The sequence below is a fragment of the Pleurodeles waltl genome, chromosome 2_2 (assembly GCF_031143425.1).
Source record: "Pleurodeles waltl isolate 20211129_DDA chromosome 2_2, aPleWal1.hap1.20221129, whole genome shotgun sequence".
NCBI lineage: Eukaryota > Metazoa > Chordata > Amphibia > Caudata > Salamandridae > Pleurodeles > Pleurodeles waltl.
The window spans coordinates 517,004,195-517,292,552 of NC_090439.1; the positions used below are offsets into that span (position 1 = coordinate 517,004,195).

Consider the following 288,358-nt stretch of genomic DNA (forward strand, 5'->3'; position numbering starts at 1 on the left):
TCTATCTCTCCCCCCCTCCCGCCACCCCCTCTACTACCTATCTCCCTATCCTCTCACTCTACCTCTCTCCCTCACCCACCTCTACAACCCCCCCTCCCCTATCTTCACAACCCTACTCCTATCTCTCTCCCTAATCTCCAAACCTCCTAACACTCACCCTCCTCCACCCTAAACCCCCTCCCCCAGCTCCTCTCACTCTACCTGTCCCCCCCCCTCCCTCGCGCTTTCCCGCCGCGACCTCCTGCACGCCCCCGCCCCCCAGCTCCCATTCGCCCCCAGCTGACCCCTCCCCCCCCTCCTACCTCTTATGGCGGCCGCTGCGCGACAGTGGTAGCGACCCTTGACCCAAGGGTAGGTCGCTCCCCCTGCCGCTGCAGCTCCTCCAAGTTCCCGAGTTCCTGTGTTCCTGAGACCCACCTAACTGTAAGTACCCCCCTCCTCCCAGCCCCTCGCCCTGCCCCGCGCCACTCACCTTCTCTCCTGCTCCTGCTTCTTTTCCTCCTCTCTGTCTCTTCCTCCTCGCTCCCCCTCTGCAATCTTCTTCGGTGTTCTTCTGTTCTTCTCTTCTGTTCTTCTGTTCTTCCCTTCTGTTCTTCTGTGTTCTTCCGGTCTTCTGTGTTCTTCTTCTCTGTTCTTCTCGGTGCTTCTGTGTTCTTCTTCTCGGTTCTTCTCTGTTCTTCTCTGTTCTTCTGCTCTTCCGATCTTCTGTGCTTCTGTCTTCTGTTCTTCTGTCTTCTGTTCTTCTGTTCTTCTGTTCTTCTGTTCTTCTGTCTTCTGTTCTTCTGTCTTCTGTTCTTCTGTCTTCTGTTCTCCTGTCTTCGGCTCTTCTACCTCCTCCGTCTTCATCCCCCGAGCCTGCCCTCCTGCTCCTTCCTCATCCCCCTCCCTCACTCGCCTCCCCCTCTCTCACCCCTAGCTAACCCGTTCGCTATCTACCTCCCTCACTCCTCCTATCTTCCTATCTCTCTAGCTCCCTATCTCACTATCTAACTCCCCCACTCTCCACCTCCTCCTACCTACCTATCTGTCTATCTATCTATTTCCCTATCTATCGACTTCTCTATCTATTTTCTCTATCTATTTCTCTATCTCTCCCCCCCTCCCGCCACCCCCTCTACTACCTATCTCCCTATCCTCTCACTCTACCTCTCTCCCTCACCCACCTCTACAACCCCCCCTCCCCTATCTTCACAACCCTACTCCTATCTCTCTCCCTAATCTCCAAACCTCCTAACACTCACCCTCCTCCACCCTAAACCCCCTCCCCCAGCTCCTCTCACTCTACCTGTCCACCCCCCTCCCTCGCGCTTTCCCGCCGCGACCTCCTGCACGCCCCCGCCCCCCAGCTCCCATTCGCCCCCAGCTGACCCCTCCCCCCCCCTCCTACCTCTTATGGCGGCCGCTGCGCGACAGTGGTAGCGACCCTTGACCCAAGGGTAGGTCGCTCCCCCTGCCGCTGCAGCTCCTCCAAGTTCCCGAGTTCCTGTGTTCCTGAGACCCACCTAACTGTAAGTACCCCCCTCCTCCCAGCCCCTCGCCCTGCCACGCGCCACTCACCTTCTCTCCTGCTCCTTCTTCTTTTCCTCCTCTCTGTCTCTTCCTCCTCGCTCCCCCTCTGCAATCTTCTTCGGTGTTCTTCTGTTCTTCTCTTCTGTTCTTCTGTTCTTCCCTTCTGTTCTTCTGTGTTCTTCCGGTCTTCTGTGTTCTTCTTCTCTGTTCTTCTCGGTGCTTCTGTGTTCTTCTTCTCTGTTCTTCTCTGTTCTTCTCTGTTCTTCTGCTCTTCCGATCTTCTGTGCTTCTGTCTTCTGTTCTTCTGTCTTCTGTTCTTCTGTTCTTCTGTTCTTCTGTCTTCTGTTCTTCTGTCTTCTGTTCTCCTGTCTTCGGCTCTTCTACCTCCTCCGTCTTCTTCCCCCGAGCCTGCCCTCCTGCTCCTTCCTCATCCCCCTCCCTCACTCGCCTCCCCCTCTCTCACCCCTAGCTAACCCGTTCGCTATCTACCTCCCTCACTCCTCCTATCTTCCTATCTCTCTAGCTCCCTATCTCACTATCTAACTCCCCCACTCTCCACCTCCTCCTACCTACCTATCTGTCTATCTATCTATTTCCCTATCTATCGACTTCTCTATCTATTTTCTCTATCTATTTCTCTATCTCTCCCCCCCTCCCGCCACCCCCTCTACTACCTATCTCCCTATCCTCTCACTCTACCTCTCTCCCTCACCCACCAATACAACCCCCCCTCCCCTATCTTCACAACCCTACTCCTATCTCTCTCCCTAATCTCCAAACCTCCTAACACTCACCCTCCTCCACCCTAAACCCCCTCCCCCAGCTCCTCTCACTCTACCTGTCCCCCCCCTCCCTCGCGCTTTCCCGCCGCGACCTCCTGCACGCCCCCGCCCCCCAGCTCCCATTCGCCCCCAGCTGACCCCTCCCCCCCCTCCTACCTCTTATGGCGGCCGCTGCGCGACAGTGGTAGCGACCCTTGACCCAAGGGTAGGTAGCTCCCCCTGCCGCTGCAGCTCCTCCAAGTTCCCGAGTTCCTGTGTTCCTGAGACCCACCTAACTGTAAGTACCCCCCTCCTCCCAGCCCCTCGCCCTGCCCCGCGCCACTCACCTTCTCTCCTGCTCCTGCTTCTTTTCCTCCTCTCTGTCTCTTCCTCCTCGCTCCCCCTCTGCAATCTTCTTCGGTGTTCTTCTGTTCTTCTCTTCTGTTCTTCTGTTCTTCCCTTCTGTTCTTCTGTGTTCTTCCGGTCTTCTGTGTTCTTCTTCTCTGTTCTTCTCGGTGCTTCTGTGTTCTTCTTCTCGGTTCTTCTCTGTTCTTCTCTGTTCTTCTCTGTTCTTCTGCTCTTCCGATCTTCTGTGCTTCTGTCTTCTGTTCTTCTGTTCTTCTGTTCTTCTGTTCTTCTGTCTTCTGTTCTTCTGTCTTCTGTTCTCCTGTCTTCGGCTCTTCTACCTCCTCCGTCTTCTTCCCCCGAGCCTGCCCTCCTGCTCCTTCCTCATCCCCCTCCCTCACTCGCCTCCCCCTCTCTCACCCCTAGCTAACCCGTTCGCTATCTACCTCCCTCACTCCTCCTATCTTCCTATCTCTCTAGCTCCCTATCTCACTATCTAACTCCCCCACTCTCCACCTCCTCCTACCTACCTATCTGTCTATCTATCTATTTCCCTATCTATCGACTTCTCTATCTATTTTCTCTATCTATTTCTCTATCTCTCCCCCCCTCCCGCCACCCCCTCTACTACCTATCTCCCTATCCTCTCACTCTACCTCTCTCCCTCACCCACCTCTACAACCCCCCCTCCCCTATCTTCACAACCCTACTCCTATCTCTCTCCCTAATCTCCAAACCTCCTAACACTCACCCTCCTCCACCCTAAACCCCCTCCCCCAGCTCCTCTCACTCTACCTGTCCACCCCCCTCCCTCGCGCTTTCCCGCCGCGACCTCCTGCACGCCCCCGCCCCCCAGCTCCCATTCGCCCCCAGCTGACCCCTCCCCCCCCTCCTACCTCTTATGGCGGCCGCTGCGCGATTGCGCAGCGGGCGCGCGCAGCGGGGACGCCGCTGGCGCGCCGGAGGCGCACCAGAGGCAAGCCCGTCTGCGCCCGTCCGCGCCTGGCCCGCGCCCAGCGCCACGACCCCTGGTCCCCAGCTCCCCCAAGCCCCGCTGATCCGCTACGACCCCACCACCCTCCACGCCCTCAACCCAGGGCGCTCCAAAACCTGCTTCCTAGCTCACCCCAAACGCACCCATGGACCCTTCGCCTGCAACTCCTGCAAACGCATCTTCCACCACGCAACTACCACGACCACAAGCCCACGCGCCATCAACCACCTCAAGTGCATCCTGATCAACGCTCGTTCCGTCCACAAGCACGCCGTTGAACTTTGGGACCTCCTGGACTCCACAGCCCCGGACGTCGCCTTCATCACGGAGACATGGATGAACGCCTCCTCTGCTCCAGACATCGCTACCCGCCATCCCCGAAGGCTACAAGATCTCCAGAAAAGACCGCACCAACCAAGTAGGAGGAGGTGTCGCCATCATCTTCAAAGACTCCATCAGCGTCACCACCTCCACCGAAGACCCCCCCCTCGCCGCTGAACACCTGCATTTTCAGATTCGCACCGACCCAAGGACCACCCTCAGAGGATCCCTCGTCTACCGTCCTCCCGGACCTCGCGCCTCTTTCAGCGACGCCATCGCCGACTTCATCTCCCCGCACGCCCTCGCCTCACCGGACTACATCCTCCTAGGCGACCTCAACTTCCATCTGGAACAAAACAACGACCCCAACACCACCACCCTGCTCGACAACCTCGCCAACCTCGGCCTCAAACAACTGGTGAACACCGCCACCCACATCGCCGGACACACGCTCGACCCTATCTTCTCCGCCAGCAAACACGTCTTCTTCAGCCACACCTCTGCCCTACACTGGACCGACCACAGCTGCGTCCACTTCACATTCCGACGCGAGACCTCCCACCTCCGCACTCAACCCACCCCTCGTCGACAGTGGAACAAGATCCCTGAAGAGCAACTCTTCTCCGCTCTCGCCGCCAACCAACCCACCCTCACCACCGACCCCAACGACGCAGCTCTCAACCTCACAAACTGGATCTCCAACTGCGCTGACAACCTTGCTCCCCTCAAACGCACGCATCGACAGACCAACACCAAAAAACCTCTCTGGTTCTCTGACACCCTCAAAGAATCAAAGAAAACTTGTCGTGCCCTTGAGAAGGCCTGGCGCAAGGACCACACCGCAGACAACATGACCGCCCTCAAGAACGCTACACGCGAACACCACCACCTGATCCGCACTGCCAAAAGGAACTTTTTCACCGACAGACTAGACAAAAACAGCCACAACAGCAGAGAACTCTTCAGCATCGTCAAAGAGTTCTCCAACCCCAGCGCCAGCGCCAACGCCGCCACGCCCTCACAGGATTTGTGCGAATCCCTCGCCACTTTCTTCCATCGCAAGATCAGCGACCTCCACGACAGCTTCGGACACCAGACCCAACCATACACCACTGAACCCGCTTCCCCGGACATCACCCTCAACAACTGGACCCACATCAACACGGAAGAAACCAAATCCATCATGAACTCTATCCACTCCGGCGCCCCTTCGGACCCCTGCCCGCACTTCATCTTTAACAAAGCCGACGACATCATCGCCCCGCACCTCCAGACCGTCATCAACTCTTCTTTTTCTTCTGCTACCTTCCCCGAATGCTGGAAGCACGCTGAAGTCAACGCCCTACTAAAGAAACCTACGGCTGACCCAAGCAACCTGAAAAACTTCCGCACCATCTCTCTTCTACCTTTCCCAGCCAAGGTAATAGAAAAGACCGTCAACAAACAGCTGACCACCTTCCTGGAAGACAACAACCTGCTCGACCCTTCACAAACCGGATTCCGAACCAACCACAGCACGGAAACCGCCCTCATCTCAGTCACAGACGACATCAGAACCCTGATGGACAACGGTGAAACAGTCGCCCTCATTCTCCTCGACCTCTCGGCTGCCTTTGACACCGTCTGTCACCGCACCCTAATCACCCGCCTACGCTCCACCGGGATCCAAGGCCAGGCCCTGGACTGGATCGCCTCCTTCCTCGCTAACCGCTCCCAAAGAGTTTACCTCCCTCCGTTTCGCTCAGAACCCACCAAGATCATCTGCGGCGTACCTCAAGGCTCATCGCTCAGCCCGACACTCTTCAATGTCTACATGAGCCCCCTCGCCGACATCGTACGCAAGCACGACATCATCATCACCTCCTACGCCGACGACACCCAACTTGTACTCTCCCTCACCAAGGACCCCGCCAGCGCCAAGACCAACCTACAAGAGGGTATGAAGGACGTCGCAGATTGGATGAGGCTCAGCCGCCTAAAGCTGAACTCTGAAAAAACGGAAGTCCTCATCCTCGGCAACACCCCGTCCGCCTGGGACGACTCCTGGTGGCCCACGGCCCTCGGCACCGCACCGACCCCCGCAGACCACGCCCGCAACCTCGGCTTCATCTTGGACCCTCTTCTCACCATGACCAAGCAAGTCAACGCCGTGTCCTCCGCCTGCTTCCTCACTCTCCGCATGCTCCGCAAGATCTTCCGCTGGATCCCCGCCGACACCAGAAAAACCGTGACCCATGCCCTTGTCACGAGTCGCCTGGACTACGGCAACACCCTCTACGCCGGGACCACCGCCAAACTCCAAAACCGCCTGCAACGCATCCAAAACGCCTCGGCCCGCCTCATCCTCGACGTACCCCGCAACAGCCACATCTCCGCACACCTGAGACACCTGCATTGGCTCCCAGTCAGCAAAAGGATCACCTTCCGTCTTCTCACCCACGCACACAAAGCCCTCCACAACAAGGGACCGGAATACCTCAACAGACGCCTCAGCTTCTACGTCCCCACCCGCCCCCTCCGCTCCGCTGGCCTCGCACTTGCTGCCGTCCCTCGCACCCGCCGCTCCACGGCGGGTGGGAGATCTTTCTCCTTCCTGGCGGCCAAGACCTGGAACTCCCTCCCCACCAGCCTCAGGACCACCCAGGACCACTCCGCTTTCCGGAGACTCCTAAAGACTTGGCTGTTCGAGCAGCGATAACCCCCCCTTTCCCCCCTAGCGCCTTGAGACCCGCACGGGTGAGTAGCGCGCTTTATAAATGTTAATGATTTGATTTGATTTGATTTGAAAGTGCATCTTCTGGCAACGGGTAGCCAGTGTAGTGCTCTCAAGGCAGGGGAGATGTGGGCTTGCGGCTTTATATGTAGTAGTAGCCTGGCTGCGGAATTCTGGATACGTTGTAGTTTTTTCATAACAGATAGAGATGATCCATGGTAGAGGCTATTGGCATAATCCAGTTTGGATAATACAAGTGAGATAGTAGCTTGCACCTTGTGTGGAAATCCGAGGTGAGGGAAAATGCGTCGTAAAGTCTTTAAGGTGATGAAGCTTGTGCGTGCTAATTTGTCTACTTGGGCATTCATAGTTAGTTTGGAATCCATGGTGATTCCTAGGTTTTTCACTTCCTTGGATAATTGAGGAGGTGGTCCGAGATCGTCAGGCCAGCCGCACAGAGGGTCATAATGTTTCCAGTCACCACATGTGAGTATTTCAGTTTTGGAGGTATTTAGTTTGAGATGGCTCCAGGTCATCCACTGATCAATGGCTCTGAGGCAACTGAAGATTTGAGAGTTTTCAATGTTTTTGGGGTCTTCTAATTGAAGTAGTATTTGTGTGTCATCTGCATAGTTGTAGCATGTGAGATGGAAATCATTGATCAGTTCTGGTAAAGATATCATGTAGATGTTAAAAAGCAAAGGTGAGATGATTGACCCTTGGGGGACCCCTGTTTTTGTGAGGTAGGGTTCGGATGAGAAGGGGGGTGAGTGGATGATATTTGCTCTTTTTTGGAGATAGGAAGTAATCCAGTCGAGCGCAATCCCTTGTATGCCGGCTTCGTGGAGTCTTTGAGTTAGGGTGTCATGGTCAACTGTATCAAAGGCACCTGAGAGGTCCAAGAGAAGTAGTGCAGCAACTCCATTTCGGTCAACTGTGTTTTTAAGATCGTCCCAGATTGCCATGAGTGCCGATTCAGTGCTTCTTCCTGGGCGGAATCCAGTTTGGAAGTCTGAAAGTATAGAGTTGTCTTCAATGAATTGTGACATCTGGGCGAATGCTGCTCTTTCTATCAATTTGCCCAGGAAAGGTCCATTTGTGATAGGTCTGTAGTTGTTTGGGTCTTGCGGGTCTAGATTTGTTTTCTTTAATAATGGTCGTATGTATGCCTTTTTCAGGTCTGTAGGAAAGGTTCCTGAAGTTAAAGAGTTGTTGATGATTCTTCTTACAGGTGTGGCAGCGGAAGAAGATAGCAGGATGTTCTTGAAGATCTGTGGTGGGCAAGGGTCAGAAGGGCAACCAGAAGGTCTGCTTGCTTTGACCAAATCCATAAATTCATCCTGGGATATTTGTTTGAAGGACTGTAGAGGTTGGGATGGTTTATTCTTAAAGGGTATTTTAGTAAAGGGGTTGGTGCTGATGGTTTTCTTCTGTTTTAAATAGGAGTCCAGTGTGTCTGCCTTGGTTGTGTAGTGAGTTGCCAATTTGTTTGTGAAATCTTGAGTGGTGGGATGACTTCCTTCCATGCATGTGGGTTTTCGAAATTCATTGAGAATTTTGTAAAATTCCTTGGTTGTAGATTGAGCATTTAGAATTCTGTCTGAGTAGTATCTTTTTTTAGCTTTTTTGATTGATGATTTGTATATCCTGTTAAGTTTGTGTAGCTGCAGTTTGTCTTGACTGTTGTTTGTTTTGAGCCAGGTCCGCTGCAACTTTCTGATTTGTTTTTTAATCTTTTTAAGTTCTGTGTTTCTCCAAGGTGTTGGTTTTCTTTTGTCATGTTTAGTTTTTCTGAGTGGTATTAGGACATCAAAAGCTTCCTGTAGCCACTCATAAAGTTTAGGTACAGAATTGATTGTATCTAGATCTGTCTTTGCTGTTAGTTGTGTTTCTAAGTGATCCAAATTGAGTTTTCTCCATGGTCGATAGGTGTATGTATGTAGGTGGTTGTGGGGTGTGTTGATTTGTGGAGTTGTCTGTCGGAAAGTTATCAGATGGTGGTCTGACCAGGTGGTTGGTGTGTTGCTATGAATAGTAACAAGTTCAGGCTTAGCAAAAATGACATCTAGGATGTGACCAGCGATGTGTGTGGGATTGTGTACAATCTGATGTAGATTCAATGCGAGTAGGCCAGTGGTGATAGCTTTTGGATGGGGCATATTGGGTTTGTCAAACCAAATGTTTAGATCCCCAAGAATGCATAGATTGGAGTATAGTGTAATAAGGTTTGAGACTATGTCAAGAAAGGCATCTGGGAAAGTGGAGTTGTTAGGTGGAGGTCTGTAAAGGAGGAGAAAGTTACAGGTGGAAGTTGGAGTAGGGTGGCATCTGGTAAGGAGGGCTTCACAACCTTGTATGGAGATGTTGTCTGTTTTACTGAGGTTTATTGCCTGTTTGAATATAATAGCTAGTCCACCTCCTCTCTTGCCTATACGGTTTTGTGTGATGGTTTGATAGCCTGGAGGAAGGGCTTCGTGCAATACTGGTGCCATGTCATCTCCCAACCAGGTTTCCGTAATGAATAGTAAGTCAGGTTGTGTGTCTGTGAGCAGGTCGTAGATGTGGTGCTTGTTTTTTGAGAGTGATCGAGCATTTATGAGCTGGCAGTTTAGATAGGGTGTGTTAGTGGTAGTGTTGTTTTGTTTAGTAGAAGGGTAAGTAGTATAATGTGAGCTTGAAGCAGGAGTGTTGCTAGTTGTGTTGACTGTTTGAGGCTCACAATAGTCTTTCTTTGCAACATAGTGTTCCTCTTCCAGCAGGTTAAGGAGGCATTTTGTTGGGTCTGTGTGTGTGGGTGGTGAACTTGGTGGCTGAGAGAGCCATGAGGAGTGTAGTGTTTTTTGTAGGGTAGTTTTATTATGAAACAAACAAGGGGATGCGAGGTTGCTATGAGTGGCATGTTTTTTATTATGTTTGCGTTTGTTTAGTGTGGAAGGAGTATGGGTTAGGGGTGGGGGAGGAGCATGTGGATCATGATGTAAGGCTCTAAATTGTGCAATGGAGGAGAGGCGACTGAATGAAGGTTGCTGGGATGGGGTGCTTGTGGTAGGTGTTTGTGAAGAGTGGGGGGGTAGGGGTGGAGATAGGGTGGAATTTGTATCCTGTGTGTAGTCTTGGGGGTGAGAGTGGGTATGATGAAGAGTGTAATGTAAGTTTGTGTTGCTTTGATGTGCTGATGTTTGTGGTTGGTATTGTTTTTGTGGAATAATGAGAGGGGTTATTGGTGTAGTTGTTTTTGGTGAGGGACTTGTATGCGAGTTAGTGCTGTTAAGTGGAATTTGAGTGTTAGATGGGGTGTTGATGTGTTTTGGAGATGAATGTATGAGGTGTATATGAGGTGATGGATGTGTGTCAGGGAGATAAGTATTAGTTGAGATTACTGGAAGAGGTAATATGTGTGGTGGACTGAAATGTGGGAATTGTATGGTTGTGTGTAATTGGTGAGCAGAGCGGAAGAGTGTGTGTAGATGATGTGTTTGAAGGCAGGGTTTTGGCATTGTTATGAGTTCAGGCGGTCTGTGTGAAGCGAACAGCGGATAGTGTTTTTGGTTAGTATGTGTAGAGAGTGTGTATCTGGGAGACTGAAACTGAGAGAGTTGTATGTTGTAGTTTTGTATTGTGTGGGCGGTGGCAGGTAGTGTTAGTGGGAGGGGACAGAGGAGTGTTTGCTGTGAGTATGAAGGTGTTTGACTGTAGTAGTTATGGGGTGTATGTGTATATGTGTTGTATGTAGGGTATTGTGTTGGGTGGTGGGGCAATGCATTATGTCTGTAATCAGTTTGTGATGCATGAGTTGGATATCTTTGCAGATATTGTGTTTGCATGTTGAGGGATGTGTTGGGGCAGAAACCATTTTTGGTGGAATGAGAATGGGAATTGGGCAGCATTTCTGGCCCTAGTCCCTACCTGTCCCGAACAGACCCAAACAGACAGCTGCCCTTGTCCTCTCCGCCCTTTGCCTCGACGCCCGGGCTCAGACGCCCTGAATCCTAGCCTTTTATAGCCCTACTGGCCAATAAGAAGCTGGTCCTAACCCTAGCCAATCCGATTTTTAAACCCTAATTTAGCCAATTAGTGGGAGACCCAGCCCTAATCACCAGTCACAGCCCTATTTCCTGACCCCCAATCACAGCCCCAGCCCTAGAAACCAACAGCCAATCAGAATCCTAGCCCTATCCACCAATCACAGCCCTAGAACCAACAGCCAATCAGAATCCCAGCCCTATCCACCAATCACAGCCCTAGAACCAACAGCCAATCAGAATCCCAGCCCTATCCACCAATCACAGCCCTAGAACCAACAGCCAATCAGAATCCCAGCCCTATCCACCAATCACAGCCCTAGAACCAACAGCCAATCAGAATCCCAGCCCTATCCACCAATCACAGCCCTAGAACCAACAGCCAATCAGAATCCCAGCCCTATCCACCAATCATAAATGCATCCCTGGAGCTAGCAACCAATGAAACACCATCTCCCAAAAGAACCTATCATAACAGCATATGCAACAACCACGAGGAACCTATATAAGGAGCAAGTTAACTAAAGTCCAGTCCCTGGGTCCTGGGGGAGGCTACTGGTGCTCTATTCAGTATCTCCTTGGATACAGACAGGCTGAATCTACACTTTCAAGCTAGCAGAGTCTGCTTTTCAGGTAAGGGGGAGATTGTTTAAGAGACAAACACTGCAATAGTTCTGGGCGCACACTCTAAAAATCGGGCTTTTTAAGGCAAAAAAGACAGGGGGGCAGACAGCTTTTAAGCACAATTTAAATCACACAAACAGATTAAAAAACAGTCTCCTAAAACCACACTTTGAAAGATCTATGTAGTCTTTTTACTAAGAATAGGGGTGAAAAAAAGGGGGGCATGGGGGGGGGAGCCACTAAACTAGCAAGGGAATTCACACAGTCACAGCAAAAAACGATTTTGAAACAAACACCACTTTAAAAGAGGCCAAGCTGCCTGAAAAACACAGAGACTCCACAGTAAAACAAACACTGTTTGAACAATTAATACTATTTGACTAGAAAATATCTTTGGGCTCCTTACCTAGGTCTCTTTGCAATCCTTGAACACTGGGCTGTATCAGGACACAGGAGAGAATGCACAGAGGAACACAAAATGGAGGTGCCTGTCTTTGGCCTTCCTTCCACAAACTTAATGAGCCAGAGCAGGTGGGGGGGGGGGGGCGAATCTCAGGTGCAGCAGAGACTCAGGGAGCCAATCAGCTAAGTCCAGTCCCTGGGGCCTGGGGGAGGCTACTGGTGCTCTATTCAGTATCTCCTTGGATACAGACAGGCTGAATCCACACTTTCAAGCTAGCAGAGTCTACTTTTCAGGTAAGGGGGAGATTGTTTAAGAGACAAACACTGCAATAGTTCTGGGCGCACACTCTAAAAATCGGGCTTTTTAAGGCAAAAAAGACAGGGGGGCAGACAGCTTTTAAGCACAATTTAAATCACACAAACAGATTAAAAAACAGTCTCCTAAAACCACACTCTGAAAGATCTATGTAGTCTTTTTACTAAGAATAGGGGTGAAAAAAAGGGGGGCAGGGGGGGGGGAGCCACTAAACTAGCAAGGGAATTCACACAGTCACAGCAAAAAACGATTTTGAAACAAAACACAACTTTAAAAGAGGCCAAGCTGCCTGAAAAACACAGAGAGTCCACAGTAAAACAAACACTGTTTGAACAATTAATACTATTTGACTAGAAAATATCTTTGGGCTCCTTACCTAGGTCTCTTTGCAATCCTTGAACACTGGGCTGTATCAGGACACAGGAGAGAATGCACAGAGGAACACAAAATGGAGGTGCCTGTCTTTGGCCTTCCCTCCACAAACTTAAGGAGCCAGAGCAGGTGGGGGGGGGGGGCGGGTCTCAGGTGCAGCAGAGACTCAGGGAGCCAATCAGCTAAGTCCAGTCCCTGGGGCCTGGGGGAGGCTACTGGTGCTCTATTCAGTATCTCCTTGGATACAGACAGGCTGAATCCACACTTTCAAGCTAGCAGAGTCTACTTTTCAGGTAAGGGGGAGATTGTTTAAGAGACAAACACTGCAATAGTTCTGGGCGCACACTCTAAAAATCGGGCTTTTTAAGGCAAAAAAGACAGGGGGGCAGACAGCTTTTAAGCACAATTTAAATCACACAAACAGATTAAAAAACAGTCTCCTAAAACCACACTCTGAAAGATCTATGTAGTCTTTTTACTAAGAATAGGGGTGAAAAAAAGGGGGGCAGGGGGGGGGGGAGCCACTAAACTAGCAAGGGAATTCACACAGTCACAGCAAAAAACGATTTTGAAACAAACACCACTTTAAAAGAGGCCAAGCTGCCTGAAAAACACAGAGAGTCCACAGTAAAACAAACACTGTTTGAACAATTAATACTATTTGACTAGAAAATATCTTTGGGCTCCTTACCTAGGTCTCTTTGCAATCCTTGAACACTGGGCTGTATCAGGACACAGGAGAGAATGCACAGAGGAACACAAAATGGAGGTGCCTGTCTTTGGCCTTCCCTCCACAAACTTAAGGAGCCAGAGCCCCTTCCCCTGTTCGGGTAGCAGTTACGTGAACGTGAAAACAGTTAGTGAATCACGAAAGACAGATGAAGGCTCTTACCAGAGAGCTATTTAGCTGCACTGCTTCCTTTCTACAAACCCGCGCGCGCCAGCCACCATTGACAACAACGTGAAATTGAATGCCACAACAAGCAAACCACAGTATGCAATAAAACCTCTCTTAGGCAAGTGGAAACATAGCCACATGAGTACACATCTTAGGAAATATACAACAATATTTAAAATCAGTCTCTGGCTCACTATAGTTCAAAAAAATATTGTTTAATATATAGTGAACAAATACACTGCATAAACATTCTAAAAACACATCCATCACTTATAAAATAACATCTGTTTACTTAAAAACATCATTTCTTATTAACATTAAATGCACTCATTAAAATTAATTTGTCAATGAGGCATTTTGATGGAAATCAGTGTTGTTCACACCACCATTAGATCAAATCAAAGTCTATAGGGGACAAAGAAACATATTTATTCAAATGCATAATTACCTAACAACATACAGTTTACATTTTCCTGGTATATAACAAATAATATTACATACTTTACACCACATTCAAATACTTTTCAGACCTCATTCTTAATGATGGATAAAATAGTTTTTACTCAAAATTGACACATGATGGTTCCGTATGTCCCATCTTACTTTGACCTCACTCTTGATAAAAGATCAACGTTGTTTTACTCAAAATTAACCCATTGCCAATTTTGTTGAAACCTCTCTATCATAATGCATTCTTCTGTTAGAAAACCATTCTCATTACTGCAGTTCTGCTTCATTCGAATCAGCTCAGCATGGAGTTTGCTCCATTTCAATTGATTTGAATGGCTACAAAGGGTGTGAACTAAGTTGTTTCTAGATGTGGGTTTTCAGGGAAGGTGTTGGAGTTCAGAGGGGTCAAATGTACTTTTCCCACTCCAATCCACAGAATAGTAGGGAAAATATATGACTTTTGAAGGTTTTAAATTTACCACTCTCACTCCAAACATCACAACAGAAGGGAATGTGTTGGACTTCCGAGGGATACAATTTACAATTCCCACTCCAATCTTAGCAACAGTATGGAAAGCAATGGACTTTAACGTGGTTAAATGTAGTATTGCCACAATAGTTTGTGTAACAAGAAGTAAAGCATTGCATTTCAGAGGAGTGAAATGTACTATTCTCACTCCAAACTGTGCAAAAGAAGGGAAAGCATTGGATTTTAGAGGGGAACATTTTATATTCAAACTCCAAACAGTGCAACAGTAGGAAATGTGTTGGACTGTGGATGGGTAATATGTAATATGCCCACTTCAGTCTGTGCAACAGAAGGCTAAGTGATGGATTTCGAAGGAGGGGACATATACTATCTCACTCCAGTTAACACAACGGTATAGGAAGTATTGAACTATGCAGGGGTAAAATGTACTGTTCCCATTCCAATCTCTGCAACAGAGGGGAAAGTGCTGGATTTCAGAGGGGTGAAAATTGCTTTTCCTACTACATACAGTACAACAGTAGGGAAAGCGTTGGTCTTTAAAGAGATAAAACGTAATATTCCCACTCCAGTCTGTGGAACAGAAGTGAAAGCATTGGATTTCGGAGGGGTGAAATGTACTATCCCACTCCATTTAGCACCAGAATACAAAGGTGTTGGAGATTGGAGGGGTAACATTAGCTCCACTCCTGGTACAGCAACAGCTCGACAGTAGGGAAAGTCATGAACTGTGAAGAGGTTAATTTTTTCTATTAGTACTGCAGTTTAGGCAAAAGTAGGTAGGACACTTCACTTCAAACACATCCCATATTTGAGCTACCCCATGAATGTAGAAAAATATTAAATCATCAATTAATATATATATGCACACACACACATATGTACATATATACAAATATACTAAAAAACCTAAGGTTACAGGGACATTATAGTTAGATTCAGATTTTGCATGCACAAAACCATAGAAATATAGCTGCTACATATAGTTAGAGTTATTGCTTGTGCCATAAGGTAACTATAACTCGTGCCCTCACCATGAACCGTTTTCTCATCAAATATTGTACTGCTAATGTTACAGTGATATTATCAATGATGTCATAGAAGATGAGTGCTGTATTTTTTCAGCTAATTAGCATGAGTTATACTAGAAATAACTCTAACAGCTGAATTTCTATGGTTTTGTGATTGTAAAATCTGAACCTAATTATGATGTCCCTGAAAGCTTTTTTTGTGAATGTTAAGTCAATTTTAGTGAGGTTCTTTTGTATTCTATTTCCTAACGGTAACATTTGATTTTTTTTCAGCAAATTTCTAGTTTTTAAAAAAAATAGTAAAATTGCCACCACAAAGCATGGGAGGTTTGGATGTAGGTCCTGGCATTTACTGCCCCCGCTCAAGCTTGCCGCTCTTGCCACCCCCACCCCTTAAAATCCATTGTCTGAGTTCATGCTCCCTCATTACAGGCCTGTGTGGTTGTCGTTCTGCCACTACTCTTCTGATCTGCCCTGAACAGTTAGCTTGCTGCCACATCCACCTCCTCTCTACCCTCTGTTGTCTGTGTCTAGGTACCAGACCATCCTTCCTGCCCTTCATGGTCTGATGTGCTGCTACTGCCCACCATTTAGCTTGATGTCCCTGTCCACTTCTCCTGCCCTCCGTTGCTCAATTCTGTGCCCCATCATTGCCTTCCTGCTTAGTCTCTGTGCTTAGCTTGCTGCCCCATCCTCCTTCCCCCATCTTCTGATATCTGTCTGTATGCCCCTGCTCCCTCCTTTTTGCCTACTATGTTCCATGGGCCTACCACTGCCCTTTCTTTCTGCTCTGAGTATTCTGTTGAGCTGCCACTGCGCCTCCCATCTGCACAGTATGGTCAGGTGGGGGCTGCCTGTCCCTGCCACTTTCTCTGTGCCTGTTTGAGTGTAATGCCCCTATCCCCCCCTCCTGTCCTCCATGGTACATTTCGCTGCTACTCTCCTCTGCCCTCCATTCTTTGTTATGCTGTGGGAGAAAACAGGGTTGATTGCAGAGGCCCTCTAACCTTTTGCACCTATCTTTCACTTTTTGCTGGTGTTTTCCTGACTCTGAGGGTGCCCTGTGTACTGCTTACCAGCACCAGGGCCTGTGCTCTGTGTCAAATGAGTATGTAAATTAGGCTAATTATAATTGGCTATGTCAACCTACCCTATAATCCCTAGTATATGGTAGGGCATGTAGGTTTAGGGACCCCAGCATAGGTATTGCCCCCATAGGTACACTGCTGTGGTCAATTTAAAGACAGGCCTGCCTTGCTGGCTGCTTTCAAAACAAAAGTCATATGCAAATTTGACTTTGTAATTAAAAGTACTTCCAAAGTCTTAAACTACCTTATTTTTACTTATGTCACCCCCAGGGTGATCCCTATGTGCCCCTAGGGTTGGGTGCCATGTAACTATAAGCAGGGACCTTATATAAAATTGCTCTGTAAGCCCTGGTAAGGTAAAATAGACACATTTGTTTTTCCCTCACTGTAGTGTATGGCCTTCATAGGCTAAAATGGGGAGACTATATTTTAATTGTCCCCATAAGAGACAGACACCTTGAGGTTGGTATCTAATTAATTGGTATAATAAATCCCACAACTTGCAGTTGTGGGATTTAATATAACTAATTCAGGTAAAGAGTTTTAAAACTCTATCTGAAAGTTGCCAACTTTAGCTCTGTGGTACCCTTCTCTGATTAGCCAGCCTCTGACATCCTGGCCAGGCTCCCTTGGTGAGGTGTGAAGTGGCTTGGGCTGAACACAAAGGATGTGCCTGGGGAGGAGCTCTGCCTCAGCAGATGGTGAAACAGGATTGGGAGTGAGCAGTTAAACTAGTCTTCAAAGGCAGGGAAGCACATTTGGAGCGGCTCGGGACCTCCGGCATTACCTGCAACCCCAGACAATTAGGTACCCTCTTGATCATATTAGGAGAGGGCAGGAGAGGGGTGTATTTAGGATTTTTAGTCACACCAGTGTGCGGGCTTAGCCAGATCTAACCTCCAAAAATCACTGTTGGATTTTTGAAGAATGTTGCTCCCTGGGATGGACTTTTACACACTCCCAAGGAAGTAGTCATTAAGGGGGAAGGGGCCTGCCTGTGATTGGACAACTACCCCCCCGACCCCCCCAGTTTTCACCCGAGGAGCAAGGATAAATATGGCATAGCTGCACCCACACCACAGATCCCTACAAGGAAGAACATAAGAAGAAGAAGGTTGGCCCTGCTGGACCCAAGACCTGCACTTGGACACTGCACTCTGAAGGACTGCACCAGCTGCACACTTGGGCTTTATCACAAAAACAGCTTTGCCTGGTTTCAATTGGTTCAGAAGGGACTCCCTGCTTGCTACCGTGAAAAATAGCTAATCAGAGTCCTCTCCATCAACTCCTGAAGAAACTGATCAGCTGGTTATTGTCCTGAGGTCATTTTGAAGTTTGAGCCAGGTGCATTTTGGGAGTTGGAGTCCTAACCCTCAGAGAGCAACTCAGAGCTTCTGGACCCCTTGGGTGAGCTGTGGAATCCTAAAAGACCTTCAGACACCTTCTGGCAGAAAATTCAGAAGTTTGGAGAAGACTGGAGAATTTTTTGTAAAATGCTCCATAAAGGGACCGACGCACTGTCGAGAGTCATGCCTGCTTAAGTCGACCGTGACCCAGCATGAATTGCAGGTTCATCCCGCTGAAAAGCTCCGGAGCCCCGGACTTCCAGGATTTTACCGGTGGCTCCTGGAAAGGCAATCAAAGGATGTTGACTCGAAATCGGCATGTTGTGGAAGGTCAACTGACGACGGAGAGCAAAAGCTCAAAAAAAGTGACTAAGTCCGAGGGTAAAAAGTTCACCGGGACTTCCCGGGCAGTGTATCCGAGAAGGGCTCCAGAGACGTCAGATCAAGATTCAACTTTGGCCCAGAAAAAGAATTTTGTCCCGAAAAATCGACTACGTATGAACATAGAAATCTTCACCGAGGTGTCCTGCGACTCGTATCCGAGAAGGGCTCCAGGGAGGTCAGAACATATTTGTGACTTCATCCTACTGAAGAAAATCTTCAAGAAAACAACTAAGTATGAAGGTAAACTTTTAATAGAGGCCTCCCGCTTGCTGTAGCCAAGCATGGATCCATTGCGGTCTGAAATTTTGACTTTGCCCCGTTCAAGGTGCGCCCAGATGACCAGATTTGCACTTTTTGTTTCTGTGTGCTTCAAAACATTAATTATTAAAAAAATCATATCTCTGGTTCCCCTTATCCGATTACATTAGTTTGGGTGTCAAATTAAAGATACAAATATTCCCTATTGTTTATAAATTGATTTTGGATTTTTAAGCTGTTTCCTGTGTTTTACTTAATTACTGTTTTGTGAAATGGTTTACACACTTTGGCCCTCATTACAACCCTGGCGGTGCAAAGCCACAGTCTCTCTAGTGGGTGGTTTACCCACTGCTTGGTCCTGGGGAGTGCAAAGTAACAGTATCTCAAGTGGGTGGTTTGCCCACTGCTTGGTTCTGGGGAGTGCGAGGCCACAGTCTCTCTAGTGGGTGGTTTGCCCACTAGTTCTGGAGGGGGCTTTGTGCCCAGTGTGCTTCATCCTGCCAAGGATATGGTGAGTGGATGCCTTTCTCTGCTGGTTCTGGAGGATGCCCAGTGATGCAACACTTGGGGCATGGCTGTTCACAGTACCTCACCTGGGTGTCTGGGCACGAGATCTGCAGGGACCAGGTTGCATGATAGTTCATGGAGGCAGGGCTAGACTCCATCCGGCGGCAGCTACGGCTGCAAACTGGTGGTAGTGCCGGTGCTGGTGGGGGTGATGCCAGTGGTGTAGGGAGGCTCCAGCCCTTCTCCTGCAGCCTCGGACGGCTGCCCACTGGGGCTGCTGCTGCTGGTAGTAGTGCTACTGTCAGTGGTGCAGGTGGCGGTGCTTGCGGCAGTGCCTGCGGCGGTGCTAGTGGCGGTGCAGGTGGTGGTGCTGGCCGTAGTGCAGGTGCCGGTGCTGCCAGTGGTGGAGGGAGGCTCCATCCCTTTTCCTGCAGCCTCAGACAGCAGCCCACTGGGGCTGTTGTTGCTGACAGTAATGGTGCTTGCGGCGGTGCAGGTGGCGGTGCAGTAGGGGGTGCTTGCGGCGGTGTTAGCGGTAGGGCTGCTGACGGTGCTGCCCGCGGTGCAGGTGGTGGTGCTGGCAGTTGTGTTGGTAACCATCAGGCCTTCACCTGCAGCCTCGGACAGCTGAAGTGCCTTGCCTGGTGTCTTCTGCCCCTTCCTCACCTTGGCAGATGGTGGTGTTACCTTGGATCTGGCAGCTGGATTCTTTGAGGTCGCCTTGCTGGGAGGTTGTGGCTCCTTCCCGTTGCTGGCTGCTGTCCCCCTCTTTATCTTGCCAGGTGGCGGAATGGCTTTGGCCTTGGCAGGGGATGGTGGCACACTTGCTGGGCTGACAGGTTCCCCCTTTGAGCCTCCGATAGCTGCAGGAACCACAGCGGATGTTGACTTGGTGGCTGAGGTGCTGGGCTGGGTTATGGCCACCCTGACCCAAGGGGAAGGATGGTGGGTAGGGAACAGGTCAATGTTTGCCAGGAAAAGCTTCTTACGGACACTGGGGTGGGAAGAGGGAGAGGGTTTGGGAGCAGATGAAGAGGGAGTGGTTGTAGGATGTGTCTGTCGAGCTTGGGTGCAGGCTCATGGGCTGGATGCTGTAGGGAGGTGGATGGCTGTTGGGTGGGTGGGTGCATGCGTTTGTGTACTTTGGGAGGAGGGATCACAGACACACTGGGAGAGGACACAGGGGACATGTGTATGGATGTGGAGGTGGTGACTGCCAGTGAGGGGTGTGTTGTGATGGGAGTGCTGGTGATGGAGGTAGTGGATGAGGATGTAGTCCATGCAGGTGCGAGTGGAGATGTTACTGAGAGGGAGGTGGATGACGAGGAGGAGGGGGACACAGTCGAGTCAGTGGATTCTGGTGTGTCTGCATGGGGATGGTGCTTGTGTGAGTGCCTGTGAGATGAAGTGTGGTGCTTGTGTTTGCCTGAGCGACTTTTGTGTGTTGATTTGTGTGAATGCTGGTCTGAAGGTGTACTTGGGATAGCCTGGGGTTGAGGGGATTGGGACTGGTTAGAGGAAGTTGGAGGGGGAGGCTGGACACAGGAACAATGGCTGCCATCAGTGCGGAGGCCAGAGCCTGAAATGCTCTCTGTTGGGCTGCCACGCCAGAATGAATGCCTTCCAGATATGCATTTGTTTGTTGCAAATGTCTCCCGACACCCTGTATGACAGTCAGAATGGTTGACTGCCCAACAGTGAGGGATCTCAGGAGGTCAATAGCCTCCTCACTGAGGGAAGCAGGGCTGACTGGGGCAGGGCCTGAGGTGCCTGGGGCGAAGGAGATGCCTACCCTCCTGGGTGAGCGGGCATGGGAAAAATGCTGAGGGGCTGCTGGGATGGCAGTTCTGGTAGGGAGGGGGCAGCTGTACCTGTTGTTGGGGTGGGCACAGAGGTGTCTGCCACCGCAGGGATCTTCAGTCGGAGGAATCGTTGTCTGCGGTGTCCCCTCCTGTCCCCGTCGTGGTGCTCCCCTTGCCCTCCGTCCCAATGGTGCCCTCACCGTCGGTGGATTCGGCCTCCTGGCCCATGTGGGATGCAGCTCCCTCCGTCGCCGGTACCTCTGCTCCTCCGCCAGATGATGCTAATGCACACAAGGACAGGGTGCCAAAGCAAAAAGGGGGAGAGACAGAGGATACACTTGTCAGTGCCAGCACCACCACTGCCGTTGGCGTCCACAACACACAGGGAGCAGCCCTAGGCACTAGACCATGCACTTACTAAGATAGTCACCAGCCCATGGGGTACAATGCCTAACGCCATTAGCTGTACACCTGAAACTCACAGGACCCTGCCCAGTAGTGGATGCCCCCTAACATATTGGGGTTGGAGTGCTTCAGAGCCTGCCCACCAAGGGACCTACCCCGCCATGTTCGCCCTGGCCTAGGGGCACCCGCAGCCCACATCCCCACCTAGATAAACCATAACGCGCGCAAAGTCATGTTTCTGAATCTGTACTCATCCCCTTGTGGCTGCTGTGATGCCTGCAAGCACCCATCAAACTCCATATAGGCCACTGCCAGGATGCGGAACATCAGGGGGGGTCATGGTATGACAGGCACCCCTTCCTCATTGGGAGGCCAGCAACAGCTGGGCCTCCGCCGTCTTCCTTGCCTTGGGGCAGTGAGCGCTCTGCCTGTCAAAGACCCCCTGGGTCCGCACCTCCTTGGCGATGGCAAACTAAATACCCTTTTTCTAATGGGTGCCGACCTGCATGGAAAAGACAGCAGAAAAAGGAATTAGTTAACTGTCCGGACTGTCAAACTCATGGCCCACCAGATCCCTCCCATCCCCTGACGCACATACATTGACCACCATACATGCAGCACTTTGGCCAGGATGCCTCAGCCCCCCTTCATGTGGCTTACACACACAGCAATCCATACATTCATGACCCACGCGTCATGCTCACAGTGCACTCACCTATTTGTCTGGAGGAACACAGAGTAACGTGTACTGGGGTAGGACCCCATCCACCAGTTCCTCCAACTTCTCCATAGTGAAGGCAGAGGCCCTTTCCCCAGACACATGAGCCATTGTCACTTCCAGACACTGGTCATAGCTGCACTTGCAGTGTAGGTCCTCTCCTGTTGAAGGTCAGGTAGCAAGTGAGTGAATAGCTAGAAAATGGTGGTGACGTCCGCGACAGTGCACACCGTCACCACCGGCGTACATCGCCATTGGCTCATGGAACCCATGGGCCAAATGATAACCAGTGTGAAGTTGTGTGACGGTAGTCGACCTCCTACCGCAACGGCGCACAATGCCAGCGGAATTACCTCATTTTCACTTGTCCCTCCTCACAGGTCAGGCAGCCGCCATTTCAGGGGGGCACAGGCATTGCCCCCTAAATGCGTCACAGCAGACATTGGCACAGCACCTGACTGTCGGATTCACATACAGATTCTGTAAAGGAAAAGATGCATCATTATTTCAATTGATGTGTGAATATGATCCTCTGCTCACCATTTTCCTCTGTAGGCTTCAACCGCTGAGGATGAATATAAGATGGCGACATGCTCTGGTGTACAGACCCCTGGTGGACCTTGCGACAATGGAGGGCAGACACATTATACTAACATACAGACTTGATCGGGCCACAATCCAAGAACTGTGTGCCCAATTGGAGCCAGACCTGATTTCAGCTATCCGCCAGCCCACAGGTATCCCCCCTCTAGTGCAGGTCCAGTCAGTGCTCCATTTCCTGGCAAGTGGTTCTTTCCAAACAACAGTGGACATGGCATCAGGGATGTCTCAGCCAACGTTCTCTAACGTGTTGACCAGAGTGTTGTCTGCCCTGCTGAAACATATGCACAGCTACATCGTATTCCCCCAGGTGGAGGATTTAGCCACAGTGAAAGCTGACTTTTATGCCCTGTGACATATTCCCAACATCATTGGTGCCATTGATGGTACACATGTGACATTTGTTCCCCCCCCCCCCCCGGAGAAATGAACGAGTGTTCAGGAATAGAAAAAGTTATCATTCTATGAATGTGCAGATGGTGTGTTTGGCGGACCAGTACATCTCCTATTTGAATGCCAAGTATCCTGGCTCTGTGCATGACACCTTCATCTTGAGGAATAGCAGCCTCTCATATGTGATGGGCCAACTCCAGAGGCACCGGGTGTGGCTAATAGGTGAGCCCAAGGTCCCCACCCTGTATATGTTGGTGTGTGGGTTTGGGGTTGTCCCTAAGGGTTAGTGTGTGTCTAACAGGTATCCCTCTATATTTGCAGGTGACTCTGGTTACCCCAACCTCTCATGGCTACTGACCCAAGTGAGGAATGCCAGGACAAGGGCAGAGGAACGTTACAATGAGGCACATGGGTGAACAAGGAGGATAATTGAAAGAACCTTCGGACTCCTGAAGGCCAGGTTCCGGTGCCTCCATCTGACAGGTGGATCCCTGTACTACTCACCCAAGAAGGTGTGCCAGATCATCGTACATGTTGCATGTTGCACAACCTGACCTTGAGACGCCAGGTGCCTTTTCTGCAGGAGGATGAGCCTGGAGATGGTCTTGTGGCAGCGGTGGAGCCTGTGGACAGTGAGGAAGAGGAGGCAGAGGAAGAAGATGTGGACAACAGAAGTAATATAATACAGCAGTACTTCCAGTGACACACAGGTAAGACACTGTAACTTCTCTTTACATTTCAGTGTTCTGTTGGACACTGTACATGGCAGCCTGATTTCCCTATGTCTATGGCCATTTACTGTACCCTTTGGCATCTCTATTTTCAGATATCTGTGCCCACTCTGGCTCCTGGTATGTTTACTGCTGCCCACTAAAGGCCATACAAATGTATATATTACTGTGTATATGACTTACAATGTTTTCAGACTGTTGTACTAATACATATTTCAATCATTTGACAGACTCAAGATTTGTATTTGTTCCAAGGGTGTTTATTTAAGTGCTCATAAATAGAGGGGGATGTGCAAAGGGTTGGGGTGATGGTGGAGGAATGTCCAGTTAGAGTCCAGTCTCTTGGTATCACAGGTTCATTATCCAGTGGGCCATAGGAAGGGGAGTAATGGCAGTTCAAGGTGGACAGGGTGACAGAGTGGGACAGAAGGGTGACAATCAGGAGAGTCCTATTTCCTGGCGTGGGTCTGGCTTCTGCCTGTATCGCAGGGATCGAGTGGTTCTCCTTCTGCAGGGGGTGGGGTGCTAATGGCCTGTTGGCCCGGTGGCAGGGCCTCCTGTCCACTAGCGCCGGCGGAGGTGGAGGGCTGCTCTTCGGTGTGGCTAGTGTCAGGGGCCCATTGTTGTGCCACTGCCTCCCTCATGGTCTTGCCCATGTCCGCCAGCACCCCTGCAATGGTGACCAGGATGGTGTAGATGTTTTTGAGGTCCTCCCTGATCCCCAGGTACTGTCCCTCCTGCAGCGGCTGGGTCTCCTGCAACTTGTACAGTATCTGGCCCATGGTCTCCTGGGAATGGTGGTATGCTCACAGGATGTAGGTGAGTGCCACCTGGAGAGTGGGTTCCCTGGGCCTGTCCTCCCCCTGTTGCATAGCAGTCCTCCCAGTTTCCCTGTTGCCCTGTGCCTCTGTCCCCTGAACCGTGTGCCCACTGCCACTGGCCCCAGGTCCCTGATGGTCCTGTGTTTGTGGGGTTGCCTGGGGTCCCTGTAGTGGTGGACACACTGCTGATTGACGTGTCCTGGGGACAGTGGCATGGGCCCGCTGGGTAGGTGCTGTGCTGGTGTTTCCTGAGTGGGGAGGGTCTGTGGTGGGTTGGGACTATGCTTGGGTACCCGACTGTCCAGAGGTACCTGATGGGCCAGGTTGGTCATCGTGATCCAGGCATGCAGAGCTGCTGTCATCACTGTGGGCCTCCTCTGGGGGGGACTGGATGTTGCTGGCAACACCTCTCCGGTGACGTTGAGTAGGGGTCCTGTGGGGATGAAAATGCAGTGTTATTGTATCTGCATGGGCCATCTTGTGCATGGGTGTGTTTCTCTGTATAGTTTGGATTGCCCTGTCAGCTTTGCCTTGTGTGCGTGGTATTTTTGTGGGCTAGGTGATTCACTCTAATGGGCATGCTGTGGTGATGGGTGTCCATGCAGGTCTGTGATGGGGTTTCATGGATTGGTGTTACATGCAGGGCTTGGTTTTGGGATGGGTGGGTTGTGATAGTGGGGTATATGTGAGGTGGTGGAGTGATGGGGGTGAGGGTAGTGGTAGGAGTTTGTGATGGCATGCAGGTAGGGTGGGGATATAGTATTACAGATTTGACTTACCAGAGTCCAGTCCTCCTGCTACTCCTGCGAGGTCCTCAGGATGCATTATCGCCAAGACTTGCTCCTCCCATGTTGTAAGTTGTAGGGGAGGAGGTGGGGGTCCACCGCCTGTCCTCTGTACGGCTACCTAGTGTCTTGCAACCACGGAACACACATTCCCCTGTAGGTCATTCCAACTCTTCCTGATGTCATCCCTTGTTCTTGGGTGCTTTCCAATGGCATTGACCCTGTCCACGATTCTCCGCCATAGCTCCATCTTCCTAGCAATGGACATCTGCTGCACCTGTGATCTGAATAGCTGTGGCTCTACCGGATGATTTCCTCCACCATGACCCTTAGGTCCTCCTCTGAAAACCTGGGGTGTCTTTGGGGTGCCATGGATGTGGTGTGAGTGATATGTGTGAGGATGTGTGGGGTGATGTGTTGTGGTGTGTGCTGTGAGGTGCGTGGATGGTGTATGGGTGATGGTGTTCTGTGGATCAGATTGAGTGTGTGCTCCTGGCTTGTGTCTCTCTGTGTTGACAATCTTTTTTTTCATAGAAAGTGTTGTGGGTAATGTGGGTGTGCATTTTATATTGGATTTGGTGCGTGGGTGTGGTGTGTGTATGTATGTCGGGTGTGTGTAATTTGAATTGTCCAATGTGTTGTAGTTTTGTTAGTGTGTGGGTATTTTGAGCGCGGCGGTGTATACCGCCAGTGGTTTACCACAGATGAAAGACCGCCGTGGTGATTCGTGGGTCCTGATACTGTGGGCGTATTCCTGTTGGCGTAATGGTGTAGGTTTTGGTACCGCCAATTTATCACTGACCTTTGGGCTGGCGGACTTGTGTGGGTGTCTGTATAGTGCCAGATTTCTCAGTGTGGGTCATAATACCCGTAGCAGAATACCGCCGCTGTCACGGTATGATGGCAGCCGTCAGCACAGCAGTAGGCAGCATTTACCACCAGGGTTGTAATGAGAGCCTTTGTCTCCTAAATTAAGCCTGTTGCTCATTTCCAAGCTACCAAGGGTTGAGCTTGGTTTAATTTATTGAGACCTAACTGAACCTAGTGGGGGTTAGTGGACTATTTCTAAGTGCAGGTACTTACCTGCCCTTACCAGTAATTCACTTTCCAATATGTTGCAACTGCTCCTCCTGCCAGCCCTGCATGGTCTATTGCGAAGCCCCTTCCCCTGCCCTATCTTGTCTGTGTCCAGCCCCTATACCTCCCTTCTGTCCTCCATGGTCCTTTGTGCATACCCCTCCTCCTCTTGCCCACAATGGCCGCTGTGCGGCCACTAACCCTCCCATTTGCCATGCAAGACCTTCTGTGCTGCTGCATCCCCTACCACCTGCCCTGGTTGGTCAGCCTGCATGGTAATCTTGTTGCTCCTGCACTGCCCTCTTGCCCGCTGCTCTCCATTTTCTTTATGCAGGATCCCATTCCCTATCTCCTGCCTTGTCTAGTCTTTTGTTGTCCCCTGCCCCCTCCCTCCTGCCCTTCATGGTCTATTATACTGCAACTGTTCCTCCGGTCTGTCTGATATGATCAGCTTGCTGGCCTTGCTTCTTTCCCCTCTGTTCTCTGTTGTCCTTGTGCATGACCCTGTCCCCACCCTATTACTTTCTATTATTGGTTGTGCTGCACTGCCATCCCACTTGCCCTGTGTTTTGTATTGTTCTGGGGCAACCCTTGACACCTGCCCTGTAAGATCGGTTTAGTGCCCCTGCCATCTGTTATCTAAATCCATGTTCCTACCCCATTCCTCCGGCCCTTTGTGATCCAATGTACCATACTTGTAAACATTTGGAACTTGGTAACAGGGAGATTTTGAAAAGAAAACCTTGCTGTATTGATTTTCCCCATTAACTTACATAAACAAATAGGTGATTTTAGGCAGGAGACAGAAAAAATAAAGCTGTTTTCGGCTTTGAACATTGGGAGTCTCCTTTCTGATTTGGGTCTGTTTGATGTTTGGTTCTACTGCCATTGCCCCTTCCTTCTAAAATCAATGGTCTGTTATATTGCCACAGCCTCTCTTGCCTGTTCTGTATGGTTTCCCCTGCCCTCCATGGTCTGTTGTGCTCCCAATGCCCCTCCCTCCTGGCCAACGTGGTCAACTTATTCCTCCGCACCCTACTCTCTGCCCTCAATTATTCGAGTCTGTGCTCCTGATATCTGCCTTCCCAGAGTATTCTAATGAACAACAAAATTTCAATAATTCTATATTTATTACAAGTGTGGCAGACCTAACGTTATCTTCATGTACTGTATACCCTAAAGCATTTCCTTTAGAAATTATAAAAATGAGAGGGTCTTATTCCCATAGAAATTATGGCCAATGCGCTAAAAATCTGAAATGAGGACACATTTTCAGAGTTCTCAAATAGCAACAAATCACTTGAAAAATATTAGCTATCTTTATGTTTTTTATACAGTTGATCACTTGAATATATGTTAAACTTAAGGGAGAGAATGTGGCGTTATGTCCAGAGCTGCAGACTTTGCAACTGGGGATCCGGGTTTGAGTTTCATTGTTAGCTTGACATCATGTGATTCTGGGCAAATCACGTAATCTCCCCATGCCTACAACAAAAATGAACATGTCTTCATGTGTAATATAACTGATGCTCATGTACTCTAATACCTTAGGTCAAGTCTGCTCTATATAAACTGCAAAAGAAAAATGTTTTTTGCACACATTTCGGTCACTGGGCTACACTTGGGCCAAATGTGGGTGATATATGTCCTACATTTGGGTTCTTTTTTTCTCTGGTGGCCATCTTGGGAGACATATATGTTATGAAGCTCCCTAATTTCAGCATTTACTGCAGTATCCTCAGATGAAAATGTTTTCAGTTTTCCACTTCAACTTCATTACACTTTTGACATAAATTCAGAATATTAACACTGTACGTGCTCATTAGAACACTGTAGTAAAGTTGCTGATCATCAGGAAGTTAAATGGCAGTGGTGAAAGGGAATGTTTCAGTCTGCCTGTCAGAATGTTTTAATGAAATAGAAGAGGGCGATATTTTAGAACTCACTTAAAACATCTCTTAATTTTCCTTTCTACACCACTGACCATAATATATATGACAAAATGAGCCTCTTATTTTGTTCCTTTCTAAATTAAACATTTAACATTTTCCCAGTTTGACTCAATCAATATGGCTTCAAGAGTGCCACACTTCTGTCATAAGTAAGACTTCTAGCACTCTAGTTGTTCTTTAGAACACTCTGGAGGCTTCAGTAGAACACAAGGGAGTCAACTGGCAGGTTGCTCCTGTTAAAAGTACATGTTTTACTGATAATGTCAGACTTCATTCTCTTATGGCTCAGAAAGAAAGTTTGAATTTACACAAAAGATGCTCTCATTTTAGTTTCTGGAGCACCTTCCACAACCTCTGTGGGAAAATCATGAGAAAACAGTTTCCTCTCAAACATGGTTCATGAAATCCCAGCAGAAGGCTTTTTGCTGGGCTAAAATGACCTCAGATCACACCACAGTTCCTACAGTTAGTTTGGTACCATCAACAAATGATTTATATTGCAACTAAAATCTGTTATCACCCTTGATATGTTCTCCTTTTTGTGACCTACAATGCAGTTCAATTAGGTGCTGCATTGTGTATTGATCCCAAGATGGCTGCCAGCACTTTCTGGTTGAAGTGCTGACAGCCAATCAAATCTCATCATGAGTTATGTTCTTACACTATGTCCATATATACAAATGTCCTTTTTCTTTAATGCCTAATAACTACTGAATGTATTTACAACAAGTTGCAAAAAGGACACTTTCTGATCCAAAAGCAACCTTTTTGCCAAATTTGATTAAATTCTGTCTAGTGGTCGGGCTGTAGCCGTTTCTAAAAATCCCTATGGAAATTGCATGGGGAAAAACGTCTTTGAAGTGCCCCCTTTTTCTTAGCTCACACTTGATGAATCCCACCAAAATTTTTACACAGCAGCAGGACAGACTGTTGTATTAGTTTAGTACATTCTGTGAAGATTCGTCAAACGTCACCAAAGTTATGGGCAATTCAAAAAACTGTTTTCCTATGGAAAGTAGGCCCTAACTATAACTACCTACTGGCTACTTACTTCACTTAAAGAAAGGCTCATATTTTAAATGTACAACACCATAGAAATTCACCTAGTTAAGTTATTTCAAGGAATGTAACTTTTTAAAGTGAATTTCTATGATTTTTTTATTCTATTCCTTACTATAACTTCCCAGTAACCTTTGTCCTTTTCAAGGAATTTCTATGTTTTTTGTTTCACTAAAAGTAATTTAATGACTATAGATTAATTCAACCACCCCCACACATGGCCCACAGGCCAGGCCCTGCAGCCAACCCCCTATAACCACCCAATCCTGTGCCACACATGAACTTTGCCCTTGTGCAGAGGGCTTTGCCAGCAGGGCCTTGCCTGCAACCAGGCCCCAAAGGGCCCATCCATATATTTAAGGGTACCCAGGGCATTCATTAAAGCCCATGGGGTCTCCTGTGGGATCCAGCATTGCTTACACACACAGGGAGCTGCTTTAAATAGCAGCTCCCTGTGTGCAGCAACAATCTTTATTTCTCTTTCCTTGTCTCCATGTTAATGTGCAGGGAAAGAGATGAAAACTCCGCTTTCAGTAAGTGGGAGCATTTATAAAGCTCCCACTTGCTGAAAGTGGAGTGTTTGCTTTTGCTTGGTGGGAACTCTGAGCTCCCGCCAATCAAAAGTAAACAATTACCTCCAAAGTGTGGGCACTTCAGGAGGTAGCAGAAGCTGGCCCTGGGGGGTGGCACTACCCAGCGCCATAAATGGCTCCAGGACAGGGATTGCACGACTCCCACCTTCTTTTGAATTGCCCTCAGGAAGGTGGAGATACCCAGGGCTGGGGTCCATGTGAGCCCTCTCCTAAAATCATTCTGTAGCCTTGAGAAGGTGGAGGTCCCCAGGGACTGGAGGGGTCTGCAGGACCCAAATTATTTCCTAAATTTCTTGCCCTGGGGAGGTGGTGGTCCCCAGGGTGCAGGGGGGCAAGCACCCCCCCTGGTATACTTTTTATACCTAGCCCTGGAAGGTGGCAGTACCCAGGGCCCTATTGGTTTCACAGGACACCCCCTAGTAAATTTATAATGTCTTGGTCCAGAGAGGTGCTGGTCACCAGTGTGCAGGGGTTGATCGGGCCCCTGCATAGTTTATAAACATAGCCCCAGGAGATGTTGGTCCCTGGGGACTGGTGGGTTCTGCAGGACCCCTCCATTACATTATTATAGATTCAGCCACAGAGAAGTGGTAGTCCCTGGGGCGTGGGCGCCTCCGCTTACTTAATAAACATAGCCCTGGGGAGGTATTGGTTCCTTGGGCCTCTAAAAGCCTTGTATTTTTGCTCAAAAGGACCGGGGATCAGGCCCACCACAGAGCAACATCAGTTGCAAACACAGGAGACTGTCTTTTTTTTTAAATAACAGAGAGCACATGATCCAACTACATATTTCCCTGTGATTTAAAAAAAAAACCTTGTAAGCATTGGGGAGGACCCCTCCATTACATTATTATAGATTAAGCCCCAGAGAAGTGGGGGTCCCTGGGGCGTGGGTGCAAGCGCCCCCTGCTTACTTAAAAAACATAGACCTGGAGAGGTGTTGGTTCCTTGGGCTTCTAAAAGCCTTCTATTTTTGCCCAAAAGGCACCTGGGTTCAGGCCCACCAGGGGGCAACATCAGTTGCAAACACAAGAGACTGTCTTTAAATCACAGAGAGCACATGATCCAGCTACTTATTTACCCGTGATTTAAAAAAAAAAATCATTTTAAGCCTTGGGGAGGCCTTGACCAAGGCTAGGGAGTTAGGGTATATATATACCGTACCCCCTTTTTTTGCCAACAGTTCTTGTTTGAAGTGTTGGCAGCCAATCAGGTCTCAGAAGGAGATCTCTCTGGATCTGCAGCCCTAGATATACAAATGTACTGTCTGTTTAATATCTCAAAAACTACTGAATGAATTTACACCAAATTTAAAAAAAAAAAAGCTTGGTCTGTGGACCAAAACGTACCTTTTTACCAAATTTGGTGTAATTCCCCCCGTGATTCAGACTGTAGGCGTGTCTAAAAAGTCTATGTTAATGAACGTGGGAAACACACTTTTTTTTAACCGTGCCCCCTTTTTTTTTGTTCCGCTTGACAGATCATCACAAAATTTTTCATGCACAACAAAACCCAGTGAAACACCTTTTTTGGAAAATGTTGTGAAGATTCATCAAACAGTGCCAAAGATATAAGCAAGGCAAAAAAATGCTTTTTCGCACCGTGGTGGTCATGTCCACATTAGCGTAATAAGTTATGGCACTAATGTGGTGCTTTGCTGGATTAGCCCCATAGATTATTATGCTAATGCAGCAAAGCACAGGGAGACCCATTGATTTCAATGGGAGCATCATCTTAAAGCCTGCTTTAGGAAGGTGTTAAAAATTACACTAAAAATGGCAGAGTGAAATCTAGTAAATTGTACTGCACTATTTTTCTGAGCCTCCAACGTGAGAACACCACCCTTGCATATATTATGCCTGTCGCAAGCATAATCTGGCACAAGGGATTACAAAGTGGCACAATGCTTGCATTGCTCCACTTTGTAAATATGGCATGTAGTAAATGCCACCTTAATGCCATATTTGCATAAAAACAAAATAATGCAAATGTGGTGCAAGGTGGCACCAGGGGTATCATAAATATGCCCCGATATAATTCTATTAGAAATTAATAACATTTCTAAAACACTTAAAATTGGAAGCTATATATTATAAAAACAATTCAGAACATTTATATAAACCATAGTAGCAGCTAAAATTAATATATCACCTAAAACACATTAACATAATCCAAAAGAATATTTTTGCCCACTATATTAGTGAAAATGATATTGAGAACATCGATATTATTTGCAAAAGTATTACTAACTTCAAAAACAATATTCTCGTCAGCGATATTTCTGAATCACGATATTTCTGTGTCACGTTATTTAATTTATGATATTTCAATCTCCCAAGATTTTTAAATCTATATTTTGTCCAAATACCCTTATAGCATATACGCTTAACATAAGATAACCAGTCAACGTGCTCAAATGCATGCAGATTTAAGCAGTCCTTCACAATGTTCCTATTCAATGCAGCAGCAGACTTCAGATTGAATGACAGAAAACAAGAGGCAATGTTTAATGCACTCTTCAAATATTAGGCCTCAGTGGAGCATGAGGATTTTCAATATGCTGAATTTCACTGAGTTACTTAAAAACTCTGCAACATTCTGTGGAATTACACGAGCGGGGACAATTTTGGGCACAGCCTGCGGCTCAGGCTGATTTTTAGCGCTGGGAGCTTGTGCAGCACTGCAAAATCAGCATGAATGACTCCATGGGACAACCCACAGGGCGCTGCTTCATTCTGTTGCTCGAGCACATTTTCAAAATGAGCAGCAGCTTTCTTAATGTGAATGGTCACCACCTGCGGCAACCGCCCACATTGAGAAATCTCACAGGGAGGTATCTTAGAGTCTGAAAAACCGTGCTAGGGGATGCAAATTCTTGCCCGTCAACTTAAATTTGGTGAGCCATGTTAGAGAAAAAACTCCTCCACACAGTGTTTGGTTAATTCTATGATACCAATACCCTTTCATAACCCATAGTGTACATTGGATATAATACTGTGCTCCTTAACCCGGTCTTCCAAGCATGACAGCAGGATTCTATTTTCAAAGTGGAGTCAAGTAATGATATGAGCCTATAACAACTAGTGTCTTATCTCTCACCCTTTTTAAATATAAGGACTATTACTGATTGTTTCCGAGTTTGAAGCGGGCTACCAGGACATGTGCAACTTAAAAGAACATTTAAATACACTGCAGCCTGCCATTTGGTAAGTCCAGGGCTTATATTATATGTGACCTATGTGAATGTTTAGGCCTGGCAGAAGGTTTGTTTTGCAAGGTCGAAATGGCAGTTTAAAACTGCCACACACAGGCTGCAATGGCAGGCCTACGATGTTTAAAATACTACTTTAGTGCTATAGGCCCACTGCTGGCATTTAATTTACAGAACCTGGACACAGGTAGTGCCATTTTACTAGGGAATGACAAGTAAAGTAAATATGCCTATACGGTGTAAGCAGTTTTACAAGCATTTTTATGCCTTTATGCCTTTTCTCTTTTTTGAGATGTCTGTTTGATTTAACCGTTGGAATTTCTTCGCCTGAAACATAATTAGACAGCTACACAGAAAAGCTATTGAACAGATGATTTTCTTGTATTTGCATTTTTTATGAAACGCAGATGGCAATTTTCATAATGAGTAATTACAACACAAACCTAATAACAGAAGTTAGTATGTGCCGCAGATGTTAGTAAGTGCCCCTTATTATATGTGTAAATGCCTTTAATTCACTTCTTCATTATACATTTCCACAGAGAAAATGTTACCTGAACAATATAAGTACAAGGTGATCTTGGAAAGACAAATTAATTGGACAGCATGTTACTGGCTGGTGTATCATCGTATGGAAGAGTAAAGCTACATCATTCATTAGATGGTGGATCTGAAGTGCAATGGTAAGGTAAGCTGCACAAGAAAAAGTTATTAGTATCTGTCTTCATGAATCCTATTTTTTTAAATAGGCTAACTTCTGAAAACTGAATTGTTTCATGTAATAATCCTTGCATAAGATGAGATTCAGTAGATAAACCATGCAAAAGTAATTGCGAGCAAAGCTATTAAAATAAACAGTGAGCACCAAACGAGTTTCTTCCAAATCACTTGACTATACAATACACAAAAATGGTAAGTAAAATGTGGTTTTTAATAAGCTCTCCCTAATGGATTCCATTAAAAAATGACTTAAACCACTAATTACATAGCAAATCACAACGTGTTAGTGCTTATAATTTAGTTGTTCGTTTAATATGTTGACATATTCAAACAATTGTTGAGAAATTCAAAAAAATAAATGAATATTACATTTTTGATTAAATAATATTTCTTACAGGAGCACCAGAAGTAACTATGGAGGTTTCCATTTGAAATCCTATATTTTTTCTCAACACTATGTTTGCCTTTGCAACAACTCAATTTAATGGATTCAGGAACGACCATCTGCTGTTTAATTCCGTCTATCTTTCACCAAACCCAGACCAACAGGAGCACGTAAAGAACAGCTTCATACTGCCAGCTGTGCTTATGTCACTTTGCATCATAGTAACAATGGTTTCAAACGCTCTGGTCATTCTATGTTTTCTGGTAGATCAGAGCCTTAGGATTCAGAGTAATTATTTCCTTCTTAACTTGTCTATCTGTGATTTCTTCATAGGTAAAGATACTTCCTGAAATAATTACTGCTCAGTAGTGTAATACATCCTTAACCCATACCCTTTGCTATCGACATAGTGTCGAATTTGTATTACACTTAATTTGCATCTCAATTAATTTTTTCTCTTTGTGTTGTATTTTGCTGGTGTGGTTTGTCTTGTTTTGTTGTGTAGGTGTTCTGGTTGCCTTGTTGAACCACTGTCTTAGGCTGATGTGTTCCTATTTTCTTGTTCTTCAACTACTGTTTTGGTATTGGTTCATTTGTTGGGTTTGTTACACTTCAACTGCAACCAGTCTGCTGAAACATTCATACAAGATCTTTTCATGTTTCCTGACTTCAAGCAAACTTTTATGATATTGTGGTAAAGGATTTTGCTCTAAGCACTACACTGTTCATCACCAATGACACATAATAACACCAGTCACAAATTATTTGTGATGCGGTCCCTGCAGTCTCATCTAAAGGCCATAGTGGTACAGTATTCTCAAAAAGGGCTATCCTGTCTCAATTAAATTTGATCATGAACAGCAAATTTTTTATGCCACTAGGGCCCAGATTTATACTTTTTGATGCTAAACTGCGCTAACGCAGTTTAGCATCAAAAAGTATACTTCCAGCTTACGCCATCCCAAGGCGCCGGAGGGGCGTCATATTTATGGGATGACAATAGCCGACAGTAAGGCCCAACTAGCTTCATAAAAGAGGAGGCTAGCCGGGTGGGGGAGGCGTAGGGGGAACAGGGGGTTTAGTGTCAAAGGATCACGCTAGTATGGACAGGGGCATAAATAATGCCTCTAAGCAGACTAGCATCATTTTCTGACATTAAAACACATGGACATGACTACTGTCTAAGTTAGGACAGGAGTCATGCCCACCACCCCAAAGGCCATGCCCAGAGGATATATGTCCAATGGGCATGGCCATTGGGCCCAGTGCCATGTAGGGGGGCCCAAGTTAGCCCCCCCTTGGCACTACAGAAATGAAAATTGTTTACTTCTGCCTTGTCTGTATTTCCAATGCTAACATTATTTAAATCAATCACTATACGCTCAAAGAAATCCATAGTCTTATATAATGCCTCAAGTGCATCTTTATGTCACTGATGAATACAGCAATCATCAATATTTTATCAGTGCACAGTGCAAGACATCCAGACAGGGCAATAGCTAATCCCCTTCAATTTTCTTTCAGAGATAAATTCTGTATTTTTGCTCTAGGAGGTTCAGAAATGACTTTGCATTTGCAAAATTAGTGCTAATACCGCATGCTCTCCCTGGTACCACGGTCACTGAGTACCACGTGTTGTATCACTGTGACATCTGTTTCTGTAAAGGACAGGGATTACAATATCACCACTTTGCAATTTTAAAGTTAGGGATTGAGATCACCTGCCTTTTGCAAGCTTTCAACCCAGCATTAGCAACAGATACAAGAAGACACAGTTAATTCACATTCCATTAACAACGAGACATGAAGTTTTCAAAACATCCTTTTGCCGTGTACTGGATGTGAGTATCGCTCGCTCATCAAACGAAGGGGCTGGTAGAGAATACAATAACCAAGGATTGGCAAACCCAATAAGTGTGGAGTTGGCTGTCAGCCTTTTGAGAAATCTTAAATTGTTCTCTCGGGGGTTTTTCAAAACCTTAATGTTAGGGAAGTTGGCAGGCCCTCATCAATGTAAACAAAATCATTAGCTAAAGGCAAAAATATATATTTTTTGTTTCTCAAAAGTGCATATTACCATAGAAGTGCATGCCATTGAAGGGAACTGCTTTTGTTTGTGGATGTGCTTCTTTGCAAGGGCAGTGTGCTGTAACTGACAGTGAACTTCGACAATAGCTGAAGTGGACTGACCCGTTTCCACACGATGCCTGCTGGAGTCGGTGAAAAAAAAATGTGTTTGACACAACAACAGACCAAAACCTAAAAAACTGATCAGTCTAACATGGGCTGCCAGCCTCTTGCCTTTTTAAATACATTTTTTGTAGTGCTTTTGTAAATCTTTATTACAGAGAAGCTTGCAAAGAAAGACAGATAGAGAGGCTTGCAAAGAAAGACAGAAAACTTTGCAAAGATACAGAGAGATAGACAGATTTACGAAGAAAGATACAGATACATTTGATAAAAGATGGGATTGAAAATATTGACTAGCGCTAGATAGGGTTGCTAAGATAAATATAGATACACAGGGTTGCTAAGACAGATAAATAAATAGATGGAGAGATAGATAGATAGACAGACAGACAGACAGACAGACTGACTGGTGGATAGATAACTGGAATGGCACAGCTTTACTTAGTAATACAATACTTGAATGTCTATATGAGCACTACATAGATGACCACTGATATCAAATTAGAAACCCATATAAGGAGAACTAAATGGCTAAATGTGTTTACTAGTGTAATTGTGTTCTTCAATGAAAATATATACGAGCGAGCATAACATTCAAGAGTGCAGTTCTAAAAGTACTTCATTGTATGCATATTAAAAAACAGATTACTTTATAGAGAAAGGTGACCCTGAACAATAATGTGAAAAGAAAAACACTAGCACTAATGGAACCTAACTTCTGGGTGAGCTAGTGGTGAAAAAGCAAAATGCAGTCACTCAAATGCAGTTAGCCAGTGGTAAGTAGGCAAATGCACTGCCCTATGCTGTATGCAGCAGTGAGAGAAAGCAACATGTGAATAACACAAACAACAGACCAAGGGATGAAGAGAGCTGCCTGAAATGTAAGTATGTTATACATTGAATTTTAGTAAAATCAAAAGGTCTTGCCAAATGCCATGCCTAAAAACATATGCTACATCCAGCCTCTTTTGAGAATCATTCTCTCGGTCTTAATTTTGGTGAACCAACTAATTAAACTGGGGCACACATGTAGAGTCCTGGCATGATATTGCAACTTTGCCACCTAAGTCCTCCTTAACCTTGCTTTGGCCTGCTTGACAAGTATGCTTTAACCCCTTCACTGCCAGGCCTTTTCCCCCTCAGGTGCCAGGCCTTTTATTTGGCTATTTGGGGCAGTTCATGCTTAGGCCCTCATAACCTTTTGTCCACATAAGCTACCCACGCTAAATCTACGTCATTTTTTCCCCAACATTCTAGGGATTCTAGAGGTACCCAGAGTTAGTGGGTCCCCCTGGAAGAGACCAAGACATTAGCCAAAATACAGCGATTTCTTTTTTTTTTCAATGGAAAAAAGGGCTGAAGAAGAAAGCTTGTGGTTTTTTCCCTGAAAATGGCATCAACAAAGGGTTTGTGGTGCTAAAATCACCATCTTCCTAGCTTTTAGGAACAGGCAGACTTGAATCAGAAAACCAAATTTCTTAACACAGTTTTGGCATTTACTCGGACATACCCCATTTTTACTATTCTTTTTCAGCCTTCATCCAGTTAGTGACAGAAATGAGTGTGAAACCAATGCTGGTCCTGGACTGCTAAACATTTCTGAAAAGTAGGCAAAATTATGAAATCAGCAAGGGGTCATTTGTGTAGATCCTTCAAGGTTTTCTTACAGAAAATAACAGCTGAAATAAAAAAATATTGAAATTGAGGTGAAAGAAACAGCCTTTCTCTCCACCTTTTACTCCGGACCTTTTTCCTGCAATGTCAGATTTTCAAAAGCAATATACTGTTATGTCTGCTAGACTCTTTCTAGTTGTATATAGGGCTTGTAGGTTCATCAAGAGCCCTAGATACCCAGGGCCAATAACTGAGGTGCAACTTGCAATGGTTTCCATTGTATATTGGGCATACAGCAATTTATTTGGTACAATATAAAGACTCAAAAATGGGTATCAAGGAAACCTTTGAATTTCCATAATGGGCACAAGATACGGTGTTGAGAAGCAGTAGTTATTTGCACATCTCTGAATTCTGGGTCCCCCATATTTGCATGTGAATTACAGGGCATTTCTCAAACAGACTTCTTTTTTACACACTGTAACACTTCCCCGATAAAAATGGTACCTCACTTGTGTGGGTAGGCCTAATGCCCGCAGCAGGAAATGCCCCAAAACACAATGTGGACACATCAAAATTATCTTTTTCAAAACTACCTGTTTTAGCTGGGGTGGGCACCTACGCTTTTGGTCCCGGGTGCAGCGGTCATCTAGGGAAACCTACCAAACCCAGACATTTTTGAAAAGTAGGCACCTAGTGGAGTCCAGGAAGGTGTGGCTTGCATGAATTCCCCCAACATCTTCCTACCCAGACTCCTCTGCAAATCTCAAATATAGACAAAACAAATCACATTTTCCACACTTTTGTTTGTAGGATCACTGTGCCGGTACAAATTTTCTACCACCCAATATTTCCCTCAGTCTGACGATAAAAATGATACCTCACTTGTGTGGGTGGTCCAGGCGCCTGCAACAGGAAAAGGCCAAAAACGTGTATAGATTTAGGGGATAGCACAGCGAGTTAATCAGTACTAATCTTTTTAAATACATTTTTAGGCTGACTCGGCTTTGGGGACCAACACAAGTCCCCACTCGGATATCATTTTACTTGGGAGACTGAGGGGAATGCTGGGTGGTAGGAAATTTGTGCCGGCGCGGCGATCCTACAAAGAGAAGTGAGGAAAATATGCTTTTTTAAGCAAATTCTGAGTTTTGCATAGAGTATCCGTAAGAAAATGTTGGGGGTCTACGCAAACCACACCTCCCTGGACTCCACCGGGTGTCTAGTTTCCAGAAATGTCTGGGTTTGGTAGATTTCCCTAGATGGCTGTGCCACTCGGGACCAAAAACGAAGGTGCCCCCCCCCCCCAGAAAAACAGGTAGTTTTGTAATAGATTATTTTGATGTATCCACATCCTTCTGTGATGTTCCAAACACTAAAATTGTGAAAAGAAACACACTTAGGTTCTGCTAAAAAGACCCCATACACACCAACCAAATTTGTGACATGGTTCATCATCAGGGTCCCACCCGAGACAAATAGTCACAGGTGTGCTGCAACGCCTGATTATAGTGGAGCAGGTTTTGTCATTTTTACACACATACTGGTTGGATTTGGCACGAGGGTGAGTGATGGTTCAGTAGATTTAATTTTATTAACAAGAGATTTCACAAAAACGAAATGCACTGTTATTAACTGAAAGGCTAAAAAACGGAACCACTGACTCACAGCTCAGTCCATTCACAAACCTTTCATACATGACATGCACAAGAACATTCATGCTGCCAGCCGGGGGCTCAACAAATTGCATCAACAGACAGCACCATTAAAGGGCCCATCACTTTCATATGTCCACATGCCTGATACAGCAATTACACCAGCTGATGGGAGTGTGTGGACTGGCTTTTGGCTGTCAGTGTGTTGCAGTGGCCAACAGCAAGTCACTATTTACACCGCCAGCCAAGCGCCACTCCACGCACACCGCCAGCCAAGCACCACTCCACGCACACCGCCAGCCAAGCGCCACTGCATGCACACTGCCATCACTTTTTTTTAAACAACAAAGACACCACTAACTAATTATAAATAAGTACAAAACAACAAACACAAAAGCTCTAACTGAATACATGACAATTATGCCAACCGTGAAACTGAGCATATGAAAATATAAAACAGGCAGTTTACGCTCAAGGTAGTTCCCAGTAATTTTTGTGTGTGGTAACTCCGGAAACAGCCAGCCACACACAGCCCAGGTTTTGAAGGACAGTCCGGGCAGTTCATCCGGCTCTCCCTCCAGATACCTCTTTGGGCACAGACTCCACATTTCTTTGTGGGCAAGTCTTTTTTGGGAGAGGGAGGAATGTGATCCGGAAAGTGGTGATCTTTCAATCTAGCCTCATCCCCCCCCACTGATGATCTAGGAACTCTTGTCTGTTCCACCACAATAAGGCTCTCTATCACTGACTCCTGAGATTTAACAAATGTCATCCTCGACTCAGGGGAACAATCCTTGAACACAATAAAAGCATTAAAAGTTGCTAAATGAAACAAATGGATGGCCAATTTTTAATACCACACATAAGACTTACGAAGAGCAGTGTAAGGTTACAACCTCTGATCTACTCTATCAACACCACCAATGTGCTTATTGTAGTCCTAAATGCACGCAGGTTTGTGCACTTCCGTAGCCTGACCCCAAACAGTCACAGGGGAAGTACTATCATCATGGATGGTAATTAGCATGTACACATCCCTCCTTTCTGCAAATTTCAGAGCTAGCAGCTTATTAGTACGCAAGGCACTGCACTGTCCCCTCTCAAGTTTTTTACAGACAAGCTCCCTTGCATAGCTTTTGTAGTTAGAATGGATTATGCCACAAGCAACAGTGTCCACTCTGAACAATTCCTTGAACAACTGCACTCCAGTGTAGAAGTTATCTACGTACAAATGGTGACTTTTGCAGTCATCTACCAAGTTCCCACACAATATCCTCACTAACTCCGAAACTGGGCGGACAACCAGGGGGGTTAGTACTGGAATCACTACCAGTGTAGATCCGGAAATTATACACATATCCTGTACTACTTTCAGATGGCACATACATCTTAATTGCACACCGTGCCCTCTTGCTAGGAATGTACCTCTTAAAAACCAAACGCCCCTTAAACAGGACCAAAGACTCATGTACAGATATTTCTTTCCCTGGAACATAAACCTCTGAAAATCGATCCACAAAATGATCAAGGACAGGCCTAATCTTAATAAGATGGTCACAATCACGGTGATCTTGTGGCAAGGCTAAAGCATTGTCAACAAAATGCAGCATCCGAAGAAGAAGCAAATACTGATTACGAGTCATAGTTGCAGGAAATATAGCCGTTGCCATCAAGGGAGTAGTAGACCAGTAAGAAGTGAGTGACAGCTTCCTTTTCAATCCCATCAAAAAAGTCAAACTCAAGAACTTTTTTAACTCTTCCAGATTTGTGGGAATCTAGTGGGTAGCTCTAGAGTAAGTCTGGCAGCAGTGTCCCTCAAATACTGCTCCACATACAAATTAATCCACTCAACAATCTCTTCCAAAAATACATTGTCCATAAACAACTGAAAGAAATTGACAGGCAAACAGTTTTCTGTATTCACTCTACACCTTGGGAGACCAGTAAAGGCAGGCAACTGTGGTTGCTCTACTCTGGGTTGCCCCATCCAGTTGGCTCTGTGGAGATGTAACAATGGCTGTACTTTTATAAGTGTAATTGGTTGTGGTGCTGAGATTTCTGTGTGAGGAATTATTTTTGTACTGTCTTTTCTTGCTTTCTGATAGAATATTTACTGATGGTGAGTTTTTGAGTGAATCGTGGTGCATTTGGTTTAAAGTTTTTAGACAAGCCGTTCATGGGGTAAGTGATTTTTAGTTGAATTTGTGATGGATTTCAATTAGTGAAGGTGAAGCTGGCAATTATTTTAGGATAAGTAATGGTTGCAAATTAGAGGATTCGTTACTTGTAAGTTTGCAAGTAAAATTTCAATAAGTAGTAGTAATGTATTTTGTTGTTAGATGTGGAATGGGAGAGGATCAACCCATGATGAGACTGCATCCTACTCAAGAATGTGCTGAGAATAATTCCTTTGGGGTGGGGTACCTCGGAGTTGGGTTGTCTGATATCCACGGTGTTGATAAGTTAAAATAGTGCTAGTGTTACATTCACAGAAAACAATTGCCTGAATGTTTGAAAATTCAAGAGAAAGGTGTTTTTATTAGTTAATGAGTGAGATGCAGATGAAGCCAGTGATTTTGTCAATAAAGGTTTTTCTTGGATTAGTTGTACATCATTGGTAGAAGGTAATGGCCTGAGAGGCTGAAAGTGAGAAGCAGCTGCTTATAAGCTCCTTAGTATTAAAGATAGTGGGCTTTTAAAGAGTGCATGGTCTACAGAATGTAAAAGGGGAGCCTGAAATAGGTATGTGCTCATGACACACATCCTTAAAATGGATCCCCTGCTGTGTTTTTCCTATATTTGACAACCTATGTGTATACAGAAGGCAATGTATTTGTGTATGTGTGTCTGACTTTCTGTGTATGTGTCTGTCTGTATATGTGTGGTATGTTCCACAAGTATATCACTGGGCGATCCCATGAAGGGTGAATGATAGTCTTTGCAGGGCAAAAATAATGTTCCATATTAAGGGTGCAATCCCTCATCTTGTGTTTCATCATGTTGTAGATTATAATGTTTTGCTATCTGTGCATTTTGGGGACCTTAAATCGTGACTAAATGGATTGCATTCCACATCTGAACTTGATCAACAAATCAAATCAATTCAATAACATCTAAAGTACATTCAAACTCTAGTTTCCAACCATTAAGGTTTATTGAAAGTAATGGTTTACACAAGGCAAAATGTAACTTAGTAGCAAATTAAAATTGGGATGTATATGCTTCCAATAGTATGCAAACCAAATGATATCAATGTCACATGATTTAGAGGATGATATAGCAAGGAGTCAACTTGAAAGAAAAGACAAAGGTAAGCCTGTCTTATTTCTGTTGACAGTGTATGCCAAAGTATCCTATTCTGCTCTATTCTGAGTATAATTCTTGATCTGAAATGCTCAGTTCAGCCCTGCACTATAGTTAAAAAGGCATAATTTTAACACATGCTAACATTTTGCAATCCTAAGTAAAGTTCACAAACTTCTGCTCAGTCAGGTCAAAACAAGAGAATACAATTACATACTTAGCAGATTTCTCAGGGTTTTCTCCCTAACAAGCATCTCTCTTCATCCTTCAAACGTATACAGTTTAAACATGCATAAATATAACTTCTTTTTACAAATGCAATTAGCATGTCTATTGAGTTATGCCATGTTAGTGCAAAGCATTTATTATAAAAAGCTCCATCAATCTCTCCCTTTTGTGATTCTGGGAATCACTATTAACCACACTTTCATTATTCAAATTCTCCCATTACACAGAAGTTTTAGATTTTTCAAGCTTGCATCTGAACCCCTCCAACTCTTTGAGTTCCCAATATAATTTGTCTTGCATGTTCTCCTTCTGGGTTTTTTGTCTTTTCCTCATTCTTCCTCTACTTGATGACAGCTGCTTTCCTTTCTTATAAAAAGGAAAATGTGTATCACTTCTACTAAATGAATTAGTTTTGGGGTGTTGGAAATGGCCTGTTCTGCAGGGTCATCCCCAGACCTTTGTCTTCCTCCTTCTCATTTTCTGACCTTGTTTTTATTGGCTTTAGGACTCTGTGCACTTAACCCCTCCTAACCAGCCCTAACGTGCTTTTGCTCTCTCCTTAAACATGGTAACATTGGCTTCCCTACAATTGTCACATTTAATTTACTTGTAAGTCCCTAGTAAAGTGCACTATATATGGCCAGGTCCTGTGAATCAAACACAACCAGTGGGCCTGCAGCACTGATTGTGCCACCTGCTACAGTAGCCTTTCAAACATGTCTCAGGCCTGCCACTACAGAGCCTGTGTGTGCAGTTTTAAATGCCAGTTTGATCTGGCAAGTCTATCCACTTGCCAGTTACAAACCTTCCTTTTTCTTCCATATGTCACCCCTAAGGTAGACCCTAATTAGCCACAAGGGCGGGGTGCAGTAAATTTAAACGGCTGGACATGTACTTTTAAGTTTAGCATGTCTTGCTAGTGAAAACCTATTACATTTGTTGTTTGCTGCTGCAAGGCCTGTCTCTCCCCTAGGTTGGCATTGGGATTACCTTGAAGCAGCCTGTAGGTGTAACTTCCAAATGGGAAAAGATGGAACTTTGGCATATGTTTGACTCTGCTTTCTGTGAGTCCTAGCCTCGCCTGAGGTACCCCTTCTGTCCTGGGCCTCAGGGGTGGGTTCTGCAGCTGATTTAAGCAAAAAACGAAGCATTATGCTCTTGACATTGATGCTTTGCTCCATCAGATGTACTGTTTCAGTGGACCCTGCTTGGGTTCTTTAGCCGGCCTACCCTCCATTGCATTTGGCCAGGATTTTGGATTTGGATGACCTCAGGAAACCTTTTGACCACTTGTGACTTCTAAGCACTGTTTTCACTTTTAATCTTTAAACATTCATATCCTGAATTTTACTTTTGGATTTCTGTTGTTTTGGTCTTGCTTTACTCAGATACTTATTCTTTGTTTTTCTAAACTGGTGTGGAGTCCTGTTTGTGATGTTTTCATTGTGTGACTGTGTGTTGCACAAATACTTTACACATTGCCTCATAGGTTAAGCCTGACTGCTCTGAGCCAAGCTGCGAGAGGGTGAGGATGGGATCATTTGGGGAGTGTATATTACTTACCATGGCTAAGATTCTAGTCCCTTATTGGACAGGGTGCATACCTCTGCCAACTAGAGACCCAATTTCCAACATGGGGTACAATCATGTTCAGGAATCCTCTTCAAATTCTAATAAACCACTTGAAATAATACATGCTGCAGGTTCTGTCCTCTTTCCCCAATAAGATGTCCAAAACATGCCTGTTCTACAACACCATACCACAAATGAACATAGGTTTTGCATTTACTTAGGTTAAAGCACCAGCCATCTTAGTAGCCAAATGATCTACCGAAGCAGATAGCTTTCCGATTTTCATATCATTTGAAGCCACACCTACAGAAGTTATCATGGCTCCAAATATATTGCCTACAAATTGTGAAGCACTATGCTTAGTTTTCCCTGGAGCCTTAACTTCCTCTCATCTACGTCATCTATGTGATATATCTTAGGAAACACTATTGCTACATAAGAACTCCTTGCCCAGTTCAGTGAAGGACAGAAAAAAGCATTTTAGTAGAACTTGATTACCCACAATTTGTAACTTGTGAACATAATTACTCTAGCCCACCAATTCTGGACATTAAACCTGATCTTTCTCTCCTACCACACATTAATTTCCCTTCCTTTGTAAATCCAAGCTACGTTTTGGGTGTGTTCCTAAATCACAAACTGCTTCCTTTTCCCAACAAATTTGTTCTTTCATCTTTACTCCTTATTCAGCCTTCACTTTCTGCTCATTCAATTCCCCTTCTAAAATCTTTATCAGCTTTTATCACCTCTGTTCTACTAACGTGCAATGTTAAACTTTAATCAAATTAGCTGTTTTAATTTGTGTGATAGGCCTCATATAATGATACATACATTCCATGAAGTTTACCACTGCATTTGTATTTAAGGACTTAAACATAGGCATGCCATCCAAAGGCATTTCAAATTTCAAGAAATCGTATTCAAAATGATTTTGACACTAAAATAAATTAATGATTATACTGAAAGAAAAAGAGTAGATAAGAGACAAATGGAGATAGGGGACGTTAGCTTCCAATGAAGCAGGAAGATGTATACAAATAAAATAATTCTGGACAACCATGACTTTGGAATACTCATTTAGCAATAAAAAAAACAGTGTTTGATAAAGTTCCTTCAAAGTAATGTTAATGTAATATCAGCATATTTAATCTATATTGCTCATCTAAAGAGATCTGTTTAGAGCTAATCTCAGTTGAAGCACACTCAACAGGATAGTTAAGACTCCTCACTCAGCCCACTATTATTATGACTATAGCTAATAGCAAAGCTACTCCTATAATTAATTTCACAATCCTTCTGTCTGGTAGGCACCACATTTTCTCTCAAGTCTGATCAAAAAGAACGAAGCAAAAATCTATTTGTTGACTTTATTGTTCAAATCAGGAAAAATGTCAGTTCTCCTCACTGTAAAAAGGTTTATTTATGTCAGACTCTAGGATTAACATACCTATGGTTTTGACTGGACACCTAACGGTAAATTCTACTCTGATAATGGATTTCTATGGGAACCTAATATTTTCATCTGGTTAGCTAATATCACTTGAATTTAATGATCAAAAATAGTGTCCAATCTTTAACTGTAGTAGCATTATTCATGGGAGGTTTCCAAACAAATTGGAAAATTGGATTCATTATCTCTCATGTCTGGATTTAATTTAATGGAGTAGGTCCACTTAGGAGCAGAAGAGCTTTGGTTTAGCACGCTTTGGCTATGAGGTCTTCTGACCTCTTCTTATTCACTCTCACTAGCACTCTTTTCAGTTGGCTCTAGTTCCTTCCTAATTGTCTCTGGAATTCATTTATCTGTCACAGCGTTTTTCAGTCACCCAACACATCTTGGTGATTTCTCTTCTATCTGCACTCTGCCACCTGAAATGCTTGCACTTTTTTGGTTTGTGATTCTATTGTTGTCAGCTGTTTGACTGATTTTTGTTATTTGGGATCATTCACCACAGATTGTGCACTAGTCCTGGCTTGACCGCTCACGGCTTCCCAACTCTCATCAAGAGTTCAGGGGGTTTCGTACTTCAATATTGGTTCCTGCTCTTAGTTTTGACTTTGGGACTCTTGTGTACGAACTTCTCAACCTTATTTACATCTGTTCTTGGCTTGAGTTTGACTCTTCAAATTAAATGTTGTTGTCATTACTTCTTCACTGATTTGTCTCACTCTCTTCGTATGGGAAGCTTGTATCCAGTGAGGCAATCAGCCAAACTTAGCAGTGTTCTTCACAAATATCACTTGAAAGGATCCTTTCCAGGTTGGCTCAAGGCATGATTTCCTGATGTGTTTCTTTACCAAAACCCCATTGCCTAGACTGAAGTCATGGCACGGTTCTTGTCTTGCAGATGAGGTCAGCAGGTCCACTAGGTGAGAAACAGAGCACTACTTCAGCCAACCCTTTGCAATAGACAAGAATCATAGCATATGTTATATTTACAAATGCAGCAGCAGGTTCTGAAGGGGTCTTCAGGGCTCTGCCCATCAACACTTCATGTGGAGAAAGTCCAGGCTTTCAAAGGGTGTACTTTGAAGTATCATCTGAACAAGGAGAGGAACATCAGTCTATTTCAGAGACGTAGAAGCACACACCTTGGCCATGTTGGATTTCAGAACACTGTTGATTTGCTCCACTATGCCTCAATCATCTGGGCATTATCTACAGTAGAATCTTGGGTCACTCTTTTAGGCTAAACACAGCACTTTCATGATTTCTTTCGTAAAATGTGCCCGATGGTCTGACTCCAAAGAAACTGCTAGTCCAACATGAGCGATCAATCCATCCAAAATAATTTGGCATCTGTGCGTCTATGACATATCCTAGTTGGGTATGCTTCAACCCAACAGAAAAAAAGACAAATTATCACTAAAATACAGCAAAGTTCATTGCAGATTTGTATATCTATGAATTCCAACTGCATGCAATTAAAGGGATCTTTGGACTTCCCTCTGACACTCATGATCACAGCTGATTTTTTGCTACATGTCACAGGCAACTGATGCACCTTTGGTACAAGTTATCAACAATTACATGAAAAAGGAGATTGTATCAGTAATTCCTAAAGGTACGGACTGTTGCAGCACTTCCTGCATGGGCAGAACGATGGAAGTGTCTGATCATTAGGGAAATCATAGCATCAGGTAAAATGGGTCTTCAGTCCCTTGAAACCAAATCTCACTCCGATTTTACATATGCAGATGTCACCGACTTTTCCTTCTCAGTTTCCAGCACTTAAATCTGCACCTCTCTAAATTCTTCAAACATATTTAAATTGTCTATTAACTTGTTTGAAACAGGATCACTGTGAAGTTCACATTGTTCACCTCGGTCAAATTTGCAAGCCACAACAGTGCAATACCTGGTCATTTTTATCCTCATAGAAGTTTCCTGGGGAAACAAACTCAAATCTGCTCTTGTGTGCAGCACATTTCACGACTGATATCTCTCTAGGTAGTTGCAAAGCCTCCAAAACCAAATGCTTCAACACTCAAACATGAGCAGTAAGTGCTATATAAATGCTACAGTACATAAGAATACAATACAACAAATCCATGAAATATTTTCCATTGTAAATCAGAGTCAGATGAGGTTAGGAAACCCCTGTGTGACAACAGTTGCCCAAAGTTACCACCCCACCAAAACTGTATTAACCATCAGTGTAAATACTGACACTCAAATTATTGGCAACACAGCATGCTCTAGTCAATGATATTGGTTAAGCCACCTGTGTGCATGTTATATTGCACAGATTGGAGGCTTCCACAACACCATCTATGGTGCAAATGGCATATGCTACTTAGGATTCCTCATTCATCTTTTAGACAAGAGCCATCCACTAGTAAAATTGGGCTCTTCCAGGGCCTTCAATGTCAGGTCTTGGCTTTGTGGACAGATCGGTAACATCAGGACCGTCATGGTAAACATTGTTTTTGTCTGAACCACTATCTGGGAGAGGCAAAAGAATTGCGGGGTTTATAAACCCTCTCAAGAAAAACATTTTCTACTGCCAAAATCGCTTGCTCATACATAGGTGGTCATTCCAACCCTGGCGGTCCATGACCGCCGGGTTGGAGGACCGCGGGAGCACCGCCGACAGGCCGGCGGTGCTCCAATGGGCATTCCGACCGCGGCGGTAAAGCCGCGGTCGGACCGGCAACACTGGCGGTCACCCGCCAGTGTACCGCCGCCCATTGGAATCCTCCAAGGCGGCGCAGCTAGCTGCGCCGCCGAGGGGATTCCGACCCCCCCTACCGCCATCCAGTTCCCGGCGGTCCGCCCGCCGGGAACCGGATGGCGGTAGGGGGGGTCGCGGGGCCCCTGGGGGCCCCTGCAGTGCCCATGCCACTGGCATGGGCACTGCAGGGGCCCCCGTAAGAGGGCCCCTAAATGTATTTCACTGTCTGCTGCGCAGACAGTGAAATACGCGACGGGTGCAACTGCACCCGTCGCACAGCTTTCACTCCGCCGGCTCGATTCCGAGCCGGCTTCATCGTGGAAGCCTCTTTCCCGCTGGGCTGGCGGGCGGCCTGAAGGCGGCCGCCCACCAGCCCAGCGGGAATGTCAGAATTACCGCCGCGGTCTTTCGACCGCGGAACGGTAACCTGACGGCGGGACTTTGGCGGGCGGCCTCCGCCGCCCGCCAAGGTCAGAATGAGGGCCATAGTGTTCTGTATGTCATGTGCTGAGTTTGAGTGCAGGTAAACTTGATCTCAACAGAATGTGGGACCATCACGAAGAGAAAATAGCCCATAAATATACTTTTACACTGTTGGATACTAACATCCACAACAGCTACCACGTTTAGGTACCCAGAAGTGCTGTGGCCACTATATTGATTGTGGTAGAAAAGTAGGCCACTGGCTGTTTTGCTTTCCTATGCAGCTGTGCCACAGACAGTACACAGCTGTCTCTCTCGTGGCAATAAAGAATGCACTCCTTGATGCACAGTTTCTTCTCTGAGCTCTAGGAAGTTACTCATGAATTTGTTGTCCCAAGGAGGTGGACCAGTCACATCATTGTTTGCAGGGTCTGTAGAGACTTGGATACTAGGGAAAAGTTTGGAATCCACTGACAACAGTAGCCCACCATTCCAAGGAACATCCTGACTTTCATTCTCAGGATTACAGCTGTAGGTTCTTGGGACACTCTCTTAGCTCCTTTCTCAATTTAGTGTCCGAGATGGAGAACATCCCTCTGGTTGTAGTGATGTCTTTTAGTGGACATTTTGGGGGTTATTCTAACTTTGGAGGAGGTGTTAATCCGTCCCAAAAGTGACGGAAAAGTGACGGATTTACCACCAGCCGTATTACGAGTCCATTATATCCTATGGAACTCGTAATACGGCTGGTGGTATATCCGTCACTTTACCGTCACTTTTGGGACGGATTAACACTCCTCCAAAGTTAGAATAACCCCCTTTGTGTCCATTCTCAGCAAGACGATTCAGCATGGCACCGGTGTCGTATTTACATGTTTCTCAAGATATAGGCAACACCAATAGGTCATGTATGTATTGCACTAGAACCAAGCTGCAAGTCTGCTGTATGGTTGCCAGACTTTTCTTCAGTATCTGATTAAAGTTCAATGGGCTCTCGGCATACCTCATGTAAGGGAATGGAAACACACATGACTAGTCGAGGACCATTCAGCTTCACAGTTAATCTGAAAGACTTTCACAGCATGGGATAACATGGGACTACAAATGTATTCACCTTCCAAAAGTCAAGTTTTTCTTGTGTTTCTGCAATCCACATCTCTAACACATAATGACCCAATCTGGTCTACTTCTAGAACTGCATCTAGAACACAATTCTCCTTTCCTCTCTAGCAGCAGCATTTTGATTGATCAGGGTCGAGTCCAACGGGACGGTCAAAAACTGGGAACTGTTGGAGATTTTCAACAATCACGAACACATTCTTTTGAATCTTGAATTTTGGATTTAAACTGTACCTTTAGTTAATCATTTTTGCTACATCAGTGGGGATTGGTGAACATTGGTATCACATGACCTTTGAATTTGCATATTCTGCATTGTCATTGCCTTCATATTTTGCATTTTAAAATCATTTTGCACTCAATTTGGGCTCCGGCTACATTCACTCTTCCAGTGTACGACCTGGAAACAAATATGGCAAGTAATAGTTTTCTTGAACCATGTTTATGGATTATGTTAAGTTGGCAGCCATCCCTCATCCTCTGCCTTGCAGACCACAAGCCCCCGTCTGGGTCAGATGATTAACACTTTGAAAGCCAACTCCTTTAATCCCTGCACCAAAATGAGGGACATAATTATATCCTCAATCAGTCACAAAGGAACAGTTCTGACCTATTTTCTCTGCCGACTTAGTCTGTGCCAACTAGGATTTCTCCTTAATCTTAGTCTGCTTTGTTTTAAAGTTTTCAGTGCAATATTTTGCATACTAAGGTGGATATTTCCAAGTCCCTAGTGCCACTGGAGTGTCACTTTTGTGATGCTCCGGTGACGCTGTGCACTGTGTCATATTTACAAGGTGGAGGTAAGCCACTTTTTGTGGCTGAAGGACATCTTGTAAATATGGCCCCTTCACACTCAGCACTTTGACTGAAAGAGGAGTGCACTGGGTGCTGCTGTGGACATTTCACAGCAACACCAATTGCATTTTGAGGCTGACCCAGATTTACAAGAAATTGTAAGTCTGTGGCAGCACCAAAATTTTACGCCACTCCAGGGGTGGCATTAGCATGGTGCAACGAGGAGAAATGCTTTCATTTCTCCTTGTGTTTTGCTCCATTTATGTGTGCTACATTCTGTAGCACATATAGAAAGAGCAAATCAGCATTGAAGATTGTTTTTGTACAGAAAGTTGGTCCTTCCTGCACAAAAACAATCTCCCCGGCAATGCAGCCATCCTTGCACCATGGTGCAAGGGTGGCTGCGTTGGCGCTAGGCAGCTAATTTAGCTACGGCACAGGGGAAACACAGGGATGCTCTGTATTTTTGTAAATGCGATGAGTCCTTACATTTCTGAACTGATGCAGCGCTGCCAATTTTGGCGTACCAGTTCTTTGTAAATATTTCTCAAAGGATCTCACCCAAAGACTGCCAACAAATCCTATTCTGCTATATATGGGAACAAATTTCTGGACACAAACCAAGTACGAACTGAGACAATTCACAAAGGTTCTCTCTTTTTAGATTTTTCACACCAATATGATATCTGAAGAATTGTGTCAACTTCTCATAAAAGGCATTTACTGATTTCTTGAACCCTTCAGAAGTTCTGGTTATTTTCAGGCAAATCAATCATTTTCTGCAGGACCTTGGTTTTAAAATGTACAATTATCTGCTAAAACGTGTTTATGACGTACATTTGTCTGGGTGCAGCTCATTGTTGGGCCACCCGGTGGCCACTTTATATTCTGTTCACAAATTCTGGGGACCAAAATTTCAAAAAACATTTTCAAGTTTACCCAAAGCACTTTCCATATTATCACAATCCTTTCCAACATAGTGTACAAATGTTTAGGATACTCTTTCAACCTCAGAAACTGATCTGTGAATGAAAATTGAATGCCTCTCTGAGCATCTCTCTCAGCAAGAATTCTCTAGCCTCTGAGTCACATTAGCTCTCTCTCGTGTCCTTCCTGTTCCTCTTGACTGTTTCTTCTCATTCCCTTCCTGCATTAACCATCGGTTTATATATTATTTTTTTTACTTTCCCCCCACTTTGTAATCCATTCTACCAACTTCTTAACATGCATTTTTCAAACTTGCCCTTCTCATTTTCTTTAATTCATTATCCTTCATCAGAATCCTGAAATGTTTCCACAGGTGTTAATTTTTGGTCAGATCATTCCCAAGCACATAAGCCAGCTCTATCAATCTGACATGCAGCTTTTGCAGCCTTTCTACTTAAAAAGAAAAGTTTAGACTCATTATCTATTCATGAATTCCAGATCAAGAGTGCCCCTTATTAGGTCCTCAAAGTCTGCTTTACCTTAATGTCTTTAGTGGGAGACTCTTCTAAGAGTATAATTCTGTAGCTAAAGCTGTAGTGAAAACTGATGTATTAGGGGCTTCCAGATAATGTGAGTCTGCAACTAAACTTGTAGTAACAACAGATGTACTGGAGACCTCCAACGATGGACCGAAAAGTGAAAGGATAAACCTCCCTCAGGGGGGCCCTGCTCAACTGACCCATTTACCCTTCGATGGGTTCCGTTCCCTCTCTTGTGTTTCCCAACTGCTGTTGATGTTGCACTGTAGGTTGAGGGACAACATTGTATGGAGGTCATTGAGAAATCACCATCCATGTGACTGTCACTCTCAGGCTCCCTCTTGTCACCCCCACCTCCCTCTCAGGACCTTCTCGCTTCCATGTCTTCCTGGAGATGCATCCTAACCTTGATAAACAGGGTTCATCATTGTTTCTTAACATAGCCTTTATTTTTTTTAAATAACTTGATCTTTACAACTCACAAAATGTTAACAAAATTTGTACTTACCAAATGAAATGACTGACACTTTCCAGCAAATCACTTTGCAGTAACCAGTGACACAAGCACCGAATCACAATGCGACTCTACAAAACCAACCAATTGCATTGTTTCTTCAAATGACATAACAACCAATTCCAGCGCAGCACACAAGCTAAACAACAAATCTCATCATGACACCTAAGGACATACCACACGGCATAGCACACAGCGATTCTCACTTCACTCTGATCTACTGTGCATAAATGAAAAAATAGTAACAAAATTCAACAATCCTTGTTTCCTTTACCTTAAGCAAATTATGACAGGCAATAACCTCCCGGTGATACCAAGCACACAAGTGAGTCCTTGGCTGATGGGAAACCCACTCTGACTAGTGTAGTCTACTGCTACTCAGTTAGTACAATCTTACAGTAGAAGTTAATAAGTCCCTATCCTAGGTGTAGTCATGGTGCCTCACAATCCAGCTCCTTAATCTTTACAGACAAGTCAAATACCAGTTATATACACCTATCCCAGGATCTTGGTTTTTGACAAATCCCACAACTTAAACCTTAGCTCTGAACAATAGGAAAATTAATCTCAATAAGTCCAAATGATGACACAAAAGAACACTCACATTTTTTATCTCATCACAATGGCCTTCTTGAAAGCAATTGGACACCATAACTCAAAAATATGACAACTCATCAAAGTCACAATTAACACAAATCATGACAATTCACAATCACCCCTGCATACCCAAAACACACTGTTCTACTCAGATTCACACTCCTAGGATACTGCAGCCGCTTTCAGGAATGCAAATAGCACCATGGGAGGTTGGGAATGCACAGTGAATCTGGAAACATTTTATGTTTAAGGATAAATGTTAAGTCATTCGAGCCCAGTCAGAAACAATCCGCTACTACCAGTTTTGTTAGTGCTTTACTATGTGCTAATTCTAGGGTCCTTAAAGCTCGGTGATATGGATCTGACCTTACACCAGAACTTGGTCAACAAATCAAATAAAGTCAATAATATATGAAGCACAATAGGGTCCACAAAAAGGACAGAAACTATTGAGTTTCAAACCATGAAGGTTTATTAACAGATAATGGTTTATAGAAGGCAAAAATCAGCTCACTAGCAAATTGAAACCAGAATATGTATGCTTCAAATAATATGCAAATCAAATTATATCAACGTCATAAGATTTGGAGGATGAGCCAACATGGGGTCACCTCAAGGAAAAAATCAAATTAAAACACAACTCTAACATTGCACACCAACAGACACTCCTTATAAGACTTCCAGTCAGGCTAAGCCAAGATGACACAATTACATACTCTGCAGGTTTCCTAAGGTTTTCTCATTAACAAACTTCCCTCTTCCTTCATCAAAGTATACTATTTGTACCTAGATAAAACACAAGGACTTGTCTACACACTTCAGGTGTCTCCAGAATGCTCTATTCATTTAAATATTCACTTATGATTTCAAAGAAATGAAAACATTTCTTCACATGGTAAAGTAGGAAAAAGAATATTGTGTTTGACAATTAGAACTACAGCTTGCTTAGAACAAAAATGTTCATGTGTCACTGAACAAGATGGCTAATGGCATTATACACTTTGATGATTCAAGCATATATTTTAATAACAATCTAAATGTTCATAAAAATAATGTAATTCTGCAAATAGCATTAGTGTGTCTATGTGTTAATGTTGTGTTAATGAAAAACAATTTAAGATGAAAAGCTGCCTCAAAGATATATTAGTCTAACGTTGTTGTCAAGTAGGCTCTGCCCCATAGGTCTCCTTTACATGTCTGATTTACTCTATTAATATATGTCCAGGTTCTGCTAGCCCAGAGGAGGTGCAACGCAATGGTGTTTGAGATCTTGTCAGCCCAAAAATGTTGTTCAGAGATTCTAACCTCTGAATCACAATACACAGGTCATCGTTATTTGGTGCCAAGACCCTCCACTGATCTGCAAAATCCCAGGATCTAAGCCCTAGATAATGCACCTTGCCTGGTTAGGTAGTCCTCTCTACCCTTGGAGAGTCAAGTATAAAACTGGAGCAAGCTGTACAACCACACTAAAAACAACACCAACTGCCACGAACCCCTGAAAAAAAGTCTAACACCTTTCAAAAGATGGATCCGCGGGGGTTGAACTGTTAAACTACTACAGATGGAAATACCTAGTTTTCATTACATTTTTATATTTAATCTAACCTGTGATTAAGGTTTTCAATGTGATTGCATGAAGACATTTTGAACCATTTTCATTCTGTTGACAACATGGAGAAAATGTCATATCCAGATTTTTTGAAACTCAGAGCTCATACCTGGGTTCTAGCGGGAAATTAATAATACTTTTGTGCAGTGAACATTCTCTGGAGCTTCAAAAACAATATTTTGTGTCTATTTTGACATGATAGTTGCTAGTTCCTATCATTTCTTATCAAAATGGAGTCAATTCCTTTTCAACAGTTGATCAGCCATGTAACTCAAGCTCGATCTCTAAAGGTAATTACTTTGAAGTTTATACTATTGCTAGAAAGTTTTTACCAAGAGTTTCAGAGATTTCTTAACAAATTATGCATATGTTTCTAAACCCAGTTACACTTAAAAAAAGAAAAGATAAGTACTCAGATGCATTGGCTACACACAAATACAGATATTGACCACAACAAAAAATAGTGTAAAAAAAGCATGCAAGAAATTATATACATTAGGACACAGGTTAATAATTAAATACAACCCTTGTTCTATGGTAAAATCCATAGTAATGTGTTTTTTGACAAAATAAATGCTTTACGATAATTCTAAATATACTAATTCATATTTCAGTTCAGTTACCTCAGATGTGTTGAACCACAGTTAAGCACTTAGGAAAGTCTTTAAAGTAACATAGACTTGAGTCACTATGTGGAGTGTCGGCAAAACAACAGTAGCACAAAGAATGGAGACATAAGGCCTGATCACAACCTTGGCGGAGGGGATTACTCCATCCCAAATGTGACGGATATCCCGTCCACCGGATTACAAGTTCCATTATATCCAATGGAATTTGTAATACGGCAGACAGAATATATGTCACATTTGGGACAGAGTAATCCCCTCCACCAAGGTGGTAATCAGGTCCAAAGTTTTGTCTTTGGGAATTGTTGTTGCCTTGGAACTGAATATGAGGCTACCAGAAGACATACAATGTCAAAAGTGGAGTGGTGGTCAGTTATTCTGCTGACTGATGAAAAATACCTTGACCAAATTTGATGCAGTGACCAAAACTGACTGTCTTCAGTACTCTGTCAGAGATATACGCCACAAGAGATCTGAAGGGAGCCCTCTGATTAGCTTTTGATTCTTTTATTTTTTTTAGTGTAGTATGAAGTTATTGAAGATGCCTCATACTCCTGGACAGCAACAAGGTGATGCATGGAATGCTAGAATCATTCTCAGCAAATGGCAATCACTTGGGCCACAACCAGGGTCATAGCTTTGTTAGTAAGCATGGCGGGGTGAGAGTTTCAAATTTTCCAACAATCAGGACATATAACTTTTAAATGTGTTATACATTGAGCAGAGTGCCCAGAAGGGGCCTAATGGGCAGTGGAACGAGAGAGGAATGTGGATTAGAAGGGGTACTAAGAGAGAAAACAGAGGGCCTTATTTACAAGCGTTCTGTGTTGCATGTACTTCAGTTTTTGAGACTCAGTAGCAGTGAAGGCTGCTGACCCATATCTACAAGACCTTGCAGAGCCACTTTTTGTGGCTTTTCCTGACCTTGTAGATATGGAGTAAGGCAATGCAGCGCAAGTTTACTCCACCCTCCCTGTGTTCCGGCTGTCTGAGAAGCATGCACAAAGCCCCAACTGTCAGTCTGCCCAGACGTTAATTGGAAACAAGCTGCAAAACACCAAAGTCATAAGCACAGATAAATGCGCACTTTCTAGAAGTGGCATTTCTGTGATAGTAATAAAAAATGCACCTACACCAGTAAGCAGCATTTCTTACCACTGTCACAACCATACCAAACATGCCTCCGCTAGCCATCATAAATCAGACAATACCCCTTTACACATAAGGCAGGGTATTTCCAATGCAATCCTATGAGAGGGCAGCACTCACAGCAGTGAGACACCAAGTTAGGCTGTTTGTCACTACCAGGACAGGCCACGCAACATGGCACATGTCCTTCCTTCTACATAGATGGCACCCTGCCCAAAGGGCTAGTTAGGGCGTACCTTAGGGGTGACTTACATGTAGTAAAAGGGGAGTGCTGGGCATTGCAAGTAAATTTAGATGCCAGGTCCCTGTGGCAGAAAACTGCGCACACAGGCTCTGCGCCAGCAGGCCTTAGATAGGTTTGACAGGCTACTTCAGTGGGAGGTGCAAGCAGCGTTGCAGGCCCACTAGTAGCATTTAATTTACAGGCCCTGGGTATAGGGATACCACTTTACAAGGGATTTAAAGGTAAATTAAATGTGCCAATCAGGTATAATCCAATCATACCAAATTTGAAAGAGAGAGCACATGCACTTTAGCACTGGTTAGCAGTGAAAAAGTGCTCAGAGTCAAAACGTCAGCCAACAAAGGTCAGAAAAATAAGGAGGCAAAAAGCAAAAAGTCTGGGGAATGACCCTGTAAAAGGGCCAGGTCCAACAGTGGCAATCAGTTAACAGACAATCAGCACAGAACGGACACTAAAATGGACAATTTAGGAAACTCCTCCTTTTTGACCTGGTAACACCAAAAAGTTTTGGACAGATACTGGTGATTACTGACTCTTGGTTGCGCCCTGGGCACTGCTTACCAGTCCCAGGGCCAGTGCTCTGTGTAAAGTGGATATGCAAATCAGGCTAATTATAATTGGCAACATTAACCTACTTATAAGTCCCTAGTATATGGTAGGGCATGTAGGTTTAGGGACCCAGCATAGGTAGTGCATCCATTGGTCCACTGCTGAGGTGCCCAGTGTCATTTTAAAGGCAGGCCTGCCTTACTGGCTGCCTTTACATTAAAGTTACGTGCAAATTTGACTTTGGAATTAAAAGTAGTTCAATAGTCTTAAACTACCTTATTTTTGCATTTAAATCACCTCAAATTTGTGCCCTATGTTCCGCTAGGGTTGGGTGCTATGTAAACAGGGACAATATAAAATCCTGGCGAGGTAAAACAGTCAAATTTGTTTTTCCCTCATTGTAGTGAATGGCCTCCATTGGATAGAATGGGGAGACTTTATTTTAATTTATAAAGTCCTCTTAAGTGAGAGATGTCTCAAGTTTGGTATCATATCAATTGTAAATCCCACAGCTTTCAATTGTTGGATTTACCGTAACTTGTTCAGGTAAATAGTTTTAAATTTTACCTAAAAAGTTGCCAACTTCAACCCTGCTCTGATTGCTCAGCCTCTGACAACCTGGCCAGGCTGCCTTGATGAGGTGTGAAGAAGCCTGGTGTGAACACAAAGAGATGTGCCTGGGGGAGAACTTCCCTCAGCAGATGGAAAAGCAGGAAGGGGGAAGGCTGACAAACTGGTCTTCAAAGGCAGGGAAGGACATTTGGAGCAACCCAGAACCTGCCTCACATCCTGCAAAACCAGACAATTAGGTTCCCTTTTGATTAGATTAGGAAAGGGCAGTAGAGGGGTGTGTTTAGGATTTTTAGCCACACCAGTGGGTGGGCTCAGCCAGGGGTAACCTCCAAAAATCATTTTCAACCATGATGGATTTTTGAAGAATGTTGCTCTGTGGGATTTATTTTTACCACACTTCCCAGGAAGTAGTCATCACAGGGGGAAGCACCTGATTGGAGAACCAGTACCCCCCTGCTTTTCACCCAGGAGCAAGGATAAAACTGCCAGACCTGCACCTACACTTCAGATCGCTACAAGGAAGAACTACAGGAGAAGAAGGACTGTCCTGCTGGACCCCTGGCATGCACCTGGACACTGCACTAGCTGCACATGTGGGCTTCACCACAAGAAGGACTTTGCCTTGCTTCAACTGGATCTAGGAGGACTCCCTGTTTGCTATGGGTGAAAGATTGCTAACCAGAGTCCCCTGCACCAACTCCTGAAGAAACTGACCAGCTGACCACTGTCCAGTGGCCAATTTGGAGTTTGCACCAGGTGCATTTTGGGAGTTGTAGTACGTACCATCAAGGAGCATCTCAGAGCTTCCGGAACCTTGGGGTGAGCTGTGAACCTCAAAATAACCTTAAAAGAACATCTGGGAGAAGATCCAGAAGTTTGGAGATGTTTGGAGAACTTTTTGAAAAAAGCTCCATGAAGGGACCGACCTACAGCAGAAACTATAGCCGGCTTGCCTCAACCACGACCCGGCTTGACTTGCAGGTTCGTCCCAGTGAAGAAAATCTCCAAAAAGATGACTAAGTCCAAACGTAGAAAGTTGACCGGGGCCTCCCAAGCAGTGTATCCAAAGAGGGCTCGGAGGGCATTGGATCAAGATTCAGGTTTGCCCCGGTCAGTGGATTTTCATCTTGAAAAAACGACTAAGTCCGAAGGTAAAAATCTCCACAGAGGGCCCCTGCGATGCGTATCTGAGGAAGAGTTCCAGGAGGTCGAATTGGACTGGCAACTTGGTCCTGATGAAGAAAATCTTTCAGAAAAACTACTAAGTCCAAAGGTAAACTTTTCACTGAGGCCTACCGCGGGCTATAGCCTAGCAGGGCTCCATTGCGGTTGGTCTTAAACTTTGACTTTCCCCCGTTAGAGGTGCGACCAGATTGGCGCTATTCATTTGTAAGTACTAAAAAGCATTAATTCTTTAAAAATTCATATCTCCGGTTCCCTTTATCCGATTATATTCATTTTGGTGTCATGTTTAAGCTAAAAATATTTCCTAATTTTATGAACTGGTTTTGGATTTCTAAACTGTTTCCTGTGTCTTATTTAATTACTGTTTTGTGATATTTGAGTACTTTACGCTTTGTCTCCTAAGTTAAGCATTGTCGCTCGTTGCCAAGCTACCAAGGGTTGAGCTAGGTTTAATTTTTTGAGACCTAACTGGATCTAAGTGGAGATTAGTGGCCTATTGCTAAGTGTAGGTACTTACCTGCCCTTACCACTAACCCATTTTCCAACAGACAATTCAACAAGTGCCCTAGAGAAAGTGTTCCTATCGATGGCAGAGAACAATGCCAATCAAAGGAGAAGAAAGAGGAGCAGTGCTGCTTGTATGGATGCCTTAACAAGGTCTATAGGAAGGTTAGGACATGCCATCTCTACCTTATCAAGGCACACTGTGATGCTACAGGTGAAATTGGACCACTGTATTGGGGATGTATTGAGGGGCTGCAGACAGATTACAACTACAAAGAAAGCCATGTAAACTGCCCAAATTGCAAGTGGGGTAGGGGCAGAACATTTTGATAGTGAGACTCAGCGCCATCTTTTCCACAGAGGCACATGTTCTGCATTGCAGTAGCAGCTGCACTTTTGCATCTCAACATGGTGGCACATCCCATATTGGACATAGTCACAATAGGCATTGAGGGGCACAGATGAGTGAGGGCCTACATTGCTGTTGATTGTCCTGTCTGTGCTGTAACCAGCTTTCATAGTAACATTATGATGCATCTTCTTTTGAAAGTTACAGATTGTAAAACACCTGACATGGAAGGTATCTTTACTTTGGAACATCAAACGTGTGTTACAATTGCTTTAACTTTTTGTGTAATCATGTATGAGTAACCTAAAAAAGTATTGTCTGGCAATGTGGTTTCTGTGCTTTCTCCACTCCACTGCTTCGCTCCGTAGGCTGCTGAACAGGTAGCCCAGGATCTTCATCCTCTGAATCCGAGTCTGAAACCTTGATGTGTAAGCCTCTCCTGGTGGCAATATTGTGCATGATGGCAAATGCTGCACTATCTTACATGCAATTTCTGGGGAATATTTTAATGCAGCCCCACTCTTGTGAAGGCACTGGAAATGAGCTTTCAGTAGGCCAAATGTCTGCGCAATCACACTCCTGGTGCAACATTTTGCAATGTTATGTTTCTGTTCATTTTGGGAGAGGAACGTAAGAATCCATGTATGTAGGGCATACACACTATCCCAAGAAAAGCATGCTTTAGAGTGAGTCCGCAAAAAGATTTGCAAGGAAGCCCCAAAGACATGTCTGTATTTACATTTCTTTTCAGTACCTAATAAATATCCATCATCATGAAACTTCCTTCTTTCCAGCCATATGCATATTCTGATGTGCCTAAACATGAAGGGGTCATGGGTGCTTCCTTGATATTGTGACAGAATATCAGTTATTATACGGTGGGCATTACATACCATTTGAATATTTAGGGAATGTTAATTTTTTCTCTTCTTGAAAAGATAGTCAAGGTGGGATCGATGGCATATAGGCACATGTGTCCCATTTATGCACCCTGTAACATGGGACAATTTGGCAACCTTGTAAAATTGCAGTTTAGTACTTTGCATTTCCTCTGCATTCCTGGGTAGGTACATGTGGTAGTGGATATAAGGCAGCATAGCATTTAGGAATACACTGAAGAAATGTGAAAGCACACTTTGAGGCACCCGTCCTGCAAAAGCAATCATACCCTGGTAACTGCCGGAGGCTAATAGGTGTAATGAGCACAACACCTGAACATGAAAGGGGATAGAATTGCTTTGCATGGTAATAATTTCTAGATGTGGCTGTAACCGGGCAACAATCTCCAATATGACATTGCTACTTATGTGTTTTTTTTATGTTTGTCCTTAGCTGTTCTGGGGTTACAGTTTCTATACAACTGACTACTGACATTATTTTATATGTATTCATGAAAAGCATGAACTAAAAATGTGATTGTGATTCTGACCTCATAATTCAATTCCTTTTGGAGCCCTCGTAAAAACGTATGCTATTTAGTCGGCATTAGTAGACTTTATAGATTATGCATTTTTAATTAAGCCATTATTTTCACAGGTACTGTTTCATTGCCCCTCTACATGGTAAACTATGTTATAAATGGAAAATGGATTTTTGGCAGGACTGCCTGCAAGCTCTGGTTAGCCATGGATTATGTATTTTCTCAATCATCATTATACAGCATCGTTTTGGTCAGCTATGACCGTTTCCTGTCTGTAACAAGAGCTGTAAGTAGTCATGAAAAAATATTCCTTGAATACACATTTTCCAAATTACTTAGACGTTAAAATAGAGAGTTTCCTTCCAATCCTCTTCAAGTTTTAGACTCGAGTAAAAATGGAGCCATAGCACAGCAGGCCAACTTTGACAGGCTGGATCCCACTGTACCTCTGCTGAGGTGCTCTGTAAGTGTGGCCTCATTTTGTTTTCTACTGTAGATATGATGCATGAGCTTGGGCAACATTCCTTTGTGGTAATGAAAAGATGTTCCTTAAAAGAAGAATCACGCTTTCTTGGGTGAAAATTCATTGATCTGACTGAGGGTTCATTGAATGGAAGATAGCAGCTTTACATTTGAATTAACTTAGATTTTGACATTTGACATTGGCATTTTCCATTGAACTTGTAACTTTTTAGACTGCTGTCCTGCCACATTCAATGTAGTATTTAAACCTTTTTATGCTTTATTTAAATAACTCTTGCGCAAAGAGCAGCTGTAGCAAACATTTAAGTATCTGCCACATTTTGTCTTTAATTGTGTTGAAATCGCTCGTAGAAGTACATCGATAAACTACTAAACGTGTCAGAGTAACCTTCTTTTAACAGGTACTTTTTAAAATAGAAATCAGCAGTTGTACATATGGGTATGTTGCATAAAGCAGAAAATTTCATAAACCAAAACCAGCTCTCGGAATTTCTTGACTCTTAATATATGTCCACGTTTTATAGAATCAAAAACAAGTTTTTCTTTTTTTCTTTTGAACCAAACAAATCTAGAATGCAATTACAGATAGAACTTTGCATGACTTTTTGACAATCCTAATAAAATAGATCTATGCAGTTATAACAAAGTTAACTGAAAAGGTGAACTGCGGCAACCGCGCAGTGTTTAAAATGCATGCACAATCCCCTTAGTAAAGCACGTATATAGATAAGGTGAGGCGACTATATTGAAGGAAACATATTGCCACACAATGCCAATAAAAAACATTAATACATTTGAGTCAGTCACCCAGGTGCAACAATCTATGGGTAATTATCAGGAGAATCTGAAAAATGTACTAATAACATGTTGAACAAAGGATAAGTACAATGAATAATGATCTAAGAATAATTCAAGGTCTGTCAGATAAGTGTGTTTACCTTTTCTGTATGCAAGGCAGGGAAAACCCCCTTGGTGCAGTACAGGATCCAAAGTTCAGCTATATTTTCAGAAAATTACAAGAGAGTTTGCATAGCAAACAGACATGAATCAGGTGAATTAGTTTTGTAACGATACAAAGAGGAAAAGGCCTCTGCATTGTTTGTTTTCTCACAAAGTGGTAAATGATGTGTAAAAAAATCACATGTTCACTGTAAAACGTATACAACCGCAATTTCTTAATAGTTGATGTAATCTGTTTGAAAAAGAAAGGAAGAGGTGATCAATAAAATATATTAATTCATTCATTCCTTCAAATAGGTGTTTTGGCAAACGTTTGAAAGTAAAGTTGGTGCTGTGGTTTACTGCAGAGATATCTGCTGTCTCCAAGCCTGTTTATTCTGAATGTTCACCAGTGTCTCGCCTCTTCTGCAATCAAGGCTATGACATTTACTAAATGCTAATGAAACACTGAATGCCCTTAAACTGTGGGAATATCTAGTGCTATGGTGGAGGTCCCGTCTGAATGGGCAAACAGTGGAGTAAGTTCAATTCAGACACAGTGGACCTGATTCACAGAGGTAAACTTACACCAAAAGTCTAAGTTTAGACCAAAAGTCTAACGTTAGACTAAAAGTCTCACTTTACTATGAGTAAAGATAGACTTTTGGTCTAACTTTAGACTTTTTTGTCTAAGTTTAGACCAAAAGTCTAAACTTAAACCAAAAGTATAACTTTACTGCGAGTAAAGTTAAACTTTTGGACTAACTTTAGGCTTTTGGTCTAAACTTTGGGGCATATTTATAATGCCCTAGTGCCACATTGCGCCACATTAATGTAATTATTTTTTACGTTAATCTGACCCAACAAGGCCGGAATCCCTGCGCTGTATTTACAGGGTGGCGCAATGATGCATTTCCCCACATTGCACCCCGTTAGGGGAGCCGGAAAAATGGTGTAAGGAAGTCTATGAGATTTCCTTGTGCCATTTTTTACAGCACTTTTAACGCCTACTCAAAAGCAGGCGTTAAAAGGGGGCATCCATTCTTTAGAATGGAGCCCTATGTACTCTGCAGGAGTAGCGCCAACATACCACTAGCAATGATGCCCCCAAAACAATGTTAGGTTCAGTCAAGGTATGAAAACATCAGCCACTGGCTCATCCATGGCTTGGACTCTTTCTTTTTTTGACTTTCCTTCCCCTGGGCTCTCCCGTGGGAGGGGACTTGTCCTCCTTTCTTTTGGTCATCTCCCTAGTGTTGATTAAAAACCTGGGTTTTATCCACTAATTAGTTGCCTCCTTCAGTTCCCTGGGACCAGACAACTTTGAGTCCATTAGATAATGGCATAACGTCTCTTCTACACAATAATTCAGATGTGCTGTTTAAGAATTTAACTATACAGCTCCTCGTCGGTACTCACTTGGTTACCCTAAATTCAGCCCCTTAGTGCCTTCACTAAGATGTCTACAAAGTCCACACAGGCCTTTGTGCTCACCTTCTGGGTGTCCCTGAACTTCACCCTGTACTGTTCTGGGGTCAGAGCAAATTTCTTGACTAAGCATTGCTTCATTTAGGAGTAAGATTTTGTTTAATCCCTCTGTAGGGTCAGGAGCCTATCCTTCCCAGATATGTGAATTAGTTCCCACAGGAGTGAACCCTAGTGGACTTCTTTCATCTCAAGGGCCCTCTCAAATAAAGTTAACCATTTGTCAATGTCATCCCCCTCAGTGTACATGGGAAGTTTTCCCTTTGGAAGCCTGCAATTACCCCTGCCCCCTTGGGTACCTCAGCACTCTTTTCATTGTCACTGCCACAACTTCTTCTTTCTTCTTCCTTGCCCACCTCTTCATTTCCAGCTCTAGCTTCTCCTTCTCTTTAGCTAAGGCTTCCAACTGAGTATGAAGCTTCCTCTCTTTAAGAGACAGTATTGGTTCCCCCTGTGGTAGAGCTTTCCCTCTCTCCCCTAGCTGGGAGCACAAATCTATTACTGGGAGTTGTGGACAGGGTGTCATCCTCCTCCTCCTGGAGGAGGTTGTTGGAAGGGTTGCATTCCCCTTCCCCTCCATTCTCTGAAGCTGTCTGTGCTTAGGCCTTCAGGGACCTAAGCAACCCTGCCTTTCTGATGTTGTTGCTATTAGGTAGCCCCTGGAACTGGGAGCCTAAGCTCAGTCAATTTAGGTTTGTTCATTTTATCCCGATCCAGCTCCATGGAATCCCTCGTTTTGGGTAACACAAACTTCAAAATCAGAAATAGAACTAATTTGGAAAAATCAAAGGAATGGATTAAAATCTGTTTTAATCAAAAGTGCAAACATCTGAAATCAAAAGCTTTGTTCTAAGTCAATTTAATGGGTTTTAACTGATCCTAACTCATGTTATTGTATGGTGTAATTCAAACACAAGTCTACACTCACCTCGTTGAACACAATTATGCTGGAGGCTGGTTATTAGTAGAGGTAGGTACACATCTGCTGCTAACTATAATGCCCCCAAAACAATGTTAGGTTCCAGTATGGTCATAAAAACATCAGCACCTGGTTGAACCCCTGGTAGCTTGGCAACGAGCGGTAAGGCTTGACTTAGGAGACAGGTATGTAAAGCATTTAAATACACCAATATAGTATATAACACAACACACATTAAAAGTCCTACACCAATTTATAAAAATAGTAAATATTGCTATCTTATAATGACACCAACACAACAAATATCTAATATGGAGAACTATAGTAATAACGTTTTAAAGATTAAAATAAAAGAATGTGCTTTCTAGTGCTCAGAAATCAATAGCTCCAACCGGGACATCTGGTCACGCTTGACAGGGACAAAGTCAAAGTTTGAGGCCAACTGCGATGGAGCCCTGCTCGGACACATTGAGCGGGAGGCCTCAATCTGAATTTTACCTTTGCACTTAGAAACTTTTCTGGAGATTTTCTCTTTCAATGCCGTGCTTCCATTCTCAGCAAGCCATTTTCGATGCAACATTGTCAGACTGCTTTTCCTTGGGGCTCTGGTCAAACCCTGGGAACCTGGAGCTCCAGAGCTTTCAGTAGGACACAGCTGAAATCATGGCTGGGTTGCTGTTGAAGGTAGTCAACTTGACTCATGATGGCTATTCGATCCACTTATGTAACTTTTTCTAAAAGTTACTCCAAACTTCTGGAACTTCTTCCTGAAGTCCCTCTTGAGGGTCCAGAGTGTCCACAACACACATCCAAGGGTCTAGAATTTCTGAGATGGTCCTTGGAAGTTTATGACCACAATTCCCACAATGCACATGGCCAATTCCTTAAAAGTCTACTGGACACACTCCAGACTGGGGACATTTGTGATAGTTGGAGCAGGCAACTCTGTTAACCGGGTGCATTCAGGGAAGTCATTCCTGAGACCTTTTTGAAGAAAAGGCAAATTTCTTAGGGCTGTTGTTCCAGTGTGCAACAGGGTCAAGTCTTCAGTGTCCAGTCTTCTAGGTTGCAGACTGGGGCTCCAGCAGGGCAGTCCTTCTTCTTGTGGTTTCAAGCAGCAGATCTGAGTTGCAATGCAGATCAGCAACATTTATTCAGTCATCTTGGGGGACAGGCAGGGTGTGCCCTGGTCCAATGAGCTGCAGGGTGCTACCCAGGAGCATGACAGCATCCTCCAAAGTATGGCATTTTCTTGTCCTATAAATCATTGCACTTTCAAATTCCAAGATGGATGATTTCCCTCCATAGGAGCAGGACTTGGCTAATGCAACCTTCTAGTTGTTGGTTCATTTCCATTAACACCCCCCTCAACATCTGCAAATTATTTTCCTAGGCCATCTATCTGTGGGGTACAGGTGAGAGGGCAGCCTGGCTGGTATTCCTTTCTGTTCTGCTTTCTTTGAAGCACAGCTTGATTTCCCCAGCCCCTTTCCTGGCCTAGCCTCAGGATCTGCCAACCTCCCCCATCACATAACCACTCCTCAGTGCAGGCCACTTATCACCTCATCAAAGCAGCCTGGTTAATCTGTTAATGGTGACCAATCAGGTGTGGCCACTAGCAGGCTGGAATTTGGCTCACAGAAACAAAGACTTAGAACCTCTTTTCTGCACTAGTTATGATAAATTTACAATGGCAAGTTGTTGGATACCTTAGGGGTGGCCTATGTAAAAATAAGGTAGATTATCACTTTGGAAATACCTTTAATTCCAAAGTCGAATTTGCACACAATTTACCTTTTTAAAGACAGTGTGCAAGTCATGGCTGTCTTTAAAAACGACAGCAGGCAACACAGCAGGGCCACTGCAGTTCAGGAAATCTACTGGGCCTCTAAACTTGCCTGCTCGATTATATACAAGGGACTTACAGGTATTTTTGATCCCGCTTGCCTTATTATCTTCTAGGGACTTACAGATGGCTGTCATGGCCAATTGTAATTACACCATTTGACTTATACCTTTTATTCAGAGTACTGGCCCTGGGCCTATTTAGCACAGCCCATGGCACCATCAGGGTCAATTACGACCAGTATCAGTCAGAAACATTGGGGTGAACATGCTAAGAGGATGACTTTCCAACACTCTGTCACAGACAAATGTTAGCTGGCACATGAGCAGAGCACTCTGTACTCCATTTAGACAGGCAGGCATCAATCCCAGTTTGAGAGGAGCTGCTCCATGAACTGTTTAAACATGACCACAGAGCAGGGGATGATCATTTCTTTTGCCATATACCTGCAGTGAACACAGGAGCTCTGACAGAGAAAGAAAGGTTCTGCCTCATTAGCTTTTCAGTAGAGAGGGGCACTCTGGGATTGAATGCAATAGAGCACACAGGAAGGGATGCAAACATGTGTTACGTTGACCCTGGGAACGATTCCCCTATTGGTTTGGCGGGGTCAGAAGTCACCCGCACCTACAGGCTAGTGCCAGGAGTAACTGGATCAATCTAGGGAACCCTCTTCAGAACACGGCTAGACCTATCTGGAGATGGACAAAGGACTGCACCTACTGTTGGGACCTGTGAGGAGGTGTACCCTGGAGAAAGACGTTCATTTCAGGGGTTTGATGGCTAATCTCCTGTTAAGCTACAGGTACATCACAAGTTGCTAGAAGTCCTTATCCTGATTAGTCTAGCTGACCAGTGCAAAATGGACCTGCCATTGACCCTGCTATTGGCTTCTGCTGGAGTGAGTCCTGACCCCCAACTGATGTTCCTGTCATCCGGGACTCTTGGTTGTGTCAAAGTTTACTCCTAACAGTCTGGCAATCCTGATACTTTAAAGCATTTTGGCTTCAAAGACCTCCAAAGGACCGGCACAAAACTGCCAAGTCAATCGGACAAAGGTGCGTTGCTGATGGGCCAACGATTCAGGTTGCTCCTGCTTGAAGATTTTCCACAGCACCAAATCTATTTCTGTATGATGTTGCGGAGAAGGTATCTGGTATTGTGGAGACCTGTTTGGTTACAGCCTTGCCCAACTGTTCCAAAATCCAAAAATGGTCAGATTTATAGTCTGGCTGAAGGCCTTTTTCTCTTCCAGAGTGACTGTATAAATTACTCCATTTCCCTCATAGAGGTACTGTCCACCAGATTTAGAAATGAAATCAGGCTATCATTTCGTAAAGCATTCCCGAGAACATCCTTCATAGTGGTTTCTTTGAATGCTTTTTGCAGTTTGACAGAGGGCTCTGTCAACAGGATGCAACACTGCACCAAACTGTTTTTTTTTTTTCTTTTAAAAAAGAAAATAAAAGCGTGAGATTTTCTTTTTGAAAATAAAAATACATTTCTCCCCTCACCATGGGAGCTCTCTCCAATGGAAAGGGAAGCATTTATCAGTTTTCACTGCTACTTACCACTAGGGATTTTACTGGTGGTGACAGGCAGTGAAACCTGACCTCAAATTATGCCCATCTCAATTGGATGGATGGAATTACAGGTCTGCCTCTGGCAGCCCTACTCCACCGGGCTGTTGGAGGGTTATTTTCAAAGTGGAGTTGTTATGCTGTTCCTACTATGGTTATAGGACTGTGTGTTTAGGACAGTAAAATGGCATAGTGTGGGATAACAAGCCTATCCACATCATTAGTACCTGTTGGACTAACTCCTCCCTATCTCACAGTGACCCACCTACACCTCTAAAGCCAAAGGGGTGGAAGATGATTATGGTAACCTGAACATGACACTCTGACTCCCCACAATAGTCATGCAAACAGATCATACCCCTTTCGTGTTATCACTCTTGTAGGCCAATCAGGACAAAAAGATGCAATATAAGTTTTCAACACATTTATTGCAACACTCACAATCTAACATATGAGTGAACTGTGAGAATTAGGTAAATGAAACAAAGCAAAATAATCAGATTTACAACAATAGTAAAGAAAATAAACAATCGAACCATGGTGTATTCGGCTCTAGATGTTCTTGTGGTTCTTACCTAACCCTAAATCTATGCTGAGAGTATAGTGGGTATGCGCTCCTGCCTGACCTGAACTAAGGGATTAGTTTCAATCCCATACCTGGAATCAGTGTCAAAAGTCAGTTTGTGGTGTAGGTGGCAATCCTCTCAGGAGGCTGGAAGATCAATGCCAGCTAAACTATGGCCCTCATTATAACCCTGGCGGTTGGTGATAAGACGGCAGTAACTACCGCCAATTATGTCCATGCCGGAAAGATCTCCGAAAGACAGCCAATGTACCACACCGACCGCCAGGGCAGAAACAACAGGCACCACGGCGGCAGCCATCTACAGCCAGGCGGAAGTCAATGTTCCTCCCACCATATTATGACCCAGGAAACCGCCACCTTTCCTGGGGTGGTACCAACAACATCAAAAGCCTGGCGGGAACTGAGCTCAGAAGGGAAAGGACTCACCATTGGAGACACTGGGAACAACCATGCCACCATGGAACCTGAACTGCATGTCTTCCCCATGATCTTCTACGTTATGCTCCACCATGAACACCAACGCCGGCGAAGACTACGACGGTGAGTACAGCTGCCTAGCACACAAGGGAGGGGGGAAGACAGTGACACACACATGCACAACACCCCCCCCAACACCATACACACAACCAGATGCATTACAAAAACAATTTAACCCTGTAACTCCGATGAATAATGCAAGGACAAAACGATTTTGTAAAAGTGAATATAATGAGTATCAACACACCATGAAAAATAAGTTAGGTAAGATAATAGATGTATACATATGTACAGAAAAAGGGACACAGCCCAGTCCACTATTTGCGTAGTCCACATGGCCACAGGTCAAAGTCCAAGGCCACACATGTCACCTGCTTCCACACGGAGAGAACACTGCAGGGGCATCAGTAAGGAAATAGGCAGGTACCACAGAGGGATGGGGGGTGGAGGGGCACCTCAGGTGGGAGAAGTAAGAAGACCACTGGTTCTGGAGGGGGCAACGTGTCCTGTGCTTGGTCCTGTGGAGTGCAAGGTCACAGTCTCTCATGTGGGTGCCTCATCCACTAGATCTGGAGGGGGCAACTTGCCCTGTGCTCTTGGTCCTGTGGAGTCATGGGCTTCAGTCTCTCAAGGGGTTGTCTTACCCACTGGTTCTGGAGGGGGTAACGTGCCCTGTGCTCTTGGCCTTGTGCAGTCATGGGCCACAGTCTCTTGAGTGGGTGTCTTGTCCACTGGTTCAAGAGGGGGCAATGTGCCCTGTGCTTGATCCTGGGGAGTGATGGGCATGTGGGTGTCTGACCCATTGATTCTGGAGGGGGCAACCTGCCCTGTGCTCTTGGTCCTGGGGAGTCATGGGCCACACTCTCTCAAGTGGCTGTCTTGCCCACTGGTTCTGGAGGGGGCAACGTGTCCTGTGCTTGATCCTGGGGAGTGATAGGCATGTGGGTGTCTTACCCACTGGTTCTGGAGTGAGCAGCCTGCCCTGTGCTCTTGGGCCTGGGGAGTAATGGGCCACAGTCTCTCGAGTGTGTGTCTTTCCCACTAGTTCTGGAGGGGGCAACGTGCCCTGTGCTTGATCCTGGGGAGTGCAAGATCACAGTTTCTCAGGTGGGTGTCATACCCACTGGCTTAGGAGGGGGCAGGTTGCACAGCAGCCCATGGAGGCAGGATTACATACAGTCCACCAGAGGTGACGGATGCACAGTGGCGGTGGTGCTGCTGGTGGGGGGCAGCTCCTGCCCATCCCCTGCAACCTCTCATGGCTGCACAGTGGTGGTGGTGATGCTGCTGGTGGGGGGAGGCTCCTGCCCATCCCCTGCAACCTCGGATGGCTGCACAGTTGTGATGGTGCTGCTGGTGGGGGGCGGCTCCTGCCCATACTCTGCAAACTGGAATGGCTACACAACCACGGTTGGTGGTGGGGGCACTGTCACAGTTCATGCCCCAGGCCCCTTGGTCTTCATGCCTGCTGGTGCAGGCTCCTTGGTCTTCCTGGCAACTAGGGCAGGCTCCTTTTTATTGAGGCTGCCTGGTGCAGGCTCCATCACCTTCAGGACATGTGGTCTGGATCCTTTTCTACCACAAGTGTGTGTGGTGACGACTGGGCCCGTGGACTATGTGGCTGAGGTGCTTGGCTGGGTTCCAATGGTGGATAGGAACAGTTTTATAGGGACTTTGGGGTGGGAAGAAGGAGAAGGAATGGGAGTGGCGGAAGAAGGAGTGGGTGTTGGAGGTGTCTGTCTGTCTGCTGCTTTTGGGTGTAGGTGCATGGCCTGTACGCTGTTGTGAGGTGGACGGCTGTTGGGTGTCTCAGTGCTTGCGTTTGTGTACTTTAGGAGGGGGGACAGACACAGTGGGAGAGGACACAGGGGACGTGTGCATGGCTGTTGTCTAGGTGTCTGCCAGTGAAGTGTGTGTTCTGCTTGGTGTGGTGATGCTGGTAGTGGATGATGATGTAGTGCATTCAGATGTGAATGTGGATGGAACTGGGTGGGAGGTGGTGGAGGAGGAGGAGAGGGAGACAGTGGAAATAGTGGATGTTGGTGTGTCTGCAACCGGGTGGTGTTTGTGTGAGTGCCTGTGGGATGAAGTGTGGAGACTGTGTTTGCCTGTACCACTCTTGTGTGTTGTCTTGTGTGCATGCTCGTCTGCCTGTGTGCTTGGGATGGGTTGGGGTTGAGGAGAATGGGACTGGGCAGTGGAAGTTGGAAGGGGAAGGGGAAGGGTAGAAACAGGGACAATGGCTGCCATCAGAGAGGAGGCCAGAGCCTGGATCGATCTCTTTTGGGACGCCAATCCAGTGTGAATGCCCTCCAGGAATGCATTAGATTGTTCCATCTGGGCTGCCACCCCCTGGATGGCATTCACTATGGTTGACTGCCCTACAGAGATGGATCTCAAGAGGTCAATAGCCTCCTCACTCAACGAAGCAGGGCTAACATGGCCTGAGGTGCCTGGGGCAAAAGAGATGCCCACTCTCCTGGGTGAGCGGGCATGGGAAACTCGCTGAGGGGCTGATGGGAGGGCGGTGTTGGTATGGGGAGTGGTGGATGTACCTTTAGCTGGGGTGGTCACAGAAGTGTCCGTCACCACCAGGGTGCTTCCATCGGAGGAGGTATCTGTGTCAGAACTGTCCCCTCCAGTCTCCGCTGTGGTGCTCCCCTCACCCTCCGTCCCAGTGGTGCCCTCAGCGTCGGTGGACTCTGCCTCTTGGGTCCTGTGGATGCAGCTCCCTTCGTCTCCAGTGCCGCTGCTCCTCGGCCAGATGAATCTAATGCACATAAGAACAGGATGACAAAACAAAAAGGGGGGAGAGACAAAGGATACACTTGGTCAGTGGCTGCACCAACACCACCATTGGCGCACACAGCACCCTTACACACAGGGAACAGGCCTACGCAATATTCTATCGCACAACCAGAGAAATAGTTAGCAGCCAAGGCATGGGAGGGGCACACACCGCCAAATGCAGCACACCTGGGAGCCGCGCAGCCCTGGCCAGTTGTGGATGCCAATGAGCTAGGTAGCAAGATTTTCCCTTCTGAACCCTAGCCACCAGGGGACCTACGCTGCAATGTCAGGCCTGGCCTAGGGGCACCGACTGACACACATACCCCACCTGGATACCACCCTACCATGCGTAAGTTGTAATGATGGGCACTGTACTAACCCCCTTGTGGCTGCTGTGATGCCCTCAAGCGCCCATCCAGCTCAGGATAGTCCTCCACCAGTATGCAGGTCATCAGGGGGGTCAGGGTTCGACAGGCACCCATTCCTCATTGGGAGGCCATCCCCAGCTGGTCCTCCGCCGCCTTCCGTGCCCAGCGTCTCAGGTCTTCACACTGTTTGGGACAGTTGGTGCTCCGCCTGCCATAGACCCCCAGGGTCCGCACCTCCTTGGTGATGGCATGCCATATACCCTTCATTGAATAAGCGCTGCCCTGCAGAGGCAATACACACAGGAAAATTGAATTAGACAAATAGTCCTGCCGATTACACATATGGCCCACCGTACCTGTTTCATGACCATTGGGGCACACACATGGCCCAGCACACAACCTACACACTGCCCAGAGGACATCCACCCCCCCTTACACAAGGCCTTCACACACACAACACCATGCATTTATGCCACATGCATCGTGCCCACAGTGTACTCACCTGTTGGTCTGGAGGTCCATACAACAGTCCGTACTGGGGTAGGACCCCATCCACCAGTCTCTCCAACTCCTTTGAAGTGAAGGATGGGGCCCTTTCCCTGGTCACATGGGCCATGGTAGGTTCCAGAGACAGGTCACAGCAGCACATGCAGTGTAGGTCCTCTCCTGTGGAAGATCAGGTAGCAAGGGAGGAATCATATAGAAAATGGCTGTCACATCCGCGGTGGTGCATACCTTCACCCTCGGCGTAGATCATCATTGTCCACTTGTACTCATAGGGCCCAATTATAACCAATGAGGAGTTGCACGGCGGTTCCCGACCGCCTCCTGCAACGTCACCCAAAGTCAGTGGAATTACCTCACTTCCACCTGTCCCTCCATACAGGATGCCATTTTGAGGGGGGGGGGGCAGGCCCTGGAAAATTGCTGAGACACTGGTGAATTTAGGACATAATGGACAAATCACACTGACCAATTACAATTTAACATAATGCAAAGTTCTGTTGCAGCTCCATTGTTCAGTTTGTGACTGGCTCCTCACTGTTTTGCCCCGTAGATTCCTACCACTGAGGATGAATAGGAGATGGAGACACCTGCCGTGTACAGACCCCTGGTGGGCTTGGCAACACAGGAGGACAGACACATTATCCTCACCTATTAACTTGACGGGCCACAATCACAAAGCTGTGTGCCCAATTGGAGCCTGACCTCATATCTGCTATCTGTCACCCCACTGAGATCCCCCCTCTTGTGCAAGTTCTATCAGAGCTCCATTTTCTGGCAATTGGTTCTTTCCAAGTGACAGCAGGCTTGGCAGCAGGAATGGCACAGCCAATGTTCTCAATAGTGCTAACAAGAATGTTGTCTGCCCTGATTAAACACATGTGCAGCTACATTGTTTTCCCCCAGAATGAAGATTTGGCCACAGTGAAGGTCGAGTTCTATGCAATGGGACATACCCCCAACATAATTGGGGTGATTGATGGAACACATATTGCATTTGTCCCCCCACCAGAATGAACAGGTGTTCAGAAATCAGAAGAGTTCCCACTCTATGAATGTACAGATGATGTGCTTGGCAGACCGGTACATCTCCCACATCAATGCTAAGTATCCTGGGTCGGTGCATGATGTCTTTGTCCTGAGGAGTAGCAGCATCCCAAATGTGATGGCCCAACTACAGAGGCACAGGGTGTGGCTAATAGGTGAGCCCTGGTTCCTACACAGTAGATGCTGGGGTATGGGTAAGGTGTGAGTCATATGGGATAGCGTGTGGCTAAATGTTGTTCCTCAATATTTCAGGTGACTCTGGTTACCCCAACCTCTCATGGCTGCTGACCCCTGTGAGGAATGCCAGGACAAAGGCAGAAGAATGTTATAATGAGGCCCATGGGCGGACCAGAAGGATAATTGAACGGCCCTTTGGCCTCCTGAAGGCCAGGTTCTGGTGCCTCCATCTGACAGGTGGATCCCTGTGCTACTCACCCTGAAGGTCTGCCAGATAGTGGTGGCATGCTGCATGTTGCATAACCTGGCCCTCAGATGCCATATCCCATTCCTGCAGGAGAAGGAGGCTGGAGATGCCAGTGTGCCAGCACTGGACCCTGGGGACAGTGAGGATGAGGAGGCAGAGGATGAGGATGAGGACAACAGAACATCTGTGACCAGACAATACTTCAAATGGCACACAGGTAGGACAGTGTTACTTCACATTTCAATTACATTTCTTTGAATTTCTGTGGCACTGTCATGCTGATATTTCCCACCTCTAGGCCCACTTACTGTTCCCTCTGGCAATTCATTTTGCAGATGTTGGCGACCTCACATATACTCCTAGTGTGATCACTGCAGCCAGCTACAGGCCATTAATCTATGCTCATTTTCTGTATATTTGAATTGCAATGTTTGTACCTGTTTCAACGAATACATAATTGATATACATGACATACTCCATACTTCTTTGTTTTCCAAGGGTGTTTATTGAAGTGTTAAAACATAGAGGGGCAAGTGCAATGGGATGGGGTGATGATGGCAGAAAGTCCAGGGGATTGTTCCAGTCTGTAGCACATGTGCATTGTCCAAGGGGACATAGGAAGGGGAGCAATAGCAGTTCAAGTAGGACAGGCTGACTATGTGGGACACAAGGGTGACAATCAGGAGAGCCTCATTTCCTGGTGAGGGTCTTGGCAAGTGTCTCTGGCTTCTGTCTGGATCGCAGGGAACGTTTCCGTGGTGGTTCTCCTTCTGCAGGCAGAGGGATGCTGGTGGCCTGTGAGTCCTGTGGTGGGGCCCCCTGGTCACTAGCGGTAGTGGAGGTGGAAGGATGTTCAGATGTCTGTTTAGTGTGAGGGGCCCGCTGTTGTGTGACTGCCTCCCTCATAATATTTGCCATGTCTGCCAGCACCCCTCTTATGGAGATCAGGGTTTTGTAGATGGTCTGCAAGTCCTCCCTGATCCCCTGGTACTGTCCCTCCTGCAGCCGCCAGTTCTCCTGCACATTGTCCAGGATCTGGCCCATCGTGTACTCGGAATGTTAATAGGCTCCCAGGATCTCTGCAAGTGCTTCCTGGAGAGCCAGTTCCCTGGGCCTGTCCTCCCACTGGCACACAGCACTCCTCCCAGTTTCCCTGTTGGCCTGTGCCTCTGTTTCCTGAACCGTCTGCCCACTGCCACTGACCCCAGGTCCCTGATTGTCTTGGGTATGAGGTGTTGCCTGGGGTCCCTGTAGAGGTGGATGCACTGCTGATTGACATGTCCTGGGGACAGAGGTGTGGGTACGCAGGTGTTTCCTAATCAGGGAGGCTCTGTAGTGGTGTCTGACTGTGCTTGGGTAACCAACTGTCCAGAGGTCCCATATGGGCCAGGTTGGCCATCCAGATCCAGGCGACCAGAAATGGTAGGCAGGTAGGGGGGTGATAGTAGTAGAGTGTTGACTTACCAGAGTCCAGGCCTTCTCCTACTCCAGCCAGGCACTTAGGACTCAGGATTGCCAAGACTTGCTTCTCCCATGCTGTTAGTTGTGGGGCAGGAAGCGGGGTCCACTGTCAGTCCTCTGTACAGTGAGCTGGTGTCTTGCTGCAATGGAACCTACTTTCCGCTGTAAGTCGTTCCACCTCTTCCTGATGTTATCCCTAGTTCTCGGGTACTGTCTGACGACGTTGACCCTGTCCATGATTCTCCACCATAGCTCCATCTTCCTAGCTATCGATATCTGTTGCACCTGGGCTCCAAATAGCTGTGTCTCTACCCTGATGATTTCCTCCACCATGACCCTGAGTTCATCCTCTGTGAAATGGGGGTGTCTTTGTGGTGCCATGGGTGTTGTGTGAGGTGTGTAGGTGAGGGTGTGTTGGGTAAGGTTTTAGGGTGAGTGATGTGGTGTGCAGGAGTGGTGTATAGGCGTGTGTAGTGTGTGGCTCCAGTTGCGTCTGTGTTCTTGATGTCTCTCTGCTGGCAATAGTTTGGAATGGTAAAGGGTTGTGGGCAATGTGGGTGTGTGTTTTATAGTGGTGTGGGTGTGTGTATGGGTGTCAGGTGTGTGTTGTTTGAATTGTGCAATGTGGTGTTGTTTTGTATGTGTGTGTCCTTTTTGAGCGCGGCGATATATACCACCAATGGTGTACTGCCGTTGAATGCCCACCGTAGTGATTCGTGGGTCATAATGTGGTTGGCGTTGTTCTGTTGGCGTAACAGTGTGGGTTTGGATTCCGCCAGTTTATCACTGATCTTTAGTGTGGCAGATTTGTGTATGTGGCTAAATACTGATGGATTGGTGAGTGTGTGTCATAATATGGTGAACGGATATCCGCTGCCAATTCCATTTTCAGAGATGAAGAGCCTGATATAGACTGTGGCAGATGGGATTCTTCATTGCAAATGTGACAGTGTATTCCATTTGCTAGAGTATAAATCAGACCCTACGTTGGAAGGTACATCATTTAACCAGGTTAAATCTGATTTCTGTATCTGACCTACATTCTATTATGGTCACACCTAGGTACAGATAAACTGCAACCAGATGACGCTATTGGTGCTTAATGCTTTTTAGCTCTATTTCCATTTCAAACTTTAAAGATTCATATCATTGGTTCCTCATATTGGATTTGAGTTATTTTTGGTGTCATTTTGTTTATTCAATTATTATCTTTGTTTATAAATTGGAACCAGGAGGTTTTTATTGTGTTGTGTATTTGACTTTTCAATATATTTTAGTACTTCTAAATGCTTTACACAATTTCTTATGTTTAGCCTGTCTACTCTGTGGTACAGCAACCAAGGATTAAGCTCAGGTTTAAATTTCTGAAACCTTTACTGGCCTTAGCAAGAATAGATACATTATTAATTGTGGTGGACTACCATACACTCCAACAAATAATCCACTCAGAGAAGCCGATGTATGATGCCCTTTTGCTGTCTCAAAAGGCACAAATCGCCATTTGCGACTGCAAGATGGCCAGGGACAATGTACCATCACTATTTTTCAAGTCGGTATGAAATTACTGACTAGCAAAACAGGGGTTGCAACTTGCAGTTAACCCCTTGGATGTTGGGACCTTCTCTCCACAATGCTGAGGCTTTTTTTGGCTATTTATGGGAGTTTGCGTATAGGCCCCCATAATTTTTTGACCACATAAGCTATCCATGACAAATTTGTGGCCCTTTTTCCAAAATTCTGGGGATTGTAAAGGTACCCAGTGTTTGTGGGTTCCCTGGAGACCAAGAAATTAGCCAAAACATAACTAAAATGTGGGATTTTTTTTTAAATGGGAAAAAAGTGCTGCAGAAGAAAGCATCTGGTCTCTTCCCTGCAAATGGCTCAGCAAAAGGTTTGCAGTGCTAAACTCACCATCTTCCTAGCTTTCAGGAACATGGGGAGAAAGACACTCAGCAATAACACTTGTTCTTCGATTCTGTGTTCCCTCAAGTCTCCTAATAAAAATGGTACCTAACTTGGTGGATAGGCCTAGTGCCCGCGATAGGAAACACTTCAAAATGCAACATGGGCACATCACATTTTTCCATTGAAAACTGACGTGTTTTCTGCAAAGTGCCTAGCTGTGTAATATGGGTTGTAGCTCAGCCGGCACCTAGCGAAACCTAGAAAACCTGTACATTTTACTAAAGTAGACACCTAGAGGAATCCAGGATTAGGTGATTTGCGGGGCTCTCAATTGGTTATGTCACCCGGAATCCTTTGCAAACCTCAGAATTTGGCTAAAACACTTTTTCCTCTCATTTTGGTGCTTCGAAGCACTGGGATCTGAGGGGAGCCACAAACTTCCTTCCACCCAGCATTCCCCCGCATCTCCCAATAAAAATGTTACCTCACTTGTCTGGGTAAGCCTAGTGCCCGTGACAGGAAATTCCCCAAAACACAATGTGAACATATCACATTTTTCCAATGAAAACAGATGTGTTTTTTGCAGAGTGCCAAGCTGTGGCTTTTGGCCTGTAGCTTAGCCGGCACCCAGAGTAACCCATCAAACCTGTACATTATTTGAAAGTAGACACCTAGGGGAATCCAAGGTGAGGTGACTTGTGGGACTCTCACTGGGTTCTGTCACCCAGAATCCTTCCCAAACCTCAAAATGTGGCTAATACGCTTTCCTCATTTTTCGGTGCTGCAAGGCTGTGGAATCTGAGAGGAGACACAAACTTCCTTTCACCCAGCATTTTCCCAAGTCTCCTGATGAAAATGGTACTGCACTTGTGTGGGTAGACCTACTGCCTTCGACAGGAAATGCCCCAAAACACAACATAAATACATCCATTTTTCAAATGAAAATGGATGTGTTTTTTGCAAAGTGCCTAGCTGTGTATTTTGACCTCTAGCTCAGCCGGCACCTAAGGAAACCTAGAAAATTGAAAATGTTGTTAAAGTAGACACCGAGGGACATCCAGGATGGGCTGACTTGTGGGGCTCCACTGATCCTGTCACCCAGAATACTTTGCAAACCTCAAGATTGGGCAAAAAAACACTCTTGCTTCTATTTCAGTGCTGCAAAGTTCTGGAATCTGAGGGGAGCTGCAACCTTCCTTCCACCCAGCATTCCCCCAAGTCTCCTGACAAAAATAGTACCTCACATGTGTATGTAGGCATAGTGCTCACAACAGGAAATGCCACAAAACACAACATGTAGAGATTACATTTTTCCAATGAAAACTGAGGTGTTTTTTGCAAAGTGCCTAGCTGTGGATTTTGGCATCTAGCTCTGCTGGCACCTAGGAAAACTTACCAAACCTGTAGAGTTTTGGAAAGTAGACACCTAGGGGCAACTAGCATGGGGTGACTTGGTGGGCTCTAACTGGGTCCTGTCACCTAGAATCCTTTGCAAACTTCATAATTGGGCTAAAACACTCTTTCCTCACATTTCTGTGCTGCAAAGTTCTGGAATCTGAGGGGAGCCAAAAACATCCTTCCACCCAGCATTCCCCCAAGTCTCCCGATATACATGGTACCTCAATTAAGTGGGTAGGCCTAGTTCCCACAACAGGAAATGCCCAAAACCTACTGTCGTTACAATGATAACTGAGCTGAGTGTACTAATTAGTACTGGGATCTGGAACCATTTAGGGAAATCTACCAAACCCTATTATTTCTAAAAAGAATAGGCACCCAGGGAAGCCCCTGAAGGTGTGGCTTGTTTTAATTAACCACAATTTTTTTTAGCCAGAATATCCTGCAAAGGTGAAATATTGAATAGAAACAGTTTCCTTGCATTTCTCTGAAGTATAGAAATATACATGGATCCACAAACATCTTGCCACCAAGCATTCCTCAACTTGTTCCGATAAAAGTGCTACCCCACTGGTGTGTCTGGGCCTAGTGCCCATGACAGGAATGGATTACACAATGGTTTTCCTTACATGATGGCTACTGTTGAGCCTGGAGTGATCCATTCCTGACACGGGCACAGGCACACAAGTGGGGTTGTGTCTTTATCAAGACAAGTAGGAAAACCCTGGGTGGTAGGAAGTTTGTGAATCCCTGCACATTCCTGTAGTTTAGGTGGCGGAAAAGCAAGAAAAATTATTTAATCAATGTTTCACCTTTGCAGTTTATTCGGGGTAAGAAAACCTTGTGGAGTCCACACACGCCACAACTTTGTGGACTGGACCACGTGTCTAGTTTTCAGAAATGTTTGGGTTTGGTAGGTTTACCTAAATGGCCGCTGGGCCAAGGACCACAGACACAGGTCTGTGGTCTTACAAAACCAAGCTGTTTTGTGATAGGTAATTTTGATGTCTCTACAATACATTTTACAGACTTCCCTGTTGCGGTCATTTGCCCACCCACATACCGAGAGAAACATTGCTGGTCCCTAAAGAGAAATCAAAAAAGCTCCCGCTTACATGTGTGATCACATTTAGCCCTAAGGCAAATAAAATACGATCAATCATTGAACGTAATTGGAAAATCATTGGTGACTTGCGCATAGATCAACCACTGTTCTCATTCAAAAAGGCACGCAGCTTAAGAGAGCAATGGGTCAAGGCAGAACAGCCTCAAACTGATAGAAAGAAAGATCTAAGGACGCTTTTACAACTGCCAGCGGTCCAAGGGCATTATAAATGTGGAAAATGTGTGGCTTGCCAATTTACACAAGACACCAAAGAGGTTAAAATAAATGGGAAAACACATGTACAGAAAGATTTCACAAATTGTAATTCGAAAAATTTTATTTATTGCATTATGTGTCCATGTGAGAAAGCATATATTGGACAGACTTCACAAGTAGTCAAAACCAGAATTCTCCAACATCGGTCGAGAATCAAGTGTGGAGTCAAGGGAGCCCCTCTTGTGGAACACTTCCAAGAATGGTTGCATACAGCGGAAGATATCAGGTGGACAGTTCTACTGACAATACAACCCAACGGAGCATTGACAACTAAGAACCTTCTACGAATGGAAGCAAGATTGATAGAAAAATTTCAAACTGCAAAAACAGGACTTAATGATGCTGATGAAATATGGGCTCTAATTAAGTAAAAATGGTAACTATTGCCAGAAATTTATAAATTATGTTGGGGTTACTGCTTTATTAAAGAATGCGCAAATTGAGATATGTGATATCAGAGATATAAGCAGATCAATGGGCATACAGTTTAGGGTTTGCCGAGACAATTGGTTTAAATTTATGCTAGGCAGCTAGTTTGAAGAAGGATGAAATGCTCGTGTTTGACTAGAACTTAAAAAGAGCAGTGTTAATCATATAAGTCCCCAATAATAGACCAGCTCAGACAACTTGGCAAATTCAGTCAATTATGACAAAATGAAACGTTTGAACAGCCATATAGATAGTAAAGCAGTTTCTCCACCTCATATCACTAAAAGATGCATTTTAGTTACCTTCTGGTAGTTATAATCATTAGAAGATTTACGAGTTTAATAGTGTTAAGATGGCCGCCGGGATTTAGTTGTTTGTTAAGAAGGGTTAGAGTTCCCACAATTCTATGGGGTCGCCAAGGCAACCAGACAGTAAACGGAAAGACGCCAGTTAAGGACACGAGCAGCCGGCCGCCGAGTAGCGAGTGCTGCACGGAACACGGCTTCAAAATTGCACGTGTTCCTAAATGCGAGCGTTCCCAATTTAGACGCCGGTCACGGTAAGCCGAAAGTCTTACAAATGAAGTGGCTCTGATTTCGGTGACAGTTTTGAAATATAGCCATAGAAAATATATACTGACTAGACCACTCGTTTTTTCGCTAGAGAAAGGCGACTAGAAGCATCTTCAGTCGGCTCTTAACAGGAATTGATTTTAAACAAGTTCGGTTCCCCAGATGTGGGCAACAAGAACTAAGGTAAATATGTGTTATATTTCATTGTGCAAACTAAGTAGAGATATATTTGAAATATAGAAATTATCCAGCAGAGATAATGTTAATAATTGGGACTCTAGAATGTTTTTCAAAAAAATTTTCTGCAGTTAAGCCATTTAATTGACTCTCTGGGTGTAGTAGGACACACTACAAATACCTGGGCACTATCGATTTTAGATAGATCTTAAATAAGTTTTTAACACAAAATAAAAACATTTTGTAGATGTGATGTATATATGTATGATACACTTTTGGTGATTGGGTTATAAATGACATGTGGTAGGCACATTTGTAAGAATTCTTTTTGGTTTTCTTTTTTTAGAATTCCTTCTGCCCTTTTCCAGTCCTGATGAGGCCTTAAATTGAAAGGCCGAAACGCGTTGACTTTATAGAGTGCAAGAGCACTGGGTTTATTAAATACTTGATGAGAATATAAAGAGTGTAGGTACACTAGAATACACTAGTGTGAAAGCAATATTTAACACTAGATTAGTAAGTGTACGCAGAAGCCCAGTACCTTAGCATGCAGAAGTGGATTACATGTGAAATGTTAATGGTGACCACTATTTAAATGTATAGGGCTCATGTTTGTGTTTCTGTCCTCCTGTAATATCATTAATTGTGATTGTATAAGTCCTGTGTTTGTGTAGGTCGATTGTTATACCTAGTAAAGTACAATTTGTTATGTGTTTTCAGTCACTGTATTGTATACAAGTCTTTTCATTTTTCTAATTTCCCTATCGTTTTTTGACTATTATAATTGGTTTTGAAATAATTCTGAGTAAGAAATAAACTCAATAGTAACAGAATTCAAGACTGTGCTTATAACTTAGGTTAAATCTGTCTCTACCCGCCAATGCTTGTTTTGTTGATGCTTTATTTACCCTAGGCTGGGTTGAGTTAAAGGGTTCCCCCTTTTTGCTAATTCACCCACACACGTGAAGCACCATTTTTCTCTAGAGACTTAGGGAAATGCTAGGTGGTAGAAAATGTGTGGCTGCCTGCAGATTCCAGGACTTTCCCTCACAGAAATACAAGGAAAATGGGTGTTTTAAGCAAAGTTTGTGATTTCAAGGGAATTCTGGCAAAGGAAAACTTATGAGAGCCATGCACGTCCTGCACCATTGGACTCTCCTGGTACCAGTATGTGAAAGTTAATCCACCACTCACATTGGTTGGGTTTAGCACCTCGAGAAATTATGGTTTCAAAGCATGAATACTTATCAAGGTATCTGAATACTGAAACGAAGCCTTCTGGAAGTGAGCCATGAAGCCACTTCAAGGCAACAGTCATTTTATGGTCCATTCACACGCCATTCATGCACAACACACAACACTTTCATACCGCCAGCCACGGGCCCAATCCAACCAAACACTGCACCCACATCAACTTACCGCTGCCAGACAAGGGCCTATCACATTCATGCGCCACAGGACGGAATACGTTTAACTACATTTTACCATCTGTCAAGTAACTTCCTCCTTCTCCCTGAACATTACCGAAGGCACTTGTAAGGAACCTTAACTAATGGCTCCCATGACAGCCATGTGAAGCTAAAGAAGACATGTTTTTCATGCACCTTTAGCACACTCACTGTGCTAAATCTAACTCCTTCCAGTCTGTGGAAGCAAGTTGAGAGTGTCAGAGTATGCCTTGGGAGGCCTATTCCCCAAACTGAGTGAGCATATCTATCTTTGCAACCAAGCCAGACATGCTGGGGAATTTTTGGAATGTTCCCTAAACTAAAGAGAACATCATGAACTATGAAGAAGGGTAGTGTTTGGCACACAGGGTAGTCCATGAGAACGGAGCATATGTCCAAGCCACCATTATGTGCAGTGCTATGACTTTAATGCACTTAACAGACAGCACATTTAACATCTACTACATCCTGATGGAGGATGAAAATGGCAAGCAGGCAAACACTCACCCATACATGTCATTGTTCTTCAGTGTTGGGGTTTGAATCCATAGGTGTAAATTATATGCATCTGTACTACCTTCAATATCTGCCTTCTGCCTGTGCAATATCCCTGTAAAAGCACACCTACCATAAACTTTTCTTACCCGTTCATGTCTCTGTCCTCATCAGAGTCCTGACTAATCCTGTATAATTGCCAAGTGAACATATACAAATGCCTTCCGCCATTAGCTACTTGAAGCTCAAGAAAACATGTCTTTCATGCACCATCAGCACACTTACTGTGTTAAATCCAACTCCTTCCAGTTTGTAGATGCAAGTTAGGTGTGTTGGAGTATGCCTTGGAGGCCTATTCCTCGAACTGAGCAAGAAAATCTACTGTTGAAACTAAGGCCGACATGATGGTGAACACATCCTAAGGTCTCTAAGATATAAAGTCAAACAAATATCCTGTCGGACTCATTCACTAACACTTCTACTTTTGCTTTGAAAGTGAAGCACAAATTGAGTTTGCACACTTTCAAACAAGTAGAAATGTTGGTGAATATGTTAAAACATTTGTTTGACTTATTACACTTACTCTGGTTCTCGTTGGTTCTCGTTGGCAATCATGGTGGTCCTTGTGTAGCATACATAAGTTCCATACCAAACACTTCAAACTTCAGTCATGCCTTCTACATCTTGCCACACCGGATACTCAGTGACAATGTGGCATGTGTTCTGTCTACTGGTATGCACAGTGAGGGGACTATAATGCATGTTAATCGAACAGAACCCCTACCACAGTCTGACAGTGGATAAAGATGTCGAGCAGGTCATAAGGAAGTGCATTATTTCCTGAAGTAGATGAAATAAGATTCTGTGGCTGCTTGCCTAATAAAACAGTGGTGTTCTTTCTCCATGCACAACCACTGAAAGATTTACCCAACGGCAGCTCCACCTCAATCGATTTTCCAGAACTTTTCTTTAGTATGATACAACATAAAGCAAGTAGAAACACAGGGGCCTGGCTGAGATGGGCACTGGGGACAGCAATAACAACTCTCCTGTTTTTTAATGAATTTGTGGTTTTCCTAGGGGCAGCAATCGGCCCACAGGGTAACCACACATATGTAAACCAAGCATTTGCATTGAAATAGGTATTGGATATTTCAAACATGTTATTGTTCTCTTCTGACAACAGTGCCTATGAGCAAAAACAAAAGAAAACTTGAGTGTAAACTGAGAAAAGGCGACCTGGCAAAATAAAAAAAGGTAGCTTGAAAAGGTAAAACTGTGTCATTTTGTTTGTCCTGCTGGGCACATTTTTGCCTGTTTGCAGGGCACTAGAGAGAGAGAGAGACATTGTCAGTCTCTTCTTCTCCTTTTCAAAAAATATTTGTGGTTTCCCTGGAGGGGACACGATCACCCCGAAGCCCCCACCCCACTAGGGAGAGAACCCTCCTTTTTTATTTTTAATATTGTCTTCACAGGTGCAGCCTACTTACAAGGGGGCTGACCACCCCAGAGCAATCCCTGGGGCCTAGTGCTGTTTCCTGGCCATGGATCGTGGCTGTGCCACTAATCCACAGCCAGGAAATGGTGCCAGAAAGGCATTGATGATAAGGGGAGACTCTCCCCCTTCCATTGATGTCTCCCTGGCATCTGGGGAGGCTGTTTTGGCCTTTTTTACCACCAGAGTGGGGAGAGGACACACACCTGCTGCTTGATCTTCCAGTAGGGAAAAAGTGTGATGTCAGTGTACCACAAGGGATGGGAGGGGTGAGACGCGGAAGCTCTTTCGTTTCTCCCAAGGGGTTAAAAAAATCCTCTAGCGCAAAACAAAGGAGGATTTTTAAAACCCCTCCCTCGCATCACCCACTGATTGTGGCCTGCACAAGGGAGGGTGTGTGTGTGTTGGCCATTGGCCGACACATGCACTGATAGAGTTAAGAAGGGACATCCCGAGGATGTCGCTTTCTATTTGCGAGTCACAGTGGAATGTATGATTGTTTTGTGACTGTGAATGCGGTTGAAAAACAATCGCAGCTAACACCAGTTTCAAATTTGTGTCAACCCATTCGCAACCTGGAAGGGATCCTCGCAGGACCCCTTCCCCTTTGTTGATGGAAGCAAAAATACTTTTTCAAAGCAGGCAGTGGACCACTGCCTACTCTGGAAAAATGAAAAGAAAACTTTTTTTTTTTTTTTTTAATGGGCTGCATTTCAAAAAACAAAACTGCTTTATTTAAAAAGCAGTCACAGACATGGTGGTCTGTTGTCCCCATCAGGCCACCATTCCTGTGAGTGTGGCAATTCCCAAAGGGGTCGCAAATTGCAACCTACCTCATGAATACTAACAAGGCAGCTCATTTGCTAACCCATTGGGAATCGCAAAATGTGTCTGAGACACATTTGTGTCTTTCATTTTGCGAGTCTCTAATTGACAGTTCTTGTTGATTACCCACACATTTCAGAAGTTATAATCCTTTTGTAGGTGAATAAACATATTTGCTTTTACTTGGGTGTTACAAAATGGCTCCTTCATAGCTTCAAGTGATTCAACATGCTGTATCTCATTTGTAGCCAGGGCACACAAGAACATTGGCTCAGATTTATGGAGGCCTAGCGCCATTCAAATGCTGCGCTGATGTGGCACTGGAAGGGCAAAAACACTATGCCATATTTACAAACCCCTTGCACCACATTATGCCTGTGCCAGGCATGATGTATACAATGGGCAACATTCCGAGCTGGGGGGGGGCGTAAAATGGCACGAAGGAATCTGTGAGATTCCTTTGCGCCATTTTTATCAGCATTAAAAAGAGGTTCCCATTGTGTTCAATGGACTTCCGGGTACCTTACAGGATTAGCGTCAAAAATGTTGATGTTAGTCCTCCACAGCACTGGCCTAGTATCAAAAATTATGACGCTACACATGGTGGCGTTGAGGGGATTAAGGGATGCTAGAAAAGTGGCGCTGTATTAGGTGCAGCAGCACTTTTCATAAATCTGGCCCATTGTTTTTTTATTCTGAAGGCACTTGAATCATGGTTAGGACCTTAAATCTATTAAAGATGTGCTACATGATCCACAGGGCTATCCAACATCTGGAATTAAACCCAACCCTTAAATGGTGCTGCCGAGTGGGGACACAGCTTTTTCACTGCCGCCTTATTCTTTTGATGGCTTACTCAGCACTATTTAAATGCCAATTTTCTGAAATGTTGACTGTTGTTTAATGTGTTGACTTTCACAACCGTGGTAACATTGTGAGAGTACATTTGATTTAAATATTTGATTCTAATGTAAAATGTGTTTGCACACGTGTACATGATCCTGCTTGATGTGCAAGGCTGCTGTGTTTACTCTGAGCACACATGGAAAATAATGTAAAAATATTTTCCATTCAAAATACCTTCAGTAATTAATGGTGGCCTCTATTTTGACTTTTAGGCCTTCTATCGAGCGGAACAGAACAGGACAAAACCTGCCATAATTAAGATGGTGGCTGTGTGGTCTTTAGCCTTTATTCTGTACGTACCAACGATTACATGCTGGGAGTACGTGGCTGGGTATACCAACGTCCCGGATGGCGAATGTAATCCTGAGTTCTTCTATATTAGATATTATAGACTTGGTTCAGCTGCTGTGGATGTCTTCATACCATTTGCTGCAATCGTGTATTTTGATTTGAGCATCTACTGCAACATAAGAGCTCGCTCCAGGAACAAAGGTCTGCATGCATCAAGCGCCTGTGCAAAATGTTGCTACCAAAACAGGGAAACAATATCAAATGTTATGCAAGCAGAAAATAACTCTAATACAGATAGCAGTCCACCAGTACTTACAAAATCTTACAAGTGCAAAACTCCATTGAAAAATAATCTTATCATTTCATCAATCAGACAAATAGGATTGACGTGTTGTTCTGCATTGGGTTCTAATAAGACTACAGAAAATGTATTCACAATATCATACAGCAAAATTAAAAACTCACGGCTAGCTGCGGATAAAAACATAGCCAAGTCTTTGTCCATCATCGTATGCATTTTTACTATCTGCTGGATTCCGTTCTTTGGCCTCATGGTCATTCGTGAATGTGTAGGGCATACCAGCATTCCTTTGGTCTGGTATGATATAACAAATTGGCTTCTCTGGTTAAATTCTTTAATTAACCCCTTCTTATATCCCCTATGTCACCCATGTTTTAGAAAAGCATTCTCTAAATTACTTTGTCTGAATCGAAATTCATTAAGCAACGACTAAATGAAAGAAAAAGAAGTGTATCTGAGCAGTCGCCGCCTTGGAAGAAATTCGAGACGAAGTGGGAAATGGCAGAAGAAATTCTGCAAGCTGAGCGACACTTCTTCATCATGCGACAACAGACCTGATTCGCAGAATAACATATCCACGTTTCACCCCTGCATAGCGGAAGGAACTTTGCAAGTTGCATGGCAATTCTTCATCTCAAGACAAGGGACATAATTCGCTCATTTCCTGAAACAGAATGTCCTTGCTTTCACTCCTGCATGGTGGCAGAACTCCTGGAGACCTGGAAGTCACAGGCTTGTAGGAGTAGTCCGTAAAATGCAGTTATGGGAAGAGGCTCCTTTAAAGAAAAATCACACCTTATTGAGTGAAAATTCAGTGAAATGATTAAGGATTCACTGAATTGAAGATGTCAGCATTATATTTAAATTACTTTAGGCCATGATTTATCCTTTTTCACGCAAAACTGCGCTAACGGAGTTTTGCGTGAAAAAGTATACTGCTCGCTAGCGCCATCCCAAGTCGCCAGCCAGGCATCTTATTTATGGTATGACGGTAGCCAGCTGTAAGGCCCGACTAGTGTCATGAAAAGGGACACTAGCCGGGTAGGGGAGGCGTAGGGGGAACAGGAGGTTGTGTCTCAAAGGATGATGCTCGTCTGGTCAGCGGCATAAATAGGCCTCTAACCAGACTAGGGTCATCCTTTGATGCACAACTCCCAGGGATATGACTCCTGCCTTAATAAAGACAGGAGTCACGCCCAGCACCCCAATGGCCATGCCTAGGGGACATAAGTCCCCTGGGCATGGCCATTGGGCCCAGTACCATTTAGGGGGGGCCAAGTTAGTCCCCCCCATGGCACTTTAAAATAAAATTGAAAATACTGACCTGAACATACCTGTCTGACCTGGTATGGGGACCCTCCATCCACTGGTGTCCCTCTGGTGTGGGTGGGGGTGTCCCTGGGGCTAGGGAAGGGCACCTGTGGCCCACTCTAATGTCCCTGACCATAGAAATAGGTCCACAGGTCCCCTGACGCCTGCCCTGACCCAGGCGTTAAATAATGGCGCTAAGCAATATTAGCAACATTATTATGACCCCCTTCCCCCGTGCTTGATTTTAGCATGGGGGGATGAATATAATGTTAAGGCCATATAGTCATTTTTTGCCTGGGAACACCTACCTTTAATCTTATTGACACAAGGTAGTTTTTCCGCTAGCAAAAAATGACTTTAATCCTATAACTTTGGCGTTAGACAGTTCTAGTGTCAAAGTATAAATTTGGAGTTAGGTTTGCACCGAATTTGCAAACAAAAAATGACGCAAATTTGGCGCAAAGTAAGTATACATCTGGGCCTTTGAGTGACACATTTGACATTGGCATTTTCCATTGAGCATGTTACTGTTCAGACTGCTGTCCTTCCACATTCACTTTTGTATTTAAATCATTTTATATATGTTTAAAAATAACTCTTGCAAGAAGAGCAGCTGTTGCAAATATTTGGGTAGCTGCCACATTTTAGCATCATAAATATAATACATCGGTAAACTACTTACCGAGACAGAGTAGCCTTCTTTTAACTGGTATTTTAAAAAAAAAATCAGCAGTTGTATGTATGGATGTTTTGCATTAAAAAAAACATTTTATAAACTAAGAAGAGTTCTCGGTATTTTTTTACTCTTAAAATATGACCACAGTTTATAGAAACAAAAAAAAAGTTCATATATTTTCTTGGAAACCAAACAAATCTAGAAGGCAATTATAGATAGAGCTTTGCATGGCATTTTGAAACATTCATAATAAAATAGATCTATGCATTTATAATATAGTTAATTGACAAAGTGAACTGTGGCACTAGCTCAGTGCTCAAAATGCATGCAACACATAAGTAAACACGTGTAACCATACTTGATTGCAGATGTACAAAAGAGGTGAGGGAATTATATTGAAGGAAACATGTTGCCACACAATGCCAATAAATAAGCAAAAAATCATTAATAAACTTGAGGCAGTCACCCTGATGCAGCAATCTTTGGGTAATTATCAGGAATATCTGAAGAATGCATTAATAACATGTTGAACAACAGAAAAATATAATGGATAATGATCTAAGAATAATTCAAGGTCTGTCAAACAAGTGTGTTTACCTTTTCTATATACAAGGTAGGGAAAACTCTCTTGGTGCAGGCCAAGATCCAAAACGTAGCTACTTTTTTCAGAAAATTACAAGAGAGTTTCCGTAGCAAATAGAAATGAAAAATATCTGTAACTATAGAAAGAGGACAAGGCCTATGAATTGCTTGCTTTCTCACTGAGTGGCGGGTAATAAAAACACATGTTTACTGTAAAACGCGCACAACCACAACTACTATGTAGATGATTTAATCTGTTTAATAAAGAAAGTAAGATGTGATCAATGAAATCATTCAAATAGGCGTTTTGGCAAAAGTATGAACGTACATTTGCTACTGCGGTTTAAGGCAGAAGCATATGCTGTCTCTAAACTTGTTTACTCTGTATGTCCACCTGTGTCTCATCTCTTCTGCATTCAAGGCTTTGACATCTATGTGTATGCCTGTACCAGGATGCTTGTTTCTGCTCCAGAGAGGCCCTGGCCTGATAGTGTGGGCTGGACTGTTTCCTTGGGATGCAGGTTCAAGACAGATTTGTGTATGACTGGGTCCAAACTGGGGTGGCGTGGTGAGCGCAAAACAATGGATTTAGGCCTCGAAGTTCAGGCTGGACTATTCCCAATGGGAGCAGGGTCCAGACTGATTTGCATATGGGGAGATCCAAACTAGGGTGGCATGGTGAGCGAACAAATGATGGATTTAGGCCATGATCTCTGTACTTGGGAAGTATTTGACATTGTTTATCATTCCATCCATCAATTTTTCTTTTAGCATTTGGCACACTGAGTGTGATATGTATGGCTAGACGTGGGTCCCATGCTCCCCATGCCACTGGATTCAAACTATCAAGGCTGATGAGAGGTGCTATCCTGAAAACTGGTCCTAGGATGCTTGTTTTTGGTCCATGGAGGACCTGGCCAAGCAATTTGGGCCGGACTGTTCCAACTGGGAGCAGGGTCAAGACTGATGTGCATATGGCCAAACTGGGGTGTCGTGTTGACCAAAAAACTATGGATTTAGGCTCAAATCTATGTACTGGAGGTGAGTGTTTGACATTATTCAACATCCTGTCCATCAATTGTTCTTTTTGCATTTGTCACCCCAAGTGGGACGGGTATTCGCAGATTTGGATCCTGTGCCTCCCATACCACTGGATTCAAGATATCCTGGCTGATTATGAGTGATACCCTGAAACAGATCCTAGGATGCTTGTTTCTGGTCCAGGAGGGTCTAGCAGTTCAGACCGGACTGTTCCCATTGGGAGCAGGGTCAATACTGCTTTGCATATTGCCAGGTCCAAACTGGGGTGCAAGGGAGAACAAAAAAATAATAGATTTAGGCCCATATATCTGTACTGGGGGTGAGTGTTTGACATTGTTCAGCACTATGTCCATCAATTGCTCGTTTTGCATTTGTCACCCTGAGTGGGGTGGGTATGGCTAGACATGGGTTCCCATTCTCGCCATGCCCCTGGATTCAAGTTAACCTGATTGATAATGGTTGATACCTAGAAACTGGTACTAGGATGCTTGTTTTCTGTCCAGGGAGCATCAGAGTAATAACCGATTTGCATATGGCCATGTTCAAACTGGGGTGGTGTGGTGAATCAACAAACAATGGATTGAGGCCCAGTGGGAGCAGAGTAAAAACTGATTTGCATATGGCCATGTCCAAACAGGGGTGTCGTGGGAGCCAACAAACAATGGATTTAGTCCCAGATCTGTGCACTGGGGATATGTTTGACATTGCTCAGCATTCCGTCCATCAATTGTTCTTTTTGCACATTAGAAAGTGGATATTTTTCTGCTGTCATTGTCCTGTGTGCCTACAGTCTGTCTCAAATACACATCTGGCCTGGGCTAGTGACAGCTACACTTTTTCATTCCCTTCAGACACCCACAATGCAGGATAATCAACTGCATCTGCATTCATCTGCATACTGTTGGGTCTTCCTGGGGAGGAGTTTGGGAAGGGCTCCCAATTTTAAAGGATAGTGGCCAGACCATAGATAAATGGGCTTATTACCTCCCACTGATAGTCAGGAGCCAGGGCTGGGCTGAAAAGGGTACCTCAGCACTTCAGAGAAACCTTTACGAAGTCATCCCCCACATCAGGCATTTTTTTGTTTCAGTACTGGATCTCTGACTCTCCGAAAATGAGTACACTTCTGGACTCCAAGAAACTCTGCTAGAATAAAGACAGCTGTGTGTCAGGATCACCACTCTGCCAGGTTTGACTGTTCCCGGAAACTTCTGCTCTGCCTTTTCGTGCTGCCCAGCCTGCAGATTTTTGCACTGTAAACTAAGAACCAACAACCACCCCCGGTGTGACTCCATGGGCTTGTTGGCTTGCCCCCTGTTCTTGCAATGTCCGAGGGACATATAGACATTACCCCATACACCTCTCATGACAGCCGTGTGCACAGACTCAGCCGAAGTCTCTGTGCTGGAGCGCGCTGGACTGCCACTCACCTTTGTGTAACCCGCACATTGTGTACCCCCAGGCCGCACCACTACTGGAGAGGAAAAGCCCCCACTCAACAGCGAACAAGTACTACACAGCCTCTTCCAAGGCATCTTCATCTTCCTGGAGGCACAGAGAGATGATAGGGTCCCTGGATTCCCCTGCCAGACAGAAGCACGCTGGGTGTTAGGAATGATCATGTTCCTGTGACTGGGGCAGTTTTTTCCCCCGCCTTGCTTGTGGACCTCTAGTAATTACCGGACACTCGCCAAGTTCTACGACAACATCAGCTGGGAGCTGTATGGCATTTTCTTTGTGCCTTTCACATGCTAATGCATGGCACCTGACTGCTCTCCGGAAAGGAGTGCAAGTGGGAACCCTTTTCTGTACTTTCTCAAAAAGAAGCACATTCACATTGCAGGGTTCTTCACATCATGTTGAGCCACACATTTTGCTAAAAGCACTGCTTTTATAACTTTAAAAAGTTAATATTTCATAACTTACTTACTGGGCTTTTATAATTTTAGTCTTGGTTTCCTTAGATAAATAATCTTTATTTTTTTATAGACCTCTGTTGAGTCTTCTTGTGGTTTCTTCACTGTGATTGCTGCTTGTGTGTTGCGCCGAATACTTTTCACATTGCCCTCTAAGTTAAGCCTGCCTGCTCCTTTCCAAGCTACCAGAGGGTGAGCACAGGTTAATTTATGTTATGTATTTGACTTACCCTGACTAGTATTGTGGTCCCTACTTGGACAGGGTGCATACCCCTGCCAACTAGAGACCGAATTTCTAACAGAGGTCTAATTAATCAGCATAGTTAAAAGTAGAAGCTGAAATAGCAAGTTTATCTTCTCAAATATTTTTTCTGTCAACCACAGTGTTTCCATTACTGATAGCTGTAGGCATATGCTTTTGTTGGCATGATCACTCCCATTTTGGACTAGTGCTGCAGGTTTTTAAAACTCTGCATTGGGACTCTGCTAACCAGAAACCAATGCATATACTATGACCCCTAAAGCATATCAAATTGGATAAACTGTTGATTGACACATCTAACTGACCTAAAAGCCTCTGGCATATGGTACAAAGTGTACCCAGGGCATGTTAGTTAAATGTCACCTTTGTGTCATCTACTACAGTGACAATCTAAACATGACAGCAGGCCTACCACTGTATCCTCTCTATGAAGTTTTAAAACTGCAAGTTCAATCCATCAAAATAATGTTTGACGGACATAAAGCCTTCTTTCAAATATTATTAAGTCACTTCTAAGTAGGCTTTACTGGCAAGTGCATGGTATTTAAAAGTAGGACATGTAAAGGTTTAATGTTAAACATGTTCCTATATTGATAAAGCCTCAAAACCTACTTTCACTGCAGCAGTGTTAGCTGTTTCGTAGGGAAGCATTTTGATAATATATTAAATTAAATAATGTTATTTCCACCAAGGAAACAGCTATGCAATTAATTCTTATATCTTTTTAAAACTATTATAACAAGCCCAATTCACTTGTATAGCTTGTTTTGAAATAACAATTTAGCAAAGGGACTTTTGGAAAGTTGCCTTTGTCCTGTCTAAGCCGTTAGAATCACATTGGCCTGAGCTTCCAACTGTCAAACAGAAGGTAAATAACCTCTTTATGAGGTGTTTCCTTGCTCCTAGATCTGAGCAAATATTTTGGGTGAGGGTAGGTGTACTGTTCTTCTGGCAGGAGAGCCATCTGGGCTGTGACATGATTAGCTCCACAGAGGTTACCCTGTCACAGGCAAATGTTAGCTGATACCTGAGCAGGGACCACTTTTGTCCAGTGTGCCAGGCAGGCATCAAACCCAGTGGGAGAGAAGCTGCCCTCAGAACTGGTTAGAAGTGACCACAGAGCAGAAGTTGCTCAATTCCATGGCTCTACAACCTCAGTGGGCACAGGAGTTCTGACAGAGATGGAAAGGTTCTGCCTCATTTGCTTTTGAGTAGAGAGGGGAGAAAATAGTGCGAAAATGTGTAGAATTTCCCCTGGGAACTTTTTCCCTATTGGTTGGGGGGGCAGAAGTGACCCGCACCAACAGACTAGTGCCAGGTATATTTGGGTCACCCTAGGCAGCCCTTTGCAGAACACTGCTGGACCTATGGAAGACAGAAGACGAACTGCCCCCTGCAGTTGGGGCCTGTGAAGAGACATGATGGAAGGACTTCCCCTAACTTGTATCCTGGCTGAGAAAGTTCACTCTAAGGGTCAGTTGGCTAACCTCCTGTTAAATTACACATATATCATACATGCTACAGGAAGCCATTTTCCTGAAGAGTCTAGCTGACCAGTTCCAACTGGGCCTGGCCTGGATTCTGCTGTTGGCTTCTGCTGGAGTGAGTCCTGACCTCAAGGGCTGTTCTGAGGCCCTGGGACTTGTGGCAGTGTCAAAGTGTACTCCTATTAGTCTGACAAACCTAGGACTTAAAGACCTTTTGGCTTAAAACACCTCTGAAGGACCAGCACAAATGGACCAAGTCAATCTGGCAAACGTGCATTGCTGCTGGGCCAAAGAGTCAGGTTGCTCCTGCTTAGAGATTTTCCACAGCATCTAATCGGTTTCAGCATAATTTTGATGAGACGGTATAGTGGAAACCTGTTTGGTTACAGCTTTCAGACTAGTCCCACTGTTAGAGTCCAAGCTCCGAAAAATTGACAAAGCGCCAAATTTATACTCTGGCGGACAGCCTGTTTCTTCACCAGAGCGACTGTGTAAATTACTTTATAGCCCTTATGGAGGTACTGTCTGCCAGATTTAGAAATTACTCATTTCTTAAAGCATTCCCAGGAGCCGCTCTCATGCTGGTTCCTGTGAAAGCTTTTTGCAGTTTGGTGGAAGGCTCTGTCAACATGATGCAGTTCTTTTTGAAAAAAGAAAAGAAAATTCTCCCCTTGCCATAGGAGACGTCTCCAATGACAAGTGGAGCATTTTGCAGATTTCACTGCTCCTTACCACTAGAGATTTTACTGGCAGTGACAGGCAGTGGAAACTAACCTCTAATTCCTTCCTTCTCAATTAGATGGATGGAATTACAGGTCTGCCTCTGGCAGCCTTTACTCCACAGGGCTGTTGGAAGGTTTTGTTTTCAAAGTGGCGTTGTTATGTGGTTCCTACTATAGTAATAGGACTGTGTGTTTAGGACAGCAGAACAGCAGAGTGTGGGATGCTGAGCCTATCTACACCATTAGTACCTGTTGGCCTAACTCCATCCAAGCTCACAGTGTCTCACTTGCAGCCCCAAACCCAACTGTGGAAGGTGATTATGGGAACCTGAACATGACAATCTGACTCCACAGAGAAGTAATGCATACCGATCTTAACCCTTTTGTGTTATCACTTATTCAAGGCGAGACAAAATGATGAGAGATTAGTTTTCAATACATTTATTGAAACAATCGCAGTCTAACATACAAGGGATGAGCTGTGATAATTAGTCAAATAAAACAAACATGGTAAAGAAGATAATCCAACCATGGTCTATGTGGTTCTAGATGTTTTAGTTGTTTCTACCTAACCCTAAATCTACACTGAGAGCATAGTGGCTATACCCTTCTGCCTGGCCCAATCTAATGGATTACTCCCAAAGCCATACATGGGAAGAGTGTCTGGAGTCTGTCTGTGTTGTAGATGGCAATCCTCTCAGGAGGCTGTTATTTCAACAGCAGCCGAACTGCATGTTGCACAGTCTGCATCCTAGATAGTCGTGGCCGAATTGCCCTCTGCCCCCTCTGGGCCAGTGCACGTTTATATATTAAACCATACTGTACTGGAATTATAGTTCCGATGTAGTGCTCTGTCTAGGTGTTAGAAGCTGTCTCCTGAATGGGTAACACAAACTAGCATATTGTGTACAATGCTCTTAGCCTTTGACAGAAAGTACTGATTACATGCCATGCAAAGGCTGACTAAACAAGCAGCTTGTTCCTCACATTCTTAGAATAAAAGCAAGCTTACAAAAATGTGTAAAACCTAGTGTTAAAAGCAGCTTTACTAAAACAAATAAAATATGAGCAGTAAAACAAATCTAAAACATGGGTGTCTGCAACTACTGTTATTTAATATATTGGAAGTAAGTATACTTTGTCCTTGTTACGAAGGAGTATGCTTACCATCAACATATAAATCAGGCCTAAGCCTGAAAATAGAAATCTTCACTAGGCAAATGTGCCAAAAGAATCTGGCTATCGAGAGTAACAATTTTGAATTTCTCCCAATCGGCCAAATGTCAATGGCTTCACCAGGACCTTGTCCAATGGCTATCGAAGCTTGTTGAGCCCTTCTTGGCCAGAGCCTGTTACCTTTCCCAGCAGCCAATTTTTCAACTCCATTTTAAAGACTGAGGGCCTGATATAGTCTTTGGCAGATGGGATTCTCTATTGCAAATTTGACGATGTATTCCATCCCCTAAACTATAAATCATACATTAGTTGGAAGGTACAGCTTTTGACCAGGTCAAACCTGGTTTCTGTATCCGACCCACATTCTATTGTGGTCACACCTAGGTACTGATCAACTATAACTAGATGACTGTTGGTGGTGTGTAAAGCTTTTTAGCTCTATTTCCATTTAAAACTTTAAAGATTCATATCTCCGTTCCTTATATTGGATTTGTGTTGTTTTGGTGTCATTTTGTTCATTCAATTAGTTCTATGTTTATAAGGTGGAGCCAGATTTGTATTCTGTGGTGGTTTATACTTTTCAACTTATTTTAGTACTTACTATATGCTTTATACAATTTCTAATAATACAACTGTCTAATCTATTGTACAGTTACCAAGGGTTACGCTCAGGTTTAAATTACTGAAACCTTTACTGGATTTCATTACATTATTACTTGTTGTGGACTACAATAAACCCCAACTAATAATCCGCTCAGAAAAGTGTAAGCACAATTGAAAGACAAAGCATGTAGTCTTCTTCATAAGACACAGCATACTGCACTATGCAGGTTCTTGCATCATTTTACTGATATTCAGACATTACTTCCAAGTCATAAGGATGGCTTAGAAACATAAGAGGTGTGCAGCGAATGTTGGATAGAGTCATCACATATGGGGGAACAACAACTGTTAATTTGCACACAGGACACCACAGGTCACATGTACGGAATTTCGCATTTGCGACCCGCAAATTGCGAGTCAGTGCGACTTGCAATTTGCGAGTCGCAAATCCGAATGTAGGATGGTGTCCCTGACACCATCTGCGATTCGCAAGGGGGTCGCAAATGCCCCCTTATGAATAATCATGAGGTGGGTCGCAATTTGCGACCCCCTTGCCAATGGTGGCCCTCAGGGATGGTGGCCTGCTGCAGACAGCAGACCATGTCTGTGACTGCTTTTCAATAAAGCAGTTTTTTTGTAATGCAGCCTATTTTCCTTAAAGGAAAACGAGATGCATCCTGGCCACTGCCTGCTCTGAAAAAATGTTTACAGTGACATTGACAATGGGGAAGGGGTCCCATGGGGTCGCCTTCCCTTTTGCAAATGAGTTAGCACCCATTTGAAATGGGTGCAAACTGCTATTGGTTCGCGACCGCGTTTGCGATCACAAAACAATTCTACATTGCACTGCGAGTCGCAATTAGGAATGGAACACCCCTTCCTAATTGCCAGTCACAAACCCGTTTTGGGATTCGGTAACCAGGTTACCAATTCGCAAAACTGGTTTTGTGCATCGCGATGTGCTTTTTGCACGTCGCAAACAGCGAAATTTGCTGTTTGCGACGTGCAAAAAGCTACCTACATGTGGCCAAGCTACCTACATGTGGCCCCAAGAAAACAATCTGCATGGCCAAAAACAGTCCAGTTTTTTAGAGGTAAATGCTCCCCATTTTCAGGTTACAGAGGCAGGCCTGGTATATTTGATAGTTCCTTTTGATTATGCACATACTTCAGAATTTTTAAACCTTTTTTAAGTGAATACATATAATTGCTTTAACTTGGGTCTTTTAAAATGTCTCTTTCATCGCTTCAAATGATTCAACATGCTGTATCTCAGTTGTGGTCAGGAACCACAAGTAGGACCATTGTTTTCTTATTCTGGAGGCCTTGGATCTTCGATGAAACCAGAAACCTATTAAAGTTGTGCTGACTGGTCTAAAGGGCTATCCACAATCTACAATCAAACCTAAGCTTTAACTGTGCTGCATAGTGTGGATACTGCTTTTCAGTACTGTAGGAAGTTGGCTCTGTATGCACTATTTCAAAGTACGGAATAGTATGCACAGAGTCCAAGGGTTCCCCTTAGAGGTAAGATAGTGGCAAAAAGAGATAATACTAATGCTCTATTTTGTGGTAGTGTGGTCGAGCAGTAGGCTTATCCAAGGAGTAGTGTTAAGCATTTGTTGTACATACACATAGACAATAAATGAGGTACACACACTCAGAGACAAATCCAGCCAATAGGTTTTTATATAGAAAAATATCTTTTCTTAGTTTATTTTAAGAACCACAGGTTCAAATTCTACATGTAATATCTCATTCGAAAGGTATTGCAGGTAAGTACTTTAGGAACTTCAAATCATCAAAATTGCATGTATACTTTTCAAGTTATTCACAAATAGCTGTTTTAAAAGTGGACACAGTGCAATTTTCACAGTTCCTAGGGGAGGTAAGTATTTGTTAGGTTAACCAGGTAAGTAAGACACTTACAGGGCTTAGTTCTTGGTCCAAGGTAGCCCACCGTTGGGGGTTCAGAGCAACCCCAAAGTCGCCACACCAGCAGCTCAGGGCCGGTCAGGTGCAGAGTTCAAAGTGGTGCCCAAAACGCATAGGCTAGAATGGAGAGAAGGGGGTGCCCCGGTTCCGGTCTGCTTGCAGGTAAGCACCCGCGTCTTCGGAGGGCAGACCAGGGGGGTTTTGTAGGGCACCGGGGGGGACACAAGCCCACACAGAAATTTCACCCTCAGCGGCGCGGGGGCGGCCGGGTGCAGTGTAGAAACAAGCGTCGGGTTCGTAATGGAAGTCAATGGGAGATCTCGGGATCTCTTCAGCGCTGCAGGCAGGCAAGGGGGGGGTTCCTGGGGGAAACCTCCACTTGGTCAAGGGAGAGGGACTCCTGGGGGTCACTCCTCCAGTGAAAGTCCGGTCCTTCAGGTCCTGGGGGCTGCGGGTGCAGGGTCTCTCCCAGGTGTCGGGACTTAGGATTCAAAGAGTCGCGGTCAGTGGAAGCCTCGGGATTCCCTCTGCAGGCGGCACTGTGGGGGCTCAGGGGGGACAGGTTTTTGTACTCACAGTCTTAGAGTAGTCCTGGGGTCCCTCCTGAGGTGTTGGATCGCCACCAGCCGAGTCGGGGTCGCCGGGTGCAGTGTTGCAAGTCTCACGCTTCTTGCGGGGAGCTTGCAGGGTTCTTTAAAGCTGCTGGAAACAAAGTTGCAGCTTTTCTTGGAGCAGGTCCGCTGTCCTCGGGAGTTTCTTGTCTTTTCGAAGCAGGGGCAGTCCTCAGAGGATGTCGAGGTCGCTGGTCCCTTTGGAAGGCGTCGCTGGAGCAGGATCTTTGGAAGGCAGGAGACAGGCCGGTGAGTTTCTGGAGCCAAGGCAGTTGTCGTCTTCTGGTCTTCCTCTGCAGGGGTTTTCAGCTAGGCAGTCCTTCTTCTTGTAGTTGCAGGAATCTAATTTTCTAGGGTTCAGGGTAGCCCTTAAATACTAAATTTAAGGGCGTGTTTAGGTCTGGGGGGTTAGTAGCCAATGGCTACTAGCCCTGAGGGTGGGTACACCCTCTTTGTGCCTCCTCCCAAGGGGAGGGGGTCACAATCCTAACCCTATTGGGGGAATCCTCCATCTGCAAGATGGAGGATTTCTAAAAGTTAGAGTCACTTCAGCTCAGGACACCTTAGGGGCTGTCCTGACTGGCCAGTGACTCCTCCTTGTTGCTTTCTTTGTTCCCTCCAGCCTTGCCGCCAAAAGTGGGGGCCGTGGCCGGAGGGGGCGGGCAACTCCACTAAGCTGGAGTGCCCTGCTGGGCTGTGACAAAGGGGTGAGCCTTTGAGGCTCACCGCCAGGTGTCACAGCTCCTGCCTGGGGGAGGTGTTAGCATCTCCACCCAGTGCAGGCTTTGTTACTGGCCTCAGAGTGACAAAGGCACTCTCCCCATGGGGCCAGCAACATGTCTCTAGTGTGGCAGGCTGCTGGAACCAGTCAGCCTACACAGCTAGTTGGTTAAGTTTCAGGGGGCACCTCTAAGGTGCCCTCTGTGGTGTATTTTACACTAAAATGTACACTGGCATCAGTGTGCATTTATTGTGCTGAGAAGTTTGATACCAAACTTCCCAGTTTTCAGTGTAGCCATTATGGTGCTGTGGAGTTCGTGTAAAACAGACTCCCAGACCATATACTCTTATGGCTACCCTGCACTTACAATGTCTAAGGTTTTGTTTAGACACTGTAGGGGCACAGTGCTCATGCACTGGTACCCTCACCTATGGTATAGTGCACCCTGCCTTAGGGCTGTAAGGCCTGCTAGAGGGGTGTCTTACCTATACTGCATAGGCAGTGAGAGGCTGGCATGGCACCCTGAGGGGAGTGCCATGTCGACTTACTCATTTTGTTCTCACTAGCACACACAGGCTTGTAAGCAGTGTGTCTGTGCTGAGTGAGGCGTCTCTAGGGTGGCATAAGACATGCTGCAGCCCTTAGAGACCTTCCTTGGCATCAGGGCCCTTGGTACTAGAAGTACCAGTTACAAGGGACTTATCTGAATGCCAGGGTGTGCCAATTGTGGATACAATGGTACATTTTAGGTGAAGGAACACTGGTGCTGGGGCCTGGTTAGCAGGGTCCCAGCACACTTCTCAGTCAAGTCAGCATCAGTATCAGGCAAAAAGTGGGGGGTAACTGCAACAGGGAGCCATTTCTTTACACAAGCCCCCCCCAGCCCACAGGCCAGGAGACTCAGCCCAAGCTGGGAGAGTCTTCCTAGTCTGTCAGGCGAGGAAGAGTAGGAGAAATAGGCTGGTTAGTTGCAGGGCCTACTCTGCCTTACATCCTTCTGTTCAGGTCATTCCCTTTGGGGAACTGACCCACTTCCACAGTGATAGGACCTAGTCTGAATTGCCTCTTGTCTGCATCTTCAATGTCTCCACCCATTCTTTCTATTCTGGTTTTAGAGGTATCCACCTCTGCTAACCTTATCTTGGCCAGGGTTACCCCTAGCTTACCCAAAGAGGTTACCCAGAGCTGGAGTAACCCCACCATGACCAATAGGGTCAGGGGGCCTAACTTGCTATTTGGTATGGGGTCAGACCACCATGCTAAGGATAGTGCAGCCATAAAGGCTAACACCCAGCAGAGGCCACTGACAGCTGTCAGTGCCCAGAACCACACCTTTAGCTCTTCACCTAAAAGGGAAGGGGCTAAGTTACAGGCTTCTTTGGGTTCAGGTTGCCTGTCTGCTGTATTAGAGTGGGGGGTTACCACATCTGGTAGTAAACACCCTTCTTCCACCCTTTCTTCTGTTAGCTGAGGAGCCACCCACTCAGGTTTAACAGTTGCCTGACTAGCCAGGACTTCTTGTGGGTCAGGTTGGACTTTATCAGGGCCATTTTTGGAGTTCTCCCCTACTGGAGCAGAATCTCCTTGGCTTGCTGTAACCTTGGCTAAAGGTTGTCCACCCTTCCTACTCTGTTTTCTTTTCTTCTTCTTCTGGGGCCTGCTTGCATTTACTGCAGAGGCAGGACTTCCAGAATCCTTGGGAGAGGACTGGCACTGGACCAGTTCCTCTCTTGGGCTCTGACTAACCTCTGGGTAGTCATTTCCAAGGAGACAATCAAGGGGGAGGTCTGTACTGACTACTACCCTTCTCCAGCTAAGAGTGCCACCCACTTCTATGGGCACTAAAGCCACAGGCCTCTTAGTGACCCTGTCTAGGCTAACTCTTACCCTGGCAGTCTCACCTGGGATGTACTGGTTTGAGAGCACCAGCCTGTCATGCACAATAGTGTGACTGGCACAAGTGTCTCTCAGGGCAGTGGTTGGGATTCCATTCACCAGTAGGTGGTGGAAGTGTCTGCTTCCCTCTGGAATCTCCAACTCACCTGTTGGGCCCTGTTTCCAGTTGAAGGCTAGGAAGACCTCCTCATCTGAGGAGTCATCTCCCATGGCTACACTGGTTACCCCTGGAATTTTGTTCTGGGGTTTGTTTTTGGGACAAGAAGTGTCCTTGGTGTGGTGCCCAGACTGTTTACAGTTGTGGCACATGCCTTAGTGGCATCCCAGTTCTTACCCTGGTACCCACCTTTGTTTTGGGTTGTGTCTTGGGGCCCACCCACCTGTTCTGGTTTTTGGTGGCCTACAGAGGACTCTTTTTCTTTGTTTCTAGTGTCACCCACTTTCTCCTGGGGAGTTTTTGTAACCCCTTTCTTTTGGTCACCCCCAGTGGAAGTTTTGGTTACCCTAGTCTTGACCCAGTGGTCTGCCTTCTTTCCCAATTCTTGGGGAGAAATTGGACCTAGGTCTACCAGATACTGATGCAACTTTTCATTGAAGCAGTTACTTAAAATGTGTTCTTTCATAAAAAAATTATAAAGCCCAACATAGTCACACACTTCATTTCCAGTTAACCAACCATCTAGTGTTTTGACTGAGTAGTCTACAAAATCAACCCAGGTCTGGCTCGAGGTTTTTTGAGCCCCCCTGAATCTAATTCTATACTCCTCAGTGGAGAATCCAAAGCCCTCAATCAGGGTACCCTTCATGAGGTCATAAGATTCTGCATCTTTTCCAGAGAGTGTGAGGAGTCTATCCCTACACTTTCCAGTGAACATTTCCCAAAGGAGAGCACCCCAGTGAGATCTGTTCACTTTTCTGGTTACACAAGCCCTCTCAAAAGCTGTGAACCATTTGGTGATGTCATCACCATCTTCATATTTTGTTACAATCCCTTTGGGGATTTTTAGGATGTCAGGAGAATCTCTGACCCTATTTAAGTTGCTGCCACCATTGATGGGACCTAGGCCCATCTCTTTTCTTTCCCTTTCTATGGCTAGGAGCTGCTTTTCCAAAGCCAATCTTTTGACCATCCTGGCTAACAGGGGGTCATCTTCACTGAGAGCATCCTCAGTGATTTCAGAAATGCTGGACCCTCCTGTGAGGGAAGCAACATTTCTGACTATCATTTTTGGAGACAGGGCTTGAGAGGCCCTGGTCTCCCTATTTAGGACTGGAAGGGGGGAATTGCCCTCCAAGTCACTAATTTCTTCCTCTGTGAAGTCATCCTCAGAGGGGTTGGCTTTTTCAAACTCTGCCAACAGCTCCTGGAGCTGAATTTTGGTAGGTCTGGAGCCAATGGTTATTTTCTTTATATTACAGAGAGACCTTAGCTCCCTCATCTTAAGATGGAGGTAAGGTGTGGTGTCGAGTTCCACCACATTCATCTCTGTATCAGACATTATTTTGCTAAAAGTTGGAAGACTTTTTAAAGAATCTAAAACTGTTTCTAGAATCTAATTTCAAACCTTTAACAAACTTTTAAACTCTAAAAGACAATGCTAAACAGGGACTTAACACACAAGGCCCTAGCAGGACTTTTAAGAATTTAGAAAAATTTCAAATTGCAAAAAATTAATTTCTAATGACAATTTTGGAATTTTGTCGTGTGATCAGGTATTGGCTGAGTAGTCCAGCAAATGCAAAGTCTTGTACCCCACCGCTGATCCACCAATGTAGGAAGTTGGCTCTGTATGCACTATTTCAAAGTACGGAATAGTATGCACAGAGTCCAAGGGTTCCCCTTAGAGGTAAGATAGTGGCAAAAAGAGATAATACTAATGCTCTATTTTGTGGTAGTGTGGTCGAGCAGTAGGCTTATCCAAGGAGTAGTGTTAAGCATTTGTTGTACATACACATAGACAATAAATGAGGTACACACACTCAGAGACAAATCCAGCCAATAGGTTTTTATATAGAAAAATATCTTTTCTTAGTTTATTTTAAGAACCACAGGTTCAAATTCTACATGTAATATCTCATTCGAAAGGTATTGCAGGTAAGTACTTTAGGAACTTCAAATCATCAAAATTGCATGTATACTTTTCAAGTTATTCACAAATAGCTGTTTTAAAAGTGGACACAGTGCAATTTTCACAGTTCCTAGGGGAGGTAAGTATTTGTTAGGTTAACCAGGTAAGTAAGACACTTACAGGGCTTAGTTCTTGGTCCAAGGTAGCCCACCGTTGGGGGTTCAGAGCAACCCCAAAGTCGCCACACCAGCAGCTCAGGGCCGGTCAGGTGCAGAGTTCAAAGTGGTGCCCAAAACGCATAGGCTAGAATGGAGAGAAGGGGGTGCCCCGGTTCCGGTCTGCTTGCAGGTAAGCACCCGCGTCTTCGGAGGGCAGACCAGGGGGGTTTTGTAGGGCACCGGGGGGGACACAAGCCCACACAGAAATTTCACCCTCAGCGGCGCGGGGGCGGCCGGGTGCAGTGTAGAAACAAGCGTCGGGTTCGTAATGGAAGTCAATGGGAGATCTCGGGATCTCTTCAGCGCTGCAGGCAGGCAAGGGGGGGGGTTCCTCGGGGAAACCTCCACTTGGTCAAGGGAGAGGGACTCCTGGGGGTCACTCCTCCAGTGAAAGTCCGGTCCTTCAGGTCCTGGGGGCTGCGGGTGCAGGGTCTCTCCCAGGTGTCGGGACTTAGGATTCAAAGAGTCGCGGTCAGTGGAAGCCTCGGGATTCCCTCTGCAGGCGGCGCTGTGGGGGCTCAGGGGGGACAGGTTTTTGTACTCACAGTCTTAGAGTAGTCCTGGGGTCCCTCCTGAGGTGTTGGATCGCCACCAGCCGAGTCGGGGTCGCCGGGTGCAGTGTTGCAAGTCTCACGCTTCTTGCGGGGAGCTTGCAGGGTTCTTTAAAGCTGCTGGAAACAAAGTTGCAGCTTTTCTTGGAGCAGGTCCGCTGTCCTCGGGAGTTTCTTGTCTTTTCGAAGCAGGGGCAGTCCTCAGAGGATGTCGAGGTCGCTGGTCCCTTTGGAAGGCGTCGCTGGAGCAGGATCTTTGGAAGGCAGGAGACAGGCCGGTGAGTTTCTGGAGCCAAGGCAGTTGTCGTCTTCTGGTCTTCCTCTGCAGGGGTTTTCAGCTAGGCAGTCCTTCTTCTTGTAGTTGCAGGAATCTAATTTTCTAGGGTTCAGGGTAGCCCTTAAATACTAAATTTAAGGGCGTGTTTAGGTCTGGGGGGTTAGTAGCCAATGGCTACTAGCCCTGAGGGTGGGTACACCCTCTTTGTGCCTCCTCCCAAGGGGAGGGGGTCACAATCCTAACCCTATTGGGGGAATCCTCCATCTGCAAGATGGAGGATTTCTAAAAGTTAGAGTCACTTCAGCTCAGGACACCTTAGGGGCTGTCCTGACTGGCCAGTGACTCCTCCTTGTTGCTTTCTTTGTTCCCTCCAGCCTTGCCGCCAAAAGTGGGGGCCGTGGCCGGAGGGGGCGGGCAACTCCACTAAGCTGGAGTGCCCTGCTGGGCTGTGACAAAGGGGTGAGCCTTTGAGGCTCACCGCCAGGTGTCACAGCTCCTGCCTGGGGGAGGTGTTAGCATCTCCACCCAGTGCAGGCTTTGTTACTGGCCTCAGAGTGACAAAGGCACTCTCCCCATGGGGCCAGCAACATGTCTCTAGTGTGGCAGGCTGCTGGAACCAGTCAGCCTACACAGCTAGTTGGTTAAGTTTCAGGGGGCACCTCTAAGGTGCCCTCTGTGGTGTATTTTACACTAAAATGTACACTGGCATCAGTGTGCATTTATTGTGCTGAGAAGTTTGATACCAAACTTCCCAGTTTTCAGTGTAGCCATTATGGTGCTGTGGAGTTCGTGTAAAACAGACTCCCAGACCATATACTCTTATGGCTACCCTGCACTTACAATGTCTAAGGTTTTGTTTAGACACTGTAGGGGCACAGTGCTCATGCACTGGTACCCTCACCTATGGTATAGTGCACCCTGCCTTAGGGCTGTAAGGCCTGCTAGAGGGGTGTCTTACCTATACTGCATAGGCAGTGAGAGGCTGGCATGGCACCCTGAGGGGAGTGCCATGTCGACTTACTCATTTTGTTCTCACTAGCACACACAGGCTTGTAAGCAGTGTGTCTGTGCTGAGTGAGGGGTCTCTAGGGTGGCATAAGACATGCTGCAGCCCTTAGAGACCTTCCTTGGCATCAGGGCCCTTGGTACTAGAAGTACCAGTTACAAGGGACTTATCTGAATGCCAGGGTGTGCCAATTGTGGATACAATGGTACATTTTAGGTGAAGGAACACTGGTGCTGGGGCCTGGTTAGCAGGGTCCCAGCACACTTCTCAGTCAAGTCAGCATCAGTATCAGGCAAAAAGTGGGGGGTAACTGCAACAGGGAGCCATTTCTTTACAAGTACTTTCCCTATCCTTTTGATGGCTCACCCAGCACTATTTAATTGCCAATTTTCTGAAATTCTGACTGCTGTATCATGTGTTGACTCTCACAACACTGGTAACATTGGAAGGGTAACTTTGATTTAAATATTTGATCCCAATGTAAAATGTGTTTTTCCATGTACACAGGCTCCTGTTTGATGTGCATGGCTGATGTATTTACTCTGAGCACACAATGAAAAATAAGTGTCAAATATATTCCATTTAAAATATCTTCATTAATTAATGGTGGCCTCTATTTGGACTTTTAGGCTATCTATAGATTGAACAGAACAGGACTAAGCCTTACATAATAAAGATGGTTGCTGTGTTGTCTTTAGCTTTTATTCTCTATGAACCAATGAGTAGGAAACTGGCTAGACCAACATCCCGGATGGCATATGCAATTCTGAGGTTTTCTACGTTAGGTAATATAGACTTGGTTCTGTTGCTGTCAGTCAGTCAGTCAAAGCATCTTTATTCAGATAGTCAAATATCCATAAAATTAAACACATTAATAACATATAGATATATATAATACAAGATAAAATCCGACGTCAGACAAAATTTTTAAAATAAGGTTAAAAACAGTCTATATTCACTATGCATTTATTAGGCCCGTTTTAATCAGGAAGCATTGTACATTGTGCCCGAATAGCCATTCTAAGAAATGAGCCCATGTGTACACATCTCCAGATTCGGTATTTCAAATAAACAACTAAAAGTCACCGTAAAATGTCTTGTATTATGCTTCTTAATAAGCGGAAGTTGAAATAGCTTCGTATATTTTAAATAAAATTTACAAAAAAGTGCAAAGTGCTGCACAGTCTGGCCAGAGTTCCCATCACAAGAGCAATGACACACATTGAGATTTGATTGGTAGCCCAATGGAAAACATAATAGATATTTTAACATGCCAGCCCTAAATCGGAACACAAAGCTTTGTTCCCAGTGCCCCCTCGCATTGTAGAGACATTTAGTGGGAGGGTTAACTACAACTATACTCAGATAGGCTGCCACAGTTGGCTTCCCACCATTCTCATCCAGTGTCATGGTTCAATCGCAATTAAGCAGGGTTTGCTGCACAAACGTCTTATCTACCCTCACAATGCTTTCAGGATCTATAGATCCTGGATATATAGATATGTTGCATACCATTCTTTCGAAGGGCAGGCTCCACCCCTGCTAACCATATGATTTGTTGTCCCCTCTCACAATAATAACCCTGGTTAGAGTGGCCTCTGGAATCCTCCATACTGCTAGCCACAGTAAGGGAGGTCGTGTTGCACTATGATTTGATACATAAGATAGACCCAATTCTTCATGCCAGATCACAGATGTAGTCGAAAGAGTGGCCAACAGCATCCTTCTACAAAACCTGTTTTCTTCAGTTTGGATAGATTTGCAGTTAGAGAAACCCCATATCCCAGCCCCATAAAGTCAAATAGGGTTGCATCGGGTTTTATAAATGTGTAACAGAGGTCCCCCCACCAGGTAGATGGGGTGGATTACATAATGAACAACCCAATTTTGACAGCTTAGACCTACTATGGGAGATATGGGGCATCCAGGATTCTGATACGGAGAAGGTGACCCCAGATAAGAAAAAGTGCTAGTGCATCTCTGGCTATTTGTGCCTACAGTAAGGGTCGCTAACTGCTTACTCTTCGGGCCACATGGCATAATATAAGACTTAGAAAAATGGTTTGCAGGTCCAGAGTACCCATGAAATGCACACAGGCAGTCACAAAACATTCCAGAGCTTTTGGGGTCTGTGCCCTCAGCACCGCATTATCTGCATAAAGAAAAGAGGGGAGAGGCTTTTGATGTTAGGTATGTCAGGAGTAGCATTAATTAAAAAGGAGTAGAGCTTGCTAATGTATTAGATAAATAAAAGAAGGGCTCAAACACACCCTTGCCACACACCATGTGATTTTTATTTCCTTGGACACCTTCCCACCCATACTAATTCTGACTCTGGCCTTCATGTCTGCGCAAATAAGCCAAAAAGTGTACCAGTGCTTTATCCACCCCAAAAGAAAGAAAGGTTTCCCATAATTTAGAGTGGTTAACACAGTCAAACATTGATGCCAGGTCCATAAATCCCAAATATAAGGCGGTACAGTTAGCAACAGTACATTACCCTATTAATAGTGACAGATTTAGGCATTGTTTTACCATTCTCACCTGACTTCTAAAGCCATATTGGCAAGGATATAAAACGAACAAACTGTGTGTCCACTCTTTAATTCTGCTGTACAGCACCCTCCCTAAGATTTTGAGAGATATATCTATTAAGGAAATCGGTCTGTAGTTTCCCAGGAGTGAACAGTCTCCCTTTTTGAAGATGGTACAAGGATCAAGATTTTCTAGGTGTGAGATAAGTGAGCCGTAGCAAGATTAGTGCAACATTTGCTGAAAGAGGTGCCCAAAATTCCAGATACATTTTATAAGCTCCATTGGAACCCGGCCCTTCTTACCAATACTCTAATGACAGCTTCGCCTTTGGGCACAGTTACCTGAATGTCTAGATACTCATTAGGGACCATAGCAGTTTCAGTATTGGCTGATATTGAGGTATAGATGTTTGTGAAATGCACCTCCCATGACTCACTAGATCTATGTCAATTGATTGGGCTCACAGTTAAGTTCACTGGCATTTCCCTCACAGTGGACCAGAAGACATTACTGTTTTTCCTGTCTGCTGCTGTTACAAAGGAGTCCCATTGCTGTAGTGTCGCTTCCCTCTGGAGCTTGCGGGTAACTAGTTTATAGTGCTTCCACTGGCTAGCCACCACCGAGGGAATCCGAGGTTTTGCCACAAGTACCTGGCAAAGTTGTTGATTAGCCACTGATCATTTGTGGTTCAACCACCTACAGGTAGAATGTGCAAGGCAGGAGGGTTTTAGTAAAGCTGTGCTTATGTTTGCTCACAAATCAGTGAAAGCACCAACCTCTTCCTGGTTAGTATCTGCCTCTCCCAAACAGGCTTCTACAAGTCCTAAAATTACCTTATTCACTTGGTGAAAGAATTTGGATGGCTTGCTTCATCTCTATACCCGTCTAAGATTATCTGTTGCTGGTTTCAGATTACTCACCACACTTACTACACTGTACTTGGGCTTAGGTGATATTAAAAGCTATTTCCATCTGGTTGTGGTCACCAAAATTTGTATTACCACTTTCTGCTTCATAAGATACTCTATTAAAAGAGGTGAGATAAAAAAGCAATTGATAGTGGTGGCACAATCTCTGCCTCTGAAGGTTGGCACCAAGCGGCTATTTGCACATGCCACATCCATTACATTTCTCAAATCACAAGAGGCTAGGTGTGACTGCAGCTCAAGCCCTTTAGGATCAGGACTCTCCAAGTTACTCGCTTGCAAGCTAGTTGGAGCACTTGCAACAGCGTGAAGTAGACCATGATGTAAGGGGACCATCATGTTAAAATCACTGACTAAGCACTGAAAAACTTCCTGCTGTTTAATAACTACATCATCATCATCAGTGAGTTGATAAAATCTAATAAAACTGAATTTAGAGTGAGGGCTAATAATAAAGTAATTGTAAAAAGTAACTAGGTACAGGGTCATATACCTCCTATACCTTACCATTTGGAAGCTGTTAATAGGGGACTTAAGAACTCTAACACACCAACCAGCTGCTAAGTTCACCCAGGTGGCTAACCCCCCTGATGCTTGGCCTGAGCGAGAAGAAGTGGACAAGGCGCTGTGGCATAAGAAACCATCAATGTCTATTGTATGGGTATCCCAAGTTTCTTGGAACATCATAATGTGATATAATGCCTAATAAAAGCTTGCCATTCAGGTAGCAAGATCTTGGACTGAAGCCCTGCCACACTCCAGCTCAATATCTTTAGTGTAGGATCGGGACAGTCAGAAACATTGTCTGGATATTCTGTGTGCGGCGTAGCAGGGGCAGGTTGGTGGCAGTCGCTATGCAGCTACATTTTTTTTTCCCTTTGTATCCACTGGTCTGTTCCCCAGTCAGTCTACATCCACTAAGCCACTTAACATGGCAAATGTATTCTGTAGGTCCAGCGGGGACTCCAAGTTGAGTGGGTTAGGGCATGTTGTGGGGCATTCAGCATTCTTGGTTCATAAAAAAAAGAACTGTAGGGAAAGAGTGTAATTTTAGATCTGTTACAGATGTTTGCCTCTTGAGCCTTCAATATGTACCTTACAGTGGAAGGATTAAGAAAATTCACTACAATGCTTTATACTCAGCTCAATACTAATGTATTTTCTACCACAAACCATACCATACCACTCTCTGCACCATAATGATCTCATTAATACCCCTAAATTTGAAGTATTTATGGTTGTCCAACCAGTGAGCAGTCTTGTTATGAAGCTCCTCTCATGATTCCATTCGACCACATCTAAGAGAGGGTACTGCTGTTTAAACTAGCACTTAAGGGCAGGCTGCGGGTGACAGGATCTCAGTGTTAGGATTTAGACTTCTTTCAGCAGAGCCTGCACTGATGTCTCTAATCTCCCTATCCCCATCTAAATCTCTGCCCACTGTGGCATCATTAGTGGTACCACAGGCAGCTTCCCTATTCCCTGACTCTGCCTGCTGAGTGGGGATCTGACAATATACTCACGCTACTGCTAGGGAACTCACTGATTCCTGGACGTTATTGGCTCTGATGTGGTGAGCGGTGTTCATTCCTTGCTGTGCAGAGGCATTCCCATCGTAAATGGTAATAGACGCTTTCAAGAATGAGTCAGACATGCAACACTCAATACACTCAAGACGCTCAACAATTGGTTAAAATTTCCCCTCAAGGATTGTACTTATGTTATCATACAAGATATCATAAATTGCAGGGTCTGTAGTCGAAAAGTTGCATGTCTTGATCAGCTGGGACTGTTTCTGAGCTAAAAGCCAAGGAGTTAGCTGGTATTGTTGCTGAATCACTATTTTCCTTTTCGCTCCAGCTGCCTTTTTGGCGTTTTCTTCCTCTTCACTGCTTGACCTCGTTGTGACTGTGGTGTGTGGGAGTGCCCGGTGGCTCTGTCTCTCTATCCGCATTCAAACTCTCCAGGACATAGTCATTGGTTGAGGCCACACACCGGGGTCATGGAGGTGAGGGACGCTATAATTAGACAAAAGACAGGCACAAAGGGCCAGATGTAGGAATCGTTTTGCATGACGCAAACTGCGAAAATCGCAGTTTGCGCCATGCAAAACGCGTATCGCGATGCACATTCCCATTTTGCGAGTCGGTACCGACTCACAAAATAGGAATGCGACTCGCAAATAGGAAGGGGTGTTCCCTTCCTATTTGCGAATCGCACCGCAATGCAGAATTGCTTTGTGACTGCGAACGCGGTCGCAAAGCAATTCACAGTTGCCACCAGTGTCACAATGGTGGTAACCTATCCGCAAAAGGTAAGGGGTCCACACGGGACCCATTCCCCTTTGTGAATGTCGGCATTAATGTTTTTTCAGAGCAGGCAGTGGTCCAATGGACCACTGCCTACTCTGAAAAACCGAAACCAAATGGTTTCGTTATTTTTTTGTATTGCAACTCGTTTTCATTTAAGGAAAACAGGCGGCAATACAAAAAAAAAAACGGCTTTATTTAAAAAGCAGTCACAGACATGGAGGTCTGCTGTCTCCAGCAGGCCACCATCCCTGTGAATGGAGGGAATCTCAATGGGGTTGCAAAATGCGACCCACCTCATTAATGTTAATGAGGTGGGTCTTTGCGACCCCATTGAGATTCGCAGACGGTGTCTGGGACACCGTTCTGCATCCGATTTTCCGAATCGGATTTTACTACATCTGACCCTTAGTTCCTTCATCCCAGACCTTTGTTCCAAAGAGAGCTTGTGACCAGTCAATGTAAGTTCAGTGACGATTATCCCCACCACCCGCTCAAGCATGCTATCAGTTGTCACCGTTGGACCAGGCAAGACAGCTGTCACCATAACCCTGGTACTCCTGGCTGTTTTACGGTTGCCCATTGTTCGAAAAGGATAAGGTGCTTGTATCCAGTGCCCAAAATTTATAGTGCCCAAATTCACACTTTACAAAATTTCAGGACTTCACATAGGGTGGGCAGCAGCGAGAATTTTGCTCTGGTCTCGGTCTTTAAAGCAGGATCCCTAGAGCATTTTTAGTGCAAAGACTGTGAGCCACTCCTGCCGCTGTGAAGCAGCTGTGAAGTCCGGGTATGTAGTCCCCACATAGAAGCAATGTTCATTCAATGCAGATTTCAAGCCGATCGTGGCTAGGGAGAAAGCGTAGCGATTCAGTGGCAAGGACAGGGCAAGTAATAGAGTCAGCAGTGGCAGTGATGGCAATGAGCGAGTGCCCAGTGACCATTCAGGAGCCGAGCCCAGGATTACCGACGTCTAAATATAGGTGGATGGATGGACAGCTTTATCCAATTATAGCCTGAATCAAGTTGGGCCTGTTAAGTCTGTCAAAGATAACCTTATAGCATTCATGCAGCAGCAATTAGAGTAAGACATTTGTAAATAGTGGCAGGGTAGGTATAAAGTCATGTCAAGATTGTACTAATGGTGCTATAGGGCAATGTAGTACTGTTGCAGTACATCAGCAGTAGTCACTTACCAGCTCCCCCTGATCTTGCAGGAAGCCCCCACCTCCACTACAGCCACGTCCCAATAAGTGTAAATAACATAGAATTTCTGTCTCAAGGCACAGATGACCTGCTCATGGTGGTATAATAACAATGATGACAATCCAAGGCTCAATAACCGCTGTAGGGAACCTTCACAGCTGAGGCCGCAGCACAGCCCACACAACACCCACCGCCCTGTTGGTTCTGTTGCTGTGGATGTCTTCTTGACATTTGCTGCAATCGTATATTTTAATTTGAGCATCTACTGCAACATAAGAGCTTGCACCAGGAACAAAACTCTGGATACATTAGCTGCATGTGTAAAATGTTCCTACACAAACAGGGAAACAAATTCATATTTTATGGAAGCAGAAAAAAATCCTTAAGCAAATAGCAGTCCACAAGTACTTACAAAATCTGACAAGTGCAAAAACTCAAAAGAAAAATAATCTTATTTTGTTTATCAATCCGAAAAATATGATTGACGTGTTCTGCATTAGGTTCTAAAAAGACTACAGAAAATGTATTTACAAGATCATACACCAAACTCAGAAATTGACGGCTAGCTACAGATAAAAACATAGCCAAGTCTTTGTCCATCATCGTATGCATTTTTACTAACTGCAGGATTCCGTTTTGCAGGATTGTGTTCTTTGACCCAGTGGTAATTCGTGACATTTCTGGACATACCAGCATTCCTTTGGTCTAGTATGATATAACTGTTAGAAATGGGGATTTGGTTGGCAGTCAGCATGCACTCTGCCCAAGCAGGGACCCTCACTGTAGTCAGGGTAAAGGAGAAACAAACCTGGATAACCCCTGCTCACCCCTTTGGTAGCTTGGCACAAGCAGAAAGGCTTAAATCCAGAAGCAATATGTAAAGTATTTGTACCAACACACACATAAATACACTGAAAACACTACAAAATTGACACCACACCAGTTTAGAAAAATAGGTAATATTTATCTAAATTAAACAAGACCAGAATGACAAAAATCAAAGATATGAATTTTCAAAAGAATAAGAGTTGTAATTCATAGAAAACAGTGAGAATGCTGTTGTTACAAAAAGTATCTGGTTTGCGTCAAAAATAAAGCTTCACTGGTGAATGCGTCGGAAAAATTAGCGATGCATTGATTCTTTACTCGCGAGTGAGGCAGTGCATCGTTTTCTTCTCCGGTCGGGTTGGCGATGCATCGTTTTCTCCCTTGCAAGACAGTGATACATCGATTTCTGGATGGGCACCTCGGGTCCTGGCAGGCTCTGTATCGATTTTTCATGCTCAGCGATGTTGCGTTCGAAATCCGGTCGCACGGTGTCAGAAAACTGGTCTGCGTGGGGTTTGCGTCATTATCAGCAGCTGCTAACAGCTGTTGCTTGTTGTTTCTCCAGCTGTGACGCATCAATCTTCCAGCTGCAATGGAGGCTGAGCGTTGATCTCAGGCGGAGCATCACTTATCAGCCACGTTGAGGATGGTGCATCAAAAATGTCACCACACGCCGGTCTTTGCATGGATTTCAGTCCTTTTCCACCAGCTTCACCTTTCAAGGGCACAGGGACTGGATGGGGCACCACTTCAGGTGTAAGTGACCACTCTTCCCTCCACTCTAGCACAGATGGGCCATCAGGATATGCATGCTCAATGTCTGGAGGGGATTTACAAACAGTCGAACTGTCAAACTGATCCAGACAGGGAATACACAAACAGGCAGAGTCACAGAATGGTTTAAGCAAGAAAATGCCCACTTTCTAAAAGTGGCATTTTCAAACTGACAATTTAAGAACCAACTTTACCAAAGATGTATTAAATTGTGAGTTCAGAGACATCAAACTACAAATTTCTATCTGCTCCTAAAGGGAATCTCCACTTAAAAGTTATTTAAAGGCAGTCCCCATGTTAACCTATGAGAGAGACAGGCATTGCCACAGTGGAAACCGAATTTGGCAGTATTTCACTATTAGGACATGAAGACCACACCAGTACATTTCCCACCTTTAAAATACACTGCACCATGCCCATGGGGATAACCAGGGCCTACCTTAGGGGTTCCTGACATGTATAAAAAGGAAAGGTTTAGGTCTTGCAAGTGGGTACACTTGCCAGGTCGAATTGGCAGCTTAAAACTGTACACACAGACACTGCAGTGGCAGGTCTGAGCCATGTTTCCAGGGCTACTAATGTGGGTGGCACAACCAGTGCTGCAGGCCCACTAGTAGCATTCGACATACAGGCCCTAGACACCTCTAGTGCACTTGACTAGGGACTTACTAGTAAATCAAATCTGCCAATCAGGAATAAGTCAATTACACATTATTTACATAGGAGCACTTGCACTTTAGCACTGGGCAGCAGTGGTAAACTGTCCAGAGTACCAAAAACAGAGTCCAGTACACCGTCAAAATAAGGGAAGCAGAGGCAAGAAAGACAGGGGAGCCACGCCAAGGATGCCAGGTCTAGCAGTAAGAAATTGCCTTTTCTGGTTAAATTATTTAATGAACCCTTTCATAGATTCCCTATGTCACCCTCATTTTAGAAAATCATTCTCAAAAATACTGTCTAAATCGAAATTCATCAAGCAATGGCTGAATGAGAGAAATAGAAGTCTCTGAGCAGTCAATGTCTTGGAAGAAATTCCAGATGAAGTGGAAAATGGCAGAAGGAATTCTGCAAGCTGAATGAAACTTCATCGTGTGATAACTAACCTCGTTTGCATAACAGCATATCCACGTTTCACCTTTGGATGGCAGAAGGAATTTTGCTAATTGAATGGCAATTATTTATCTCTAGACAAGGGGCATAATTCATGCATTTCCTGAAAAAGAATGTCGTTGTTTTCAATCCTGCATGGTGGCAGAACCCCAAGAAACCTGGAAGTCACAGGCTTCTAGGAGTGCTCCTTAAACTGTTTGTGACTTTCCTATAATTTCTCTGGGAATATAGTGCCATATGAATAATTGTGCAATGGAAACACTTTGAATGTAAAAATGTCTTTGCATGCATAGAATTGCATTTTTGTTATTGTTTCCCCCACAAAATGAGAGGTTGGTGGGGGAGAGAGGAAGAGAGAGAGAGAGAGACTGTCGCATGGGCTCTCATTATCCTAAATAAGACTACTGGATTCCTAGGTAGGAGGATCGTTCACGGTGTGGGGGACTGAGTCTGACCCACTTGGAAGGACCTCTGTCACCCTAAATCCGGTTTTGCTCCGGCTAACTAGCAGTGCCTCATCTCTCCCATGGGGAAGGGATGATTGGGCAGCCGAGCGCATGACATCTTTAGAACTTCTCAGGGCAGTCGTGGTCACTCAGATCCAAACCAGCTCTCTCATTTACAGTATGATCTCATATACAAATGACAAAGGCAGTTTAAGTTTTATATATTGTTTTAATAAAACAACTGCATTTTAGATATTAAGGCGTGAGCCGCAATAACCAGAACCATACAACACAGTAGGATTGAAATAGTCACGAGGAGAGTGAAACATAAGAATAACGCTATCATGGTGTTAACAATTTCTACTCTCTCTCAGCTAGTTCTATTTCGAGCACAGCATGTTAAGCTTCTAGCTTGCCTTTCAGAGTTCCCGGGAAGACATCAACCCTCATACCTGAGCAAAGGCCTGTGATCTTGTTCAGCATCTGCAACGAGGCAGTCAGTGTCTAGTTGTGGTTCCCTTTTCGGAATCTCCCTCTTGCATGTATTGGGACAAGGAAGTGTTTTTATAACTAACATGTCATCGTGATCACAAAATGTCCCTACACAAGAATGCCAAAGACTAAACTCCTACCACGTCTATCGGCAATGTACCAGACTGTGGGGGTCATTCTGACCCCGGCGGTCTCAGACCACCGGGGCCAGGGTCGGCGGGAGCACCGCCGACAGACCGGCGGTGCCCCGCAGGGCATTCTGACCGCGGCGGTTCGGCCGCGGTCAGACAAGGAAAACCGGCGGTCTCCCGCCGGTTTTCCGCTGCCCTACAGAATCCTCCATGGCTGCTGATCGCGCTCCGCAGCCATGGGGATTCTGACACCCCCTCCCGCCATCCTGTTCCTGGCGGGTCTCCCGCCAGGAGCAGGATGGTGGTAGGGGGTGCCACGGGGCCCCTGGGGGCCCCTGCAGTGCCCATGGCCATGTCATGGGCACTGCAGGGGCCCCCGTAAGAGGGCCCCACAAAGTATTTCAGTGTCTGCTATGCAGACACTGAAATACGCGACGGGTGCCACTGCACCCGTCGCACCTTCCCACTACGCCGGCTCAATTCTGAGCCGGCGTCCTCGTGGGAAGGTTGATTTGCCGTGGGCTGGCGGGCGGCCTTTTGGCGGCCGCCCGCCAGCCCAGGGCAAATCCCAAAATACCCTCAGCGGTCTTTAGACCGCGGAGCGGTATTTTGGTGGGGGAACTTCGCCGCCCGCCGATGTTAGAATCACCCCCTGTATCCTTGACTGAAGCACAGAGTGAACAGGAATGTGTTATTGAGAACTCCTGTGCTGAAGTACGCTAAACAGTGTGATATAAAAAATAAAACAAGACCGTAGAACTGGTTATTTGAAAAATAACATTACGAAGCCGAATAAAAAGCATTTAGAGCAAAGTGCACAGAGGCTCTAAGCTACGAGCAAAGGAATAAAATTCATCCAGGGCAAAGTGCACAAAGGCCTAAAGCGCAAACGATACGCAAACGATACATAAAACTGACCACACTACAAGACCTCTCCTTTATAATATCACTAGTTTGGAGGTGTTCCTTTCCCCATATCTTCCCATTAATGGTTTACTCCTGCCACTGGTGTTCCACTTTGATTGTTTTGTGTTTTTGTGGCGTGCATGTACTATTAGTGTTGTATTGTTATTTTGCTTTGTGTTCTTTTTTTGTGATACATTGTGTTCGCTAGGCACTTTAGCAGTGTCTACATAAGCTGCTACACGTCAGCCAAAAGCAACATTCTATTAAAAAAATTCAGGGATAATTAACCACTTGCTACTTTAATTGTTCATTTTATGTAATCTTTGCCTCATTCTCAAGGTTGACTTGTGTTGGTTTCTCATTGCCAACACCAAATCAGCTGATACATTTAATGAGTATTAGAAAGAGGACTCATTTAATAAGAAACATTTGTGATAACATGTTGAGTTCTATTATGAAAATCTTTCTCTTCAGCTTTGGTAAGTGTTTTTTCTGACATGTAGGACTAGTTTGAAACAATATCAATAATAATAATGGTGTTCTATGTATTTTCCTCACAACTTTAATATAGACTTGTAAAAGACTTATACCAATATTACGAGTGGCCTCTTAATTGTTATAGGTATTTTTCCCGTCTCAGATTCACAAACCACAAGCACTCTGATGAGACATCATACCTTATCCCACCTATTGGAAGTTGACTGGATCTTTGCACTTAGCGAGGAGTGGGGTAAATGAATTCATTCACTTTAAACCAAAAACATGAGATACATAAACATTGTAAACACCATGACCAATATAACAAAACAAAACTCCAAACTGAATAAAGTTTCAGAGCTTTAATGCAACCACAAAGGTAATGTAATATAAATGGTGCACAAAACTAAGGGCAGATTTAAGAGCCACTAGCGCCTCGTTGGGCCATATTAGTGTCATTTGTTTTACGTTAATGTGGCCCAACGAGGTCAAAATCACTGCGCCAAATTTACAAAGTGGTGCAATGCATGCATTGCACCACTTTGTAACCCTTTGCGCTACATTATGCCTGAACCATGCATAATGTATGTAAAGGGGGAGTTTCCCGTGGGGGCAGAAAAATGGTGCAAAGAAAGCAAAGAGATTTCTTTGCGTCATTTGTTTTTGCACTTTTAATGCCCGCTCAGAGCAGGCGTTAAAAGGAGACACACTGTTGTTTTCAATGGGCCTCTGAGTGCTTTGCAGGATTAGTGTCATACATTTTTACGCTAATCCTGTAATGTGCCGAACGAGTGTAAAAAATTATGAAGCTAGTGCTCTAACTATTGCCATGGTGTGCTGTATATTAGATACGGTGCACATGTGGTGGTGTTAGGGGCTACTAAGGGCTGCTAGAGAAGAGCCGCTGCAATAGGAGCAGTGCCACTTTTCATAAATCAGGCCCTAAGTTATAAACATACATGAAAACCATAGGCTGACCAAAAGGTCTAAAGAGATCAAGACTACTGAGCATCAATACTATTAAGCACTCCAAACGAATAACACAAATCAACAGAGCTATAATATACACATTAGATTTAGATTTCAAAGCAGATGATGGTGGCATTCGTAGAACATCAAAATTCAGTTAACAACAATCAGTTTCAGAGCTGGGCCATCCTTATCTCCAATATGAATTTGGACTTGCATGTGTGAGAATGGGCAAACACATGTGAGCAAAACAAAACAAAAGGCAAAAATGATTTGGAAAAACCATTTAACTAGGGTAACACACTATAGAAATACACTGGTATAATTATCTAAGTTGAAAAGGAAACAAAAAAACACACTATGAATTATACCTCTCCTCATGGGACAGCAGATGGGAAAGTTTCATCAAGCAGAGCGATCACCGTGTCTCAGCATCCGCAGACAGCAGCATCAGGACAGTGCAAAACACGGGCTGCACATAGGCAGGTCAGCAGTTCAGAATTGATTTGGTATGTTAATACTGAACAGCATAAGCAAATGGGACATATAGGACTAAAAGGAAACTCATAACATAAAAATAAGCGTGGCAGAAGACTTGAAGATGAACAGGAGGTGACAGTTCGAGTACCCAGGAGGACTGCAACAGTCTAAATAAAACTTTCTAAATAAAACTTTCAAAAGTATCTCCCTAACTAAAAATGTCCACAAGTTTCTGATTGGTCTTCCAGATGGGCTCAGCTTGTGCACAGTGACCATCATCCAATGGTAGCCTCTGACACCATCAAGTTTGCAACTATTCCTTATTTTTTCAAGGAAATTGTACAGTTATCTCAATGAATTAATAAAGTTCACCAAAATATTATACTTATTTCATATCTGAGACTTTGGTATCCTTTCTCACAATACACAAGATGATTTGACCAGTTCTCACAAAAAATGAATAAGGCGTTCTGTCTTGTTCGACAGCTAGAACAAATACTGTTACTTTGTTAAAATTGAAACATGTTCTCTATTGTTAATACAATAGGGCCTTGAACAACACATCAGCAACCTAGGAAATAATTCAGGGCAGAGGGAAACAGAATAAACAACCAATTTTCCTCTACTGCTGAAAAAATTAATCTTCGGAGCCTAGTCTAGTTAAGAAAGCCTAAATACACATTAATACAATTAGTATACATAAATCCTATTGCACACCTTACACTTTGAATCAAATATATAAATCAAATTATTTAATGGCAGACTTTATTCATGACAAATTAGAAACAGTTTGTTCGTGCATTTGTTTTTCTGCACACGTAACCTATGTTAAAAAATTAACCTTAATTCATCTTGATAATATACTTCATTTATAAAATTCACCTACTAATTATACTTTTAATATTACTACATGTCACTAGTTCACTTGACGTTAAATGCACAATATCTTTCATGTTAAAAGACAATGTCAAATGCAAATGGAGGCCACATTGTCCACCATATTTCAAGCATGCGCATTTTATATTTTGTGTTAATTTCTCTGTTAAGCTTATAAATTAAGGTTAATAAGTCACTGTATGCTACCTTTTATGCCACTATTGTATTATTCCCTCCTCTGACAGCAATTTGTGCAGTCACAAAAGGACATTCTCTTGTAGTCTGATAATGCATAGGTCTAGGTCTGTGGCAATTTTCAATTCTCTTCATGGTTTTCTAATATCTGTTTCTCAAATGTTCCATTTCAATCTCTTCCTTCATCTGTCTATTCTGTACTCTTTGTCTCTTCCAGGAATTGTAAAACTTTTAAAATCCAAGTCCACAAATTATGCACACTGTCACAATCAATAAATATTTCAGTATCATTCTCACAAATTCATTTTCAAATTCAACCCAATATCCTATTTTAGAGAATCCTTCACCTACTTTTTCCCAAATTTGTGTCTGATTCAAGTTATTTTTCAAACTCGTCAGATTAGAAAGGTATTTCCTTACCTCTTTACTATTGTCAGTTATGTATGTGCAGCAGTGTTGCACCTTAAACTTGACAAACCTCGCCTTCCTTTGCTAAAAGGAAGTCTAACGCAAGGTGTTTCCACAAAACCATTGATCTCACTGAAACCGTTTCCACGTCCATTATGAGCAATGCATCTATAAAATCTGTCAACATCTTATCCACAATCACTGATAACTTCCTTATTCTAATGTTGTTTAGGATTCAACATACCAATGGAATAAAGGCTCCAAAGATGTCTCCAGTAATCTCTGAGATATGTGCTCCTCTCCTAATTCTCATTTTAAGTCTCTCATTCCTTTCTGGATTGGCAATATTATCTTGTTATCTACTTGGTAGATTTTTGGAAAAAATACTCCTAAAAAGCATGTGCCATACCAACCTTTTGGTAACTTGTAGTAAGCATTCTTCCCACAAATGTAATATACAGCAGGCACAGTGAGGTCTTGTCTATTTCACTTAAAATTTCATACATTCTTAGACAAAAAATACATGTCTACATTCACTCGTTCCTACAAACTAAGGGCCTGAGTTATGAAAAGTTTGTGTCGCCCTTGCGTAATTTTTTGACGTAAAAGAGATGAACATTTTTAAAATATAATTGTATTTTGTACGTTTGCGCCGCTTTTGTGTCAAGAAATGATGCAAAGGTGGCGCAAACTTTTCATAAATCAGGCCCTAATTGTCAGTTTCCAATTGTGGCGTATATATGCAAAGCTTCCCTACACGTTGCCAATCTAGAGCTAAGCGTCCTTGTGTATTAGACGTTTTATAAGTTGATTTGTTCTTCTAATCGTGTGAAACTATGGCCATGTCTAGCTTTTCTTTAATTACTTTCCTTCTGTCATCAACCTGATTAATGAACTCCTTTTCTACTTGTTGAGAAGATATGTTAGATTATTCCTGTGTGAATATGCTGTGCCAAAAGTTAGTGTAGGTTCAAAGAATCTACCTACTATATCTATGTTCTTAGCTTTTGCAAGGCTGCTCAAATACTTATTAATGGGAGCAAAAGAGAAAACCAGATCAAATTTTTAGTACAAATACTGACTGTATTCTTGATTGTATAAACTTGTTAACCATAAGCTGCAATTAATGCCATAAGTCAGTGGTGAGCTGTGATGTGTGATCACTTCTTATACTGATGAAGGAATTTGTGCACACATGTAACAGTCAGGCACATTCATTGTACCCACATACTCATAAAGCAAACTATAATAAACATTGGAAGACAAATCTCCCTTTGTGTCATCTAAATGAAGTAATTCCTCATCCTTAGGCAACTTATCCTGCTTAGTTGTTGTTATTCTCTACAGTGGAGTTGCTGTGCTTTGCCTATCACCTTTCATTGAAACTCTTATTCCCACAATGAATAAGATGCACACATTAATTCATTCTGTAACTAAACCAATGCACACATATTTACATTTACTACGTTTACCCTGTCCTGGGTTCATGGCTTCGATGTAATCAAAGCGGAAAAAATAATTCAAAGGCAAAAGCGAACAAAACCCAAATTCAAATGCAGCTTTTCAAAAGTCTTTCTGTACTTTTTTACAACAGTTCTCAATTTTCTAGAAAGTTCATCAAGCTTGAACAAAAGACTCAGAAAAATAGTTAAAAATGTTTGTCTTTAATATATCATAGTTTGAAGATTGCTTATTATCACTTCCAGGGTGTAATGTCTATGTTTGTCAATTGGCAAGCTTATTTCAAAACTCAGTTCAAATGCGATTTCAAGATCCAGAATCTTTAACTGAATTCTCATGATCAAAACCGAAAGCCATAAACTGGTTCTCCCATTCATTTGCAGCAATATAGATCAATTCAGGTGAAGAATATTTGCGACTTGGTACTCTTTTTCTTTTTGTTCTCCTCATAGCACAAACTTCGTCTTCACTCTGATTCGGCTCTTTAACTGTTATAGATCAGAGTTTGTCAGCAACCAGTTCAGGTGCAGATGTAGGCCATTGACCTCTTCTTACAGCTTTCTTATCAAGTGCGAACTTGATCAAACTTATCAAGTTTGCTGTGTTGGCAGGAGTCAGTTGGCTTTGACTTTGCTCTCTGCACATTTATCTGCATTCAGATCACTTGCATTTTCACCATTTTGCATGAGTTCTGCTTCAATCACTTGTTTAGTTCTTACAGCTTGATCGATCTGAACCCCTTCTTCTTCAGCATTCATTCTTAGGGGATAAGCCCCTGTTTATTTAGAAAAGATGCAGTGCATTCCTGCTGGAGTCTTGAAATACGAATCTAAAGAACCACCCAAGATAGAGACCATAAATAACCGTGAAAGGGGGGATTGGTCAGCTAAACAGGTAAGCACATATCAGGGGAGGGCTCTGAAGTCACCTGCTGGCACTGGCCACTCATATTCTCCCAGAGTTCCCTGACAACTTGGAATCCAATCAAGGAGTTCTGAGCACCACCCCTGGGGTGGTGATGGACAGCGGAGTGGCACCTCCCCTTTCCTTTATACAGTTTCGGGCCAGAGCAAGGACTGGTGGTTCCTGAACCCATGTAGACTGGATTATGCAAGGAGGGCACCAAATGTGGCCTTCAAAGCATTTCCAGTGGCTTGGGGTGGCTACCTCTCCCATGCCTGTAACACAAATTTCCAAAGGGTGAGGGTGTAACACCCCTCTCCCAAAGGAAATCCTTTGTTCTGCCTCAAGCAACAGGAGTGCAGAAATATGTCAGAGAGCAGGCAGTAGCTTGTGCTGCCTGGAAAACCTCAGAAGACTGGATTGGCAGTATTGGGGGTCCTCTAAGGAGCCCCCAGAGTGCATGGAATCATACAACTGATGCTTGCAAAAGCATTGGTTGTTGATTCCAACACATTTGATTCCAAACATGCCTATGTTCAGAGTTACCATTATGTAACTGGACATAGGTAGTGACCTATGTTCAGTACGCATGTAAAATGGCGTCCCCGCATTCACGAAGTCCGGTAAAATGATCCTGGAGTTTGTAGGGGTACCTCTGCTAGTGCAGGGGTGCCCTCATACACAGGTACTCTACACCCTGCCCTCAGGGCTGGAGGTCCTGCTATGGGGGTGACTTATAAGTGACCTGGTGCAGTGTAAATGGTAGTGAAAGGGTACATGCACCGTTTTGCTCAGGCTGCAATGGCAATCCTGCAGAAGCCTTTTTCATGGGCTTCATATGGGTGGCAAAGGAAATGCTGCAGCCTATAGGGATCCTGTGGAACACCAATGCTCTGGGTACCTAGGTACCATATACTAGGGGCTTATAAGGGGGCACCAGTATGCCAATTTGGGGTGAAAAACTGGTTTACCAGTATGCAGAGACAACATTTAGAGGAGAGAAAGCATAATCACTGGGGTCCTGGTTAGCAGGATCGCATTGAACACAGTCAAGCACACTGACATCAGACAGAAAATGGGGGTAACCTTGGCAAAAAGAGGGTACTTTCACACACTGCTGGAATATTGCAAGGGTCTGGCTGATGTGATTCGTCCCTTATCTTATCAGGATGAAGCAGCAACATTTGAAATGGCTCAAGAACAGTGCCTCAGCTACAAGGCTGGTGAGTGGGTGCTTATAAAAAAGCACATAAGGAAGACTTGCCTAAAGCCAAGGAGGAAAGGACCGTATCAAGTCATCTTGGTGACGACAACAGCTGTGAATTGTGCTGGTCTTCCTAACTGGATTCATGCAAGCAACACATTCCCTCGCAGTATAGGAAATTCCTCCTAACTCTGGCACAAGATATTCCCTTTGCTGGCCATTTGAGGCAAAGTAAGACTTTGGACAGACTGGTCCCTCACTTTCACTGGCCTCACATGTCAGAAGACACAAAAGAGTTTTGTTGCTCTTGTGCCACCTGCCAAGCCAATGGCAAGACTGGTGGCACCCCAAAGGTTCCCTTAATTCCACTTCCAGTGGTTGGGGTGCTCTTTGAAAGGGTAGGGGTTGATATTGTTGGCCCTCTTGACCCTCCAACAGCTTCTGGCAATAGATTCATCCTTGTGATGGTGGACCATGCCAGAAGGTACCCAGAAGCCATCCCCTTAAGGACCACTACAACTCCTACAGTGGCAAAGGCCCTCCTGGGAATATTTTCCAGGGTGGGCTTTTCTAAAGAGGTAATATCAGACAGGGGTAGTAACTTCATGTCTGCATACTTAAAAGCAATGTGGAAGGAATGTGGTGTAACCTACAAGTTCACCACCACTTATCATCCACAAACTAATGGATTGGTTGAGAGGTTTAATAAAACTCTCAAAGGCATGACCATGGGACTCTACTCTGAAAAACTCAGAAGGAGATGGCATGTCCTCTTACCATGCCTCCTTTTCGCTTACAGGTAGGTACCCCAAAAAGGACTGGGCTACAGCCCCTTTGAACTCCTATTTGGTCAACCTGTTAGGGGTCCCCTTGCTCTTGTTAAGGAGGTTTGGGAACAACCTATACAAACCTCCAAAGCAAGACATTGTGGACTATGTACTTGACCTAAGAAGTAGAATGGCGGAGTACATGAAAAAGGCCACTAAAAACCTTCAGGCCAGCCAAGAGCTCCAAAATCAATGGCATGACCAGAACGCTGTCCTGACAGTGTACCACCCAGGACAGAAGGTGTGAGAATTGGAGCCTGTGGCCCCAAGAGCTTTCCAGGACAAATGGAGTGGACCCCATCTCATTGTAGAAAAGAAAGGTGAGGTCACCTATCTGGTAGACCTGGGCACTGCCGGAAGCCCCCTTAGGGTGCTCCATGTCAACTGCCTGAAACCTTACTATGACAAGGCTGACTTAACCCTGCTCATGGCTACAGATGAGGGGCAGGAGGAAGAGAGTGACCCTCTTCCTGACCTCTTCTCCAACACTGAAGCTGATGGCTTAGTGGAAGGAGTGGTTCTTGCAGACTGCCTTACTGCTGAGCAGAAGGAAGACTTTAAAAATCTCCTAGGTCAGTTGTCTGAACTCTTCTCACTCACACCTGGTACAACTACTTGGTGTGCACATTCAATTGACACTGGAGACAGTTTACCTGTCAAAAGTAAAATTTACAGGCAAGCTGACCATGTCAGAAATTGCATAAAAACAGAAGTTCAGAAAATATTAGACCTTGGAGGTATTGAGGCTTCTGGTAGCCCCCTGGCCAGCTCAGTGGTGCTTGTCCCCAGACCACCTGGTAAAGATGGAAAGAGAGAAATGCGGTTGTGTGTGGACTATAGGGGTCTTGATACAGTAACCAAAACAGATGCTCACCCTATACCCAGGGCAGAAGAGCTAATAGATACACTGGCACCTGCCAAATATCTAAGCACCTTTGATTTGACTGCAGGGTATTGACAGACCAAATTGGCAGAGGATGCTAAACCTAAAACTGCATTTTCTACCATAGGAGGGCATTATCAATTCACAGTTATGCCCATTGGTTTGAAAAATGCACCTGCCACTTTTCAGAGACTGGTGAATACAGTCCTCCAAGGTTTGGACGCTTTCAGTGCAGCATACTTAGATGATATGGCTGTCTTTAGCTCCACCTGGGATGAACACCTGGTCCACCTCTGGAAGGTTTTGAAGGCCCTGCAAAAGGCACATCTAACTATCAAGGCTTCAAAGTGCCAGATAGGGCAGGGGAAAGTGGTTTAACTGGGCCACCCGGTAGATGGAGAACGGATTGGACCAGTACAGGGGAAGATTCAGACCATTATGGACTGCGCTTTCCCAAATACACAGAGACAGGTCAAAGCCTTCTTAGGTCGCACTGGGTATTACAGAAGGTTCATTAAGAACTATGGCTCCATTGTTGCTCCTCTTTATGACCTCAACAGTAAGAAAATGCCTTAAAAGGTATTGTGGACAGCTAACTGTCAAAAAGCTTTTGAGAAGCTTAAGCAGGCAATGTGCTCTGCACCTGTCTTGAAGAGCCCAAACTACTCCAAAAAAATTAATAGTCCAAACAGATGCTTCTGAGTTAGGGGTTAGGGCTGTACTATCACAACTTAACTCAGAGGGCCAGGATCAACCTGCTTCTTTAATTAGCAGGAGGTTGACCCCTAGACAGACCACAAACCTGTATTATGGCTTAAACAAATGAAAGGTGAAACCCCCAAAGTGTTGAGGTGGTCCATTTCCCTACAGGGGATGGACTTTATAGTGGAACATAGACCTGGGAGTACCCAGTCCAATGCAGATGGACTCTCCAGATATTTATACTTAGACAATGAAGACTCATCTGGGCAAGCTTAGCCTTATTGTCCTCATTTAGGGAGATTGTGTAGGAAAGTACCCTCTCTTTGGCATGTTCCCCCCCTTTCTGCCTGATGTCAGTGTGTTTTTTACTGTGTCACTGTGATCCTGCTAGCCAGGACCCCAGTGCGTATGGTTTATGGCCTGCTTGTCAGTGTGTTTCACTGTTTTCTAAATTGCCACTGGAGACCTGCTAATCAGTACTCCAGTGCTCATGCTCTCTCTCTTTCTAAATTTGTCACTACCGTTTAGTGACTACATATTTCATTCCAAATTGGCACATTGGACCTCCTTATAAGTCCATAGTATATGGTGCATAGGCACGCAGGGCATTGGGGTTCCATGGAATCCTTAAGGGCTGCAGCATTTCTTTTGCCACCCATAAGCGGATCATACAAACACTTTTTCAGTACTGCAATTGCAGCCTGTGTGAAATAGTGCATGCACTATTTAACAGCCATTTTCACTGCACCACGTCACTTATAAGTCACCTATATGTCTAACCTTCAGAACCTGAAGGCTAGGTGCATAGTACCTGTGTGAGGGCACCCCTACACTAGCAGAGGTGCCCCCATGTCATCTAGGCCCATTTTCCTGGGATTTGTGAGTGAGGGGACACCATTATAAGTGTGCACTAAATATAGGTCAATACATATATGTAGCTTCACAATGATAACTCCAAATATGTCCATGTAAGGTTTCCCACAACTGGGAATTGAATCCCAATACTGATTCCAGTATTGGTTGCAGAATCCCATGCACTCTAGGGGTTCCACCATAACCCCCAAGTATTGCCATACCAGCCTTTTGAGGTTTCCACTGCAGCCCCAGCTGCTGCCACATCACAGACAGGCTTCTGCCCTCCTGGGGCTTAAGCAGCTCAATTCCAGGAAGACAGAACAATGCATTTCCTTTAGGACAGTGGTGTTACACACTCTCCCTTTGGAAATAGGTGTTACAGAGATGGGAGAGGTATCCTGCCAGAGCCTCTGGAAATGCTTTTAAGGGCACAGATGGTGCCCTCCTTGCATAATCCAGTCTACACCGGTTCAGGGACCCCCAGTCCTTTCTCTGGCACGAAACTGGACAAAGGACAACCGGACAAAGGAAAGGGGAGTGACTACTCTCCTGTCCATCACCACCCCAGGGGTGGTGCCCAGAGCTCCTCCAGAGAGTCCCTGAGTTCTGCCATCTTGTTTTCAGGATGGTCAGCATCTGAGTGGCCAGTGCCAACAAGTGACATCAGAGACCCCTCCTGATAGGTGCTTACCTGGTCAGGAGACCAGTTCTCCTCTCAGGGCTATTTAGGGTCTTTCCTCTGGGTGTTTCTTCAGATTTGGATAGCAAAACCAGCAGCAATCCTCTGCATCATTTACTTCATCTTCTACTGATGGATCAATCGCTGACTGCTCCAGGAACTCTACAGAACTGAAACAAAGAAAGGATGACTTCTGCAACCTTGCAACTTCAGCTCATGCGAGCAACTGCAACAGGTTCCAGGCCATGCATCTTCCAAGGACTGTCTGTCTTCAGCCTGCACCAGAAGAACGAAGGACTCTCCCATGGAGTGACAGAGTCATTTACCTGCTTCAGCAGGCACCTCTCTGTAGCAACGACTGGTGGCTTGGGCTCCCTCTCCAGATGACAGGCGTGGATCCAGTGACACAGGTGGTGGACTAAAGTGACTCCGGCAATCCTGACGTCCAGCTGTCCAACTTTGGTGGAGGTAAGGGCTTGCCTCCCCACTCAAGAGAGTATCCCCGTGCACCGCGTGACTTGCAGTTGCCAAGGCTTGTGTGCAACCTTCCCATGCTGTGGGACTCCTGTGCGTGCTGCCTGGTCTTCTGAGGGCTCTCTGAGTTGCTCAGAGCCCCCTCTACCTCCACCTCCTGGATAGAGGCCACCAGGACCCTCCTGGTCGCGAGCAGCGCCTATTGTGAGCTCTGCTTTTACCAAGGTTTGTGGCAGAATCCAGTGATGCAATCCAGACTACATTCCTCCTTCCAGCGTAGGACATCTTCTGCACCAACCAGGAGCCCACATCTGTCTTCTTTGTTGCAATTCTGACTTTGTCTTCTTACCGGTGGTTCCACTTTTGCACCTTCATCCGGGTTAGCAGGGGTTCCTGTTCCCCCTGGACTCTTCAGTGCGTCTTAGACTTGGTCCCCTTCTTCCACAGGTCTTCAGGTCCAGGAATCCATCATTGGTGTCTTCCAGTCTCTTCTGGTTCTTGCATTATCTTCTATCATGACTTCTAGTGTGTTTTAGGAAACCTGCTGTGTTTTACTCCTTTCCTGGGCTCTGGGGTGGGGTATTTTACTTACTTTTGGTGTTTTCTTACAATCCCATTAGCCCCTGTACATGCTACTCTTGCCTAGGTGGGAAACCAACTTTTGCATTCCACTGTTTTAGTATATGGTTTGTGTTTTCCCAGGCCCATTGCAACCAACGGGGTTTTTCAATATTTGGACCATATTCCATCTGTGTACTTAACTGTTTCTGGTTACTAGTGTATATATTGTGTGATTTGCTTACCTCCTAAGAGAGTACAGCCTACAAAGTATTTTTGTCTTGGTGTTACTAAAATAAAGTACCTTTATTTTTGTAACACTTAATATTGTCTTTCATGTGTGTAAGTACTGTGTGACTACAGTGGTATTGCAAGAGCCTTGCATGTCTCCTAGTTCAGCCTTGGCTGTTCTGCCTACAGATACCTCTAGACAACCTGGCATCTAGACACTGACTACATTTCACTGATAAGGGATAACTGGACCTGGTATTAGGTGTAAGTACCTTTGGTACCCACTACAAACCAAGCCAGCCTCCTACACTCTAGTTTTTAGAAATGCAATCACTTTGTAGTAGCTTTTCATCACCTCTTCAGATAGCGCACCTGCTACTGCATTCCTCAGTGGTTCACGCGTTGGCCAATCAATACTCCGCTTACATTCAACACACAAATCTGTTGGAACCACAATTTCAAAAAAGTGTTCAAATCTTCCCACAAACACTTTGCAAGCTTAACACACCTGTCTGTTTGTTGGTACCATTGCACTAGTTTCTCCCTTCACTATGGGTAATCATTAGTAAATGACAGCGTGTCACCGCTGCTCCATGGGACATGAACAAAAATCCTTTCCGGAATTTCTCTCATTGGCATATTTCTACAGCTCCCTCAGCCTGCTGTACACCATTTAAAGCTGTAGTCAGCTTTTTCTTCTGCTATCTTTTCTTTGCCTCTCTCCCTTCCCATTTATCTAATGCTCCCCATGTCTGGATGTTCCTAATCAATGTCTTAATGTGAATTTTCTTACTGGGTGATCTCATGTTTGCAATGACTCTAGAATCAAATTCTAACCTGTAACTTCTTTCTAACTGCTTGGATGTATTAATGTCAGCCTTATACTTTTCTACCAAATCAGCTCATTTCACATAGATCTGTCCCACTCAAAGTGTAACATCCTTGCACATGAAGCACAACTCATTTTCATTGTACAAATCTAATGTGTCTAATTCAAGTGTTCCCTCAATACTTTCACTCAATTCCAATTTTATTCTAGTCTGTTCAATGTCTTCACTCTCTCTGGGATATTTCCCATAACATAATCTCCACCCAAACTATCTAACCATTCAGCTAGTTGTTTGCTGCCAATCCTTGTAAACTAATATTGTTACTACTATCTGAAGGCGTAAGCTGTGAAATATTACATGGAGCTCTCATGGTTTGCCCCTGAGCCAGCACAGATGATCCTACTGAACATGAAGAACAAATCATATCAATCAACGGACATACTCTACATTATGTCTGATTAGAACCAAAAGAATTCATAGGAGTTATGGCTGGTACAGTAGTGCTCAGTACCTCCATTTCTGCATTAGTTCTGAAAGGGGAATTCATTGCTGATACCAGATTTGGAATCTGGGGACCGCTTTTATTATTACCCTTTGCAGACAACAGGACAACTTGACCTATTGTCAGAGGAACTGTTAGTGCATCTGGTCATGGCAAATTTGTTTGACTTCATGGGAACATTAATCCTTAATACTGTACCAAAGTCTGATTCGACTGATTTGCGGCAACATTCTGTGGTGTTGTTGCTAAGGGAATACATGGGCATTGTCTGTCCATCTTTCACAATTTGTGCAAGTGATTGTACATTAGGCATAGACTCAAATTGAGTAATTCATGAACTCTGAATTGACTCTAACATAACTGGAACTGTGAGATTCTGAGCTGCATTAGTAATTGGAACTGTTGGATAAACTACTGACACATGTGCAACATTAGCAGTGGGTAAATTTGGAGTTGTCTGAACCTGGCTTTGTACAAGTGGAGCTATACTCTGGACTACTTCTGATTTACTGATTCAACTGCATTATATGATGGGGCGATTCTGCAACAACCGAGTTATAAATTCATCATCTGAATCACTTTTGGTGGCTGTTACCCTGTTATGTTCATCTAGCGTCTGCTCTAGATCTGTCATGGTTTTTTTTGGCTTTAGATCTAACACTTCCATCACCTTCCTATGTTATTGCTGGGAATAATTTAATTGCATGCAATGTATCTGCTCTCTACACTCTCTGCTCCTCATTCTATCTAGCTTCTGCCAAGGTCTTTTCGGCTTTTTCCATTCTCCTCTCAAATTTCTGAGCTTCTTTCTGCCTCACAGCTAATTCCCAAAAAGTGCTTCAAATTGTGCAGGTCTAGGAAGGGGTTTCGATTCATACAGCACCCTCCTCAGATTCTTTAATGCTCTTAGATTGAAAGTTCTGTAACAGGGAAAGGCTAGGATACCTTCCTTCTCAGTTACTTTATATAATTGATTTACCCAAAAACATGTCTAAACTCCTCTTTCCTCCTTTACTTCAAATGCTGGTGTACCCTCAGATGGAGTAGGCTCACCGTCTCTAACTGGAACAAAAACATCTCCTCTTAACGCACTCCTTAAAGCTTTGAAAAACTCAATTTTTACACAAATGTATTTCATAAACACAAATCCTATGAATCCAGGAAGTTATTTTGATCCCACAATCCTCTTCATGAGCTATTCTCAACCTATAGCAGCACATTCTTACTACCAATCCGGGCGCAGATTTTCTCACCAACCGACCAATCCCAGTGCAGACCAAATGACATCACACTCAATTCACTCTGCAGCTGCAACTCACTTAAGAACCATCTCATACACCTCTCACATATTCACCCAAATGCAAATATTGAGAGCAGAAAAAACAAACCTGTCTGCTCACTATGAGTAGAACTCAAACGCTTTGAAAACTGTATGGTTACACTTCCCAACTGTTGCTTTTGTACATTCGCAAGTAAAATATGACCCACAAATCTCACTCCAGTTAATACAGATTCTCCCTGTACACTCAGGATTCACCTAATACCAACCAACAACTCACACACTCAGGAATGTACTGGTATTGTCAACAGTGTTCAATCGACCAACACCCCGCTGCAAACAATAACTGACCAAGTGTCTCCACAAACTTGTGCGGTACTGCGGAGTCTTAGGCCATGCAGGACCCATAAACATCAACAACCATAGGCAATTTTAGCACAAAGCGCAGCATTCACTTGGAGTATGAAAACTCCCCACTCTTTTACGTGGAGTACATAAATTCCTTACTTATTTACTTGGAGTGCGCAAACTCCCTACTCACTTCATACATTGCACTTCACTGCAGTTTAGCCAAAAGCATTACAAGCACAAACCCTACTCAAAGGACATACCGTACACTTGTATCACAATTTTGGAATTTCATCAACACCTACACTTCACCAAGAACAACTCACAATTTAGGCCAAGTCCACTTCTCCTCCTCATGAGGCTAAACCATCCTCTACTACCAAAACTGCTGGAGCACACGTGGAGGTCTTCTTCCCGCCTCAGGTTCAGAAACTGCAAGCACTCTGGTGATACACCATAACTAATCCCAACTACGAGAAGTCGACCGGATCTTTGGACTCAGTGAGGACTATGGTAAACAGATTCATTCAATTTAAACCAACAACATGAGATACATAAACATTTTAAACACCATGACCAATATAACCATAATACAAAACTCAAAAATAGATAAAGTTTCAGACCTTTACTACAACCACAAACATAATGTAATGTTAATGGTGCACAAAACTATGACCCTCATTATGAACTTGGCGGTTGAGACCACCATTCCGGTGGCGGCAGAATACAATGCCACCGGCATGGTGGTCTCAACCGCCACATAATGAAGGCAGTGGGGACCGCCACAGGCGGCCTTCCGCCACTGCCATGCTACCGCCAACAGACACCCTGACGATGGCGGTATTCTTTATCCGACAGGACAGAGCTGCAAGCAGCACTGCCCTGCGAATAAAGAAACCTTGTTCTGCCAGCCACTTCCTGGCGGGTTCACCCGCCAGGGAAAGGCTGGCTGAAGGGGTGCTCCGGGGCCCCCCTGGGGGCCCCTGCAGTGCCCATGCACTTGGCATGGGCAGTGCAGGGGGCCCCGTGCAGTGCCCATCATGCAGGTCACTGCCCGATTTACGGGTAGTGATCTGCGCGATGGGTGCTGCTGCACCCGCGGCAATGACCTGGCCCAGCACAATGTATATTATTCGGCTGGAGGGGTCCCAAGGGGGGTGGATGTCTGTGATAAGACCGCCAGTATGAACATGACGGGGATTCCCGCTGTGTTCATAATGACCCCCTATGTTATTAACATTCATGAAAACTATAGGCTGACCAAAATGTCTAAAGTGATTAAGCCTACTTAGCATCAATATAATTAAGCATTAAAAAAGAATAACATGAATGATAATAATTAAATTCGAATTTCAAAGCAGATGATGGTGACATCAGTAGTTTATCAAAATTCAGTTAATAATAATCAGTTTCAGAGTATGGTCATCCTCATCTCCATTAGAAATTTAGACTTGCATGTGTGGGAACTGGCTAACACATACAGGCAAAAGAAAAGAAAAGGCATAAACAATTTGAAAAAATATCTAACTAGGGTAGTTCACTAGAAAATACACTGGTAATGATCTAAGCTGAAAAGTTATACAAGAAACCACATTAAGAATGATACTTCTCCTCACGGGACAGCAGACAGGTAAGTTTCACAGTTTTGCATCATCAGTAAACAGCAGCATCATGACAGTGAAGAACATGGGCTGCCCAGGTAGACAGTTTAGAATTAATTGGGCATATTAGTATTGAACAGCATACAATAATGGAACATATAGGACTAAAAGGAAACTCATAACATAGAAATATGCATGGTAGAAGACTTGAAGAGGAAGAGGAGCGACAGTACGACAGTACGACAGTACGAGGACCCAGGAGGACTCAAAGAGACTAAATAAAACTTTCAAAAGTCTCTCCCTAACTAGAAATGTCTATGAGTTTCTGATTGGTCTTCCAGATAGGCTCATCTTACACACACTGACCAACATCTTATGATAGCCGCTGAGACCATCAAGTTTGCAACTACTGTATTCCTCATTTTCTAAGGGAAAATGTGTGGTTATCTTGACAAAATTGTATAAAGTTCTGCCAAAATATGATACATATTTCTTAACTGCAACTTTGGGATCCTTTCCCACAATAAACAGGATAAGTTGACCAGTTCTCACACAAAATTAATAAACGGTTTCTGTCTTGTTCGACAGCTAGAACAAATATTGTTACTTTGTTAAAACATGTTCTCTGTCTTTAATCCAATGGGACATTCAACAACACGTCAGCAACTTAGGGTATAATTCAGGTCAGAGGGAGAAAGAAGAAACAAGTAATTTTCCTCTACTGATGCAAAAATTATTCTTCAGGCCTAATCTAGCTAAGAAAGAATAAATACACATTAACAGAATTAATGTACATAAATACCTTTGCACACCTTACAAGTTGAATCAAATATATAAAGCAAATTATTTAATTGCAGATATTATTCCTGACATATTAGAAGCAGTTAGAATATGCATTTATTTTTCTGCACACATGTAACCCACATTAATAAATAATTTAAATCAATGTAAATATGATTAATTCATGCTCATTATATACTTTATTTGTAATATTCACCTAATAATAATACTTTTAATATCACTTCATGTGAATAGTTCACTCAAATATTAATGCACAATATGTTTCATATTAAAACATGATGTCAAAAAACGAATGGAGGCCACATTGTCCATCAAAATTTAAGCATGCACATTTTACATTTCATGTCAATTTCTCTATCAGGCTTTTAAATGAAGGTTTATAAGTCTCCATATGCTATTTTCATGCCACTAATGTATTAGTAAAATTTGATTTCCATCAAGACATGCCAGCTCCATTGTGTGAACATTGTAGGTCGAGTGTTTTTCACCCAGGAATTTCATCTGTGGAGGCTGTAGAATTGTCAAACGTAATTTAGTCCAGAAGCACTGATTCTTCCATGGCATTTCACAAAAAGATATAATGAGAAGGACTTTCACAGCCCCCCCACACACACATCTCCAGTTACAGATACCTGCAGTATAGTGACAGTGCACATCTCCACATCTTAATTTCCACTGAATTTGTTTGGTGATAGTACATTGTCTTAAATAAGCAGCATATTTCTTTTAAATCAGAACAATATTCGAAGGATGGGAGAAAGGACACCGTGCATCAGCCCAAAGTGTGAGAAAGAAAGGAAGGCCAACTGAAGCCAGGAAATCTGGACAACAGTGACAGTTATGGACATAGCATTGAATCCTCATTTAGCACAGCTTTGAAGGAATTTATAGGTTGTTTCAATTCAGCGGATGCACAGTGCTAAAATTAACTTTTTCACTACAATCCTATTGTTAAACCTATAGATTTAAAATGCAATCTAGTAATGATTTAATCCTGATGCCACTTAGATTATTAAATAATTTACCACAAAACATATGCAAAGTAGAGTTTCTGATAACATGCCCACTAACACATTTATTGATCTTGAAATGGGGACAAAAGCATAGTGTTTCACAATGCATACTCCATAACATTCAGATCCTTAAATGTTGCCATATATGAAAGATTATTGTTTTAATTCCTGTATTGAACTTTTGATTGTTAGATCTACTGATTCTTGGCAACCCCCATCAAACCTTTGTTTGAGGAAAATTTCAATTTTTTCATAAGGAAAAAATATTGAGACCACAGAAAAGATGAAGAGATATGTATGTAGCAGAGTAAACACACTTTGCATTGTTGTTCACAGATACTTGAGGGGTAGGTGATGATTCTTGTTTAAAGAGTACTTGAAGCTCAAAGTTCAAATTTTGCAAAGGATCAAGTTAAACTCGTACAATGTTTCTCTAGGCGGTATCCTCATATTTCATGCTGTCAGATTTCATTTTGCATGTTGATTTTAGGGTGATCAACTCAGAAAGCTGTAAGGCGTACCTGCTATCCTATCACATGCTGCTACTTCACCTGCACTATGGGTATTAAACCTTGCTGATACCTAGTAGTAGCACTTTGGTAAACTGTCCATAAAGCAAACTGTCACACATATTCCTAGGACGATGCTATCATATCTTAAGTGGCTGTTTCTGTCAGTGGCCTTTGTGTATAAGGCAGTCGCCAGTTTGTTTTCAGGTGATAGATTGTAAAATCCAGGAAGTTGATCTGTTTTTTTCAAAAGTACTATTGAATTTGGATCACTGATAGAATTTTGAAATCAACAATATTGTGTAATACAAATATTGTGTCAAAAAAAGTGTGTTCCCCTCCATATAATTCTAAGTACAAACATATCAAACAAATATTGTTTCACACTAATATCATTAAAAACATACAAATATATTGTTCAAAAATTTATATAGCTTAAAGTAGTAAATCTAGGAAATGTATTTGAGTCTCGGAATAGTAGGTATACTACTCCCACTTCAGTTTATGCAACAATAGGGAAAGTGTAGGACTTTGGAGGGCCTAAACCTACTATTCCTGTCTGTGTAACAGTAGGTAAAACATTGGGCTTCAGATGAATACGATTTACAATCCTCACTCCACCTTGTGCAGCAGTAGAGAAAGTGTTGAAGGAGTAAGATTTACCATTCACATACCAGTCTGGACAAAAGTAAGAAAGAACTGGCTTTGGAGAGGCTACATTTACTATTCCCTCTCCAGTCTAAGCAACATTAAGTAAACTAATTCATTTCAAACACATTACATATCTGAAAAAACCTATTAATTATGAAATAACATAAACCTCTTAATATAAACAGTATTACTTAACATAAAATCTATAAAGATGAAAAATAAAACACAATTAACAAATTTACAAAATGAATAAACATAACAATATTGGTTATTCAAATATTATTTATTTAACTTGCCACCCTATCTCCCTATTAATCTAGCAAAACACACGTAAGATATACTTAAAATAAATAAGCTTAAGCATAACACAACTACAAAATTGATAATCAATTACATAATTAATTCACAGTAGTAAGTAATTGGTAATTAACTATTTAACTTCCCACTCTATATATGATTGTTACAAAATATACATCATCAAAAATCAATTAAATGATTAATAAGAAATGTAAAAATGATTGTTAATTATTACGTTACTAACTTCCAACCTATTTCTCTTCAAATGTATCAATCTACACCCAAAATATAAGTAAATTAAATCATTATTTTATACATTATTAATATCATACTTACTTGAAAAGTATTAATTAATTAATTATTAATTAACTTCCCAACCTATCCTACAAAGCAAGCAAACACCATACAACACTATAAATTACTATTAGCAATTAAATACAAATGTTAAATTACTTAATATTACAAACTATATTAGAAAAGGTAACAATAAAGCAAACAACAGTAACAAATACAATTATAATATAAACTAAAAACACAATAAAATAATTTAAAAAACAATGCCTTTTGCAAATATATTATTGACAATGATATTCTTAACAGCTATTCGCTTTCCTTGATATTCTTGACAACTATATTTCTGCATCATGATATTTTTGTATCACAATATTTTTCCTGTCTCCTTATATTTACAACTGATATTTCGTCCAAATACCAATTAATTTAATGTCTTCTGTCCTGGCATTAGGCCATTTGAAAAAATGTTGTAGTTACATTTCCCGGAGTCTTAGACTACAAGCTGAAATGGAGACGCAGGGTCCCATGACACAAGCCCAGACCTCTTAGGAGCATTCATAGTGTTGCAAGCATGGCCAAGCTCAGTCTACACTAGATGTTTTTGCATGAAGATTTACCAGTCTCTCAGCTGGTAGGTTTCTGGCTTTCAACAGCAGTACCTATTTAAATCTACAGATGGTTCAAAAACAAAGTAAGTAAGCAGGAAATCTTTATTTTTAGTTTGGAAAGCATTATTGCAGACCTGGAATAATGTATTTCTCCTGTTTTCTTTTAAAGCTCACTGTCAGGCTGGCCATTCTCAAAGCCAGAAAGGTGAACAATTGACCCACTGTTAGCTCTGATTTTCCCATAGCCAGAAAGGTGAGCAGTTGACCAAGTCACACTGACGTATGCTTCACACACTCTTACTTACTGCGGACGCGGCGGATATCCATTCACCATATTATGACACACATACACTAATCCATCAGTATTCAGCCACATAAACAAATCCACCACACCAAAGGTCAGTGATAAACTTGTGGTATCAAAACCCACACCGTTATGCCAACAGAGCCACGCCCATCACATTATGACCCACGAATCACCATGGCGGACATTCAACGGCGGTAAACCATTGGCGGTACATACCGCAGCGCTCAAAATGAACACACACAAACAAAAAAACACCACATTGGACAATTCAAACAACACACACCTGACACCCATACACACACCACACCCACACCACTATAAAACACACACCCATATTACCCACAACCCTTTACCATTTCAAACCATTGCCACCAGAGAGACATCAATACCACAGGCACAACCAGAGCCACACACTATACACACCTATACACCACTCACGCTCCCCACATCACACACTACAACACTTTACCCAACACACCCTCACATACACACCTCACACAACACCCATGGCACCACAAAGACACCCGCTTCACTGTGGAGGAGCTAAGGGTCATGGTGGAGGAAATCATCCAGGTAGAGCCACAGCTATTTGGAGCACAGGTGCAGCAGATATCGATAGCTAGGAAGATGGAGCTATGATGGAGAATCGTGGACAGGTTCAACGTCGTGGGACAGCACCCAAGAACTATGGATGATATCAGGAAGAGGTGGAACGACCTACGGGGGGAGGTACGTTCCATTGCAGCAAGACACCGATTCACTGTATAGAGGACTGGCTGTGGACCTTTCCTCCTCCCCCACAACTAACAGCATGGGAGTGTCGAAGTAAGCCTCAGCAAGGCCTACTAGTGCAAGGGGTTCGACCTTCTCTGCACAAAGTCCTCAGACCATATAGGAAGAAGTTGGCACAGAAACTGAAATAAAAGACAAAGTTTATTAAACCTCATGAGGTGGTACTACAGTTCAAACAGCACCCTTCGATAATGTTTGAAGTAGCACACTGAACTAAGAGAGCATGGTCCTTTTATACCTACGCAGGGGCTAAAAGATGGTGGTACAATTATAGAAGCAAGAGTTACATATATTTAAGGTTATATGGAAATGCACAGTCGACAGGTAGGAGGGGCTAACAGTTTTCAAGGACTAGTTGACACATTACTGTCTGTTACTGATTACTAACAGCTGCAGATCTTATTGGGCATGTGCGAAAGTGGGAAATGCTAAATATAACTTGTAATGTTCACAATAGTTGCTAAATACAAGATGTCTTCTGCTAATGCTTCATCTAATCGCTATTAAATTACAACAGACAACCCTTTCAGCATTAGCTGAAGACATTCATCTTTCTGGGATAATCTAAATATTCATCTTGTATATTTAGGCTCATCATTTCAGCTATTTCCTTATCTAACATGTGTTGTGCTTTCATTTCTGTAATATTTTTTTTGGTAGGCATACAAGAAGTAATACACATGGAGCAGAACATTGAACCACACTGAATACAGATACAGCATGTGAAAAATATTGCAATCATTACACACAGGATAGTCAGTATTTTCCAGCCCCAACTGGAAACAAGAGCCCAAAACCATCCAGAAAAAGTCCAGGTACCAGTCTCTGTGTGGATTTCTGCAGCAATTGTACGCAATTTAGATATTGCATCATATACTGAAGGTGAGTGATCTGGAATGAAAATGCAGCAACTACTACCGATGATGCGACATGCACCACCTCGATCAGCTAATATCACATCTAGTACCATTCGATTTTGGAGCGCTACAATCCTCGCAATTTGGAGCTCCTCTGTAATATTCCCAAGTGCCAGAGCTGCCTGATTGGTAACAGCTTCCACAACCTTAGTCAATCGTCCCACTTTCCTACTGTTTAACGCAGCACCCACAAAGGAGAACAACCCTACATTAAAGTCAACATATTGTTGCAAGCTAGTGTCCGTTAGGTCTGCCTCATTTGTACTTATTGTCCTTTTATATCTATTTTTAATGATGTCATTGAACAGTTTAAAATCTCGGTGATATGATGCAGGGGCCAAAAACACAGGGGGTAATAGAAAAGATACATAACACACACCTGACCACCCAACAGGTAGTTGGTAATATCCATAGTTACCAAAAACAAAATATGTATTATGTGAAGCTGTAAAACTACTATTATTTACACCCTCAATAATTAAAATCAAGGTACAATTGCTTATCCACGCTGGAATTCGCCCAATGCTACGTATACATAAATCTGCTTTAGTTTTTGTAACAGAAATCACAAATTGTTCTTTCTTGTCAGAGTCTCTTATATTTGTGAAGACATATGGTATTGAAACATTGTCCGGTTGATACTCTTCCCATTCCCATTTAGTTCCTTTGGCTTGGGGATACCCATTTTTGCCTTGGTAGCATACTTTATTAAGGCAAAAAAGAAGTCCACCCTCTGTACGTTTTCCAGATGCAAACAAAAGCGTATACCAAGCTTGACAAGAACCATTGTGTGAAAAAGAAAGAGGAATGAAAGGTGTTACTCCTTTCTTTTGATGCGCAGGTATCATTCCACATACCCAACAGTTAGTAGTATTTGTAGCATTATGAGTATGATGCAACGTCTGAATGAAAGTATTATTGAAGTACGATTGACGGTGATTCTGCGCCTGATAGGGAAGCGTAAAGTAATAGTGATCATCTGGTACTGGAGTAGTGGCAACAAAAAACTTGGTTCCAAGCTGCTTGATTTTTCAAAGGACTTAATCATCACCTGGTCACCAGTTCGGAGTTCATGGCCTTCACTTGTAGTTCTGTCAGGAAGTGCTTCTCGAACCTGTTGATGAATAGAAACCAAATTGTCGGTTAACTGTGCCAAATGATCATTCATCGGGACACAAGGTACATCATATACAGAATTTGGCTTAGGAACTCCCCAAATGTTCATTGGCCTTCCAAACACTATTTCATAGGGAGTTTAAGCCTATTCAAGAGTGTGGAACTGACCTAATAGACAATAATGCCAACGGTAATGCATCCGGCCAAGTTAAGGATGTGGAAGCCTGTATCTTCGCTAACTTCAGCTTCAAAGTAGCATTATACCTTTCCACCAACCCTGCTGATTAAGGGTGAAAAACCGCATGGAACTTCTGTTTGATCCCTAATCCTTTCAGGACATACTTAATAACTTCCCCAACAAAATGAGGTCCGTTATCATTCCATAAAAGTCTGCAAACACCAAACCTAGGGAAAGATTCTTTCAAAAGCACCTTCGCTGTGGTAATGGCAGTATTATCCTTTGTGGGGTATGCCTCTATCCATTTACTGAAGGCACATACCACCACCAAGACATACTTTAAATTGTTGCAGCATTCAAGCTGAATATAATCCATTTGTAGAACTTCGAAAGGTGCAGTTGGTGTAGTAAACCCTCCCGCAGGAGTTTGCGTCCCTTTTCCAGGATTGTATTGTAAACAGATAATACAAGACTGTACTACTCTCTTAGATGTGCTGGAAATTTCTGGATGCTCCCAAACTTGTGTAAGCAACTTCGTTATTGTTGAAGCTCCAACATGTGCCAGCCCATGTGCCATCTGAACCATAGGTTGTACAAAAGCTATAGGCAATTTCCATTTATCCATCTGCTTATTCCGCCAACAGCCCTCATCATCCAATTCTCCTTCTTCGGACCATTGCTCACATTCTTTAACAGAAGCAGATTTCTGTATATCTAATACGTCTTGTCTAGAATTATGCCACAGTTCAGCTTGTGACTTCACTACATACATAGAAGTAGTACTTCGCTGCATCGCAGTCTCATGTGCTACGCGGTCCGCAAGGGCATTACCTTGCCCTATCTTATCGCTCACTTTCTTGTGTGCACTACATTTCACAATAGCTAGTTTCTTTGGAAATGTCAATGCAGTCAAGAGGTTATGCACTAATTCTCTGTGCATTATCTGCATCCCGTGGGATGTGAAAAAGCCTCTCTCCTTCCAAAGCAAACCAAAATCATGAGCTGCTCCAAAAGCATAGCGGCTGTCTGTATAAATGTTCACACAGAAGTCAGTACTATGCTCACATGCTTGTGTCAAAGCTATTAGTTCAGCTGCTTGGGCTGACTTCTGTGGTATATGAACTGTCTCCACTACCGTGTGTATTGTGGTGATTGCATATGCAGCTGAGGTCGTACCGTCTGGCAACTTCAAACAAGACCCATCAACCCACAATTCCCCGTCTACATCTGGAAGGGGCGTATCTTATAAATCAATACGACCCTTTGTCTGTTCTTCGGTAAGGAATATACAAGCATGTGTTTCTTGTGACTGAGGTTGAGTCACCGGATATGGCAACAAAGTGGCTGGATTTAGTGTTGCACATCTCTTCAATGTAATGTGAGGAGCCAGCAATGTCAATTCATATCCTGTCAGGCGAGCGCTAGTTAAATGTTGCATCTTTGTTTGATTTAAACGAGCATCAACCGCATGGGGTACTAACACCAACAGCTTATGTGACAAAACTATCCATTCACTCTGACGTATTGACACAGCTGTTGCGGCAACTGAACGAAAACACCCAGGCAACGCTCGAGCGACAGGATCAAGTACTGCTGAAAAGTATGCACAGAGACGCTGCTTATCTCCATGTGCCTGTACTAAAACTGATAATGCACATCCATCTTTCTCATGAACGTAAAGTGCAAAAGGCTTTGTGTAATCTGGAGTACCTAACACTGGTGCTGAACAAAGGGCTTGTCGTAGCTGCCGGAAAGCAGTCTCACATTCATCTGTCCAAGGGAGGGGCATTGGAGTATCTTTAGTCAAAAGTTCTAGCAAAGGTTTGACAATGTGTGAAAACCCTAATATCCATTGCCTACAAAAAGAAGTAAGACCAAGGAATGCACAAGCATCTTTCCGAGTAGAGGGTACTGGTATGTCTAAAATTGCTTGAATACGATCTGATGTAAGTGCACGGCCCTTCATAGACAAAAGGTGACCTAAATAGGTTACCTTTGGTCTACAATATTGCAATTTCTTTCGTGATACTTTATGATGGTGTGAAGCAAGAAAAGAAAGTAAGGACAAAGTGCACTTTTCACATTGCTCAGGGGTATCAGTTGCCAACAAAATATCATAAACATATTGTATGAGAGCCACACCTTCAGGCAATACAAAAGAATCAAGTTGTCATTTTAACGCTTGACTATAAATACTAGGACTCGCAGTATGGCCTAGAGGAACTCTGCAAAATCTATATGATTGTTTATTCAAAGTATCACCAAACAAATATCAGCTGTCAGGATGAATAGGGATCGAAAAGAAAGCATTCTTCAAGTCTATCACAGAGAACGTAGTTTCTGTCGGGGGAACCAAAGTAAGAAGTGTTGTGATGTCAGATAACACAGGATATTGTGGTACCACAATCTTATTGACTTCTCGTAAATCAATAATGAATCGGTAAATCCTAGATTCAGTATCCTTTTTCAGAAAAGGACGAATCGGACTGTTACAAACATTATACGGAACTTTCTCAACAACTCCAACTGCAATAAGATCATGCACAATTTGTGTGAGTGCTTCTTCGCCCTCCTGTGAAATTTTGTATTGAGGCAAACGTGGTAATATAGCTCCCTCCTTGACACTAATATGTACCGGTGGAATAATCATTTGTCCCACATCAGTATCTGAAGTAGCCCACAAAGTACTAGAGAGTGAAGCTACTGCAATATCCTCTTTAACAAGACAAACTCTTTCCATCACAGGATGATTGTCATTCAAAATAACACGCACCCCTTCAGGAGAGCATCGTATTGTAGTCATGAAATACTTGAGCATATGGAGACCCACAATATTGTCTGGTGTATTTGGAGAAAGCAAAAATGGACATGGAGCAGTAAATTTATCAACATGAAATGCAAGTGGTTGTGACAATGGGCTAGGGGAAGGTGTTCCATTGAAACCTATCGATGTAATGGGTAAGCCAGACAGGGGAGCCCGTGGAATCAATTGTTTAGACAAGACGCTACAAGTAGCGCCTGTATCAACCAGAAACTGATCAGTAGAACCCAAAACAAGTGCTGTAACATAGGGACCCCTCTGATCTACTGGAACTTCAACAGATTCCTTACCCCATCCTAGGCAATCGTATGCATAAGCAGAATCTTGGAAATCAGGCTGCACATAGTTAGACATCTGGTATTGGTTCCGTCTATCAAAAGCGTTAAACCCATCCTGCCCTCGTACATTAGCATCAACCCTAGCATGATCATTCATGCTTCTTCTAGGCCCTGAATATCCTGAGCGATTTCTCATTTGTCCCCGACCACGTGAACACTGCTGAACACGTAGTGCTGGACAATCGGCAGCCCAATGCCCAAATTTCTTACAATACGCACACTGATCAACAGACAAATTTGAACGAGTGTAAGAAGAACCATAAGATCCACGTCCACCTCTATCACTACCTCTAAAAGGCGGACCATAAGCTTGAGCCAACATAACCTTCGTCTTTAATTCTTTAAGCTTTTTATACTCACTACCTTTTGCTTCTAATTCCTGACGTTCATAATACTGAGCCATTGTCAAAAGAGAAACTGGAGTAGAGGTAGTCCATGAACTTTCACTAGCTTTTAGACGACTAGCTATTCCTGGTAACAGATTTGTGACATATTTATAGACAAACAAATGTCTGCCTGTATCATCTGACAATAACTAGCCGCTAAAATCACGAAATGCTTCTTCAAAGCGTGTAAAGAAATCAGAGACCGATTCATCTGCCTTTTGCTTACAAGACGCTAAAACAGTCCAATCTATATTTTTAGGGGGAATAATCGTTTTTAACTTAAATAACATGGCTGCGGGAAGATCTAGAATGAACTGATATGGCTTTTCCGCAGGTTCCCTGTCCCCGTCCATCTGTTCTAATTCTTTCCTTGACATCTCAAAAACTACACGATCATCAACTTTACAAACAGTTCTCCACATATCTGGCGGTAATATCAACCCGAAAAATAAATCAATGTCAACCAAAGTCATAGTACAAGAACTTATTGCTCCCTCAACTTGCTCATAAAAGGCGGCTGGATTTTTCCGCGGGTCAGGTAATGCTGTTTTAAGTGCCATTACATCTGCCCTATTCCAAGGAGTATACACTTAATTATAAATAAAATAACCCTTAGCATCAATAGAAGTTTTATCATCACTTGTACCCAATCCTTTAGGAGGAACATACAAAGTTGCGGCCTCCCACATTGGTTTCGCGTGAACTATCATAGTCTTATCTGTTCCGAAGATGGAAGCTTGCACCCCGCCGGTCTGAGATGTCTGTGCAACTACGTCCACGGCCCTTTTCTCCTCTTGCAAACAGACTGCCACAACACATAATTTCACCAAACGCCTGATTGCATCAGCCACCTGGGAGAAAACAAAAAGACCATCATGCATTTGCTTATGATCAGCTGCTACATCATCGGGCTCTAACTCATCAGAATATTTCCGAAATAGTTCAATAACTTCTGTGCCAAATGCCTCAGTAAAATATAGCTGCTTATTTTCCGTCTACCCTAAACGTTCAGAAGCAGAGACAATGCTACAAATTGTTTTACGAGCAATAGATCTAAGCTCAGACGCGCGGTCAGCAGGCAACATAGAGCGACTGTCTCGTATCTTCTGTTGCTCCGAACCGGAGACCTCAGCTAACTCATGAGGGGCAGAAGGAACAACATGCGGAGGTGGAGGGCGATCTAGTAACAAAAAATCATTGTGTGGTTGATTAAGGATAGGATAGAGAAGTTGCCTAACAGTGTATTGGCCAGTTACCTGTAATTTACGTTCTTTCTCTTCTTGCTCCTTTAAGTCATTTATTTCTTTCTTTCTCATTTCCAATGCTTTCACATATACATTCTTCCGCTGTTCTTTCTCAAGCAAGGCTTGCTCACGCTTCACTCGTCCACGCACTTCTTTCTCCCACATTTGTACACAGTCAAACATATCTTGCCTAGACCTTTGCTTACACATACATTGTTCCACATACTCAATCTTTCGCAAATCAAATGACCCATGCATAGGCCAACGTAACTCAGGATCCGCACGTGTGTATTTATTCTATAATGTGTTGTACATTATAGAAGAAAGAGCATGTTTAACATACATATTTCTATTGGGCGTCCCCTCTGGGGGTGCCGGTTGCGATTCTTCCAGTCTCAAATTGGTACCATTGCAAAAGCAACACATCCTACGAAGTGTGCTAAAAACAGGCATGCCAAAAATAGTGCAGAATATGCAATATTATAATCAAAGTAGCACTTAAGGTGCCGTTCAAATCAAAATTAAATTGGAGAAAATTCTCCTCATTACTTGCCTATATAAATTGCAATTTCTATATCAATTCAAAGGACACAAATTGACTAGTCACCCAAAACACGAGAGCCACAGTAAGCGGTGCTAAACTTCAATACCAAACAAAGGGCCTGATTCTAACTTTGGAGGACGGTGTTAAACCGTCCCAAAAGTGGCGGATATACCACCTACCGTATTACGAGTTCCATAGGATATAATGGACTCGTAATACGGTAGGTGGTATATCCGCCACTTTTGGGACGGTTTAACACCGTCCTCCAAAGTTAGAATCAGGCCCAAAGGCATCAAAACCCACAGAAAGTGCCGTAAAACGTCTCTTACCAATCACAGGGCATCTAGGTTCCAACTGCCAAGTTCTGAAATCGACCAAATGGTCACTGCATGACGAATGAACAAAAAAGATCTCAGTCGAGGACCGGCGCCACCTGGATGGTCAAATCAGAAAGAAGGGAAACACACTGTGGTTGCCAAGACTTGGGTCTCCTCAGACATTGATCGTCCCCAGCGAGATCCCAATCCGTCATCGCGACCAATCCATTGGGCGTCCGAGACGCCGATAAGTCTCTGTTCGGGCGCCAATTTGTTGTAGTAAGCCTCAGCAAGGCCTACTAGTGCAAGAGCTTCGCCCTTCTCTGCACAAAGTCCTCAGACCATATAGGAAGAAGTTGGCACAGAAACTGAAAAAAAAAGACAAAGGTGGTCATTATGACCCTGGCGGTATTACAACCGCAGGGCCAAAACGACAGGAGCACCGCCAACAGGCTGGCGGTGCCTCCCGGCGTATTATGACCGCGGCGGTTGCGCGGTGGTCGCACCACTGGGGCCGGCGGTTTACTGCCACAATGGCCCCGGCGGATGTAATCCTCCAAGGCAGCGCTGCTTGCAGCGCTGCCCAGGGGATTACGAATCCCCGACCGCCAGCCTTTTTCTGTCGGTCTGAACCGCCAGGAAAAGGCTGGCGGTACGGGGAGTCGTGGGACCCTGGGGGCCCCTGCACTGCCCATGCCTCTGGCATGGGCAGTGCAGGGGCCCCCTGACAGGCACCTATGCGGCTTTTTACTGTCTGCTGTGCAGACAGTGAAAAGTGCGACGGGAGCAACTGCACCCGTCGCACGGCCGCAACACCGCCGGCTCCATGTGGAGCCGGCTCCTATGTTGCGGGCGTGATCCCCGCTGGGCCGGCGGGTGGAAACCAGGTTTCCGCCCGCCGGCCCAGCGGGGATCTCCAAATGGCCGGGGCGGGGGTGCGGCCGCATTGGCGGCTGCATGGTGGTCAGATCTTGGCGGGCAGCTGATGCCGCACGCCAAGGTCGTAATGACCCCCAAAGTTTATTAAACCTCATGAGGTGGTACTACAGTTCAAACAGCACCCTTCGGTAGCACACTGAACTAATAGAGCATGGTCCTTTTATACCCACGCAGGGGCTAAAAGAAGGTGGGAGATCTTTCTGCCATGGTCATAATTTTGTGGTAGTTTCTGCCAGCCTGTTGGCGGTATTACCGCCACTTTAACACCAACCACCAGGGTTGTAATGAGGGCCTAAGGGCCAGATGTATAAAATTGCGGGTTTACGATTTCATAATAGTGAGTGTTAGTGATTCACTATTAGGAAATTGCACAATCTGATCTACAACAATGTGTTTAACACTGTTAGCAATACACAGTGGGTCGCAAATGGACCTTCCTCATCAATATTCATGAGGAAGGCTGCAATTTGCGACCCACCTTGAATGGCTATAATCACAGGGACGGTGACGTGCTGATAGGAAAATGGGATGCATTAGAAGAAGAAAACTGAAAAGGTTTCTTTTCATTTTTTAAGAGTAGGCAGTACTGCCTGCTCTTAAAAATGTTAGCGCCCACATTCACAAAGTGGAAGGGATCCCTTATGGACCCCTTCCCATTTGCAAATGGGTTACCACCAACTTGAAGCAGCATTCCAATTCGCAAAACATTCTTATATCCCCCTGCGACTCGCTATTAGGAAGGGACGTCCTTCACACGTTCCTTACTAATATTGACTTGCAAACCTATTTTGAGATTTGATAATAGATTACTGAATAGCAAAATAGCATTTGTACATCCCAAAATGTGTTTTTCTGTTTACAAATTACCCGATTCTGTAAATCAGGCCATTTGCGCACAGAAAAAAGCTTAGTACATCTGGCCCTCATTCCATATTTCCCTCTGTTCTTCACATACAGCTCATGTTGCATAGAGTAACAGCTATATAATTAAATTAAAAAAATATGTTGTGTATCTTTTTCTTTTAAATCCAGATTCCACAGTGTTAGAAATGGGGTCTTTGGTTGGAAGTCAGGTTACCCTCTGTCCAAGCTAGGACCCTCACTCTAGTCAGGGTAAAAGAGAATCACCCTCAACTAATCCCCACTTACCCCCTTAGTAGTTTGGCATGAGCAGTAGGCTTAACTTCAGAGTGCTAGGTGTAAAATATTTGTACCAACACACACAGTAACTTAATGAAAACTCTCCAAAATGACACAGCACAGTAGGCTTACTTCAAAAAGAAATGTCACTCTTGTTTGTGAAATCCTGCCTTGCCCAGGCCAGGCCCCAGACACACACCAGGGGATTGGAGACTGCATTGTGTGAGGGCAGGCACAGCCCTTTCAGGTGTGAGTGACCACTCCTCCCCTCCCTCCTGGCACAGATGGCTCATCAGGAAATGCAGAGTACACCCCAGCTCCCTTTGTGTCACTGTCTAGTGAGAGGTGCAACCAGCCCAACTGTCAAACTAACCCAGACAGGGAATCCACAACCAGGCAGAGTCACGGAAATGGTTTAAGCAAGAAAATGCCCACTTTCTAAAAGTGGCATTTTCAAACACAGAATCTTGAAATCAACTTTACTAAAAGATGTATTTTTTAACTGTGAGCTCAGAGACCCCAAACTCCATATGTCTATCTGCTCCCAAAGGGAATCTATACTTTAATCATATTTAAATGTAGCCCCCATTTTAATCTATGAGAGGGACAGGCCTTGCAACAGTGAAAAACGAATTTAGCAATATTTCACTGTCAGAACATATAAAACACATTACTATATGTCCTACCTTAACCATACACTCCAACCTGCCCCTGGGGCTACCTAGGGCCTACCTTATGGGTACCATACATTTAAGAAAATGGAAGGTTATGCCTGGCAAGTGGGCACACTTGCCAAGTCGAATTTACAGTAAAATATTGCACACACAGACACTGCAGTGGCAGGTCTGAGACATGATTACAGAGCTACTTAGGTGGGTGGCACAACCAGTGCTGCAGGCCCATTAGTAGCATTTGGTTTACAGGTCTGGGCACCTCTAGTGCACTGTACTAGGGACTTACTACTAAATCAAATATGACAATCATAGATAAACCAATTACATACACATTTTGTATAAGAGCACTTTCACTTTAGCGCTGGTTAGCAGTGGTAAAGTGCCCAGAGTGAGAAAAACAGCAAAAACAGAGTCCAGCACACATCAACAACCTGGGACACAGAGGCAAAAAGTCAAGGGAGACCACACCAAGGATAAAAAGTCTAACACACAGTATTTACTTTCAAAATCTAGTTGTTTAACTGGGATTATGTTCCCTTATTTTTGTTGCCTTTTGTGTTGGTCCTCCATAAGATAAATGCACAAGTAAATGCATTCATTTATTTTTCATTGGCTGAAGGATGTTGCATACTCCTCTGTAGGATACTCACAGCAGCTCAAGTCTTGAGGATACCTCTTTGGGTCAGCGGTCTTTACGCATTCAAGGCATGGGATCGAGGAATATTGAACTTGGATTTTTTCCAAAGATTTCCGGAAGGGCAAAATTACTGTTTCTCATGCCCCAACAACATCTTACTGTCCATGCCTTTGCTATGCACACATTCAGATTGGAATGGCAATGCACGTGAAGGACCTATTTTCCCACATGTATAAAGTGAATACGTTGTACTGGTGTCCTTTTAGGTTGCTTTTTGTTAAAAAATATCGAGAGATTTGTTGATTTGCTTTTTCAATTTTCTACTATATATTTTTATGATTTTTATTGGGGTGCACGCATGGGTATTTTCTTTGATGAGAGTACATGGTTTCAGGATTTGCTGAGGGGCACATATCCAGTGGAATGTTATCCATATTTCACAAACGTCTTAGGCGGAAATGTTGTACTACTCTCTACAGTCCTCAATTATAAGATGTAAAACAAAGACAGAATTCTTCATTAATGAATGTTTGCAATTTATTTGCTTGATATGACTGAAAGTGACTGTCTTTATCTCTCAGAATAACTATCTAAATCAACTGTAAACTCACCTCTTTGTGTATTCACTACCGACGTGGCCCAGCCTCTGTCCCCCCTTTATACGAGCCCAACTTCATTCCTGTATTAATAACATCTGGTACAGACAGTAGCATTTCACCATGATGAGGATAGCACTTTGCACATCCCTCCCTGTCCAACAATCTGCAGTCTGTGAGACAGGCCTACATCATGGCGCGCACACATGATTTATGTTAACCTATGAGAACAACACACCTGCACTAGGAATCCAAACATCAGTACAGTTGGGGCACTCAGATCAGGGGTGCATGGCAATTACCATGCAGAGGACCTTTCCGTCCCAACAGTGAATACCAGCCTAAAGACCCCACTCTGCTGAATAGCACATATGGAGAAGTGGCCAACAGGATAATGCCGAAGTAAACAATGACAACAAGGTGAAAGAGATATGGAGTTGCAGTTGCTGGGGGTAGCAGATAATACAGAGGAAGTTGAAGAAACGGTTGCACTGGCCATCTAACAATAAAACACAAAGGGAAAGTGAAGCTATGATAAAAATTTAACCCTTCACACTGTGGGGAAAATAAAGAGGGTTTTAAGCTTACCAACTGCCAAAGTGGAAAAAGCAGATGGTGCAGCAGGCTAATTCTTGGGTGTTCCTGCCAAAGTTGTTAGACGCAATTATCTCTCTGACAGCCCGTCACATCAGCTTCCCCAACACCCAGCAAATGCAGCAGGAGATAAAACAGGAGTTCTACCAATTTGATGGCTTCCCGTATGTGCTTGGTGCAATTGACAGCACCCATGTCTGACTTGTTTCACCTGCAGCAACAGAGCATTTATACCAGAATAGCAAACAGATGCATTCCATAGATGTGCAGGCAATAGTGGACCACCGGGGACTATTCACAAACATTTTGGCCACGTATCCTGGAAGTGTCCATGACACCTACATATTCAGGCACAGCAGGATCAACAAACGCTTCCAGGTTGGCCAATATGGAAATGGCCTTCTTGTGGGTAAGTCAACAAACCTAGCAATTTACACACAACACACCAAACCTGTAAGACACTCAAGACATACACCACTGTAAAAACACATGGCCTTGGTAACACAGATGTGCAGGTAACAACACAAATGCACCATGCTGCAGTACAGCACAATCAGTGCACACCACAAACACATACACGCACATGTATGTAATACACCCACACCTTGCGAGGCACACCACGCATGTTAAGGACATGTGCAGATATGTACACTTTGCAAACAGAAGATGTACAGAAACCACTACAAGTGCCACCAGGTTACCTACTTTGTACCCTTCACACACACAGTATACCAAACAAAGAATAGCACAGCAATGTCAATAGCATACACCATGCTCATGTAACATAAGTCACACATAGGCACAGATCCCTCAAATCATGCCGTGTAAGTCTCTGCCAGAACAAACATCAAATGTCAGACAACAGGTGCCAATACCTACTATATTTCATCAACACATACCCGACTTACCTGTAGTGTGCATATAGATCTGCCTGATACATTGGGTCACACACATAGAAAGAAATACAACATTAATGGCCATCACATACCATGTGCCAGATTTGTGAGAAGTGGCACCACACCTACTGTAGTGCCACCTCACATGCACCACTTACTGACCCACAACACCATCATGTCTGTACTGTAAACAATAAATGGCCCACCATGGGGCAGAGTCACTGTTAGACAGTGCAGATAATGGATGCCATAGTAGGACCATGTAGGATTATTTAGGACATCTCTGACCTTACATGCACTGTGCTAAGGGACGCATTTGATAAGTAGCTGAGCTCCATCCAATAGCTTGCACTGTGCATGTGTGGACAGTATAAATGCTAATTCATGTTTTGTAAGGTAGGTGAGACACTGGAAGTGAGGTTGATCATCCTTAAGCAATGGGATACACACCCTTGGACACCTGATGGCTGGCACAAACATCAGCTAGCACTTAGGATCACCAAGGTACCTATGTAAGAGCCCCCAGTGCCATTGTCATGGCCTGCACTATAAATACAAGTTTGCGGATGACTACATTTTGTGACTTGAAGTCACAATGTAAATCGGCCACCCTCCCATGCAGCACTTAGCATGGAAGGGGCTTGCAATGTGTGTAGCTGCAGGTTTGTCACCACAAGATATATAGCATTGGGATGCTGACTCAGATGTAGGTGTCACCTAAAACCTGAGGCATTGCCAACATCAAACACCACCCCAGGGGTGCCATTTGTAGGTTGAAATAAGGAAATAGACTGTGATTTTACCTCATATGAACGTGCCACAGATGCATGCTGCATACTGCTGCACACACAGAAAGAGCCATTTATCCATCAAAACTGTATATGTATAGGAAGGTGTCCCTTCCTGCATAGATAGATCCACCTCCACAGGGCAGCTAGCCAAGCACCCTGGTGCATGAGTGATAGTGTTGGAGCATGGCTTCATAATATTTCCCAGGTAGGAATGGTTCACTGATCATCAACAATGCTTGACCTGTGTATGTAGCTTTAAATATTATGCTCTTTATGAAAACATTACACATCACAGACAAAAACACAATACACAATCACAAATTAGAACTATTGCATTGTACTGAATGCCAAACATATGTGGATACACTGGTGTCACACATGCATATATATGCACGACGTGCAACAATTTGCATGCTGTTGACACACATTGGTGGAACAGACAAATCACACCCTTTTCGCATTGTTGCATGGACTACCACATGTGGTGATACCTAAAATGCCACACTGCAGCACAGCCCATGGCATATGTATGTTGATTCAGGGTGCATCTAAGGGCAATGCAAAAAAACACGCTATCAGGAATTGAGTTAAAAAATATGATGTAAAAACATCTAAAACATCCGCAAATGCAAAGAAAATGACACATGGGCCGTTAGCGTGAATTCTACCTTTGCACTTCTCTCAATGCTGCATTCAGTGGAATGGACACATAACCGTAATGTGTCAATATAAACGATGCATGTGTGTTATGTGTCTAAAAAAACCTACGCAAATGTCAAATGCATCAAATAAATACACACATAACTGAAAAATGTGACGCTTGGGGACAGGAAATGATGTAATAGGTAATCCTGTCTACAAGCAAGGTACAGTGGGTGTAGTTTCACTTTCTCTTTACAGTCTCTGCCTTTCTGACTGTTTGGTTGTGTTTTGGAGCTGGTGGTTGTGTCTTGTTTGTGTATTGAAGTTTGTGGTGTCCCTCCTGTCGTGTCCTGTTATATATTGTGTTCATTTTGTCCCAGTAGTTGTGATTTTTATGTCTATATTTGTATTTGTACTCTGGTGTGTCTGTCCGGGGTAGTTACTCATTTTGGATATTTGGGATTAGTTAGTCGGGTTAAGTTTCCGTTTCTTTTTTTTTCTTGGTATTTGGGGTCAACTTTGACCATATACGACATGTCTGCTAGGGGGAGGTTGACGAGGATGTCCGAGGATGAGCCAGGTGGATTTGTGTGGCTGGTATCCCACTACCTACCTTTGATGCTAGAGATGGGTAGCCGGATCATCCAGGAATACCGGACCGAGGCCAGGCGGCTGTGGTGGGGCAAGGTGCTCCACCACCTGAAGAGAGTATACAGGAGCGGCAGGAATGAGCACCAGCTCAAGCATCGCTGGGCAGATCTGAATGAATTGTATCTGCGCCAATCAAGGCAGCCTGGAGTTCACATGTCCAACCATGATACAGTGTAGGTCAAATGTCTGGTGAGTCCTGCACAACCATCACGAAGGCACACATTTTAGAGGCCATGGCAAAACCTCTGCCCCTGCATAGTGTAATGTATGAAATGCAAAGGCAGTGCCAGCCTACCATATTTTCCCCGAATTGTGTCAACAAAGTTGGGCAAGTCATCATTAGCGCAACTTTGTCATCATTCCAAGCACATGACCCCTGCCATTATGTAAGCAAACGGGGATTACCTGCCTTAGTGGGCAATTGATAAGGGCCATATGATATCATTAGACAGCTTTGCCACATTAGTCATGGATTAATCAACGCATGATCATTGCAGACTTAAAAGTGAGCGGCATGTCTATCACAAAGCGCCTCTGGGTGCCTTGCAAGACAAGCTTAAGTACCTGAGTCATATGACTTGCAACGCACCAGGGTAGTGTCATTTGTTTTACACAATTCCCCTTTATATCATGTTGTTCCATCTTCTATAGATGGTCCACATATGGTTGTTGCAGGGTGTAGCACTAAATGAGTCTCTGGCTCAGTGTTAGTGTTCAGATGTGTAGCTTTAACTCACCTGAGTGTCTGTGTCATTGTATGAACTTAGTGGTGTGTCTGTTGCACTGTCTTCCACTAGTATAACTATCTCACACCTCTCAACTAGTTCACACTCAAATTTGTTGTCCACTCGCAGTGACTGTGATATGACACTAAGCATGGTTTTCCATTCATGTCTTACAAGTGGACCTTCCCCCAACGCGATTGGCGAAATGGTGCGATTTGAGGACCCAAATGTATCCAGTAAGTGTGATACTGTGTGTCCTGTGAAGTAATCCAAGGTTTTGTGTGAGTGAGTCATGTGTGTTAAGATGTCCAGTGATCAGATATCAAAGTAGGCTAGGTGGTGACATTATGGCCCATTTAACGGATCCCCATGCACCACCAAAGAGGTCACATATTGTGAGGCTCGTGGTGCACAATGGCCAGCATTCTGTACACAAGGTGATGACAAGCCACATGTAGGGCCATATGTGACTAAGAATGACAGAGTGCAACGCTGTGAGAATATTGGTAGTGGTGCAATCCATCATTCTCCCAAACCAGGGATGCAGCATATTGAACCCAATTTGGTGCATCCCCGTATTGTCATGAAGATGGAGGACTCGGCTGGCAATTGTCCCCCAGCATGGCGCTCCGTCTTTTGCAATCCATGTATGTTACACTTATGTGGAATGTAATCGGCTTGCATACAGGTAAAGGCCAAACGTGTGCAGGCAGGGAAATGAGTGTGTAAGGAATAGTAGTGGCAGATCAGGTATTGATGGGTGTCTACACCTGGCACATGAATGTAGATGTGAAAGACCTTTGGATACCAGCTTCCTAATTGTCAGCTCTCCAAACATATGTTCCACTCCTTGACTCCATGTATGAGTGGGCATGCCTTGGTGGATGACCAGGACAGTTGAGATGATGGTTGCATGGCCATCCCTCTTTAGGCTAAGGGGGAGAGAAATACCAAATTTGTAGGTAGATGTGATGCCCACAGTGTAGGTGACAGTCATATTGATCAGGCTTGCATGTGTACCTATCAGATGTGACCCCTTATGGTTATCAACAGCATGCCATCCTCCCAATAACATGTCCAAGTTACTGGTGATGTATGGTTGTAAATAGACACAGACGATGAGGAAGGAAGTTTGGGCCTGATCTATGTAAAGTTTGCGCTGCCTTTGCATTATTCTTTATTATGCAAAAGGAGATGCACACGTCCATATGTTTGGTTCATTTTCTCATTTTGTGTTGCTTTAGTGTCAATAAAATTATGCTAAGGCAGCGTTGTCATTACATTTATCAGGGCCTGTGAGTGAACAGGGCTGATTGCAGAGGCCCCCTAACTTTTTGCCCCCATTTTTTACTTTTTGCTGATGTTTTCCTGACCCTGATGGTGCCCTGGGTACTGCTAACCACTCCCACGGCCTGTGCTCTGTGTAAACCCAGTATGCAAATTAGGCTATTTATAATTGGCAAAGTCAACCTACCTATAGGTTCCTAGTATATGGTAGTGCATGTAGGTTTAGGGACCCCAGCATAGGTAGTGTACCCAGACACTGCTGAGGTGCCCAGTGTTATTTTAGAGCCAGGCCTGCCTTGCTGGCTGTTTTTAAATTAAAGTTACATGCAAATTCGACTTTGGAATTAAAAGTAGTTCCAAAGTCTTAAACTACCTTATTTCTACATATAAGTCACCCCTAAGGTGTGCCCTATGTGCCGCTAGGGCTGGGTGCCATGTAACTATCAGCAGGAACCTTGTAGAAATAGTTTTATAAGCCCTGGTGAGGTAAAACAGCCAAATGTGTTTTTCCCTCATTGTAGTGAATGGCCTCCATAGGCTAGAATAGGGAGACTTTATTTTAATTTAGAAAATCTCCTTAAGTAACAGATACCAGAAGTTTGGCATCAAATTAATTGTTGTAATAAATCCCACAACTTCCAGTTGTGGGATTTAATATAACTTATTCAGGTAAAGAGTTTTAAACTTTACCTGAAAAGTTGCCAACTTCAGCCCTGCAGTGTTTTTGCTGCTGTGCTCTGATTGGCCAGCCTCTGGCAGCCTGGCCAGGCTGCCTTGATGAGGTGTGAAGTGGCCTGGCTCCACACACAGAGATGTGCCTGGGGGAGGAGATCTCCCCTCAGCAGATGGTGAAGCAGGAAGGGGAAGGGCTACCAAACTGGTCTTCAAAGGCAGAGAAGGACATTTGGAGCAACCCAGCAACACCCTCATATCCTGCAAACCCAGACAATTAGGTGCCCCCTTGATTAGATTAGGAGAGGGATGTGTTTAGGATTTTTAGCCACACCAGTGGGTGGGCTCAGTCAGATGTAACCTCCAAAAATCACTTTCAGCCATGATGGATTTTTGAGGAATGTTGCTCCCTGGGATTGATTTTTGCCACACTTCCCAGGAAATGGTCATCACAGGGGGAAGGACTCTGCCCCTGATTGAAGAACCTGGATCCCCCTGTTTTTCACCCAGGAGCAAGGATAAAACTGGCAGACCTGCACCCACTCCTCAGATCCCTATCAGATTCCAACAAGGAAGAACTACAGGAGAAGAAGGACTGCCCTGCTGGACACCTGGCCTGCACCTGGACACTGCACTCTGGAGGACTGCACTTGTGGCACACTTGGGCTTCAGCACTAAAATGACTTTACCTGTCTTCTACTGCTTCAAGAAGGGACTCCCTGTTTGCTACAGGTACAAAGGAGCTGCCAAGAGTCCCCTGCATCAAGTCCTGCAAGCAGAGCCCAGCTGACCAGCGTCCAGTGGCCATTTGAGGATTCTGACCAGGTGCATTCTGGGAATTGTAGTCCCAACTCCCAAGGAGCAACTCAGAGCTTCTGGAACCCTGGATCAAGTTGTGGACACTTCAAGGATACAAAAAGGATCTCTGGAAGAAGTTTCAGAAGTTTGGAGACGTTTGGAGCAACTCCATAAGTTGAAGAGGTGTATTGTGGGAGTTGTAGTCCCAGGCCCCAAGAGGCACACCAGAGCCTCTGAACCCTTGGCTGGTGCTGTGGACCACTTTCCTGAATCAAACACTTCTGAAAGTAAGTGTTACAGTGTTACCTCGTGGGTGGCCTGAACTATGGACTTTGTTCCTTTCCAGTGTGACTTTTTTTTTATTAACTCTTTCAGCGCTAGTTGCTTCTATGCGCTAGAAAGCATGAATTCCTTTAAAAATCATATCTCCGTTTCCCCTTATCCGATTTTATTTGTTTTGGTGTCATTTTAAAGATAAATATATAATCAATTTTAATAAATTGATTTAGGATTTTTAAACTGTTTCCTGTGTTTTATTTAATTACTGTTTTGTGATATTTGAATGCTTTACACTTTGTCTCCTAAGTTAAGCCTTGTCGCTCGTTGCCAAGCTACTAAGGGTTGAGCTGGGTTTAATTTACTGAGACCTAACTGGACTTAAGTGGAGTTTAGTGGCCTGTTGCTAAGTATAGGTACTTACCTGCCCTTACCAATAACCCTTTTTCCATAAGGCCATTGTCTTTTCTGGAATGTGAGTTGGAGTGCATGTGTAATTTTATGTAGCAGTGTAAGCTACTAATCTGTACAGACTCCACACAATGCTGACACTGATGGTTGCCTGTTTCCATTTAACAGCTGGCAACATGACCAATGATGAGCTGCATGCGTTTCAAAAGAGGGCAGTGAGGTACTGCCATATCCTGGTATTGGAATCAGGGTTCTGAAAAATGGCTGGCCGCTACCATGTAGAGGGGGCAACAAGGGAATGGCGGGCATTCCCAAAAGCTGTCCCCACACTGGCTAAGGAGGCACAGCAGACACCTAGCTCCTCTGCAGTGCAGGGGTGCACAGCTGGCACCACACCCACAACATTGGCAGAAACTGCATCAACATCAGTGCAACAGACCACACCACCTGCTGGCGTGGACACAAAATTGCTTCAGGATCTGCAGAGGGACGTTTCCCTGGTCCTAAAACGTTTGGACAGTTTGGAGAAGGAGGTGGCCGCCAACACCAAGAGGCTCACAGTCATCAAGAAGAAACTCAAGAAGGCCAAACTATGAGTCATCTGTGAACTGCCACCTCCAAGTTCTGTCCCCTCCTTTCTCAATTTAATTTATGTTTTATTGTGGGTTTTAGGGGGTTAGTGTTAGGTTAGTGTGGGTATGTGGTTTAGCTAGGATAAGTGGATTTGGAGGGTTGGTTATTTACTTATTACGTGTTAATTGTTGGGTGGGTGGGGGTTATATTTAGGTATCACTGTGTTTTCTATGAAAAAATAATATATATATATATATATATATATATATATATATATATATATATATATATATATATATATATATGATTCTTCAACAGATGGACAATTAGCCATCTGACGGCTGCACCGATCCCGTCAGTTGATTTTCCATGGTAAAATAGACTCGCATCCAACAGGCTCGAATTCAGTTGATAATTTTATTTCTTAATACAGGTGACACAGCGTCATGAAATGCAATGTCAACGCGTTTCGGCAAAAACGCCTTCTACTATATGTATTTATATATATATATATATATATATATATATATATATATATATATATATTTGCTTAGATTTACTTAGTATATTGTAGTGTTAGTATATGTTGTCCTGTATGTGTCTTATAACTTATGGGGGGGTGAGTAGGCAATGTTTAGAGTGTGGTGTTAAATGTGTTAGGTAAGTTTAGCATAGGGTAGTTAGCTTTAGTTGTTGGTTAAGTATAGTTCGAATAGGTTAGTTTAGGATAGAGTAGGTTTTATTAATGTTTTTAGTTTAGTTTAATACTTCACAAACATTCTTGCGTACTCCTATTCATTCTGTGTCATATGCGTGTGTCTCAGGGTCTTCCCATGAGTGCACTGAACAAGTTGTGTGTTGGCCTAGGGATTCCGTCCTGCCTCCAAATCCCTCTCTTGACATGCACATCACCTATTGACAACTGAGCTGTCACATTGGCAGCAACAACACATCTACTTGTCTATGCATCTGCCATCCAGTGTACCCACCACTTAAGGTGACTATGGTTACATTGTATTGGACAGGTTGGTGTGGTAATTCAGCTGTCAGTGTTGGGGTCCTGTGTAGGAATGTTCAGAACTGTGGCACAGCTGATATCAGCCTACATTTAAACTCTATCCTGCAAATCTGACCAGTGGCAATCACTAATGAGGTTAGGTACCTTTGTATCACACCAATGTGTTTTACTGGTGCTCCCAGCTGATGATATTGCCCTAGAACTTTTATACAGCCATTCCTGCCGTATGTAGAGAGTGAAGCCTACATGTGTTCTTCATTTTTGACATACTCAGTGAATTACTTGTAGGGGATGAGACCTGCATTGACATATGTCATGTTGGGACCTTGTGTGTAGGTATTTTCCCCCATAGTACAGCACTCTTGTACTGACATTCTGTGACTAGTGACATGGTTACACACATCACAATTACTAAGTGTAGTAGATGTATCTCAATACACAAAAACATGCTGTTTGTGTAGGAGGTGTTTATTTACGAGTATCGTAGTGTGATATTTACAATGCCCCGGTCAGTGACCACATTTGTGAAATCCATACAATCGTGACACAACACAAGGCCAGGATTGAGGGACACGTCATGGGACATGCTTGGGTGAAGTGTCGTTAAGTGCAGAGGACTAATTATTGCCAATTAGTAAGTAAGGGACAATGACATTCCATAGCAGACAGGTCAACAGTGTGTGGATGAAGACTGCACATATCTAACTGTGCTAACACTGGCATGAGGACAGGACAAAGGAGAACACTGCCCATGTGGCATGGGCTGGTGCTACAGGGAACTGTTACGAGTGAAGATGATCTGTTTCACATTTTCATCCTCCGATGTGTGTGGTATCTCCTCTGCCCTTGATGGTGGTGGTGGGGGAGGTGGAGGAGGCCACACACAATTCAGTGGTTGGCGATGTGGAATCCCAATTCCCGGCAGCTGCCATCTGTGGAACAACTTATGGTATCACTGCAGAAAGGAGGAGCTGCTGATTCTTCAGGATAGCAGCAACATCCCGGTGGTACTCAGCCATGTCTGCCCTGAGGGAGCCCAGTTCCCGGTGCATGGAGTCCATCTTGTTCTCAAGCACCCTGCTGCCAGTTTGGGAGGGTAGTTGTTGTGGCCTCTCCCTCATGGCAGCAGCTATGCCCCTCAGACACTGCTGGACTTCATGCAGTGGGAAATGTGTGCCTCATTTGGCTACAGTATGTTCATTGGCGTAACGAGGCACGTGTGCAAAACCTCTAGGCTGGCTGCCACAGTCTCCATCCCCACTCACAACTCCTTGGCCAGATCCCACTGGATTCCTACCACTGTCCTCTCAAAGCTGGTCCCTGGGTCCTCGGAGTCTTCAACTATGTCTGTGCTGGCAGGTTGTACTATTGGGGTGTTGGGTGGGGCTTCTTGGATGGCTGCTACATTATGTTTCCTCCTTACGACTGGGGATACCAGGACTCCTTGGAGAGTCTCTTGGCTGATGGTTGTCAGCTGGTCATCCACGTCATCGGGATACTCCAGGACAGGCAGATCAGCAGGAGAGCCATCATACTCTGCAATGAGATAGTGTAAAATCAATCTTTCTGTGTTGTGGCAGTTGACAGTTCACGTCACGTGTCATCTTACTTCCCAAAGATTATTCCTGTATATCATGGTTGCAGTCTATCAGCCCGTTGCCTCACATGAGGGTCACGTGAGTGGAAGCTCAGGTGGCACAATTGGCTGTGTCATATCTACTAGGTGTGATGTATATCCTTTTTGTGGCTTGACACCATCTTGTTGTTGGCAACCCCCTCTATACATCAATTTGCATGGCAGAGTCTTGCAGAGGGTGTTGCAGTGGTCGAGCCACAGCAACACACAAGCCAACATGCCCCTGTCCCAGTCTTACATGTTTCACATACACCCGGATGGTAGTGAAACCTTGCACCACCCCAGGGATGGCATTGCCAAGACACTATGCTGTTGTGTCCTTTGATAGCTTCTCATGTAGATGTATGTGTATTTGTGCTACATTGCACAGCACACATGGACCTAGCAGATTTCCATTTCATCTTCTGAATGTGCTGGAAGGTACACCTTCCTACACAACTATGATCTCCCCCTCAATGCAGCCACCCTTGCACTGATTCAAGAGATGTAGCATAGTGGCAGTGCAGCTAAATTTACCCAGGCACAGGGGTTGACCCAGGGATGGCCAGCATGGGCATCATTTGTTGCTGTGTACATCATTTTGTATATAACAGTGCCTGATGGTAAATTAGTATATGGACATAGCCAGTTAACTGTAGTTAAACTTAGGTCAGGGCCTCAAGCTAGTTTGATGGTGATTTTGCAGGTAGTCATACTGATGCATACATAGACCCTTATTACAAGTCCTGCAGTACTATAACCACCTCACTGCCATTGTCTATATGACCACACCCAACAGCGCAGGTGGTAGTGGCACATGTTGTCAATGGGGAATGCCCCATGGGCCAATGGCCTGGCACCGGCAGGTTGCTGACAGCTTACAGACTGGCAATGCCACCTGTCTTGTGACACAAGACCAGTATTACAATCAGCACTACCCTCTAGGTATGTTCCTGCTTTTCCACCAGCCTTTGCATGGCGGTGAAACCCCCATGCATAGGTTGGTGGTGATGTGGTGTGATGTGCTCCTGAGTCGCCCTGCACAGCCCATGCACCCAGCATGGGCAATACAGGGGGACCCATGCCCTGCCCCTTTGCCCTTTCCACTGTCTGATGTGCAGGGCTAAGAGCAGCGTGTCCTGTCACACCCAAGGCACCCCAAGACTGGCTCTGACTCTATTTGGTCCATCAACAATGTGCTAAGTGCCCAACAGAGCTACCATGAGCAGACAGGTTTTCACCCGCCATCCCAACGTGTGACTCATACTGCCAACTTCAAAGGGTACACTGCACTGGCAGTCTTACCAACACCAGACTTCAGCATGCACCACCCCCACCCATCAATGTGAAATTATACACCATTATGTTCACAGTCATACACCATGTGTTGCATTTTTGTGGTTATATCCCCCTTTCTACGTGTCTCACATGGTTGTGTCAGATTAGTTGTGGGCTCAGCCTGTTTTTGTTGTGACCTACAGATTGCAGTCTGTAGTACATATTTTCTCTAGTGGCACAATTCTGATCAGCGTCAAAATGTGTGGCTTGACAGTACGCCAGTTTAGTTACACTGGGTAGTGACATGTTTCCTGTGATACAGAACTACCCTACTATTTCCCCAGTGCCTGCCCAGATTTATTTTCCCTGCACCCAGAGTGTCATCCTTACCGCATGATGGAGAAGTGGTTGCCTTATGGGGATGTGTTGGTGCTTCTGGCACATGTCTGGGTACTGTTTGGAAAGTTTTCAGTGTATTGTTTGCTGTAAGATGTAGCACACATGTGCTTTGGCAATGAGACAAGGCCATTGCAAGGTGTTTCTGGAAGGGACACCACCATGACGTAACCCCGGGAATGATATTGACTGACTTACTAGTCTCTGAGGTCTTGGTCGCGTTTGTAGTGTTTGTTTGACTATATGCAAGGGATGTTGTAATGACACAACCAGGGGCACAGTAATTAGACATGCCTTCCAACCTTTATGCTGCATATGTACATGTAGGTATATTTCCCTGGTGGTTAACATTTGTCCAGGTTGCGTATATGTTGTGGTGCTTGGCACTACCAAAATAATTGTACATCTGTTGCTTACCTTTGAATGGTGCAACTTGCTTCATGTGCAATATGTCCCTCTGCGCTCCTTTGACATGCATTGAGTGTGTCCTATGTGCCTCCCCCTTCCTGCACTTGACAAATTTTCATTATTTTTGTCAGGAATAAGGCTGTGCGCGGTCCAGGACCCGCCCTGACCTCTGCTTCACATCTTTGCGGCGCGTTATGTGCGCCGCTTGTCATCCCCGCTTGCTCCAGAAGTGGTCATCAGCGCCGCCTGTCCTGTGGTAAAGCTCATGTTGCTGCAGGGTCAGGACATTGGTGGACAAGATGCACTTATCAATGCCATTCTATGAATGGACTACAACTCCCAAGTTTTTAGAGGCAACGGCCATCTTGGGGTGTGGCAAACCTATAAAGCCCAGCCACACCCAAGCACATTGCTCACTATTTTGAAGACTTCAGTGCAGTCAGACGTCGTGGGGAGTTCCTCTGAAGAAAGCGGATTTCCTGCATGGCAGAGTGGCAGCATGTCAGAGTATCCTTGTTTCCATGGTGAATTAAAAAACGAGTAGGTCGTACTCGTATCCGTAAGGTCTTGATGAGTCAAATCTTGAAGGGGGTTGTTTACTTCCAAAAGTGAAGCGCCCCTTAGGAAAATGAGCAAAACGCTTTAGACCAAAAGTAAAGCGCTCCTGGCACGACGATCAAAGCACTTCAGGCCAAACAAGTAAAGCGTCCTTGGCACGACAAACAAAGCGCTTCAGGCCACACGAGTAAAGTGCCCTAGGCACGACAATCAAATCGCTTCAGGCCACATGAGTAAAGCGCCCTTGGCACGACAACCAAAGTGCTTTCGTCTAAACTAGTAAAGCGCCCTTGGCACGATAATCAAAGTGCTTCAGGCCACACGAGGAAAGCACACTTGGCATGACAATCAAAGTGCTTCAGGCCACACGATTAAAGCGCCATTGGCACGACAATCAAAGCGCTTCAGGCCACACGAGGAAAGCGCCCTTGGCACGACAATCAAAGTGCTTCAGGCCACACAAGTAAAGCGCCCTTGGCACGACAATCAAAGCACTTCAGGCAAAACAAGTAGAAGCGCCCCTGGCATAATGAGTAAAACGCTTCATGCATGATGATCAAAGCGCTTCAAGTTCAATTAGTAAAACTTTTCAAGCCTCAGTTGCAAATGTGAAAGCGCTTGAGAAAAGCAAGCTGTAGTTTCATTGTTTTTTGGGAAGTACAATATGTGAGATACATATTTAAATCTTTGTGCATTTCTAGGCTGAGATGAAACGTTTATGTTATGAAAGCATAAATACATGGTTAATATTCAGAGTACGATCATAGTCCAAAGCTCTTGCCATCTTTAGGTACAGAGATTGCAGTTTGTTCTTGTTCCATGATTCAAAGAAGGGTCTACGCCCAGTTCACAAAGGGTCTCAATCCGATGTCACGGAGACGCCTTTGTTCCAGAGTCTATTGATGAGTTTATACTGTTATGAAAGAGTATATGCATATTTGTCCTTACCATTTTCTTTTCATATCTCTCTCTCTGCAGTTCCCTACCCTAATTCCCTTCCCCCCGCCTGACTTCATCAATACTCTGAGCTCTGATAGCTTCCTGAGTTGGTGATGCCGGGAGGTGGGCCTTTTGGTCAGCAGCATGCAGATCCTGAGGAAAGGGCACTGTGACAATTTTCGCCAGGCAAATTACCCTGCAATTGTGATGCTTCCTGGTAGTCTGCGTTGTCTGTCCTGTGATACCAGTGACCATGTCCTCCAGGATGACCACTGCAACCATCTCCTCCCTCTCGTCCAGTTCCTCTTGTGGTGCTGGACTTCAACCTCCAGTTTGCAGTGCTGCCTTCCTGTTCCCTGCCGTTTTCTCCTTTGTCCTTCTCTTGCAGTCATACCAGCATTTCTTGTACTCAGTTACAGTTCTCCTCATCTCTGCCACACTGTTGATCTTGTCAACTATCTGCTGCCAGGTTGCCTCTCTCCTACCAATTGGCAATTTGGAGGTGACGAATAGTTGTTGCTGGTGCTCAGCCACCTCTCTCTCAAGAATTTCATGCTCCTCCATACTGAAACAACACTTTAACTTTTTCTTCTCCCTCCCCTGGGACTTTTGTGTGTCCTCCTGGCTGGTTCTTGGACTGTCTGGGGTCATCCTGTGGTCTCTTCTGGCTTTCTGGCTCCGTTTTGCCTCTCCTTTGCACTGTTTTCTGCATGAGTGTCTTTATTTCACATTAATGTGGATAAAAATGATGCATTTCCATTTTGCGACATGGTTACGTGTTGTAAAACGGGTTAGAGTCATTTCTCCGGAGTTAACATTATTTTGCCTTACGACAAGGCCCAATGGTTAACGTCAAAATTTTTGACTGTAAACATTTTTTAATGCCATCCAGCCTCATAGTATAAATCTGATACCTAGGTGGCTTTGGTGCTAGCCACCGCTAAACGTTTTGAAAGCAAAACTACAGTTTTGCGTCAAAAAGTATAAATCTGACCCCTGGTTCTTTGTTTAATGATCTTTGGGCTACCCCTCTAGCAGGGCCCTTATTTAGACCTCATCTACTTCATTTGAGGCACTCACCTTTACAGACCACTTACACCAGCACTATGCACCAGCCACTTTTTCAGAGCGTTGTGAAGTTACAAAGCTTTTATGATGGGAAGGCATGGACAGGACATGCCTTAGTCACATTTGTACACTTGTTTGATTCCACTGCTCTGACTCGTTCTTCTTCAGATCTGCTCTTGTACTATCATACTCCCTGGAAATACACTCATACACATCCATAAGGTGATCATAGGGTGCATTCAGCAGTCTCACTCTTCACCATGTTCATTTTGGTAACGTTTTCTAGCACTGCAGGTGCATGTCAATCCATGCTAATTTGGAAAAAGAAACGGCCCGTTTAGTGAAGGCCGGTGGATAATGAAGAGAACCCTCTCAGTTAAAATGTCCATTATTTCAACATGTTGATGATGTGACCATTTTATTTATTGTTTTTTTTTAATAATCTATTTATTTATTATTAATATGATTTATTTATTTATTTGATTTATGCAAAAGTATGTAATGTGTAAATAGTGCGACACTCATGGCGAGTGTTTGCACAAGGTTAATGCAATCTTGATAGCATGGCATCTTATGTGACTTCAACAGGTGATCTGGGACTGGATCTTTCACATATCCCAAGAGGGACAACATGGGAGATCCATGGGGGCAATGGTTCATAATCAATGCAATCGTGTTGAAGACGCCAGTTCAGTATTGGGCTACTTTGGGCCTTCACATACAAGATGTAAGAAAGTACCTGCGCTTGCGGCTCAGCTGAGACACCATAAATCGTCTGAGAGCTCTGTCCTATATAGTTGGAGAGATGTGTGACACATTCTGTGTTTGAGTTTTAAGCCCAATGTTGCGCCACCTTTGCTTCCTTTTTTTCACTCAACAGCAGCGCTAAGTTAACTCCATATTTATAATTTGATGCTAGACCCGTCTAGTGTTAAAATATTGGAGTTAGTGCGATTTCTAGGAAGCACCAACCCACCTTGCAACAGTGAGATGCAAGGTAGGCGTTGCCTTCCTAAAAATTATGCTAGCCCCCCAATGCCATATTTAACATCCGACCCAGAAATGACATGCAACAATGCGCAACTAGGAGGTGGGCCTAAATAATGTTTCTAATACTGATTAGCATCATTATTTAATGCCTTGTCAGACCAGGCGTTCATGTACTGGTAGGCCCATTTCCATGTGGAAAAACCATGGAATGGGCACAAAGATGCCCACCCCAACCCCCAATATTACCACCACTCCCACCAAAGGGACACTACAGGAGGAGGAGGTCCATCCCAGGTAAGTTGCAGGTAAGAGTATGTGTATGTGTATGTGTATGTGTATGTGTATGTGTGTGGTGTACCAATGGGGGCCCCTTACAGGGCCCCCCCTGGTTGGCATTTGGTATGTTGGGCTTGCCCTGGGGACCACTGGTCCCCTGTGATGGGCACTGGGGTAGTGGAAATGACTCCTGTCTATACTTAGACAAGAGTAATTTTTTGGCTGCTTGTGCATCAAAAAATGACAATAGGCTGACCAGCGGCAGATATTTTGGAGCTAATCAGCCTAACATAATTTTTGACCGACTAGCGCCATTTCCCCTAACGCCATCTGTCACTGGCCAGCATCTTTTTTGGAGACGCTAGCCATTCTTTAGCACATTTGTGCGTCATTTTTAAATATGGCGCATAGATGGCATTAGAGAATGACGTTAACTAGTGTTAAAAAAATGACGCACAATAGCACTAGATGCTGAGCTATGGAGCATCCCAGGATAAATCCAGATTGATCAGGTCTAAGGATATCTAAAAAAAAGTGGGAGCAGGAGAGTAGCAATGAATTTTGCCCCTATTGTATTGTCAACATTTATAATCAAGAGTGGTCTATAGTAGTGACATTGGTCTGGCGGTTTACCAGATTTCAGGATGGTAAGAATGACCGCTTCTCATAAGGATGCTGGTAGCTCACCGGTTTACATTGGATCCCAGTGTAACACAAGCAGACGAAGAGCAAGGTTCTGAGTGCATTCATTAAAAGAGGATATCTTTAGTCCATCAAGACCTAGTGCTTTATCAACAGAAGTACTGTAGACGATCTGCAGTGATGTGTCCATTTTAACTGAGCATATTTCTTTCCCAGTCTACGGGAGTTCTTCTGATGGTCTGCTTCAATGACAAGCACTCAATGTCATGCACAATTGTTCCCAGTGCTCCATGCTGACCTTCTGGCTCCCATCGCCACTTTCTTTCTTTATTACCATCGCCCGCTGTTGGTGTGCTTTTTTGTGGGATGATCTGAGAAGCAAATGATACTCTAGCAAAGCATTTACTGGAGGGGCTGTCCCAAAAGTCACAAAGGAAACAGCTAATCAAATGTCCATCATTATAGCTGTGCAAAATTCTACAGCTAATCAATAATCAAATGCAGAGTTGTATTTGTTGAAAATGACTTTCTCACAGAGTGTCTGTCTATCTATATATGTTATTTCTTGCTCACATAAGCTCTGTCAACAACTTAGGCTCTAGCTAGCCATACCAAGGAATATTTTAGTGGTCTTTGTGGAGTTAAATGTAATGGTATGCATTTTATCACCTGTAATATCATCTCCATGTTCTGTCATGTTTTGTGGTCTGATTTGGCATTTCCTATTTGATTTACTATTTCCTGTGCCTAATTCAAAGGCAACGTAAAATTTATTTTCGGAGGGAGGTGCACAGAATCTGCATTACTTTACTGTGGTATGGTACAGTATAGTGCGGTATAGTCTTGCTTCTATAGGTATGGGTAAATTATTTAATCATTTCACCTACCCCCATGTCATCCATGTTTTTAAAAAGCATTTTTTTAATTACAGTGTACCAAGAAACTTTAAGCATTTTAGGTAAACACTGGACCACTGTCATCTCCCCCATGCTACTAACACCAAGGGCCAGATGTACAGCTTTTTGCTTTGTGACTTGTAATTTGCGATCCGTTTGGGATTTGAAAATTGCAAGTCACAAAACAAAATGTGCAACTGTGTTAAGTATACTTTTTGTGATTCCCAATGGGGTCCGAAATGACCTACCTCATAAGCAATCATACATACCATTCAGATTTGGTATTTGGAAGGGATGCCCTGAATAAGCCCCTTCCTAATACCAAATCACAAAACCCAATTGCGATTCAGTAACCAGTTACTGAATCGCAATTTTGGCTTTGTACATCCCCAAAAATCTTTTTTTATTTGCAAATTTTCCGATTCTGCGAATCAACCCATTTCCAAATAGAAAAATGCTTTGTACATATAGCCCCAAATCCTTAGAGGACTCCGTTCTTTTCGCAAATCAGTTATCACTACAACTCGGAGTGGATAACTCATCAAATTTGCATCCACAATTGTGGTTGTAAAGCATTGATACATTCCTTTCCAAATAAGAAATAGGAAGGTAATGGCCCTTTCATGACCTCTCTTATTTGAGATTAAGAAAGAATTCCACTACAAAAAGTACTTAAATGAGTTGAAAGACTTGTCAAACTGATTTTTTGTTGTCACAAATCCTGTGATTTTGTGAATCCGGGGTTTGTGATTGCAAAACGGCTCTGTACATGAGGCCCTTTGTGCTAATTCTGAACTCAAAATTGTATTTCAGTCTACAGAATGATTTCTTACTAGAGTCCAAAATGGTCGGTTCCAATGGGAATAATGCACATATGCTTACATTGAACTACCTTAAAATATGTTCAATAATTTTTAGGTCGAGCCTAGCAGCATGCATGTGCTGCTTTCTCAACATGCTTGAATCTACTCTGTGGGCTTTAACCATGCCTATTTCACACACCATCATGTTCATTCATTCCCTAACCCGCCTTTCGCAACTCACTTGAGTTTGTAGGTAAATACTTTATGTTTGTCCCGCCTTGAAGATGTTTTGTTACTGCCTTGGAGACTGAGAGTGGTACATAGACTATTGCACTATTGACCATATACCTTGATGTGGTGCACTACTTTTTATTTTGCCTCTCTGCTTTGTGCTCCTTTGTAGTGTGTTGTTTGTTCCTCTTCCCTGATTTGGAGCATGCAGCTGTTTCTCTGTGGTGTCTGCACACAAAGCTGTAAGCTGGAGTGGGGTTCATTTTTATTTATTTGATTTTTTATTTTTTGACGTTTTATATAGCGGGAACCCGATTGGAGGCATGCTTTACATGAGTCCCACTTATATACAAGTTTAGCAGGTGAAAAATATACAAACTGATGCATTTTCAACAGACAAATCACAGACATCCTCATCGCTGCTTTGCCAGCACACCGTGAGAGCCAATACTACAATAGTCACTGCACTCGGGAAACTCACCCCATAATGCTTTGTGGGGCATTCCTTTTACAAAACATTTTTGCCCGTAGGTCATCATGTAGTGGTCCTAGAACAATGGAACTACCATCAAAACATTCAGCATGATGTTCTCGATCTGTCTAGGTCAATTCTGGGACCCCACACTAGGTTGGGGGGACCCCAAAATGATAACCCCTCCCACCATTCGGTGTCTTTTTAAGGTCTGTCATGGCTGGAACTTCTTTTGTCTTACAGCTGGAAATGGTTTGTGTTTTAAGGGTCTTGTTTATAATATTATTCTAGTAGGCCTGCTAGGCCTGAAAATGTGCAATGAGCTATGCCCTCAAGGGGCTAAGTGTGTGGCTACACTACATTACATTCTGTCATTATGTTTTATGTGGTTATGCTCTCCAGGGGCTGACTACATGGTTACATGACCATGTTTCATAGAAATGCTACTTTTATCGTGGTGCCCTCTAGGAGCTCTTTCTGAGCATTACAGTCTAATGGCTAGTGTAGGAAGCAATGCACAAACACAAAGGGGGTCATTTCAACCCTGGCGGTCGGAGACCGCCAGGGCAAAAGTGGCGTCCGTACCGCCAACAGGCTGGCGGTACATAGACCCATATTTTGACCGCGGCGGTAGCGCTGCGGTCGCACTGCCGGGGCCGGCGGTTCCCGCCGTTTTAGCCCCGGCGGTGATAATCTGCCAGGGCAGCGCTGCAAGCAGCGCTGCCCTGGGGATTATGACTCCCCTACGGCCAGCCTGTTTCTGGCGGTTTGCACCGCCAGGAAGAGGATGGCGGTAAGGGGAGTGCAGGGGCCCCCTAACAGGGCCCCGTGCAGCTTTTCACTGTCTGCATAGCAGACAGTGAAAAGCGCGACGGGTGCTACTGCACCCGTCACACGGCCGCAACACCGCCGGCTCCATTAGGAGCCGGCTCCTATGTTGCGGCCGCATCTCCGCTGGGCCGGCGGGCGTAAACTAGGTTTGCGCCCGCCGGCCCAGCGGGGATGTTGTAATGGGGACCGCAGGAGTGCGGCCGCACGGCGGTTACAGCTTGGCGGACGGCAGTAGCCGCCCGCCAAGCTTGTAATGACCCCCAAAGTTTAATTCTGATAAAGGTTTTATTTAGTTTACATGATGATTTTATATGTTTTATTGATCTCTCCTTATTGGAATTATAACCATGATCCATACCAAAGTAACATCCTCATTACACTATGACTGTTTGCGTGACCCTTCTAGGAGGTCACCAGTGGTTGCACAATGTCAGCTAGGCTATGTTCCATCTGCCAATGTAATGTACTGCATGGCTAAATACTTATAAGGTCCCAAAAGCAAGACCTATTGGCTATGCCAATGCTTGTTTAAATATAGTTGCAGGGTTAACCATCAGTGATATAATAATATCAATCAAGTTCCTAGACACCTTGGTTTTAATGCACAGTTTTCTCATGAAAGAATGTACTGCAAATGTTGCAGTGATTTTATCAATTATGTTATAAAACATGTCATGAGTGCTGTAATATCTGGGGTAATTAGCAGTTCATGGTAAGGGCATGAGTTATAGTTACAGTAGAGGCACAAGTTACAATTAATTGAATTAACTCTAACTAAATTGAAATTGTTTGTTAATGTTTAAAATGTGAGGTGAACCTAGCTATATCGTCCCTGTTACCTTTGTTTTTTTCAGAGAATATATATATATGTATATATATATATATATATATATATATAATCAACAAATGACCGCATACCAAATTGCGCGCTCTTGCTGCTGGTGCCTTTGGAGGAATTAGCGACCAAAACTCCCATAGAATTCTTCAGCAAAGTTAACCATCACACTCCAGAAGGTCCTTATATCAGCTTTTTATTGTTGTTTCATAAAACAGTGCTTCCACCACTCAACGCGTTTCGACCTCAAGCAGATCTTGATCACAGGTAGCCATTGTCTCCATCCACCACACTTATATAGTCCCTTTTAATTACCGGAATTGTTGCATTGTGGGACATGTAGTTTTTTAATACTATCCTGCTATCTATAATTTTCCTTTTTACCCGTTTATTTGTAACTTTTCATAATACATCCCTTATATAACATTTTCCTACAATCTTTCAGGTCTCAATCTGTTAACCTACTGTATTTTTAATTATTATTTAGTTCTGTATTTGTATTGTATATCATTTATCACACTCCCCCCCTTTTTCTTGGCCCCCGCTTGACGGATGATCCCAAAATTTTCCATGCACAATACCCAACTTGGCACTATTGTTTGGAAAATGTTGTGAGGATTCATCAAACGGTGCCAAAGGTATAGGCAATTCAATCGCCAGTAAGTACTTATAGTTAGGACCTAGTTTTTGTTTTGCTAAAAACTTTTGCGCCGCTTGACAAATCTTCATGAAAGTTTCAAAACTTATACTTCAGTAGGTTCAGTTGCTGCTTTGAAAGTTTCTGGGTGATCTGTCAAGTGGGGGCTGATAAAAAGAGGGTCCCACAACACTTTTCCCCATGCATTTTCCGAGGAACATGATTAGAGCCTGACCCGCTGGACAGAATTACACTAAATATTTCAGAAAGCTAGCTGCATGTTTAACAGCTCCCTGTGTGGAAGTGCAATGCTGTCTCTCACAGTAGGCAGGGAACCATTTGCTACCAAGGGGGCCTGGAGGCTCCCCCTGCAGTCTGACGGCATACTGGGTGCCCCGGGGGGCACCCAGGGGAGATGGCCGGACCCCAGCATGGGGTTCCCATCCCCTAGAGTCCATGGTCACCCTTTAAACTGTTTAAGTATGAACATGTGCAAATCATCTGGAAGCTGCATCCGCTTGGCCCCGCACTGTCCACCTTAGTAGTATGCAAAGGTATTCCCGCCTTTTGGCAGGATGATGTACAGCTTGCCAAGAGGCCCTCCCCAGTGCATTTTTTCTTCAATGTTGGTGGCATGTTCTCAATGCTGAGGAATGTGAGGACTTCACCACACAATAAAGAAGCATTTACTTCACATAGTTAAGAAGAAGAACTCTGGTTTTGTGGAGATTTATGTCTTTGTAGTCTTTTTGGCATCTCTTTAGGAGAATTTATGTTATCACAGAATTCTAGAGAAAGAGGCAACAGGAACAATCACGTTGCCAAAACATATACAAGGTCACTGGTGACATTTCCTTGTGCTACATTACACAGCTGTAGTGTAGAATACATACTGGACATTTACCCAAGGACGCAGAAAGAACTCCAGTTGGGAAGATATTTTGCTCAAAGCTGTGGACTCTTGTTGGATAATAGGGCAGGTGAGGTTCCTTTGTGGCAGAGTCACTCACACAGTTACTGACACACCTTTCCCGGACACTCACACACCCACTCACAAATGCACTCAGACACTTACTCAGACACTCATGCACCCACTCATACACTCACTTAGACATTAATACACCCACTCAAAGATCCACTCAGACATTCATCCACTCACAGACCACCTCAAACTCATTCATCCACTCACAGACCCACTCAGAGACTCATGCACTAGCTCACAGACCCACTCAGAATCTCACTGTGAGAAAGTATCCTCTTTATCGCATGGTTACCCCCATTTGTGGCCTGTTTTTCAGTGTTTGTCAGTGTGTTTTTTCTGTCTCAATGGGATGCTGCTAGCCAGGACCCCAGTGCTCATAGTTTGTGGCCTATATGTGTTGTCAATATGCTTGACTGTGTCACTGAAGTTCTGCTAACCAGATCTCCAGTGCTTATGCTCTTCCTACTTACCTAATTTGTCACCACAGTTTAGTGACTCCATATCCCAATTTTGATTGGCACCCTGGACCCCCCTTGTAAGTCCCTAGGATTTGATACCTAGGTACCCAGGGCATTGGGGTTCCGGGAGATCCTTCTGGGCTGCAGCATTTCTTTTGCCACCCATAAGGAGCTCATATAAACCTTTCTTTAGGACTGCCACTGCAGCCTGTGTGAAATAGTGCACACACTATTTCACAGCCATTTTCACCGTATTAAGTAACTTATAAGTCACATATATGTCAAACCTTCATTTATTGAAGGCTAGGTACACATTTACTGTGTGTGAGGCACCCTTGCACTAGCCAAGGTGCTCCCACATTGTCCAGGGCCAATTCCCTGGACTTCGTGAGTGCGGGAACACAATTATAAGCATGCACTACATATATGTCAATACATATATGTAGTTTCACAATGGTAACTCCGAATATGGCAATGTGAGGTGTCTAAGATCATGGAATTGACCCCCCAATCCAAATCTGGTATTGGGGGGCAATCCCATGCACCCTGAGGCCACCATGGACCCCCAGTACTGCCAGACCAGCTCTCTGAGGTTTCCACTGCAGCCCCAGCTGCTGCCACCTCACAGACAGGTTTCTGCCCTCCTGGGAATTAAGCAGTTCAATCCCAGGAAGGCAGAACAATGTATTTCCTATAGGAGAGGTGTGTTACACCCACCTCCCATTGGAAATAGGTGTTACAGGCATGGGAGGGGTAACCTCCCTGAGCCTCTGGAAATGCTTTGAAGGGCACAAACGCTGCCCTCCTTGCATAATCCAGTTTACACCAGTTCAGGGACCCCCAGTCCCTGCTCTGGCGCGCAACTGGACAAAGGAAAGGGGTGTGTCCACTCCCCTGTCCATCACCACCCCAGGGGTGGTGCCTAGAGCTCCTCTAGAGTGGCCCTGGTGTTAGCCATCATGAATTCCAAGGTGTGGGGACCATCTGGAGGCCTCTGAGTGGCCAGTGCCAGCAGGTGAAGTCAGAGACCCCCCCTGATAAGTGCATACCTGGGTAGGAAGCCAATCACCCCCCTCAAGGCTATTTATGGTCTCTCCTCTGGGTGTTTCCTCAGATTCTTTTTGCAAGATTCCTCCAGGACTCCTCTGCATCCTCTGCTTCAGCCTCTGACCATCGAATCAACCACAGACTGCTCCAGGAACCACTGTAACTGCAACAAAGTATCCAGGAAGACTTCTGAGACCTACAACTTCAGCTCCAGCCAGCAATTGCAACAGTTTCCAAGGTGTGCACACTGTGAGGACTGCCTGTCTTCACCCTGCACCAGAAGAACCAAAGGAATCTCCCGTGGAGTGACAGAGTCTTTTCCCTGCTTCAGCAGGCAGCTTTCTGCAATGACAACTCGTACTCTGGGACTAGCGTGATCCCTGGAACACAGGTGGTGAATTGAAGTGACCCAGACTGTCCAAAGGTTCCACAGTCCAAATTTTGTGTAGGTAAGAGCTTACCTCCCCGTGCTGTGATAGTACCCCTGTGCACGCTTCTTTTGCAGCTCCTTGGGATTACAAAAGTTCTTCATGCACAGCGTAGCCCAGGTCCCATCACTCCATCCTGCGTTGCACAGCTCTCTGAGTTGTTCACCGGCGGCATGGGATCCTCCAGTGTAGTGCGACTACCACACTTTGCATCTCCTTTGTCCCTGTGTTCTGGGACTCCCCTGGGTGCTGCCTTGTCTTCTGAGGGCTCTCTAAAGTGTTGGGAGCCCTCTCTTCCTCCTCAGTCAGTGTTGAGACCCCCAGGTCCCTCGTGGGTACAGACAGCTCCTCTTTGATGCAAACCACATACTTGCGTGAACCAAGGCTTGTTGGCGGAATCCAGTGACGCAAACAGCCTGCATCCAACAACTCAACGTGGGACATCTCTTGCACCAAGCAGGAACCTGCAGCTATTTTCTTTGGTGCTTTTCTGTACTTTTCTTCCCACCGGAGTATCCACTTTTGCACCTTCTTCAAGGTTGGTAGCCACACCTGTTCTTCCTGGACACTTCTTCGACTTCTGAACTTGGTCTCCTCTCTCCGCAGGTCTTAAGGTCCAGGAATCCATCGTTGGTTGCTTGCAGTCTTGTTTGGTCCTTGCATAATTCTTCATCATGACTTATAGTGTGTTCTGAGGAAACTTGCTCTACTTTACTCCTGCTTTCCGGGGCTCTGGGGTGGGGTACTTTACTTATCTTTAGTGGTTTCCTACACTTCCAGTGCCCCTCTACACACTACACTTGTCTAGGGGGAATTCGACATTCGCATTCCACTATTTTGGAATATGGTTTGTGTTGCTCCTAGGTCCATTGCAACATATTGTATTTTCTACTGTTTGCACTATTCTATGACTGTTTACTTACCTGATTTTGGTTACTAGTGCATATATATTGTGTATAATACTTACCTCAAGAAGGAGTATTGCCTCTGAGATATTTTTGGCCTTGTGTGACAAAAATAAAGTACCTTTATTTTTGGTAACACTTAGGGGGTCATTACGACCCTGGCGGATGGCAGAGAAGCGGCGGTAAGACCGCCAACAGGCTGGCGGTCTTTACCATGTGTATCATGACCATGGCGGTTACCGCCATGGTCAACCGCCGGTTCTCCGTTCCGCCCGCCAGGGCGGAGACGACCACTGGGCTGGAGACCAGGGTCTCCAGCCCGGCAGCCGTCACTATACCGCCGGCGGTATTTGGACCCAGCTGACCGCCATGGATTTCATGCGGTTTGAACCGCCATTAAATCCATGGCGGTAAGCACTATCAGTGCCACGGAATTCCTTCCTTGGCACTGATAGGGGTCTCCCCACCCCCCACCTCCCCCGACTCCCTCCCCTACCCCCCCACTCCCCCTGCCACCCCCCAAAGGTGGCAGGACCCCCTCCCCACCCCGACCCCCAACATAACATCACTCATACTCACACGACACGCACACAGGCACCACCAAAACACATACACGCACACACACCAACATACATGCCAACATCCACACACACACCCACATTCAGACATACACGCACTCATTCCCATACACACAACACCCCTGCAAGCATACACGCACTCACACAGCCCCTCTACATACACACACGCACACCCCCATGCATGCACACCACACACAACACCCCCCCACCCCCTCCCCTCACGGACGATCGACTTACCTGGTCCAACGATCCTCCCGGAGGGGACGGGAGCCATGGGGGCGGCTCCGCCGACACCACACCGCCAACAGAACACCGCCACGCCGAATCACAGGACGTGATTCGCTGGGCGGTGTTATGTTGGCGTGGCGGTGGAGCAACCTCCACTTCCCCGCTGCCCGCCAGTATGGCTGTTGGCGGCTCTCCGTCCGTAAAAGGAAGGAGAGCTGCCAACAGTCATAATAGGCCGAGCGGCGAACCGCCACCACTGGCGGTCTTCCACACGGCGGTCCCTCGGCGGTCTTGAAAAAAAGACCGCCGAGGTCAAAATGACCCCCTTAATGTCATTTCTTGTGTATAAGTACTGTGTAACTAGAGTAGTATTGCAGGAGCTTTGCATGTCTCCTAGTTTGTCAGCCTTGGCTGCTCTGCTACAGCTATCCCTAGACAGCCCAAGCTGCTAGAACACTGCCTATATTTCATTAATAAGGGACAACTGGACCTGGTATAAGGTGTAAGTACCTTAGGTACCCACTACAAACCAGGCCAGCCTCCTACACTCAGGCACTTACTCACTGATGCACTGAGATACCAACTCACAGACCTTCTCAATACTCATGCACCCACTGACATACCCACTTAGACACTCATGCAACCACTCACAGACCTACTTCGAGACTCATGCACCCACTGACAGACACACTTAGGGACCCACACACCCACTCACAGACCCACTCAGAGACTCCTGCACTGACTCACAAACTCAGTTAGACACTCGTGCACCCACTCACAGACCCACTCAGACATTCACGTACCCACTCATAGACCCACTCAGACTCTCACAGACCCACTCACAGAAGATTTTGCCCCAGTAAATTCAAAACCTAACTATAAAGTCCCTGTAACCTTTGTTTTTGTCAGTAAAAAATATATATATATATATATATATATTGGGCCTTATCTGGATCTAGCCAGCATACAGGAGGGTCTCCGTTGCAGGTGACCTGGCTCTCTCCCTCCCTCTGCCTCCTGCTCCCAGGCTGCTGAGGACAGTGACATTTGGGAGGCCTAGATCCGGAGCTGGTGCCAGGGCAGCCCCTCAGCAGCAGTTTGCAGCAGCTCTATGCCAACCAGCAGAGAAAAGACCATTCAGTTATGGGCCACACAGCGCAAGCGCGGACTGTCTGCTGGGTCTAGCAGAGTTTTTGGCTGTACTCCATGCTGCATGCAGAGCGAGGAGTGGCAAAAACTCTGTTTACTTCACCAGCGGAGTGGAGCTCACTGTCCTCCCTTAGTATTTACATCAATGTTCATTCATAGCCCTTTGTGTTGCATGCCAATTGCTCCTTCACCTCACTTGAAACCCTCAATGTGCCCATACTGAAACCCAATCATTACCAGTGACGATGCATCAATTACCTTGTAAAATCAGGCATATATCTTAAGTTAAACAAAATACAAAATCACATATCATTGTCTAAGCTAAAGTAATGCTTGTTTGAAGCCCGATCCAGGTGCCAACCCCTCAGCCTGGGAAGACTCCTGGTGGCCGACCGCTCTGGGAGCAGCCCCAACACCCACCAACCACGCACGCAACCTGGGCATCATCCTCGACTCAACACTCTCCATGGCCAAGCAAGTCAGTGCCGTCTCCTCATCCTGCTTCAACACCCTCCACATGCTGCGCAAGATCTACAGATGGATCCCCACAAATACAAGAAGAACAGTCACCCAAGCCCTCGTCAGCAGCAAACTTGACTACGGAAATGACATTGATGCAGGAGCCCCGGCCAAACTCCTCAAAAGACTGCAACGCATACAAACCGCCTCCGCATGCCTGATCCTTGATGCCCACTGCCACAGCCACATCACTCCCCTTCTGAGAGACCTACACTGGCTCCCCGTCAACAAAAGGATAACCTTCAAGCTCCTCACCCACGCACACAAGGCACTCCACAACACCGGTCCAGCGTACCTCAACAGACAACTCACCTTCTACACCCCACGTCCCACCAACTCCTCTCAGCCGACCTTGCCCTTGCCACCGTCCCCCGCATCCGATAAGCAACCACCAGAGGCAGATCCTTCTCCCACCTCGCCACCAAGACCTGGAACACCCTTCCCTTGCCCCTACGACAGACCGAAGACCTGCTGACTTTCAGGAAGTGGCTCAAAACCTGGCTATTTGAGCAGTAGCCGCACCCCCCCCCCTCAGTGCCTTGAGACCCTCACGGGTGGTAGTGTGCTCTACAAATACATTGATTGATCCCAGACACCAAAACAGTGCAACACATACCATATCAGTTATAAGCCTCTGTAAGACCAAAGAAACAAATTTGTGCCAAAACTCGTTGATAAACACCTATTGTGTACCAATCCTATATTTAAGAATCTGACGTCATCAACACATATCTTTCATGAACTCACTTCAATATTCAAAGACATCATTAGACTATTAGGTCTTTTCAATTATAAACTATACTCAACCTGTCTCAACAACCAGGGGCAAGAAAACCCCACTTTTTCAGCGTGAAACTGTCGCTTCTGAATAAGGAAAGGAGGTCAAAGCTTTATCAGGGACCCTGACGCAACTTCCACTATTACGGTAGGCTTATCCCATTTATCACTACCCCCTCAAGCAGCAGTTCCCATTCATCAAGTAATCAGACAAATGTAAATAAAAAGGCGCACACGGCCCGTATCAATAATCAGAGGTGAGTACATCTTTGCCTCTTTATAACCACCATTTCTGTAAAACAAAAATATCAAAATTGTATTACGGACCATGGTCCAACTACTGCTGTCCCAGCATAATTTCCCCCATTATTCAACACTCAATCTGGGCACCCGCTTCCACTCACCAGAAATCAGCACTCTCTCTGTGCTAAGACCAATGTGAGTATGCTTTGAATCTTGGAGTCCCATCTGGGTGCCATTTTTGTTGCTGTACACATCAGCAAACGCCTGGAAGTCACTTGAAAGATGGACTTCCATTCTACCTCTATTTTGGCCACCATTTTTGAAGTACCAAAACACATATGGTGCCCCAAATAACTCAAATACTAAATGATTGCGAAAACCGTACCATTTCAAGGAAGAATACCATTATTAAAAGGAGGTAAAATGTCCTCAAAATGTTATGGGCAAGGTGATTCCATAATGATCCTTTCAAGCAGTCACCTGAAAGGCAGGCTACTCACCTGCTCTATTTTGGCCAGCATGTTAGAAATGGCATGTGGTACCCTAAATGAGTCAAATACGAGATAACGTAAGAAAAACCACACCATTTCAAGAAACATTACAGTTATTAAAATAAAGTGAGAGTGCGTTTAGGTATTATGTGCACGCTGGGTCCTGATAAAAGGTATATTCCACAGAATTGCAGTCCTTGCTTCAATATATTTAGTGATGTTGATTAATGCATACATCTATTGATCACATACATTTCTTCCTGTGGTTATGATTTCCAACTCTACTATTCACACTTGCTATTAAATTATTAATGATATAATACATAAAGGTAGTGCACATAGCAGAATATTAAAGGATGGACGATTCATCTACCTATATTTTGGCTGCCATCTTTGAGAAATCAAAACTTGTTCTTGGTATGTTTACAAATGTAGACCCATAATATTCGATGTTAAAGCTACCATTAAGGAACCATTTTTTGAGATAAAGTTATGTTAATTATTAACTCTGCGCACTCTATATTGTTTATATTAGGACAAACCAATATACCATAATACTCATACCATTACCTCATTTCAAGAATAACATCCATGTTGTGTTGATCATTACATAAATAGACTATTAATACACCATTATCTGGCTTCTTATCAGCTGTCAGGTAATTGGTCATCAAGTCTAACAGATAAGGTGGTTAGTGCCCAAATATATTCCTTCCTAACAGTACAACCATTTAGTAAAATTGATACATTTAAAATGGTGGCTGGGGGTTGCTGTCCATGTAGTCACCATCAGAATAGTAATCTTGCCGTACTAACTCCAAATCTTTCTCAAGGGGGGAATGATCCCCCGAAGGACACATATATTTATTTTGTAAATTCTCGCATTTAGAAAAGAGTGACCATCAACATGATAATCAACTCAATGACGGATTCCAGCAATACTCCCTTGATTGAAATGACACCTACCCAGAAAAAGGTATTAAAACCAGAAAGATTATACGTCAATCACTTTTCACAACTAGCATTAATGTTACACTGATGGAGAGGCAATTTTGCACCTGGCACAGTACAAAGTACAGCAACATTTGGAAGACTTGGGCCCTCATTACGACTTTGGCAGTCTTTTCACAAGACCACCCAAGTCGCAGGGACCAGAACACTGCCAGTGTTGGTGGTCTGAAGATCGCCATATTATGATTTGTCGGATTTCCGCCAGTTTACAGGAGAAAATCCAACACCGTCAGCCTGGCCGATGGCGGATGCGTGGTGTTTCCACCACCACGCCAACAGGACTCTGCCCGCCGTATTTCAATAGATAATACAACACATCGGTTTCCTGAACTGCGGTGTGGTGCTGGCGGTGGAAAACGCTGAGACTCATCCCCTCCCAGACAACCGCCTTGCTGAGTCAGGTAGGTGGACCGTGCGAAGGGGGAGGGGGTTGTGCATGTGTGTGGTGTGCGTGCATGTATAGCAGTATGGGTGTGCATGAGTGCCTGTGTGTATGTATGTGTGCATGTAGGGTGTGCTTGTCTGAATGGAAGCAGAGGCGAGGAGATTGTCAGGGTGCAAGTGCGTGTGTGTTTGTATGCAGAGGGGTGGAGGAATCTGTCTGATTGCATGTATGTGTGTGAATGGGGGTGTCAGAGTGAGTGTTTGTGCGCGAGCGAGTGGGGATTTCTGGATGTATCTGTACGGTTGGGGATGTGTGTCTGCATGTGTGTGGATGGGGAGGTGGAATCGTGGTACGTGTGAGTAGGTGTGTGTATTGGGATGCATGCGAGTGGAGGTGCATGTGTGCAAGTCTTCGAGTGAGTGGGGGTGTCTGTGTGGATGCATGCGGATGAGGGTGTGTGTCTGCAAGTGTGCAGATGAGGGGGTGTGTGGATGCATGCAGATAAGGTGGGGGTCTGTGCAAGTCTGTGGATGAGGGTGTGTGTGCAAGTGTGCAAGTGTACCGATGAGCAGGATGTGGGTGTGTGTGTGCAAGTATGTGGATGAGGGGGGTGGGCAAGTGTGCGGATGAAGGAGGTGTGTGTGGATGCGTGTGGATGAAGGGGGGTGTGTGCAAGTGTGCAAGTGTGCAGATGAGGGGGATGTGTGAGCGTGTGCGGATGAGGGTGTGTGTGTGTGCAAGTGTGTGGATGAGGGGGGTTGGCAAGTGTGCAGATGAAGGTGGGTATGTGCAAGTGTGTGGATGAGGGAGGGTGTGTGCAAGTGTGCAGATGAGGAGGGTGTGTGAAGGTGTGTGGACGTGTGAGGGTGCATGTGCCAGGGACAGGAATGGAGATTCCTGTCACCAGGTGCGTTACTGCCAGGGTTTTCGTGGCAGTGTGACCACCACGGAAAGCCTGGTGGTGTGCCGACTCAAAATACCGCTGGCAGTCTTACGGCTGCCACCTGGCAGTACTGGTGGCATTGTGAAGCCAAACCACCAATGTCACAATACGGCAATCTTTACCTCCAGCCCTGTGACGATAAGACCACCACTGCATGTGTGCCGGTCTTCAGACAGCCATACTCATAATGAGGGCCTTACTCTACCAAAAAATACTGTAATTCATGGTCTATATTCTATCCTTGCTCAACTGCTGGTAGTCTCATTTTCCACATGGCTTCTCTTCGTCTTAACTCCAGCTCCCTATTCACTCCTTGGAGATCCCCAGTCACCTGGTCAATCCCAAAAAAATTGAAGCAACTATGTTGTCTCTGTGATTTTCACTCCATGGCATGAACCACTAATGGGTACTCAACATAACTTGATTTCAGTGACCTCATATGTTCGCCAACCCTATCCCTCAGAGCCCTAATTGTGCTTCCCACATAAATAAAATTGTACCTCCAGACAATAACATATACTACATATTTAGTACTGCAGTTAATGTTTGAGCATAGTACAAATTAATTTGTATCTACATTTCTAAAACCTTTAGGGCCTCATTTAGAACAAACTGGTGCAATGTTAGCCACCCTGCACCCCCCCCCAACAATGCCATTCATAGTATTGTATTTACAGTACAGTGCTCCATGGCACAGTGTCCACAGCTGCATCAGAAATTCTGACACAGTTGTGGCGATAAACCGTAGCATTGCAGGCCTAGCATCAAGATTTTGACCCTATTCCAGCAATGCTGGGGGGGGGGCATTTGAAAACAGCACAGCGACACTTAAACACCTGACCTGAGCAGTGTAAAAAAATAACACTGTGACAGCGCAGAATGGTGCAGTGAAATTCTGTAGCTTTCACAGCTCTGTTTCTACAGCCTTTTTTGCAGGGGAATACCTATCTTGCATAGATTATACCTGGTGCAGGTATAATATGGCTCAAGGCTTTACAAACTGGCACAATAGCACAATTTGTAAATGTGGCACAGTGTGCGGGACTTGTCTGCACTGTCGTAACATACAAAATATGATCCTATGGCCGCACATGGGGCTTGTAAATGACGCTCAGAGTCTTATCTAGTTCCCATCTACACATTCCAGAGTGTCGACATTTGTAACAAGCATTTGCAATGCAATGGGTCTCGGGTTTGCTCGTGTTAGAGCTGTTAACATTGTAAATTCCTAACTGAACTTTTCTTGCCACATAAATTGAAAATGAAAAGTAAAACAGTTGACATAAGCAAGCTGATTCAAAGTGCCATGGCTGCCTTGAGTGCGAAGGAGAGACACAAAAGGAAAAAGAAGTTTGCTCACAGTCAAAAGTATCAGCAAAAGTGCAATTATCCATGTAACAGGGCGGATGGCCAATGCGGTATTGAAACTGCCCTAAGGAGGTACAAACATAAAGCATTTACTAATGATAACAAATCATTTTTGAAAGGCAAGCCTTGAACGAGTGATAGTGTTGTATATGAGGTGGGCGTGGTTAAAAGCCCACATATAGATTAAAACAGGTCAGAGTGCTTGCGTACTCAATCTAAAAAGTTTATTAGTCCCTGATGTGCTTCTAAGCATATCATTTTTTTTAAGTTTGAGAATAAAAAGTAAACTTTGTGTGTTTTAAATGCCAAGAGGTGAAGCCTAATATGCAAATAGGTTAAGATCTTACCAATAGATTTTTTTAAAGTATTTACAGTTGCTAACTAACAGCATATGTACCTAAACAGAAGTGACCAATTAAAATTAAACACCAAATTTATATGCACCACAAATTAAACCTGAAGGTTATATATAAAATAACACATTGTTTGTACCCATAAACCTATGCTATTAATTCAACAGGAAGCCTTAAAGTATATTTTCCACATGTAAGTTGCTATTTTTGGCTGTTATGCCATATTGGGGGTTATTCTAACTTTGGAGGAGGTGTTAATCCGTCCCAAAAGTGACGGAAAAGTGACGGATTTACCACCAGCCGTATTACGAGTCCATTATATCCTATAGAACTCGTAACACGGCTGGTGGTATATCCGTCACTTTACCGTCACTTTTGGGACGGATTAACACTCCTCCAAAGTTAGAATAACCCCCATTATATTTTTTACTTTTGTGCTGCTTTTTTAGGTGGAATAAAAAATATAGTTACCGGCCAGGACCTATGATATAGGAGGGAAAATGAAAACATTCCTTAACATAACACTTGAAGCTGTAGCAAGGATGAAAAACTGTAGCACTTTAGTTCATATTTATTTCTTTATGTATGTGCTTTAAAGAACAATGCAAAGAAGATGTACATTAAGTAGATGTAGATAAACATAGAGGTAGGTGTAAAGAAAGTAAGGAGTAGATAAAGTAGGTGATATTAGAGGTGGGAAAAGATAGAGAAAGGTAGAGGTAGAGTTAAGGGTCTGAGTACAGAAAGCTAAATGTAGGTAGAAATAGGTTTATGCAAAGGTAGCTGTAGGTACAGGTAGTGTAGGTGAAGGTAGAAGTAGGGTGAGGTAGGTACAGGTGAGTGTAGATAGAGGTAGAAGTATATTTAGGTACAGGTCGGTGTAAGTGTTAATAGAGGTAGGTGTAGGAAAAGTTAGGTAGTGGTAGTTAAAAGTAGAAGTAGGGTTAGATATAGATAGAGGTAGGTATACTGAAAGGTAGAGGTTGATGTAGATAGAAGTATGTGTCGATATAGGTAGGTATAGGTGTATGTAAAGATAGAGATATGTGTAGGTAGAGGTATGTAGGTGTAAAGGTAAGTAGAGATAGAGACAGGTAGAGTGAAAAGTAGTAGTAGATAAAGGTATTTATAACTGAAAGTAAGTGTAGGCAGAGGTATGTGTAGGTAGAGACTGGTGTAGGTAGAGTTAGATGTAGGTGTAGGTAAAGATAGTTAGCGATATAGGTACATATGAATGGGGATAGGTAGACGTAAAGAAGGTGTAGGCAGAGGTATGTCTAAATAACAGTAGGTTTAGGTAAAGGTAGGTAGTAATAGAGAAAGTTCATATTAGAGGTAGGTAGAGGTAAAAGTATATGCACATAGAGGTAGATGTAGAGATGTAGGTTTAGGTAGAGGTAGGTAGTAGTAGAGAAAGGTAGTGATGGGGTGAAGGTATGTGTAGGTAGAGTTAGGTGTAGGTAGTGGTACAGATAGGTGTATGTAAGAGTATAGGTAGAGGTAGGTAGGTATAGGTAGGCGTAGGTGAAAGTGAATGTAAGTTGAGGTAGGTTGTGGTAGAGAAAGGTAGTAATAAAGTAGGTAGAGGTAAATTTAGGTAGATTTTAGGTAAAGTTAAAGGTATGTGTAGGTATATGGAGAGATAAGTGTAGGTATAGGTAGGTTTATGTGTAAATAAAGGTATGTGTAGGTTGAAATAGAGGTAAAGGTAGGTAAAACTAGAAGTACGTAGAGGGGAAGGTAGGTGTAGATAGGTATGGTTAGAGGTAAATAGCACTAGAGGTAAAGGCAAGTGTATGTGTAGTGAGAAGTAGGTGTAGGTAGAGGTAAAGATAGTTATTGAAAGCCGTAGGTGTAGGTAAAGGTAGGTATAAGTAAAAGTAGTTAGAAGTAAGTTAAGGTAGAGATAGGTGTAGTGTTAGGAATGGGGTCTTTGTTTAGCAGTCAGGTTACCCCCTGTCCAAGCAAGGACCCTCACTCTAGTCAGGGTAAGTCACACACAATCCAATTTATCCTGTGCCCACCCTTTGGTAGCTTGACACTGAGCAGTCAGGCTTAACTTAGAAGGCAATGTGTAAAATATTTGTGCAATAAATCATGCAATAACACAGTATAACACCACAACAATACCCCACACAGTGTTTAGAAAAATATATAATATTTATTTGGTTAAATGCAGGTCAAAACAATTCAGACTGGATAAGTACACTTTGAATTAACACAGTAGGAAATGCTAGAATAAGTCTTTAGTCTTTAAAAAGCAACAAATGTCTCTTGCAAGCACAAAGTACCTGGTTTGTGTTCAAATTCTCCGCAAGGGGCCGCAGAGGAGGAGATGCGTGGAAAACGGGGAGGTGTGTGTCGATTTTTCCAGCGCACACAGACTATGCGTCCTTGAGTTTTCATGCAGTGCAGGCTTTGTGTCAATTTCTGGTGCATTGGCTGGAATCCTCTTTGGGTTGTGGAGTTTTTGGACGCCCCAGGGACGATGTGTTGAAATCCTGGGCGTGCAGGACGAAGTCACAGGAGCTGCGTCCGTCCGGCGATGCTTGGAAATTTCTGCCGCAAGGCTGGCACTTGCATTGATTCCTCTCAGGAAGTCGGGCTGCATCGTTCCGGCTCATCTTTGCAACGATTCCGCGGCCGTGTGTTGAAGTTCCGGTCACAATGCTGGTGCTGCGTCAATCTCCTCAGGAAGCTGGGCTGCATCGTTCCGGTTCGGCGTGCAGTGATCTTTTCACCGTGTTGCAGGCTGTGCCTCGTTTCTTGCAGGCTGTCTTTTTGGTCCTGAGACTTCAAGGAACAGGAGGCAAGCTCTATCCAAGCCCTTGGAGAGAACTTCTCAGCAGAGCCAGAGGGCAGCAAGGCAGCAGGGCAACAGCAGGGCAGCAGTCATTTTCAGAAAAGCAGTCAGGTGAGTCCTTTGGGCAGCCAGGCAGTTCCTCTTGGCAGGTTGAAGGTTCTGGTTCAGGGATTCTTCTCCAGTGGTATCTTGTCCAGAAGTGTCTGAGTTGGTAGGGTCAGGGATCCTGCTTATATACCCAAATGTGCCTTTGAAGTGGGGTAAAATGCAAAAAGTGGCTTAAAAGTGCACAAGGTTGCATCCCGTCTGCCATGGTCCCAGTAGGGGGTGTGGCAGTCCATTGTGTGAGGGCAGGCTACTGTCCTTTGACATGTAAGTGGCAGGTCCTCCACCCTCCCAGCCCAGGAAGACCCATTCAGTATGCAGATGTGTGCAGGTGTGACTGAGTATCCTGTGTTTGGGGTTTTATCTGAGTGAAATGCACAAGGGAGCTGTCAAATCACCCTGCCAGACATGGTTTGTAAGGCACATAAGGATTTAAGTGCAGAGAAATGCTCACTTTCTAAAAGTGCCATTTCTAAAATAGTAAAATTGTATCCAACTTCACCAATCAGCAGGATTTTGTATTACCATTCTGGCCATACTAAATATGACCTGTTACTCCCTTCAGATCAGAATCTACTACTCAAACAGTATATGAGGGTAGCCCTAATGTTAGCCTATGAATGGAGCAGGCCTCACAGCAGTGTAAAAACTAATTTAGGAGTTTTGCACTTCCAGGACATATAGACTGCACAGGTCCATGTCCTGCCTTTTATCTACATAGCACCCTGCCCTATAGGTTACCTAGGGCCTACCTTAGGGGTGGCTTATATGTAGAAAAAGGGGACTTTAAGGCTTGGCAAGTACTTTTAAATGCCTAGTCGAAGTGGCAGTGAAACTGCACACACAGGCCTTGCAATGGCAGGCCTGAGGCGTGGTTAAGAGGCTACTTATGTGGGTGGCACACTCAGTGCTGCAAGCCCACTAGTAGCATTTAATCTACAGGCCCTGGGCACATGTAGTTCACTTTACTGGGGTCTTACAAGTAGATTAAATAAGACAATGGATATGAACCATTGTCACTATGTTTTAAAGGAGAGAGCATATGCACTTTAGCACTGCTTAGCAGTGGTAAAGTGTGCAGAGTCCTAAACCAGCAAAAACAGTGTCCAAAAAGTGGAGGGAGGCAGGCAAAAAACATAGGGGTGCCCAACCTAAGGCTGTCAGGTCTAACATGTAGGTATAGGTAGAGGTATGAATAGGTGAAGGTAGGTGTAGGTAGGTGTAGGTGAACGTGAAGGTAGAGATAAGTGGAGGTAAATATAGTTAGAGGTAGGTATAGGTAGAGGTAGAGCTAGGTGTAGCTAAAGGTACTTGTATGTGTAGGCACAGGTATATAGACGTAGGTGTAGGTAGAGGTATGGGAAGGTAGAGGTAAAAGTAGGTTTAGATAAAGGTATGTATAAGTAATTATTTGAAGGTAGAGGTGCGTGTATGTAAAGGTAGATGTAAGTAGAGGTAGAGGTAGATGGAGTTAGAGGTAGAGGTAGTTATTAGAGGTGTATAGATTAAGGTAGGTGTAAGTAGTGGTAGGTAGTAGTAAAGAAAATTTGGATAAGAGGTAGATAGAGGTATAGGTAGGTAGAGGTAAATGTATATTTTGGTAGAGTTTGGTGAAGGTAGAGGTAGATGAAGGTAGGTTATAGTAGAGTACGGTAGTAATAAAGTAGGTAGAGGTAAAGGTAGGTAGAGGGAAATGTATGTGTAGGTATAAGTAGAGACTCGTGCAGGTGGAGGTTAGTGTAGGTGTAAATAGAGGTATGTGTAGGTAGAAGTAGGTTTTCAGGTAAAAGTAATAGTAGGTAGAGGTAGGTATAGGTACAGTTAAATAGCAGTAGAGGTAGGTAAAGGCATTTGCATGTAAAGGTAGGTGTCCGTAAAGGTAGAAGTAGGTAAAGATAGTTAGCATCAGATGTAGGTAGATATAGGTGTAGGTAGAGGTAGGTGTACGTTTGGTAGTTAGAGATAGGTATAAGTAGAGGTGAATAGGTGTAGGTAGAGGTAGTTGTATGTATAGGTTCAGGTAGATAGAAGTAGGTGGAGGTAGAGTTAGGTGGAGGTAAAAGTAGGTGTAGATAAAATATGTATAAATAAAGTTAGCTGTAGCTAGAGGTATGTGTAGGTAGATGTCAATGTAGGTAGAGATAGAAGTAGGTGAAGGTAGAGGTAGTTAGCAGTACATACATAGAGATAGAGATAAGTAGAAGTAGGATATGTGTAGGCAGAGGTATGTATAGATAAAGGTAAATGTAGGTAGAAGTAGATAGCAGTAGTGAAAGGTAGTATTAGAGGTAGGTAGAGATAAATGTAGGTAGAGGTAAAGGTATGTGTAGCGAGAGGTTAATGTAGGAAGAGGTTGGTTTAAGTTAAGGTAGATTATAGAAGAGAAAGGTAGTCATCAATTATAGAGTTGAATGTTAAGTAGAGGTAAAGGTTTGTGTAGGTATAAGCGGAGATTGGTGTAGGTAAAAGTAGACGTAGTTAGAGGTAAAACTAGGTGTAAGTAGAGGTAGGTAGAGGTAAAGGTAAATAGCAGTAGAGATAGGTAAAGTCATTTGTATGTGTAGGCAGAGGTAGGTGTAGTTAGAGGTAGAAGTAGGTTTAAGAAGAAGTATTTTTAGTTAAAGATAGCATGAGAAGTAGGTAGAAGTATAGGTAGAAGTACAGGTAACTAAAAGTAGAGGTAGGTGTAGGTAGAGGTATGTGTAGTTAAAGGTAAGTGTAGGTAGGTGTAGGTGAAGGTGCAAGGAAGAGATAGGTGTTGGTAGAGTTAAGTGTAGGTAGAGGAAGCTAGAGGTAGGCAGAGAAAGGTATATGGAGAGGTAGATTTTTGTATAGTTAGAGGTAGTTGTACATAGTGTTGCAGGTAGTTATAAGCTGGTGTAGGTAGAAGTAATGGTAGGTAGAGGTAGGTGTATGTAAAGGTAGAGATAGGTAGTGGTTGATGAAAGTAGAAGTACAGCTAGGTTGATGTACGTGTAGGTTACCAAAGCGAGCTCATAAACGACTACATATTGGCAAAGTGGAAATATGTGTGGTTTTATCCTTGTAATAAACTATGTATATGCGTTAGAAACGTTACTTTAAATGTATAGTGTTTTTATCTTTGAAACTAAAAAATTGCAAGCCCTTTTGAAAGCGTGCACATGGACGTATAGTAATGGAAGTGAATGATTTTAAAGCTGCAGTAATCAAGGTGATCACCTACAACAAACCAAACATAGTTTTGTTCCCAGCTTTTCATTGTTATTTCTAGTTTAAGCCTGAAACGATAAGTGATGTAAAGCATTGCTGAAGACAATAGCAGGTAAAGGTGTTTATCCATTAAAGCCACTTCTAGAGACTCTTGAAGTGCTGCCTATTCTAAGACGGTAATTGGTGCATTTTTAAAGTGCACATGAATGAGAATGTTTTATGCTGTGAGAAAAAGAAGGGAATAAGTACAACAGAGAAGTTCGCACCAGAGAAAACGTCCTTATTATTTTTAAAGAGAGAGCTAGGTGGCCGGGTGCTGCACTTTTAGTGTGTGCCCCCAGGACAGGTGCGGGCCGGATGGTTGAAGGGAGTGTGGTGGGGGCTCCTGGGGCGACCGGCAGGGGCAGCCAGAACAGGCTTAAAATGGGACTCAAGTCCCTCGAGGGTCATGTTGTTTACGTGACCCTGGCTGCCCCTGACGATCGTTTGCGCAGCTCCAGAGGACTGGAGGAATTATTTTTGCTTTGCCTTCGCCTGGAGGATTGTTCCTGCGACGCGCTTGTGCTGCCTTGACCTCTGCTGCCGTTGGCCTTGTCTTCACCTCTCTCTGGCCTGGGGCAACAGCAGCTGGCTGGCAAACACCATCTGGGTGATTTAAATGTCTGCCTTGACCTTTTGGACTGGCTTTTGCTGCTTTGCAGTGGTCGTTGAGGCCCTTGGACCAAGAGAGGCATCACAGACAGGGTTAGGAGTGGTGGGGGTCATGGTGGTATTCTGGGGTGGGCAGGAATTTTGTTCTCTGCTGTTGTTTTGTGTTGAGAGGTGGTGATTTCCTCAGGGGCGGCAGGGACAAGAAGCAATTGAAATAATTTTGTCATACATGCAGTTTTTACATTGTGCAATTTTCTTTGTATACTTTTAGGCAAGTAGATGGCAATATTGGTTCATTAGTAATTCCTGAACTTGTTATTGTATTTTTGGTGAACCCCCTTTTTGATATTGCCTGCCTGAAAGCATTTAAAGTTGTAATTTTAATTACTGTATTATTGTTGGGTCTGTTTGCGAACCTTTTTTTACTTTGCCTATTTGGAAGTATTTATAGTTATTACTCTCCTTTTACAGTATATTGTTCTGATTGTGTGTTGTGGCAGCTGTGTCTGTTAGGGCAATTCAATAGTCATGCCACAAAAACAGGTAAAACGTAAACTTGATGTGGAGGCAGTTATGGGGCGCCTAGATGCTATGGACCGGGTGCTAGCTCTCATGCAACCAGCTCTAATTTCACTGGCACAAAGGAGGCTGATGGCAATCAGCTGGGTGGCGAGACTCCAGTAGTAGAGGTGGACTCTGCACCAGATCACGGTGGGCGCCCAAGGCGGGCTGGGGTCCCTCCAAAATCAGCATTGCCCCCGGTTCCTAAGAGGGCTAAGAAGGTTGCACCCAAACTGGGGGGGGGGAAGTCAGCCCCAAAGAGGACACTCACTGAGGGGACGTGGGACCCCAACATGAGACAAGCAGACACATAACCAGAGGTTACCATCATGGGAGCAGTGTCAGGCACAACCTTGGAAGGAGCCAATTCTGTCATCGAGCGGGAATCTGGAGGGGACCTGGTTAGCGGATTAGCAAAAGTGCTGTCCTGGCTGGCGAAGTTAGGCAATGTCCCACAGATGGATTTGGAAGTCACGGGTCAGCAATGGCCACATTAAAGGGTTTAGCAATGAGTATTAGTGCAAATCTGCAAGGTGCTACCACAGGAACACACAAGCCCCCTAGGGCCACAGCCACCACATCGCACGATCCTACCCCGCCTATGACATCCGCCCCGCCAGCGGTTGGGGGCGCCACTGCAAGTACATCACCACCACAGAAAAAAGGTGAGGGTGCTACCCAACCAGGTGGGACACCTGATCAGGTGCTTTCTCCTAGGGATCAGCTGGGTCCTCACATATCTAGCGAGATAAGTGCAAATATTCAAAAGGGTGCATTTGTGGATATTTTTGAGCTAACAACAGTGAAGCCGGCTGATGAGGAAAGTAAGGACATTAAGGATTGTTCCTACAAATGGAAGAAACCTAAGGTAGATGAGACCATTATAAATTGGGTAAAAAGGTTTTACCATTTATCAGTCCATTTTGCTAGAGAAATTCCCTGAACTAGGTCCTCAAACTGCATATTATTTAAACAAAATAGTGGGAGTGCATGAGGAGTTTGGAGGAACCAGTTGGAAAGATTATGACAAAGCGTTCAGGTTGAAAAAAGCATCAAATCCTGCTATGTGTTGGGATCAGACTGATGTTAATGCATGGATGCGCTGTATGATTCAGAAGAAACCGGAAGCCAATGTCCAGTCTCTTTTTCGGGGGCCCAAAGCCAGCAGGGATCGCAAATGGGCGTGTTGGGCTTTCAACAAGAAAGAATGATCTAGGCAATAGGGTTCCTGCAAATTGAAGCACAATTGCTCCTTTTGTGGTACGGCAGGGCATCCTGAGTACAAATGTTTCAAGAAGTCCAAAGAAAAGGGTGGGAAGAAATGAGGATAATGTTTTCTTGGTCACAGGGGACCCTTCACCTGTGTCTCTCTTGGCTATGAACACTTGACTTAATTTGTATTCTCTGCATGACGTTATAAAAATGTTGTATTAAGGTTTCCGCAATGGTTTTAGGATCCTAGCTGCAAGGGTGCAAGGCCCAAAATGTTGTAAAAACCAGCAGTCTTTAGACATGGCACAAGAGGTAGCTGAATGCAAGATAATGAAAGAATTGGGTTTGAATAGGATTGCTGGGCCATTTGTCAGCCCCCCCACTTGATGATTTTGTTTGCTCCCCCCTGGGGTTGGTTCCCAAAAAAGGACCCCGGTGAATTTCAGTTGATACACAATCTTTCAGCTCCACACAAAGCCTCTGTGAATGGCGCAATCAATCCAGTGCTCTGCTCAGTCAAGTATGCATCTCTTGATGTCACCCTGACTTTATTAAGGGAACTGGGTCAAGGTTCTCTCATGGCAAAAGATATAGAATCAGCCTTCAGACTTTTGCCTGTTCACCCTGATGATTATCATCTGCTGGGCTTCCAATTCAGAGGGAAGGTTTATTATGACAAATGCATGCCCACGGGTTGTTCAGTCTCCTGCGCATATTTCGAGCAATTTAGCACATCTTTAGAATGGGTCTTTACACAAGTTTCAGGGTCACCTAATGTCATTCATTATTTAGATGACTTCTTGTTCCTAGGACTAAGCAGAACAGATAGGTGTGCTAAGTCTTTGACTGCATTCAAGTCCCTGATGGATGAATTTGGCATCCCTTAAGCTCAGGAGACAGGTCCAGCCACATCCTTGGTATTTCTGGTAATCAAAATCGATTCGTTGAGGGGTGAGTGCAGATTGCCCCAGGATAAACTCATGGCTTTTAGAGCATCCTTAGAAGCCTGCTTGGTGGCCAGAAAAGCCACCCTGCATCAGTTACAAATGTTGGTGGGTCAACTTAATTTTGCCCTGCGGATCGTTCCAATGGGGCGTCCTTTCTCACGCTCTATTGCTCAGTCTATGTCTGGCTTGAGGGAGAACCATAATAGGACTCGGTTGTCTGCTGAAGTAAGACATGACTTAAGGATTTGGTTGGCTTTCCTCCAGGATTTCAATGGGGCAATGGTGTGGCCGCCCCCACGGCGGTCCAATCAGGAACTCGGTTTGTTTACTGATTCAGTGGATAGTAGTGGTTTCCGGCCATTTTGGGTACCAGGTGGTGCGCACAGTCCTGGCCTCAGGCTTGGCAGAGATCCAGGTTGGTTAAGAACATCACCTTCCTTGAGTTATTTCCTATAGTGGTGGCACTACACATATGGGTAGACCAACTTTGCAATCAATCTGTGTTTTTTTGATCTGACAACATGGCCGTGGTCCAAAGTATTAATTTTCAACATGCTAAGTGCAGAAGGGTGTTAAGACTGTTGAAAGAGCTGATGTTGATCGGTTTGAAAAATAACATTCTTTTTTAAGCGAAACATGTACCAGGTATTTTTAATGAGGCAGCTGATGAATTGTCTCGTTACAAGTTACAGGATTTTCGTCAGTTCCACCCAAGGGCCGAGTTGGAGCCCACATATTTCCCGGGACAGCTGTGGAATCTTGGAACTCACCCTTGGTGGATCTAGTGGCAGCCAGCCTTGCACAAAAAACAAGAAGGGCATATGAGAATGCATTTCCTATTTACATAAATCACACATCTGCCAACCTCTTAGTGCAGTCTGGTTCATTGTGTAGTTGGTTTGGTTTTCTTGAGCTTTTGCGAGGTCAGGGTAAATCTGCTGAGAGTGCCAGGCACCACATCTCAGCTGTAGTCTTTTTTACCAAACTAGTGGGGGGGGGCTGATCATTCTCGATCTGTTCTTATCAGACAGGCACTCAAGGGATGGGAAAGGTTGGAAGGGTCAATCCCAGACCTGTGGCGCCCCATTGACCTGGACAAGCTGGAAAAGATCTTGATGGCCCTGACTGGGTTATGTGACTCAGATTTTGAGGCCACTCTATTCTCAGCAGCCTTCGCACTTGCCTTTTATGGAGCTTTTCGAGTCTCAGAACTTGTGGCCAGGTCTAAACAGGACATTCACAGTGGAATTTTGGTGACTCATGTTTTCTGGAAAGGGCGGGATTTGGTAATTACTATACCACGGTCCAAGACAGACAAGTCTGGGAGGGGTGAACAGTTAGTACTGGGGAGGGATGGTGACTTCAGTGGTTGCTCAGTGCGTGCAGTTCAAAGGTACTTGCAGATTCGTCCCCAGGTTTCTCCTACCTCTTTATTGGTTCATGCACTAAGTATCAGTTTTCCCAAGTATTGCGAAAAGTCTTGCTGGCGATTGGCATGCATGTTGTAGGAGAATGGCCTGGCTTGTAGTGGGTACCAGAGGTACTTACACCTTGTGCCAGGTCCAGTTATCCCTTATTAGTGTAGAAGAGGTGTTCCTAGCAGCTTAGGCTGATAGAAGGTAGCTATGGCAAAGCAGCTTAGGCTGAACTAGGAGACATGTAAAGCTCCTACTACACCACTGATGTCATATGCACAATATCATAAGAAAACACAATACACAAATTTACTAAAAATAAAGGTACTTTATTTTTATGACAATATTCCAAAACTATCTCAGTGTGTACCCTCAGTATGAGGATAAGTTATATACACAAGATATATGTACACAAATCAAAATTAGGTAAGTAATAGCAAGAAAAGTAATGAAAACAGTGTAGACTTACAGTAGATTGCAATAGGAGCACATAGGTATAGGGGCAACACAAACCATATACTCCAAAAGTGGAATGCGAACCACGAATGGACCCCAAACCTATGTGAGCTTGTAGAGGGTCGCTGGGACTGTAAGAATACAGTGAGGGTTAGAAAAATAGCCCATCCCAAGACCCTAAAAGGTAGGAGTAAAGTGCACCTACTATCACCAGAAGAGCACAGAAGTCATGATAGGGGGATTCTGCAGGAAGAACAAACACCAGCAATGCAACAACAGGGGATTTCCGGACCTGAGTACCTGTAAGACAAGGGGACCAAGTCCAATAGTTGCGACAGTGTTGAGAGTGGGCAGGAGCCCAGGAAATGCCAGCTGAGGGTGCAAGGAAGCTGCCACCTGTTGGAAGAAGCTTGGAGTTCTGAAAGAAATAAGAGGACTAGGAACGTCTCCTTTGGGGGATGGATGTCCCACGTTGCGATGAAGCTTGCAGAGGTATTCCCACGCAGAAAAACCATAAACAAGCCTTGCTAGCTGCAAGGGTTGCAGTAGAGGTTTTTGGGTGCTGCTGTGGCTCAGGAGGAACCAGGATGTTGCCACTTGGAGGAGGAGACAGAGGGGGTGCCCAGCAACTCAGGGATCCCTCACAGAAGCAGGCAGCACACATAAAAGTACCTGAACAGGCACTTAGAAGGAAAGTGAACCAGAGTCCAAGCGAAGTCACAAAATGGAGTCCCACGATGCCGGAGGACAACTCAGAAGGTTGTGCACTGCAGGAAGGAGTGGCAGGGACCCAGGCTTGGCTGTGAACGAACGAAATCCTGGAAGAGTGCACAGGAGTCGGAGCAGCTATAAATCATGCGGGACCCAGCAATGCAGTCTAGTGTGGGAAGGCAAGGACTTACCTCCACCAAACTTGGACTGAAGAGTCACTGGACTGTGGGAGTCACTTGGACAGAGTTGCTGAGTTCCAGGGACCACGCTCGTCAGGATGAGAGGGGACCCAGAGGACCAGTGTTGCAGTCTTTTGGTGCCTGCCTTAGCAGGGGGAAGATTCCGTCGACCCACAGGAGATTTCTTCTGAGCTTCTGGTGCAGGGTGAAGGCAGGCTACCCCCAGAGCATGCACCACCTGGAAACAGTCAAGAAAGCTGGCAGCATGAGGCGCTACAATGTTGCTAGTAGTCGTCTTGCTACTTTGTTGCGGTTTTGCAGGCGCCTGAGCAGGCAGCGGTCGATCCTTTGGTAGAAGGTGAAGAGGGAGATTCAGAGGAACTCTGGTGAGCTCTTGCATTCGTTATCTGAAGAATTCCCCAAAGCAGAGACCCTAAATAGCCAGAAAAGGAGGTTTGGCTACCAAGAAAGGAGGATTGGCTACCAAGAGAGGTAAGAGCCTATCAGAAGGAGCCTTTGACGTCACCTGCTGGCACTGGCCACTCAGAGCACGCCAGTGTGCCCCCAACACCTCTGTTTCCAAGATGGCAGAGGTCTGGGACACACTGGGGGAGCTCTGGGCACCTCCCCTGAGAGGTGCAGGTCAGGGGAGTGGTCACTCCCCTTTCCTTTGTCCAGTTTCGCGCCAGAGCAGGGCTGGGGGATCCCTGAACCAGTGTAAACTGGCTTATGCAGAGATGGGCACCATCTGTGCCCATCAAAGCATTTTCAGAGGCCGGGGGAGGCTACTCCTCCCCAGCCTTCACACCTATTTCCAAAGGGAGAGGGTGTAACACCCTCTCTTAGAGGAAATCCTTTGTTCTGCCTTCCTGGGCCAGGGCTGCCTGGACCCCAGGAGGGCAGAAACCTGTCTGAGGGGTTGGCAGCAGCAGTAGCTGCAGTGGAGACCCCGGAAAGGCAGTTTGGCAGTACCCGGGTTCTGTGCTAGAGACCCGGGGGGTCATGGAATTGTCCCCCCAATACCATTCCATGATCTTAGCCATGTTACATGGCCATGTTCAGAGTTACCATTGTGACGCTGTACATAGGTAGTGACCTATGTATACTGCACACGTGTAATGGTGTCCCCACACTCACAAAGTCCAGGGAATTTGCCCTGAACGATATGGGGGCGCCTTGGCTAGTGCCAGGGTGCTTACACACTAAGTAACTTGGCACCCAACCTTCACCAGGTGAAGGTTAGACATATAGCTGACTTATAAGTTACTTAAGTGCAGTGGTAAATGGCTGTGAAATAACGTGGATGTTATTTCACGCAGGCTGCACTGGCAGGCCTGTGTAAGAATTTTCAGAGCTCCCTATGGGTGGCAAAAAGAAATGCTGCAGCCCATAGGGATCTCCTGGAACCCCAATATCCTGGGTAGCTTAGTACCATATACAAGGGAATTATATGGGTGTACCAGTGTGCCAATGTGAATTGGTAAATTTAGTCACTAGCCTGTTAGTGACAAATTTGGAAAGCAGAGCGAGCATCACCACTGAAGTTCTCGTTAGCAGAGCCTCAGTGAAACAGTTAGGCACCACACAGGGAACACATATAGGCCACCAACGTATGAGCACTGGGGTCCGGGCTAGCAGGATCCCAGTGACACATAACAACCACACTTACAACATAGGGTTTTCACTATGAGCACTGGGCCCTGGCTAGCAGGATCCCAGTGAGACAGTGAAAACACCCTGACATATACTCACAAACAGGCCAAAAATGGGGGTAACAAGGCTAGAAAGAGGCTACTTCCCTACACATGGCAAATTTAGTTCCCATTCATTTAGGATAGGGGCGGCAACATCAGCAGTGGGGGCAGGGCTCAATACCGAGACGGTCAAAAGAATTGGGAGGTGGAAGTCAGATTGCTATAAGCACTATGTACGCCTCCATATGATCTAGGAACAATTTTTTGGCACACGCCAATGATCACATGTGTAACGATTTTTCCTTTCTGTTCTCAGGACCTCTCAATTTACCGTTGGGCACATGCCTCCCGCCAGTGTTGGGGTTATTGGACATTCCTTTGTGCATCAGGTGTGGCCGTTCTTCAACCTGTACTGCAGTTGGGAGCAGGACGCAGTTCTTCGGTTATTTTGGATAGCAAGAGGGGGTCTGCGCCTTGATGGGCTTCACCAGCTCATCGAGGAGGTTCTGCGACGGCAGCTTCCGCCGCCGACGCTCATCATCCTTCACGTGGGAGGCAGTGATCTGCCAACAATTGAGAGGAGAACGCTTTTCGAGGACTTGATGGCGGAGATCTCCTGGTTAGCAAAACGGTGTCCAGGGTCCATCATAGCGTGGTCCCATATCATTCCTAGGCGGATTTGGATGTCAGGGCGCTCAACGAAGGCCCTTAATGAACCAGCCAGGAGGCTGAACAGCCACATGAAATGGCTTCTGATCATAGCAATGCTAAGGACTGTTGCTCACGGGTGCCTTCGAGGAGAGGCAATACTTCACGAACATGGAATACACCTGTCGGATGGTGGACATACTTAGTTTGTTGAGAACCTGGTAGCATTTTCAATACAGTGTCTCTCTCAGAACTGAGCATCTTGTCTTTGGGGGGTAGCCTGGTTGGTCAGGAAACCAACCAGGCCTGTGGGAGGGAAAGAGTCACGTTTGGGCACAAAGCAGGTGGATAACCTTGGCATCAATAATACTAGGGCAGGTGAACTCAAGACAGTGTCAGAAGCTTTTCGGCTCTAACCAGGGTGGCAGTGCTGTGGGTGTAGGAAAGGGGCTAGGGACAACCACTACTGCAAATGTCCATAGCTCCCCCCACAGTACTCCATTACATGGCCCTGTAATTTTTTAATTTGGGGAGATGGATACTGTGCCAGGGGACCAAATTATGGCCCGGTTGCCCAGGACCATCCCCATCGGGTGCCTGTGGTGATCCCTTGCTTAGGGTTGGCTCTGGCATGGTTGGATTGGGGGACAGTTTTCATGCTGGCCCACGCCCCCTCTAGCTTGAGGGGGCAGGTGAGTCTCGCCTTGTGAAGTGTAATTGGTTTGGGGGGAACACAGCCCCCAGTCTACAGTTGATGCCACAGATGCCTGGTGGGTGGACAACCATGACTCCTTTTAAAGAACCTAAACTATGACTTGAGATGCATATTGTAAATAAATATTGAAATTTAAGGATGAAAGAAAATACAGTAAATGTGATGATGTTTTTTATAGCGTGTTTATGTGGTTGTGAATAAATACGGCCTGAGAATTGTTATATTCTCTATCGCAGGAAGGTTTCAGTCTGCTTTGTTTACTGTAAAAATTAAGTATAACTGTTTCTTTTAAAAAGAAATTTCATTTATATGTTAACCGGTTCTGTGCCTTGGACGAGGTGACCTCGTCCAAGGCTACAGTTCCCCCGTGCCTTGGACGAGGTCACCTTGTCCAAGGCACAGGGGAACTTGTGGGAGTGTTAGCGCGCCCCCCGTGCACCCCCCTCCCCCCCAAGGCAGGGATGGAAGGGGAAGACCTTCCCCTTCCACCCCTACCCCCCCTACCCCAGTGTGACGTTGATTTGTCAGAGGGGCCTCCCCCATCGCGCTGGAAGCTCTGCTTCCTGCGCGATTGAAAGAGAAATGCAAAGCATTTCTCTTTCAATCACTGGGGGAGGCCCGGAGGGGCTTCAAAGAGAAGGAAATGTATTTCCTTCCCTTTGAAGTCTCTCCCAGGGTTTCAAAAGCCAGATTGCTTTCAATCCTGCTTTTGATACCCCACTAGACACCAGGGATTTTTATTTTTATTTTAGAAAGTGACATAAGGGAGCGACCTCTTGGGCAAGGGTCGCTCCCGGGGGTGCCATTTTTCAGGAACGCCTTTTCTGCCCCCCCTAGGGGCAGATCGGCCTAATAGGCCCCTCAGGGGGGGGGCAGAAACATCTAGGCACCAGGGATCTTTTTTTTTTTTTTTTTTTTTTTTTTTAGGTGGGGAGCGACCCCTTAGGCAAGGGTCGCTCCCCTAGGGGGCAAATTATAATTAGGTCATTTCTGCCCCCCTTGGGGGCAGATTGGCCTATTTTGATGAGGCCAATCTGCCCCCAAGGGGGGGCAGAAACCACTAGACACCAGGGAGTTTTTTCTTTGCGTGAATTTCACGTAAGGGGAGCGACCCCTTAGGCAAGGGTCGCTCCCTGGGGGTGCAAATTTATTTTAGGCTATTTCTGCCCCCCCCCCTGGTTGGTCGATTTTAGGTCAATCTGCCCCCAAGGGGGTAGAAACCACTAGGCACCGGGGATTTGTTTTTTGGCGCCAATGTCACGCAGGGGGAGCGACCCCTTAGGCAATGGTCGCTCCCGGGGGGAGGGGTGTTGGGGGGGCTAATTTATTTTAGGCCATTTCTGCCCCCCCTGGGGGCAGAAACCTCTCAGCGCCAGGGCACATTTTTCTTTCATTTTTTTTTGTTTGTTTGTTTTTTTAGAGATGGGGAGCGACCCATCAGGCAAGGGTCGCTTCCCTGGGGGGCAAATTGTATTTAGACCATTTCTGCCCCCCTTGGGGGCAGATTGGTCGATTTTAGGTCAATCTGCCCCCAAGGGGGCAGAAACCACTAGGCACCGGGGATTTGTTTTTTGGCGCCAATGTCACGCAGGGGGAGCGACCCCTTAGGCAATGGTCTCTCCGGGGGGGGGGGTGTTGGGGGGGCAAATTTATTTTAGGCCATTTGTGCCCTCCCTGGGGGCAGATCACCCTATTATTAGGCCGATCTGCCCCCAGGGGGGGCAGAAACCTCTAAGCGCCAGGGCACATTTTTCTTTCATTTTTTTTTTTTGTTTGTTTTTTTAGAGATGGGGAGCGACCCATCAGGCAAGGGTCGCTTCCCTGGGGGGCAAATTGTATTTAGACCATTTCTGTCCCCCTTGGGGGCAGATTGGTCGATTTTAGGTCAATCTGCCCCCAAGGGGGTAGAAACAACTAGGCACCGGGGATTTGTTTTTTGGCGCCAATGTCACGCAGGGGGAGCGACCCCGTATGCTAGGCCTACCCACAGAAGTGAGGTACCATTTTTATCGAGAGACTTAGGGGAACGCTGGGTGGAAGGAAAGTTGCGGCTCCTCTCAGATTCCAGGACTTTCTGTGACCGAAATGAGAGGAAAAGGTGTTTTTTTAGCCAAATTTTGAGGTTTGCAAAGGATTCTGGGTAACAGAACCTGGTCCGAGCCCCACAAGTCACCCCATCTTGGATTCCCCTAGGTCTCTAGTTTTCAGAAATGCACAGGTTTGGTAGGTTTCCATAGGTGCCGGCTGAGCTAGAGGCCAAAATCTACAGGTAGGCAGTTTGGAAAAAACACCTCTGTTTTCTTTCAAAAAATTGGATGTGTCCACGTTGCGCTTTGGGGCGTTTCCTGTCGCGGGCGCTAGGCCTACCCACACAAGTGAGGTATCATTTTTATCGGGAGACTTGGGGGAACATAGATTAGCCAAACAAGTGTTATTGCCCCTTGTCTTTCTCTACATTTTTTCCTTCCAAATATAGGAGAGTTTGTAAAAAAGACATCTATTTGAGAAATGCCCTGTAATTCACATGCTAGTATGGTCACCCCGGAATTCAGAGATGTGCAAATAATCACTGCTCCTCAACACCTTATCTTGTGCCCTTTTTGGAAAAACAAAGGTTTTCTTGATAGCTATTTTTTACTCTTTATATTTTAGCAAATGAATTGCTGTATACCAGGTCTAGAATGAAAACGCACTGCAGGGTGCAGCTCATTTATTGGCTCTGGGTTCCTTGGGTTCTTAATGAACCTACAAGCCCTATATATCCCCGCAACCAAAGGAGTCCAGCAGACGTAACGGTATATTGCTTTCGATAATCTGACATTGCAGGGAAAAGTTACAGAGTAAAACGTAGTGAAAAATTGATGTTTTTTTTCACCTCAATTTCAATATTTTTCTTTTTCAGTTGTTATTTTCTGTCGGAAACCCTTGTAGGATCTACACAAATGACCCCTTGCTGAATTCAGAATTTTGTTTACTTTTCAGAAATGTTTAGGTTTCTGGGATCCAGCATTGGTTTCATGCCCATTTCTGTCACTGACTGGAAGGAGGCTGAAAGCACAAAAAAATTGCAAAAATGGGGTATGTCTCAGTAAAATGCCAAAATTGTGTTGAAAAATTGGATTTTCTGATTCAAGTCTGCCTGTTCCTGAAAGCTGGAAAGCTGCTGAGTTTAGCACTGCAAACCCTATGTTGATGCCATTTTCAGGGGAAAAACCACAAGCCTTCTTCTGCAGCCACTCAATTTTTTTAAAAAAAAAACGAAATTTTCACTGTATTTTGGCTAATTTCTTGGCCTCCTTCAGGGGAACCCACAAAGTCTGGGTGCCTCTAGAATCCCTAGGATGTTGGAAAAAAAGGACGCAAATTTGGCTTGGTTAGCTTATGTGGACAAAAAATTATGAGGGCCTAAGCGCGAACTGCCCCAAATAGGCAAAAAAAGGCCTGGCACAGGAGGGGGAAAAGGCCTGGCAGCGAAGGGGTTAAAAAGCACCAGGACGAGTGAGTGCTGACTGGAAAACAACAAAAGCAGTTTGCAGTTCTTGGATCTGTAAACTGAACAATTAGCGTATGTTTAAAGATATTAATCAGCAGACGAAAAGCGACCTACCACACAGACTCTAAACAGAGTGATCAGAACCGGGAAGTGACCTCCCACTGAGACTTTGAAAGACAGACCTAAAGCATACTTGCAGCAAATGTTGTAACTAAAGTATATAGTTTTCACATCAGAGTGAAAAGCAAGCCAAGTGAAACAGTAACAATGTGGCTGCTTTATTCCTGTTTTAAGATGTTATCTTTTAGCAGTTACAAAACTGTAGACAATTAAAGGCTTGTAAATAGTGTAAATGCCCAAAAAGCACCGTATGTTAAAGTAAAAAATTAACTTTCTTATTTTTAAGGTAGAAAAGTATGAACAATGTGTTTACCCTCCTCAATGTTATGTTTAATACATTTTATAAAAGCAAAAGCGCTCCATTGAAAACGAAGTAATCGCATCCCTGCAAGTCCAAAATCGAAGCACATTTATAACCAATGTTTGCCGAAGCGTGCTTATAAACAAATACATATTGGCAAAGCTGATATTGTGAAGTTTTATTATAGTAACTAAAAGTATATATGATGTGAATTAGTTACATCAAATGCATAGCTTCATTTAAAATAAAAATCCCAAAGCCTTCTCGAAAGCGGACACACATACTTATACCAATAAAACTGAAAGTTTCATAACCACTGTTGTTTTTCTAAGAAAATAAAAATATTAAAAGCCAAGTTAGCCTGTACAATACAAAGTTTGGATTCTATATTTCACATGCTAATAAGTGCAACTTAATTCAAAATCGCGGCAAAGCATGTTCGATAAAGATCAAACTAATCTTTATAGGTGCTACTTAACCAGGTATACTATAAACACGATTCAAAGGACACAAAATAAAAAAAAATGTCAACCCCCGCTTTCCTTCTCAGCATAAAATTTAATTTAGCAAAAACCCAACGTAGGTTTGACAATAAAAAACTGAAAGGCATTCCAAAGCATACACACAGACTTTTACCAATATTGAAAACTACAGCTCTGCAGCAACCACTATGCTTCCAAACATAAATTTAAAATTTGTGGAAAACCAAAATAATGTTACACCAAAAAACCAAAATACAATTTGTGTTTTTGGCATGCCGATTATAGATGCGTACTTTACAAGTGCAATAAACCATTTATGAAATATGTAAAAACAACAATTTAGACCTGCTATGACACCGCCTATGTCACCAAAGATGATCATAGGACAAAAACACAAAAATAATTGCTTAGACCGCTCTATACTTTAAAGCATAAAATTAAAATATAGGACCACAATTTGTCTAACACAAAATAAGGGTTTATTATTTATTTAAGCTGTCAAATAAAGTGATATCCATCTACGTTATATGTTTAAAATGTTAATAAATAAAGGTTAATATGCAAATGCAGCAAGGCGTTCCGAATAAAATCGGAAAAAGTATTTATCACTGCCCCCGAACCACGGGCCAGATGTAGCAAACGTTTAGCGAGTCGCAAACGGCAAAATTTGCCGTTTGCGACTCGCTAAACGCGTTTCCCAATGCAGAAATGCATATTGCGAGTCGTTACCGACTCGCAATATGCATTTCCGACTCGCAAATAGGAAGGGGTGTTCCCTTCCTATTTGCGAGTCGCATTGGGATGCAATACCATTTGCGACCGCGTACGCGGTCGCAAATGGCATCGCAGTTACCATCCACTTCAAGTGGATGGTAACCCACTCGCAAATTGGAAGGGGTCCCCATGGGACCCCTTCCAGTTTGTGACTGGACCCAAAAATATTTTTTCAGGGCAGGGAGTGGTCCAAGGGACCACTCCCTGCCCTGAAAAAATACCGAAACAAAAGGTTTCGGTTTTTTTTTTAAGTACAGCTCGTTTTCCTGTTAGGAAAACGGGCTACACTTAAAAAAACAAATACTGCTTTATTGAAAAGCAGGTCACGAACATGGAGGTCTGCTGACGTCAGCAGGCCTCCATGTTAGCGAGTGCCTATACTCGCTATGGGGCCGCAATTTGCGACCCACCTCATGAATATTCATGAGGTGGGTCATTGCGACTCCATAGCGAGTCGCAGTCGGTGTCTGAGACACCGTACTGCATAGCAATTTGCGACTTGCAAATTGCGAGTCGCAGGGACTCGCAATTTGCAAGTCGCAAATTGCCAATTTGCTACATCTGGCCCCTGATGTTATAAAAACAATGCAAAGACAAAAATAAATAAAGCATCCTTCACCAGTGCGCACACATGCTACTTTATCATTCAAAATTATTGTTTGTTTTGCTATGCCCATACACCATCATTTGTGCACAAACCAAATTACCAAATGCAAAACACAATCCCAACAACACACCAACAGGGGCTTATGCCATTTGCTTCACATTATATTCCAAGGCCCTTGCCTGCCTTGTCATGGTATAAGTAACAAAAACGTATACACACACTGCTATTCTTTAATAAATGTGAAATAAAACTAAACACAAGCCCACCCCAATTAGAAACAGCACATCATGTTCCAATGCCATTGCCTCCCTTCTCATGCTATCAAGTAGCAACCATATGCACACACACCACTCGGTTTCATGAAAAGAAAAGTAAAACAAAAGAAAAAAAAGAAAAGTAAAATAGTTTCACATAAGTGAGCCGACGGCGACATGGGTGTGAAGGAGACACACAAAAGGAAACAGAAGTTCGCTTGCAGTGAAACATATTGGAAAAAGTGCAAATATCCATGTGACGGGCAAAAGTGCAATTATCCATGTAACCGGCAAAAGTGCAATTATCCATGTAATGGCAAAAGTGCAACTATACATGTAACAGGGTTGATGTCATGCAAAGCACTCGACTGCTGCCCAGTGAGATTGCGTTTCCTACAAAATAAAAAGAAAAGGTAGTGCAGAAGCCATTCGGAAAACATGGAGCCTCTTATGTTTTCAGTGGTTAGCCGGTGCACTTGAGGTGGGCTAAACACCGGAAAAGTCATGACTTACGAATGCCTTTCACTAATGAAATCAAGTGATTTTTAAAAGGCAGGCCCACGAACCAACCAAACTCGTGGGCATGACATGGGCATTGTTAAAAGTCCACAGAGAGATTACAACAGAGGCCACAACGCTTTGCGCGCTAAAAACCTAGTGTGTGCTGTGTCAACCAGGTCTTCTGCTGTGATTGTTTAGGATGGCTGAGACTCAAAATAGTTTTCGAAGATCTCCCTCTACAGAAAGCAATATCTGGTCGATCTTATACTTAATCCCTTAACATTCTATTAGCTTGTAGAAGGTACCAATATGGTTGTAAACATCTGCAAAACTTGTGTGTGGCACAGCTAAATTCAAATGTGCATTATAGTCTCTATGTAAAGATCTCACTTCCATGTCTTGTAGGCACTTTTGGAACTCCTGTTCATCGCTACAGAAGCGTCCGGACTTTATTGTTTTTTCAAATGGAATCGCATTTGTCTTACACTTGGGATGCAAACTAATGATGTGTAAAATCAAGTTACAAGAGTTTGGCTTACAGAATAACCAACTATGAATTCTGTTCTCAAAGTCACAGACAGCTTTATTTGACTTGTTATTTAAAAGTCATAACACCAGATAAACAAAATACAACTAATCATGTAATGATTGAAAACACAGCACCAAACCATTGCAAGTATTATGTAATATCATTCAAACTTTCATTTATACGAATCACAGAGCAGAGGACAAGACAATCTTATAAAAAGTTGCAATGGGTGTTAAGTTGTCGCAAATACAAGAGAGCAGGACGGAAGACAAAACACCTATGAGGAACAACATAAAAAGACAAAGAAAATAAAAAACAAAGAGCTTTGTGCCGACTGTCCATCACAAGGGCAATTTTTCAATGTTGCTGGCCATTTGTTAATTAAAGAAAAATTAGTTAATTGATAAAACATATTAGCTTAAAGCACTTTAAATCAAAGCTATGGCAAGGGTTATGAACTGCAGCAAAGTATGGTGGTACCCTGTCAGTAATCAGATTTAACTGATTCAAGATAACATTGGATTTAACCATTTCTTTAAGAAACGTCTGATCACTAAGATACAATAGACATAGGTTTTAAAATCCTTTCGCCCAATGTTAGATACTTCTGGGGTATCAAAAAAGTCAGAGTGGCCAAGATTTATACAGAATTGTTTCACAAATGTAAGCCACAGAAAGGTGCTGCAATAAGTTAGCTTTAGACAATCAGCCATAATCTAATGACTCAGGGCAATAAAATCACTAGTCCAGGTGCCACAAAAGTAGAGGTTCATTAAGCAGATTGATCAGAAAAGGTGCATTTACATCAGTATGACAAACATAACTAGAGGCAGCTAATGGGGACAGCTAAAATGTTCCTTAAAAAAGTATTCTCCAGTTTCCGCAACTCAGAACCTTTTCTTATAAATCCCCAGAGTCCAACTCCATAAAGAGCAGTAAACACATATTTGGACTTGTAAATTGTTAACATGCCATGGAATGGTTTTGCCCCTAACTTGTTAGTAAAACTGGACAGGACAGAAATAGATTTATTGAAGTACTGCAGCCTGTTGCCAATAACAGGAATCCAGGATCCCTGTTCATCCAATAAAACACCCAAAGAACAAAACGTTGATGTGAAACCCAGTTTAGCATTTCCAGTCATGAGATCACAGCACTTCTGCTTTGGCTTGTCACATTTCACAACAAAAGTTTTCCCTATGTTGATCGATGGGCCAAGATTGGTTTTAAAAGTTTCAAAACCACTAACTAGATGTTGTAGCCCGAGAGGTGTGAGATAAAAGCATTGCATCATTGGCAGTAAGGAAGCAAGGTATAGGTCTGTTGCCATTTTGGTTGGAATCACAGGAAATGCTGCACAAAGTGGCCTCTAGGTTATTAATGTGTAATGTGAATAAAAACAGAGCCAAAACATAGCCTTGTCTTACCCCCTCTCTAGCTCAAAAGTGACTGTTCAATCTCCCTTAGTGCCTTATTGTACTCTTGTCTTATCATTCTGATAAAGTGCACTGAGAAAAGCAATAAGCTGGGGATCTATTCCGATACACTATATAGGAGTCCACAGTTTAAGCTATACAACACTGTCAAAAGCATTAGTAAGATCTATAAATGCTAGTTACAACCTTCCCCTGTTTATGACCATATATTTGCCATAAGGACATTTAAATTTAGGATCTGTTCTAAGATACCTTGGCCCTTCCAGAACCCATACTGGGTATCAGAAAGCACTTTTTGTTTTCTGCCCAGTCCTCTTCCCTATATAATACAATTCTTCCAATGACCTAAATTATGGAGTCATGGAGCAAAATAGGGCAGAAACAAGCTGGATCTGTGTGATTATCCTTTTTAAAAATTTGAACTATTATTCTGACCAGGTGGGAATGAAACCAATGTGACAGCAGGCCCATAGTGCTCTAGTAATGATAGGTCCCCACAGCAAAATATTGGCTTTAAATGAGTTAATCAGAATACCATCCAAACGCGGAGCTTTACCACTCTTACTATCCATAATTGCCTTAATGACTTCATCCGGTATAAAATATAAGTTGCTGAGGTCAGAATATGTGGCACCAAAACAAAGAGCTTCCGGACTAGAAAATAGCAGAGTTAAATTAGAAAACATCCTGGAAAAGTGAGAGACCCATTGCATTTTGTTTATTGCAACCTCAAGGCAAGATGCCAACATATCTCTAAGCAGGGGGCAGTTAATAACATCCAAAAAGCACTAGAACCCCCAGATGTACTAGCTTCAATCAAAGTGTTCCAGGCATCAATTTTTAATTCCTTTCTTCTATTTTTCAGAGCAGTCTTATATGCTAGTCTACATCTTCTAAATTCCAAAGGACATCAAGGAGATTGATGCAAGGCTTTCAACAGCTGCCTACATATACGCGAGCAGTCAGTGTGAAAACCACCCAAATCTATCTTTATTATTTTTAAAAAATGTTGATGTGAGACCTGTCTTAATGTCATTTGCTGTAGGTAAAAATGCGGATCTAACATCTTTATCACTAGAGGAAGTGTCAAAAATCATTTCAAAAGCACCCCAATGAGCAGTGACTAGGTTTGCTAAAAAAAGTCAGAGTTTATGTACGACCATCTAAGCAGAGTGTCAATACAAGTTTCGACCAAAGAATTATTGATCAGAGGGTCCACTCGAGTATTGTGGCTTATAAACTGCAGCTTAAACAATAACTGGAAAGAATGGTTGTCACATATCTGGCATGTTTTAAAAGCCTCTGTGATATATTCAGTTGTTAGAACACAATATAAAATCTATAACAGAAGAATAACATCCCTGAACAAAAAAGTGGGTTTAAACAATACAGATGGTTTTCATAGTTTGTTAGCCAAACCAAAGTTGCATTTTAAAAATACATTATTCAGCAAAAAAACAAACCTACAATGAGTAAAGTAGAATAAATCAACGTTATGGCAATTAATCATACCAAGAAAGCTTTGGCAGGGTAGGGACAGAGAGGGGTATTAAAGTCACTGCCCCATAGTAAGTAATAATGCCCTCCCTCATTGTTACATGGTTTGATTTAAACCCAAACTGCAACAAAACCAAGTTAAAATCAGAAGCAAGTATGCTGTGATAAAAATTAACAACAAATAGCCTGGCATTAGGATGAATATTACAAATAATGATCAGACAATAGCATAAAGAAGAGAGGAGCTTAACAATGTTGTGAGACAACCAATTGGACTCATAATTACCCAGTACACCTTTAGGCCTGCCAGTTGGAACTGGAAAAGCTGCTGTAAGAAAAGTCCTAAAACTGTTTGCGGAAATATAATCGAAAGACCAAGTGTTCTGGAAACATAGGATCAAGAAGGTTGACACAAACTCCATCCAGGGTGAAAGGGGCAGCTTGCCATGAAGGCCCACCAGATTCCAAAACAGAAGGGTGTTCTGTAAGTAAGTAAAGTAAGTAAACACAAGCTTTATTCGGTCAACATAACGATCAAAGCTACCATAAAAACACAATTTAAAAAACATAAATAATTAAGAACATAGAGGAGATTTAAAAAACATCGGACAATTACAATAAAAATATAATCACTCCCACTTCATGTGCATAGCATACTTATTTACAAAGATTTAGAATTCATAAGAAAACAAATACGTATATACCAAGCAGCCACAAAGAACTTGCTAACCGCAGAGATTAAAATAGTTGAAGTATCACTCTTAAAAATCCATAAAGCGGTATGACATTGTCTGCATGGATGACTGAAAGACAATTTTGCTGAGCATGTAGCCAGTAAATAACCTTATTTATCAATGCATCATGGGTTTCCAATGAGCCAGAGGGTAATTTGGGAACCTCAGCCATGTAAATGGTGCCACCTTTGCTCCTCAATCGGTGGCCCATTCCATGTAAATTGGCCGTTTAGTGCTATCTTGAGCTACCACGTCAGTAGGGAGCCTAGGGGCCCTCATAAAGTATGTGAGGGAACTTGCAACTTCAACAGGGACCTGATTACCGCCATCCCCCCGAGAGCCCTTAACAGGATCAATCACCTGAGCTTTAGCAGGCCTTTGGGACCCCAAAATGTTCCTATTTCTGGAAGTTGGATTGTGCTTCCGCCTTGCAGTTACAGGCGTAAGCTGGGGTCCCTCTACATAAGAAATAGATGGTTTTTTTTGGGGAGGGTAATATCGGACCCCAAAGTGGGGGTATCTGCTCTCAACCTTGGATCAGACAGGATAGTACTCTTGCCCCCGTTTAACCGCCCATCTGGCCTCTGGTACTTACACTCAAGCCTCTGTGCCTGTCCCCCCTTTAGGGTATCCATCAATAAAAGCAGCAAACCCTTAACTTCATCCACCCTCCTAAGAACAATGACCAGATCAATTCCCTCATGGGATGGTGGGAATCTATCAATGTCACTGTCATTGGGGAGATTGGGGGCCAAACCGATTTGTGCACAAAATATTAGGAGTCCCCACAATTACTGGACATAACGGGGGACAGAGGGCCTCATTCCCCGTAGAAGAAACACTGCTCACACAGGGAACAGTACCCAAGCTACAACCAGGTGTTAGAGTAATCAGGGGTGAGGATTTTGTCCTAGGAACCTGTGGTGCCTGTTTCAACACAATCTCAGCCTGGGGTCTAAGTAATTGTGACTTCTTTTTAAATATTTCCGGAACTTTTATCTCAGATGTGCTGTTTTTGGTAGACATGATTAGAGTTACTTTTAAAATAGCTTCTACCTCCTTGATCAAAATGTCAATGTCATCTAGAGGATTATTCTGTTTATGTATTGAAGAGCTTGCTTGGTTACTTGACCATTTTTTGCTTTTTTAATATCATTGAGCAGGAATGTCCACAGCTTTGCGTTTCCCTATCGTAATATCAAATACTACATAAGATAGCAATATAACCTAGAGGACCCCCAGTAAACTCACTTCTGAAGATGGGGTGCCCATCCCAGCCTCTTTGGATGAAAAGTGGCCCGTCTTGGCCCGGTCTTCGCCCGGGCGTGTCCTGCACTGCAGGATTGACAGGCCCCTTTTAAGCGTGAGAGTCAGGGAAGCCTGGGGGATGGAGTCCCACTCCAGGCAGGCAGAGTTACTTTCAGCGCGTCCAGCGCCGCAGGATTGACAGGTGCTTTTTAAGCGCAAGAGTCAGGGAAGCCTGGGGGATAGAGTCCCACCCCAGGCAGGCAGAGTCACTTTCAGCGCTATGAATTGGCTACCAAGGATGAACAGTCAAGAGCAGCTAAAGAGATTATTGTAACAGACCATGGTTCAGACAGGTAGACTGATTGCAGTTAAGGTAGGGCTAAAACAGGCTGTGAATGGGCTAAAAGAACAAGTTACTTACCTTTGGTAATGCTTTTTCTGGTGGATACACTAGCTACCTGTGGATTAATCACCTTATGAGTTCTCCCAGTGCGCCTGCATTCAACTGAAATTTTCTTCCCAGCTCTCCACGTCGACGAGGACGTCACAATTGCCCGACTCCCAGGAGACTCCGTCTGACACCATCGTTGCAATAAGAGGTCCTCTCCGGCATGCTGACGTCAGCTTTCACCATTTTTTATGTGCCTTTGAGGTGAACAGGTGATCACCGACATCACATACTCAACATAAATACATCAATCAAATATAATACATAATATTTATTCAAATATAAACAGTAAAAATATATATATATACATATTCACACAAAGAAAAGGCAGGCAACGGGGAGGCAGGTGGGACCATTAGGAATCCACAGGTAGCTAGTGTATCCACCAGAAAAAGCATTACCGAAGGTAAGTAACTTGTTCTTCTGATGGATACAACTACCTGTGGATTCCTCACCTTATGAATAGAGTCCCAAAGCAGTACCACACTCGGAGGTGGGTGCCTGAGTGGCCAGTCTTGCAGCACCGACCATGAAAAATGGCCATCCCTCCTAACTTCTGAGTCCAAGAAATAATGCTTAGCAAAAGTGTGGAGGGAAGCCCAAGTTGCGGCCTTACAAAGTCAGCCACTGGAACACCTCTAGTCAAGGCTGAAGTGGCAGACTTAGCCCTGGTGGAATGGGCCCTAATTCCAACAGGAGGAACCTTCTTTGCCAAAGAATAACAGATTTTATTGCAAAGAATGACCCACCTGGACAGTGTTCTCTTGTGGACGCCCTTGCCTTTCCTCTTCCCCACATAGCCAATGAAGAGTTGATCGTCCACTCGAAACTCTCTTGTCCTTTCAGTAAAAAAGATCAAAGCTCTCCTTGGGTCAAGCTGATGCAGTCTCTCCTCCTCTTTCAATGGATGGGGAGGAAGGTAAAAGGACGAGAGTGTTATGGATTGCCCCATATGAAAGGGAGTAACTACCTTTGGTAGGAAAGCCGCCCAGGTTCTCAGCACCACCTTGTCTGCATGAAAAGATGTGAAAGGGGGTTTAACACTAAGAGCCTGAAGCTCACTCACACGCCTAGCAGACGCGATGGCTGTGAGGAAAACTGTCTTCAAAACCAAAAGCCTTAACGGGCAAGAATACAAAGGTTCAAACGGTGAACTCATCAGAAAAGTGAGAACCAAATTCAAATCCACAAACAGAAACAGAGTGGCAGGTAACCTGTTGGTTAGTCCTTTTAAGAACCTTACAACTATAGGGGACTTAAACAAGGAAGGCTGATCAGGAAGGCACAGAAAGGCCTACAGTGCCGATAAATAGCCCTTGACAGTCGCAACTGCACAACCCTTCTGCACCAAGGACAATGCAAACAATATAACGTCCGACAAATGGGATAAATTTGCTTCTCTCTACACCAATCAACACATTTTTCCCATCTGCCTGCATAGATAGTCTTGGTGGAGTGTCGCCTGGCTGATAAAATTATGTCCACCACTTCTGGCGGGAGAGGAAAGGAACTCATATTGCCCCGTTCAATCTCCAGGCATGAAGGTGCAGGCTCTGGAGGTGGGGGTGTAGAACCTGTCCCTGCGACTGCGAGACGAGATCTGCCCTGTGAGGGAGACGGAGTGGAGGGCACAGTGAGAGTTGTAGAAGGTCTGTGTACCACACCCTTCTCGGCCAATCCGGAGCTATTAAGATGACTTGGGTCCGGTCTTGGCGAATCTTCCTCTGAACCTGAGGAATCAAGGGTATGGGGGAAACGTGTAAAGCAACTGGCCGTTCCAGGACATCTGAAACGCGTCCCCCAACGCTCCTTGCACCGGATACTGGAGGCTGCAGAACAACGGGCAGTGCGCGTTCTCCAGAGTGGCAAACAGGTCTACCTGAGGAAATACCCACATCCGGAAGATGTAAAGGATCAGGTCTGGATGAAGACGCCACTCGTGATCAGCCGAGAAGTGCCGACTGAGACTGTCCGCGTGAACGTTGAGAACCCCGACCAAATGATTTGCTACTTAGCAAATCCGATGGTCCTGTGCCCAGGACCAGAGCCACAGAGCCTCTCTGCAGAGAAGGTACAACCCTACTCCTCCCTGTTTGTTGATGTACCACATCACGGTATTGTTGTCCGTCAGGACTTGGACTGACTGACCGCGAAGGGAGGGGAGGAAGGCCTTGAGATCCAGACGTATCGCGTGCAATTCTAACAGATTGACGTGAAACATCTGTTCCACTGGAGACCAATGACCCTTGATCTCCAGGTCCCCCAGATGAGCTCTCCACCCTAGAGTGGAGGCATCCATTATAACCGTGGCCACTGGAGGTGGTAGTGAGAACGGCCTTCCTTGGGAAAGGTTGCCATCCACAGCCCACCATTAAGATCCGCTGCAGTGTCTCTGGAGATCGTTATCGACTCCTCGAGATCCCCTTCATGTTGAAACCACTGCCTGCGGAGGTACCACTAAAGAGACCTCATGTGCCAGCGTGCATGAGTGACCAACAGAATGCATGAAGCGAACAGACCGAGCAGACGAAGGACCTTGAGGACTGGAACGATCGCTCCACTTTGAAACATTGGAATCAACGCCTGAATGTCCTGAATCCGCTGAGGCGGAGGAAAGGCCCGATTCAATGTTGTATCCAGTACTGCCCCTATAAACATGAGGTGTTGAGAGGGCTCCAGGTGAGATTTGGGCATGTTTACAGAAAATCCCAGATCGAACAACAACTAGGTTGTCATTCACAGGTGATGCAGCACGAGCTCTGGAGATTTGGCTTTGATCAACCAATCATCCAGGTAAGGGAATACCGCTATTCCCTTCCTTCTGAGACTTTCTGCAACCACCGCCATCACCTTCGTGAAGTCTCGAGGTGCGGAAATAAGACCAAACGGAAGGACTGCAAACTGGTAGTGTTACGTCCCCACCACAAACCGTAGACACTTCCTGTGAGACTTCAGAATAGGGATATGAAAGTAAGCATCATGCAAGTCGACAGACACCATCCAATCCTCTTTGTTCAATGCTAGGAGCACCTGTGCTAGAGTCAGAATTTTAAATTTTTCCTGTTTGACAAACCAATTCAAAACCCTCAAATACAGGATAGGCCTTAAACGACCATCCTTCTTGGGAATCAGGAAATATCTTGAAATACAACTGTAGGAGGCTGGCCTGGCTTATAGTGGGTACCTTGTGGTACTTACACACCTTGTGCCAGGTCCAATTATCCCTTATTAGTAGAATAGAGGTGTTCTAGTAGCTTCGGCTGATAGAGGTAGCTATAGCAGAGCATCTTAGGCTGAACTAGGAGACATGCAAAGTTCCTACTATACCACTTATATCATATAGCACTATCTCATTAGGAAACACAATGCTCAGAGTTACTAAAATTAAAGGTACTTTATTTTAGTGACAATATGCCAAAAGTATCTCAGAGGATACACTCCCTTAGGAGGTAAGTAATTTACACAAAATATATGCACACAAACCAAAAATCAGGTAAGTGACAGTTAGAAAAGTAGTGCAAACAATGTAGAAACACAATAGAATACAATAGGGAGAAATAGGCCTAGGGGCAAAACAAACCATATACTCCAAAAGTGGAATGCGAACCACAAATGGACCCCAGGCCTAGTGTAGTGTGTACAGGGTCGCTATGAGTGTACGAAAACACTAAGGGTGTCCAAGATACCCCACCCCAAGACCCTGAAAAGTAGGAGTAAAGTTACTCTACTGCCCCAGAAAGATGGTAATGTCGAGATAGGGGATTTTGCAAGGACAACAACTGACTGCAAAACACTGAAGATGGATTCCTGGACCTGAGGGCCTGTAAAGGAAGGGGACTCAGTCCAAGAGTCACGCAAGTGTCCAGGGGGGACAGGAGCCCACTAAACCCCGGATGAAAGTGCAAAAGGGCTGCCTCTGGCTGGAAGAAGCAATAGATTCTGTAACAACAGAAGGTGCCAGAAACTTTTCCTTTGGTCAGAAGATGTCCCACGGTGTGTTGGAGGATGCAGAGTTATTTCCATGCAGAAAGACCGCAAACAAGCCTTGCTAGCTGCAAGAGTCGCGGTTTTAATGATTTTGGGTGCTGCTAGGGCCCAGGAAGGACCAGGAGGTCGTCCCTTGAAGGAGGAGGCAGAGGGGGTGCTCAGCAACTCAGAGAGCCCATGCAGCAGCAGGCAGCACCCGCAGAAGCACCTGAACCGGCACATAGAAGATCTGAGGACATCGGTTGACTCACAGTCACAAAGGAGGGTCCCACGACGTCGGAGTCCAACTCAGCGAGTTGGGCAATGCAGGACGGAGTGCTGGGGACCTGGGCTATGCTGTGCACAAAGGAAGTCTTGCAAAAGTGCACAGAAGCCCAAGCAGCTGCAGTTCACGCAGTACACAGGATTACTGTCTGGCGTGGGGAGGCAAGGACTTACCTCCACCAAATTTGGACAGAAGGGCCACTGGACTGTGCAAGACACTTGGACCCAGCTCCTGTGTTCCAGGGAACACGCTCGTCAGGATGAGAGGGGACCCAGAGGACCAGTGATGCAGAAGTTTGGTGCCTGTGTTAGCAGGGGGGAGATTCCGTCGACCCACGGGAGATTTCTTCTTGGCTTCCAGTGCAGGGTGAAGGCAGACAGCCCTCAGAGCATGCACCACCAGGAAACATTTGAGAAAGCCAGCAGGATGAGGCGCTACAATGTTGCTGCTTGTCTTCTTGCTACTTTGTTGCGGTTATGCAGGAGTCCTGGAGCAGTCAGCGGTTGATCCTTGGCAGAAGTCGAAGAGGGAAGTGCAGAGGAGCTCTGGTGAGCTCTTGCATTCGTTATCTGGTGAGATACCCACAGGAGAGACCCTAAATAGCCCACAGAGGAGGATTGGCTACTGAGAAAGGTAAGCACCTATCAGGAGGGGTCTCTGACGTCACCTGCTGGCACTGGCCACTCAGAGCTGTCCATTGTGCCCTCACACCTCTGCATCCAAGATGGCAGAGGTCTGGGACACACTGCAGGAGCCCTGGGCACCTCCCCTGGGAGGTGCTGGTCAGGGGAGTGGTCACTCCCCTTTCCTTTGTCCAGTTTCACGCCAGAGCAGAGCTGGGGGAATCCCTGAACCAGTGTAGACTGGCTTATGCAAGGAGGGCACCATCTGTGCCCTTCAAAGCATTTCCAGAGGCCAGGAGAGGCTACTCCTCCCAGGCCCTTCACACCTATTTCCAAAGGGAGAGGGTATAACACCCTCTCTCAGAGGAAATCCTTTGTTATGCCTTCCTGGGACTGGGCTGCCCAGGCCCCAGGGGGGCAGAAACCTGTCTGAGGGTTGGCAGCAGCGGTAGCTGCAGAGAAAACCCCAGAGAGTTAGTTTGGCAGTACCCGGGCTCTATGCTGGAGCTCCGGGGATGCATGGAATTGTCCCCCAGAATGGTATTTGGGTGACAATTCCATGATCCTAGACATGTTACATGGCCATGTTTGGAGTTACCATTGTGACGCTACATATAGGTAATGGTGTCCCTGCACTCATAAAGTCCAGGGAATTTGCCCTGAACAATGTGGGGGCACCTTGGCTAGTGCCAGGGTGCCCACACACTAAGGGGATCATTCTAATCTTGGCAGGCGGCGGGAGCCGCCCGCCAAGCGGGAACCGCCAGAAGACCGTACCGCGGTCAAAAGATCAGAAGGCCGCCCGCCCGCCCAGCGGGAAACCCCCTTCCACGGGGATGCCGGCTCTGAATGGAGCCGGCGGAGTGGAAAGGGTGCGACGGGTGCAGTTGCACCCGTCGCGATTTTCAGTGTCTGGTATGCAGACACTGAAAATCTTTGTGGGGCCCTGTTAGGGGGCCCCTGCAGTGCCCATGCCATTGGCATGGGCACTTCAGGGGCCCCCAGGGGCCCCATGACACCCGTTCCCGCCAGCCAGTTTCTGGCGGTCAAAACCGCCAGAACCAGGTTGGCGGGAAGGGGGTCGGAATCCCCATGGCGGCGCTGCCTGCAGCGCCACCATGGAGGATTCTTCAGGCCAGGGGAAAACCGGCGGAAAACCGCCGGTTTCCCTTTTCTGACCACGGCTTTACCGCCGCGGTCAGAATTGGCCTGGATGCACCGCCAGCCTGTTGGCGGTGCATCCGTGGTCCCCGGCCCTGGCGGTCTATGACTGCCAGGGTCGGAATGACCCCCTAAGTAACTTTGCACCTAACCTTCACCAAGTGAGGGTTAGAATTTTAGGTCACTTATAAGTTACTTAAGTGCAGTGTAAAATGCCTGTGAAATAACGTGGACGTTATTTCACACAGGCTGCAGTGGCATTCCTGTGTAAGAATTGTCTGAGCTCCCTATGGGTGGCAAAAGAAATGCTGCAGCCCATAGGGATCTCCTGGAACCCCAATACCCTGGGTACCTAGGTACCATATACAAGGGAATTATAAGGGTGTTCCAGTGTGCCAATGAGAATTGGTCAAATTAGTCACTAGCCTGCAGTGACAATTTTAAAAGCAGAGAGAGCATAAACACTGAGGTTCTGGTTAGCAGAGCCTCTGTGATACAGTTAGGCACTACACAGGGAACACATACAGGCCACAAACTTATGAGCACTGGGGTCCTGGCTAGCAGGATCCCAGTGACACATATCAAACACACTGACAACATAGGGTTTTCACTATGAGCACTCGGCCCTGGCTAGCAGGATCCCAGTGAGACAGTAAATACACCCTGACATATATTCACAAACAGGCCAAAAGTGGGGGTAACAAGGCTAGAAAGAGGCTACCTTCCTACAACAACCCTGACCCCTTTCCTGCTCTGGAACCAACTCCACTGCAAATTTTGATAAAAGGACTAGAACTTCCTGCTGTAACAACAGGAAATGGTCTTCTGTGCAAAAGGATGGACAGGGAGAGATGGGAGGGGGAAACTCCTGAAAAGGAAGGGCATAACCTTTCCCACAATATTGAGGACCCAGGGGTCTGATGTGACTAACTCCCACCCGCGGAGATAATGAAATAACCTTCCCCCGACAGGAGAAACATAACGTAATGGGCGGAGAACTAAGGCTGCTTTCCTTGCTGCTGGGTGGCCCCTTTTGTTCTAACTCTACCTCACCGTCTATAGGATCTATAGGGCAGACTTGAGGGTTGTTGGTCTGCTGGTTGGGGTCTCCCACGAAAGGAAGCTCCTCGTCTGAACTCGCCAAACCTCCTAAAAGACCTGAATGGGGTGGCAGTGGAAGCCTGTAGGCCCAAGGACTAGGAAGTAGCCCTACTCTCCTTAAAGCTCTCTGATTCAGAGTCAGTTTTAGCCCTAAACAATTTGTCCACATCAAATGGCAGGTCCAAGAGGGTCATCTTGACATCCATCGAGAACCCAGAAGACCTCAACCACGCATGTCTTCTGGTGACAATGGAAGTGCCCATCGCTCTGGCCACAGAGTCTATAGTGTCCAGACCGACTGAATAACGTGCGAAGCAGCAGCCTGAGCATCCAACAGGAGCCCCTGCACCTCCAAAGGCAGATCCGGTAGCACAGCCTTGGCCGCGTCCATCAGAGCATGTATGTATCTGCCCAAAACACAAGTCCCATTGTCAGATTTGAAAGCCATGCTATATGAAGAAAATGTCTTTTTGGCAGACTGCTGCATTCCCTGTCTGAAGGCGTACCAGGGAAGGAACCAGGAGCCGCATGAGACAAGCATGAAGCCTGGACCACCAAACTCTCCGGAATCAGATGTTTCGACAGGAAACCTGGGTACCCCGGAGCCACTCTATTCCTCCTTGCAACCGATCTGCTAACAGCAGACGAAGTCAAGGGCCTCTTCCAGACTTCCCGAAAAGGCTCTGTAAGAGCATTGTTAAAAGGCAGTAGTGGCTCCGCAGCAGCTGAAGCAGGATGGAGGACCTCAGTTAGGATGTTAGTCTTGACCTCTGCAGATGGTGGTGGGAGGTACAGAAAATCTGCTGCATTCCTTACTACAGCATGAAAAGAGGCTGCCTCCTCTGTAAATTCACCAGGAGAGGCTAGATCCCACTCAGGGGAAGTGTCTAGTCCACTTGCCGAGTCCAAACCCTGATAGTCCACCAGGGGCTCAGCAATTTCTCCTTCCTCCAGAAGTTGCCTTTGATACTCTCGTTCCTTTAAAAGCCTCAGAACCTTTCTCCTTGACCTTAATCTGGCCTCAATTCTCGGCATCAACATGGAATTCACCGACGTCGAAGATCTCGGCTGACGCGGACCAGGAGACACACCTCACTCCCCGGATCCATCTGACACCGGAAACTAATCCATCGGTGCTGAGGACACTCTCTGCAGGGCAAAAGGGCATAAATGGCGCCGGTCTATATGGAGCCGGAGCACCCATTGAAAAGGCCAAAGGACCTGTGGGACCAGCTGGTGCACCACCAAGGGCCATAGAGTTAAAGATGTTGAAAATGGCATTTAAAAATGCCACTGGATCCGCACCCGGAGCCGGGAAGGCAGGATACCCTTTTCCTCCTGTGTCCTCGGCGTCAGATCTGGAATGTCCGATTGCGCTCTAGGCGAGAAGCGAGGACTCTCCTAAGGCCCAACCACCTCGAAGACTGATGGCGCTGGAGAAGCTTGAGGACTCTGAGGTGATGGAGTCACCGTCGGACTAATCTCCCACGTCGCACGACGCCGACTGGATGGCACCGACCTCTATCCGAACAACGCCACAAATCACGCAATGCCGTTTCTTGTGCGACCTCGAGGATTTTCCGGAAGAAGACCTCCAATGACTCCTATGCTTCTCCTTCTTCTTCGCCTTGGCCAAAAAGAGTTTGGCCTCCCGCTCCTTAACCGCCTTCGGGTTCATTCTCTGGCATGAACCACACTCATTCACATCGTGCTCACAACTCAAGCACCACAGGCAGTCATTGTGCCGGTCAGTCACTGACATGCGCCCACGCACTCCTGACAAGACTTGAACCCGGATTTTCGAGGAGGAGACATTGTAACCTACAATTAAACACCTTGACAACAGTAACGCCCAAGAGCTAGGAAAAAAACGTTATGCTTCGAAGGCATGGAAAAAAGGGAACTGACGTCAGCAAGCCGGTTAGGAACTCTTACTGCCACGATGACATCAGACGGAGTCGCATGGGAGTCGGGCAATTGTGACGTCCTCGTCGTCGTGGAGAGCTGGGAAGAAAATGTCCATCGAATGCTGACGCATTGGGAGAATTCATAGGGTGAGGAATCCACAGGTACTTGTATCCATCAGAAGCAGACAGTCTAAGCAGTCTAACTCAGACAAGGGGGAAAACAATTCTACAGGGTTATTGAAAGTTGACATCTATTAGAAATGGGGTCTTTGGTTGACAGTCAGGCTACCCCTGTTCGAGCAAGGACCCTCACTCTAGTCAGGGTAAAAGAGAATCACCCTTAGCTAACCCCTGCCTACTCCCTTGGTAGCTTGGCAGAGCAGTAGGCTTTACTTCAGAGTGCTAGGTGTAAAGTATTTGTACCAACACACACAGTAACTTAATGAAAACACTACAGAATGACACAACACAGCTTAAGAAAAATAGGCAATATTTATCTAAACAAAACAAGACCAAAATGACAAAAATCCACAATACACAAGTCAAGTTATTAATAAAAATGCAAAAAGAATCTTTAAGTAGTTTTAAACACACACTAACGCTGTTAGCGTGAAAAAGTACCTTGGGTGCGTCCAAAATAACCCAGCACGGGCGAGTGTGCGTCAAAAAGGCCTTACGATGCATGGATTCCACTCACGAGCAGTACCTTGCATCGTTTCTCCTTTCATCGGGTCGGGGCACGTCGTTTCTTCTCTCCGCAGGAGAGCAATGCGTCAATCCAGTCAGCACTCTCGGGACCGGGCAGGCCTTACATTGTTTTTACACACCCAGCAGTACTTGAGTTGGAAATCCAGCCGCACAATGATCTGAAAACCACTGCTCTGTGTATCAATTCTTTGGTTGCGTTTCCGGCGAGCATCGATTTTCAGCTGCAGAGCCGGCGGCGCGTCGTTTCTTCAGCCGCAGATCGGAGTCGCATCAATCTTTTCCCCGCACGGCACTCTGTGTGTGGGTTTCCTTTTCTTTAGGCTGCCAGCTTCTCTTTTTAGGGTCCCAGGAACTGGATGGGCACCACAGGGTAGAGTAGCAGCCTCTCCAGAGACTCCAGGTGCTGGCAGAGAGAAGTCTTTGCTGTCCCTGAGACTTCAAACAACAGGAGGCAAGCTCTAAATCAAGCCCTTGGAGAGTTCTTCTCAAGATGAAAGGCACACAAAGTCAAGTCTTTGCCCTCTTACTCTGGCAGAAGCAGCAGCTACAGGATAGCTCCACAAAGCACAGTCAGAGGCAGGGCAGCTCATCTTCCTCAGCTCTTCAGCTCTTCACCAGGCAGAGGTTCCTCTTGTTTCAAAAGTCTCTTTTGAATGTGAAATCCTGCCTTGCCCAGGCCAGTCCCCAGACACTCACCAGGGGGTTGGAGACTGCATTGTGCAAGAGCAGGCACAGCCCTTTCAGGTGTGAGTGACCACTCCTCTCCTCCCTCCTAGCACAGATGGCTCATCAGGAAATGCAGACTACACCCGAGCTCCCTTTGTGTCACTGTCTAGTATGAGGTACAACCAGCCCAACTGTCAAACTGACCCAGACAGGGAATCTACAAACAGGCAGAGTCACAGAAATGGTATAAGCAAGAAAATGCTCACTTTCTAAAAGTGGCATTTTCAAACACACAATCTTAAAATCAACTTTACTAAAATAGGTATTTTTAAATTATGAGCTCAAAGACCCCAAACTCCACATGTCCATCTGCTCCCAAAGGGAATCTACACTTTAATCATATTTAAAGGTAGCCCTTATATTAACCTATGAGAGGGACAGGCCTTGCCACAGTGAAAAACACATTTAGCAGTATTTCACTGTCAGGACATACAAAACACATTACTATATGTCCTACCTTAACCATACACTACACATTGCCCTTGGGGCTACCTAGGGCCTACCTTAGGGATGTCTGACATGTAAGAAAAGGGAAGGTTTAGGCCTGGCAAGTGGGTACACTTGCCAAGTCGAACTTACAGTTAAAACTCCAGACACAGACAATGCAATGGCAGGTCTGAGACATGATTACAGAACTACTTATGTGGGTAGCACAATCATTGCTGCAGGACCACTAGTAGCATTTGATTTACAGGCCCTGGCACCTCTAGTGCACCTTACTAGGGACTTACTAGTAAATCAAATATGCTAATCATGGATAAACCAATCAACCATACAATTTACACAGAGAGCATATGCACTTTAGCACTGGATAGCAGGGGTAAAGTGCTCAGAGTTCAAAAGCCAACAGCAACAGGTCAGAAAAATAGGAGGCAGAAGGCAAAAAGATTGGGGATGACCCTGCATAAGCAAAAAAGTCCAACAACATATGTAATGCACAGCATTAGCTTGTGCCTGTTTAGAAGGTAACCTGCTCTTAGAAGCAGATGAACAATAAAAAAAAACAAAGCAAGGGCAACCACTTGCTGTGAAAGTGGACAGTGGTTAGCTCTAGCTCTGTGCAAAATGGATTGTGCCAAAAAAGGAGTCTTAGTGGTCATCACTATACAATCACCAGAAAGGGATTTGGTTGTCTTGCCCATTCAGCTTACCCTTCTAACCATGTTCAGGTCCTCAAATCCCCCCTGGGCTAAACCAGTTTTCTTGCTGACCCAATGTAACAATTTATCTTTTAGGCTACCCAATTATTCTGGAGCATGCCGTCTGTGTTCTGGCACATTTCCCAAGGCAACAACCTAGGAGATAGCTTCAGGCAGAAGATCCAAGACTCCAGAACATCCTTGATTAGCTGAGTTTTATGAACTCCCCATGAAATTAACCAGTTGATTAGTTGAACCTGTACTTACATACGTTTTAGAAATTAGGTGATTCAAAGGAGGGAACAAATTCTCCCCTGCTTGGTGCTTGGTACCTGCTTGATGTATAAAGTGTGATGTCCCTATGAACGTAACAACAGAAGATTGTTGAGCAGGTAGAGGGACAGTTTCAAATGGAGGTGAAGACTTTGCATTGCTCTAGATGAAGTTGAGGCAGGGGGCAGTCAAATTAATTATCGTTGCAACCCTACATGATAGGGAGTAAAAAGTAGCCATTGTTTCAACTGACAGAACAAGATAAAAGAGGCTATTAAAGTCCTGCACAGTTGGATTGATTAACATAGAGGCTTTTTTTTTTTTTTCTTAACTTTGCTGGGTACAGGTTTACTGAGCTTTCCTGTTGTACTTATCACAGATGGCGAAGCTGCCCTGTTGTGGGCTGAAGTTGTATTCAAGGCTACCACAGTGTTGTTAGAAGCCTCAGGGATTCTCATACGCTTAAAAGAGGGATCACCATGAGACTCGGACGGTGAAGCATAAATCATTGATTCACATATATGTTGTATGTCGTATGGAGCTTTTGAATATAGAATTAGAAATAGCATCCATACCAGATTGGAAAGAAGGAATAGAAGGAAGGGGAGCAGTCAAAGGTGCTGTGGGGGGGGCAGCCTGAAGGGCTATTAATATCACTAATCATGCATCCACACGTCCCCAACCTCCACTCAACAGTACTTATCTCTTTATCTAAGGCCCCCATAGTATTACTCAAATAGGCTGTTATCATAGCTTCTGAACTGCTTTGTAATTTGGATGCTGGTTACTTGTGCTTTCCAATGATGAAACTGGAGGAATAGACAGGGCCAAAAGATGGGGCCCAGCCCAGCCTAGTCCAGGTGAGGACAGGCACAGATGGGCCTGCTCTTGGCCTATTTTTGGCTCGGTCATGTCTTGCACATGTCCTATGCTGTGGAAAATGTCTAGTGCTTTTAAGCGCTATGGCTTCACCTTCCTCCAGGTACAGCAGGAAAAGCAGGAAGAGCTGGGGGATGAAGTTGCGCCCCAGCAAGGGCTGCGGGGAAGGTGGGCAGGTAAAGAGGCAGCAGTCACAGGTCGACACGTATTATGCTATCCTTCCCATGCAGTTCAACATCAAGAAATACTATCCTCTCATCTCTGTATTGGTGAGTGAATCGTGTATAAGAATCATTCATGTGCATGTATTCCCAGAAAGCCACCAGTTGCTCCACAGATCCTGTCCAAGTCATAAAGCAGTGATCACTAAAGCACCCCAATACAGGATGTGCTCATTTCACTGTATGCAGCTCGGGCCCCAGATCTGCCCCACCTCAAAGTACTCCTTAAAGAGGTTTGCATAAGGGGGAGCAAAATTTAAACCATATTCAGTCCATTGTAGTTGTCGTTATTGAACAAAAACACATTACTCTCCAAAATAGGTTTAGTCTTTCACTGCAGCATTTCTGTGTGCTCTAGTAAAGTAATAGGTCTGGCATTAATTATATGTCCTAGTGTTGTTATTACCTTATCATGTCACATGTATAATGACACTACATCAAGTGTTACCATCAACATATCTGGCTTCCACATCACTTAATAGATTCAGTATGTGTGTGGTGTCACGTATATGAGAGGGTAAATGGGTCACAAACTGTTGTAGGAACACATCTACAAATTCTGATAAACTTTGAGTGAGCCCACCAATACCTGGGATAATGGGCCTCTCAGGCAGAAAGTTCCTTATGTACTTGGGAAGAGTATAGTGACACGGGTATCTTGGGAAATCAACCCGTAAGTAAAAATATTCACTGTCACTGAGTAAACAGTTTTCATGCCACTTTTTCAATTCATTACTAATTCATCTAACCAGTTCAAAAGTAGGATTCACATTCAATTTTTCATAGCACGTAAAGTCATTCAATTGAGTATACATTTCCTTATCATAGTCTGGGAAGGATTATAGCCATCATATTTCCCCCTTTGTCAGCTTCCCTTATCACCAGGCTATCACCATGTTGTAATAGCTTAAGAGCAGCATGTTCACCAGGACTGAGGTTGTCTATGCCTTTGCCCTGTTGTATCATACCTTGTGTATCCCACTATTGAGATCCCTGCTCACCAACTGATGAAATAGGTCAGTGTAAATACCAATTGTCAATTGAGGTGCCCAACGCAACTTACTTTTAAACCTGCTGTAGATACTAGAATCAGCACTGACACCCAAGCCTTCAAAAACTCTGGAAATTGTGACAGGGTCTTTTTCAAGAACTGAAATTGCTAATAATATTTTTGTATCATGTATAACCAGTATTGACAATAAACTAGACACAATACTAACTGCATGTGTCTCAGATGCTTTAGTGACCTGTGGTTTCATTTTTAAAATGTTTAAATATGTTATTGGTCCAATAAGTTTTAACAGGTCTATCTTCAAAGTACAAACAACCCCACCCTTACCTGGGCAAAACCCTGTTCCTTTCTTAAGTAATGACAGCGTATCAGGACTCAATGTTTTATTACTCAAATTAATAATTGACACTTCCTGATTCAACCTCAACTCGACTTTCTTCTTGGTCCATGACCTGGTTTGTATTCCTCTCCTCTCGTTTTCTTGTGCCCCGCCTCTTTTTCTCCTTCTCTCCTTCTGGTCTTCTTACATTGTCTTTTCTCATGGTCACATCTCTATTTCCCATATTGATCCTCTGTACTTCCCTTAAAAAGTACTACCACTTGTATCTTGGTTAAAAGTTTCTTCTCTTGCATCCACCTCCCCATCACTATTCCTCGAATGGTTACTCAAACAGGTGGAGCAGTAGCTATGACTAATCAAGGACAATTCTTGAGATTTATTAGTCACATCTTTTATATCAAATGATCATATCTTTTTGCAAAGGTGAAGAGTCTACAATTTCAATAATCAATTTAATCTCATCTCAACTTTCTGGCCTTTCTCTGCCTAATCTCATCCTGATATTTACTAACTATATCATTTACAATGCCATAATTATGTTTAGTTGGTTCTGGAAGGTTTAAATCCTTGTTCTTATCTTCCAGTTTGGATCTCAACTATTAATTTGGAAACCTTCCTCTCTGCATTTTCTATTAGTATATCCATCACATTCATTGAGCTGGTAGTAAGCTCTTTTTCCCATTTAATGAGCATGTCATCATCCAAATTGTCATATATGGTTATCTGGGACCTGAGACCCCTTGGGTCTTTAATTTACCATATTGTTTAAGTGTGGAACCATCCCACCACTTAGACATTTCACTCTAATTTAAGTTTTCCAATGATTTATCCCTTTTCTAAGTGGATTCCCACTACTCACTTCTTGTCCTTGTAAAGATTCCTGAATAGTTCTGCTGCCATCTTATCATGATCTATTGATGTACTCATCATGTTTTTCTAAAAGCAAATTGTGTATAACGAGCTTTCTTTCCAAATTGTAAGGGATGATTTAGGAAATCTTGCACTCATTAATAAAGTATACATTATCTTTTAGGTTCCATTTAATAATTGTGGTGCTTAAAAGGGAGGATGTCTATCCCTATAAGCTTTTTATAACAAACACCAGGACCTTAAGTACACGCAGATCATCCACTGAATCATAGCGTTTCTTTATCAGATATAAAAGTCCATTGTGTCAAATGCTCATTTTTTATTGATCATTTGCCCTCTACCAACATATGTTTCATTGAATGGGTATCTTGCCCTACGACTTCATCATCGGTCAACAATAAATGGACTTAATAGAGAAACTTTAAAATTGAAAAACCTTCAGTGAACAAATGTAACAAAACGGTGATAATAACGGAAATGAAAATACAAACAAAACAAATGGAAATGTTGATATTAACCCATTCGCTGCCAGGCCTTTTCCGCCTCCTGTGCCGAGGCTTTTTTTGGCTATTTGGGGCAGTTCGCGCTTAGGCCCTCATAACGTTTTGTCCACATAAGCTAGCCAAGCCAAATTTGTGTCCTTTTTTTCCAACATCCTAGGGATTCTAGAGGTACCCAGACTTTGTGGGTTCCCCAGAAGGAGGCCAAGAAATTAGCCAAAATACAATGAAAATTTCGTTTTTTTCACAAAAATGGGAAAAGGGGGCTGTAGAAGAAGGCTTGTGGTTTTTTCCCTGAAAATGGCATTAACAAAGGGTTTGCAGTGCTAAAATCACCAGCTTCCCAGCTTTCAGGAACAGGCAGACTTGAATCAGAAAACCCAATTTTTCAAAACAATTTTGGCATTTTACTGGGACATACCCCATTTTTACGATTTTGTGTGCTTTCAGCCTCCTTCTAGTCAGTGACAGAAATGGGCATGAAACCAATGCTGGATCCCATAACCGCAACATTTCTGAAAAGTAGACAAAATTCTGAATTCAGCAAGGGGTAATTTGTGTAGATCCTACAACGGTTTCCTACAGAAAATAACAACTGAAAAAGAAAAATATTGAAATTGAGGTGAAAAAAACATCACTTTTTCTCTACGTTTTACTCTGAAACTTTTTCCTTCAATGTCAGATTTTTGGAAGCAATATACCGTTACGTCTGCTGGACTCCTGTGGTTGCGGGGATATATAGGGCTTGTAGGTTCATCAAGAACCCTAGGTACCCAGAGCCAATAAATGAGCTGCACCCTGCAGTGCGTTTTCATTCTATACCGGGTATACAGCAATTCATTTGCTGGCATATAAAGAGTGAAAAATAGCTATCAAGAAAACCTTTGTATTTCCAAAAAGGGCACAAGATAAGGTGTTGAGGAGCAGTGGTTATTTGCACATCTCTGAATTCCGGGGTGACCATACTAGCATGTGAATTACAGGGCATTTCTCAAATAGATGTCTTTTTTACACACTCTCTCATATTTGGAAGGAAAAAATGTAGAGAAAGACAAGGGGCAATAACACTTGTTTTGCTAATCTATGTTCCCCCAAGTCTCCCGATAAAAATGATACCTCACTTGTGTGGGTAGGCCTAGCGCCCGCGACAGGAAACGCCCCAAAACACAACATGGACACATCACATTTTTTTAAAGAAAACAGAGGTGTTTTTTGCAAAGTGCCTACCTGTAGATTTTGGCCTCTAGCTCAGCCGGCACATAGGGAAACCTACCAAACCTGTGCATTTTTTAAAACTAGAGACCTAGGGGATTCCAATATGGGGTGACTTGTGGGGCTCTGACCAGGTTCTGTTACCCAGAATCCTTTGCAAACCTCAAAATTTGGCTAAAAAAACACGTTTTCCTCACATTTCGGTGACAGAAAGTTCTGGAATCTGAGAGGAGCCACAAATGTCCTTCCACCCAGCGTTCCCCCAAGTCTCCCGATAAAAATGATACCTCACTTGTGTGGGTAGGCCTAGCGCCCGTGACAGGAAACGCCCCAAAACACAACGTGGACACATCACATTTTTTTTAAGAAAACAGAGGTGTTTTTTGCAAAGTGCCTACCTGTAGATTTTGGCCTCTAGCTCAGCCGGCACATAGGGAAACCTACCAAACCTGTGCATTTTTGAAAACTAGAGACCTAGGGGAATCGAAGATGGGGTGACTTGTGGGGCTCTGACCAGGTTCTGTTACCCAGAATCCTTTGCAAACCTCAAACTTTGGCTAAAAAAACACGTTTTCCTCTCATTTCGGTGACAGAAAGTTCTGGAATCTGAGAGGAGCCACAAATTTCCTTCCACCCAGCGTTCCCCCAAGTCTCCCGATAAAAATGATACCTCACTTGTGTGGGTAGGCCTAGCGCCCGTGACAGGAAATGCCCCAAAACACAACGTGGACACATCACATTTTTTTAAAGAAAACAGAGGTGTTTTTTGCAAAGTGCCTACCTGTAGATTATGGCCTCTAGCTCAGCCGAAACCTAGGTAAACCTACCAAACATGTGCATTTTTGAAAACTAGAGACCTAGGGGAATCCAAGATGGGGTGACTTGTGGGGCTCTGACCAGGTTCTGTTACCCAGAATCCTTTGCAAACCTCTAAATTTGGCTAAAAAACACATTTTCCTCACATTTCGGTGACAGAAAGTTCTGGAATCTGAGAGGAGCCACAAATTTCCTTCCACCCAGCGTTCCCCCAAGTCTCCCGATAAAAATGATACCTCACTTGTGTGGGTAGGACTAGCGCCCGCGACAGGAAATGGACCAAAACACAACGTGGACACATCAAATTTTTTCATAGAAAACAGTGCCTACCTGTGGATTTTGGCCTCTAGCTCAGCCGGCACCTGGGGAAACCTAGCAAACCAGCGCATTTTTGAAAACTAGAAACCCAGGGGAATCCAAAATTGGGTGACTTGTGGGGCTCTGACCAGGTTCTGTTACCCAGAATCCTTTGCAAGCCTCAAAATTTGGCTAAAAAAACACATTTTCCTCACATTTCGGTGACAGAAAGTTCTGGAATCTGAGAGGAGCCACAAATTTCCTTCCACCCAATGTTCCCCCAAGTCTCCCGATAAAAATGATACCTCACTTGTGTGGGTAGGCCTAGCGCCCGTGACAGGAAATGGCCCAAAACACAACGTGGACACATCACATTTTTTCATAGAAAACAGTGCCTACCTGTGGATTTTGGCCTCTAGCTCAGCCGGCCCCAGGGGGGGCAGAAATGGCCTAAAATAAATTTGCAGATCCCTGGTGCCTAGTGGTTAAATCGCCCGATCTGCCCCCAAAGCGGGCAGAAATGGCCTAAATACAATTTGCCCCTCCAGGGGAGCGACCCTTGTCCAAGGGGTCGCTCCCCATCTGTAAAACAAACAAAAAAAAAACCCTGGTGCCTAGTGGTTTCTGCCCCCCTTGCCCCCCTTGGGGGCAGATCAGCCTAATCAAAATAGGCTGATCTACCCCCCAGGGGGGCAGAAATGGCCTAAAATAATTCCCCCCCAGGGAGCAACCCTTGCCCAAGGGGTCGCTCCCCTTGCGTGAAATTCACGTAAAAAGAAAAAAAACTCCCTGGTGTCTAGTGGTTTCTGCCCCCCTTGGGGGCAGATTGGCCTCATCAAAATAGGCCAATCTGCCCCCAAGGGGGGCAGAAATGGCCTAAATATAATTTGCCCCCTAGGGGAGCGACCCTTGCCTAAGAGGTCGCTACCCACCTAAAACAGAACCAAAACAACAACCAAAAAAAAAAAAAAATGATCCCTGGTGCCTAGAAGTTTCTGCCCCCAGGGGGGGCAGAAAAGGCCTTCCCAAAAAAATGCCCCCCCTGGGAGCGACCCTTGCCCAAGGGGTAGCTCCCTTATGTCAATTTCACAAAAAAAAAATCCCTGGTGTCTAGTGGGGTTTCAAAAGCCAGATTGCAAGCAATCCGGCTTTTGAAACCCTGGGATAGACTTCAAAGGGAAGGAAATACATTTCCTTCCCTTTAAAGCATCTCTGGGCCTCCCCCAGTGATTGAAAGAGAAATGCTGAGCATTTCTCTTTCAATTGCGCTGGAAGCAGAGCTTCCAGAGCGATGGGGGAGACCCCTGTGACTAATCAGTGCGTGCTCGCGCGCTGATGTCACAGGGGGGGTGGGGGGGTCGGGGGTGTAAGGGCAAGGGCTTCCCCTTCCATCCCTGACTTTGGGGAGGTGGGGGGAAGCACACAGAGGGAGCGACAGCTCTCCCTCTGGGCTGTGTGCCGAGGACGTAGTGGTTACGTCCTCGGCACAGCAGCACTGCGCCGTAGGACGTAACCACTACGTCCTCGGCACAGAAGGGGTTAACATATTTTTTCAATCCAAAAGCAGGTACTGACTTAAATAAACATGCCCTTCTCTGGGTCCTATTAATTCTCATTGTAACAGAAATGTAAAATGAGTATAAATAAACGGTTGAAAAATATTGAAATAATTTAATGTTAATAATCTCTATTACAGACATAACCTGACTGATCGAACTGTAAGGAAAATACAATTTAATCTAATTAAAAACTGGCTAGCAGAAAATTAATAAGAATTGAAAACAACAATGCATTGATAAGAGCCGCAGATCAAACATCCAAAGAAAACAGTAATTCATTTATTTCCACATTTGATATGGGTAAACATGGAATACATGCCAAGAGCAAACTCCTTTTTGTCTGAAAGGGGCAATCCATTACTCAAACGTGAGGGATATGTTTATTGTTGGGAGGGACACATTGAACCAAGGGCTCAAGAGATTTTTGGATTACTTCTCAACTCATTGTAAAGTCAGAGGCATGTCTTTAGGAGATTTTACACAATGAACAAGTGAGTAGAATTTGCAAAAGAGTTGGAAGTAAGAGAGAATGTACAACAAATAAAGGCTTTGGGGGGCCACCTCCAAGGAGCCTTGTGGTTCAGTTCTGAAGAAGGTAGCAATATTGCCAATATGCATATTGCAAGGGATACACTCACCATTCCAAAATTTAAAAGAATTGATTAACAGACAACAATTGGCAATGAATGTATGGCCAAAACAACTAAGTACCTTTAGTGGAATTATCACTCCTCCTGAACTTATAGTAACCCACAACCATGAACCCTTTCTTCTCTATAGTAACAAAACTGTCTAACAAATACTAATATTTGTAACACTTGATAACACTGTGAGTCTAGAAAACAGTTGTAAGGAATTGGTTGATTAGTTCTGCAAGGGTAGAGATTCAGAGCTGTCCAATGCCTACTCAGTAGTGGTGATGTGGCCTAGCAATCAACATTTTCTGGCACACAACACTCAATAATTTATTGTCCAGTCAAATCAACATAACATGTCTGTATCTTTTTTGTGCACCTTCAGGCCCCAACAAATACAGGCCTCAACTAACCCTTTGCACTCCCAAGCTTTAGAACAAAAGTTTCAGCCTTGCGAATTATTGAAAATGGAAGTAAAGTCTCTGCAGCTTGTGCTTATTTGAGCTGGGAAACATATGGGTTCCTTTCAAATGTTAGTCAAGGGGGTATGCTACACTCCTTCAGCCCCCACACACTACTTTGGGAACATTGGTGGTGCCTTTGTCATTCAAGGGCCACTGTGAGCAGAGGAAACAGATGCAAAAAAGCACCTCAGGGCATTATGGAGTGCTTCCTCTAGTATATCGTAGTAGCAACACTTGCCTCTTTGTACTTCTGGTGCGTGGCCTGAAGCTGCATGTCTTCCTTTAAAAAAATAAAAATGTTTAAAGGGGATGTCCAGACTCAAAGCATACCTCAACATTGGCAGCTCAAAAAGTCCACTCCTGGTTGCCCTGTTGACTTTTTAGCCCAGAGCACTTCCTTCTGTGCCCACTCTCAGGAGGAAGCAAAGCAAACCTGCTTGCCACCTTCTGCACCACCCATCCTCTTCTTGGTTGTGTGGACCGGCCTTTCTTTTATATCAATTCCCGGGGAGTTGGAGGCCCTAGGGGCAATTAAAGATGCTAGGAGGGGATCACATATATGCCCCCTCCCAGAAGAATTAATTATATAAATCTTGTGGCAACCTGCGGGCCCTGACCCACCCCAGGGTTCCTCATGAAAGATGCAGTGAAGCACCACACACTCCATTGCTCCAGGGGTCAAAAGTCAAATCCTTTGGTAATGAATATCTAGGGCCCCAATGGGCTGCTTTTTCCATCTTGGGCTCGTTTTGATCCTGGTGAAAAGCCCTAGCCACATATAATCCCGGCCCCCTGATATACCTCTGTAAAAAAAATTGTTGTCCAGAGATTTTCATTTTTGATTTGTTTTTTTTGATCGTTAGAGAAGAGAAGTAATTTAGCTTGGGTAGACTTTGCAGATCCGGGGCAGATATTTTTGGATGACATTTTTAAAAATGGCAGATGTGTTGCAATGATACTGTAATATTTCAAGAACCATGAAACACATATGTTTTGGGGGTCAAGTACTCTTATAAAGACATAAAATAACTCCTCAGAGTAGTCCTTCTGCCATTTCCCAAATGACTGGTATATTACAGGAAGAAGAGACATGAATAGGAATGAAACAAATAATAATGGCTGTTGATCCTCTTATGTATACACCAAACAATGTTTAGAATCTGAATATAAAAAAAACAATGTTTGTCACTCATTATTTATTTGTTTCAGCAATCGCTTGTGGTACATTTACAGAATGCTGAACATTTGAGAAGAGCATATCGACAGGGACATATTTTTGTAGCACAGGTTTTGTAAGCACATGTGGGGAGAGGCTTTAGAAATTTCGTAGGTTTTAGCATTCATCAATATCTTTCCAACCAAATTCACACAGATCGTTCTCTGCATATGCAAGATCCAAAACAATTACACATCTTCTGATATGTTCACGCAGAGAATATGACATCGACGGAAGTTCACTTAGTGGGAATGATCGCTTGAACTCACTGTACCGAAGATCATCATATGCATGATAGTCGGAACTTGTTTTCCGCACATGAACAAGGCAATTTTCTTCTTCTTTAAAGTCACATTCATCACATTCTCCACAAATCCTTTTCGGAACTTAACAGGTTCAGCAGTTAAAGCTCCAAGCCTTGTTCCATCTTTGCTCAAAGTGTCATCACCCATAAGAATATGTGCCTTGAAAAGAACACAGGGCATCTCTGGGTCAGGTTTCTTGTACAGAATATGAAGCAGGATTAGGTGCCTTTTCTTGGCTGTTCCATAACATATAGGTAGCTGTGACAATCCTTGACTTATTAACATTGCAACAAATATAAGTAGCACAATAATAACATCTGTGTCACTTGACAGTACAATGACTCGATTGGAACCATCTCAAACAGCTCACTCAACATGTGGCACACACGAAGACCAGCTTCCTCCAATTTGCTGTTAAGGTCTTGAACAATATGGCCTGTATCTTTTGAATATATCTCTGCCAGCACCAACTCCTCATCGACATTCATTCCTCTTGCAATAATTGGAAATGCAGTGTTCACTGAAACATCAGCAATGTTTTGTCAACTTGCTCCATCTTGATGACCAGAATTTAACAAATTGTAGAGGTATATTTGTCGAATTTTTGATGCAGGCAAATAAATTGTTCCACTTATGGAGATTCAACTGTTTCTCTCACATTATTTGACAGATAGTTCAACGTAACTGCCAAAGACAATGTGCAGATCTTGAAAGGTGCACACTGACTTTGATATCTGTAGAAGAGTCTGAATGAGCTCTCTGAACTTGTGCATGGATGAAATCTTGATCATTCAAAATTGTGACATATAGTCCACAACAACAGGAGTTTTCAATGAGGCCTCCTTAATAAATGTAAGTTACTTAGATGAAAGGTTTGTATGAGTTTGTGCTTCACTGGTTTGGTTGTGGCATCTCCATGAAATAATGTGTTTGTTGGAAGAAGGTCATGGTCTAGAATGCACTTTCTAAATTCACCACGTTCTTTTGCTACATCCATCTCTCTATGTGCTTGTGAAAGTTGTTTTTTTGTAACCTGTTTTGTAGTGGCTAGTTAGATGAAACTCTTACTATGACAATTAAAGCGTGGAAGTTTAGCTTTAGTGACTATGTCAAACAGCTTTTTCTCTTTCAATACAAACCTCTCATGGTTCAGTTCTGCGTATAGTTTTGATCTGTGTTTTAGGACATCTAGTAGACATGTTGTTAGAACATTATCCACATATTGGTTGGTCACCAAGTTGTGTAGTCGCACAGGCTCAGTCATTTCAAAGGCGCTTTCTTGCTGCTGCATGAAATAAAGAAGGCTGTCAACATGTTTATTAAAACTCTCTTTCCCACAAGTTCTTGGTGAGGTACAGATTCACAATGATCCATTAATTTTGAATTTTTCATCTCTCTGAAAATATTGAAAATAGAAAGGACTTCATGGTAAACTAGCTGCCATTGAGCAACATATTCACTTTTACGTGTGTGACCAACAATTCCCTAGTAGCTTTTCTGTGATCTCTGGATCGTCTGTTCCAGTTTCATATATATGGAGTCACAGCATTGAATCTTCCCTCTCTGTCTTTCATCACAAAATATCTTTGGATGAATTTTCAGTAGTGGTATGGTGTTTCCACCTCTAGTTTCTTCCCTCTTTCTAAATACCAGGGCTCATATCTCAGGTAGTTTATGTATTGAATTAGCAAAATACAGTAATCAGTGACTCCACAGTCTTCATGTGCAGTTCTCCAATCACCTTCCAAAGCAGCATGTACCAGGTTTTTCACTAGAGCTATCATTTGTGAAACTTTTGCAGATCCATTTTTGTTTGCTCGAGTGCAGGAGTTTAGGTTAGCCTCGGCTTGCAGGCCTGTGCCCTTTTTACCTAGCTAAACATGTTCTGTTTTATTATTAATTTTAATGGTACTTGCTGTTCCTGCATTTTACATGAAATATTTTTATGTTATAATCAGTTGCCATTCTGTGAAAGCGTCATTATCAGTAATGTACGTAATGAAATTGTCATCATGTCCCTCTGCTTCACATGTCAGGCATTTTTGTTCATTGATGATCCAAGTTTGCGTGCACAATCTAACTCTTCCACGTCAGGATGTCTGCACGGACAATAGCATGGGCCTTATATAAACACTCTGTGAGACCAAGTTCATTAGAGGGGGTTTCACCCAGGATCTTCCATCTACACTGTGCATCGTTTTGCAGCGGACCTCAGCCTTTGCATCTCTACTTTGCTTGATTTGGGGACTGGAGGTCGACCTTGTTCCATGGTAACGGGGACTGTGGCTCTTCTCATGGACATGGTTTGGGCAGATTAGGTTTATCACATCTTGCTCTCTTCAGGGTAGGCAATACATTTTAGGGAGGAGTTTGTGTATTCATGTTTATCGCAAGAAGTTAGGATTATTCATATTCACATCGCTAATTTTCAGAATCCTGATTTTGTCTCTTGTCATTATCCTAATCATTGCAGTCCATATATGTTACAGTGGATTGCAGTCTTTTCAATATATATCTTGAAAAATTTCCAGCATCATCTTCTTTACCTGCGTGTATGTAAGAGACTCATTTTTAATGAGAGAAAAGGATAGGACTTGTTGCACCACAAATCCCTGTTTTTGGGTGGTTTGCTGCAATGGAGCTGGCAGTTGCCAAAAGCTATGGAAGTGACTCAGTTGCCTATCATCAGAGGTGCCGCCACCCTTAATCCAGCAGTCTTTTAGAGCGACAAGGGTCCTTTTGACAAAACATTTCCCCAGTACTTTTTCATCGCATTCTTTGACAACCTCTACAAACTTGGGCTAAATTACAAGGCCCTAATGCCTCCTTGGGCCACGTTAGCATCATTTTTTTATGCTAATGTGGCTCAAAGAGGCCATTTGCGCTGAGCCTTATTAACAAAGTGGCATAGTGCATTTATTACACCATCAGGCATAATGTATGGAAAGGGGGTGTTCCGGCATTAGGAGGCCTGCAGAAATGGCACAGGTAAATCTAGAAGATTTCACTGCACCACTTTTGGCCTCATTTTTAACGTCTGCTCAATGCAGGCATTAAAGTGACACACCCATTGTAATCAATGGACCTCCTTGCACTTTGCTGCACTAGTGTCAAATTTCTAGACGCTAGTGAAGCAAAGCGCCATAAGAGCATCACAAATGTTGACGCTATTGTCCTAACGTGAGCCATGGTGCTCTGTATTGTAAATACCATGTGACCATGGTGTCGCTAGGTGGCGGTAGGGGCCCGTAAGAAAAGTGGCACATCGGGATCAATGCGCCACTTTCTTGTTAATCTGGCCTTTGTTTTCAGGTTTTCTGATTTTGAACTGAGTTTAATGACATTACCTGGATATGCAATATGTCTTTTGAATGAAGTGCTCCATGTGCATTATTCACTTCTGAGATAAGATATGCAAAACCTAATTTGTCATTCTTGTTCCAGAAAGCATTCCAATGCAATGTTGCTATAGCCTCAGATATGATGATTTCAGCTTCAATAGGTTCATCGTTTATACCACATCCACTGAGATAACTCCCTGCACACTGCCATACAACTTTTGCCATGTGGAAAACGCCCATTATTGTATAAAAAAATCATCAAATTCTATGGGATTGCTCAAAAAAATGTCAGCTACAATATGGTCAACACCTTCATTGCAGACAATTGGGAGGATAGTCTGGTCTTCAAGCTGAGCACGCATGTTTTGGACATTTTTTTAGAGCTGCGTATACTGTTGCATAGTTTGTGACTGGAGATGGTGTTATTGGTACAAACCCAACTTTCTTCAGTGGGATGGTATTTTGGGAGATCAGAGCATGAATTCCGGAGCACGTAGGAACTGGCTTTTCTTCATCCTTCCGTCCGCAAAAAATAAGCAATATGATAAATTCAGTTAAATCAGCTTTGCAGACCACAGCATCAGGTAGAGAAGATTCATGTTTTCAGCCACTTTAAAATTTCTGGTGGGCTGGGACATGTTGATGGCTTGTAGTGATTTTGCACACGTTGACAAGGTATTTTGGTTATAAGTTTGCAATTTTGTCTGTTTCTGTCTACAGCTGACACAGCTTGTTTCCTAGCAGATACTTCATTGGTACAGTTGTGAAAAAGCACCATGGCAGTATCATGTGTGATAGATGCTCCTGCAAAGAAGAGCTGTCTTCAAAACCAAAGTTATCAAGAGCAGCATTTGTAAATCCTTTCCTGGTAGAGTGACTTAGAACTGGTGTGCTGTCAGATTTACAAGATTTAACAGCAAGAGCTGCTGACAAGTTTCTGCTCCGTATTATGTCATTATAACTTGTTGATGCACCGATCCTATTTAACTGAAGTGATTATCTCTCTACTTTTGCATTTGTCATATATTGCGTTGGCAGTCATCATGTGTAGCGGAGTTTTTTTTTGCTGTGATGTAATTCATAAAATATGACTTGGAAAAGTCAGTACGTTTGCACAGCATAAGCCTGTCAGTTCATGGGATTGTCTTCCACTTTTTCACTTATATCTTCAATGCCATCATCAATATTGTTGGCTTCTGTTCCAAACTCAAGAATTTTAGGCCCAGATTTAAGAAGGCTAGCGCTTGCTTGAGCCACAATAACTTAAAAAATGATGATGCTATTGTCCCTAACCTGTGCCATGGTGCGCCGTAAGTTAAATATGGCGCACACGTGGTGGCGTTAGGGGGGCACTAAGAGGCACAAGAAAAGTGGCGCTGCATTTTATGCAGCACCACTTTCCTCAAATTTTGGCCTTAGTTTGTAACAGTTTTACTTTGCTGATGTTAAACAATGATGTAAAAAATGTTAAGACAACATCAGGCATTTTTGTTGACTCCCAAGATTTGCAGAGCTCTGGGGCATCACTAAATGTGCCATGAAGTCCAAAATCTAATCATCTGAGACATTTCTTACAATGGTTCCTGATGATTTTACCGCATACTCTGATCTTCTTTTGGCAGCAACAACTTCAGGAGTCAGCTCAGCTGAGAACAGCATAAGTGGCTTATTCTTTTTGTTAGACTGGCAAAAACTAATTCTGTCATTGTACATTCTCACCAGAAAAATCTTAATTTCATTATTATGGATCAATACAGTTTCATCAATGTTGACCATTATTTCTTTGATCTCACTGAATGTGAGCCCATAACCAGCACTCAAGAGTGGCTTTAAAACTCCATTTGCTTTTTCAAAGAGTGCAAACTTAACTGAAGGCTTGCAGTTACGATGCTGATGGAAGCTCATTGTACATTCATATGTTTGAACATATGCAAGCATGCAGCATGCCACTCACGTAGATCACATTGTCTAATGATGTCAGAATCATGACGGCTTCTTGGGTATCAAGCAACTATGTTTGTGAAGGAATGTGGCATTGCACACTAATTGGATATTTAATGAATGGTGACACTCTCGATTGTAATACATACACTATGCACATACTCTGATTCAGTGGGTGAACACATTAGAACATGTGTACTCTCCACAAATACAAGGACTTGGAGAGAATGAGCTGTTGCATTGAATTGGATTTTTGTAGATTCCAACTAAGCATGTGTTTTGCTTTCCTTATCTTATGACAAAACTTCTCTGGAATGCACTTCTTAGTTTAAAGAAGACATTTATTATTACTTCCAGATGTCCACATTTCTGCACCCACTTAGCCATCCCCACCAAGTTAGAATTCTGGTTGGACACTTCTGTCTCTGAAAGTTTGGCTTTAACATCAGCAAGGGAATTGAACCAGTTATGTACAAGCCATGTGGAAAACCAAACGGCTAATCCATTGGCAGTGAACCAAGAATCAGTGTAAAAATTACACGTCTCAAGAAGCTCTTGCTTTAAAGTCTGACACACATTGTACAACTCTGCATATTGGTTACTTTTTCCTTCTCCTGTGGTAGGCAACAACTTTTCAGTAACTGGATTGTATGACACTGCTTTCCATTGTCTTTTAGTACTTATGCATTTCAATGAATCATTAGTCAAACAAACACGCTTTTTATCCTCAGGGGACAAGAATTCAAATGGTGCACTCAATTTCACTGGTGACTCTTTTACCTGTGGTTCTCCCTGCACCCTCTCCTCATCCTGAAAAGGGGCTTGTGACACATGTTCATGTAGGGCTGCAGTGACTCGAGCCCTGTTTCTTATGTACCAGATCCAGTGTATGATACTAGCCTCCTGTGCCTGTCTTATGCAGTGAGATTAAGGTGAACTCATCACCCACTGCATGATTGATATTTCAGATTTCAGAATTACATTATCATTTAATGTCATTTGCTCAGTATTCACTAGAGCCCAACAGCAAGTCAATAGCTGTTTCTCAAAAGGAGTACATCGCTCCACAAAGTCAGATAGCTTTCTAATCCAAAGTTCCAGGGGCACCCTTGTTCTACCCTGTTCCTGATTTACATGTAAATCAGTATTTCTCTCTTGCACTAAGCACAAATCTAAAGTCTGTTGAATTATTTCATTTGCCAAATCAAAAGCGCGCAGCTGCTTCTCACTCCATTTAAACTCATGTTTTTTCCTAGTTACTTTGTATCAAAGTGTTATGATTTTACTCAGAGGAGAGCTATACTGTTTCCAAAAATCAAACAAGCTTATGAAACTCTGTGTCTCTTGCTTAGTGCAAATAGTAAGAAACTCTAAAATCTTTTGTTTTACTTGTTTTACTTGTGACAACATCTGTCTATTTTCTGGATTCCACTGAATTCCCAGAAACTGCACATTTTGCGACAGTACTTCTGCCTTGTCTGAATTAATTTTACACATCGTACTTTGCAAAAGCGGTCTGAATATAACATTCTCAACTTTGTGCTCAGTGTAATCTTTTAAGGAATGCACTTGAACTACTGCCAACAACCGTGGGCTTCTCTGCACACGGAGATCTACGCTCTGCTCAAAGGCTCACACTGGCCCCCACCTTTTTTAACCTCCTCATTACTGGAATGGGAAAAGCCAGATTCTCCTGCAACAGCTTTGTAAATTTCAGTTTTATCTTGCAACAATTTGTTCTGGCTAATTTGCTCACGTAAATTCTTATTCTCATGTTCTAACTGCCTACATCTCTCATGCATTTTTCTGTAAGCAGACAAAAGTATCCAAACCCTTCTGTCAAGAACAAAAGGGACATAATTTCTTTCAAAAAGCACATTTTCTAAATATGAAAACACTTTTGCTTTATCGAAGCACTCATCCCAAGACTCACAAAGTCCTGATAAACAAGAAAACATGTTTCTCACAGCACCTTAAGGCAGTTTAACTTCACATGCATTTTCAAACATGGTCTGCCGTGCTTCTTTAATTCTCCAAACAACAAAAACAATGACACTTTTCAATCATACACCTCCAATCTCCAATTCGACTCCCAGACTGCCGACTAACGCCAAAAGGTTTTGCTTTCCTTATCTTATGACCGAGCTGACAAAACTTCTCTGGAATGCACTTCTTAGTTTAAAGAAGACATTTATTATTACTTCACCATGAGGTTCCTGAAAGACGAGATTAGTACGTTGAAAACACACATTTAAAAGTAGTCACAGCAATGAAAGCAAAATATATCAAAGTACTTCTCAACTGCAATGTACACAGCAAATACATGTGATTATATTATAGGATAACTTCAAAGCAAAGAATAAAAGTCAAAATGTCATCACCGTATGGCCTATCACTGTTTGTCATCTTTTTCATGCCTGCAAGTTGATGACTCCTGTTCAACTGCGAGAAAGAGATTTTCCACCCAAACGGGAGGTCAGGCAGCTGACGTCTGCTCCTGACTGAAGTCCTGGAAAATTCCCCCTTGCTGCTGCCATGGGACACCTTTAAAAAGCCTGCTAACAGGCCCCTTAGGCTAAACATTCTGGCTCAGTGGGGGAACCAAATAAGAGTTTGGAGAGTGGCCAAGTCTCCAAACTTCGCTCGTTCCCAGGCTGGATTGAGAGGTAAACACAAAATATACGCTCTCTTATCACGTTAAACACAGCTTGGTCTATCATGTGGAAAAACACAGCTCATCTGCAATGTCTCAACTGTAATATCGAACTCCACGTTAAAGCCAATAGGCAGCTAAACTGAATACAGAATGTAATGTGCTCCTGATGAACATTGAACAACTAATATGCGCAGTGGTGAAACACAAAGTCATTGGTCAAACACAATTAATGGCATAACAGCATGGGTACTTGGAAATGCAATATGCTAATTAATTTATTGCAACATTGCATCAGAAAATTCAGAAAACCCCTTCTTGTTATCCTCTGAGCTATTACTCCTGCAACTCCAACAAAACAACAGTGCAACAACTGGTAGCTACTAAGGGCTGTATTACATGTACGGCAAACTTTAAATAGGTGCTCCATGTGCAAATGGAAAGTGCACCGTATTACAGTGAATGCGCTGCCCTCAGTGCAGACCCAAGCTTGTGCTGCCCTGGTGGCAGCGTATTCAAGTGAAATAAGGAGATGCTGCGTCAAAGTTGCTCCTTGTCTCACTGTGTAGGTGGCAACCTGCCTGCACTTTTAAGAGGAGTGAGCAATTCCTTTGCCAGTGGGTGCAGTGAGTGAGTGCACCACAATGCAAGGGGATGCCTGGTGGGTCACTGGGACTCCCTTCCTCCCCTCAAGATGGCTGTCTTTAGGAGGAGCACTGACAGTATACCATCTTTTTTTTGGTCCACTTTCAGTGCACCTCCTAAGGGCAAGCCTGTGTCAATAATGTGGCATGAGCACAGAGGTAAAGAGTTTTCCTCATTTGCATGAGAGTACACCCCTATGCAAATGAAGGGATGCTGTCTTGAGATAGCACTGGTGCTACGTATGGACCAGCGCTACCTGTATTACAGAAGGGGTCGCACAAGCGTCTGTGGTCCATTCTGTAATAACAAAGTTCCCTGACGGTGCACGCTGGGGGCTCACATGCCTCTTGCACCCCGGGAAACTTTGGATAATACAGGACCAGATGCTGAAAGGTGTGAACTACACAAAAGCTGAAAGTGGGTGGGAATAATACTACTGTGTTGTGTTGGCCTGCATACTACTGGATCCAATTAATTCATTCATTATTAAACTAAAAATGACTTATTTGCAAAACCTTGACCTAACATAAACCTCATCTGTTTGGTCACATAGCATCATCCTCTGTCTGAAAATATTCTGTCTCCTACTCCTAATCTGTTGGGTTTGAACAATCTCCTCAGTGAAGCATGGAGTGCAGCCACTGTGAAAGGCTGCAATGCATTTTAGGCTTCCTTTTATACATTTCACTTTCTTACTACCTGTTTATGTTATGGTATTTTACACATGAAAAATGGTGTGCTGTAACAAATTTCCTATTCTTGAATGCTTAGTACATCGAAACAGCTACTCGCTATCTGGTTATCACAGTTAGCTATTAAGGAATTTAAACTGCAAATATAGGAACTAGAAAATTATTTGGCACTTTGTACAATTTTAAGAAATATTTCAATAGCGATTCTTTGTTGATCAACAACTCCATACTTAGTGGTGCTAAACCAGTTTGCAAATTGCTTTCAGTTTGATGTTTTTTGTACATAATACACTTAGGCCCTCATTACGACCTCAGTGGTATTTTTGACAGACCACCGCAGCTGTTGCAGCCAGCTGGTGGTCAGAAGACCGCCATAATACGAGTGCTGGCTGCTTTCCGCCATTATTGAGGTGGAAAGCAGCCAGCAGTTGTGCTGGGGTCTGCAGTGCAGAGGCGGTCCCCTCGCTGGCACTGCCATGCCAGCAGGGCTCTGCCCATCATATTACGTGCCGTAATATGGCTTGGTGGAGTCCGGATGGCGTGGTGATGGTGGCGAGGGAAGACCACCATGATCTATCCCCTCCTGGACGTATTCCTCGACGGAAGAGGTAAGTGCGTGTCCGAATAGGATAGGGGGTCTGTGGTGTGTTTGGGTGCGTGTGTTTGAAAAGGGGGTGCTGAATGAGTGCGTGTCTGCGAGTATATGTGTGCGTGTGTATGGGGGTGTCAGTATGGGTTAATGCGAGTGAGTGGAGGTGCCTGTGTTGATGAATGTGAGTGAGTAGGGGTGTCTGAGTGCATGTATGCATGTGCTGGATGGGTGTGTATGTGAATGCATGCGTGCGTGAAGGGGTGGGATAGTGCTTGTGAGTGTGTGGACGGGTGGGAGGATGTGTGCATGTGTGGGGACATGTGTGTGTGTGTGCCTGTGACAGGAATGAAGATCCCTGTCGCAGGGTGCATGACCGCCAAGGTTTTAGTGGCGGGTGACTGCCACGGAGAGCCTGGAGGTGTGCAACCACGTAATCCGGACGGCAGGCTGAGGCCTGCCGCCGGGTTTGGGGTGCTCCCAAGCGGCGGTGCAGTGCTACTCGTAGTGTGGCGGTCCATACCACTAGCTCAGCGGCAGTAGGACTAACACAGCGAGGCTGGCCGTCTCATGACCACCAGTCTCGTAATGAGGGCCTTAGTCCTAGAGCAGGATTAGCGTGTGCTTTAATTGACTGTATCTTTAACAGTCTGTGTTGATCGTATTCCTGGATGTAAAAAGTTCTTGAACAGAAATGTAGAATTTTTTTTAATTTCCTAAGAATTATTTAAATAGAATTCCCCCTAAACAATTTCTTCTGCTCATATTTTTACTTTGTTGGTTATCTCTGCTATAATGTTAGTTACCTGCCTCTTAATTTCACTTGTCTTTATACTGTAGACTAATGCATGCCCAGCATTTTTCATTCAAACATCCGTTTGTCATAAGAAAGCATCGCACACATATATAGGTATCCTCCGTATTCATCTGTGGTGTCAAAATGCTTCCTTTTTTCTATAACATGGCATTTTACTTTCCTATTGGCCAGTAATTCCCAATTGTATACTTAACTCATCGTTATACCACGAGTATACCATTGGCTAGTTCATAGAAACACATATTGTGCAATATATATAGGATTGTACAGACTGTTGCACATTATAATGACATTGCAGTCAGAGAGGAGTGCCATGACCATACAGAGGACCAAGACCAAAGGCCAAGGTCCTTTATAAGGTTATGGAACTCTGAGATGACTTGCAACATTCTTATCCTGTACAGCAGGGAGTTCTTGGTTCCTTATAATACATGGTCACACCATCCCCATTTCTCAAGCCAATTAAATCTGTGGAGCATAGCTCTTACATAAGAAAGAGAGAGAATATTTGCAAACATGAAGAATTAAAATGGAATCTCTAGTGAAAAATTAAGTGCATCAAAACATATTAGACATTTATTTTTTAAAAGATATTAGCTTTGGTATAATACAAGTCAGTTTTCTTGACAATAAAGTGTAGTAGTTCAGAATATATACCAACATGCTGAAAGATTCTAGCTTGTCTATAACTACATTAGGGGTGCAGAGAATAAACATATTGCCATAACTTTTCCCTTTCTGCTGGTCATGGTACAGCTATAACAACATAACAGAAGAAAGAAAAGCCACGTTCCCTTTTATGCTCCGTAACCTGACCTAACCCGCCTTTCCTCTCAAATGCTGGCTTTAGCAGATGTTATTGTGATGTCAGAACTGGGCTGTAGTAAGTTATTACTGTTGAGTTTTGATGTCATTTCTTTACAATCAGTGACTGGATGCATCGATTTGCAGATATAAAGCAAATTAGAGACAGCCTTTTAATATAGTAATTGCAGAATCCCAAGTATTATTATTAGTACAGCATGACCTCCAGTTTCACTCTCGGAGAGGGAAAATTGGCATCTGAATGCCCTAGACCCAGAACCAAATAGAGAGCAATTTACAAAGAACAAGGTAAATCATGTTGGAAATCTATAGCCTTAGGATTATGCCTACATGTGGCAAGACAAGTCCCAGCTAGGCAATGGCCAGCTCAACTATGAGAAACTATATACCCAATACTCATTGTTATAACTAGGGTTTCTGGCTGTCAGAGTATGCACCCTGTACAAGCAGGAACCACCATTCCAGTCAGGGTAAGCTAGATACACACTTATGATTAACCTATGGTCAGCCTCTGGTAGCTTGCCACTCAGCTGTCATGCCTATCTAAAGAGGCAATGTGAAAAGTATTTGTGCAACACACAATAACAACACAATAAAAACAACACAAAAATACTCCACACAGGGTTAGAAAAAGAGATTTTATTTTTATGAGTAGAACCAGACCAAAACAACAAAAATACAATCAGTAGAAGTCGAGCTATGAATTTTTAAAGAATAAATCAAAAGTAGTACTTAGAAGTCAATAGCACTTAGAGGTTGCTTGAGATCATGGTTTGGGTAAATCCGAAGTTCAGGCCAACAGTGATGGAGGAGAGGCCAGCTACAGGACCCACCTAGGCCCCACTAAGAAAGTACCTTGGATGGAGGGTAGGGTCAATGTTGAGGAGCAAAGCGAAGGCAATATGTTGATTCCAATCCACGCAGCCAGAGGATGTGTTGTCTTCAAGCCACACAGTTGTCAATGTGAGGTCCCTGAGGAGCGGCTCGAACTTCTTGGCATTGAAGGTGAAATGTTGTTGTCAAGCCATGCAGCTGGTGATACAAGGTGATGAGCCAGGACTGGTGGTGATGTGCCAATCATGAGCTGCGCAGTCAGTGATGTGAAGTCCTCATCTTCAGCGGCAGCAGTGATGCATTGGCATTGAGGAAGAATGAAGCGGTTCCGATCTGCATAGCAGCAGTGATGCGTTGGTTCTGCAGCAAGGATATTCATTTATAAGGGCCCAGAACTAGATTGGCACCACTTGGCAGATCAGGACTCACAGCAGACGGAGTCCAAGTGCTGGGGGAAAGCCAGCAAGTCCTTGGTGTCAATCTGGGTTCAGCTGAGATGGGTCCTGTCCTTCTCCTCAGCAGATCAGCAGTCAGCAGGATGGAACAAAGCAGAAAGCAGTCTTTCCAGGTCAACAGTCAAGCAGATTGGCAATCCTGGTAGCACAGCAGTCCTTACCCCTGCCAAAGTTCTTCACAGGACCGGTAGTGTACTGATTTGGTGGGGTCAGGGACCCAGTTCTTATCCCTAAATATGCCTTTGATGTGGGGATGACTTCAAATAAGGGTCTTTGAAGTGCATAGAGGTTCCTTCTTCTTGACCCCGACTCCAGACTATCAGTAAAGGGTAATAAGCCCTTTGTGTGGGGACTGGCACTACCTATTCAGGTGTAAGTGTCAACTCCTCCTCCCCCTTCATGCTCAGGAAGAGGTATCAGAATGCATATATACACACATGAGTTCTCTGTCACACCCAACCTTCCTGTGTTTGTGGCTGTCTGGAGGGAATGAAAAAAGTGTAGCTGTCACCCACCCCAGAAGTGTACTGGAGGTAGGCTTCACGGGACACAGAGCAGTACTAGCAAGGAAAAACCTACTTTCTAAAAGTGGCATTTGTAAAATAGTAATGTTAAATTCAGCTTTACCATTGAATAGGATTTTTCATTACCATTCCAAAGATATGAAACATGATGCATGTGCTCCTTTCTAATCAGGAATTACAGCTTACAAATCTATTAGCGGATTCCCAATGTTGGCCTATGAGAGTGGGCCTCACAGTAGTGAAAAACAAATGTGGCTGTTTGTCACTACCAGGACAAGTATAACTTAAATGTGCTACCCTTTACTCACAGAACACCTTGCCCTTATGTCCTAGCCTAGGGGTGACTTATGTGCAATAAAAGGGGAGTTTTAAGGCTTGGAAAGTAGTTTTAAATGTCAAATTTCAATGGAAGGCCTGAGACAGGTTTGGAAGGCTACTTTTGTGGGTGACACAATCAGTGCTGCAGGTCCACTAGTAACATTTAATTTACAGGGCCTGGGTATATGGTATTACAAGTAAATTAAATATGCCAATTGTGTATACACCAATGTTAGCATGTTTAGGGGAGAAGCACATGCACTTTAGTACTGGTCAGTAGTGATAAAGTGTTCAGAGCCCCAAGGCCAACAAAAAGATTCAGGAGAAAGTGGAGGATCAAAGGCAAAAAGTATGGGGTGACCCTTCAAAGAGAATAATTTTCCAACACTCATCAGAAGGAGGAATGTAAATTACATAGAGGAGGCTGAGAACGAAAAGAGAAGAAATGGACCATGAAGGTAATCGAACAAAGAGAGAAAAAAGGGAAAACGGAAATGAGTGAGAGAAGCAAAGACAATGTATAAGTGAAAGTAAAAGGGTGAAAAAGGGTAAAAAGGAGGAAAAGGTAGAAAAGTAGAATATCAATAGAAAGGATGATTAGCAGGATGTGCAGGGAAGAACAAAGACGAAAAGAAAAATAGAATATGTTAAATGAAAGCAAGCAGAAGAGAAGAAAATGTAACAAAGGAAGGAAGGTGATAGAGGTGAGTGAGAAAAAAGAAGAGGCAGAGCGGAAGTGGATAGGCAGAAGGTAGAGTGAAAGTGCAGGAGATATGGAGATGCAAGAAGAGAGGATTGAAAGAGGGAAAAAAGAGGAAAGATATAGAATGAGGAACTCAGAAACCTTTAAGCAGGCATATACCTATTTTAAGTGAGCAACTGTATTGGCATCAGTGTCCAGGGTTTTGAGGGGCCAACTGCATCCGAATTAAGGGTCAGATGCACAAAGCCACTTTGTGATTGCAAACCCTGCAATCCACAAAACTACAGGGTTTGCAACTGAAGAATTGCTTTTTTTTCAATGTACTAACCTTATTCTCAGAGTCAAAAAAGCATTTCTGACTTGCAAAATGTCTTCTTGGTCCATTCCAATTTGTAATTATGAGGGGGTATAGAAGGGGCATCCCCTCCTAAATGCGAATATCAATTACATGTTTCAATTACAAACATTTTCACAACACTTAAGGTGTTTCCCTTGAGTGCTTTACCCTTTGAGAATCTTGTTGGGATACGGTGGGATGAGGGGAAGTCAAAGGCCCAAAGTGGCCTGTTTGGAAACATAAACGCACATAAACAGGTGGTTCCTTGTTCTTGCAGGCCACCATCCGCTTTTTTGTAGTGAACCGGATGGTATTGTGAAAAGGGACCTGCCTAATTATTATTCATTAGGCAACTTGTTTTGCATTCCTCAGTGACTGAATATTTTGTGATATGTCCTACTCGTACATAGATCGCATCATAAAATCAGAGACAGGTCCTTAAAGTGAGCGCACAATTTACAATCACTTTTTGCTTCTGTTTCTTAGCACACTGGGCTCTTTATTTTTTAATGATGACCCTGGTGTAAAAGGGTAAATTTTCTTTACTTGCCTTAGAGCCCAAGACATTCTGAGGGTCAATATGACCCCGGCGGACAGCGTTAATATGGAGGAAAGTACTGCCAACAGGCTGGAGGTACTTTTCTCCATATTAAGACATTGGCAGTTTGGTTTGGCTAAAGCCAAACCGTCAATGTACCACACCGATCGCCAAAGCGGTAACGACCGCCGTGATGGAGACTGCAGTCTCCAGCCCGGCAGCCTTCACTTGCCCGCCTGTGGGATTATGACCCCGCCTACCGCCATGGTGTTCATGGCAACATTTCCGCCACAAAAACGATGGTGGTAGGCACTATCAGTGACAGGGAAACCTCTCCCTGTCTCTGATAGGGGTCTTCCCCGCCCTCTCCTCCTCCCCCTCCCTAGATTCCCCCAACCCCCCCCCAGATCCCCCACTACATACATGCACCCTCATTCACACATGAACACACGCATACATCCATGCATGCATACATCCATTCACACACACATCCACAAACACTGACATACATCCATTCACTCACACATACACACACACTGACATACATACAAGACAACACACATTCACTCAACTCAACATACACGCACCCACACATCCATACATGCACACACATACAACACGCATACACACATGCACAGACATACACCCCCCCACACACACACACAACACACCCACCCCCTTCCCTGTCAGAGCACTCGACTTACCTGTTGTAAGGGGGTCCTCCGGAAGGAGACGGGACGGGGCGCTGCTTCCAGCAGCAGCGTCCGCCAGCAGAGCACCGCCAGGCCGTATCATGGGTCACAGCCGGATTTCTGCCATCCTTCTGGCGGAAATCCGGCTGTCATCATAATAGGGCGGACAGCTGGTAGCCACGGTGATGGTCTCTTGGCAGCTGTTGCTGCGGCGGTAGGCGTTTTTTACTGCCGGGGTCGTAATGTGCCCCTCCGTCTATTTATCCTACTGCCTGTGATGAATGCAGAAAACCCACCAGAAGCAGATTTTCTGCTCAAGCAAAATTACCCCAGTCCAGATTTTGTGAATAACAATCTGGGATATACTCACACAAATTGTTGTTGCTCCTAAGTAGGACTCCTCTTTACAAAAAAACTATTTTGATTGGTTCCTTGTATCTAAATGGTACACCTGTAATAGCAGGGCAACAGTTTATTGACACGTAAAGAGTGACAGCCTACACTATTGGTCTTCTGCATAATACCTGTTTTCCATAGCTAACCGGAATATATTTTGTTTCTTTATTAAACTGTTAGTTTTACTGAAAAAAGAGCAGAAAAGAACAGCTAGGAAGTCACGGTGGAATGACCCCCTAAGTAACTTTGCACCTAACCTTCACCAATTGAGGGTAAGAATTATAGGTGACTTATAAGTTACTTAAGTGCAGTGGCAGTCCTGTGTAAGAATTGTCTGAGCTCCCTATGGGTGGCAAAAGAAATGCTGCAGCCCATAGGGATCTCCTGGAACCCCAATACCCTGGGTACCTAGGTACCATATACAAGGGAATTATAAGGGTGTTCCAGTGTGCCAATGAGAATTGGTAAAATTAGTCACTAGCCTCCAGTGACAATTTTAAAAGCAGAGAGAGCATAAACACTGAGGTTCTGGTTAGCAGAGCCTCTGTGATACAGTTAGGCACTACACAGGGAACACATACAGGCCACAAACTTATGAGCACTGGGGTCCTGGCTAGCAGGATCCCAGTGACACATATCAAACACACTGACAACATAGGGTTTTCACTATGAGCACTCGGCCCTGGCTAGCAGGATCCCAGTGAGACAGTAAATACACCCTGACATATATTCACAAACAGGCCAAAAGTGGGGGTAACAAGGCTGGAAAGAGGCTACCTTCCTACAACAACCCTGACCCCTTTCCTGCTCTGGAACCAACTCCACTGCAAATTTTGATAAAAGGACTAGAACTTCCTGCTGTAACAACAGGAAATGGTCTTCTGTGCAAAAGGATGGACAGGGATAGATGGGAGGGGGAAACTCCTGAAAAGGAAGGGCATAACCTTTCCCACAATATTGAGGACCCAGGGGTCTGATGTGACTAACTCCCACCCGCGGAGATAATGAAATAACCTTCCCCCTACAGGAGAAACATAACGTAATGGGCGGAGAACTAAGGCTGCTTTCCTTGCTGCTGGGTGGCCCCTTTTGTTCTAACTCTACCCCACCGTCTATAGGATCTATAGGGCAGACTTGAGGGTTGTTGGTCTGCTGGTTGGGTTCTCCCACGAAAGGAAGCTCCTCGTCTGAACTCGCCAAACCTCCTAAAAGATCTGAATGGGGTGGCAGTGGAAGCCTGTAGGCCCAAGGACTAGGAAGTAGCCCTACTCTCCTTAAAGCTCTCTGATTCAGAGTCAGTTTTAGCCCTAAACAATTTGTCCACATCAAATGGCAGGTCCAAGAGGGTCATCTGGACATCCATCGAGAACCCAGAAGACCTCAACCACGCATGTCTTCTGGTGACAATGGAAGTGCCCATCGCTCTGGCCACAGAGTCTATAGTGTCCAGACTGACTGAATAACGTGCGAAGCAGCAGCCTGAGCATCCAACAGGAGTCCCTGCACCTCCAAAGGCAGATCCGGTAGCACAGCCTTTGCCGCGTCCATCAGAGCATGTATGTATCTACCCAAAACACAAGTCCCATTGTCAGATTTGAAAGCCATGCTATATGAAGAAAAGGTCTTTTTGGCAGACTGCTACATTCCCTGTCTGAAGGCGTACCAGGGAAGGAACCAGGAGCCGCATGAGACAAGCATGAAGCCTGGACCACCAAACTCTCCGGAATCAGATGTTTCGACAGGAAACTTGGGTACCCCGGAGCCACTCTATTCCTCCTTGCAACCGATCTGCTAACAGCAGACGAAGTCATGGGCCTCTTCCAGACTTCCCGAAAAGGCTCTGTAAGAGCATCGTTAAAAGGCAGTAGTGGCTCCGCAGCAGCTGAAGCAGGATGGAGGACCTCAGTTAGGATGTTAGTCTTGACCTCTGCAGATGGTAGTGGGAGGTACAGAAAATCTGCCGCCTTCCTTACTACAGCATGAAAAGAGGCTGCTCCTCTGTAAATTCACCAGGAGAGGCTAGATCCCACTCAGGGGAAGTGTCTAGTCCACTTGCCGAGTCCAAACACTGATAGTCCACCAGGGGCTCAGCAATTTCTCCTTCCTCCAGAAGTTGCCTTTGATACTCTCGTTCCTTTAAAAGCCTCAGAACCTTTCTCCTTGACCTTAATCTGGCCTCAATTCTCGGCATCAACATGGAATTCACCGACGTCGAAGATCTCGGCTGACGCGGACCAGGAGACACACCTCACTCCCCGGATCCATCCGACACCGGAAACTAATCCATTGGTGCTGAGGACACGTGGGCACACTTTACCGGCGCCAAATGAGTATGGGGCGACGTCATCGGCACCACTGGTCTCGCAGGTGAAGTCACCGGCGTCGAAGGTCTTCCAGGCGACACCAACGGTATCGGCACCGGCGCCGGACCAACGATCTCTGCAGGGCAAAAGGGCATAAATGGCGCCGGTCTATATGGAGCCGGAGCACCCATTGAAAAGGCCAAAGGACCTGTGGGACCAGCTGGTGCACCACCAAGGGCCATAGAGTTAAAGATGTTGAACATGGCATTTAAAAATGCCGCTGGATCCGCACCCGGAGCCGGGAAGGCAGGATACCCTTTTCCTCCTGTGTCGTCGGCATCAGATCTGGAATGTCCGATTGCGCTCTAGGCGAGAAGCGAGGATTCTCCTAAGGCCCAACCACCTCGAAGACTGATGGCGCTGGAGAAGCTTGAGGACTCTGAGGTGATGGAGTCACCGTTGGACTAATCTCCCACGTCGCACGACGCCGACTGGATGGCACTGACCTCTATCCGAACAACGCCACAAATCACGCAATGCCGTTTCTTGTGCGACCTCGAGGATTTTCCGGAAGAAGACCTCCAATGACTCCTATGCTTCTCCTTCGCCTTGGCCAAAAAGAGTTTGGCTTCCCGCTCCTTAATCGCCTTCGGGTTCATTCTCTGGCATGAACCACACTCCTTCACATCGTGCTCAGAACTCAAGCACCACAGGCAGTCATTGTGCCGGTCAGTCACTGACATGCGCCCACGCACTCCTGACAAGACTTGAACCCGGATTTTCGAGGAGGAGACATTGTAACCTACAATTAAACACCTTGACAACAGTAACGCCCAAGAGCTAGGAAAAAAACGTTATGCTTCGAAGGCATGGAAAAAAGGGAACTGACGTCAGCAAGCCGGTTAGGAACTCTTACTGCCACGATGACATCAGACGGAGTCGCATGGGAGTCGGGCAATTGTGACGTCCTCGTCGTCGTGGAGAGCTGGGAAGAAAATGTCCATCGAATGCTGACGCATTGGGAGAATTCATAGGGTGAGGAATCCACAGGTACTTGTATCCATCAGAAGCAGACAGTCTAAGCAGTCTAACTCAGACAAGGGGGAAAACAATTCTACAGGGTTATTGAAAGTTGACATCTATTAGAAATGGGGTCTTTGGTTGACAGTCAGGCTACCCCTGTTCGAGCAAGGACCCTCACTCTAGTCAGGGTAAAAGAGAATCACCCTCAGCTAACCCCTGCCTACTCCCTTGGTAGCTTGGCAGAGCAGTAGGCTTAACTTCAGAGTGCTAGGTGTAAAGTATTTGTACCAACACACACAGTAATTTAATGAAAACACTACAGAATGACACAACACAGCTTAAGAAAAATAGGCAATATTTATCTAAACAAAACAAGACCAAAATGACAAAAATCCACAATACACAAGTCAAGTTATTAATAAAAATGCTAAAAGAATCTTCAAGTAGTTTTAAACACACACTAACGCTGTTAGCGTGAAAAAGTACCTTGGGTGCGTCCAAAATAACCCAGCACGGGCGAGTGTGCGTCAAAAAGGCCTTACGATGCATGGATTCCACTCACGAGCAGTACCTTGCATCGTTTCTCCTTTCATCGGGTCGGGGCGCGTGGTTTCTTCTCTCCGCAGGAGAGCAATGCGTCGATCCAGTCAGCACTCTCGGGACCGGGCAGGCCTTACATTGTTTTTACACATCCAGCAGTACTTGAGTTGGAAATCCAGCCGCACAATGATCTGAAAACCACGCAGCGTGGGTTGCAATCTCCCAGCCTCCGTCAGCGATGCTGCGTGTCATTTCTCCTGCTCTGTGTATCAATTCTTTGGTTGCGTTTCCGGCGAGCATCGATTTTCAGCTGCAGAGCCGGCGGCGCGTCGTTTCTTCAGCCGCAGATCGGAGTTGCGTCGATCTTTTCCCCGCACGGCGCTCTGTGTGTGGGTTTCCTTTTCTTTAGGCTGCCAGCTTCTCTTTTCAGGGTCCCAGGAACTGGATGGGCACCACAGGGTAGAGTAGCAGCCTCTCCAGAGACTCCAGGTGCTGGCAGAGAGAAGTCTTTGCTGTCCCTGAGACTTCAAACAACAGGAGGCAAGCTCTAAATCAAGCCCTTGGAGAGTTCTTCTCAAGATGGAAGGAACACAAAGTCCAGTCTTTGCCCTCTTACTCTGGCAGAAGCAGCAGCTACAGGATAGCTCCACAAAGCACAGTCAGAGGCAGGGCAGCTCATCTTCCTCAGCTCTTCAGCTCTTCACCAGGCAGAGGTTCCTCTTGTTGCAAAAGTCTCTTTTGAATGTGAAATCCTGCCTTGCCCAGGCCAGTCCCCAGACACTCACCAGGGGGTTGGAGACTGCATTGTGCAAGAGCAGGCACAGCCCTTTCAGGTGTGAGTGACCACTCCTCTCCTCCCTCCTAGCACAGATGGCTCATCAGGAAATGCAGACTACACCCGAGCTCCCTTTGTGTCACTGTCTAGTATGAGGTACAACCAGCCCAACTGTCAAACTGACCCAGACAGGGAATCTACAAACAGGCAGAGTCACAGAAATGGTATAAGCAAGAAAATGCTCACTTTCTAAAAGTGGCATTTTCAAACACACAATCTTAAAATCAACTTTACTAAAAGAGGTATTTTTAAATTATGAGCTCAAAGACCCCAAACTCCACATGTCCATCTGCTCCCAAAGGGAATCTACACTTTAATCATATTTAAAGGTAGCCCTTATATTAACCTATGAGAGGGACAGGCCTTGCCACAGTGAAAAACACATTTAGCAGTATTTCACTGTCAGGACATACAAAACACATTACTATATGTCCTACCTTAACCATACACTACACCTTGCCCTTGGGGCTACCTAGGGCCTACCTTAGGGATGTCTGACATGTAAGAAAAGGGAAGGTTTAGGCCTGGCAAGTGGGTACACTTGCCAAGTCGAACTTACAGTTAAAACTGCACACACAGACAATGCAATGGCAGGTCTGAGACATGATTACAGAACTACTTATGTGGGTAGCACAATCGTTGCTGCAGGACCACTAGTAGCATTTGATTTACAGGCCCTGGCACCTCTAGTGCACCTTACTAGGGACTTACTAGTAAATCAAATACGCCAATCATGGATAAACCAATCAACCGTACAATTTACACAGAGATCATATGCACTTTAGCACTGGTTAGCAGGGGTAAAGTGCTCAGAGTTCAAAAGCCAACAGCAACAGGTCAGAAAAAATAGGAGGCAGAAGGCAAAAAGATTGGGGATGACCCTGCATAAGCAAAAAAGTCCAAAAACATATGTAATGCACAGCATTAGCTTGTGCCTGTTTAGAAGGTAACCTGCTCTTAGAAGCAGATGAACAATAAAAAAAAAACAAAGCAAGGGCAACCACTTGCTGTGAAAGTGGACAGTGGTTAGCTCTAGCTCTGTGCAAAATGGATTGTGACAAAAAAGGAGTCTTAATGGTCATCACTATACAATCACCGGAAAGGGATTTGGTTGTCTTGCCCATTCAGCTTACCCTTCTAACCATGTTCAGGTCCTCAAATCCCCCCTAGGCTAAACCAGTTTTCTTGCTGACCCAATGTAACAATTTATCTTTTAGGCTACCGATTATTCTGGAGCATGCCCTCTGTGTTCTGGCACATTTCCCAAGGCAACAACTTAGGAGATAGCTTCAGGCAGAAGATCCAAGACTCCAGAAGATCCTTGATTAGCTGAGTTTTATGAACTCCCCATGAAATTAACCAGTTGATTAGTTGAACCTGTACTTACATACGTTTTAGAAATTAGGTGATTCAAAGGAGGGAACAAATTCTCCCCTGCTTGGTGCTTGGTACCTGCTTGATGTATAAAGTGTGATTTCCCTATGAACGTAACAACAGAAGATTGTTGAGCAGGTAGAGGGACAGTTTCAAATGGAGGTGAAGACTTTGCATTGCTCTAGATGAAGTTGAGGCAGGGGGCAGTCAAATTAATTATCGTTGCAACCCTACATGATAGGGAGTAAAAAGTAGCCATTGTTTCAACTGACAGAACAAGATAAAAGAGGCTATTAAAGTCCTGCACAGTTGGATTGATTAACATAGAGGCTTTTTTTATTTTTTTTAACTTTGCTGGGTACAGGTTTACTGAGCTTTCCTGTTGTACTTATCACAGATGGCGAAGCTGCCCTGTTGTGGGCTGAAGTTGTATTCAAGGCCACCACAGTGTTGTTAGAAGCCTCAGGGATTCTCATACGCTTAGAAGAGGGATCACCATGAGACTCGGACGGTGAAGCATAAATCAATGATTCACATATATGTTGTATGTCGTATGGAGCTTTTGAATATAGAATTAGAAATAGCATCCATACCAGATTGGAAAGAAGGAATAGAAGGAAGGGGAGCAGTCAAAGGTGCTGTGGGGGGGGGGCAGCCTGAAGGGCTATTAATATCACTAATCATGCGTCCACACGTCCCCAACCTCCACTCAACAGTACTTATCTCTTTATCTAAGGCCCCCATAGTATTACTCAAATAGGCTGTTATCATAGCTTCTGAACTGCTTTGTAATTTGGATGCTGGTTACTTGTGCTTTCCAATGATGAAACTGGAGGAATAGACAGGGCCAAAAGATGGGGCCCAGCCCAGCCTAGTCCAGGTGAGGACAGGCACAGATGGGCCTGCTCTTGGCCTATTTTTGGCTCGGTCATGTCTTGCACATGTCCTATGCTGTGGAAACTGTCTAGTGCTTTTAAGCGCTATGGCTTCACCTTCCTCCAGGTACAGCAGGAAAAGCAGGAAGAGCTGGGGGATAAAGTTGCGCCTCAGCAAGGGCTGCGGGGAAGGTGGGCAGGTAAAGAGGCAGCAGTCACAGGTCGACACGTATTCTGCTATCCTTCACATGCAGTTCAACATCAAGAAATACTATCCTCTCATCTCTGTATTGGTGAATGAATCATTTATAAGAATCATTCATGTGCATGTATTCCCAGAAAGCCACCAGTTGCTCCACAGATCCTGTCCAAGTCATAAAGCAGTCATCACTAAAGCACCCCAATACAGGATGTGCTCATTTCACTCTATGCAGCTTGGGCCCCAGATCTGCCCCACCTCAAAGTACTCCTTAAAGAGGTTTGCATAAGGGGGAGCAAAATTTAAACCATATTCAGTCCATTGTAGTTGTCGTTATTGAACAAAAACACATTACTCTCCAAAATAGGTTTAGTCTTTCACTGCAGCATTTCTGTGTGCTCTAGTAAAGTAATAGGTCTGGCATTAATTATATGTCCTAGTGTTGTTATTACCTTATCATGTCACATGTATAATGACACTACATCAAGTGTTACCATCAACATATCTGGCTTCCACATCACTTAATAGATTCAGTATGTGTGTGGTGTCACGTATATGAGAGGGTAAATGGGTCACAAACTGTTGTAGGAACACATCTACAAATTCTGATAAACTTTGAGTGAGCCCACCAATACCTGGGATAATGGGCCTCTCAGGCAGAAAGGTCCTTATGTACTTGGGAAGAGTATAGTGACACAGGTATCTTGGGAAATCAACCCGTAAGTAAAAATATTCACTGTCATTGAGTAAACAGTTTTCATGCCACTTTTTCAATTCATTACTAATTCATCTAACCAGTTCAAAAGTAGGATTCACATTCAATTTTTCATAGCACGTAAAGTCATTCAATTGAGTATACATTTCCTGATCATAGTCTGGGAAGGATTATAGCAATCATATTTCCCCCTTTGTCAGCTTCCCTTATCACCAGGCTATCACCATGTTGTAATAGTTTAAGAGCAGCATGTTCACCAGGACTGAGGTTGTCTATGCCTTTGCCCTGTTGTATCATACCTTGTGTATCCCACTATTGAGATCCCTGCTCACCAACTGATGAAATAGGTCAGTGTAATTACCAATTGTCAATTGAGGTGCCCAACGCAACTTACTTTTAAACCTGCTGTAGATACTAGAATCAGCACTGACACCCAAGCCCTCAAAAACTCTGGAAATTGTGACAGGGTCTTTTTCAAGAACTGAAATTGCTAATAATATTTTTGTATCATATATAACCAGTATTGACAATAAACTAGACACAATACTAACTGCATGTGTCTCAGATGCTTTAGTGACCTGTGGTTTCATTTTTAAAATGTTTAAAGATGTTATTGGTCCAATGAGTTTTAACAGGTCTATCTTCAAAGTACAAACAACCCCACCCTTACCTGGGCAAAACCCTGTTCCTTTCTTAAGTAATGACAGCGTATCAGGACTCAATGTGTTATCACTCAAATTAATAAATGACACTTCCTGATTCAACCTCAACTCTACTTTCTTCTTGGTCCATGACCTGGTTTGTATTCCTCTCCTCTCGTTTTCTTGTGCCCCGCCTCTTTTTCTCCTTCTCTCCTTCTGGTCTTCTTACATTGTCTTTTCTCATGGTCACATCTCTATTTCCCATATTGATCCTCTGTACTTCCCTTTAAAAGTACTACCACTTGTATCTTGGTTAAAAGTTTCTTCTCTTGCATCCACCTCCCCATCACTATTCCTCGAATGGTTACTCAAACAGGTGGAGCTGTAGCTATGACTAATCAAGGACAATTCTTGAGATTTATTAGTCACATCTTTTATATCAAATGATCATATCTTTTTGCAAAGGTGAAGAGTCTACAATTTCAATAATCAATTTCATCTCATCTCAACTTTCTGGCCTTTCTCTGCCTAATCTCATCCTGATATTTACTAACTATATCATTTACAATGTCATAATTATGTTTAGTTGGTTCTGGAAGGTTTAAATCCTTGTTCTTATCTTCCAGTTTGGATCTCAACTATTAATTTGGAAACCTTCCTCACTGCATTTTCTATTAGTATATCCATCACATTCATTGAGCTGGTAGTAAGCTCTTTTTCCCATTTAATGAGCATGTCATCATCCAAATGGTCATATATGGGTATCTGGGACCTAAGACCCCTTGGGACTTTAATTTACCATATTGTTTAAGTGTGGAGCCATCCCACCACTTAGACATTTCACTCTAATTTAAGTTTTCCAATGATTTATCCCTTTTCTAAGTGGATTCCCACTACTCACTTCTTGTCCTTGTAAAGATTCCTGAATAGTTCCGCTGCCATCTTATCGTGATCTATTGATGTACTCATCATGTTTTTCTAAAAGCAAATTGTGTATAATGAGCTTTCTTTCCAAATTGTAAGGGATGATTTCGGAAATCTTGCACTCATTAATAAAGTATACATTATCTTTTAGGTTCCATTTAATAATTGTGGTGCTTAAAAGGGAGGATGTCTATCCCTATAAGCCTTTTATAACAAACACCAGGACCTAAAGTACACGCAGATCATCCACTGAATCATAGCGTTTCTTTATCAGATATAAAAGTCCATTGTGTCAAATGCTCATTTTTTATTGATCATTTGCCCTCTACCAACATATGTTTCATTGAATGGGCATCTTGCCCTACGACTTCATCATCGGTCAACAATAAATGGACTTAATAGAGAAACTTTAAAATTGAAAAATCTTCAGTGAACAAATGTAATAAAATGGTGATAATAACGGAAATGAAAATACAAACAAAACAAATGGAAATGTTGATATTAACATCTTTTTTCAATCCAAAAGCAGGTACTGACTTAAATAAACATGCCCTTCTCTGGGTCCTATTAATTCTCATTGTAACAGAAATGTAAAATGAGTATAAATAAACGGTTGAAAAATATTGAAATAATTTAATGTTAATAATCTCTATTACAGACATAACCTTACTGATCGAACTGTAAGGAAAATACAATTTAATCTAATTTAAAACTGGCTGGCAGAAAATTAATAAGAATTGAAAACAACAATGCATTGATAAGAGCCGCAGATCAAACATCCAAAGAAAACAGTAATTAATTTATTTCCACATTTGATATGGGTAAACATGGAATACATGCCAAGAGCAAACTCCTTTTTGTCTGAAAGGGGCAATCCATTACTCAAACGTGAGGGATATATTTATTGTAGGGAGGGACACATTGAACCAAGGGCTCAAGAGATTTTTGGATTACTTCTCAACTCATTGTAAAGTCAGAGGCATGTCTTTAGGAGATTTTACACAATGAACAAGTGAGTAGAATTTGCAAAAGAGTTGGAAGTAAGAGAGAATGTACAACAAATAAAGGCTTTGGGGGGCCACCTCCAAGGAGCCTTGTGGTTCAGTTCTGAGGGAGGTAGCAATATTGCCAATATGCATATTGCAAGGGATACACTCACCATTCAAAAATTTAAAAGAATTGATTAACAGACAACAATTGGCAATGAATGTATGGCCAAAACAACTTAGTACCTTTAGTGGAATTATCACTCCTCCTGAACTTATAGTAACCCACAACCATGAACCTTTTCTTCTCTATAGTAACAAAACTGTCTAACAAATACTAATATTTGTAACACTTGATAACACTGTGAGTCTAGAAAACAGTTGTAAGGAATTGGTTGATTAGTTCTGCAAGGGTAGAGATTCAGAGCTGTCCAATGCCTACTCAGTAGTGGTGATGTGGCCTAGCAATCAACATTTTCTGGCACACAACACTCAATAATTTATTGTCCAGTCAAATCAACATAACATGTCTTTATCTTTTTTGTGCACCTTCAGGCCCCAACAAATACAGGCCTCAACTAACCCTTTGCACTCCCAAGCTTTAGAACAAAAGTTTCAGCCTTGCGAATTATTGAAAATGGAAGTAAAGTCTCTGCAGCTTGTGCTTATTTGAGCTGGGAAACATATGGGTTCCTTTCAAATCTTAGTCAAGGGGGTGTGCTACACTCCTTCAGCCCCCACACACTACTTTGGGAACATTGGTGGTGCCTTTGTCATTCAAGGGCCACTGTGAGCAGAGGAAACAGATGCAAAAAAGCACCTCAGGGCATTATGGAGTGCTTCCTCTAGTATATCGTAGTAGCAACACTTGCCTCTTTGTACTTCTGGTGCGTGGCCTGAAGCTGCATGTCTTCCTTTAAAAAAATAAAAATGTTTAAAGGGGATGTCCAGACTCAAAGCATACCTCAACATTGGCAGCTCAAAAAGTCCACTACTGGTTGCCCTGTTGACTTTTTAGCCCAGAGCACTTCCTTCTGTGCCCACTCTCAGGAGGAAGCAAAGCAAACCTACTTGCCACCTTCTGCACCACCCATCCTCTTCTTGGTTGTGTGGACCGGCCTTTCTTTTATATCAATTCCCGGGGAGTTGGAGGCCCTAGGGGCAATTAAAGATGCTAGGAGGGGATCACATATATGCCCCCTCCCAGAAGAATTAATTATATAAATCTTGTGGCAACCTGCGGGCCCTGACCCACTCCAGGGTTCCTCATGAAAGATGCAGTGAAGCACCACACACTCCATTGCTCCAGGGGTCAAAAGTCAAATCCTTTGGTAATGAATATCTAGGGCCCCAATGGGCTGCTTTTTCCATCTTGGACTCGTTTTGATCCTCGTGAAAAGCCCTAGCCACATATAATCCCGGCCCCCTGATATACCTCTGTAAAAAAATTGTTGTCCAGAGATTTTCATTTTTGATTTGTTTTTTTGGATCGTTAGAGAAGAGAAGTAATTTAGCTTGGGTAGACTTTGCAGATCCGGGGCAGATATTTTTGGATGACATTTTTAAAAATGGCAGATGTGTTGCAATGATACTGTAATATTTCAAGAACCATGAAAAACATATGTTTTGGGGGTCAAGTACTCTTATAAAGACATAAAATAACTCCTCAGAGTAGTCCTTTTGCCATTTCCCAAATGACTGGTATATTACAGGAAGAAGAGACATGAATAGGAATGAAACAAATAATAATGGCTGTTGATCCTCTTATGTATACACCAAACAATGTTTAGAATCTGAATATAAAAAAAACAATGTTTATCACTCATTATTTATTTGTTTCAGCAATCGCTTGTGGTACATTCACAGAATGCTGAACATTTGAGAAGAGCATATCGACAGGGACATATTTTTGTAGCACAGGTTTTGTAAGCACATGTGGGGAGAGGCTTTAGAAATTTCGTAGGTTTTAGCATTCATCAATATCTTTCCAACCAAATTCACACAGATCGTTCTCTGCATATGCAAGATCCAAAACAATTACACATCTTCTGATATGTTCACGCAGAGAATATGACATCGACGGAAGCTCACTTAGTGGGAATGATCTCTTGAACTCACTGTACCGAAGTTCATCATATGCATGATAGTCGGAACTTGTTTTCCGCACATGAACAAGGCAATTTTCTTCTTCTTTAAAGTCACATTCATCACATTCTCCACAAATCCTTTTCGGAACTTAACAGGTTCAGCAGTTAAAGCTCCAAGCATTGTTCCATCTTTGCTCAAAGTGTCATCACCCATAAGAATATGTGCCTTGATAAGAACACTGGGCATCTCTGGGTCAGGTTTCCTGTACAGAATATGAAGCAGGATTACGTGCCTTTTCTTGGCTGCTCCATAACATATAGGTAGCTGTGACAATCCTTGACTTATTAACATTGCAACAAATATAAGTAGCACAATAATAACATCTGTGTCACTTGACAGTACAATGACTCGTTTGGAACCATCTCAAACAGCTCACTCAACATGTGGCACACACGAAGACCAGCTTCCTCCAATTTGCTGTTAAGGTCTTGAACAATATGGCCTGTACCTTTTGAATATATCTCTGCCAGCACCAACTCCTCATCGACATTCATTCCTCTTGCAATAATTGGAAATGCAGTGTTCACTGAAACATCAGCAATGTTTTGTCAACTTGCTCCATCTTGATGACCAGAATTTAACAAATTGTAGAGGTATATTTGTCGAATTGTTGATGCAGGCAAATAAATTGTTCCACTTATGGAGATTCAACTGATTCTCTCACATTCTTTGACAGATAGTTCAACGTAACTGCCAAAGACAATGTGCAGATCTTGAAAGATGCACACTGACTTTGATATCTGTAGAAGAGTCTGAATGACCTCTCTGAACTTGTGCATGGATGAAATCTTGATCATTCACAATTGTGACATATAGTCCACAACAACAGGAGTTTTCAATGAGGCCTCCTTAATAAATGTAAGTTACTTAGATGAAAGGTTTGTATGAGTTTGTGCTTCACTGGTTTGGTTGTGGCATCTCCATGAATTAATGTGTTTGTTGGAAGAAGGACATGGTCTAGAATGCACTTTCTAAATTCACCACTTTCTTTTGCTACATCCATCTCTCTATGTGCTTGTGAAAGTTGTTTTTTTGTAACCTGTTTTGTAGTGGCTAGTTAGATGAAACTCTTACTATGACAATTAAAGCGTGGAAGTTTAGCTTTAGTGACTATGTCAAACAGCTTTTTCTCTTTCAATACAAACCTCTCATGGTTCAGTTCTGCGTATAGTTTTGATCCGTGTTTTAGGACATCTAGTAGATATGTTGTTAGAACATTATCCACATATTGGTTGGTCACCAAGTTGTGTAGTCGCACAGGCTCAGTCATTTCAAAGGCGCTTTCTTGCTGCTGCATGAAATAAAGAAGGCTGTCAACATGTTTATTAAAAAACTCTTTCCCACAAGTTCTTGGTGAGGTACAGATTCACAATGATCCATTAATTTTGAATTTTCATCTCTCTGAAAATATTGAAAATAGAAAGGACTTCATGGTAAACTTGCTGCCATTGAGCAACATATTCACTTTTACGTGTGTGACCAACAATTCCCTAGTAGCTTTTCTGTGATCTCTGGATCGTCTTTTCCAGTTTCATATATATGGAGTCACAGCATTGAATCTTCCCTCTCTGTCTTTCATCACAAAATATCTTTGGATGAATTTTCAGTAGTGGTATGGTTTTTCCACCTCTAGTTTCTTCCCTCTTTCTAAATACCAGGGCTCATATCTCAGGTAGTTTATGCAATTGAATTAGCAAAATACAGTAATCAGTGACTCCACAGTCTTCATGTGCAGTTCTCCAATCACCTTCCAAAGCAGCATGTACCAGGTTTTTCACTAGAGCTATCATTTGTGAAACTTTTGCAGATCCATTTTTGTTTGCTCGAGTGCAGGAGTTTAGGTTAGCCTCGGCTTGCAGGCCTGTGCCCTTTTTACCTAGCTAAACATGTTCTGTTTTATTATTAATTTTAATGGTACTTGCTGTTCCTGCATTTTACATGAAATATTTTTATGTTATAATCAGTTGCCATTCTGTGAAAGCGTCATTATCAGTAATGTACGTAATGAAATTGTCATCATGTCCCTCTGCTTCACATGTCAGGCATTTTTGTTCATTGATGATCCAAGTTTGCGTGCACAATCTAACTCTTCCACGTCAGGATGTCTGCACGGACAATAGCATGGGCCTTATATAAACACTCTGTGAGACCAAGTTCATTAGAGGGGGTTTCACCCAGGATCTTCCATCTACACTGTGCATCGTTTTGCAGCGGACCTCAGCCTTTGCATCTCTACTTTGCTTGATTTGGGGACTGGAGGTCGACCTTGTTCCATGGTAACGGGGACTGTGGCTCTTCTCATGGACATGGTTTGGGCAGATTAGGTTTATCACATCTTGCTCTCTTCAGGGTAGGCAATACATTTCAGGGAGGAGTTTGTGTATTCATGTTTATCGCAAGAAGTTAGGATTATTCATATTCACATCGCTAATTTTCAGAATCCTGATTTTGTCTCTTGTCATTATCCTAATCATTGCAGTTCATATATGTTACAGTGGATTGCAGTCTTTTCAATATATATCTTGAAAAATTTCCAGCATCATCTTCTTTACCTGCCTGTATGTAAGAGACTCATTTTTAATGAGAGAAACAGGATAGGACTTGTTGCACCACGAATCCCTGTTTTTGGGTGGTTTGCTGCAATGGAGCTGGCAGTTGCCAAAAGCTATGGAAGTGACTCAGTTGCCTATCATCAGAGGTGCTGCCACCCTTAATCCAGCAGTCTTTTAAAGCGACAAGGGTCCTTTTGACAAAACATTTCCCCAGTACTTTTTCATCGCATTCTTTGACAACCTCTACAAACTTGGGCTAAATTACAAGGCCCTAATGCCTCCTTGCACCACGTTAGCATCATTTCTTTATGCTAATGTGGCTCAAAGAGGCCATTTGCGCTGAGCCTTATCAACAAAGTGGCATAGTGCATTTATTACACCATCAGGCATAATGTATGGAAAGGGGGTGTTCCGGCATTAGGAGGCCTGCAGTAATGGCACCGGTAAATCTAGAAGATTTCACTGCACCACTTTTGGCCTCATTTTTAACGTCTGCTCAATGCAGGCATTAAAGTGACACACCCATTTTAATCAATGGACCTCCTTGCACTTTGCTGCACTAGTGTCAAATTTCTAGACGCTAGTGAAGCAAAGCGCCATAAGAGCATCACAAATGTTGGCGCTATTGTCCTAACGTGAGCCATGGTGCTCTGTATTGTAAATACCATGTGACCATGGTGTCGCTAGGTGGCGGTAGGGGCCCGTAAGAAAAGTGGCACATCAGGATCAATGCGCCACTTTCTTGTTAATCTGGCCTTTGTTTTCAGGTTTTCTGATTTTGAACTGAGTTTAATGACATTACCTGGATATGCAATATGTCTTTTGAATGAAGTGCTCCATGTGCGTTATTCACTTCTGAGATAAGATGTGCAAAACCTAATTTGTCATTCTTGTTCCAGAAAGCATTCCAATGCAATGTTGCTATAGCCTCAGATATGATGATTTCAGCTTCAATAGGTTCATTGTTTATACCACATCCACTGAGATAACTCCCTGCACACTGCCATACAACTTTTGTCATGTGGAAAACGCCCATTATTGTATAAAAAAAATAATCAAATTCTTAGGGATTGTTCAAAAAAATGTCAGCTACAATATGGTCAACACCTTCACTGCAGACAATTGGGAGGATAGTCTGGTCTTCAAGCTAAGCACGCATGTTTTGGACATTTTTTAGAGCTCCGTATACTGTTGCATAGTTTGTGACTGGAGATGGTGTTATTGGTACAAACCCAACTTTCTTCAGTGGGATGGTATTTTGGGAGATCAGAGCATGAATTCCGGAGCACGTAGGAACTGGCTTTTCTTCATCCTTCAGTCCGCAAAAAATAAGCAATATGATAAATTCAGTTAAATCAGCTTTGCAGACCACAGCATCAGGTAGAGAAGATTCATGTTTTCAGCCACTTTAAAATTTCTGGTGGGCTGGGACATGTTGATGGCTTGTAGTGATTTTGCACACGTTGACAAGGTATTTTGGTTATAAGTTTGCAATTTTGTCTGTTTCTGTCTACAGCTGACACAGCTTGTTTCCTAGCAGATACTTCATTGGTACAGTTGTGAAAAAGCACCATGGCAGTATCATGTGTGATAGATGCTCCTGCAAAGAAGAGCTGTCTTCAAAACCAAAGTTATCAAGAGCAGCATTTGTAAATCCTTTCCTGGTAGAGTGACTTAGAACTGGTGTGCTGTCAGATTTACAAGATTTAACAGCAAGAGCTGCTGACAAGTTTCTGCTCCGTATTATGTCATTATAACTTGTTGATGCACCGATCCTATTTAACTGAAGTGATTATCTCTCTACTTTTGCATTTGTCATATATTGCGTTGGCAGTCATCATGTGTAGCGGAGTTTTCTTTTTGCTGTGATGTAATTCATAAAATATGACTTGGAAAAGGCAGTACGTTTGCACAGCATAAGCCTGTCAGTTCATGGGATTGTCTTCCACTTTTTCACTTATATCTTCAATGCCATCATCAATATTGTTGGCTTCTGTTCCAAACTCAAGAATTTTAGGCCCAGATTTAAGAAGGCTAGCGCTTGCTTGAGCCACAATAACTTAAAAAATGATGATGCTATTGTCCCTAACCTGTGCCATGGTGCGCCGTAAGTCAAATATGGCGCACATGTGGTGGCGTTAGGGGGGCACTAAGAGGCACAAGAAAAGTGGCGCTGCATTTTATGCAGCACCACTTTCCTCAAATTTTGGCCTTAGTTTGTAACAGTTTTACTTTGCTGATGTTAAACAATGATGTAAAAAATGTTAAGGCTTATTCTTTTTGTTAGACTGGCAAAAACGAATTTTGTCATTGTACATTCTCACCAGAAAAATCTTAATTTCATTATTATGGATCAATACAGTTTCATCAATGTTGACCATTATTTCTTTGATCTCACTGAATGTGAGCCCATAACCAGCACTCAAGAGTGGCTTTAAAACTCCATTTGCTTTTTCAAAGAGTGCAAACTTAACTGAAGGCTTGCAGTTACGATGCTGATGGAAGCTCATTGTACATTCATATGTTTTAACATATGCAAGCATGCAGCTTGCCACTCACGTAGATCACATTGTCTAATGATGTCAGAATCATGACGGCTTCTTGGGTATCAAGCAACTATGTTTGTGAAGGCATGTGGCATTGCACACTAATTGGATATTTAATGAATGGTGACACTCTCGATTGTAATACATACACTATGCACATACTCTGATTCAGTGGGTGAACACATTAGAACATGTGTACTCTCCACAAATACAAGGACTTGGAGAGAATGAGCTGTTGCATTGAATTGGATTTTTGTAGATTCCAACTAAGCATGTGTTTTGCTTTCCTTATCTTATGACCGAGCTGACAAAACTTCTCTGGAATGCACTTCTTAGTTTAAAGAAGACATTTATTATTACTTCCAGATGTCCACATTTCTGGTGCACCCACTTAGCCATCCCCACCAAGTTAGAATTCTGGGTGGACACTTCTGTCTCTGAAAGTTTGGCTTTAACATCTGCAAGGGAATTGAACCAGTTATGTACAAGCCATGTGGAAAACCAAACGGCTAATCCATTGGCAGTGAACCAAGAATCAGTGTAAAAATTACACGTCTCAAGCAGCTCTTGCTTTAAAGTCTGACACACATTGTACAACTCTGCATATTGGTTACTTTTTCCTTCGCCTGTGGTAGGCAACAACTTTTCAGTAACTGGATTGTATGACACTGCTTTCCATTGTCTTTTAGTACTCATGCATTTCAATGAATCATTAGTCAAACAAACACGCTTTTTAACCTCAGGGGACAAGAATTCAAATGGTGCACTCAATTTCACTGGTGACTCTTTTACCTGTGGTTCTCCCTGCAACCTCTCCTCATCCTGAAAAGGGGCTTGTGACACATGTTCATGTAGGGCTGCAGTGACTCGAGCCCTGTTTCTTATGTACCAGATCCAGTGTATGATACTAGCCTCCTGTGCCTGTCTTATGCTGTGAGATTTAGGTGAACTCATCACCCACTGCATGATTGATATTTCAGGTTTCAGAATTACATTATCATTTAATGTCATTTGCTCAGTATTCACTAGAGCCCAACAGCAAGTCAATAGCTGTTTTTCAAAAGGAGTACATCGCTCCACAAAGTCAGATAGCTTTCTAATCCAAAGTTCCAGGGGCACCCTTGTTCTACCCTGTTCCTGATTTACATGTAAATCAGTATTTCTCTCTTGCACTGCGCACAAATCTAAAGTCTGTTGAATTATTTCATTTGCCAAATCAAAAGCGCGCAGCTGCTTCTCACTCCATTTAAACTCATGTTTTTTCCTAGTTACTTTGTATCAAAGTGTTATGATTTTACTCAGAGGAGAGCTATACTGTTTCCAAAAAAAGCTTATGAAACTCTGTGTCTCTTGCTTAGTGCAAATAGTAAGAAACTCTAAAATCTTTTGTTTTACTTGTTTTACTTGTGACAACATCTGTCTGTTTTCTGGATTCCACTGAATTCCCAGAACCTGCACATTTTGCGACAGTACTTCTGCCTTGTCTGAATTAATTTTACACATCGTACTTTGCAAAAGCGGTCTGAATATAACATTCTCAACTTTGTGCTCAGTGTAATCTTTTAAGGAATGCACTTGAACTACTGCCAACAACCGTGGGCTTCTCTGCACACGGAGATCTACGCTCTGCTCAAAGGCTCACACTGGCCCCCACCTTTTTTAACCTCCTCATTACTGGAATGGGAAAAGCCAGATTCTCCTGCAACAGCTTTGTAAATTTCAGTTTTATCTTGCGACAATTTGTTCTGGCTAATTTGCTCACGTAAATTCTTATTCTCATGTTCTAACTGCCTACATCTCTCATGCATTTTTCTGTAAGCAGACAAAAGTATCCAAACCCTTCTGTCAAGAACAAAAGGGACATAATTTCTTTCAAAAAGCACATTTTCTAAATATGAAAACACTTTTGCTTTATCGAAGCACTCATCCCAAGACTCACAAAGTCCTGATAAACAAGAAAACATGTTTCTCACAGCACCTTAAGGCAGTTTAACTTCATATGCATTTTCAAACATGGTCTGCCGTGCTTCTTTAATTCTCCAAACAACAAAAACAATGACACTTTTCAATCATACACCTCCAATCTCCAATTCGACTCCCAGACTGACGACTAACGCCAAAATGTTTTGCTTTCCTTATCTTATGACCGAGCTGACAAAACTTCTCTGGAATGCACTTCTTAGTTTAAAGAAGACATTTATTATTACTTCACCATGAGGTTCCTGAAAGACAAGATTAGTACGTTGAAAACACACATTTAAAAGTAGTCACAGCAATGAAAGCAAAATATATCAAAGTACTTCTCAACTGCAATGTACACAGCAAATACATGTGATTATATTATAGCATAACTTCAAAGCAAAGAATAAAAGTCAAAATGTCATCACCGTATGGCCTATCACTGTTTGTCATCTTTCTCATGCCTGCAAGTTGATGACTCCTGTTAAACTGCGAGAAAGAGATTTTCCACCCAAACGGGAGGTCAGGCAGCTGACGTCCGCTGCTGACTGAAGTCCTGGAAAATTCCCCCTTGCTGCTGCCCAGGGACACCTTTAAAAAGCCTGCTAACAGGCCCCTTAGTCTAAACATTCTGGCTCAGTGGGGGAACCAAACAAGAGTTTGGAGAGTGGCCAAGTCTCCAAACTTCGCTCGTTCCCAGGCTGGATTGAGAGGTAAACACAAAATATACGCTCTCTTATCACGTTAAACACAGCTTGGTCTATCATGTGGAAAAACACAGCTCATCTGCAATGTCTCAACTGTAATATCGAACTCCACGTTAAAGCCAATAGGCAGCTAAACTGAATACAGAATGTAATGTGCTCCTGATGAACATTGAACAACTAATATGCGCAGTGGTGAAACACAAAGTCATTGGTCAAACACAATTAATTGCATAACAACATGGGTACTTGGAAATGCAATATGCTAATTAATTTCTTGCAACATTGCATCAGAAAATTCAGAAAACCCCTTCTTGATATCCTCTGAGCTATTACTCCTGCAACTCCAACAAAACAACAGTGCAACAACTGGTAGCTACTAAGGGCTGTATTACATATACGGCAAACTTTAAATAGGTGCTCCATGCATGTGCAAATGGAAAGTGCACCGTATTACAGTGAATGCGCTGCCCTCAGTGCAGACCCAAGCTTGTGCTGCCCTGGTGGCAGCGTATTCAAGTGAAATAAGGAGATGCTGCGTCAAAGTTGCTCCTTGTCTCACTGTGTAGGTGGCAACCTGCCTGCACTTTTAAGAGGAGTGAGCAATTCCTTTGCCAGTGGGTGCAGTGAGTGAGTGCACCACAATGCAAGGGGATGCCTGGTGGGTCACTGGGACTCCCTTCCTCCCCTCCAGATGGCTGTCTTTAGGAGGAGCACTGACAGTATACCATCTTTTTTTTTGTCCACTTTCAGTGTACCTCCTAAGGGCAAGCCTGTGTCAATAATGTGGCATGAGCACAGAGGTAAAGAGTTTTCCTCATTTGCATGAGAGTACACCCCTATGCAAATGAAGGGATGCTGTCTTGAGATAGCACTGGTGCTACGTATGGACCAGCGCTACCTGTATTACAGAAGGGGTCGTACAAGCATCTGTGGTCCATTCTGTAATAACAAAGTTCCCTGACGGTGCACGCCGGGGGCTCACATGCCTCTTGCACCCCGGGAAACTTTGGATAATACAGGACCAGATGCTGAAAGGTGTGAACTACACAAAAGCTGAAAGTGGGTGGGAATAATACTACTGTGTTGTGTTGGCCTGCATACTACTGGATCCAATTAATTAATTCATTCATTATTAAACTAAATTATTACTTATTTGCAAAACCTTGACCTAACATAAACCTCATCTGTTTGGTCACATAGCATCATCCTCTGTCTGAAAATATTCTGTCTCCTACTCCTAATCTGTTGGGTTTGAACAATCTCCTCAGTGAAGCATGGAGTGCAGCCACTGTGAAAGGCTGCAATGCATTTTAGGCTTCCTTTTATACATTTCACTTTCTTACTACCTGTTTATGTTATGGTATTTTACACATGAAAAATGGTGTGCTGTAACTAATTTCCTATTCTTGAATGCTTAGTACATCGAAACAGCTACTCGCTATCTGGTTATCATAGTTAGCTATTAGGGAATTTAAACTGCAAATATAGGAACTAGAAAATTATTTGGCACTTTGTGCAATTTTAAGAAATATTTCAATAGCTATTCTTTGTTGATCAACAACTCCATACTTAGTGGTGCTAAACCAGTTTGCAAATTGCTTTCAGTTTGATGTGTTTTGTACTTAATACACTTAGGCCCTCATTACGACCTCAGCGGTATTTTTGACAGACCACCGCAGCTGTTGCAGCCAGCTGGTGGTCAGAAGACCGCCATAATACGAGTGCTGGCTGCTTTCCGCCATTATTGAGGTGGAAAGCAGCCAGCAGTTTTGCTGGGGTCTGCAGTGCAGAGGCGGTCCCCTCGCTGGCACTGCCATGCCAGCAGGGCTCTGCCCATCATATTACGTGCCGTAATATGGCTTGGTGGAGTCCGGATGGCGTGGTGATGGTGGCGAGGGAAGACCACCATGATCTATGCCCTCCTGGACGTATTCCTCGACGGAAGAGGTAAGTGTGTGTCCGAATGGGATAGGGGGTCTGTGGTGTGTTTGGGTGCGTGTGTGCGTGTTTGAAAAGGGGGTGCTGAATGCGTGCGTGTCTGCGAGTATGTGTGTGCGTGTGTATGGGGGTGTCAGTATGGGTTAATGCGAGTGAGTGGAGGTGCCTGTGTGAATGAATGTGAGTGAGTAGGGGTGTCTGAGTGCATGTATGCATGTGCTGGATGGGTGTGTATGTGAATGCATGCATGTGTGAAGGGGTGGGGTAGTGCTTGTGAGTGTGTGGACGGGTGGGAGGATGTGTGCATGTGTGGGGACATGTGTGTGTGTGTGCCTGTGACAGGAATGAAGATCCCTGTCGCAGGGTGCATGACCGCCAAGGTTTTAGTGGCGGGTGACTGCCACGGAGAGCCTGGAGGTGTGCAACCTCGTAATCCGGACGGCAGGCTGAGGCCTGCCGCCGGGTTTGGGGTGCTCCCCAGCGGCGGCGCAGTGCTACTCGTAGTGTGGCGGTCCATACCACTAGCTCAGCGGCAGTAGGACTAACACAGCAAGGCTGGCCGTCTCATGACCACCAGTCTCGTAATGAGGGCCTTAGTCCTAGAGCAGGATTAGCGTGTGCTTTAATTGACTGTATCTTTAACAGTCTGTGTTGATCGTATTCCTGGATTTAAAAAGTTCTTGAACAGAAATGTAGAATTTTTGAAAATTTCCTAAGAATTATTTAAATAGAATTCCCCCTAAACAATTTCTTCTGCTCATGTTTTTACTTTGTTGGTTATCTCTGCTATAATGTTAGTTACCTGCCTCTTAATTTCACTTGTCTTTATACTGTAGACTAATGCATGCCCAGCGTTTTTCATTCAAACATCTGTTGGTCATAAGAAAGCATCGCACACATATATAGGTATCCTCCGTATTCATCTGTGGTGTCAAAATGCTTCCTTTTTTCTATAACATGGCATTTTACTTTCCTATTAGCTAGTAATTTCCAATTGTATACTTAACTCATCGTTATACCACGAGTATACCATTGGCTAGTTCATAGAAACACATATTGTGCAATATATATAGGATAGTGTACAGACTGTTGCACATTATAATGACATTGCAAGTCAGAGAGGAGTGCCATGACCATACAGAGGACCAAGACCAAAGGCCAAGATCCTTTATAAGGTTATGGAACTCTGAGATGACTTGCAACATTCTTATCCTGTACAGCAGGGAGTTCTTTGTTCCTTATAATACATGGTCACACCATCCCCATTTCTCAAGCCAATTAAATCTGTGGAGCATAGCTCTTACATAAGAAAGAGAGAGAATATTTGCAAACATGAAGAATTAAAATGGAATCTCTAGTGAAAAATTAAGTGCATCAAAACATATTAGACATGTATTTTTTAAAAGATATTAGCTTTGGTATAATACAAGTCAGTTTTCTTGACAATAAAGTGTAGTAGTTCAGAATAGATACCAACATGCTGAAAGATTCTAGCTTGTCTATAACTACATTAGGGGTGCAGAGAATAAACATATTGCCATAACTTTTCCCTTTCTGTTGGTCATGGTACAGCTATAACAACATAACAGAAGAAAGAAAAGCCACGTTCCCTTTTATGCTCCGTAACCTGACCTAACCCGCCTTTCCTCTCAAATGCTGGCTTTAGCAGATGTTATTGTGATGTCAGAACTGGGCTGTAGTAAGTTATTACTGTTGAGTTTTGATGTCATTTCTTTACAATCAGTGACTGGATGCATCAATGTGCAGATATAAAGCAAATTAGAGACAGCCTTTTAATATAGTAATTGCAGAATCCCAAGTATTATTATTAGTACAGTATGACCTCCAGTTTCACTCTCGGAGAGGGAAAATTGGCATCTGAATGCCCTAGATCCAGAACCAAATAGAGAGCAATTTACAAAGAACAAGGTAAATCATGTTGGAAATCTATAGCCTTAGGGTTATGCCTACATTTGGCAAGACAAGTCCCAGCTAGGCAATGGCCAGCTCAACTATGAGAAACTATATACCTAATACTCATTGTTATAACTAGGGTTTCTGGCTGTCAGAGTATGCACCCTGTACAAGCAGGAACCACCATTACAGTCAGGGTAAGCTAGATACACACTTATGATTAACCTATGGTCAGCCTCTGGTAGCTTGGCACTCAGCTGTCATGCCTATCTAAAGAGGCAATGTGAAAAGTATTTGTGCAACACACAACAACAACACAATAAAAACAACACAAACATACTCCACACAGGGTTAGAAAAAGAGATTTTATTTTTATGAGTAGAACCAGACCAAAACAACAAAAATACAATCAGTAGAAGTCGAGCTATGAATTTTTAAAGAATAAATCAAAAGTAGTACTTAGAAGTCAATAGCACTTAGAGGTTGCTTGAGATCATGGTTTGGGTAAATCCGAAGTTCAGGCCAACAGTGATGGAGGAGAGGCCAGCTACAGGACCCACCTAGGGCCCATTACGAAAGTACCTTGGATGGAGGGTAGGGTCAATGTTGAGGAGCAAAGCGAAGGCAATATGTTGATTCCAATCCACGCAGCCAGAGGATGTGTTGTCTTCAAGCCACACAGTTGTCAATGTGAGGTCCCTGAGGAGCGGCTCCGAACTTCTTGGCATTGAAGGTGAAATGTTGTTGTCAAGCCATGCAGCTGGTGGTACAAGGTGATGAGCCAGGACTGGTGGTGATGTGCCAATCATGAGCTACGCAGTCAGTGATGTGAAGTCCTCATCTTCAGCGGCAGCAGTGATGCATTGGCATTGAGGAAGAAAGAAGCGGTTCCGATCTGCATAGCAGCAGTGATGCATTGGTTCTGCAGCAAGGATATTCATTTATAAGGGTCCAGAACTAGATTGGCACCACTTGGCAGATCAGGACTCACAGCAGACGGAGTCCAAGTGCTGGGGGAAGGCCAGCAAGTCCTTGGTGTCAATCTGGGTTCAGCTGAGATGGGTCCTGTCCTTCTCCTCAGCAGATCAGCAGTCAGCAGGATGGCCGAACAAAGCAGAAAGCAGTCTTTCCAGGTCAACAGTCAAGCAGATTGGCAATCCTGGTAGCACAGCAGTCCTTACCCCTGGCAAAGTTCTTCACAGGACCAGTAGTGTACTGATTTGGTGGGGTCAGGGACCCAGTTCTTATCCCTAAATATGCCTTTGATGTGGGGATGACTTCAAATAAGGGTCTTTGAAGTGCATAGAGGTTCCTTCTTCTTGACCCTGACTCCAGACTATCAGTAAAGGGTAATAAGCCCTTTGTGTGGGGACTGGCACTACCTATTCAGGTGTAAGTGTCCACTCCTGCTCCCCCTTCATGCTCAGGAAGAGGTATCAGAATGCATATATACACACATGAGTTCTCTGTCACACCCACCCTTCCTGTGTTTGTGGCTGTCTGGAGGGAATGAAAAAAGTGTAGCTGTCACCCACCCCAGAAGTGTACTGGAGGTAGGCTTCACGGGACACAGAGCAGTACTAGCAAGGAAAAACCTACTTTCTAAAAGTGGCATTTGTAAAATAGTAATGTTAAATTCAGCTTTACCATTGAATAGGATTTTTCATTACCATTCCAAAGATATGAAACATGATGCATGTGCTCCTTTCTAATCAGGAATTACAGCTTACAAATCTATTAACGGATTCCCAATGCTAGCCTATGAGAGTGGGCCTCACAGTAGTGAAAAACAAATGTGGCTGTTTGTCACTACCAGGACAAGTACAACTTAAATGTGCTACCCTTTACTCACAGAACACCTTGCCCTTATGTCCTAGCCTAGGGGTGACTTATGTGCAATAAAAGGGGAGTTTTAAGGCTTGGAAAGTAGTTTTAAATGTCAAATTTCAATGGAAGGCCTGAGACAGGTTTGGAAGGCTACTTTTGTGGGTGACACAATCAGTGCTGCAAGTCCACTAGTAACATTTAATTTACAGGGCCTGGGTATATGGTATTACAAGTAAATTAAATATGCCAATTGTGTATACACCAATGTTAGCATGTTTAGGGGAGAAGCATATGCACTTTAGTACTGGTCAGTAGTGATAAAGTGTTCAGAGCCCCAAGGCCAACAAAAAGATTCAGGAGAAAGTGGAGGATCAAAGGCAAAAAGTATGGGGTGACCCTTCAAAGAGAATAATTTTCCAACACTCATCAGAAGGAGGAATGTAAATTACATAGAGGAGGCTGAGAACGAAAAGAGAAGAAATGGACCATGAAGGTAATCGAACAAAGAGAGAAAAAAGGGAAAACGGAAATGAGTGAGAGAAGCAAAGACAATGTATAAGTGAAAGCAAAAGGGTGAAAAAGGGTAAAAAGGAGGAAAAGGTAGAAAAGTAGAATATCAATAGAAAGGATGACTAGCAGGATGTGCAGGGAAGAACAAAGACGAAAAGAAAAAGAGAATATGTTAAATGAAAGCAAGGAGAAGAGAAGAAAATGTAACAAAGGAAGGAAGGTGCTAGAGGTGAGTGAGAAAAAAGAAGAGGCAGAGCGGAAGTGGATAGGCAGAAGGTAGAGTGAAAGTGCAGGAGATATGGAGATGCAAGAAGAGAGGATTGAAAGAGGGAAAAAAGAGGAAAGATATAGAATGAGGAACTCAGAAACCTTTAAGCAGGCATATACCTATTTTAAGTGAGCAACTGTATTGGCATCAGTGTCCAGGGTTTTGAGGGGCCAACTGCATCCGAATTAAGGGTCAGATGCACAAAGCAACTTTGTGATTGCAAACCCTGCAATCCACAAAACTACAGGGTTTGCAACTGAAGAATTGCTTTTTTTTCAATGTACTAACCTTATTCTCAGAGTCAAAAAAGCATTTCTGACTTGCAAAATGTCTTTTTGATCCATTCCAATTTGTAATTATGAGGGGGTATAGAAGGGGCATCCCCTCCTAAATGCGAGTATCAATTACATGTTTCAATTACAAACATTTTCACAACACTTAAGGTGTTTCCCTTGAGTGCTTTACCCTTTGAGAATTTTGTTGGGATACGGTGGGATGAGGGGAAGTCAAAGGCCCAAAGTGGCCTGTTTGGAAACATAAACGCACATAAACAGGTGGTTCCCTGTTCTTGCAGGCCACCATCTGCTTTTTTGTAGTGAACCGGATGGTATTGTGAAAAGGGACCTGCCTAATTATTATTCATTAGGCAACTTGTTTTGCATTCCTCAGTGACTGAATATTTTGTGATATGACCTACTCGTACATAGATCGCATCATAAAATCAGAGACAGGTCCTTAAAGTGAGCGCACAATTTACAATCACTTTTTGCTTCTGTTTCTTAGCACACTGGGCTCTTTATTTTTTAATGATGACCCTGGTGTAAAAGGGTAAATTTTCTTTACTTGCCTTAGAGCCCAAGACATTCTGAGGGTCAATATGACCCCGGCGGACAGCGTTAATATGGAGGAAAGTACTGCCAACAGGCTGGAGGTACTTTTCTCCATATTAAGACATTGGCAGTTTGGTTTGGCTAAAGCCAAACCGTCAATGTACCACACTGACCACCAAAGCGGTAATGACCGCCGTGATGGAGACTGCAGTCTCCAGCCCGGCAGCCGTCACTTGCCCGCCTGCGGGATTATGACCCCGCCTACCGCCATGGTGTTCATGGCAACATTTCCGCCACAAAAACGATGGTGGTAGGCACTATCAGTGACAGGGAAACCTTTCCCTGTCTCTGATAGGGGTCTTCCCCACCCCCTCCTCCTCCCCCTCCCTAGATTCCCCCAACCCCTCCCCAGACCCCCCACAACATACATGCACCTTCATTCACACAGGAACACATGCATACACACACTCATTCCCACATTCATCCATGCATGCATACATCCATTCACACACACATCCACAAACACTGACATACATCCATTCACTCACACATACACACACACTGACATACATACAAGCACACACACATTCACTCAACTCAACATACACGCACCCACACATCCATACATGCACACACATACAACACGCATACACAAATGCACAGACATACACCCCCCCCACACACACACAACACCACCCACCCCCTTCCCTGTCAGAGCACTCGACTTACCTGTTGTAAGGGGGTCCTCCGGAAGGAGACGGGACGGGGCGCTGCTGCCAGCAGCAGCGTCCGCCAGCAGAGCACCGCCAGGCCGTATCATGGGTCACAGCCGGATTTCTGCCATCCTTCTGGCAGAAATCCGGCTGTCATCATAATAGGGCGGACACCTGGTAGCCACGGATGGTCTCTTGGCGGCTGTCGCTGCGGCGGTAGGCGTTTTTTACTGCTGGGGTCGTAATGTGCCCCTCCGTCTATTTATCCTACTGCCTGTGATGAATGCAGAAAACCCACCAGAAGCAGATTTTTTGCTCAAGCAAAATTACCCAAGTCCAGATTTTGTGAATAACAATCTGCGATATACTCACACAAATTGTTGTTGCTCCTAAGTAGGACTCCTCTTTACAAAAAAACTATTTTGATTGGTTCCTTGTATCTAAATGGTACGCCTGTAATAGCAGGGCAACAGTTTATTGACACCTAAAGAGTGACAGCCTACACTATTGGTCTTCTGCATAATACCTGTTTTACATAGCTAACCGGAATATATTTTGTTTCTTTATTAAACTGTTAGTTTTACTGAAAAAAGAGCAGAAAAGAACAGCTAGGAAGTCACGGTGGAATATTTTTTTTATAATTGCAATTTCAATCCTCAAGGGCATGACAATCTGTCACTGAAGGGAGGGGTATAGTACATATAAACATATCAACGCAATTAGAAGAGCTGCACATTTTCTGCAAACTAAAGGCAGGTGCTGAGCTATCAAGTAGTGTTGCGCCATGCTTAGAGATTTGGGCAGTTTACATTGGAATAGCAGCCTCCTTGAGAATTCTTCCGCCAAAGTGTCTGGGCCTCTTGCTGGAAAGAACAATACCAGCTTCCTCTTTCCGCTCAGCACTGTTATAATACTCACTGCATTGATGTGTGTGATGAGTTTGACTACAGTGTTAGGTAACACTCTGGTCATTGTAGCTTTTGTATTCGATAAAAGCTTGCGAAACCACAGCTGCTACTTCCTCCTCAATCTGGCAATCTGTGACTTGTTTGTAGGTATGTTTTATTCACTTGTCATGAATTGTTTTTAAGATGCTTGTTTTGTTTATCGTGTATTTTGATTGAATTTATTTTAAATATTTTATATATTTTGACCTGCTTCCGAGAAATGGCAGAGCGCTTTTGGGAGACAACTTTATTGGAGTTACAACACCTTAAGCATGAGTTATTGTGCATAGGACAGTGCGGCATATTGGGTCTGGCTGGGACCGGGTTGAAGAAAACATGAAGTGAGGGCAAGAAAATACGGGAAAAGATCATTGGAGATTTTAGACAACACGCTGTCGAGGTGACTTACTTATTTTGCACCTACTTCTAAAATATTTATTAAATACATTTACAACACCATATTACACAGTGTTACATTTCATAATTAAACCATAAAACAGGTTTTCTCTTTAATAGTATTGTTTATATTCCTTAGATATTCATTCAATATGTGCAGTATCTCGTTTTTTCCCCAAGAGAGATACGGACGCTCACTCTCACTTAACACTTAGGAGCCAAAACCTATGACTTTGGGGAGATATTTTCTCGTATTCATTTGCTGCTTTTGCTGTAACTAGGTCAGAGAAAAATATTAATATCCAGCCTTACCCACCTATAAGATTGTCTCTTTTGCTTCATTTTACAGTTCGCACTCCCCACTATTGAAAATTGGGTTGATAGAATAAGTTAGGTCTTCATCTTTTCAAGTCTTTGTTCACACTTTTTTGAACAGTCGGACCTATCAGGGTACTATGAATGTGTCGCTCGTGCAAATCTAGCTAGACCGATTTATTCACCAGTGGCATTACAAGGTTATATTGAATTTCATGCGAGTGGGTTTGAAATGTACACTAGCGATTCTCCTTTGAGGCAAAATTCAAACTTTTAATTGTGAGCGAGGTATGAATGTTAATGTGTGCATTTTATTAGAGTCAACGCTGAGAAAGTCAACGTATGTCAGAGAATGTCTCGGATCCAACAAAGCTATAAGTCCATATGTGCATACAAGTATGGTGTAAATAAACAGTATTTTAAACTCTTTGAAATTGCTTTTTAAGTCTTAGAATTTCTCTCAAGCTATTTCTTGCTGGATACAAGTTCATGCGGCTTTACACACGAACAGCAGAGTCATCAATATTGAGTAGTAGATTTTACAGAAGGTCATTAAAGAATACACGAGGTGATTGCCTCTTCCTTTGCATGGGATGGAACAGATAGAAATGAGGAAATCCGATTGGCCCGTACCATGATATAGTATGATAAGTAAAGTGGTTGCATTGTGGGTGCTGCTATGGGAGTTAAGGTCTCAACAACCTCACGTCTAAGCTATGTCTGCATGTTCATAGGCTTACCTTAATTGTATTCTTTGATTCTAAGAGTTATTGTCACAGTTAATTTAGTGTGCATCGTTTGTTTCTAATGTTTGAGATTTCATTTGTGGTTGCGTGTTCTTCCTCTCATTGACCCTGTCCCCGTTCCCAACGTATCGTTTTGAGTTACCACACAGAGGTTTTAATGTGGGGGAGGCATTGTGATTACTGCTAACCTACGGTAGTTTGCAGAGATGAGGGACGCTGGCATTGTGTTTGTGATTTTTTATTTTTCATTGGATTATGACATGCTAGTCAGTGTTTTGAGGTTCCAGGATGATACTCTTACTGATCCTGTCTGTCCTGGAGATTGAATCATAGGTGCAGGCAGTAGGTAAGTGGGGCGCTGCAGTACCCCCAAATTAAAAAAATGCAGGAGTCCGGATGGTGAAAGAGCAATAAACATTCTTTAAAATTGTGTTTTATCTTTTCCAGAGGAGATTGATGTTTACTTTTCTTTTTTTGACTGCAAACAGAGAGGATTTTGTAAAGTGAACATTGTAATATTCTTGCTCGGGCACAAGGAGCTCAGATGGAAAGGCCGTAGAAGGTCCTTTTTTTCCAACACACAACATAATTTACATATCTGTGAATGAGCCATACAAATATTTCAAATGCACAAGCAGTTAAGAAAGCCCAAGTGAAGCACTTTATTTTGTAATGCTCAAGGGGATGGGAAATGTTAAAAGGAGCAAAACAAAGCAAAATACTTAACTTGGTGATGCATAAATCATACAAATTTGCTGAAGTTCGATATCCACACATTATCTTTTGTGGAATGTATAGTTTTATCAGAAAAACTGCATGTCTGTGCAAATGTAGTGGTCCTTTCAATGGAAAATATGCTGTCAGCAAATGAAAGTGTGCTACATCACCATGCTTTAGGAGTACATTTGCAACATGTACTCTAAAATAGACCATCTGCTCCATATCAGACTACCACTCTCCTGCTGAATGGGTGTGGCTCATTTGCAACACTTGTTTTTTTGTGTGATTATTAGATTTTTTCATAATCTGTTTGACTTTAGTGATGTAATATTGCTGACAATAGGTTGAATGTATGTATCTTCCCTGATATTAAGTCCTACCTAGTAGTTTCAATAGCAACAACAATTATGCTTCCCACTGACACATCTTAGGTGTAAAGTGCCTGTGCCCTATTTTGCTTCTGGGAACATACACAGACCCAATACAATTCCAAATGTTGAGGAAGAAAGTGCACTATTCAAGAGGCGGTTTACACTTTGTGTCTCACAGAGGGTGGTAGGTTAGGGCAAGGCAGGGCAATGGCCTACTCTGTGGAAAAACAACGAGGGGCTCCGTAGTCCTCAGCAAAATTTAGAGCAGGGAGTGCAACCATGACTGGGTTTATACAGGTGACCCCTGCACCCCTTTTCCAGGGAAGCATAAGCCTGGTTGCATTCAGGTACTGCATCTATAATCAAGGGTCAGCTAATAAGGGTAAATATCCCTTGAGTTACCTGAACGTTTTAGTAACACATTTTCAAATACTGCAACACCCACTGCCAGAGATCCCATCAATGGGTTGTGTGGAGGCTGCTATAGAAAGTCAGTGCTTTTTGCCTATTACCTATTGTCTTTCTGATGACCTACAAGATAACAGGATCTTCTTATTCAATTGCTTTTTTTAAAAATACTTGCTTTTAGCCCTCTAGTACTTTTGTGCCATTGGTAGAATGAAAAGGGTGGGATCTTCAAATCTCAATCAACCGAGTGAGGTAGAGAATTTGACAGGATGATCTCTCACTTTGAATTTTGTGCTTTGTTAGAAATGAGCTCCAGAGAACACTTAAATTGGGGTCTGACCATCTCTTGTACTGTAACTAGTGCAATGGTCTGTTGAAGGAGAAAATGGAGAAAATAGCCTTACTTCACTTACCGTATGAGTCTTGGACCGGCTCTTTAGATTAGGGTGCAAGAGGGTCCACATGTGTCCACTAAATAACTCTGATGGATGTGTCCCACTTTTTTTGCTGTTAAACCTGCTTTGTTTACAGATTGTTGCCTGACATTACAGAGTGTTGAAGGTGGGAATGATGTTGTGTGTGAGCTTTTGAAAGCATTGAGGTACACGCCACCCAAAGAAAACTACAAATGGTCAAACTTGTTTAAACTTGTATTATACACATTGAAATTGAAAATAATGCATTTTTATTCACTTTGAGCGAAGGAGATATGGGCAATTGCTGCAGGTTCAGACTAGGTGTAGCGACTGGGACCCTCATTACTACTGGCTCATAAAATGAGCTGCTACTCCCTCACCCCTAGAATTACTAATGACAGGGGCTACAAAGGGAAGATCAGGCCCATAATGGCTTTAAAACTGAGGTTCTTCTGCGAAAAACTAAATTGCAGAGTAATTATGTGTCTGATTTACCTGGTAATTCCTCACTTTTCCCTAGAGTTTCACACAGAGATTTTGCCTGTTTTCAGCAGTCATAATATCAAGGTGAATCTAAAGGGGGCCATGTGTTTCTTCAAATTTCATCATTTATACAGGGCTGATGGCTATTGTTAACTGTCCCCATCAGAATTAGGAGGCCATTCATAAAGAGAGACATAAGGGAGCATCTTGATTTGCTTCTTTGCACACAAGAGTAGATTATATTGTAATAATATAGATTAACATTGTCAAGACCACAGCAAGCAGATGCAGTAACTTGTATGCAGACACAAAATAATCATCTCAACATGAGTAAGTAATTAGTGTTTTTAAGACTACTGACATTTGGTATGTGAATCAGCAACTTATTTTTTACACAGACTACGCGAAGGAAAGATCACAGACCATTCCATAATGGAAAAGAAAGGTCCAGATTCTGGTAGGTGTCACACAGTGCAGTACAGCATCCAAAAAAGCTGCGCTGTACTGTGCTGCGTGACAAGGAGAGAGCAGGAGAGCGACATATTTACATAGAAATGGCACTCTCCTCCCCTCTCCCTAGCGCTGGTGCTGATTTCACCTGCCGTGCCCCAAACACACACCTTTTTGCCATAGATCTAGGGTGTGTGCATAAGTCTAGCACAGGTTTGTACAGGATGGGTATCCTACCTGTGCAAAATAGTATACCTAGACAGGTGCAAATGCTTTTCCCACTTTGAATGTGTGCTGTACAGTGAAGCACATATGCAAAGTTGATAAAGCAGGGAGAAATAAAAAACATTTCTCAGTTTTGCGTCTGCTTTAAAAGGTGTTTATTTTTGGTGCTAAACCCTTTCTTCTGATCTTTCAGATCAGGGTTTAGTATCAAAAAGCATGAGTGGTAGCATGGGTACGCTCATGTGCCACCTATGTAAGGTCCCCTTGATGCAAAGTAATGCAAAGCAGCTTTTCGCGCTGCTGTTTTCCGTTACTTTGCCACTCAAACCAACACAAATACCTATATGTGTTGGTTTGCGAGTGCCAAAAAAAGTTTAGCATCGGTTTAGCATTAAAAAAGCTAAGCTAAATCAAAGCTAAACCTTTGAGAATCTGGGCTGAAGTGTCTTCTGCCTCCAGTGATAAACATTGTACTTTTTGGCCCTCATTGAGAGTGGCCTGTGAACTCTGATAGGCTGGGTAACAGAAGTTGACACGTGTTATGTGTTTCACTTTGAAGTTTTGGCTGCTGAGGGGAATTAAAATCTCAAGATAAATGTGGAAATCATGAAAATACTGATTCCTACATGGTATTTCCCAATATCTCTCAATCACCATTATTTCCTCAGCTCTATAATTACCAGGATCTCTACAAATGGTAATCCTGGGAATGAGAAATAAAAAATATTTAAATGGGTGTAAGAAAATGGCTCCTTGGCATGGTTACCCCCTGACTTTTTGCCTTTGCTGATGCCAAGTTATGATTTGAAAGTGTGCTGGGGCCCTGCTCACCAAGCCCCAGCACCAGTGTTCTCTCCCTAAACTGTACATTTGTCTCCACAATTGGCACAACCCTGGCACCCAGGTAAGTCCCTTGTAACTGGTACCCCTGGTACCAAGGGCCCTGATGCCAGGGAAGGTCTCTAAGGGCTGCAGCATGTCTTATGCCACCCTGGGACTCCTCACTCAGCACATACACACTGCTTGCCAGCTTGTGTGTGCTGGTGGGGAGAAAATGACTAAGTCGACATGGTACTCCCCTCAGAGTGCCATGCCAATCTCACACTGTCTATGGCATAGATACATCACCCCTCTAGCAGGCCTTACAGCCCTAAGGCAGGGTGCACTATACCACAGTTGAGGGCATAGGTGCA

General features: G+C 44.1%; 1 protein-coding gene across 1 annotated transcript; it reads left to right on the plus strand.

Annotated features, from left to right (window-relative positions):
- Positions 1-17,891: 17,891 nt before the first annotated feature.
- On the plus strand, positions 17,892-161,058 carry LOC138276544 (histamine H3 receptor-like). The gene is made up of 5 exons (XM_069219202.1): positions 17,892-18,303; positions 34,237-34,413; positions 62,059-62,228; positions 88,095-88,374; positions 160,970-161,058. The coding sequence occupies exons 1-5, from the start codon at positions 17,892-17,894 to the stop codon at positions 161,056-161,058; spliced, it is 1,128 nt and encodes a 375-aa protein (XP_069075303.1).
- The last annotated feature ends 127,300 nt before the right edge of the window (positions 161,059-288,358 follow it).

Bases quoted from the DNA above. Each gene is read 5' to 3' on its own strand.
- LOC138276544 (XM_069219202.1), top strand. From the start codon at position 17,892: ATGAATTGCAGGTTCATCCCGCTGAAAAGCTCCGGAGCCCCGGACTTC. The intron at 18,304-34,236 runs GTAAACTTTTAA...CACCAAACCCAG, and splicing joins GAAAACAACTAAGTATGAAG to ACCAACAGGAGCACGTAAAG. The intron at 62,229-88,094 runs GTAAGTAGTCAT...TTTGACTTTTAG, and splicing joins TCCTGTCTGTAACAAGAGCT to GCCTTCTATCGAGCGGAACA.